The sequence below is a fragment of the Columba livia genome, chromosome 1 (genome assembly GCF_036013475.1).
Source record: "Columba livia isolate bColLiv1 breed racing homer chromosome 1, bColLiv1.pat.W.v2, whole genome shotgun sequence".
In the NCBI taxonomy this organism is placed as follows: Eukaryota; Metazoa; Chordata; class Aves; order Columbiformes; family Columbidae; genus Columba; species Columba livia.
The window spans coordinates 155,771,589-156,059,946 of NC_088602.1; the positions used below are offsets into that span (position 1 = coordinate 155,771,589).

Consider the following 288,358-nt stretch of genomic DNA (forward strand, 5'->3'; position numbering starts at 1 on the left):
GCAGAAAAATGAAATTATTATCTATTAAATGACTTATCAGACAAAACAGTCAGCTCACATCTACAAATCGCAGGTGAAAGTCTGGTCCAAAGTCAGAAACCTGATTCTGGAAATGTTTTAACAGGAACCAACCACTGTGTTCTTGCCAAACTAGAAGAGACGCTCTGTGTCTCAGTTTCCTTGCTGTACCTTGTAAAAACATTTGTATTTCTTCTTGTCTGCAATGCTGGCCATGTTTCTCCTGTGTGGAGATACTAACTGTACATTATTTTATCTTTATTACTACTCTCTTGTGTATGGCTTCAGGACAGAGTACAGCTCAGAGGTAAGCTTTTATATCACAAAGAGGAAAATCTAACAACTCTCTCAGCCTTCAATACACAGCTCCTCAGCAAATAGCTTACAGTACAAAACAGAAGCTAATAAACCATTCTTCCTTTTACATAAACAGAATTAACTTGTCCTAAGCACTTCTGATGACAAATAAGGAATAACTGAGGCACAGAGCGCTGGCAACAAGCATGCTGCTGCCAAGCACCCTGAACCCACAGGAATGCTAATGCTTTTTAAGCATCGTGGAGAGCGGGAAGAGAAGAAATATCTTCACTAAAAAGCACATTTCAGATCCTTGGGCGGCAGGCAGTGATGGAGCCCCAGTGCGCTGTTAATTTGTAAGACTGCCTGGCCAAATGTCTCTAAAATAACAGGCATCCAAGTTCAAGAGGCACTGTTGTTTCAAATACCCATTGTGTAACCCAGACAGTATTTGGGTAATTAACAGAGAAGGGTAGAGAATGGGGGAGGTGGAGGGAACAACTGTATCTTTCCACCCGGGCACTAATTCAGCCAGCGGGCAACAGCAGAGCCCCTTTCCCCAACAGGCTGAGGCTTCTGATGAATGTAATGATCTCTGAAGATGGTCTCACTTGAAATCAAACTCACTTATGACCTTTTCTCTGAGCAGCAGGACAAGCAAATACAAAATGCAAGGGCAGTCAAACAGAAGACAAGGATGTGATTTCTTTTAATGTTTTATTCATGAACTATTTAGAAAAATGTGTAAAATATGCTCAAATATATTTGATTTGTTGACTGTAGCTAAAAATATAAAAATATACTTAAATGCATAAATTAAATTGACAATAGTGGCACAATTCTGTGTTCACCCAGTGTTTGTTAGGAACACAAATATAAGTAATTATATAGCATATGTGAAAGGAATATGTGCTGAAGATGTTTTTCAGACACTTTACTCCAGGCACTGGCAAAGAGTTTATGGCTAGCGACATTTCAAAATTGTGGGTTTTCACTGTAAGATACTGCCCTGCTGTAGAGCAATACATATTTAGCTACTTGACATTACTTACAGTATTTTGGTAGCTTTCAAATAAACCAAAAAATAACCAAATCATCATGCACATCTAACAGCATCACTGACACTGAACGTGCCCAAATTCCACAGTATTTCCTAAACTTAGCTAGTCATACAATCATAGAATCATTTTGGTTGGGAGAGACCCTCAAGACCACTGAGTCCAACTGCTAACCCTAGTTAACCATGGTGTCCAGTATTTCCCTCCAGTCTTAAAAACCAAATCCCAGCCTGAACCAGCTGCTGATCTGCGAGGTCACTGCTAACAGACCAGTTTGCTTTGGCCATAGTGGTCGGGAGTTTTGACTTTGTCAGCCTGTGAGAAAGAGCCGAGGGCACGGTGAGCTGCCCAAGTATGGGGTTGCGCACCCACCTTCTATTCAAAGCCGCAGCCTCTTGGGACTAGAGGTCCCAGCGCCCACAGCTCCACAGCCTGAATGTCTGCGACCGGGCCACCAGGGAAGGGGTTTTGTTTTATAGTGCGCTTTGTTCACGCAGACTGTACATCTGAAGTATGGAAAGTATTCAGAATAAAATGCAATGCACCTGCCATGCCACTCCTTGGCAGTGAAGCTGCAGCGGGTTCTATCTCTGAACATCAGGCGTGTTTCTCCCACCTGTGGCCCTGGGGGGATATGCTGATATAGCGATTAGATGGTTATTGTTCTTCATATATATTGTATAAAGGAACTCCCAGGCTGAGGAGCACGGCTAAGTGCTCACGTACTCCTATCCATCTAGTATTTAACTTTTTGCTTTCAAAGTCAAAGCGTAAATAAACATATACAATACAAAATATAAACTGAATGCTCACACATTTTCTTTTCTCTGTTCTACAACTGAAGGGAAATTCATAGTATATCATGGCATAAAATAATATTTCTGGCAATTTTAGGCACGTATATAAGCTGTATAAATAATTATAGCAGCAGAGAAAAATGTATAAAGTTGCACTTTTATGACATCTTCACAGTATGCCTATTTCTCTCACCCACTTTTGTGTTCCACTAGTAACAAAAAATATCATTTATCAACTCCAGCTATGCAAAATCTTTTTTTTTTCTTTTTTTTTTTTTTTTTTCTACAATCGGTAGTGGATCTTGTAATTGTATTGCACAGATTAAAAAAAACATTTCTCACAATTTTTTCATTATTAAATAACTTTCAATACAAAAATTTGAACTAACCTAAAAGCCCAACCCTGCAAGTGCTTCAGAAGTGGAATGACATTCTTCAGGCAAGTATTCCAGTTGACTTTCACAAAAGTACTCAGGTAGCTTTGTGGACAATGCAGAGGTTCACAGGACTGGGCTCCAAGTGTGCAAATCTTAGCTTATGGATCAGCAATGACACTAGCCTTGCTTTATAACATTATTATTGGGAAACATTAAGAAGGCAATTCTGAACATCATTCGTGGACATTCAAAAGAGAAACATCCTCTTCAGCGGAGGGTGTCTTTTTCCTTAAGAGCTCGCTTTGTTCAGTACATGGGCTCCTTCAAGTTCATTTTGGTTACATTAAACATTTCCCATCAGTCCTGTTATTCAGCTTAGAGGCACAGTAAATATAATCAATTATACTGATAAGTAGGTGTCTTATATTAACAAAATGCTACATAGATACTTTTTATCTATTCTCAGTGGATTTACACTGGTTTCATATGACCGGAATTGTCTGGAAAGCAGAACCAGAACAATAATGTGTGTGTACAGTCTCATGCGTGACCTGGCCAGGCGGAAATGTAAAGGTGCTCAAGAGAGTTGTGCCAGCGTGTTTAAGGTCATCTGTCATGTTATTAAGTGATGAGGAGGAACAGGCTTATGAACTGTGTCCATTATCAACTGAGAGAAAAGAAAATAGCCATCTGCTACAACATCATCATTTTGGGTGCAGATTTGTGAATTCTGTAGGTGCGGAGGACAGAGCTGAGAAACAATGTCAAAAGAAAGAGCAGAATGATGTGTGTCTTTCTGAAAATAATGAACATTGTGCATACATAGTATACAATCAGACTTTTGCCCTCAGATCATATATTACTGAGTTCCATTTTCCTCAGCGTAAAAAACGACACAGTAATACATAGAGTGAGATAATTTATAGGGTACATTTGGTACGTCTTCACAGTGTAATTGTACTGCCAGTAACTAACATGGTGATCTTTATTCCTCAGCTCCTGCTGCAAAAAGAAAGGACTGAATGCAGCGCACGTAACACAATCACAATTTTCATGATGCCCTAATTTCAGTGGCTATTAGCAAGGTCAATGATTGATCTAAAGCTGCTGTGCTTGGTTGTCCTTGCTTGCTAACCTACAATCTTATCTAGCAAAGGAAACAGAGAAAAAAGGGGCCTGCAGAAAATTTGCACATTTCTTTGTGGTTTGGCTTAGCTTTCCCTCTGTGCAAATGCCTTCCACTATAATGCTAGTTCTCTTCACATCCCACTGAGGGCAGAGAATTTTGGGGTTCATCTGGGGCCAAAGAGGATGCACAAGTGGAATGAGCAGTATTTTCATACAGAGATACCTAAAATGTTAGCCACGCTTACATGTTCTGAGCAGCCGTGAAAGCTGATATGAAGGGTGGCTTCTGAGGCACGTGAGGATAATGGGTCAGGGAAGGATGAGACTCCAGATGGAGTAGGAAGGAAGAAGGATTATCAAGCTGTTTCATTCTCCCTAGGAAAAACAGAGTGACATGGATGTCCCACTGGTCCTGCTTTTGGAATGATTAAGAAAACTACGTCAGAGCTGCCTTGCAGATTTTTTCGCCCATCTTCAGGCAGGTGTTCCTGCCACAAGGAGAGCGTGGCTCCAGTAAGCCATGGTGAAATCACAGTAGTCTTGGCTCAGGGCCATAGCAGGTCCGCACTTAGGGGTATTGGCTAGTTCTCTGAAGGCCTTCAGAAATACTTATTTATCTCCAAAATAAAAGTGGAATTTAGGCACTTGTCTTCAGCAGCAGGCTGTTTCTCTAGGTAAAGTATGGTTAGACATATAAAAGGAGAACTATGCACCGCCTATTCTCTATTTGTGTGAAGAGCACTTTATAAAGACAAAGAAAAGCTGAACCGAGTGTTCAGATCAGTTCCTTGAATAAGGAACCTCTTTGCAGAGGAGAGAGGATGTGCCTAATCCGCTTGGCTGGAGAATGTATCAGGTGAGTGTTTTTCAATTCTGTCTTGCAAATCACAAAATGCTTTGAGTAATCTGATTATTAGCACAGCCCTGCCAGCCAACATCCCCAGTCTTCTTCTATTCCAGCTGCCCTTGTGGTGGTGACATCAGGCAATATTGAAGTGCAGGAGTCTTTCCATGTGGACATGCTGGGGCTTCGCTTTCCCTTTGTGAAAGCAAGTGGCATTCGATGGAGACCAATGCTTGGGCCAAGGCAGCTCTGTTGCATGCAGCTTAAGGCTGAAGCCAGTTGTGTGAACTGTGGGATATATAACTTCATATGTCCTTATTTCTCTATTATTTTAGCTATCATGATGCAGTGTTGTTTTTAATGAGCTATGGAAGTTGCCAGGCTTCACATCCTTACATATCCGTTAACAGGAATGTCCGAGGCGTTTCCTTGAACACCTTTCTTATTGTAATTGCATGTAAGTGAAACTGCACAGACACAGCCTGTGGTCTGATCCTGCTCTCTCAAACCAGTGCAAAGAAATCAGAATGTGACCTGTCTCCCCTCAAAGCCACGCGTGTGGGGCAAAGGTCTGCTAGACTTCACGGCAGCGTGTGTTGTTTGATATTTTTCTGCTACGTCCCATGAGACTGAAACAGTTGCTTCTAGTGAGGTGGACCCTGTTTTGGCTGGCTGTTAATGAGTTCTGTAAAAGGTATGTCATTGTCTTATGGGCTACAACCATTTTCAAGCAGTATGTTTAGAGTAGCATTGTAATTCCTATATAGGACTACTGTTCTTTTTGCTTAATAGTAGCTTATTTCATCTCACAAACACTGAACTAGTCAAAAAAAATGAGGTTTTCTTATAGGAATTTTCCTGTGTGTTACATGCCAATACATAACCTGCCCCAAATGCAGCAGTCCTGTTAGCCATACAAATTAAAATAGTTTATGTAGAACAGTTCACAAAAACTGTGATTAGAAAAAAATAGTATTATCTGAAGCTTAATATTAATATAAACAATATAGAAAAAAATACATATTTACATAATGCCAAAATACAATTATATACATTAATATCTGTTACACTTAAATTATGTATCTTTTAAAAAAATCACCAGACCAATAAATTATACACAGTCTCAACAGAAAGGTCTGGCACCTTTCTAGTGCATGAAATACATACATTAAAAAAACCCAAACAAAACCCCTAGTTAACAAATGTGGTCACAAAAGCAGTTGTCTGTAACATTCTTAGTGCCTTGAATAAACAGCATCTGAAAGCAAGGAAAACCGAGATTAGAAAAAATAAAACAAGCCTGGTGGCTTCACGTTCAGCTCTTCACTACAGAGCTCTGAAAGGCGGTTGTGTGACAGCGGCGCTGGCTGGTGACTGATGTGACAGCTGCAGAGCAGATCCCACCCCTGCTTTTGCCAGCACCCCCAGCTTGTGGGACCCAGTCATAACATTTCAGTCCTTGGCCTCCTCCAATCCTGCTCTACCTGTTGATGACAACTCTGATTTCTAAGGGCTTGATCAAGAAAATTATTTTGATCTCTCATCCTATAATCACAATTCCCAGTGCCCAAATTTGAGGAGCTACCGAGGTCCTGCTGTCTGACTCTGAAAGCTTCCACAGCCTTTAGGAATGAGCTCTACCAGGACACACAGGCCACCTCTGCTTACAGCTTCTCCAGAGTGGTCCTCCAGCTATGAGAACAGGAGGTGAAAGCCAGTGCTTGTACCAAATTTGTTACTCCTGCAGTTCTTATTCCCAGGGGACTGGGTACAGGCTGGGGACAAAGGCCTGTAGGGAAGGAGAGTTGGAGGAGGAGAAAAGAGCGCAGCCTTGGACACATACATCAGCCAGTCAAGGCAGATGGGAAGTCTCCAAAGGCTGTCTACACAGTCAACAGAAAATGAAGGAGATTCAGGACAGAAATTGAACAGCGTCGATGACAGAGACCAGAGAACCCAGTCAGTGGCCCCAGCGTGCTTAAAAGTGGATGACGTAAACACTGGTGAGGTACAGAAGGAAGACAATATCATGACAGGGAAGAGGTTCAGATCCCTCAACAGCACAGGAATCGTGACGTGTGAGACAGGGAGCGCATGAAGGTAAGGTACAAGCAGCAAGAGAGCATCATGACTACTGATGGAGGAAATAAAGATGCAATTTTGAGTGACAAGAGCAAAGCAGTGAAGAAGTGGAGATCCAGGAAGAGAAAAAATACCGATGGCACGGGATAGCACAATTTGTCCCCTCAGTTGCATTGTCAATGAGCTATTACATTTGAAACACTTGACAATTTGATAAACCTGCACTTACCTCTGTGATACTCTGGATTCACATTTTCATATATTGGAAACAAGGGATTTTCTTGTTCACTGCGAAGTTTTCTGGCTCTTAACACATCTCTCACACATTGATGTAGATACACATATTGACACTGCAAAATATTTTTTTCCAAGTCACTCTGGGATATTTTGTAACTTCATTTTCTGTATTGTGAAAAATCACTACAGGCTAACTCCTTCACACACAACAAAGGGTGGTGTTAAAAATAAAAATATACTTCTAAAATTATTCTCATTTTCGCACTAGTAAAATAGTAAACTTTTGTGATCACTCGGTTTTAGAAATGTTACCAGTAAAACATAAATGAACACAGTATGTTTTGACAGATCATGTCAGGAGTGAAAGGTCTATCAGCTGCAAGGCATAATTTGACATGATGCTGTCTTGGATTGCTACTACTTCTGAATGCTTTATTATGAAGTATGTGTACCAGAATTAATATGTACAGGGAAGCAGGCAGAAGAGACAAACAATTTCCTGCTTTTTTTGGCCTGAAAATAAATATTTTCCACAGAATTTTATCACAATACATTAATATTTCATTGAATTTTGATGAACCCAAATTTTCTGGCAAAGCAGAATTTTTTTGATCCAATATAAGATTACTTCTGACCGTGCAGCAAAGGACAGACTGTCTTTTCTGAAGAGTGCCTTTCATAGAAGGGAGCTAAGATAATATTAACAACCAAAGTCAGAAGGGTCAGCATGTTAATGACTATTTATCGAACTACCTTGGTGGAACAGATTGTAAGTCCCTAAGGTTTGCTGCTCTTTGTGGTTTGTGACATGGATGATTCTTGGTTTTTGGATTAGTGTAGCATAGTACCCCAAAATTAGGCTGAGCCTCTTTATATATCAAGGTGTACCTTTTTAATATTACTTTAGCTCAAAGACATAATTTCTCCCATAGCATGTGTATTGTGTTCCCCCACATCTTCTACTTCTTTTTCACAAGAGCTACTGCTCTGTGCATTTTCCTTAGTGCTCCGGGAGAGCGAGGATACCTGCTGTTACACACTTACGGCTGCTGTCTCTGTGGAGCAGAATCCTGCATCACACCCACCCACTAGGTGGGAAGTTGGCCAGGGCACAGAGACTTCCTTTGGCAGAGACCATTTGGGACTGAAATGGTGGACTTCTTCTCTGCCTGCTACAGCTGCTGTGCTGAGCTCACTGCTTTTCGAGTTGATGGACAGAGTTTGCTGTTACTCCCCTGCATGTCTCCAGCTGCGGGAGAGTTGTCTTAAGCAGCTTTCAGCCAAGTCTAAAGCAGGGGCACTGGTTTGTTGCTGCTGTTTTACTCTGACTGCATAATGTCAAGCACGGTGATGCTGTGACCTTTGGCTGGAGCATCTCACTGCGAACAGTCTTATCTGCTGGCTTGTGCTCCTCACTGGGATTTGGCTTCTGCCACATCAGCACACGGGGACCTAGCTTTTATCTCAACTTCCAAACAGATAGTGGAAGCCAAGACCAGGAACTAGGGTCTTCACACACTTCGGATGAAGTATGTGGAGCAGATCTGTTCTTCTCCCTCTTCCCACCCACTTTACTTTTTCTTAAGAAATGTGTAAGAATTACTTCATAATTTACTGCTCATTGCAAACTTCGAATGATCATAAAACTCCAGGATAAATTTACTTTATTTTCTTGCAGAAGGATGAGAGGTTGTATTGCTTGGGCTTCAAGCTACCCCGATGAAAGACAATTCCAAATCAGAAACCATATACAGATGCAACTGTCAGTTCAGATTAATGACTTGCCTAAAATACAGCAGCTTAGTGGCTGTGCACTGGCACAGCTGCATGGTCAGTCTACAAGCACGTTGCAGGTCAAGTGGGGTGAGTACCTGTGAGCTGCAAAAGCTTTCTGTGACCCCATTGCTGGGATGCTGCTTGTGAAGGTAAGACTCGAGCTGGGTAAGCTGGGTAAGACTCGAGCCACTGCTAGTTTGCGGCAGAGGTGCATGTAGTGCTAGTAGTGGCATGGAGGGATACAACTCACTACTGCTGTAGATATTTCATTTGGGTCTGGCTACTTTTTGACTTAGATGCCATGTCAAGCTCATGCCAAAGACAGGCTCTGTATCACACAATTTTAGTTGCCTATAAGCCTGGTGTCAGATTTAGGCTCTTGAGGCAGTTGCTTCTTTTTCGAGGCAGGGAAAAAAAGCCACCCTCCTGAGGTGCCTGTCTGCTTTTGATGACTACGGCTGATGGGTGAGTAGAAGGTGAAATGGATCTGTCAAGGAGGATGCCCAGACCAAGCTGAGAATCTGTCTCCCCTCCAACAGGAGGTCTCCTCTGATTAAGATAATTCCAGGAAGTCTCTCTTTTGTATTCCCATTTGAGTCTCTCTTTATACCCATGTGTGACTTTTACATCTGTCAGGAAGCACTGTCACTGATGTTTTAGTTTCCAAATTACAACAAAGAGCTCCATCAGTATCAAGCTACAGGCAGACCCATCAAACTTGTTCTGATTCCTCTATTAACAGTTCACGGGGAAAATGTAAAGGCTGACTCCACAACTCGCTTTTATTAAATCAGCTCCTGAGTGTTTAGCTGTTATTAGTGTAAAGTGATTTTCTTTCAGTTTTAAAAGCACAGAAAGAAATCCCAAACACGTACTTTTTCTGCACTTTGAGAATAAATGTACTTGCTTTTGCATAGTATGTTAGGGGAATGCTGATCGACTTTCCAATACCATTAATGAAAATGACAGAGCAGCTCAATAAAAAATGAACTGCAATGCCACAAGGCCACAGTGCTTAGAGCTTTAAAATTATGCACACTTAATTTTCTCTGCCCTCCATTCTTTTTCCCTATTACGTTGAGCTCCCTGTCTGGTTTAGGCTTGTCTTCCAAACACATCCCTGAAGGACCTAGCCATGCTCAAAGCTCATTTACTGGACACTGCAATAACGTAACAATGTGCTGAAGCATCAGCTGGAAAACACTGCTGGCGTGATTGTGGGCCAGTGCAAACAGGAGAAATCTATAGGAAGCTGAGATACGACTTGTTATGGTTTGGACTTGCTGTATGAGAGCAAATGCAAACAATCCTGAACTAGAAATACTCAGAGAGCTAAAATACATCTAACTAGTGTTTCACAGTGGAGTAACTGTGAAGTGCTTTGAGAGCCTTTAAGATGAGAGACTGATTATTACATGTTGCAGTGTTGCAGAGCTATCCAAAACCTACCTCTGTCTGAACCATGTGAACCCGGTGAAGCCTTAGATCATGTACTGCTGCATAAATGTCGACAGTGTCCTTTGAATCCAGCTGCTGCAGAATTCGGTCCAGTGCAATGAATGTGCCAGTCCTGCCAACACCAGCACTGGAAAAGAACAGAGCCCAAATGATTTAAAAGATCAATCAAAGCACACACTATCTTCATGTGATATTTTTGTGAAGTTCTGATCTCCAGGGCAAGAATCTTATTGTTCAAATGGCACCTCTGGGACTTCAAGCCCTTTGTAGTGGAATTTGTTTAGAAAGGAGAAAAAGATGATGGTGATAGTAGAGTCATCTTTGCTACTGCCTATACTGCTTTCTGCTTTGTATTAACTCAATCATTGAGATACACTAAGAGACTGTAACTTTTAAACCTCTTCCCTCCCAGGGATGAACCAGTAGGCTTTACTCTAGAAGATAAATTGGCTTGTGCTTTATGGAAGGGCAGAGTAAGGCAAAGTATCCCAGAGTCCACAGTAGCTGACATGTTGGGAGGTGGCATTTAGAAACAGGAGGCAGGGAAGAGGAAAACTGACCTGCTAGTGATACCATAGCCATCCGACATGTTGCAGCATGTGATGCACAGGCAGACACAGGTGTGGTCATGTAAGAGATACATGCCTCAGCCCATGAAATGGGTGGAGGGGTCAGATACTACATTCAGGTAGTATCAGTGAGCATTTGGCTTTATCAGAAGATATACACAGCACCACACTGCGCTCCCGCACTCCATAACCCTATATTCTGCTGCAGCTGGCCAGTGGATTACGGATCAAGCAGTCCAGTTTTGCCTTTTTGTCTACGTGTGTAGGAGTGGATCACAGAGCAGAGCAAAATCTGCAGCCCTATGGCTGCCAGAGATGGCACAACAACAGAAGAGCAGGAGAAGGCAGTAAAGAGAGGGAGCCTCAAGCAGAATGGGGGAAAAGATGGATCTTCCAGCTGTCTCAACATCCATACCTAGGCAGATTCAGCACGGGTATATCTTACCTTTTCAGAACACTCCTTTGTGATTCAGATCTTCGGCTGCAACAGCAGTGCATGGGCAATGTAAGAATGCAAAAGCTTATGAGCAGTGGCAGCTGTTGACACCTTTAGTGCTCTCCAGTGGTCCCACAGAGACACAGTGATTCCCTGAGAATAATTTTTGGGGCATTTCCCGGGTGAGGTTGTGAGCGGTTGCATGTGCCTTGGGAATGTTGCTCTGGAGTATTTGGAGACTTAGAATCATGGAATAGCCTGGGTTGGACACCTCCCACTAAACCACATTGCTCAAAGCCCTGTCCAACCTGGCATCCTCAGAGGGAAGAATTTCTTCCTTCTAGCTAATCTAAATTGACACACTTTCAGTTTAAAGACATTACCCTTTGTCCCTTCACTACATGCCCTTGTAAAAAGCCCCATCAGCTATCTCTCAGGTTCTGTGGCTGCCCATGGCCTAACAGGGATGAATATTTGGGAACTTCCCAGGGGTACACACAAAGGCTCTGTGCCATGGACCTTTTGCTCTTGCATACCTGCAGTGCACGATGGTGGGTCCTGTGTCTGGGGTCCTGTTGATATAATCCCTTACGGTTCTGACAAACTGGATCAGGGACTGGGTTGTCTCTGGCACACCATGATCTGGCCAGACAGTGTAATGGAAGTGACGAATGAGCCTCGTTGAGTCAAGCTGTTCTTCCTGTTGGGATACAAAAAGTGTGGGTCACCAGAACAGATGAGAGAGGAGGGGACACAAACAACATGCACCTTCAGAGCAAGTGCTACAGCTGCCAACGGAGGTGAGCTGGGTATGATGCTACTGAGGAAAAAACCTTCCTAATTTAGCCTTGCAGACCTTTTTAAGCCAATTAATTTAAAAAAATATGAACACAGACATACACTGCAGATTTTAAACTCTCGTATTGTCCATTCTGGGAGCACTGATTCAGACAGCATCTCAACGATCAGGTCTCCATAGTACAAGGAATCCTGGTCAAGGGGCCAGTAGTGATCACACTTCACCTGCAGGGACACAGGAAAAGACTTAGTGTCAGTAACAGCTGTAAACAATGCCTCCATCCAGCACTAGAAGAAGTAGATTTCAGACCTCCCATGCCTGAGGATGAAGGAGGAAAGGCAGCAGCTGAATTCAGAGGGACATAATCCCCTGCCATGTCCGCTCAACAAACAGGGCCTAGGATGGGAATGGGCTAGGATGGGACTGGGAAGTAGAAGTTCTCATTGAGGATGTTTGTGATAGGGGGAATGGGAAGCACTTCACTGATGCCCTCTTCTGGATACCACAACATTTTCTGCACCAGCTCTTATCAGAGCTCTGCCTGGATGAGAGCTAGGCCTCCAGTGCCTGCTGAGATTTGATGGTATGGTCCCACTCAGAGCCAGTGAGGGGTAGGAGACGTCTGCATCTGCTTTTGCCCTCTCAACAAAAAAATTGTAAACTGTAAGGAAATATCCTGCTATGTACCACTTCAAGTTTGTTTATTTTTTTTATAGATCTTGTCCCTGTCTTGCAAAGGGTGCAAGATGTGGTCATATCTGGGGAGGTGGACTGCTGAGAGAGCTAAATAAGTTACCTACACTTGCACTCAGTAAGACTGTTAAGTGTGTGAGTGGTCTCTTGGCTCATTACACCAAGGATTATGCATCAGAGAGAATTCCATGTATTTCATGATCAACACTTGCTTTCTAGAGCTTATATTTAAAGTATGAGTTGACTGGAGTCGATGTGATAAGCAGGTATTTTTTTTGCTGGTGTTTGTCCTGCTGCATGCTTAAGGAGATTACATTAGTACTAGTGAGCAAAGTGCTTGATTAGAGACCAGAAACACTGAGCTCCATACCTAACTCTAGTCTTCACTTGCTGCATGATTTGAGGATAGTTGATACCAAGTCACTTCATGGCCTTAATCTGTCTCTAGTCTGTAGATCATATATCTTATCTCCTAGTCTGTATCTCATTGGCTGGCACCTTTGGCATTAGTGTGATGTAAATAATAAGCATAAACTTCTAATAGATGTTCAAACAGTCATTAATAATAAAGAAGAGTCGTTGCTCACCCGGCCCTTCTCAACACACTGGGTTACCATGACAATATTGTGAACATTTTGTTCCCATGCCATCTTCCAGAACTCATCTTTGGTGCCAGGCAAAGGGCCCTGAGTTGCTATGTATTCCCTGCGGAAATTATTGCCCTGCAAAGAAAGAGAACTCCATTAGTTTCCATAAAGGCAGAAAAATAAGATTTAGCAACTAAACAGGCCACAAAAGTTCCAGCCAGGGCTCTGCACCAACAATCCCCTGCCTGGGACAATAGTCTGGAGAGCTAAGTTGTTGACCTGAACCTGGAAATAGAAGGCTGGTTGGAGCAGAGAGAAGGAAGAGACTGCTGCAGTGTATCTAAATACTGTTCCTTTTGTGGCAGTGAAAGCTTTTCATAGTTCAATTATGTTCAGCACAGTCTCAAGCCATTTTGGAACTACTAGGGGTTTTGTTTTATTTACTGCTTTTAATAAATTAGCTGAGTTCTGGCTTGAAACCCAGATTGCTAAAGCCACTGCTATTATCAATCATGACTCTTTGGCAAAGGGCATTATTTTAATAATCTCAGCCAGTTTTAACATCCTACAAGGTGCCAACACTGTCAGGATGAGCTACAGTTCCACAATGAGGGTGCCACCTGCAGTGATAGCTACAGTTGTTGTGGACACTATAAAATCAATGACCTTTAAAACGTGTCCTTGGCCAATTAGACCTGCTATCTTCCATAACTACAGCAATCTAAGAAAGTGTCCTTAAGTGTTGGGTAAATCACTCACAGTTAACTTAATGGCAGTCAGACACAGCCTTTCAGCACACCCACAAAATGAGTTCGCAGACTTTCAGCTCAAGTGAATAAATGAAGGGGGAGGGGAGCCTTAAGCATCCAGCTTTACATTCAGTTTTAGATGAAGGACAAAATACCACTGGCGGGAGGACTATAAAATACTATCCTTGAGTCACTTACTGGTATGTAGCTTGCATTAATGTAGTCCGAGCAAGGGTCATCATCCACATTGGAAAGCTTCACTCTTGATGTATCATCTAGGAAGAAATTGATTACAAGAGGCTTATGGCTAGGTCTTGATTTTCAGTCCCTCTCCCATTTACAGGAATGCATTTGCAAAAGGACTGGCAGAATTATGACAAGGATTTTATCTGGAAGGATAATTTAGAGGGATAACTCTTTATATCTGTACTGCCTCTTTCACCCGTGAGTGTTGTGGAGTGTTCCAAAGACTAGGAGAGATGGATGGGTGAGAAGGAAGCACAGAATATCCAAATAGCCCTCTGTTGAGTTGAACAGGATTTGTTATGGCATTGAAAGAGTCACAACAGCATCCTCCTTTGTTCCTGACAGCAGTGTGCTGCACTAGAGAGCAGTGCCCAGCACTGCAGTGCTTCAGTGATCTGCACAGCACCCTGACATGTGCAAGCAGACCACCAGTTTTCCCTAGGAGAAGTGGCATCTCCAGTATGACAGATGCCTAAGACACCAGGTCATTGATTTGTGAGACAATGCCATGTTGGATCTCAGTCCGGTGTTGTTTCTTGTACATCGTGGGCATGCTCCCCAGCCTGGCACAGCAGGCAGAACACAGGAGATGCTGTGAGGCTGTGCTCCAAGCACATACCAGACTCAGTGGCAAGGCAGCATATGGAGCAGCAGGTCACGTGGTGTTTTTCCTCGATGCACAGCATGGGTTACCTCCAAAATTGTCAGACAGCAGATTAAAGGAGCAAACTCTCAATGAAAAGTCTTGCCCCAGGAGAACAGGGCTAACCTCACACAAAGAGAGTGTCCAGAAGAGGGCCACAAAGTTGGTGAAGGGTTTAGAGGAGAAGCTGTATGAGGAGTAGCTAAAGTCACTGAGTTTGTTCTGCCTGGAGGAAACTGAGGGGAGACCTCATCATGGTCTACAGCTTCTTCACAAGAGGAGGAGGAGGAGGGGCAGGTGCTTCTCATTAGCGATCAATGACAGAACCTGAGGGAATGGCAGGAAGATGTGCCAGGGAAGGTTTAGGTTGGTCATTACAGAAAGGTTCTTCATCCAGAGGGTGGTGGAGCACTGGAACAGGCTCCCCAGGGAGGTGTCATGGCCCCAAGCCTGACACTGTTCAAGAAGCGATAGGACAATGCCCTCAGATACATGGTGTGAATTTGGGGTTGTTCTGTGCAGGGACAGGAGCTGGACTTCATGATCCTTGTCGGTCCCTTCCAACTCAGGACATTCTATGATTTTGTGTGTCTTACTATGCAGAACCACAGTAGCTCTGTACTTTATAGTAGGTTTACTGTGTACTCTGAAGAAGATTTGGCAAGGCTGTCAAAAAGCACTGAATGGATGATACCCTGTATGTAAACAACCCTACTGTTATTTCTACTATCCTTGTTATCATCAGTGACTGAATGCCCAGCATAGCTGGAGCTTTTTCTCTCTAGACTGGATGCTAGTCATTACACCTCTACTGGGAAATGAAATTACCGGTCTGCATGAAGCCATTCAATGCCATACATCATCTGCCTCCAAGCAGCAGAACCTGAGCTGGCAGAGGTATATCATGTCTGACAGGAAGGAGGGGACTGACTGCGCTCTCTATTCCATTAGGCTTGCTAAAAAATGTGAAAAATAGTTGGTGTGATATAATATTACACAACCAAAATTAAAACTCACAGGGCAATATGTTATTGTATCGATTTTTCCCTCTGTTCTCTGGAAGAAGTGCTATGTCACATGTCTGGTTTCGACCCACGTCTTTCAAATCCTGCAAAAAAAATAGGGATAAAATGTGAGGAAAAAATAATTAAAGGATGTGACAGAACAGGGGGACACAGGCCACGGACTTTTTTTTTCCCCCCAGGTTGTTTGTTGTTGTTTTCAAACAAACAAGCAAACTGAAATTTAGTATCTAATCATACTGTTTTAAAGCAAGCGCACAGCTGGCAGGTGCTTTCCATGCTTTGTCACACAGATGTGCCACAGGAATGCTCCTGAACTCAGCCAGAGAAGTATCAGGCAGAGGCTGTCAACCAGAAGATGCTATGCCAAATGCAGAACTGGCTTCTGCACTAGGACAAGCGGAGTTCAGGTGAGACTCTCAAACTTATTTGGATTAGTGTGAATACAACAAACAAATGCAGGCCTTTCTAATGCATCACCCCATTCTTTCAGCCAGTCCATCCCTTCATAAAGTAAGTCTTTTGCCTCCGTTAGGATCCCACCTCATACTCCTTGGACAGGAGGTAGTTGGAGTCTGCTTGAAGTTTGATGAAGTGTGCTTCAAAGTGACTGACTTTGATCGGACTAAAATATTCAACAGGAGGAAGAAAATCACAGGATGAATCACAGTCATAATTTATCCAGTTGGTTATCAAGAAGCTTTTTTAGGTATTAATTTTTTCTTTTTACCTGGAAGTTTTCCGGTTCCTAGAGACAATTTCAAAAGAAAAAGAAACACTTCGTCAGTGAGTGACCAAATGGGACTGCTCATCCATGATGCCATGTTAAAAATGCTCTTAGAAACGAAATTTTTTATGTTACCCTTTTTGTCCCAAGTTCAGATGGACTGACAGTGGCCTGTCCCTGCGAATGCTCAGCCTTGCTGTAGGTCTCTCATGGCCATTGCTGGAATAAAAGAAAAAGGAATTCTGTTTTACTGTTATGTTCTGATACTGGTAAGAGCTGCCAATAACATCACTTACTTTGGAAAGAAGTTGTTAAGTTGGAAAAAAAGGAATTTAAAAAAGCCCGTTTTGATTTACAACTCTGATCATGTGACATGGGTCCTAGCTGTGGCACAGTTTTCTTGTATTTTAGTTTGATAACAGTGACGTGGACTGCACGCATGCACACAGGCATGAAACACTAAAACACTCACAGCCCAGCCTACCATTAAGGAGGGTGTCCCGTGCTAAGTTAGGCCCTAAATGGGCTGATTCTCCACATGCAGGTAGATTTTCAGAGCTGTAGAAGGTCTGCAGCTTCCAGCACATCCACTCTGCAGACCAGGCCTGTAGGAGATGCCCAGGTTCGTGGCAGGAGTAAGTGGCTGCACCACAGTGGGCTTTGGGAAAGCCACAGAAATGGTGCTAACTCCATACGGTTAGTGTTGCTTTTTGTCCTTTCATGTCCTCCTACAGCATATCTCCCTTAGAGAACACTTTCTCTTTGTGTATGATGACAGAAAACCACACTGGTATACTTGTAGTCCTGCTGGCTATATACCACAGAACATGGAACCCCACTCTAATCTGAAGTTTATCTACACTAAAAAAAATACAAAGAGAGGGGCAAGGTGGAAAACACATCAATCAAGCTCTATATGTCACTATGTACTGAGATGGTTAGGAGCACACAAGTCTATATATGCAAAAACAGACTTTATTTGTTGTTGCTAATGATTTATGCCTCTTTTTTTTTTTTTTTGGATGGCATGTAGAGGAATACACTGAATTGGTTCATAGAGCCTAATAATAGCATTGCTAAAGGGTAAATCCATTCTGTCTAAAAGCTGCAACTAGTCAGAAAACAGGTTTTTTTCGATGTGAAATTCTGGCATCTGAAAAGGAAATTCAAACCAAAATAGACCTAATCTTGTAGTAGTAAAAGAAATGAATTTCAGATTTTCAGGGTTTCCCATGTAATGGAAATGTTGAAGTTTTCCTTTCACAAACCACACGGAATTTCACATCAATAATGTCATATCTCTTTCAGTCATGCCAAATGGTTTAAATGGATAAAGCTTTTTTCAAAGTTGAGATAGAGTATTTCAATTTTAAAAAACATAGCTAAAATTCACTATTTAATATTCATCTATAACATGAACTATACAACTATAATTGACAAAAAATGAGAAGTAAAGTTTGAACTAATCCTTTGGACACTGAAGTAATGCCACATGTTAAGAATTTTGAACTGAAATTATAAAGTCTAAATTAAGAGTTTTAAGAGCTTCCCATCTACAATACAGATAAAATTAATTTGAAACATTTCATTTTTGACAAAAGGCATTCCGTTTGAATGCTAAACCATTTTTTCAGGAATATTCAGACTCCCACTGAAAACTAAAGTTACATGGATGCTCTAGGAGATAATTCTGACTAACATCAGTAGGTATTTGAATCAAGAATATACAGATCTCTTAATAACTAAGTCATTAGTTCTACATTTAGTGTGCACAGTTGCTGGGGGCATAAATTTCATCTGTTGAATAGTTCAGTTCATTCCTCCAATTTTACAGTTACACTTTAAATATTGTATTGCTTAAATGAATATAATTTGACCTGACTTCAATCACAGACACTGATAAAGAGGCTCAACTTACCTAACTTTTTGTCTGCAGACAAATAAGGCAGTAACAGCCACTAACATCAGAATCAGAAACAAGCCAGCACTCACACCTTCAATAACTCCAAACAGAGGCTCTAGAAACAAACCATGTATTAATATATCTTGAGGAAAATACATGAAGAATCAAAGAATCAAAAACTTTCAAGGGATATATTATTATCAGCTCATGAAAATAGTTAAATACAAGGAAATGTAAGGCATTTAAACACTTAGCTAAAACCTGGCCTTGATTTTGTGTCCTTATATTTTCCAAACATTGCACAAAATCTTTCATTCCCAACCACAATAGAAGAAAGCACAGCCCCATTATATGGGAGACTGGTTCTCTTGCACATTGAAGCTTTCTTGGTGACAGCTTCACTAAGCATTCACCCCTTCCTCTCCTGTCAGCAGCTCCATCAAGCAGTCCACTGAATTTTCAAGCTAAGGCTGGATAAGCCACAGCTCCAGCCTCATTTCAGAGCAGCCTTCAGGATGTGCACAACAATCTGTTTTTCTTCCATTCCTTGCAAATAGTTCCAGATACCAGAGTGTTCTGAGCCACAATATGTAATCATGCTACAGTCATTGACAAGCCTGAAACGAACCTGCCTCTGTAGTGATCGGTAAAGAGAAGAAGGTGTCTGCAAAGAGCGGTGTTGGGAGTTCCTTTGGGTCTTCACTGAAGAGCTGGGTAAAAGCCCGTATGCTGATCCTAGAAAAACAGTACCATTATAGTTACAGCTCATCAGATATTCAGAACCAACAGCAGAAAAATAAGACCTCATTTGCCCCTTAGAGAGAACTAAAACCTTTCAAATGACCACAGACAGCATCATGTCTAATAATGTGACGGAGCACAACTACCAACATAAATCTAACCTATAAGCAGTCCGAGGCTTTAGAGGTCCATCGCAGAACTTTTGCTGATCTGGATCACACCTGCCTCCCAAATTTTCCATTTCTCCTCCAAGCTTTATGTCAAAGCTTTTATAGTCACTGTCAGGGTTTTCAGCACATCTGCTGGCAAAATAATTTGTCTGGTAGATGCGTATAGAGTCGTTGTGTTTGTACTCCAGATAGGAAGGTAATGGGTGCTGCTCATCAGGCTTTGGTCCTTCACTACCTATATCATGTCCAGAGAAAGACAGAAGGTTTACATACCACAGCCATTACTGCGACACAGTTTATAGACTCGAACTGTTAACATACATATTCCTGTACAACTTTCTAGCATTCCTTGGAAGCCGCACAGGCTACCTTGTGAATACAAAGATACCGTGGCTAGGGTACTTTGTTTCTAGCATCAAACTTGCTATTATTTTTCTGAGGAAATTCAGAGAGATTTCCTCACAAGACCTCATTGTAACTTTTCCAGATACAACGCAGGTCAAATTCAATGCTATGACAGTTCCTCCTGTGCTGTTGGTGGGAATCCCTGTGATCCAGAATCCTGGATCCTACCACCATAAAGCAAGTAAAAAAAAATCCACACACTGACAACAAAATCCACATAATAATCTGTAAAAGACTCAGGTATCAAAGCCATGCCAATGAGTAGTCCCTTTCTCAATAAGCTGCACAAATGTGACAGAGTAGACAGTGGAAATATTATCTCTGCTTTTTTTCCTGAGGGCTGATGGATGAAGAGACTAAAAAACTTTCTCATGGGTCACAAAATTTGTCCTGGCATGCCAGTAAATGAAGCCACTTCTGAAAACAAGGTATTAATTGTTGAGACATCTATCTGTTCTGTCACATATAGGTCAACTGCAGAAAAGGAGGTTTACATGCATGCTATGAGGGCAATTTCTGTTCTGTTTTACAGTGCTGCATGCAAAGTCATTTCCTTCAGTGAGCAAACACCACCTGGGAGATGCTACCTTTGCCTTCTCAGCATGGCTTACTCTGCAAAACAGTTGTCTTAGTGTTCCCACCTCACATTTAAACTACCTTTGGAGACCTGTGCACAGCAAGGCAGTTTCTTCTATATTCACTGCCAATGACATCCATCACGTCTCCTCCTGTGGAAATTTCCTGAACATACATGAGGGTGTAACCCAGTGCACAGAAGCTAACTACTGCTTCTGGCTGAGCTCTGTGGTCACTACTGACCACCATAGGAGAAGGAGGTCCTAAGTCCCTAGGGCAGGGAGCAGGTATAGATCCAAAACCTCTACGAAAGGAGAAGCCCCTTTGCTGTGTAGTAATGTGTGTGTACCTCCCCATGTAACTCCTACAGGCTACAGACAGAATTGTATTAAATCGTGACACTTACCATCAGCCTCTCTGACAACCACAGTAAAGTACTTCACAGCTCCATTAGTATCACTAAACCAGCTGCAATTGAAAGTAAAGTTGATGGAGGATTTGGTGATCAGCACCTCTTTTTTGTTCACTCGTATGTCTGGAGGTGGCTGAGGGGGACCTGAGTAATTTAAAAGAAAAAAAAGAAAGAAAGAAAAAAAGAAAAAAAGAGAGAGAAAGCATTATATACGTATTTGCTATGAGCTAGGCCTAATAAAGGAAATGCAACTTGTAATAAAGCTCAGCTGACTGGACCCCAGTATCTGATCCTACTCTCTTTGCGATCAGGAAAGTGTCTTCACCTCCCACAGGGAAACTGCCAAAGGATGAAATACGCCAGCAGTCAGTTAACTATAATAACAGTGGCAGCTCCTCAGTAGGAATTCCTTCAGAAGCCCACATGGAAATGCATTAAAGTCTTGCTAAATCTATGAAATCAGAAATTGTAGCTGGTAAAAATGACACAGGTTTAAGCCAGGTATTTGGAGGTCATTTGACACACTCACTGCAGGGAGTCACCTAGTTTAAGCATCTAAACTTCTGTTTCGTTTTCCACAGGAACAGCCCTGAGTCAGCCAGACACAGCATTCAACTACAGAGTACCATTTTCCAGAGTGGCTGTAGAATTTCCATAGGAAATCTTCTTCGTAAAATAGAAAGCTATACCTTGAAGAGCGACACAGCAGAAGTAAACTGGATGGTATGCAGGGAAATACCTTCAGAAGACCAGTGCAGCAAAAATGGGGATTTTAAGGATCTACATTGCTGCACATTTTAAAAATCTGTATTATTGAAACTATATTACATGTATGGGAAACATCAAATATGTAAGTGTAAGCAGGTGGCTAAACTTTAAAAGGTTTCAAATTTCAAAAAGAACCAATAATTCACACATTTGTATGTTGTTCAGCTAAACCTCTCAGATCTACAAAGCCTAGCTGCAATTTTTTGTGTTCCCTTGAGGTAGGGCCTTCACTATTAAGCAGAGCCCGGGAGAGCAGCACTGTTCGAAACAAGTAAGAACAAACGTGAAACAGCTAACTCTCAAATAGGATTTGGTCTAATTCTTCTGACATGAGTAGCTAGTTCTCCCAACATCTGAATGTGTAGCATCCTTTGTGGTAGAGGAAGGAGGTGGCTTGGTTGCAATTAAAAGACAATAGATGGGGGAAGGGAGAAGGTGAGTCGGTGACTGAACTCAGTGGCTTAGCTCACTAGCTCCCAAACCAAACATAATTTTTCTGATCTAGCATTTCACACAAGTGTGGTTTTAATAAACCGCTACAGAGGCATCCTTGAATATAAGCCTCCTGACCATCCCGTCATTTTTGAGAAATTGAGCCCTGGAGTGGCTCAGGCCTCCGCGTTTTGCTTTGCCACTGAACCTGGAGGTCCTGCAAGAACTGGAGCAACTCTAGGGCCAGCAATGGCAGGCTGACCATGGCCATGCCTGGCAGTGAGAGGCATCAGCAGACGCTACTGCTACCTTCCACACAGAGCTTACGGGTGGAGAAATTGAAGAAGTTGTTTCCAAGTACACGCTATGGATATCTGTGATCCTCCATCAAGTATAACTCCTACAGGTGACTGGGTCAAGTAGCACCTCAGAAGAGTTTACAGAGAGCCCAAAGAAGACCCAGTGCCAGAACCCAATGTCCTTACTGATGGATATTTGTGCAGAAGAATTTGTGCAGAATATTTGGCTACCATCTGTGAGGGGAAACAGCCAGGCACAGGAAGCCAAGCAGCAACCATGAAGACAACTAAAGGTGTGTGATGATGATGACATCTTTGGTGCTAAACATCACAGTGACAGGATAATTTTTCATGTTTCTCATTATATTTTGTGAATGAGCTAAATAGGTGGGTCTGGCACTGTAATAAGAGGCAATATAGCTAAAATCCTTCATTGTCTGTCACAATGGGGACCAAAGGACAGGTTCACTCTATTTTGGCCAGCAGATTACAAGTGCCACACATTGGCAATTGTGGAGTTCAGGACTCCTTTTGCTGTCTAACCAACACAAGCAATTGCTTATTGCTGCTCACAGCCTCCTTTCACGGCAACTCCGCATTCCACTTACGGTCGATCATTGTGATGGTGCTGTCTTCAACTACTTCACTCGTCATGTCTGCAGAATGCACCTTGATGGACACCAGGTATCGCTTATGGGGAACAAGGGTCATGATATTAAGCAGAGCTTTGTCTTTTTCTATCCTTTTAGAAAATTCCACTTCACGAGTGTCCATTTTTTTGCATTCGACACTATATCCATCGAAGTCTGAATCAGGAGGAGTCCAGGAACACGCAATGGCAGTAGAGGTCTGGGGCCGGCAATGAAGACTTTGTATCTTGTCTGGTTCTAGAGGAATGATGAGAAGTTGAAGCTCAGTGGGAAAAGGGACAGGCATCATACAGTCTCTGTTCCCTCTCTGGCCCCTAGACTCTGCATCAACCATTTTATCAGGGTTGGAGGCTGGGAGCCAGAATTCCTTCCTTTCCCACCAAAGTGCACTGACTGATTATTAGGCAAGGCTGTCTAACTCATTTTAGCAAACTGAAGTTGGATCTAGTGACACCAGCCTCATCAGATTTGAGAAGCTTCAGTAATTAGTTGTAAAAAGAACTCAAACAAACAAAACTACTTGCTGAAGTCTTAACAAGAACAGCAACACTGGAAAGCAATGGATTTCTAGAACTCCGTTACAACTTATTTGCAGGTTACATGTGGTCAACAGTATCAGTCAGTATCAGTCAGCACTGATACTGTCATCTCATGACTGGTGTGGTTTCCTGGGTAGTATGTGGTGTGTCCATATTACTAAAGCACACCACAGAAGTATGCTTTATTGTGTAATATTGGAGCACCATTTATAACACACAGCATGTAACAAGGATGGGATTTCACTTTCAGATTGCAGACATCTACATTTAAGTGATTAAATACTGGTGAAAGAGGCAGCTATGCTCTTGTTTTAATTAATATGCTGAATGAAGTCTAGAGAAGTATTCAGCTTACTAAACATAGATGTCAATTTGGAGCTGAATCCCACCCCGAGTGATATGAGGGTTTGCCCAGGCTCGGTTATTTTTACAATTCAGGTCACTTTTTCAAATCGCTCTGCTACTGAGGTTGCTCAAGACAGCTAGAGATGATGTGGAAACACAGACACCAGGCAGAAACCCAGAGCAGTGAAACACTTTGATTACAGTTTCAAATCTAGTACAGCAGGGTTTCATTCATCTTTCCTGTCTGATTGTTCAGAAACATTTTGATTATTTCAACATTCAGTCTTATTTTATGCCTGAAATTGATTGTTTCAGACTCTGCAACCACACAGCCCCATCCTGGAGGTAAAGATTGCAAATGTATGTCCATTTTCTACCTTTAAACAGTTGACCTTGCACGCAGTAAGGGCTTAGAGTCTAGCTGAATTGCCAGTCATTCATGAATTTATTAATGGGAATTACAGAGCGAAAAATGGATTTGTAAGATTTCAGAGTTTTTGCATCTTTTCCAGCTGAGTGTTAGAGTGCAATGGAAATTGTTACTTACTCGTTCTAACACTTGCAGACTGTGGCTGACTGTACGTTTTCCAGCTGTCACCACTGACCGTTCTGATGCTGAACTCGTAGAGTCTGCCTGGCCGCAGGCCATGGATGATGCGTACTTTGGATTTGCTGCTGCTGTAGGGATTGAATACTGTGAGGGGATCCTTTGGCAGCCACCGCAACTCAAAATCGTCATAGTCTGTCCAGTCTGGGGGACCCAGCCAAGTGATTGATAAAGAGGTGTTTGCCACATCAGTAAATGACACAGTGTTAGGAGGGCTGGGTGCTACAGAGAAAGGGGAGGAAAAAAGGGAAAAAAATAAATTCTTAATTTTTTATAGAAGACAAATAAGCTGAAATATGCATTATTTTCTTCATGCAACACAAAGTGGTTTGTATTATCCCATGTACAGAGCCAGTTACTGCATCTGTGCTGATGGTGGTGACTTTCACAGATATTACATATTCCTGAGCCTTTGAAAGAAAACCACTGCTGAACAAAATCACACTCCATTGGTTTAATACATTTAAGGATATCTTTTATCCTTAAACCTTCAGTGACTCTCTTAACAGATCCTCCCTTAGAATAAGTCTGTTGCATAGTTGTGAACTAACATGAATTCTGACAGATGGGACTAAACAAAAATCTCAGAGCTTTTGTCTTTCACCTGTTCTTCCTTCAGCATTCGCTGTGTTGGTCAGGTCACCACTGTGAGTCACCACAACCAGATTGTACTTTCTGCCAGGAATGAGCCCCTGGAAATGCCATTCTTTCAGGTCTTTCTTGTGCCATGTTTCTTTCTGGGTCCCATTTGGGTTGTAAAGATTCAGCTCATAGAAGTCAACATCTCCTGCTGCTGGACCCCAGGTGAACCACAGACTGTCTGTCATGTTTCGGTTGGATGCCTTGAGACCAACAACAGGGGCTGGTACTGAAAAAAAAGAGGATAAATATTACTTCATGTATAACATCCTTAGTGTGAGGACAAGAAACAAGGTCAAGAAGACCTTACACTTATCCTATAACATCAGGCATGTAAATAAACCAGACAGCCACCACACCCAGCCAGGAAGCATCAGGAAGTATATCTCCATAGTTTATTTTCTTATTTTGAATGGCCAATGTCCCCAGAAGAGGCTGAAATGTTTCTAATAGATAGTTTTGCAAATGTTAAGCAGCTTTTTCCCAGTCAGTGTCTGGAAATACCTAATTCCAAGGCAGCTGAGGAAAGCACAGAGGCAGCAGTACACAGCGGTTAGTAGATGGTGCCTCAGGCGATAAAGAAAGGTTTCACAGTGTGTCAGGACTCCTAGAGCTGCTTAGGAAACTCTGCTTCCCACATGTGGCTAAACAAACATGGAGCTGCAGTCAGAGCTTCCCATGGGAAACAAGTTTTATTTCACTGGTAGACTGTCTACCCCACTAACTCTACTTGCTTTGCCTTTTGTCTTTTCCACTCACAGACCAATATCACTTTTAGGATGGGAGACAGCTGTTTTCCTTTAAGTCTTAGGCAGCATACGTTGGGATGTCCTTCTCTTGACCTGAGTACCTGGGAACTATTGCTTCATTTTTCCTTTTGTAACCACATCATTCAGAATTTACCTTCTTCTTTATCTAATGTTTTTCATGTATAAGAGCCAATTTTGATATTTCCAATAGCTGACTTAATCTAGCATGAATATCAGACTCAGACCAGCTCACTGGTATCCCTCATTAGCACCACACCGGAGACGATTATTTTCTTAGATGCTCTTGCCTGTTCTTCCGAAGACAGAAGACTCGTTAATGAGGTCTCCACTGCGGGTCACAATCACCATTCGATACATCCTGCCTTGCCGCAAGTTCGGGAATGAACAGTTCTGGAGGTGCTGCTCTCCTGAAGTCCTGTCATGAAGGGACTTGTCTGGGTTGTATAGGAAGATGTCATACGAATCAAACTCCCCTTGTGAGGTGTTCCAGCTGAAGGACAGTCGGTCAGTGGTGTTCTCTGTGACCTTCAGATTTGTGACAGCTGCTGGAACTGAAAAGAAGAACAAATGCAAGAGTAAATATCACAGTGTCTAACCACTAAGCTGAACCTTTAATAAAGTAACAACTCATGGCTGGAATACATTTCAGTTAAGTCACAAAGCAGCTAAGTAATGTCAACATCAACTTTCTGAAGCAAGGGGAAGGCATTTATGAGGTGCCGCTGAGTCTCCCCAATGCAAGGTTTGTATTTTTCAGTAGGCTTGGTTCTCCAGCCTGTGCTCACACAGAACTGTCCATTAATTTCTAAAAAAAGGTTTAATTAAGACTGCAAGACTTGGCTCTAAGTTTAGAGGTGTGTATTAACATCAAACCCTGCACTAAGAGCCTTGAGATTATCAATTAAAAGCTTGATGACAATAAAGCATTCAGGTAGTTTCATAACAGATAGACTGGAGGAGTATTCAGCACTTTGGTTCAATATCCTTATTATGAACTATGGCCACATTATTATGCTAACAAATTTCAGATTCAGATACCAAGCACATATCAGGAAAAATTATGCATAAATATCTGGAGTCTGTTCCTACTGGAATCCTTCCAGAATCAGGATATACAGATGATTCATGTATTTAATCATATTTGACTGAGGGAGCTATAAATAAACTGAGATGTTCTAATTACCTGTTCGACCAACAGTTTCTGCTCGTTTACTCAAGAGCCCGCCACTGACTGTCAAAACTTGTATTTTATACTTCTTGCCGGCTAATAAATCTTCAAATTTGTGCTGTTTGGCAGTAGGTGGCTCTGATTTGTTGCTCAGGAGGATTCCTTGCTCATTCAAGAGCAGAATGTCATATCTTTCAGCTACACCAGGAGCTTTCTGCCAGGTTACTAACAAGGAATGACTGCTGTAGGCATGATGGGCTAATAATTCCTGGACAGAGGCTGGAACTGAAAGCAACAATTAAAGGCAGGACATTACCAGGTGAAACATGGACCATTCAGTACAGAACTGTGAACAGGGTAATTAATAGAGAATATATTTACACATTTGCATGTTTGCTTGTTGGAAAGGGCTATCTGTGCATGTGTTTGCACAAGCAAATAATTCCTAGAACAAATACAGTCAGATGATGTTACAGAGCATCATGGACATATGAACTGAGCATGGAGACATTCCAGGCCAGGTTAGCTAGGTTTCTGAGCAACCTGATCTAGTTGAAGATGTGCCTGCTCACTGCAGGGGGGTTGGATTAGGTGACCTTTGTAGGTCCCTTCCAACCCAAACTATTCTATAATTCTATAGAGAAGCAAGAGATGTACATAAATTATCAAGAAAAGAAGGAGAAGGAGAGCGAGATGAACTGACTGAAGCAGTTAAGAAAAACACATGAAAAAGAACTGAAAAATAAAGAAGTGGTTAATAGGTGCAAAACAGTGGCACAGAATAGAATGTGTTAGCTAGCCGCTGTTGCACAAAAGTCAAGGCCGCAGCAAAAACATGCAGGTGCCAAAGAGAGAGAATGGATTAAAAACAAGGTGTTCCACTGTTTGTGTGTGCTGACCCGCAGTATACTGAGGCAATCCATTGTCTAACAAGCCTTGACCATACAACGGGCTCCACTAGAACACAGTATTTGACTACATGGAGCACCACAGATGTGTGTGTTGGATGGATACAAGCACAGGGCTAGGGAGGGCTGGAAATGCGTTCATCCTGCGAAGGAATGCTTTGGGCTGCAGACCTGAATTCCACACACATTTACCCAAAGCTACTCATGTGGCAGATCTCACTGGTATTAACAGAGTGATTGCCTAAGTGTTTGCAAGAGTGAAAACTCTTTGAGATAAAAACTTCTTGTGAGTCTGGGTCTCACCACACCCAATGGTACCTTCACAAACATTATTAAATAAGGGTCAGCTCCTGGGAAGACATAATGCAACTTGCTCCTTGTCTCAAAAGAAACGTACTTGTTCTCCCAAAAGCTGCTAAGCTGTTGTGCAAGGTGCCACTGTTAGATTGCACCACCACCCGGTACTGTTCCCCAGCTTCCAACTTGTGAAACGTGTGCTCAGAGACGTGCTTGAAGACACTCTGGGAATCAAGCTGACGGTTTTGCTGAAATATAGTGACGGTGTAGGAATCAACATCTCCACCTCCAGGAGTCCAGCTCACTTTCAGGCTGTTTGTCATGCCGTCAGGTGACACATGAATGTTTCTGACCACACTTGGAACTGGGAAAAAAACAAAGGAACATAAAGACATCTCCTCACAAATTTCCTGTTTGATTCAGACTTTTAAATGCCTACTTCTTCATGGCCATAGCAAATGATTAAAAAGACAAAGAGTATTTACAGAGATATGTAACTTCACTCATGGGTAAACACATGTAAAGCTGCAGACATTTGTGCACGATTGTGCCATTTTAGAAAAGCCATTCTATGTGTTTACATGAAGAAAAGTAAATAAAATGTAAGTTAAACAGAAAAAAAGTTTGTATGTTCTTTTAGCTGAATAACCTCCCTCTTCTCCAAGTGATGCTTTAGAAACATCTTAGAAAATCAAAGCTCTTTATGTACACTTGGTAGGTATTTTGCAGTTATAATCTCACTCATTCATTTTTGGTGGGTAAGCAGAGGTGGAATATAGCTTAAGTGATTTAGCTGGAGATACTAAGCAAAGGACTGACATGCATGCGAATAACAGAATCCCAAACACTGACATCTCAATGCCACTCCTATGCAACAAATCAAATTATCTGTCAATAATCAAATATTGGTGCCTGTGACATTTGTTTAGTAAGCACAGATCAGGATGGCTGAAAGTGCTACTGTGTTTTTCAATGAGATCGGCTGTCTTTGTGCTAGTGCTACAGGAGCTCAAATAAGATCATGGTTCTCCCTTGATTTTCTATGCCTCTTTCTTTCCTCTAAAGAAGCCTCAACACATTTTAAATACCACATTATTTCTTACTTGTCAGGCCTTCGATGAAAGTAGCACGTTGTACATCTCCACTGATTGTCAAGACAAGAATTTTGTATAGACGTCCTGGAGTCAGAGCTCTGAACCAGTACTCCTCAATGGTGTTCCCAAGGAAAATGGGTGGGAAGATCTTCATATCATTGAAGAGGAGCTGAATCTCATATTTATCAACATCCCCCTCAGCCTTCAACCAAGTTACCTGCAGATCTTCTGTGCTCCTGTTACTGAGAGTCAGCTCCTTCACTGACTCTGGCACTGAAGAGGTGAGAAGAAAGACAGGAAAATTCTCGTTGCTTATTACTAGACCACAGCAAAAAGGTACCAGCTCTGAAGCAATGCTCCTGAGCTAAAGCTTTTCATTCAGTTCCCTAGGAAAAGCAGTAGATTGCGTTAATTTACAAGGGTTGTTCTTTGCGGTTTGCATCATATCTAACACTGGAAGGTCCCATTTCAGAGCAGGGACACCACAATATATCAGCACTAAAACTCCTGCAAGGAGTTTGCGCAGCCAACAAAAATTGAGCAGGATCTGCATGTACAACTAGTGTGGTGCAGAGGCCTGAGCTAGTGGAGACCTGAGGCAAGCTGCCCGTGTGATGCAGCACCACGCCGTGCAGTTCCCAGTTCCCGCCAGAGGCAGGTCACTTATTTTTTCCCAGCTCTACATCTGTGTCAATAAGCTTCGTTTCTTAGCGTGGCTCATTAGCTTACACGTAGCGCTAGGTGAAGACAGGCAGATTGCATCCAGACCCCTGCTGGCTCACAACAAGCCACCTTAACACTCTTGCCCCATGCTCTCCAACTCCAACTCCTGGGGTAATACGAGTAGAGTGAGGTCTAGCCTATTTTCTTCCTTATGCATTTCCATGACCAGAAAAAAAACTGTCTTGTATATTCTGGCATAGTTTAAGCATAAATAATAGGTTTATGTAGAAATCTGTACAACTGTTTTTTTGTTTTCCTTGTTTCAAGATTTGCTTTCCAAGCTCACAGTACAGGTCTCTTCTTTCACTTTCTGTATGTTTGTAGCTTAAACACTGGTCATAAACTAAGTTCTGTTTTCCATATTTGGAGTTACATTCAGAGAGTTACAGTCAACATCCTGCTAAAATCATACGAGATTTTTGAGCTCAGCTATGGTAAACAGAAAAAAATCATTCTATATTAAAATCATATGAGATTTTTAAGAACAGCTATGGTAAATAGAAGAAAATCCTGGAGTGTCTCAGGATGTTTTTGGAGTATTTACTTACTTGTTCTGCCATAGACCCTTTCACTAGTTTCGTATTTCCCACTCCTGGTGCTGACTGTTACACTGTACTGCCTCCCTGGGACCAGATTAGTGAACACACATTCATTTTTATCCTTTGGGACACTTTCTGTTTGGATGAAGTCATTGTTGTTCTTGATGGTCACTTCATAATTATCAAAATATCCAGAGGCATGTAACCAGGACACCTTCAAGTAGTCACTTCTGGCTGAATTGCTGACAGTAAGTCCCTGAACACTTGAAGGGACTGAAAGAAAAAACACAAAGATTCAGAAAGCAATAACTTCTTGAAATAACAAGAGGCTATATTTGTGGTAATTACCAGACTTTTCTGAGGAAGTTGCAGAAAGACCACAACGTCGATTTAAGAAATACCCTGCCCTCTAAAATAGTACCTCTGCAGTTTCCAGACTGCTTTATGTCATATGACATTAGTTTGCCTTTCCAGTTTTGGGGTATTTTTTGAACTTGGTCAGTTTTGCTTATAGCAGTGAGTTCCACAGGTTCACACTAATCCTGAATTTGATTCTCCTAATTTAAGTGGCTGTGCTTTGGATTTTCACTTACATCACAAGAAGACTAAAACTGCACTAGCTTGATACTCTCTGTCATTTTAACACCTCTTACCATCTTTCTTCTATTTTACTGATTGACAAAGTCTCAGTCTTTTCAATTTCTGAGGAAGTTTTAAAAAGTTTTCCATCATTGTTGCCAGCCTTCTCTGAAATGTCTCTATTCTTGTTATAATCTCCTTAAACACTGCACAACCAGAAACAACAGACGTGGCTTTTATTCATTTATGTGAGTCACTTAGTAGTGTTTTAGTAGTTAGCTCCTACCCATTCTTGCTGTCTTTGAGTAACTTCTTCAGGAGATGCTCTGCAGGGTATACTTGAAGAGCCAAGCAGAAGGGTTAAGAGCAGGAAAATGCCTTTGAGTCAAAACTGATATATGATTTCTGCTCAGGGACTGACACATAGCTTTTATTCATGCTAAAGTAATTTTTTATGACATAAAGCAGCAGTAGAGGCATAAGAATAAGACTAAGTCTGTAAAGCTGTAATGTTATGATTTGACCCTCCAACCCCTACTCGCTCATCCACATTTGGTCAGATATTGATAGATTATTGATAATGGCTATACAAAGTAGTTACTGTGACTAGATTAGCTCAGAAGCTCTCTTTACCTGTTCGTTCCTGGCTGAAGGAATAATTTTCATACTTTCCACTCTTCGTTGTTACCATCACATTGTAAAGTGTCCCAGGAGTAAGGCTGCTGAAGGAGCATTCACTGAGGAATTTGGAAATGGTGAGAGTCTGAACAATCTGGTCATCATGAGAGAGTGTTACCAAATAACTGTCTACATCTCCAGAAGCTGGCAGCCAAGAAACACTGAGGTAGTCGCTGCGACCTGAGTTATTCACTGTTACTCCAGTCACACTTGAAGGAACTGTGCAACAAAGGAAAAAAACAGATGAGCTTTAACTAGCCAATTTCTATTGTTTTGAGAATGCCTGGAATTCCACCCTGCAAAATGAGCAGTCTGGGACTGCTGAGAAGCTCTGCTCTGACTCCCACTCAGCAGCATTCATCTGCTTTTTTGAAGACAGTGAAGGAAGTCAGTGAAGACAGTCTTTGGTGGCACAATCCCAGCACTTCTTAAAGATGAGTTATCCTCTCGATTGCCATTCAACAGTAATAGCAATAACTACTGAGGCTTGTATGAAGCTGAGGCCCATGGCAGAACGTGTTTTTACAACGAACATTTACAATGAGTTTATACAATGAACATTTACAATGAGTTCTCTGACACCTAGTGGCCAAATCATGAATGCAAGTTGTTTTTCTAGCCAGCAAGGTGAACTCAAAGGCTCCACATTGCCAGAACTACCATTGCTCAGGTACCAAATTATCAGACTAATTGCAGGCGCAGACCTTAATCTTCTCCAATTGTTTGTTTGTTTTTTTTTGTTTTTTTTTTCTTAATTCTGAAAATCATTGTTTACAAATTGAACATCGGAGTACACTGCAGAATGCCTGGCCTTTTCCAAATTCCCACAAAGGGTGAAATTGCACTGTGCTGTCATTTTTTTCCCTCTGCCTAAATATCCAAAGGGCTGCTGTTACATTCCATAAGTCACTAAACTTACAGTATTTGATGCAAGAGTAAATCCTGTCCTACGTAGTACAGAAGGGCCTCATAATGAATAATTATCCCTGGTGGACATCCTTTAATGTTGGGTTGGAGAAAAATAATGGGTCACGAAAGACTGAGACACAAATTCATCCCCCTACCTTTAGGCAGCTAATTTGCACACCTAAGTAAGGAGTAATAACCCCACACTGCCATCTAGTCAAAGGAACAACAAAGTCTCTTCCAAGGAGTGATTCACCCACCACAGCTGTACATCACTGTTAGGGCCTATTTTTGTCTTTGCTACAGAGTGATTCTGCTGTATAGTGTTCCTGTTGTAGGCAGAGCAGTTAGCTCCCTAAAGCTGCCTTAGCATGAATCTGGACCCACAGTGTGCCTGAGATCACACACAGGAATTGTATGGCTGAAACTGCTGTATTTCTGAATTCTCAATGCAGTGGCTTAATCACAAGACCATTCTCTTTAATAAATACAGGCACTGACTTAAGACTTGCTGGTGTATTTTCCTTCTTACCTGTCCGACCCTCTGCGATCGTTTGCCTTGAAGACATTCCCCCACTGACAGTGGTGACAACAACTGAATAGAGTCCTCCAGGTTTCAGGGGAGAGAAGTGGTATCTGTTGGTTTCGCTCGGAACGGTCTCATTTTTAATGACAACATTCTCATGAATCAGTAGCACTTGGTATGAGTCTACATCTCCCAGTGCTCTTGTCCAGTTTGTGAACAAGCTGTTGGTTGACCCCTGATTTGCCACAGTCAGACCAGTCACTTGGGCTGGCACTGCAAAGAATATTGTCACAATGTTACTGAGAAGAAACAAAATAAACCAAAACAAAATCCCCCAATAACCCAAATTTTGTCACATTGAGGAAATGCATCAAAAGAACATTCCAACTTGCAGCCAGACTCAACAGGACTAAAAATAATCTGTGGACTGCTTCCTGTCTGATGGGATGCTGTCTGTGGGAAACTATCTAAGGCACTGAAAGGTCTTGCAGGCTTTAGCACAGATTTTCTCAGTTAGACCCAAATGATTCAAGATCAGGGAATGGGAAGAGATGACATTTTATAGATACCATTAAACAAAAGCCACCAATGTAGGAAATCACTTGGTCTTGTGATGACTGTTTCAAATACAGTCTGTGTCTTTCATTCTCCCTTTCCTCTCCTGTTCCCCATCTTTTGTTTTTCTAAAATGGCAAACTAGTTTGATGACTACCTGAGGCACCCCAGAGAAGTGTCAGACCCTTTAATTTTGGGGTTAACTGAGATGCATGGTTTTGTTTTTGTTTTTTACGTCAGAAGATCTGCAGGATATTAACTTTTCTGGCATCAAAAGATGAATTAATTGTTAAACTTACATGACATCTATTTAAGTATAAGCTGTTGAATTGAGCCAGACCAAAAAGGAAAAAGAAATAACAGAAAGGAATGGAATACTTAGCATAAATTTTACCCAAAACATTTTTTTTTAATTTGACAATATTTGGTCAAAGTAAGGATATACGGTTACTTCTTTCTGAGTATTTCTGCTTACGTGATCATGCACAACCAAAATAAAGAACACTCTAAGTTTACAAGATGTGATTGCAAGCTTCATCTCTTGTTTTATATCAGCCTTTTTGCACACATAGTACTGGATTAGCAATTAATAACAAATGTTAGAAAATCAGGCACACAGCTGAAAAAAAAAAAGTAATGCTGATAAAAAATGAATCAAAAATCTCACCATTTTATAATGTCATAACATAGTAAGCTCCAAAAAGACACTAAAGTGACACATTTCTGTGCTAAAGGCACTTTTAGTGATACCTCAGGCTTCACCACAAGCTGACCAATCTGGGATGCATGTAAGACCTATTTCTGTCACATTTACAGGAATACTTTGCAAGCCTAGTAAGCTGTCCTACTGCAAAGAAGGTTCAGAAGTTTGGAATGCTTATTAAGACCTGCATTCAAATTCACTGTTGTTTGTTCTTTATCACTTTGAATGTAATGCTGATACATTGTCCCTGCCTGATGTGTTTTCAAGCATTGATTCACACCAGTGAAGTGGGACACTGTAGCCTTTATGCCTGAACAGGCCTCTTAAAGGGGCATAGGGCAGAAGGAAGTGAAATCCCATCTATCTAATCACATAACAGAGAAAAAAAAATGTAAGTTAAACTTTTCAGGCCTTGGAAGGAGTTACAACATTTAAGTAAAGACCACTATCAAGCTATAGGCATGATTTGATTCATGCACTAGAAGCTTGTTTTCCCCTGTGCTGTGCCAAACCAGAGCTACATTTTAAGTCTTTGCTTGCACTGGAGAATGCGTAAGTGAAGCAGAGTAAAGCAACACATACAGTTTAGAACTTGCACACGTGCACAAAATTAGCACCCTGCAGGGGGTAGGAATGGGATCTTCCTTGTGTCACAGTCATCATTCTAAGTAACATACAGATTCTGGAATCAGAAGAGAAGAGGGATTCAAAATACACTTTCAAGGTCACATATGTTTTGTGTTTGTCAGCCTTGGAATGTTCCCCCTAAAGCAACATTTTCCTGTACGGTGGTGGTGGGTTTTTTTCCAGACGATGAATGCTTTGAATTAAGGAAGTGACCTTCCTGAAGATACTCAGTGAAAATTATTCTTCTTATATGGAATCTTGTGCTAATGTAGATCGATCAGAGATGACATAATATTTCAGAAAACTGTTTTGCCAGGAATTACCTACCATTTCCTCAAAACCTTAAGTAAATACTGGAAGATAACTGAGTCAGAAATGAGAGAGTCAGGAGCATAACTTTTCTATTGAGGAAAGAAACATAAATACAACACTTTTGAGATTTAGACACTGAGTTCATTCAGTTCACAACAAAGCAAAGAAAGTTGTTAATGGTTAATAGAAATAAAGATCAAAATAGTTTGACAGGATGATACCTGTTCTTCCTTCCACTGAAGTCCAGTTGCTTAAAATCCCACTAATGGTAGTGATGGTAGCTGTATATTTTCTTCCAGGTACCAAGTCAGTGAAAGTGAATTCTTTAGCTTCTTTTGCAAGCCCTTTTTTTATGACAGTAAGATCCCTGTCTCCCAGTGAAACCACATAGCTGTCCCACTCTGCAACAGGGGTCATCCACATGACACTAAGAGAAGATTCATTAGCGTGCTTCACACGGAGCTGGAGAACAGGCTCTGGAGCTGTGAAAGTACACAAAGACCACAATGAGAACAGGAGTTTGTAGTGAACATACGTGCCACATCTCAAGCTGCTGTAAGGAATCTGTTCTGTAAGACAGAGATGGTGAAAGCAACAGAGTATTTGTAATGAAGAGGAGATTCTTTCCCTTTTTCTAGGAAGCCAATCTTACAATTTGTGCTGCCCTTCCGGTAAAGGGCTATAGCAGCAGACTTCAGCAATGCATTATGGCTGTAATGCTTCGGTTTAAACTTAGGTCAGGATATATATTTTAGTGTGAATGGAAATGCAGTGAAGTCAGTGAGCTTCCTCTTGAACTGTGGGTGCTAGACACAGATATAAAACATTTGTACCATAAAACAGATCTACACCAATTTATTTGTAACAAACACGGATGCAAATTATAGGGTCAGAGTGACATTGATTTCACACTGGTTCGTATCTCAGTCAGCTTGGGAGACACTACAATCTTACAGTGGTATAAAAGAAAGAATTTCTGTGTCTGTTCATGTGTGAGTGTGTGTGCATACACAGAGGGCACCCGTCACGTAACACAGTCCCCTGATCTGATTTTGTCCCTGTAATGTTAAAATACAATTAACTTTCCAAGACTGCGTGTTTATGTAGGAGAAAATTAAATCAGAATAGGGCCTAATACCTATGCTTCATAACAGGTACATTACGTACCTGCCTGTGGGTCAAACACCATTGTGATACACTCACTACTGGATATTATTTATTGGACCATTTTCTAATCACTTAGCTGTGTCAATTAAAAGTAACACCAGAAACTTAAGTTATTTGTAATGCCTATCAGAGTAAGCAAGATGAAAATATGCTTTGATCAACTTAGAGAAAGCTTCAGTTCTATTGCTTCTACTGCTCTTGCCATTGTGCAAAACTAACAAAATGAAGCCTTCAGCGAATGACAGGTAAGGGTGTAGCAGGAAAGGCAGACACAAGGAAAGGTGAGGATAAACAGGGGTGGTCCTATCTTATCTCACATTCTCCAATGAGATAGAGCATTGCCTGATATTCCTCCAAGTCTTCTTTTCCTCTGAATTGCACTTATTTTGCATCCACAGAGCAGAACCATTAACAATTTTATCGCAATTATTTTTTAAGTTTGAAGCAATCAGATGTAGCTTTGACTAACATGCTGCAAAAGAATTCCACTCATGTCTCTGCAGTGTATATGGATTTCCTTTGGAAAGGCTGACTTGAACAGACTAACCCCATTTTCTTTCTGGAGCACAGAACAAGAAATGGGATGTAATGGAACAGCCACACTAACATACACCTCAGACCATTGGTATTCTTTCTACAGGGTGGCAAGGAAATGAGTTTGTCACTGAAAATACTGATGAACAATACAGGAAGATCTATACTGCTCTTTTTAAGAACTATATAGGGTGCCTACAATCAGCTACAAAATACAACAGAGAAATGTTATGCATGTAGAGTAATGCCTCAGTCATGACAGAATTGTGATAGAATTCCCCAAACTTTCACTAACAAAACATTTACCACAGAAATAACTCTGAAAGTTTTCACAGAACTGCTAAAAATATTTCTGTTGTTTACACGGGAGCTCCTTTTTACTGTATTCATAGTGAAATGTATCTGTAGATTCCCAAGAACTGTCTCTGATCGCCCACAGAGCCCAGCTGAACGTTTTGCACACTTATGCTTCCAGAGGAGCACACTGACCTGTTCTCCCCGTGCAGCTGGACTTGCTCTGCAAGTCACCGCTCTCCACAATGACATCCACGCCGTACTGCCTCCCCGGGATGAGCCCCACGTTGTGGACCAGGTACTCCGTGGTGTCCTTCTCCAGGGTGGCGTTGAGCACCAGGGCCGAGCGGTTCCAGAGGAGCAGGCGGTACCTCTGCCAGTCTCCCGCAGGGGGCAGCCAGCTCACTCGCAGAGACCTCAGCCAGCCACCACCACCCGCCTTCAGCTCCGACACCTTCTGGGGAACTGAAATGCAGAGATTGAGAGAGCAATTCTGAAGCGGGGTATTTCTGGTAAGCCATAAGTGCACACTGGCAAAACCTGTTTCACGGCAGAGCTATTGTAGAAGTACTTGGATGAGTTAGAGCAATGTGAGATATCTTGTTAAAAAGGTTGGCAACCTTTTTAAAAATGAAGGCTATGTTTCCCTTTTCCAGTCAGTGGGAACTTCACTGGACTGCCATGACTTCACAAATACGATGGAGAGTGGCTTAGCAACTTCATCTGCCAGTTTCCTCAGGACCCGCTGATGCATCTCATCAGGTCCCATGGACTTGTGCACCTCCAGGTTCTTTAGATGGTCTGAAACCTGATTATCTTCTACAGTGGATGATTCTTCATTCTCCCAGTCCCTGCCTGACCAACTGCAAGGTCCTGCACATGTGCCAGGGCAATCCCAAGCACAAACACAGGCTGGGCAGGGAATGGCTTGAGAGTAGCCCTGAGGAGAAAGACTTGGGGGTGTTGGTTGATGAGAAACTCAATGTGAGCAAAATTACTAAAAAATCTGCTAACAATTTGACTACATGCAGACTCCGCCTTAATGTAACTCATTTTATATACTGTGCTGAGTTGAATTCAAGATAACTAAGTTGGCCAGCAGTGAAGTAGCATGGAACAGTTTTGTAACAGACTCACCCAACTATAAGGTCCAAAACACATTATTGTTTCCTGCTCCCAAACTACGCTGTAGCTGCTTTTGGTTGCCAGATTGACTGTTGCCAGAGAGTTGGGAAGGGGTATTCCAGGAACAATATTGTGCTCTTTATCTTATTTTGCCTGAAATCCAAATCATTTCGTCTCCTACAATGATTTTCTACAAGGCCAGTATAGGAAAAAAAAACATTGGTTACAAAGTTCTTACTGAAGGAGAAGACTTACATGTCCTGCCAGTTGCCATCCGATCAGTGAACAGTTCACCACTGATTGTGCGGGCAGTAACCTGATAAAGACGTCCTGGAGTCAGCTTGTCAAAGTGAGTCTCTGTGACTGGTGGCTGTAGAGTTTTGACTTCTTTAACTGATCCAAGATGAGACAGAGTGATATTATAGAAATTGAGGTTTCCTGAAGGTCTTCTCCACTTAACTTTCAAAGCATCTACGCTGTCATCATTAGTCACCGTCAAATCTAAGACTTCAGCTGGGGCTAAAAAATAAAAATAAGAGAATAAAATACTTCAACCACAGAACATATAAGACCTGCTGCCTCCAAACTGCAATAGTTAAATTTTGCTTTTAAATGGTTATATGAGATGAGGTATGAGTGAATGTGCCTGAACAGTGAAAGGGCAAAGCCTGGTCACAGTGAAACTGAACCCAGCCCTGTTTAAGACATTCTGCTGCTCAGAGTGACACCTCTTACGATAACCTCTCTTGTTTCACTAATCTGTTAGCCATGTCTGCACTCACACTAGTCATTTTGACCGTAAAATAGACCAGGCACACGCTGCTAAGAACAGAGGTGCCTGTGTAAATTTCAGTAGGATAAATACTACAGCATCACTGGAGCTATGCCTGATTTACCCCAGTGTAGATGGGATTGGAATCAAACTCCTTTATTCAAATGCTCCACCAAAAGAAAAACATAGCCAACTCCAATATCTTAATTTCTCAGGCTTGGGACACATGAGGTACTGAAATGGAGGACCATACTGCAAACTAGATGGAGTGCTTTTTTGTCCTGAGAAAACCTATGAGATTTAAAATTTTTGCACCCCACAACAGGAAGAAATAAAAAATTCTGAAGAAATATAATTAAACAAGAGTATAATCCCCAGAAAAGCCAGTGCTAGGCAACAACAGCACTCATCTGTGTGCCCTAGGCATCATAATCTTGTTCACTTCATATTAAATTACGTCTACGTGGTCAGATTTCTGTAGGAGAAACTGCACCTTATGTTTGTCAGGAATTAAGGAAGACAAAGGTATGACCTTGTTCTTCCTTATGTGAGTGTTTTAACCACTGGCCTCCAGTAGGACGTCGTCTTTCTCTCTGTGACCACAGAACTCTATTCTGAAAAACCTTCCTGAAGAAAACACTTCATTTCTAAAACTCTGTTTCTGTGAATCAATATTTCTTCATGGGAAAACAAAAACAAACAAACAAAAAAACATCATATTATTAAAGTTCTTAACCTGCTCTACATTTTTTTCACCTCCTTTTCAGAAGGTCAGAGATTCTGCAATCCAGAGGAAAAAAGACACCAAAAGTATTTTTTTTTCCAAAACTCAGAAGCTCCACACCTCCCACGCAGCTAAGTAAGAATCATGGAGTTAAACTGTTTTCACTACTGTGAAACAACCAGACTACACACTGCCCCAGTTCACTGAAGAAGTCAGATGAACCTTTTTCACAGATATGAGGTGAAACCTGTGCACTTGGGCTCAGACTGTTAACATCTAACTTTGCATGTTTAATGGAGCTTCCTACATTAAGCAGTGCAGCTAATTTAGCTGCAGACACCCTAAAAGCTAATTTAGCTGCTAGATTTGCTGTAACGGCAACTTAGGCAACTAAATAACCTAATGGTGTTGCTAACTCCCTCTATAGCCTTTGGAGAGAAACACCTGCCAAGGGTAATTCAGCCACTCAAGTCTGGGAATATACACTTGGAACACAAACCATTTATTATTCTGAAATATGTTCTGCTATATTATTAGATTATGGCCTTACCATTCTGTTGCAATGAATTCTGAAATCATACCTGTCCTGACAGTTTGAAAACTGTTGCTCTCCAATCCTGCAGCTTGGGTTATGATAGAGAGGTTGTACAGGTGGCCCGCTGTAAGGCCTGAAAAAGTGTAGGAGATCAGAGGACCTTCTTGGTGAATCTCATGAACTGGGACATGATTATCCAGTAACACCAGCCTGTAGCGATCCACGTGCCCAGAACCAGGAGACCATGAGGCATGGATAGTGTCTGTCTTGACAGTGACCTGAATATTTTTCACAGGGGATGGCACTGTTGGAATAAAAAACACATGCTTAAGGTCTACTGGTTATCTCCACAATTTCAGTACTTTTGAACAGATTTACTTTTGCAATATGTTAAGTTTCTTTAGAGTTAGTGAAAACACAGCCCCAAATTAATGTTTAAACAGATCATAACAACATGTCTCCATTCTTAGCAAACAACTCTTGCTGTTAGCCAGAGATTCATAGTTTGTTTATTTCTATGTATAATCAATAGATACTTATATATATCTTATCAGGTAGAAGAATGGTACATATTTGTTAATTTCAAAATACAGAACTGCAAAATACTGTAAGTGGTTTCATTTAGATGAACTACAGTAAAAGAAGTCTTACCAGTAGATCCACTTATGTGAAGTTCCGGGGTACTTTTATTTCCAGCAACTGCACTGAGAACAATGTTGTATTTATTCCCAGGGATGAGATTGGAAAAAGTGTTCTCCATTTTTGAAATTCTTCCTGGTATGGAGACTTCTTGTATCCTTCTATTATCATGGTCAAATAATACTAGGTTATACAAGTCTGCCTTTCCTGAGGAAGGATCCCACTGAACCTGTAAGCTTGTGAGGGTAGTTTTTTCCTTATTAATTTCAAAACGAGCTGGTGGCAAGGGATCTGTAGTTAAAAACAAACAAACAAACAAACAAACCCCATAAACTCGTATTTCTTGCATTGGGATGTCTGAAGTTTTACACAGGAGAACGAAAAACCTTTCAAAACTCTCCCTTTATCACCATCACGCTGACAGTGCTTTTTGAAGAGTCTTTTTCTTTAAATTTATAAACACATCACTGAAACCTGTCTACAAGAGTCCTGCGAAATTCAGAAATGTTACTTGTGTATATGTGTACACACTCACACACACACACACATGTAGAAAAACACTTCCAGCTGTGGATGTATATAACAAGCTTGGAAATCTGCTGATAGTAAAACTGTAACAACTTTAATAAAAAACAGCAAACACAAAAATCCAGCAAATTAGACACAATACCGCAGTGTAGTAGAGCTTTATAGATACAATGGTACCAAGTGGCTTTCACTTCCTAGCACTCATGCTAAACACTTTATCACTAATGGGCATAAGCATTTGTAAAATTTTAAGAGCAACAATCCTTGGGCTTTGGTACAACTTCAAACACTTCAAACAGATTCTCATAGAATATGCTTCTGCTCTGCTGTAGTATTGTTCCTATAAATTAAAAAAAACCCACAAATAGTACATTGAATAAACTTTTAGGAACTATTTTTAACTGGCACTAGTTATCTGAGAAACTTTCAGTGTTCATTATGTTGTTTATTAAAGATTTCTCAAGTAAAATCACCCGTAAAATATGGTAACTCTAAAGGGATGGACAAAACAAAAGACTCTGGTTGCTTATAGTCACCAGGTGTATTTCATCACTAACAAGACTTCATGCAAATCAGAAGAAACGTATTACACGTTGATGTACTAAGGTATTGACACGTCTCCCAATAAGGTTAAACAACTGCATATTAAAAAGCTTTCGTAAAACAACCCAAAGCAGCAAGATCAAGCATTTACAAGTTGAAGAGTTAAAGAATAAAGGTGTCCAAACAATTAAACAACTAAATCTGGCTTCCGCATGAATACACTCCGTGCTACTCTTGCCTAGCATAAGATGGGGAGCCAGTTGAGCCTCAGGCTATGAAATGAGGTTTCCATATCAATTGTGCCTTAAGCACAGAAGGATAAGACAATTTTTCCAGTGCAGTCATTGCTTCTGTTCTCCAAACAAGGCAGATAAAAGTGTGTGAGATTGCATAACTAAAAACCGCACCCCAAAGGCTGAAAGGACCAAGTCAAACCAACCCCCGCCCTACAAACACAGCGGTAGGAGTTCCATAGGGCTAATGGTCTTTAAGCTGCATCTTCTTCAAAGCCTGGATGGTGCAGAGGGTTTAACTGATTCTTAAAAAGCTCTGCTGAGAACAGACTGGTGCCAGGTTTTGGTGGTATGCTTCGTCAATCAAATATATTAGGAATTTCAAGGGAGTATCTCCCTCCTTGGAGACATTCAAAAGCTGTCTGGACATGGTCGTGGGTAACCAGCTGTAGATGGACCTGCTTGGGCAGAGGGGTGGGACCAGATGATCTCCAGAGGACCGGACCATTCCAACCTCGACCAGACTATGACTCTGTAACTATGTGAAAAACACTGTGTCCCTTTGAACCCAGGTCTCTGCTTCAATTCAGGTTACTGCTTTGAACCATCAAGAAGCTAGTGCTCCTCAGAAAAAAAATATGAAAATTAAATTAACAAAATCAATCAATAAAAGTAACTATCCTATTTTCTTGACCTCTTTCTTTAAGGCTAAACTAACTCTGCCTAAAACTGAAAACCAAACCAAACCAAACCAAATAAAAAAAAAAAACAACAAAAAAACCAACCAAAAGCTCAAATCAAAGACCAAGCACATAAAACTTCAGGCCAAATAGTTAAAACTTCACCTAGTTACAGCAATTGAGACAGGAGGTTTTAATGAAAAGTGTCAGGAAATCTTAACAATAGGCTTGACTACCAGCTCCACCTATAATACACACTAAGCCACTAAAGACTATTATGCTGGCAAAAGTGAATAGTCAGGGTATAAACTTGTTCCTTGAAGGCAATTGTTTTAATCAGAAAGGTCAGACTTTGGGAGTCAAAGAAATTCCAGCACTATATATGGTCAGATGCACAGACAGCTGTAAAAGTTTAAATTTTACTGATATCAAGAGAACAGTCACGACAGCTGTCAAGAAGTTTAACTCTCTCTGACAGTTAGGACAAGCTTGACTGCTTGCTAGTCCTGCAAACATTGTAATCCCCATTATTTGACAAACTCTACAAAAGAAGACACCTCCTACATTTTTAGAAGGGTTTACGGTGTCCTGGGCAATCTGTCTTCTAAGGTACTTTAGCAAAGAAAAGAGTTGCGTGCCTAGAAGGTGAAGTTCAGAAATTCAGACTTTATCTAATCTATCTGGTCCAGAAAACAAAACACTCAGTGCTTTGTACATCCGCTAGAACAAAGGAACAATGAGATTGGGAAGTGCCTGGGCTGAAAGGGCCCTGGATGGAAACAAACACTTAAAAAGCCATTTTCATTGTTATACAAGTCTCTGCTGGCAACGATACAACTCTGATATGTCACAGAAGTAACGGATTTTCACAAGGATATTTTTATACCATTTGATACTATATGAATTAAGGCCTCCTAGTCTACAAAGGAGTCTTCCAGGAAACTTTATGTTTGAATTATATTGCACTGCCATTTTCACTTTCATGTGTGTAGGTGCTACAGATACATTTAACATAAATGATAGATATGGTTATGTCCAATCCCAATGACATGATTCCCAAATACAGCCTGTAAGCACAGAAACACCCCTGCTTTAGGCAGGAGAAAAATAAAATAACTGAGAGATATCAGCCCAGGACTGAGTAACTGGGAATTCCTGACTTCCAGTCTCAGCCATCTTCCTACCAAATCATCCATTTTTTTCATAGTTTTATCTTTTCATAAAACAGCAACCTATTTTACAAGGACTTTTCTGAGATTAAATAAAGATGGTTGAGTTAATTGTTCTCATTAAGTACAAACATTCATTTCTTTGGGATGATATACAACCTAGAAAATCTTTAGAATGGGCTACATGGTTATTTATATTCTTCTTGTACTCTGACTTTTGAAACAATGATCATAGCAATTACATGATTATGGATTATAGGATTATACAGCCTATAGTCAGAGCCATGTCACAGTAGTTTTTCCTACAGATGGCTAATAAATCAGATTTGTCCCAAATAATTTGAAATTTACAGGACTGAACACATGGCCAAGCCACGCTTCTGTCATTTACAGAGCTACATATTACATTGGAAAAATACCAGACTGTGTCTTAGAAAGTACAAGTTTTAACTTAACCTCTTTTCATTCACATATTTAGCATTTTTCTGACAAAAAATTATTTACCTGTTAGTTCTCTCACTACAGGTGGCTTCGATTAGGCAGTAACAAAATATATCACTGCAATATTTTTGTAGAAAACAATGCTGAAAATTGCACTTACAGGCCTATTTTAGAAGACATATTTGAATATCTGAAATCAAGAAAGCTCTCAGTCACAGAAACAGTTTTACTGACAACAATAAAGATAACATGAAAAGATCGACAGGTGCATCTGTTGCCCCAACTTTACAATGTCAAGCACACTGACTAGCTGCATATTTTTATGTGCTGGTTTGTGCATAAATATTCAAAACCATAACAAATGGTAAATATTAATCAGGAATAAATAAGCAGACTTGTGCCTACTGACATCTGTAATCTCAGGTTTGCAGTGGAAAATTTATCTGCAGCTCAGAGCTGATAAATGGTGTTATCAGCTGTTTCTTCATTTCCTATCCTACGAAAATAGCACAACCACCAACACCATGTGTGTTTGCACGCCTGTGCATACCTGGATTACATAGTGCATATATGATTGTATTTTCAGTCGTTTTGCAGGACCTATTTCATTTCTGCTCTAGAGTATTAAAAACTTGGCATTTGAAGTTGATAACACAGATCAAAATTTCTTGAGTAAAGAGACATAAGAGAGTCCACCTTATTGGTGGACTAGCCTGGACTACTGTACTAGTATTTCATACATTATTAGATTTCAGATCTATGTATTCACAAGTGAAACAGAAGCTGCTTCTCTACTCAAAGATTCACAAAGGGTCTGGTGTTACTTGAGAGTTTATGCAGAGTTGCATATTTACTCTATTGAAATATCAAACTTGCAAACAACATAGACAACTCATTGTCATAACTGTGATTTTATTGTGAAATTCAATACTCAAAAGGCTAAACTGAGGATCGGGTCCTCTCTGAGCCTTCACATTACAGCTGCAACCACAGTACACATTATTCATCACTTTCACCTTAAGTCCTTAATCAGAACAGATCACACTCAAAATATGACAAAATATTTTGGATTTTATGGGCTTAGCTACTCCAGCACTTTATATAAGAAACATGATGAAAAGTGAATTCATAACAGGAACAAGTACATGAAAATTTTAACAGGACCGAATATAAGCCAAAAGCTAAAAGTTCTGAACTAGGTATACAAACGAATCAGCTACTTTCTCCATGTACATTTATTGCATCAAGACGATAAACATGTTCAAAACCTCATTTTGCAAAAGTAAACACTTGGGATGGGATTCCTCTCACCCAACTTCAACCACCTAAACTCCAGGTGCCTGATTTAACCTCTGCTCTTTTTATAGTCCATGGAGAAAGCTGGGCACCTCCAAAGGACAGCTTACCCCATATTTCTTAGGCAAAGAGCTCAGGAAGGGAACCTTAATGAGTACCAAGGTCAGACATCATATTTTTAGACGGTTCATGATAGCTCAGTTCCGCTAACATTCAAATCAGTGGGAATTTTGTTTACAATATGGCTGAAAAAATTGCTCATACTTCCATATTCACAGGATAGTTTCCAGGAACAAGTTCCTATGGACATTCAGGTTCAGTAGATCGTAAAACAAAACTACTGACATCAAGTTACAAAGGAACAGGTGAAAAGACCTTCCAGAAAACTGGTTTAAAATGCTGCCCCTAGAGGAAACACACAGAAGAATAATCTTCATCCATTCTCCCTTGAAATTCATAGTACCGTCAGTACAACACGGGTTGTTGACAGACATAAAGAACTGTATAGATATATTCTTTAGAAAAAAATAAATTGACAAACTTTGGAGCTAATTGTGTATTTTACACGTGATCAAGCAATGCAGCAGATGTAATTGCATCAGGGAAAGCTGGGAATCACAGAGCAATCCCACTAGCTGTCTTTGCAGGAAATCTCCATGGTTCCTCTATTCTTATTTCATGCTTTCAACTGATCTCTAATATTCAAAATCCAAACATCAACCTCACAACAACTCTAGTCCACTAATCTCTAGTATTTCAACTTCAATCAGTCTTTTCACTCTGACACCAGCTACATGACTATGATCAGCAGTTGCTTCCAATAACTTTTATCATCTTACAGTCTTGTAAAAAGTTTACTGATTAAAAAAGCAATAAATGGGATGTACAAGTTACTGTCTAAATTATTATGCATTCATCAAAATGCGGTCTAAAGTGGTACCTTTTTCTCTACTTCTACGCAAGTGTTCAGTGATAGATCTCTACTAGCCAGCAGCAATGGTGATTTATAGCTATCATTCTGATAACGGTTGATTTATTCTTTCAATTTTCAAATTACAAGTCATCAATATTAAAAACAGTTTTCATGATGCATGACACTGATATAAATCACTGTCTGCATATAACCCATTACTCATTTTTACCAAGTGACAAGACTTGTTCTTGTCGTATAGCTATCGCATCAGCAGACTTGTCACTAGACTTTTATACTTTGAGTTACCAAAGCAAATTAATGGAGGGTATTTAATGCATCTGTACAGTTAGTGCAGGGAAAAGAGTCTGACAGTAAATGATGCCTCTGAACTGGTAATTTTCAAGTATTTGGCTGTTGTAATCTTTAACACTAATACTGCAAAATAACTCTCTGAAGCAAAGACTTCAGAAGCAAATCAGGGACACATTTAATGATGGACCTCATTTAAGACATCTTTGGAAGCTTGTGTTACCAACAGTCAGAGGCTGGAAAACATTTCATCATCTTCAACAAAACAGTAATACAGGTAGAAAGAGCCCAATTCTGTCATTGCAGCCTGTGGCTCTACGTCGTCCATTGCTCCACAGCTGAGTTGTTCACATGCACACACAAACACACATGCAGAAAGGCGACTTTCCTTGGCAGCACTCTGGCAGGCTGCTGAAACATTTTTAAAGCCAATCATGGATGTGACACTCTAAAAGTGTTCTGCACACGACTGTACATCATAACACCTCACTGGCTGTATTCAAGCAAGAAGTTTCAGCTTTACTTTCTGACTTTCAGGCTCCAGTTAGGCAGAATAAAAGCAAAGAAATGGGATGAAACAGTATGCTATCCTTGAACAGGGTCTACCTGCCATGAAAAAAATTGTATTTTAAGCACAGTAAATAAGCTGTCACCTGAAAAACTACAAAGCCAAACAGGTCTGCATGAGCACAAATGATGGTACAGGCTACTACTTCTTAAGGCATTGTGCTGGATGACAACTTAAGGGCTTGAGGAGTGGAAGAAACCTTCTCTAGTACTAGAGCTAGTCTCTGCACAGCATCTTCTCCTGTCAGGCCTGCTGGATTAACTTTAAGCAGTAGTTACGCCTGGCAGCACGGTAAGAGACTTCAAGCGCAGAACAGCGACGTGCCGCAAACACCGCAGATTTACAGTAGCTGTAAACGCATCACCCTCCTCCTCTTACACCCGGCTGAAGCAAGGGGACGGGAAGGAAAAGCCTGGCGTCCCTCCCTGCCCCCGAGCACCTGCCGTGCCCGGCTCCGCCCGTACCTGTCTGCACGGAGATGTTGACAGCCTCCCCGTCGGCGAGAGGCTCGATGCGGAGGTGGTACCAGGTCCCGGCCTCCAGGCCCTGCAGGCTGCAGCCGTAGGAGCCGTTGCCCGTGGGGGCGGGCTGGCAGCCGACCGCCTCCCCGTCCTCGGAGCGCCCGCTCAGGCTGAAGTTGCAGGCGCTGCCGGCGGCGCCCCAGCGCAGCCGCACGCTCTGCCCGGCGACGCGCCGCTCCGTCAGGTTGGCGCTGCATCCCGCAGCCTCCCCCGGCGCGGCCTGCGGGGAGAAGGGGAAAAAAACTCTGAGAGACCCGCCGGGCTCCGCCAGCCTCCGGACCCCCCCTGGGCTCACTTCCCAGCCCCTTCCTCGCTGTGTGCTGCGCCCTCCGGGCTCCGCTGGGACCTCAGAGGAGCGACTCCCGCACAGCTCCCCGCTCACCTTGGTCAGGGCCAGCGCCGTCCACAGGGCAAATCCCGCTCCATAGCTCAGCATCGCCGACAGCTTTTAACCCCGATAACCCTCGCGGGGAGGGGGAGAGTGGGTGGGTGGGGGGGTATGAAGCAGTGAAGTGGCCGCGGCGGGGCCCCGGGGGCCCCCCGCACCCCGCCGGGCTCCGCGCGGCGGCCGCCAAGCCCTCTGCCGGGCCGCCCGCTTGCTGCATGCGCTCGGGGCTGCCCCGGCCGCCTCGCCGCCTCCCTGCCACCGGGGTGGGGTGGGGGGGCTGCCCGCAGCCCGCCCGCCCGCGGCTGAGGAGGAGCGGAGGAGGCGGGGGAGGCGGCCGCAGCTTCCCACGCTGCCATTCTGACCCGGGCTGACTCTGCCGGAGCCCTTCCCGCCGACTTCCGCAATCAAGAGGCGATTTCCTCGCGTCTCGCTGCGGGGGGCGAAGCGCCGCGACCCGGGACTCGCCGCCCCTGCGCCCCCCCCAGACCCGGGACCCGCCGCCGTCCCCCGCGCCCCCCGACCTGCGCGTCCCGGGGTGCCGCCCCTCGCTCCTTGTGGGTCCCGGCTTCCTCCCGGCTCCTGTTCCACCCCACCTCCCTTCCTTCCTCCCGATGTCAGCTCTCCTGGATCTTGGGGGGCCCCTCGCCCCCTCAGGCGGTGCCATTGTTGGAGGGGGCAGCAGCACTCCGCCTCACAAGGGCTGCTCCTTGCTTGACACCCATCAGGGCTCGAAGCGGTCGGGCCTCATGCTTGCCTTGTCTCGTGGCTGCCTAATCTCATGGCCACCTTCCCTTGACTCACTCACCTCATGGTCGCTTCAACTTGTGTGCCTGCTTTTCAAGCCTGCCACCCCTCATGGCCACCTCACCACACATGCCCCCTTCTCCTCATGCCTGCTGCCCCTCACACCTGGCCCCTCTCCTGGCCCACCCTCCTCTCGACCGCAGCTATCACTAAACCACCATTTCAGCTCCTGTGTCCCAAACATGGATGTTATTAGGGGTTAGCCACTGCCCACCAAGCCCTTCATCCTCTCCCTGGCCCCCCAGCACCACGTCCAGAGGCGGAGGAGCAGTCCTTCTGTCAGCGGCCAAGTCATCTCAGTTTTTTGGTTTGTTCCTCATCAGCTTGTGTCCTTGAAACAATTCCTTCCCCATCCCCTGAATAAATTCCAAGCTAAAATTACACACACCACGGAAAGCAAGAAACTCTCCCTGTTTTCCGACTGCACCAAATGATCTGTGCACAACTCTGAATTTGGTCGCAGCGGCGGCACAGCTCTCTATTTCTGCCATGCGCGACCATTTCCTTCTTGCTTAGGTTTCAGCCTCTTAAAACTCACATATATGTGTATGCAGGGTGTGGTAAGGGGGAAGAAACACCATTAGAAAGCTTTTGGACCTTCAGATGCTGAGACAATAATCTAGCAGCCATGGGGTAAATCTGAGATTTCATAAAGGGGGAGAAATTTGACATTCCTTCAATGGGAATGGCGCTTTTCTTCATCTTTCTGTACTGTATGATGCATGTAAAATTTTTATAAGCATAAACTTTTAAAAGCAGCACCTCAAGCAAATTCACCATCAAATTAATTTTTGCCCATTTTAGGGAGAAAAGGTGCCAGCATTTAGAAACGTCAGTCTGCCTTTTAAGGGAGATACTACTGCAGGATTTTTCTGAGCATCAGCCTGTCAGCACTATATAAATGTTTGAAAAACCTTATCTCTCGTTCTTCCATTCAGAAACCGAAGGTCTGAGCACTCATGGGTGGTACCTGCACCTGTGGAAAACTTCACCTGTCCCAGTTCACCTGTCCCTGGTCCTAGGGACATGACACAAACTGTTGGGCAAGCTTGAGATGATTAATAGCTTTATGAACACCACCTTAAGTAATGATAAAATATATGTTGGTTATTACACCATTCTCAAGCCCATCGCAGAACAAGATCTCCCTTGGAAGGGATGTGTTATGTACTTCAGACAAAATGAGGCACCCTGCCCCAAAGAGCTGCTACAGCCCTAAACAAACCACTGATGAAAGACACAAGGTGTGTGTATTAGGCCTAAACTGGCACTAAAATGACATAGCTATCTTGTAATCAGATTTCTTACAGCATACATTTGTCTTTAGATGATTGTTCTTTTGGGATCTAATGGCATAAAGCACACCAGTAATTTTTCCAGCTTATTGGAATGTTTGGATTACTTCAAACCCCTCTCTGAAAAATGAGAATATTTGTAGTAACCTGCCTTTTCTTGGAAAGTGTAGCTCACATTGTAGGGACTTTTGAAACATCCATAATCTGAATTTGCAAGGAAGATGTAATTTAGATATGTAGGTGTAAATTAGTTATGTAGATGTAATACATGAAGCTTAAAAAAACAAATAAATCAGTGCAAACTTGTAAATGTCAGGAAAGAAACTGACACTACCACAAGTGAAATTTAAAGACCTTGGAAAGGTCTGTCTCTCCAAGCTACCGTAAGATAACGTGGAGAAAAGGAATCTTGCTGCTTCTCTGCTTTGCCCATAATTTAGAAGTTCCTACTTATTCTTGCTGTTGTAAAATCTTTAAAAATACTCTGCTATAGTAGTAGGAAATACTGTTTTATTAAGGGTTTTGAGACTTCTTTTACTACATTATCAAGCACAAAGCTGCTGTAGGGGTAAGGTCTACCACAGATGTCTGTGTCAGCACTGGAATAAAACAGGAGGGATCCACAGTTTACTGATGACAACATATTTATATAGAATAGCCAAGATAATATGAGTAATTATTTCCAGGCTGAATAAATTGAATATATGGGTTTTTAGCAAATCAGCAGTCACACAGCCTTTAACACTTACTGACCTGTGCGGCAAGCCAAGAAACTAATTAAAAAATTAAAAAATAATAATAAAAAAGGACTGGAAGTGAGTTTTGGGAGTGGCCGGACATGTCTCTAACAGCAGGCTCCAAAGTCCCTTCCAGACACTTTCCCAAGGCTTCCTGACTTTTTTTTTTTTGACACCAACCCCTCTGTCTCTCTAATCAAGAGGAAATGGGCTTTTCATAGCTTTTGCCATGGTTTGAAAGTGCAAGCTGCAGTTTTACTTGAAATCCAAGGCTGCTCTAAACCAAACAGTTTGTTCAATTGAAGTGTCACCACTTCCCGCCTCACCCTCTCATGCCCCCCTCAAGTGGGTACACTCATAGCCAAATCAAGGCTTTGCTTCTACAAATAAAAGGACCTAGCCCGGGCAACTGCAGTTCATAGAAGGTATTGTCTTCCTAACAACAATACTCAGGGCTTACTTAGTCTGTGTGTTTTAAAAGTATCCTGTTAAACCTGGTTAATCCTTTAAACATCCCTGCTAGTTTGACATAATGTTTTTAATTCCACTCTAAAGACAAGGAAACTGAGAGATATAGGCCAAAGATTTTAAGGCTGTGTGTCTAAATCGGTGTGTCTAGATTGAGATGTCCAGACCTGGCTGTAGGCTGGACAGATATCTATTTTTTTTTTCATGGTATGCTTAGAGTGCTTATCATCAGGATTCTTGTTTGAAAGCTTTGACCTAAGCAACTTGCTCAGTGCAAATCAAGTGACTCAGGAGTCCAACTGGGGTAGGAACACAGGAGGTGGCAGCTTCAGTTCTAAGGGTGCCATTTATCTAGCACTAGTGTGGTTATTTACCAGCAGTGCTGGAGGCAGTTTTGATAATACTGTATTATATAGGACATTTCCATTTGGACTGGAATTCAGTGAGAGTGGTGTGCCTATAGACAGAGGGCATGGGGAAATGAGCTCAGCCTGCCTGCAGCGAGGCAGAATAATCTTATTTTAAAAGAACCGTCTCCATCATCTGTGGAATGGGGTGCAGTGCATCCATCATCATCTCAGTCCCTTCCCCTCATCAGCACTACAACAGCAGTGACAGGATCCATAAACCTTTGAGTTAGTTATTTGGACCTACATAGTCCTGGGTGACACTGCTCCTTTCTCCCTGTGTCTAGTGGTGTTGTTCATATTTGATTGTACAGATTGGTCTGTCCACAGCCCTCCCAAACACAAAACACATTTCTTAGTCTCTTCCACAGTAACAATGACACCCAAAGTAATAACTGAAACAATATGTTTGCCTGCCCCAATATACTGAGTGCAGTCTGGTCTCCCAGATGAGAAGCCACAGGGAATTTAGGGGTTTTCAGTTCTAAATCACTGTTATTGATGCAGTCACCAATAACATCCTGCATGCTTTAGCTTGTGCACATTTTGCCAATGATGATTCCAGGTTTGTTCTGAAATTACTTAACTATGCCTTGCCCACACACACAAAAAGAGAAGACTGGAAACTGATGCAGGGGTACTAAATGCCAACTGTTAGCTGCAGCTATGGATGGGGCTGGCACCTCGTTCCCCTCCTTTGACAGGGCTGTTTGTGGTCTGACAGAGCAGGGATCAAGAAGCAGCCATGTGTCTCCACGCTGCCCAGCCACCAGTAGACAAGCTGACCAGGGTCAAGGACAGGGTTCCTTTTAAGGCAAGTTAAAGCATTTGGATTTCACTTGCTTTGATCTGTAAAACACTTATGCAATTTTAGGACCCAATTATCCTAACATACGTGATAAAACATAACGTGATTTTTTGAGTGTAATTAGAGCTAGACCCTCGTGTTGTACAGCAAGCCAGTGGCAAAGCCTGAGTCACTGAGAGCAGATACCCAGGCTCCCGTGTCTCCTGCCACATCCATGAGCTTTCCATTGCTCCTCACATATCCTGAGCATTTCCCTGGAGCTTAGAGATTTTCCCAACGCATTGTGCACACCAGGATTGTGCTGTACAGAAAAGGCAGAATTTTTTCTGCAGCTGTGCTTCTAGCAAAGGGCATGATCAGCACGAACAAAGCATCTCATCAAAACAAAGAACAAAGCTTAGTCCTCTAGCTGGTTTTTTTTTGGTCCACCAAATATCCACCTGTAATAGCTATCAGGCTCCACAGAGTGGAGCAGGCTTAATAAAAATCGATAACTCCCCTGCCTTACCTCTTTTGTAGTGCTGGAGTATTGAAGAGTAGTTGTTGGAATCCAGGGTTTTTCTGTTCCTAAAGATTTCAAATCAAAGTAGGGGCTTTCAATGAGATTTTTACTGAAGTGTTCTGTCACATTTCTGATGAACATCTCTGTGCTACTCTTCAGCATATTTTCAGGCCTTGAGGTAACAGCGTTTGAAGGGGGGAATGTAGTTCTAGTACTCCATATGGAAGTGTCTGTGTCTTGGAGACCTAAGACAAATAGAGGAAAATAATTAAAAGCAGCTCAGTGTTTTTATAAACAATTCTTTTGATGCCAATAAGTGTGGCTGGTCTGACTTCTAAGTAGTTTAAGTGCACCTATTGGTTCAATACTTTATTGTTCTCAGAGCAAATGTATTTTGCATCAATACCAAATCTTGTACAAAACAAAAGCAGAAAAAAAATTAATTTCCCTCAGCATTCATATCACTAGTCTTAAATACAGGCCATCAATGATTCTGAAGAGAAAGGTTGCACTTTGTCATTAAGAGCACAATGTTTTCACTTGTAGCTTTTTCACTTGCTTGAGTCTATCAAACAACACACAGTTTCGGCTTTATATGGTCACCCCTTCACCCCCTTTGCAAGTACATGGGGCAGATTCTCATCTGCCTTTTGTTGGTGTATGTTCGAAATATGGCTTTCTTCCACATAATTTTTCAAGACAACTTGTTCAAGTTTTTTTTTTTTTTTTTTGGTTCAAAATAATATTTGTTCAAGATAAGTTCCTTGTGTCCACATGGGACATTCCTCTTGCATTTTTAAATCAGTCCCATGCAGAGACCATGCTAACCCCTGACTGCTCTCTTCCCAAGGTTCAGCTAATAATCATATCAGTTAACTGAAGTGCCTGCAAATATAATGGTAGATTTGCTTTTTTAGTCACGTATCCTTCAGAGAATGCCAAAGTTGCAATTAGAGTGCAGGAAAGATTTTACTACACATTTTTCCTCCACATTTTCATGGCTCTTCCTCCCCATTGGTATGTATTTAATATCCTTTCTTTGTGGCTGTGAGGCCAGGGTTCAGGCTGTGGTGGCCTCTACATCTGGTAGCATCACATTTCAGCTCAGCGATCGGAATTACTCACTGGCCCCTTCTCCTCACAAAAAGCTGCTCGGCCATTACTGGAGCGCAGCTCGTGTGCTTTGGCTCACCGCCCAAGACACTTTGTCTGTCCTTGAACTGGGGTCTCCAGCATGACAGAACCTTGTTTTGCTGCTGAGCCACTGGGCTGGTTGCCATTTATAACAATTTTAGCTCACAAACCCTCTAAAAAAAAAATCTAATTACTGTTAAATTGCAGCAGAAGCTTCCAAATGTAATTACTTGATGTGCAATTATGGTGTCTTAGCAGGCCAACGTGTGATTACCTCCTACCCGAAGGATCAGTGGGTGAGCTTCCACGAAGTCAACATGATGGGGGTTTTTTGTATATGTGTGAATATACATGTTGACATGTTTATGTAAAAAAAAAAGTTGCAGTATTCTCATTTGCATCTAGAAATAAAAGTTGGATTGTAAGCCCTTGTAAGTGACACCTCTGTGTAAGTGTTTCCTTTGCTCAGCAGCACAGTGCGTTCAGCTGGTACACAGTTTTGGATCCTCTTGAAAAGGATTGGTTTGCTGGAATGGGTTGATACCTACATTAAACGTTTTCCCCCTTGTTACCTAACTTTGCTTCTCTGGGAATACAGATATCCAAGTCTCCATTTAATTATACAAAATGTTGATCAAATATTTTTCCAAATCAAGGCAGTGAAAACAATACAACAGATCTAATTCCGCTCTCTCTTACTCACATGGAAAGAATTTCATCGAACCCTCAGGTCTCATCTGACACTGCACGATCATCCTTGTGCTGCTGCAGCATTTGCAGAATCCCCCTGCAGAGTGCTTGTGGTGCAGCATCTGCTGTGGTCCTACATCATGTACCTGCCTGGCCTCCACCAAAAGGATGGGGAAGAGTCTGGCAGGGGCAGCCCTGTGCTCAGGCTGTCACCAGCTGCTGAAGCAAACCTATTTGCTCACACAAGTCCAGACTTAGTCTAAATCCCATGTCAGTCATTGTTCCCGCAGATGTCCTATTATACAGGGGTCTATGAAATTCTGCAGTAGGCAACTAGAAATGCCAGCCCCATGCACCTGGAAAGAGCCTTCTGGCTCTGGGCCCCTTAGATAGCCCAAGTTCAGCAGGGAGTAGAACTTACTGATAGAAAGACAGCTGAAAAAAATGCACATCTAAGTGGTCAGTAGCCACTTACAAAAAAAGGCCACTCGGGTTCTAAATATAGATTTACACACCCAACTTAAAAACACATTAAAAAAAAATCTTGGCTTTATTTACGGACAAATAGCAGCAATTCCAACAGGAAGACATTTGCGTTCCAGCACAATTGTGCTTTAGGAAAGCTGCTGCTTCATAAAAGGGAAGCTGGTGCTGCCAGCGACATTTACAGGACTCCGCACCCAGGGAACAGCTAGCATTCCTGATGCAGGAGCTGAGGGGAGAGCTCAGCCCTCCTGGAAGCTAAATTCTTGATCCTCAGAAATGTCCCACCAGCCTGAGGAGGTACCAGGAACAAGCACTTGGTCACTACACAATGCAATTGTTCTTGTTAAGCTCATGGCTATGACGAGTTTCCAGCTAAAGGATCTTCCTGGCAAAGACTGACAGCTGTCTCTCACCTGCAATCTGTGGATGAAAACAGCTTGTGCATAGACAGTGCCATACTGTAACTTCAGATATATGTACCAGCACTTTTCATGTATGCTACATTGGACTGACTAATAGGGTTTATATCTTCCCTCCCTTCAAGAAAATCAGACCCAGGTTTATATTCTCTTTCTAAGGAAAGCCACTATGGTCCTAGCATAAGGACCCTCATAGCACTTCTTCAACAGCAGGGATTTATAAAGAAAACCCTGCATAAGACCCAAACAGATTTCTATACAACTTGAGTTCCAAATCCTTAAACCAGAAAAAACTCACTTCCCATCTGGACATCAGTAAAGGACACAGAAATCTCAACAGTGGGATTTTTCAGAAGCGTTTAGCATTGTTCTAACCGTCTCTTTGGAAATCAGTCATAAAACTGTTCATGGGAACAAAACTGCAGCCCTGACACTGACACTGATCACTAGTGGCTGAATGATATACAGTGTGTGAACATACCATTGTAATCATCAGTAGCACACCCAGAAGAAATTATGACATTCTGACTAAGCGCATATTTCATCCACGGGGTGTCCTGCAGACTGCATCCATCTGCGCAGCAGCAGGCCTCTTACAAAAAAAGGAAATCCATACATTTTGCATGTATGATGAGTGCTGGTTAGTTGTCAAGTACTGAGAACCCTACAGCGAAGCCTTCAGACTCAGACAAGCCGGCATGGTGCAGCTTGCTGGAATAGCTTGTATCCTATCAATCTGCCTACCCTATTAAAGCACAGTTTCAGAAAACTAAGGCTGAATTGCTAGTGAAGCATAAATGAATCAGACATCTATTATATAAGAAAAAATACTCTGTAAGACTTGCATTTAGCTTTCTGACAGCAAGACTTGAAACTAGAAGGTGTTGTAAGATCTCTGTATGTGCAGGACAAAATGAATTATCTTTTTAGCTGTCTAACTGCAAAAATAAAGACAGAAAACATAATTCAGATTTCTGTTTTATGTAGGAGTGTGACAGAAGAACAAAATCCACTAAATGTCTTTTCTTTCCCACTCAAAGCACTCCTAAAAACTGCAAAATCTATGCCACTTGAAAAATTTTTACCTTCTTTATCTGAAAAGTTAAAGTTAGTGATGTTTGTATCTCATGTCAGAGAGGTCAAATGCCTCCAAACTCTAGTCTAATCCTGAGCTGCTCTTTTACTTGCTTGTTTTTGAAATGCTGAAGTAGCCACTTAGAGGTTCTTTCTGCACCACTGGTAGCAGAACATCCCAGTTAGCTATTGTGATAATACTGTAACTCCGTCAGCCCTATTTCTGGCACTCTAGATAGCCGCAGCTCACCTTGAAATGTATTTTTGGCCACTGAAAGGTATCAAAACTCCCTTAACTCCATGGCACTACTGAAGAAAGCTCGTAACAGTAGCTACTATATAGACTCCTAGGACTTGGTTCAGTTGCCTAAATGGAGTTACCTAGTACAGCCTCAACTGTCCTAAAGCATCTGAGACATCTGCTCAGGGCTCTCCTAGGACCTGCAGGAGAGCTGTGTCCATCTGGTAGGCAGTCAGAGGTCAGGTGGGGAACCCTGTAGCATCTCAAATGGCAAAAAGCACCTATGCTGAGACAACTGAAATAGGGTCTTCCTTCAGACACCTGCATTTAGACACCTAGAAGCTGAAACCCGCTCCAGCTTCTACGCAGACATCCATACAAAATGAAGGGAGATAATACAATAATGAAAACTAACAGTATAGTTGTCTGGAATGGAAATCTTTGTTAGCGCTCTCAGTAGAAGATGAATTAGTAAAGCATGGCTTGCCATCCTCTGGGAAGCTGTTAATATTTTCCATTTTTTCCTTGTGAAAGTAGCCGAGCTGATTTTGTTCTATAGTCGCTGCACTGTGGCTCACTAAGACTTTGAAAATTTATGAAAATCGAAGACTTGGGCTACACTGCAGATTTTTCCATTTCTTTCCACAAAATGCAAAACCCACATTTATCTTTGAGCTTCTGGCAGTATGCTATTGGATTGTGTACAAGGTCTTGTAATTTTGTCCAAGGATCTGACATTGATGCCTTTTTCCAGGTGGAGCTGAGCAAAAGTTGTCAGCCATGTACTGCTTTGACCACAGACAGAAGATTTGAATCAATTTTGGTATTTTATGGGTTCACAAAGATGTTATCAAACTCTTTTACTTACAAAAATATCCTAAAATCATAATTCAGGGAGATAAAAATGGGTTTGAGTGAATGATTTTAGGAAAAAAGTTTTGGGTCAACTTGAATGTGAAATGAAAATATTGCTTCTCACTGTTCTAATTTATCCTGCAGAAATTTGTAAAGGTTACACACACAAAAAAATCCAACCTGTTGTGAACCTCTGGATGGATTGTTACAGTCATTTTAAACACTAAAGGTGTTGAAAAATCGGAGCTCATAGATATTAACGTGATTGCAGAAAGAGCTGTGGCTCTTTCTGTGCTCCTGCCACCTTTCTTTGGTGCTCTTCCAGTTTCCCAAGAGTGCCAAGAAGATGCATGTGTCTTGCCTTACCATGTTCTGCAGTTGCTCCTGCTGCTCCGGTGGCTCGGAGCGTGCTCTAACTGTACACTGCTCTGGTCTCTCCCACCCTCCATCTCACCCACTGAAGTGTCCACAGTAGGATGTGAACTCAATAACCTCAGGTTCTGGTATCAAACAGGTGAACTGAAAATGGGATAAAGGGAAGAGAGAAGCCCATGTGAAAGAGAAGATACAGGGCCAGAGACTGGGGTAGAAAAGGAGGAACAACTGTGGAGGTAACAGTTTGAAGGCCAGATGGCACATCAGGCTATGGCTCGTATGTAGTATCTGATGTATTGTCTATTTTAGACTGCAAACAAAACAAGACATAAAAAGATGGTGTATTTGTTATTTGAATTCCTTGTCCAACTTCTTTTACATCTTTATGGTTCCTACTATGGTTCTTAAATACTTGGACCAAAACAGCAAGGAACAAAATCATTCTCCTCCACAAAATCAGATACTCTTTTGAATGGGGCTTTGTCTTGATATCCGCAGTTCTAGGGGTTTGCAGCTGCAGTTCCTTTGGATGTCCCTACTATGTATGATATGGTAGCAGAGGAATGCCATGCAGAGCATCATAGTACAAAACAATTCCTATCACCTTCTGCATCCAGACTACTTCACAGGCTGGGTGGTCTCTAGATCATTCCAGTGAATGACTGCAGCATACAGCTTGAACTTGTGGCTCCCTGCTGAAGTAATTTCTCCACTTAGTGAATAATTTTTGGTCTGCAGTGGTTTTGAGGTTTGTTGGTAATATTTGAGGTGCCACATAGAATTGCCTCTGTTCTCTAATTCAATATTTTTTTTGAAACTAACCTACCTAGAGCAAAAGAAGCTTGTAAGAATTGCTTACACAGCTCAGAAAGAAGTGATATCAGCATTAGTGTGTCAGCACTAGTGGTGCTCTGGGTGCTTTCCAGACATACAAGAGGAGACGGGGTTTCTTCCACAATTGTTATTTTAACGCAACAATTTTTGCTCAGTTTGGTGAGAACTGAAGTCTTGTCATCTCAAGGGAGACTGATACCTCATGGCCTTTCTTCACACTAGCTGTGTCAGCCAGAGACTGGATTCAACCATGGGTTTGTGTGAGGACTGTCTGCAGTTAGATCTAAAATTGTAACTGACTGAACAGAGATGTGATGCATGTTCAAACTGATCCTGATTTACACAAGGAGTCATTTAAGTCAGGGTTGTAGCAAAAAATGTGTATCCAAACACAACTCAGATGGCTGGTTAGAAAACCAAATCCAAGCTTTCCCTGGTTCAGAAAAATCATGCTTGGCATTTGAGTTAGGTCCAGAATAAAAGGTAGTTGCAGTTGTTGGGTTTGGAGCTTGTACTGTATCTGAGCTGATAAGATGTTTGGGATGCAATTCAGTGAGTTACTCCTTTGCCAAAATATAACTGTTTTTATGAGTACTATGAAAACAAAGGATAAATTATATCAAAATATGGAGTAGAAAAACTTACTGCCATTTCAGCTGCAAAAACTTTGCTCAGTTATTACTATCTTAGCTAAATATAGACTGAATATGTTATTTTTAGGCTGATCCACTGCTGCTTTGACTGAAAGTAGACAGATGTTCTTGGAAGACTAATTTTATGCATTCAACATTGACACTTTTGACATGCATATGGATGTCAAGACCAGCACTGTGGGGATTAGATTTTGTTCTTGTACTACAACTTACTACTACTACTGCCTCTATTATTATTATTATTATTATTATCATTATTATTATTATTATTACAATTAATCTCTTTCCTTTACTTCAGCTCCTTGTGAGTTTCTTATATACCTGGAATTCTTAGGTAGGTATTGAGAGTCATAATGTGCTGTTGATTTATCACCAGAGCTTCCCAGAGCTGTCAAAAAGGAGATAGCTGTCACAGTGAGACTCATAAAATGGATTGATAGGCCTGTCTACAGAGAGAATTTCAGAAAAATTAAGGTAAATTCCTTAAAGGACTGAGCACAGTAAATAAATGAGAAGGTGCTTTAATACCTCATGAAAATTGTCTTATTTAGTACTTGGTGGCATTAAATTGCTCCTCCTCTGAGGATGATGATGAAAAGGATGCAAGGTTACTTTAACTCTCTTAGGCCACACTTCATCTAACTATCTAAAGAAAGTAATGTTGCCTGGGTACCTAATCTTAACTTTTCATGGTATCTTTGAATAAGCAGGCCATACTCACGCTATACACAGGACTTCAAATGATTTTGCCTTTTTAATTCCTAAAATACGTGGGAAGGCTGGGGTAGCATCTCAGCCAATTTTTCACTCCCTGATTCTGAAAGTCTTTCAGACCTCCACTCAGGTGAGTAATCCTGCTGCTGCAAGTAGAGTTCTCAAGTGCAAATTTGCTGAAAAAGTGGTACTCTGCTTTATAATGAATTGGAGGTTAGAAAGGCTACAAAGAACAAGGAATTTGTTTTAAACATTCTGAAAACCTGGCCATAAGCAAAAGTATCGGGTCATAAAACATTTTTAAAATCCTGTAAATACAAGAATAAATTGTGTATTCCCCAATAAAAAGCTTTACTGTGCAGGTTGTTCTTATTAACCATGAAGAACTGCAAGAAGAATGTCAATGGGATTGTCAGGAAGGATTGACAACAGGACATCAAGGAAAATGTTATTATGCAGCATTCGAACTGTTCTACCTTTCCTTTTGCCATGGATGTCACATAGAATCACATAGGTATATCAACACATCTCTAAGTATGTGCAAACCCATGCATCTCAAAGTGCTATTGCGAGAATTTTGGAGATTTTTGATTCAGTTCATTATTTTCAGGATTTTGAGTGTTGTAATATATTTCGCATCTTAGGGCAAAGCAACACCTGAACGTATAAGACATATGGCTGTTCTAATCATGCATTTGGGTTAATCAGAGAAATAATCGTGCATGTATTTGATCTTCAGATGCCTTCTTTCTCTTGACAGATTGAATCTGGATTTGTGTGATTAAATGAATAGGGAGGAAAAGCACTTTTATGCATCCACATTTTTCAAAAAGTGCTAGGAAGTAGTACCCACAATTCTGTTTAAAAGTGGAAAAGGAAATGACACAGGAATAGTGAGCTGAGCTTACACGTAAGCACTTTGATCCAAAGACAGAGTGTAGAGAAAAGGAGAGACATTCTGAAAATATGAAATGCCTTAAAAACCCCACAGCACTCATATCAGCTGTTCTTTTTATGGTTGTCTCAACTCTTTTCAATAATGAAAAAGGTTTTTCTGTATGAATAAAATCCCATCATTTTTAACATTGGCGTTATCATAAAAGAATCATTTTTGTTACCAAAACTTCCAGGATACTTCCTTGAAGTAGTAGCTCACCTTGCTTTGAACACAGATTTACATAAACAGGTTTTCCCGTCTCGCTGGCTTCTAGCTGCATCCATGTGTGAAGGTATTTCTTACTCTGCTTGGCCATTACCTTCTGACCTTGCTTTGTGAGAAAGAGAGAGCTATTGGCCACCTTCAGGAGCCCATCCTCCTCCTGGCAAGTCCACCTGACTGCCTGGGGACAATCAACGACGATGCTGCGAGATGACAGGGCAGAGCGCGTAGAGATGCTCAGGCACTGGGTGGATTTCACGTGGAGGAGCTTGTCGTCTGCCGTCCACTGCCACTGCTGGTTGAGGTTGGTCATATTGCACTTCTCCATAATGACTCCTCTCTTTTCTGAAAGACACTGCTGTTTCTGGACATGGATAATCAGAAACCCTTCTGGAAGAGGAAAATTCCAGAATTACACATGGTTATTTAACAAAAAGCGAGTTCTAGGTGATTTAAAATACATCGGCAAATAAATCTCTCTTTTCACTTTTTATGTGTGCTGAACTTTTCATGAACTTCCCAGGTACTGAACCTATTAAAAAAAATACACCCAGAAGTACAACTTAGACGGTGGAAGTGCAAGTAGTGTAAAGAGTGAGAATGCAAAAAGCAAACTATTGGGGCAAAGGTCACCTTGACCTTCATTGTATATAAAAATGGAGAAAAAATTGAATTGGATATAAAAGGAATCAAAGAATTATTAACTTTAAATACCAGTTCTAAATTCCCCACTTCCCCTGCCTGAAAGCATACAGAGATCTACACAAGCTCTCAGTCTTTTTTCTATTTTATGACACAGTCTTTTTACAATATAATTTACTGCCTGGAAATTGTTTAGTAAAACTCATAGTGTTTCTGAAGAAGCCATAGAAGAGGACATTCTCAAATCTGTGTGCCTCTAAATGCCTGTGCTGTTACAGGAATGGAGGCTCTTTACTGATAGGAAGTACATCTATTTTACTGGATTTACTCCAGCATCTCTAGCTGTTAGTTTTGTGACTGTCCTAATTCATGTTAGATAAGCTCTTTGTGACAACACATTTAAAGATCAAAACCAAACACTCAGATGAAGAGAACTACAATGCATTCATCAAAAAACCCCAAAGTTACCAAAGCAAAATCCACACTTGTTACAAAACACAGAACTTGATATTTCAAATGCAGGCTCCCTGCCACATCTTGTTTAGATTTTTCCCTTTTTAGAATCTCAGTTACTCAAACGTTTCCAGCCTCATTAGTTACAAAGTGCTAAACCCAACATGTGTATTTATTTCCCTTGGGTTGAGATTTGTCATCCCCCTGTTTTTACAGACCTGGGTATTTTCTGAAATAGGCATCACGGAAAGCTCTTGGCTCTGGAAGTTTCACAAAGTATGAATTAAAAAATAGGAATCTCCTCTTTGAAGAGCTTGTCCCAAAGCTCAGGTCCTGGATTATCTACCAGGAGATCTTCTCCAAAAGAGAGAAGAGGTATCTCAAGCATAGAAGGAGACAGTTTATTTTCCTTTGGAAAGCAATCTAAACAGAACGAGTTACATTGGCCCTGCCCCCCATTCCTCTTGTATGAAGCCAAGCACAGAAGTGACTCTGTTTTGTTAGTCCTCATCTGCTCTGGAGGGCTCTGCTCGGCAGCAGAAAGAGCAACACGGCGGAGGGGAAGTGGGGAGAGAGACTTACCTGAGAATGTCAAGGCAAGACAGGTAGAAACCAGGACGTGAAATAAAGAATCCATTTTCCCTCTAGCAACTCGCCATGCTTCTCTTAAAAAAACCCACCTCAGATAAGTGAAGCGAAGGCTAGGAAGGAAATGTGCCTTCACAGGGGGAACAAGTCAGTGACGAGCACTTCCTTCTATTCAATTGTTTTGGGGAGTTTTATACCACTTTGTCCTTTCATACGATTCTTCAGAGTTTACTAGTTGCTTTATTTTGGAAAAATACAAGCAAAAAAGAAAGAGGTTTTCAAACACCCAGGGAACTAAAAGAGATGACGTTCAATAAAGAAAAGGGATTATACTTTTACATAATTCATTACCTGTGAAATATTACAAGTCTGCAGGTGATCTGGATGGTGCTGAGTAGGTATATACCATATTAGCCAGGGGACGAACTCACATTTTTTTGTAACTATATGTAATCAAGCAAAATCTTGATACTGATACATCTAACTCCACAAGTTCTAACAGCCAAGTGGAGAGGGGGAGAAGAAGGGGAAGAGGAGGAGGCAAAGCTCTGAAGTCTGCACTGGGTCTTATACAAACTCTCCCCGATGGATCAAGTGATGATGATTTTACCTTCCCATCAGGTGATCCACCTTGCTTCATGTCAGCAGGAGGTTGCCTGTGTCCTCTAGATTGGCTCTCCAGGGGTCTGAAGCCATGGTGGAAGCTAACAAAATTGTACTGGGCTGTCCTTGTTTATGGGGGTACAAGAGTGTGTGGTGCATTAATTACTCTAGGCAAGAATAGAGACTTCAGTACATATTTTATATCAAGTGTAATTTATTATCAGTATGAAGCAAAGTCAACATCACTGCATTAAAAACTCATTATACCCTGTAAACAGACCTCCCAGTGCTGTAAGTCATAATGCCAACTTTGCATTTCTCTTAAAAACCAACTCCTATGGAATGGTAAAAGAAACAGTCATAGCAGCATTTTCTTTCTTGTATAACCTGTCGTGGAACAGTCCATATCACTAAAGACATCTATCTCTTACTGAAAGAGACAGAGCAGATAAACAACATAAGCAAAAAATCCAGTATTAATAAAAGACAGACCAATATTTAAAATCCTTAATATTTAATATATGCTACAAAGTTTCTTTTAAAAGTAAAATGACTTACACATTTACAGATACACTGGTTTCAGGTCTGTAGCAGGAGCGTGTTCTAAGACAATCAACAGTATAGGGTAAATACATACATACTGAATAACAGACATTGTGCTCTGCAACTGCTCTGTAAGACCTACAGTAAATACACATTTAATAGTTAATAGTATGAAGAACATATATTTCCATATAAAATATTAACTGCTTTCAAATATTTTCAAAACCAGGACTTTCAGTTTTTTTATTGTCACCTTCTTTTTAATCCATAATTGAACACTTGCAGTTTTAGCAGCAAGAATGTTATGTGGCCAAGAAACAAGCTCACCACATAATCAGTAATAGCACTTTACAGTACAGTTGACAGTCCATTCACAAGACAGTTTGCAAACGTTAAAGCATTTATACACTTGATAAACATTTCTTCTGTGGAAGTTCCAATGTCCATCCGACTGCAGCAGCAGCACATACATACATTCCATATGGCAGATACCAGTGTTACAGAATTAAACCCACCTTTAGATATATACGTGAAATCCATGTGTAGTTTCAGTACGATGCCTTCTTTATAAATCATTTTTTGGGAAGCTCACAATACATTCATATACAGTAAGGGTCCAGCAATCTCTGTACTTTTGCCAAACTGTTCACACTCCTTTCAGAAGCTGGCCTCAAAGCTGCTCTTCCCACTGCAGTAAACTCCTTGAAGAAGTTGCTGGTAGGTAATGAAACAGGTTACCTCAAGAGACTGACATTTGGTTTTACCCTCCTTGGTTTCACTGGACAGCTTCTGCTGAAAGTCTGCTTTCGTACAGACTCAGTGCGTGGTGCACAAATTCATACTGTTCGCTGGTCTGGACCATTCCACCTCTGAAAAGGAAACATATTGTAATGAAATCTTATTTCTTAAGAATGCAACAGCCTCCGGCCCCTGCCAGACCCATGATCACCTGATAATACAAGCCCTTTTCTCAATTTTTGACTTAGAGTTTTTCTGAGTAAGTGGAAGACTTGTCTGAGCAGGAGTACTTTCTTCGTAACTTACACCATGCAGCACAACCCCAGTATGAAGCACCATTCCTGAATCCATCCAGGTAAGAACTAGAAAGGAAAACACCTGATATCTACACTGTTAAAACCTACATTTCAAACTCAACATGTTCACAGAGAATTTTGCACGGTCACTTGGTCAAGGAAGGCCAGATACATGGACACAGCATTAGCATTGATGGAGCAAGGGAGTATTCAGAATCTGGCCTTTCATTTTTGTTCTTTACTAAAAATGTAACCTTTGGTGACCCTCAGATCGCCTGTGCAGAGAACAGCTCTTCCTGTCCTCTTTCTAACGACTGCAACACATCCTGTCTGAACAGCAGCCACCTAAGAAATTTTACAGCAGTGACTCATTTCAGCACCGACAATAGAAAAGAATTTAACTTGACCATAAAAAGGATTAGTTACAGCCATCTTGGATTAGATGCCTACATTTAATACATTCACCCGATAGCAGTCCTTTTTTCAGTCCTAAGTATGAGGACCAAGTTCCACATCTGCAGTGCCAATTGCAGTGTGGTAGGAAGGGATTGATGTCCTACAGGAGGTAGGTGTGATATTTAGCAAGGCTGCTACCATTCAGCTCTGAAGTTAAACTGAACCTCTTTCTGGCAGTCTTCCAGGTCTCACTTCTCATGGCATAAAGACTCAAGCTTACTTAATTCCACTTTTATTTTTTCACCTGCCAGAGTATTCAAAGCTACCTACTCTGCTTCTAGAACCAAGCTCCAAGTTCATCCTCAGCCTACCCTGGAGCGGCAAGTTGAATTTGGGAGGATGAAGGAGTAAATGGCTTTAGTGGGAAGGGAGACATCAAGAGGTGTATTGTATTTGGATTCATCTAGATCTTTACTGAAACAACCAAATTCATGAGGTATTTGGATCCAGAGCAACGTTGAAGCCAAATATATTACGGGTCTGACAAACCCCCATGGGATCCCTTTAGACACCCTGGCAACAAAAGTGTACTGATATACAAAGCTATATGAAAAATGGCAAAATTGCCTCAACAAGTATTGTCCTTTAGTATTAGAAGACTTTATCTGCAATCATAAGTCCCTTTTATTTTCCTCAGTGCTACTGGATGGTTGAATGGCTGTGGCAGGAAAAACATAATTACAATTATGCAAGCAACTAGCTGTCTCTGCTCCTCCAGTAAGCTCAGGCAACAATAAAACACCTTTTAGTGAGCTGCATGTCTATTATGATCTGTTATTCCTAGGAATTAAATCACAGGCCCTTAAATGGTCCCATTCGGTACAAAATGCAGCAGCCTCTTAGCTTTGCCAACAAAGACATCCACAAATTCATAACTCTTGATTGCCTGCTGCCTTCAGCTGCTCTCCTCTGTGCCTGTCCCCTGTCTGGAGATCCAGGGAGAATCTAAAAGTGGTGGGAGGGCTTTGCTCTGGTCCTCTGTATTGCCTGGGCTCCTTCCTTCCTCCTTAGTGCTGCATCCTGCCCTGCCCACGCAACCCCTTCCCAGCCAGCTTCCTTCCCTGCCTCCCCCATCAGCGTTCCCCCAAGGGGTGCTCCAAAGGAGTGTGTTTCCCAGGTTGGATCCACTCTGTGGAAGGAGTGGAGGAAGGGAATGTATCCAGGGAGAAGGACTTGGCAGGAAGGGCAAGTTAAAACAAGTTTGGCTGCACTAGGCTGTTTGTAGGGGTGATCATTGCTCCTACCTCTTCCGTGCTGAAGTAACATACAAAATGCCCAAGGCTGAGTGTATAAGCCCAAGAAGGAAAGCATAAGCCTGGCTGGGGCTGAGCCCAGCAGTACTGCATTTGCCATGTGCTAACAAGCATAACTGAGATGCTATGGTGTTTCTCACCCCTGCATGAGCAAACAAGTGCATATCCCTGTCAGCTTAGGGACACCTAAGTCTTATACAGAGGTTCAGACAACTTGGCTTTGTCAGTGCTGTTATAAAGGGGATTCATAGAACCATAGCATCAGCGAATGGTTTGGGTTGGAAGGGACCTTTAAAGATCACCTAGTCCAACCCCCTTGCCATGGGCGTTTATACATCTTTCACTAGATCAGGTTGCTCAAAGCCTGGCCGTGAACACTTCCAGGGGTAGGGCATACACAACTTCTATGGGCCTCACCTTTCTCCAGTGCCTCACCTCATAGGGAAGAATTTATTGCTTATATCTAATCTAAATCTGCCCTCTTTTAGTTTAAAACCATTACCCCTTTTCCTGTCACTAAAGGCCCTGGTGAAAATGCTTTCTCTGTCTTTCTTACAGGCCCCTACTAAGCACTGAAAGGCCACAATAAGGCCTCCCCAGAGCCTTCTCTTCTCCAGGCTGAACAACCCCAACTCTCTCAGCCTGTCCTCACAGCAGAGCTGTTCCAGCCCTCTGATCATTTCTGTGGCTCCTCTGGCCCCTCTCCAACAGGTCCATGTCTCTCCTGTGCTGAGGGCTCCAGAGCTGGACACAGGGGTCTCTCCAGATCAGAGCAGAGCGGCAGAATCACCTCTCTTGACCTGCTGGCCACGCTTCTTGTGATGCAACCCAGGTTACAACTGGCTGTCTGGGGTGCAAGCACACATTGCCGGCTCATGTCCAACTTTTAGTCTACTGATAATCACCAAGTCTTTCTCCTCTTTGTTCTTGTGCAAGGCTCACATTTAATAGCAATGAATTAATTATCTGTGACACTAAGACATCAGTTTGCGCAAAAGCCTGTGAGGAAGAGCATTTCAGGAGGAAATCTGCTCAAGGCAGGAGGTTTCCTCTCCCGAATCGCCAGTACCCAGAAGGGATGCACCCACAGCTACAGCATCTCCAGGATATGCAGCCTTCATCCTCTGCTAGCCCACAGTGCCAGCTCCTCTGTGAGCTGCTGGGCTCTCTGCTTCTCTGGGAGAATCTGGGGTGGTGCTCAGAAGAAACAGCCCCTGGTACCCTGAGGGCTCAGGGACTGTGACCAGCTCTGCTTGGGCAGCCATGGGGCAGGGAAGGGTCCTGTACCCTGCCCTCTGGCTTGCTGCTAGTGCAGCTGGATACAGTCTGCTCCAGAATGAATGTGATGCAGTGTTTGAGATTTTTTTTTTAAACCTGAAGTGATTAGTCAAAACACTTAAACAATGAATTGACGCACACTGGAAACTCTTTTCATCCTGTCTGAGGAGCCAAGAGCAAAGTTATTGGATGTCATTCCAAGAATGTGCCTTTAAGGTTAAGAATGTGTAAAGTTTCTCAGTATCACAGTAAGTCTTGAAGATGCCTCACATCAAACATTTCCTGTTTCTGTTGTAAAACATAAAAAATGAGCTGGGAAAAAAAAAAGTAAGCTGAGCAGAGCTGTGGGTCTGTCTTTCTATGAATCCACAAAGAGTGTGGCTGTATCTCCATCCTGGGTCAAGATTTTGAGTGGACGGTCCATTTCCTCAAGTTAGCTCAGCACAGAAAATTACTGCCAGTTTTGTTCACCCCTTAATTTACACGAAACAGCTAAGAAGAAAGTTGCGTCTGGACATACATTACCTAGGAACAGCTCTTTCCTGTCTCATTCCCTGTTGGAGCTCAGTTTCAAACTCTGTTTCCAGAGGGTCCACATAGGCAGTTAATTAAACTACTTCACAGCATAACATTTTGCCACTATCTGCAATTTGTCTGGATGCTTGTTTGGTTCTCACAGAGTGGGCTGGGCAATGGGAATGTTTTGGTAAATCACAACAGCATCACTGTGACTTCCTCAAGCACAGGTCTTCTCTTTTCTCCTGTTGCTCAGCTCACTTTTGTAGAATAGTGGCCATGGGTCTGTGTGACAAAAGTTCACACACAAGTGGAAACCATCGAGTGTGTTTGTTCCATCAGCAGGTCTGTGTTTGGCTGGTGCAGCTCTGAGCATGAGCGAGCCTGGCTGGCACTCTAGCGGAGATGAGGTATCAGGGATGAAATATTCAGTGTACCCCTTAGGCAGGTTTCTGTCTCCCAGGTGGTCAGATAAAACTCATCCTTTTCTGCTGAACTCTCTTTTTTATTTTTTTCTGTTTTTTTGAGGACAATCTGATGTACAAACAATAAATTTGAGCTCAGCTGCTGGCCAGCATCATGAGGAAAACAACTTTGGTCCCTTCCAATCCCTAACATTCCTTGATTCTGTGTGATTCTGTGATCTCTGTTCCTGCTCTGCTCCTGGTTGTGCCCCATTGCTGGTGTTGGCCATGTTGGTCACTGAATTGTAACACAGCTATGGCCAGAGCCAGCTCTTGCAGCTTTATCTAGAGGGACGTTAAGTTCATTTTGCCAGCTTCATGCCACATGTAATGACCCTGTCTCACGTGTGACCTGCCAATAACCACCACATCAGGACTGGATCATCACGGGAAGATGGTCTCATGGAGCTTTGTCCATGTAACAGTGATACTCATCCATTTTATGAACCTGTGATCTGTTTGGGCTGGCACTGGTCACTGTAGTCTTAATGGCTGCTAAACTCTGCCTTAGCAATCTTTGCTATAAACTGACTGCCAGGTTAGTGAGATCCATTCTGTAATATGACCAATTGGAAAAAGGAAAGAAAAAGTGTTTTTGGTTACTGAGCTTCCCAGAAAAATGTCTTTAAACATTAAAACACAGATATACTTTTTGCCTCAGGCAATGCCTGAGAGTATGAGGAACTGAGGTGCATCAAGGAAGATCTCTGGAGTCTATTTATATAATCTGAACCTCAAAAAAATACAGAAATGAACAAAGCAGGAGACTCAACAATTTTTATAACAAGCTTTGTGTCACTGCTGTTATGGATGTTTATATTTAGGTCAGATTTTCATTCTCTTTCCAAATTTATCTAGGATACTAATACATATAAGAAAGTTAATTAGTCAGATACACTTGATGAAATTGTGTTGTCAGTTATAATGCTGAAAATTTGGATTATTTTTTCTATGGCTGAAATAATGACATAAAAACTTATGTAGCTGAGACCAGAGTTTGCTTCCATATCTCTACAGTGGAGCGTAAAAGCAATAAGGGTTAGCTTATAACAGAAATACTAAAATGGGGGAGAGCACTACAAACGTTTTTCAATAAGATGAACAGATAATCAGAACGGAGTGTTGGAAATTTGGAGCTGATAATTTAAAACAGAGCAAGCATTTCTTTCCCTCAGGTCTCCCATCTTTTTTGCTGCTGAGATTTTTAGGTCAGGAACTCTCCTTGGAGAATTTTAAACTTCAAGTGGCTCATGTTGCCCTGTAAGGATCATATTACAATCTCTAGTATGATAAAGGTGCCTGGGAGGGGAAAGCAGAGGAGGTGATCCATAAACACGGTCAACTATATGGATTCTGGTCCTTCTGCAATTTGTGGTTCCAGTACCTTTCAGAGCTCTTCAGAACACAAAAGTCCTGTGTTTTCCCTTTGACCTGAGCTCTTTTTTCAGCATTTGCACCCATATCAGTTGTTTCAATTTAAAGAAGAAATGTGTGTCAGAAGCAGCTGATATACTTGCAAGGGAATTATATGGTTTGGTACCTAGAATAGGAGAGAAACGAGACTTCTCTATTCTCGGTACAACCCTGTTTAATTACTTTAAACAAAATCCTATTTCCCCAAGCAAAATAAGAAAGAAAAATACAACCAAACCAGCAGCTTCCATTGTGTACAATACCCACATCCTCCTTCCAACACAAATCTATCTTCATTTGTGGTTTCACAAAACAAAGTACTATGCAACAATGCTGGCTTATAGCATGCTCCCAAGCTGTGAATTCAATCAGAAAATTGGTCTGACTCAAGAAAATTCTGCAACAAATGCCTTGTTATTTTCTTAAGCTGGGTAAATTTGCCAACCCAATTCAAAAAGACGCCCAGAACGGAGGAAGTAATAGCAAGACCACCAGATTTGGCTCACTCCGTTGCACAAAGAAGCTACACACTGAATGAGCCTGGATGTCCCTGTTGATCCAGGCTCAAAGACAATCTCTTGACTCCAGATTTCCCTGTGTCTCTTGTGTCCTAGTGGGATGCCGCAGACAGAGGAAAGCTCCAGGAGAGGAAAAGAGGAGTGCCAAGTGCCCAGCAACTGTAGGATTGCTGTCTCAGGAGAATTTCACTTAGTGGAGACTCACCCAGCTTCACCCAGAAAACAATATTCTTTCCTCAGGACCTAAATACTAATGTTACTTTGAATATTCAGCTAATGCTGTCTTAAGACTCAGCAAAAGTTATGGCAGCCGCTTCAGGTAACTCAACATTCAACTGTGAAAATGTTTTCAGAATCATTACTGATCATTACTGAATCATTTCAGTAATGATTTCAGAATCATTTCAGAATCATTGACTGATTTTCAGAGTCGTTAACTGATATATAGTTCTTCTGGAACTCACCGATCCATTCGTAGCTGGCAGACAATGCTCAGTGCATCTACAACTCCCTCTTCCTTCAACTGCTGACAACCAATGGCCGTGGCAATAAAACATCCAGTTCTTCCTATACCAGCACTGAAAAGAAAGCAAAATTTAATTAGGGAATGAAGTTCACAAATCAAAGGAGTTAAGTGGAAAACACTAAATAGATAGGAAAATGCTAAAAGTATGAAATATGGAATTGCTCGAACCCACAGTTCCTGTGTGCGTGACCAGCAAGGGTAGCCTCTCAGCTCAGTTTCTTAAGGAGGGATTAAAGCCTACACTGTCCTAGAAGTCCAGTTGTTGTGGGTAATTTGTGAGGCTAATGTGTTTCCAGTTTGCACACAAGCCGTATGGTAAGAAAAACAATCTCCGTTAGCACCACAAAGTCCAACTACTCTCTGTCACAGTCCAAACCAATTATGAAGACACACAGAGAGCTGGGGGAGAAGCCCGCTTAAAGGCAAAAGTCAGTAAGGCTTTATGCTTGAACCCTGAAGGTATACAGGGGTTCTGCTAACTACACCTCTAACCATGAAAGTAAAAAGGATTTGGAATCATGCTGATGAAGTTAATTCCCTCTCCCATGACTCTGCAGAGGGAGAAGGATTTAGTGCTGTAACTCTCCAGGTTTTCTAGATGCCTGCTTGGAAACAGCCATTTGGGCACTCTTTTTCCTCCCTGGGCCTCCAACACTCTGTTTCTTGCTTAAGTAACGTGGAACTCGGTGCAGGAATTCCTGTCATACTGCATGGCAGGAAAATGTGAGGAAAATAGTTAAAACATGGAGTCAGGGGTACAGATTTCCATCCTTGGCCTTGTAGTAAATACTTAACCATTTGGTGTCCTGCTTTCTTCATCTGTGTGATAGGTGTGATTACTATGCACCTCATAAGAGCACTGCAAGAGTTATTAATGCCAGGAAGAATATGTTGAGTACCTAAGATGGAAGCCTGATATATCTGAGTGCCAAGTGTTAGCAGGAGTGTGTCCATTTGCTACAGCTGAAAAAAATCACAATCTACTCAACACAAGATGAAAGATAGAGGTGCTTTAGAGACTCAAGAGCCCTCCCATCTGGAAATGAAAATTTCCAAGAGGACTCAGCAATATTAAATATAGAAATAAGTCTAGGCCAATCATGAGGGAATAATCACAGAATCACACAGAATCGACTGGGTTGGAAGAGACCTCAGAGATCATCGAGTCCAACCCTTGGTCCAACTCTAGTCCGTTTACTAGATCATGGCACTAAGTGCAATGTCCAATCTCAGTTTAAAAACCTCTAGGGACGGCGAGTCCACTACCTCCCCGGGCAGGCCATTCCAATGCCTGATCACTCTCTCTGTAAAGAATTTCTTTCTAATATCCAGCCTAAATTTCCCCTGGTAGAGTTTAAGCCCATGCCCCCTTGTCCTATTGCTAACTGCAATGAGATGTAAAACTGGCAGCCTAAGAAAGGATCGAGCGTGATGAAGATCCCAAGTTGACAGCATGTCTCCTTGGACATCAATATATATGGGATAAATGTATCCAAAAGGATAAGGACATAGTTTATAAAGAGGGATTTGGAGAACGCACTATAATGCATAACCTCATTCTCTTCCTCAAATATTTTGAAACTCTCGAAAGCAGGGCTAATAAGTTTAAACAATTCAGATATAAGTGAAGCTTGCTATAATGAAGAGTTCTTTTTTCCCCTTATTTGGAGTGGATTAAGTGTTCTTGGACAAGTCCTTAATATGTATTAAACAAAGGCTAGGGTTTTCTAATGTATTTTCTTCCTCGGCTCAGGCGTGCCAGTCCTATCTTATTACATAGCTTTATTTCAGGCAATGCAGGATAGAAATGACATTGTTCTTCACTTGCTTGACCTTTCTTTCTTGGTATATCCAGAAAATATGGAGAGCTACTTACTTTGAAGTATTTTCAAGCACCGTAACATGGTGTATATATATCTATATATTTTGATTACATATATTTCTATTTTCTCCCCTTTTTTAGGAGTTTAATGTGTAGCAGCTAATTCATTACAACTGTGGTCTGTTAATTTGGAGTGTGGAATATTGGACTGTTATGATTTTGGGATTAGGAGATGCAGGCAGTTTGCTTTTTATAGAACATGTTCATGCACTTGCTGATGAAGAAAGAAAGCACAAATTTCCAGCAATAACTATAACAGTGTCAAGTTTCTGAGCATGAAAATTTTATCCCTTATTCTCATTTAAGAAACTTCTACAAGTCCTCCAATATGTCAAATTGCCGGTTCTTCTGGGAAGCAGAAAATGGCATTGTGGTCCAGATTCTCAGTCAACTCATTTTCACTGATTAAATGCAGCTAAATTAGTTTTATATTTGTAGAATGTAATTATGTGTTCTAATTCTTCCTTATTGATTCAATTTAAATAAAAACCAATTCCCTTTATATTTGACAACTTTCAGTTAAAACTTGTATTTGATCCCAAACTGCTTAGTTGCCATTAAAAACAAACTTATTTTGATGTACTAACTACACATCCAAAAGACAGATTAAGGAGATACTTTCCGTATTTACCACATGCTTTGATGAGTGACATGAGGGAGGAAACATATACCTTCCCACTGAATGCCACTATAAAGATTGGTAAGAACTTAAAACTTTCTTCCTTTGGAAAACTGTGTCCTTGGCTGTGTGTAATCAGACCTGCTAATTTGAAGGACCAAAGCAAAAGTTTATTCATTTATTTATTTATTTTTCCTATTATTTTGCAAAATAGGAACTGCCTTGCTAAAAGAAGTCCTTTTTATATCTGGAGTCTGGAGTGGGTTCATCACTGAAATGTCTAAGACAGCACTCTATGCTGATACACTGCAAGAAGACATGCACAAAAAACTGAATTACTTTTTTTTTCACTTGTGCCACATAAACAAATTATTAAAGCATTTCTGCTTCAGATTAAGGATCATTGTTTAAGTGTGCATTGCAATGCTCCTCTGGAAATAACTGAGAATTGTGCAGTTGTATCTGAGGTCCAAGTTTAAAAGTGTGTACAGGCTCTATAAGACTTGGATAATCTCATCTGCAACTCAGATTAAAAGGCAATAAACTATCTGACTAGAAAATAGAGTGTGAATGAGTTTACCCGTTCTGTAGACCAATAGTTGAATTGTCACTGAAGTACTATTAATTTACTCACAATTGAGATAATATCTGGGTCATTAATCATAATTACAGAGCTTGCTGTCCTATCAGTCATCTCAGAAAGACATCCCATCCTTCAGAAGACTCTCATTACTGAAGATCCTTACTGGAAAAATGGGACTCTCAATAGCCATCCAGAGATTTGTGGATTGTTTAGGGAAACAGCAATTCCTGATAAAAATAGCTGCATAAAATTTTGGAAAGTTCCTTATTCCTCACATTCTGGTTTTGAAAAATGATGGGTGGTTCAAATCTGGCTTCCATTTCTCTAAATCTCCTAAATATGGAGTTAAAAAGAATGAGTTCAAGATGACAAGTTCTGGTTTTGATGTAATTCTAGGAAAAAAAAAAGAACTGTAAGATATGTATCATCACAGTTATGAGACAAAGCAAATAAGAATTACACTGATTTTTTTTTTTTTTTTTTTTTCTGTTTTGCTTCACCTACTTGTTTCCACCAATGTAACAAATCCAATACTACTTCCTACTACTTAAATTGCAACATGGGGCACTGAATCAACATAAAGCAATAAAATGGGATTTAATTAGAATTATTAGAAGGACATTCTCTGGTTCATTACAATTTGTGTAACACTCTGCTCTTGAGTACTGAATAACACTTTGCTCTTGAGTATCAAACCAACTGCCTTTGTGAAAATGTTCACAAATTTTAGTACTGATGTGTTTTGGTCTCCAAATTTGTACCTGATATGTGCTGTGCAAAACTGACTGTCTCTACAACATTTTAGCCAACCAGTTACAGGGGATTGCGTCTGACTTAGGTCTGTAATTGTAAAACAAGACTAAAAAGAAAGCAAATAATGAATAAGGAACAGAAGCAAAATAATTTTTCCAGCTGGTCTTTCAAAAAGAGAGTTCATTAGTAGAAATGGACAACGGTTCAGTAACGATTTGCTAGCAACAAGCAAATTCTCTCCAAAACCCAGATCCTCAAATATGAACAGAAAAAGTCAACTAGCACAAAGAGGATCTGGGGAATTTTACTCTTCCCCAAATACCTTCTTTGTTTAGGCAGAGAACTGTTTGATGTGATTGGCTCTGGCCTTGCTTTGGGCAGTCATTTAAGAGAAGGATTGCAAAAATTACCTGCAGTGCACAACCACAGGCCCTCTGCCAGGTGATTCCACCCTGTCCTCTTCTACATCCAGCATGAGCTGCAGCAGAGGCTGAGCGCTGTCGGGCGTTTTGTGGTCTGGCCAGGACGTGTACCAGTAGTGTTTCACACTCCGAGACTGACTCCCTTGCTGAAAATAACATGAAGATTTCATATGCACACTTGCGGTGAACAATTCTTTTGACTTCTCTTAATGTTATGGTAAAAAGACAGTAAAAGGGAGAGATTTAACTTTATTTTTATTAGACTCAGAGGATGCAATTGCAGGGAACAGGTGTGCTTCCAGGGACACAGTTGTAAGAAGGGTTTGTACACCTGAAAACTTAGCTGTTTTTCCAGCTATGTGAGTTCTGCTCTATCCATCCAACTACTGTCTTGTTGACTCTGTTGTCCATTGGGAACTGTTAGATCAGCACCAAAATCTAGAGATTAGCTTGATCTGGGTTTCTGAATCTATCAATTATTATATATTTCCTCTACCACTAAAGGATATTACCATGAGAGTTTGATACTAAAATTACAAGAGTATTTAAGTTAAAGATGCAGAAGAACTGCCCTTCTAGATTAATCAGACATCCCAGTTTGTCTAATTATTCTCTCCAACAGAGGATGTTACTGCTTACATCAACAAGCAAAAGGGCTAAATATGGGCTAGAGTAGTTTGTGTTGGATGATATGACTTCTGCCCACTTCCCACTGCATGGGCCGAAACACCAAATAAATTTTCCCAAGCAATCTGGTAGCACAGAAGTGTAATATAGGGAGTAAGTTAGAAGAGGAGCATCTGCCTTCTTCGGCACAGTTAGTGTTTAGTTAGAACCATGAAAACATAACGCTTTTCTTATACACTCCTTGTATTTTTATCTTCTCAAATGGGCTATGGATGCATTCAGCATACAACATGAGCAGCGTATCTTTTTCAGAATAATGCTATGCTAGTTCTTTCTTTAACTAAAATCCCTTCACATTGCCTTGGCAATGCTAAAAAGGCCTCATAGCAAATGTAATTCAAGAGAGTGAAACTTGTACTCTTTTTGAAGCCTTTTATATTGCCAGAGTGATACAAAACAGCAATAGGATAAGTGTTCCAGTGCTTTGGTCTCAATCACACCTTGAAGCTGTGAGCTTCATAGCTCAGTTACTCCTCCTGTAAAAATGTATGCCCTTTAAAAAAAATGCCTTAACTTCACTTAGCATTAAGAAAAACAAAGCATTAAGAACAGTGCTTCTCAGATGCAGATTGTTACCTTTATTGCAAGCTGACGGATAGTATAGTTCTCACATTCTTGCACACTGTTAACAAGGACTTCAACCTTCCCATAGATTCCTCTTTTTTCTGGCCAATAGAGCACGCATTTCTGGAAAGCAACCATCAGTGTCATCAACAAACTGGATCCTGGAGCCATATTCATAGCTAATTATTACAAAGAATGTATTTGTCTGAAAAGTTCAGATGAATTCAGTCGAGGTGTTATTCATATCAGAAGCATTCCTAAATAAGATATTGCTGAGTTCTTAATGAATGGCTTACTTAGGCCTAATTTTCAGGACCTGAGTTTTTCAAATATGGATCTCTGTCACTGAACATTTTCTACAGCTGTTTTTATTCTCAAAAGCTCAATGAAGTTCCGTTAATGGAATTATTTTCCACATTTAAAATTAAAGTTTTTTTCCCTAAATTATTCTTTAATCCATAGAATTAAATTTATAAAGTTTATTCTTTACAAATGAGATTTCCTTCTGAGGAAGAGATTCAGAATTTGTCCTCTCCTCCAAAGACTTTTTGTCCTCTTTATTCTCCTTAACCCTGACACAACAAAACATGTACATGTGGCCTTAGATCTTACAGAATTCAATGGGACTTAATGTGCATATTAAAGCATTTTGCAGAATCTGAGTTGTCTACTACATAACTTACTAGAAATGAATGTTAAAAAATCCATCAATCTTGCTAGAGCTAGACAACATTATTTCTAGAATTCTTAATGAATCAGTACTGTTATATTATTTCAGCAGTGTACCTGACAAGCATCTGCTAAAAAGATGAACAAATAGCATTTTATAGTGTGAACCAATTTGATTTTCCCCTGCAATAGTTTGCTTATCTTCCAGTCAACTGCAACTTCATATTTATTTCCATTAAAGTATCTCTATAGTCTACCTGAAAGCAAACATAACTGTTGTATAAGTACTTCTCTAAAAATAGATGCTTATTATCTTAACAGTGTAAGGTGTTTGAAAGCCACATTTTCAAAAATAATGCTGGCCAGTCTAACTTGTTCATTAAATAAAACCAAACCCAAACCAAAACAGCAATTAAATAAAACCTTCTTTTTAATATCCAATGCACAGGTAAAAAAATCACTGAGAGAAAAGACAGTTCTACAACAACAGGAACACACAAAGAACTTGTTATATTTCCTCACAAAGTCTTGCTGAAGAAACTGGCTTATATTTAGGCAGTATCCTAAATGATGCAGCAAAATTAAACAATCCCTTTAATGCAATTAATTGCCATAAAACATAGCTCCCAGTAAATCCTGCTAAAAATGAACCAGAAAAATATATCAGTGAAATGCAAGGCTTTACCACCAGGTGTGATCTTTAAGCTGCTACTCGATAACCCAATAGCTGATTGAACTGAATCATCTCTGTTGTATAAATACTTTTCTAAAAATAGATGTTCATTACCTTAATAGTGTGAGGTGTGTGAAAGCCAAGTTTTCTGAAATAATGCTGGCCGGTCTGATTGGTTTCATTCAAATCCTGTCTTTTGCAGAATTACTTGAACATCCTAAATTTGCTGTCTCCCCGAAGACATCAAGAATGGCAATAAAATACTCAGAAATTTGTGTGAAAAAAGCCTTCACAAGTTCCATGTGACACATATAGCTACTATCATCTGCCAGATCTGCAATTCATGCCCCTCCCTGGGAGTGTAGTTTTCAGTGCTAATATGGGAAAAAGAAAAGTCTAAATACACAATTGTACCCTGACAATCAACAATAGTCGAGTCAACCCCTGAGACTTCTTGATAAATGCGAGCAAGCGACGTTCACTACAAAGCCTTCAGGCACTCGAAAAGAGTGTTTTTCTTGACTCTTTCCCAGAACTGGAATTGGCAACTTGCTCTGGGTGGACAATGAAATGGGGCCGTTCATTAAAATAACTTTCATTTAACAGTCTGTCTACATTTAGTGAGATACAATGGATTATTTTTAACACAGTCTCCATGCACCTTTTCAAAATACCGCTTGTTACTGCCTTAAAAAATAGCCTTGCAAATTGAGCTGGGATCAGCTGGTTCAGGCACCCCTAAGAAGACAGATATTTGGGGGAATTAGCATATTTTTGGAAGTTAATTATAATAAAGGGATAAAGATGAAGATGAAGATGGGAGGGATAAACATATCAAACATACAAAAAATAATACAGAAAATCCCAGGAGCATCGTCAAAAAAAGAGTAAGTTGCCTCAAGCTATTGTATGATCCTTAGAGAAAATTGCACTGGTCTCAAGTAGGTATATTTTAAACCTGTTCAAAAGCCAAACACAATGGTTATGAGGGTTGCTGTCTAGCTCCATGTCTGTAATCAGTAAAAGCTTATTGCCTACAGCATATATCAGAAAAAAGGAAGAATTCACTTGTCTTATCCCCATGTAGTCCACAACTTCCACTCCTTGTGCTGGTCCTGATTCTGTTCCTTGCTGTTCTTTCAGGCCACATAGTTTCCCTTTAAGCATATTCATTCATACAGCACTTTTTAAATAGGTCACATATTTTGTGAGTTTGGGATTGAACGTTCAACCATCTGCGTAGTCAGCAAACACGTAACAGCTACAAGCAGGATTTTTTAAAAGACACTTAAGCTCAAGAAAAAGAAATCCTAACCAAATTTGCATGGCAGCCAAAAGCGTGGGAATCTTCTAATTTTCACATGGAAAATATCTTCCTGCCATCTTTCAAATCCCGTTGATTAGCCTTTTCATAGAATCATAGACTCATTTTGGTTGGAAAAGAAGCTCAAGATCATTGAGTCCAACCATAACCTAACACTAGCACTAAGCCATGTCCCTAAGAACCACATCTATGTATCTTTTAAACACCTCCAGGGATGGTGACTCCACCACTTCCCTGGGCAGCCTGTTCCAATGCCTGACAACACTTTCCACGAAGAATTTTTTCCTAATGTCCAATCTAAACCTCCCCTGGTGCAACCTGAGGTCATTTCCTCTCATCCTGTCACTTGTTACTTGGGAGAAGAGACCAACCCGCTCCATGCTACAATCTCCTCTCAGGTAGTTGTAGGCAGCGATCAGGTCTCTCCTCAGCCTCCTTTTCTCCAGGCTAAACAGCCCCAGTTCCCTCAGCTGCTCCTCATAAAACTTTTGCAAATAAATGACTTTTTTAAAAGGCAAAACACCAAGCAAATAGCAAACACAAAATAAAAAACCAACCAACCAAACCTCAAAAACCACCAAAACAAAACACCAAAGCAAAAAAACCCACACAAGATTCTCTGACATGAACAGGAAGTTTATACAACGAACAGTATCTCTCGCATGACCTGTAATTAATTTCAGCCTTTGTCCTCCCCACAGTGACAGGGCTGCAGGCCCAGGCTCCCCTTGTCCCCTGCCCTGTCTCCTTGTGTGCCCTGTCCCAGGCCTGCTGGGTGCTGGGCTCCATGGGAAGCTCCTCAGCAGGATGTGGCCCTGCTTCAGGCTGGGGTTGGCACCAGCTCTTTGCCATGGTCGGTCCATTCTCACGAGCATAGGCTTTTTAGACTTTCCTTGAGTGCTCCTGCCGCGGCCTTGTCCCCCAGTTCCGCTGAAGGGACAAGGCTCGCTCAGCTGACATGTTACTTACCTGCTTTACTTTCCATGGATTTGGACCCAGAACAAAATAAGTTTAATAATTCTCAAATATTAGTGAAGTTGCTCTACTTCAGCTCCACTTGTTTATTTTTCAATATAGTTATGCCATCAAATTTACACATTAAATGTCCCAATAACCAGGCCATCGCACAACAGTAATGAACAATTACAACAAAGCTTCATTTCCAGAATTCCTTTTTACTCCTGTCATCTATTTATTGCCACTACTAACTCAAGCATGAGAGCTATACTTTCAGAGGGCTTGCAGGATTTGCCTTCATATACTAAAATCCTCAAAATTAGGATGAAATCTGCTTAAGTTTTACTGAAACCTAAGACATATCTATGGTGCCAACACTCAACTAAAAAGTAATCTTCAAAGAAGCTTCTGTAAATTCTGTAAAAGGTTGGATTTGATTTCTGAATTCCAAAATCTACTTTGCTATGTGTAGATAAGCATGCCTATAGGCAAATTTAGGGAAAAAATGTTACATGAAAAATAATATGAGCTTTAAACAGTGAGTTAAAAAGATTGTCCAAAATAATTAGTGACAACAAGATTTACATGAGATGAATAAATGTGCATTGTTTAATGCATCTGTCAGTACTAGCCCTTTCTTCTTGCAGAACACTGCACAGTATTCTTTATTTACACTTCCCAAAATATGCTTCCTGGTTAACAGGTAATGTTGCTAGTAAGTTTTGAAGGCAAACTAAATGCGTATGCTCTATGGAGTACATAGCATAACCATGAAAAACAGCTGATACAACAGAAGTCTGTAAATTTCTCTATAAAATTACATAAAAGTCTATAAAATTCTTATACTCCACATACTTGTCTAATTTCCATTGCTCAGTTGTCTTGAGTAAACTCAGTAAGACATGAAGTTTATATGTGTCTCACGGATAAAGCTTTGTAAGATCATGTCCTAAAATATTCCTACAGAATTAGAGATGATCACTTTAAATGGGTGATTGATCTCATTCTCTTAGAGCAGGATGGATCACCCTCTGGAGGTTACTGCTCTTCAGTGACCAGGAAGGGTACCTAGATCACTAGATGAGATGTGTTTTTCCTCATATTAACCCTAAAATTATAGCTTAGAATTCCAAGCTTCTCATTTATGCAGGCAGAAGCTCCTTTACCATGGACTTTCCTGGTACAGGTAGATTTCCAATTCATTCGGATATTGTGTATTTTTGAGGACAGGTTTTATAGATTCTGCTTAAAATACTCCAGCATCCATAGTTCCTTCAGCATTATTCTTGCTTACAAATCAATCTCATTTATTTGGTCAGACTTCAAAATGAAAAGGAAGGAAAATCCAATAATCTAGTGCTCAACTTTTTTTCACACAGCTGAAATGAGTATTTTGCTCAGCACTCTACTTTCACGTTATATCTTCTTCGATCTTACAAACACTGTTACCACAGTGAATCTTAACAATTTTTTCATCTCATGGAAGGAAATAACTCTATAGAAACCTTTGTTTATCATAATTTCACACAATTCCCATTGTTATTGCAAATTCGTCACATCAGTGTACTGAACCAGCACACTAATGTCCCACATAATTTTACTTATGCTAAACAATTGAGTTTATTGTTGAGATTAAAGTTTTTCATGTGACGCTCATTATACATGACTTTATATATTATAGTATATTATAACTTAAATGGAGTCTGACTGATGTTACACCAAGGAATGAGGCCTATGCCTGAGAATCAGGTATGGGTGTTTATTTGTGCAGGTGTGGATGTGAATAAGTGGATAAATATGCTTTCAAATATGAAGGTATTTGTATGTCTGTATATTGCAGATACACCTCCCCAAGAATGATGGAAATAAAGCAGACCACAGAGAAGAAAAAAAATGAAGTGCTATTACGCTAACATCTGTTCTTTCCTTCCCTATAGAGAGCAAATACTTCAACAGTGAAGTTAATACGCTGAGCACTGCCACTAGTCAAGCTGTTTTCTTTTCAATAGCAAGCAAGGTTTCAGGAGGAACCCACTAACAGTGGGAGAGTTCCTAAGGTTTCTCGACAGGACAGGACAGCTTGTGCAAACACAGCCTCTCTATATAGCCTGGGAACAATTTGAGATTCCCCACCCTTTCTATTAGGAGGAAATTACCACTGCCAGGCCACAACAATGCGGATAAACACCAGTGCCTAGAGGCTGCGTAACTCAGGTAAACACAGGGCTTCCTGATGTGATGGAAACCACCGGGCACTTCTTTCAAGTCATTCTTCTTACACAGTGTCAGATGTGAGTGTTTGAACAGTCAGCATTTCCTCAGTGAAATACTTATTCTTTGGATCAGTTAGGTTGGGCTAAGTTTTCTACGTTTTTAGGAGTAATCTTTTTAATGTGGGCTTCTGGACACTTGTTTGAACAGTCCAGTGAAAAATGGCACCTTATTTGGAAATATGTCTTGGGATATTTTACAGCACTAACCCACTTTTTACATATAGCTTTCTTAAAATCCACTGCATTTTAAGTTTATGTTAGAAGCCCAAACTCATAAAGACAAAGAGCCAAGCAGTGGTCACGGGCAGAAGACAGAAGAGTGTGTCTACCGAGTCCATGTTTAAATGGAGCAGTGAGTCTGAGCCCTGTGAATGCATTCAGGATCTTGGTCCCTTGATCACTCAGACTGGGAATTTTGCCTGAATAAACTCTGTTTCTCTATCATCACATACATCTTAGTTGGAAGAGCAGGGGTGTGAGTGGAACAGGAGCAATATGGCCCTGGTGCTTACCTGGTAAGGTGCTGAGGCACCTACCTGGAACTGGGAATTGCTACTGAGTCTAGCAGTTTGGACTCGAGAAAAAAGCCAAACTCCTTTATATCTGTCTCTGTCTTGTCCACAAGCCCTGTAAATCACTTCTTTAATATTCAGTCTTCCAGAACAGAGTTTTGTGTTGGCTCTCTGCACAGGAGAGTGATTTTCATTCCTAATGTCTGGCAGTCACAAATATGGACTCTGGCACTATCAAGGAAAGCCTGGCAACAATTTACATGAATACTAAATAAAGCTATTAAAGATGCAATTGGGAATGGATCCAAAAATCACAGAATGTATAACAGGCAGGTAGATGGCTATTAGCAATTAAAATGCAATTGTCATCTCTACTTGGTACTAAGGTCAAGAACCATGTATTTCCATTTTGGCTAAGACCCCCCATGGTATTGGCACTTGGGAGCCCAAACTGGGATGGTCCAAATCTTCTGGGATGGTCCAGAAAATTTGTAGTATCAGGAATGGATTCAACACCTGCCGTTATAACAAAGTGCAAACTTCAACCATGTCAGGAAACCTCTAATCATAACACTAATCATCTATTCTTTATATACCAGAAAGTAACAATAAGTACAGAGGTGACCAACAGACAAATGAGTTGTTTCTTTAAAAGTTATGAACCCAAGAGCACAGATCTAGAAAATGGAGTTCCTTTTTGTCTTTTTTTTAATACATCTCTCATGATTGCTATGCAATTGCAGTTGGTGTATTTTGCTACCTCAATATTACTTTTCATATTACCCATTACCAGAGTATTTAAGAGCTGGTTATCTGCTAGCTCCCTCCCATACCTGCTAAGGTTCTTTCTACAGTATGCAGCCATAGGAATAATTTATCAGTTTGGCTAGTTGTCATACCTCATTTTTTTCTTTCAGCTTTGTGATCATAACAATGACAGGGCTATCTTCTTGCCAAACCATCTGCCAGAAATCATTCACGGTATTAATCATGGGTCCCTGAGTTGCAATGAAAGCCTTCTCTTTACCTCCGTATCCCTGGTTTAGAAACAGATACAAAAGCATTTACTTATAATTCACGTGGTCGACCAAAATTGCAGGTGAATGTTCTAGAAGAGTAGAAAAATGAATCTGGAATTAAAAAAAGAAAGTTATTTGAACTGATAGCAGTTATGACTAACAGTAGAGCAGATCAGAAATTTTTCAGTAGAACAGTTTTTCCTCTGGAAACTACTGATTTGATGGACCAGAATAGTCCTGAGAATACATCAATCCCTCTCAAATTTCCCTGCTTACTTGGCTTCTTCTGTCTTAATCTGTTTTCCAAGTTGTTGGGGCTTTCCATTATCCAGCGGTACTTTAATCCATGATTTATATTGCTGGAGTGTTTACAAGATAGCTTACAGTCAACAAGCCACAGGAAAAAAAAAGTAGAACTATAAAACTGGTTTCTATGAAGATTTGTGTCAGGAAAAAAGATTTAAAATACTGGAATGCTTATGGAGTCAAAGACTGCAGTGGATCTTAGCTAAGCAGAAAGAGCTTTTATGAGACCTTATAGGAGGGACAACATATCAGCACAGGGAGTCCCGAGATACACAAGTATATAGGAAATCAAAGAAAGGTTAGGCAGACAGTAGGGAAGCAGAGGAAAGGGAAAAGCAAGAAGAAATGGGAAAAACAAGAGATTGCCTTCTTATTTTTCGAGTGAGAAGGAGAACTTGTGAGTTTGCGCAGTGATAGGGTGCACAACAGTAATGCAGATGAGGAGAGCCTGGCAGTGGCTGATGGGGAGGAGTGAATGGAGAATGGCTGGAGGTGGTGGGGGAGCCTCTAGCCATCGGTCATGCTTTTGGGTTTCTTTCTCTCTGACAGCTACTACTCCTTGCATGAATCAATGGGATAGATCTTCAGCTGGTCCAAACAGTCCTCCTTCTATTCACCAATCTACCTGAACATACTTTGTCCAAGACACGTCTGCCAGGATCCCAGCAAGCCTAATGATATTGCACAAATGGATATGAAATTTCACTTCATCACTGGGTTGTGGTTTTTTTCTTCTGCTGCTGACAGTCCAACTGGCGTTAGCAGCAGGAGAAATCACCGTATGTTGGCCTGAAGGGTGGTGGCATGGGAAAAAGGGAGACCTCAAAGGACTCAAAACACAGCGTGGCTGCTGGAAGAGTTGCTCTCCAAAGAGAACTGCTCTGCTTAGTTACATGATGATGTCTTTCATACCAAACACTGAAAGTACAGGATATAAAGTGAAGCAGGGTATAGGGGCATGGGGGATGTGTATGTATATATTCACGTACTGTTATTTCAGTAAGCAACATCATTGTAGAGCTCTGGGGCCAAATTTTACATTTTTTCCAGCTGAGGATCTGGTACATAACTCTAATTAAACATTCAATTTTGTAGGTAGAGAACTGCCCTCCTAAAACATGACTGAAGTAGTGTCTTAGTAGTCTATTCAGCATACACTGTGCCATGGGATCAAGACGGCTCAGGGTTTGTGTGTCATCAAGAATTATAACACAGATGACACTTAGAAATAATGTTTTCCAACAGGGTTCACGCAGGTAAAGTCATGTAAGCATTCACTATAGGGAGTAAAATGTGAATGAGTGTGTGTGCTGGTGCACATGTGTATATTTAACACATCTAGTTTTGCTCCTTTTCACAAACTTGTTACAGTATTTTTTAAACTATATATCTGCTGATTTCAAGACTATCAATTGATATAGTTCCGCATGACAAAAACTCATCACCACTGAGTTTAGTTTTGGATAACATGATTGCAATGAGCAACCATACAGCTTATATTGCTGTTGACTCTGATCTTCTCTTTACCAAAATACTGGTATATCTGTCACTGTTAAAAGGTAACCCTCTTTTCCTTACTATAAGGCAGTAGGACAATATTAAACAGTAAATACAGAAGTAAACAAATAGTAATGCACGTGTTTCTTAATGTTTTTTTCCCACGTATTTGATAAATTGTTTTCTTACTGCAACCATTTTAGTACATTCATGACTATGTGGTCTTTTTCACAAACAGCTCATGAAACTATTTCTATCACACCAACGCAGACAAAAATATTAGGAATTATCAATGAAGATGGGTAGGAATAAAATGAGTGGCACCTTGGCAATATCAGCTGTTCACGTGGAAAATCAAATATTGTCTCAAAAGCACATGAAGAGTGTACATTTACTTACCCTAATGTAGTTAGCATTTATGTAGGTACTCAAGGAGTCAGATGGATTTTTTGGTTTCAAATACACTCTGCTTAGAGGATCTAAGAGCACAAGGAAGATGGAAATTGAAAAGAAAACCCATAATTAGAAGATTTCTATAGAGAGTCAAAGACTTGTTGAAGAAAATAATCTACTGTTATTTGGCGCTGTCAAGCACTAAAGCTTTATGCATCAAATTCTTCCTTCTGCAAAGGATCAATACATGTAACGAAGGTATCTCAGCAAGCTGTGGGAATTGAAGCAACACTATCAGGTCTGGGCAATGTTCAACAAGGTCTGGTCTACCTGTGCTGAGTATCAAGCTGACCTGCCTAGACTGTCTCTGAAACCCGAATCATATCACTGTATGATGCCAGAAAATTACACCAAGTCCTTTGGATTCAACTTTGATATCTTTGCCTGAAACTGTACTGTTCCAATGACTACAGTTGAATTTAAATTAAGAAAAGCTCCCTCTGCCTGGGATGAAATCAGCTATGTGTTTTTCTACCAATTTAAGTTCACTGTAAGGGGCTGGACTAGATAATCCATATCCTTCCCTTCAGTCCTGTGTTCTCATCTGACACAATTTGTGACCATCCATATGTACAAGACTGGAGACACAATGCCAAAATACAGGAACATTTTCCTTCACGCTCTTCTTTTTTCCATCGTCTTGGATGATCTAGAATGGAGTGGGGGCCAGTTCTGTTGAGTATACAACTGGGGGTTACTAAATCCCTCCTGCAATTTTTTGCTTGCTCCTTTGTGGTGCCGTGATCCTCCACATATTACCTTTTTGGAATTAAAGCCAGTAAATTCTCGATTAGATAGTATAACAGAAAGGGATAAGGAGAAGGCGGGTGAGGTGCCTATGTTGGGGGTGTCTAGGGGCACACTTTGACTTTCTTTACATTTTCTCTGAAAAAAAATATTCTACTGTTAACAAAATCATATGTAAGTATTTCTGTGCTGAAAAAAATCATCTTTTTTTCTGGCACTTTTCTTAATTAATTAGAATCAGCAGCTTTTTGACAGTATACTTACACCTATTGGTTTGGAAATAGTCTCTGGATAGCTGCTTTGCTGAATGCAATCTAGGCAATGTATTCAAAAATAGATATGTGGATGTGAACTGGAGAGTGGTACAAAACCACTATTTATTATTGTGGCCCTGCTGTTTATGCAAGAAATTTATAATTGATGTACATACACTGTAGCAAAAACTGGTATTTTCAGAGTTGCTTTTGGAGTTCTTTCATAACTTTTCATCCTGTTCCTAAGAACAAGATAAAGCCTTTGCAAATCAAAGGAAGAGGATGGATGATCCTAAACATACTTTAGGTCCTTTTCCCACTGGAGGTCACAGGAGTGGAGCCTTTGCAAGACTCAGGCTGGTGTTTTGAAAGTATGTTTCTTAATCTGTGCAAATGAATGCATGACTTGTAGTTCAAAGTCAGTGCATGGAAGTCTTGCCCTCTGCATTAACAGCACAACATGAACTTTAGGTAGCTTGTATTAAAATCTCTTTGTACTAGCTTTCCAAACTCTTTCACTTAGAGCTTTTTTTATTTTATTTTATTTTTTTTTTTCCCCTTAACAATATGAGGACAGGAAACCTCTCATTCCTTTTCAGCACAGAGTGATTATTAGCCCTTTCCACAAATGCCTCAGGCTACATGGCCTTGAAAAAACACCCGCTTCCTCCAGCTCACACAATGCCTCTCATTCTGGTGTAGCTTGACCCCTACCTTAAAAAACCTCTTCCAAGCAGACTCAACATCCAGTTTAATTACGATGTCTTGAGATAAATCCCTCCCTTACTAAGGAGCACCTAAATCAATTTCACAATTTCTGAGACCTCCTTCCAACTCCAATCAACAAAACAAACGCTTCTTCCGAATGGGAATCTTTTATAAATTAACAGTCCTGATGAGTTATGAAATAGGTAAGTGCTGTAAACTCAGCTCTGAAATGAGGAAAACCTAAAGATCCAGAGCCACTAAGCAATCAACAGACACAAATGGAAGTAATTAGTTTCCTCCTGAATGACAAATACCTTGGAGGTAATAATTTTTTCCTTGAGGATGGCAAAGTCAGAGAGTTTGAAGCTACAGCAGAAAGACACAGATGGTGGTTGCAAGGCTGAATTCATCAGTGTTTGTACAGCATCTCGAAATGCAGCAGAGCTGTTAAGCACTTATAATTACTAATAAAAAATGTATCCTACAATTTTGACTGAGGCAAAACTACTGCTGTTTTCTTCCATGTATTTAGGAGGTCTGGAATAGCTCCCCTGTTAGAGTAGAAGAAACATCCTCTAATTCCACCTTTAAGAAATTAATATTGGCCTGAATTTACCTGGCTTGAAGAACAGGAGGGTGTTAAAGGGGCTGTAGCTTGTCCCCATGAGATAGTCCAGTGCAGGGAACAACCTGGGCTATATGGTGGCACTGCTGGGCAGCCTCGCCCACTGCCATCGATAGTGAAGCTTCATCCACTCCAGGAACACCACTTTGTCATGAAGACCCAGGGCTTTGTCCCACTGCAAAGGCTGTACTCATTATATGGTGGGTACGATGTGCTGTAGTTGCTTTTTCATCTTCCATTTCGACTGCAACTATGTTCTGAATTCTTTGGAGTATGGATGTGTTAGCATTTGTAGCATTTCCAGGATAAGTCATTCGTCACTCCTGGTCCTGTCCTAGATGGCTTACCAACAGTAGGACTGAAATACTATGAGAAGGACTGTCCTTAAGGTATTTCTATTTTGTGAGCAGGAAAAGAAGAAAATTTGGTAAGGCAGACTGCTCTAACACTTGCAGCCCAAAAGCTCATAAATCTTTCAAATATTGAAACATTTTGAAACTCATTCACCTCTATTTTACCTGGTTTTGCTTGCAGCCTTTAAATGAATTATGGATACTGCTATTATAATATTTGGTAAACACTGTAATGCAGGACGTGGAAGAATCATACCGGACTGAACTCCCAGTCTCTGCCAGGTGGGGAATAGGTTATTAGACTTGCAAATAATACAGCTGCCTCAAAACACCTCATGTATAGAACACCTGTAAACTATGCATCATTTTTCAATCTCATCGGAATAATTTCCTGGCACTTACAATATGATCTGTGATTTCTCAATGGAAAACTTAACAGATTTCTCATGGTGAGCACCTCTGCATTTTAAAACATGCTTCAGTATTACAAAATAAAGTTTCATTCATGCAAAGGGAATCTTTCTTATCTACTAAAAATAAGGTCTGCCTACTATCCATTTACATTTCTAACTATGCAGTCTAACAGATAAATTATGATAACACTGGCTATTTACAAACTTTATAGCTGTTATGATACTGGTGACCACAACTAGGACACACTTTGTCAGGTCACATAGATATGCAAAAATGCTTTGATGAAACCATGTTGAATTCCACTAAGATTAAAGAGCTTTTCTTGTTCTGCTTTGAAAATATTTTTTTTCTTTAGTCTTTGAAACCCTGCTGGTGATTCTATTGCCTTCATTATGGAGTAGGACTGGAGCAAACACAACCATTCGTAGTCAAGAATGTAGTGCAAGAGAGCATGAAAATTCTCAGCATCGAGAGAACAGTTTTCCAGCATCTGTCTATAAGCTTGCATAATAAAGTGCTTTGTTCCTACAACTTAGATTTAACTTTCCCCTTGTCTTTAGCTGGAGTGCCAGAGACAGTTTTAGTACAGGCACTTCAAGCCACAGCTTGTGGATTTGTGGGTCTGACCCACCAAGTGCTTTCTACCTTCATGTTATTGTGGATCTGCTGTGATGGTGTGAGTGCTTACACACACAGGATTTTGCCCTGAGGGTTCTCTTTAGAAAAGGGTAAGGAACGACACCTAGGTACCTTGGATGTGTTGCACATGTGAAGATATCCACAGAATACCGTTAAGCCACTTGGTCCTTTGTAAGCAAGAGCCCACGCATGCTCTGAAGGACCACAGGAATTCTGCTTCTGGTTTGAGGTGGAAAAGTGTGATAGGAAGGGGAAAGGATAGAGGGCTTTGAAGCTGAGGTCCTGCTGTGGGGACATGTAGCGGGGGCTGCAGGAGACAAGCAGGCAAAGCTGAAGATGTGGAGTAAGTGGATGAGGAGGGAGCAGTGGGGCTGGTGTTTTGCCACAAGGATGTGACTCTGGTGAGAGACTGGGAAATCTGTGTGCAGCACTGGGAACCTGCTCAGAGGGGGTGAGAAATGCTGTAGGTGGGTGGCAGAGGGAAGGTGTCTGAAGATACAGAATGGGGTTTAACGGGACCAGTGTTGGGGTTGCCATCAGGAGGAAGGATGGAGAAACAGTGATTTTAAGGAACGGTTTAACCACCTTGCCTCTGATCCCACATGGTCTCCTCATTAGTTGCGTTAGCATATTATTATGAAAATAATAACACTTAGAAAACTTCATGAGCATCCTAGTGTTTGCAGAAGAGCGTTGACTACATCACACTGCAACTGAAACATCTTTCCTAGAAATACAAAATTTCCTGCACTTCATAGTTTTCCATATAGAATACTTTTCATTAGGCATTGATTTTATTTCACGTGAATGTGTTTGGCTGAGTAGTATCTATTAATGTGAACCTGCCCTCATGCACCCTGTCACAGAATTATCTCTTAAAAAATGAGAACATCCTCCACAGTGCAGAGGGTGGAGCTGGCAGGACTGGGAATTTTTAGGAGATAATTCACCAGCTCAAATGTCATTTGTCACCACAGGTGCCCTGATTCAGGAGACACACCCAGCACTGGGAATGGAAAAGCTGGGTGTGCGAAGCAGCGGGTTGATATCATCTGAGCAGGAAACCAGGAAGGCTGCTCTATTTAATCACTCAAATCATTTCCAAACCCTCTCAGGCTGGGTGTGGGGTGTGCGAGTATTTATTATGAGCGTGTGCCTCAATCCTCAAAATATCTTCTTTGAAAAAGCCTGGTGCTAACACACAACAGACCTTTTGATTTCTATCGGGGCGGTTACAAAGCGCCTGTCAGTGAGTAGCTGTGGTGCACACCGGCAGCCTGCTTGGACTCAAAATGTGCTGCGGAGTTAGTGGAATGTCCCAGCTAAGTGGAGGTGAAAACACAAAGGCATTCTGGTTCTCAAAGCTCATCAGCATCAACCACGGCACAGCTGTCATGTCCCGATTCAAAACACGTGCTGCATTGAAATGGGACTCATCGCATTGACAAGGCGTTGCTGAAGGTGAACCTGATGGTGGCTGGGGCAGCTCGGACATGAGATGCTATGGAAGAGAACTTCCAAAAATCCGCCCCTCGGGCGGAGGGAGGCTTGGTGATATCCTGGCTCCGCTGCAGCTGATGGCAAAAGTCCTGCTGTCGTCAAACAGGTCAGGATTTCACCCACCGTGTACATCCTGTTGACACTGGGCCAGATTCTAAGGGACACTAAGTTTCTGATTATTTGACATATAATTTGAATTCGGTTACTTACTTTCTTTAATTCCCTTCGACATTCCTCGATTGCACACAGATGCATGCAGATATTGGTGGCAACAGATGAGCTAACCTTGAAGACAATGGAAATTTTGCTGGGTGCTGAAGGGAAATGAGGACTCCACACAAGTTTCTTGCCCAGCTAAGTATCACATTTCTGAGACTTATCTAGAGGCTGAAGGCCATCAGTTTTCACTAATTTGACTGCAAGGCCTTTGTATGATGTGAACAAATTACAATGCTTTCAGACTTGCTGAGAGAAATCTTGTCCTTTAAAGTGTGTGAATTTGCATTACTAACATCTAACATAGGCCTACAAGGACTTCATAGAGATGATTAGAAAACAAATTTCTAGTTGACAGGATATGCTGTCATTTAAAAAGTATTCTTCATGCCAAACATCAGCAAAGGGATGTGTTTAAATTTTTCTATGGGAGTGTTGTCCAATGTTTTGAATCACTGAACTTTTTCACTTTGGTGATGTCAAAATTTGTAAAAACTGAACTCTTCATGTCTATATTTAGTGCAGTGTTAAAACTGCCACCTACTTTGACACTGAACACAAAACAAAATTATTAATAAAAGAGGAATGGAATATCTCGTTATCCCCCAACAAATGGTAAGAAAATAGTGGAATTTCAGAGAAATGTGTATTTTGAAGGAAAACTATTCCACTGAAAAGTTTTCAATCACCTCTATTTATAACAAAGCAATTGTTAGGTGGTCAGAAATAAAGAATTTGGGCCAGCGAAAATACAGACGCAGTATAGCAAAGCAATAACAACTTAGAGCAATGATGAGGCAGCACTGTGTGAGAATGTTTTTCTTACTAGCATAAACAGATTTCCACAAAGCCAGCTGGTGCATGGAGAAGAAAAAAAAAAAGCCAGCACACCAGAGGACTTACAAAGGTGGAAGTTAACCACAAGAAAGGATGGGATGTACTTGAATTTTTTGTAGTTTGGGGCACTTAATGTTGGAAAGGATCCCAAGAAGCTTGACCCAACCAGAGAGAATTCAGTGACTGCAAGACAGTGTGGGCTGTGATGGAGGCAAGAGCCTTGGTCCCTCATCCTCCAGACTGGGGGAGCTACTGCGAGGCACGGCAGAGCTGTCTCTGCCCATCTGCCTGAGCTGTGCTCCAGAGAAAACCAACATGCACCCAGGCTGCATTTCAGTATGTGGTTGGGATGCTGCCAAAGTGTGCACCTACAAAGGCAACCACTGAGAGCTCTGCATTTGCCAGTCCTACAGCACTGGGTTTTTGTTGTCTTTCTACACAGACTATAAATACACTTATGAATAGGTACACAACAATCAAAGACAGTTAGATTTCTACAGCAATACATTCTCAAAGCAGGACTAAATGTCATAGCAGGAGACCATGGACTAACTCACTTACTTGGCAAAATTGTTTTATAGCGGTTTTTAGTTCCGTGACTCGGGATGTCAATTTCTTTGGGATCCACAAAATTCATTGGTATTTCCTATAAAAAATAAATTAAATCAGATTGGTGTTTCCAAAGGGAGTCATGCAGGAAATTATCACCAGAAGGCCATCTGCTGTTACACAACTGTCTTTTGACATCAAAGTTATTAAGAAAAAAGTGGTTCCCACCTCAAGCCTGTCAACACCCTTCCTTTAATAAACACAGGGAGCTGCTTATTGAAGGAGTGACTTCCAAGGAGCACTTCTGATGAATTATTAAAAGCAAAGTTTCTACAGGATTGGGAGAGAGGTTAAAATGCACAATAGTTCTAGAAAAGTGGAGTTGAAAAGTGCAGTACTGTAGCAGAAAAGTGCATCATATTACGTAATTGGGGGAGGAACTTTCAAAATAATTAAATATTAATATATAGCAAACATTTGACGATGTCAGTGAAAGACTTCCCTTGCTTTTTACAGTGAATACTAGAACCAAGTGCCTTAGTCTTTTGCATTTGGTGACTCAAAAGTATAATAAAATTCTGAAGCTATTTCTCTTGATTCCCATTGTGAGCTTCTAGTGACTGTTCTGAGTTCTCTTCTTTAAACAGGCAGATGTGCAAGTAACTAATATGACAGTTTGCTTGAAGTTCCAGAAATACACAAATTATCAACTCCTGATCAGCTTAGAAGTACTATTTTTCAAATTGTTTGCCAGCATGAAAAGTAAACATCCCCCAGTTTTTCAGTGAGCAAAATTTTTCACTTGCTCTAAGGGTGACAAGAATAAGTTTGATTTTGAGGTCTTGAAACATTGTTAGTGTTCTTACAATTGAATATAAACAACCCTTTGAAAATGGTAAAATGAAACATAGTGTCTTCTTTTGGTTTTTGTTTTTCCTGATTGTGGGGGACATTTTGCCAACCAAAACAATCTGGAAAAGTCACGTTAAAAATGCTTCAGTTGACTCAAATCTTAATTTTTTACTGATATTTTTTGGCCATCATTATTTCAATTATCTTAGGGTAAGGTGGAATTTAATCTTCAGTAAATTAATACATCTATTTAAAAGCCCAGTCATTACTAGGGACTTGAAAACTTCATTGTTAGCCTGGCATATTTATCCAAAGAGACAGTGGCATTTTAAATAATTACCTCTTACAGACACACAGGAACATGAGGAGGCACAAAAGGTATGCTCCTACCCTGCTCAGGGCAAATCTCCTTTGACTTGTGCTACTGGAAACTTTACTTAGGGATTTTCCTGTAAAATCAGATGGTTTCTAACTCCGGAGGTGCAGGCTTGCCCAGGACTTTGGCACAGATCACATGCATGGCCACTGTTCTTCAGGCCCAAGCTCTGGTCCTGTCCGGCATGACTGGCTGCTGTGGGTTTTATCTCAAAGAACAGGGACAAGGCCCCAAAAGCTTGCCAAGGCTGCACCGAACAGCAGATCTTTACATGGGTTCACCAAGACACACTCTTACTTTTCTGGTTGAACAGAAGGCAAAGTTAAGTAAAATTTAGATGGGTCATAATGAATTGCTTTGATTCTTTTCTGCTTTCCAACTTTGCTCCTGAACATCTTTCTACATGAGGCACAACTTCTGTGTTGGTTTATATTTTTATACCTTCTCTGCCTTATGCCCATGTGTTGAGTGGACCTTTATTCTTCTCTCTCTCACTCAGTTTCTTCCTTGATCTCTTCATTCAAAAGAAAGACTTGTTTCAGGCCAGTCAAAGTGTTGCTGCTAAGATGCACCATCCTTGCAGGTACTTCGCCCAATCCTTTTTCAGCATCTTGTACTACCATCCACATGATGCCCATGGTAAGTGAATGATCTTCTCACTTGTAAGCCTCCATTCCTGCATAAACCTCATCCCCATTCTCTCAGGCTGAACCATCTCACCTCTGTCCTGCTTCTGATGCGCCTTCCTCCTCCATGGAACTACCAAACAAGCTCCTGCTCCCCTACCCCATACCCACCTCTGCCTTTCACCCTTTCCCAGTGGTGACCTGTGTGAAACTCCCCTTGGCTCTTGGGCTCCGAATTGTTCTAACTGGCTCTGGTATGGGCCAGTGGCTGACCTAGAGCTTCACTGGTTCAGTTCTGGCTTAGAATAAATGCCACCGGTGTGTGGTTTCTGAAAGGTTTCCCTGAAGAACTGTATAGAATCTGAGAGAGAGCAATATGTTAAGCCTGTGTTTGATGTGATCGACATCTGTCATCTACAGAGATTGGAAGAAGATGTGTGAGGAAGAGTCCTCTGCCTGCACAACAAGAGACGGTGGTCAGTGGGGCATTCCAGCTGCCTGGCTGTCTCCCCCTCGATACCTGCTGAAATTTTTAAGTAGTTAACCAGTTGGCGAGTTACTGACAGATGCAGAAATGCCAGCAAGTCGAAAACAGAAGTGCATTTCTCTGGGCCAACAAGGTCAATTAATAATATCAATCACTTACATCCTGTAAACACTTTCTAGTCAGTGGGCTCCTCCCAGCAGTGAGTGATTGTGGGGCCAAGGGCACAGAGAGCAATCTGACAATGCACCATGGATCACAGCCACAGACAAATCGCTCATTCTGAAAATGGCTGTGAAAAGCAAGAGATTACTCCAGAAAAAAAAAAAAATCAGGATATTATGAGGATTATGTTCGTGCTAACATGGGGGCAAATAAGCCCAGCAGATTTCAAATAACATGTACATGTGTAAATTAATATAAAAAGTCTGTAGCTATATAGACAATATATATGGATTGGTTTTATTAAGCATATTTACATCTTAATTAATTAATTACAAATTATTTACAAATAATTACAAATAATGTATAAGCCGCACACATTCATGTGCTCAGCTGCATGCATGCAATTATAGATGTGTATGAATTTATGCCTTTGTTTATGGGCTGCTTCACCTCTGGGGGTGATACTCTTGTAACAGAAGCTATTCTGGCTCAAATGAGCCTTTAAATGCTACAACTGTTCACACACTCGAAGAGATATAATTTGGGTCTCCGAAAGCATTCACAAAAATGTGGCAAAAATTTAGGAAAATTCAGGCAGATATTCATTATACCCATCCCTCAGGTTTTATGAGAACGAAATTTTATAGATTTAACAATCTGGCACTTTATCATGCAGGACTGTATTTTCTGAAATTCAAGTATTCTGCAAATAGTGAATCTTTCTGTTCTGCCCTGTCACCAACTTCAGTCATTCTGTCTTTTGAAGAGTAGGAGCTCAGACTACTGAAGAAGTATATGCTGGACAATTTATGTTCCTTGAAAATCCTGCTCATATTTCAGTTTGCCATTGAAAACTTTGAAAATTTCTCTACTTTTTGAGCACTTGGAAGGTTTTTGTGGGAACTAATAATTTTAGTTTCAAGAAGTCTGTCTTACTGTATTTCTTTAGCTAGTTAAAACAAGCTGAGTGAGCAGAACAAGCGAGGGTTATATACTGAGTGTTTTGCATGCCTCAAGTTCCTACTGAAGTTATTATCTGTAGCTAGGAAGATATTAAACAGATACTGTTCAACAGCTTCATCTTAAAACACACTTTAAAAAATGGTTTTAAAATGGAATAGGAAAGTCATGATCTTTTCAAAGAAGTGGAAACATGGAATGGCCCAATTCATGTTGTGCCCCCCTGAGGGACAAATAAAACATGTATCTCTGTTTCCCCAAAGCCGTGCACATATGTTGTGTGAGTGGATACAGGTAAACAGCATTCTATGAAGATGTGAAGTTGTCTGTCTCTTAACACAGGGGGTTTAAACATGATGAAGTTATTTCTTCTATCTTTCCTGCCTAAGCAGCCGGATGGCATGGAACTGATGGCATAACTGGTTATAAAAGTATGTTGGATGCCTGTTGTTTTTTTCATGCACACTGACTAATTTTTGGTAAAACAACTGAGGGATTTATTTTTCTTAACCGCATGGTATTACTATAATATAAACCCTGGCTTTTTAATGGTGAACAAAATTATTTGTTTGTAGGATGCAATTATTCACAATGAAAAACTATTTTTAGAGTAAGATGGCACTCATCATCTATTCTATTGACTTACAGGAACAAACTGAAAACAAAATGAAACTTGAGGGATTGCATACTCTGGCATGTTTAATAAGAACTGAATTGCTTGTATGTCTTTGTTAGACCTGTAGTATGCTCAAGACATGTCTTGTTAGGACACGCATTTCTATGTGGCTCTGTTTATTTATTTTGAGCTGTTAAACCAGTCTTAAAAAGCTTTGCTTGTTTAGTTTAGTTTGCCAATGTGTTGTAAAAGCTAAACAGGTCAGGCTAAGTTTGGGTTGGGTAGTTGGTTATGTTAGGTTTCTCCTCTCTGGTACCCTCTGATAGCAGTTGGTAGCAAGGAACCTGAGGGAATTAGAATGGGACAAGCTTTTCTTTGTATTGCATTGGTCACCTGATACTGTTCTTTTAGCATGAAAAACCATGAATAATCACTCCATATTTACCTTCTCCTTGCTATCATGAATTTATAGGCTTCTGTTAGAGCCTCTCACACTCCCTTCCCTAGGCAGAAAAGTCATTGTCTATTTAGTGTCTCCTGATACAGCAGCTGCTCTAGTCTGTGATCATGTTCGCCATGCTTTAGTGTGTGCTTTGAGATGAAAATCATGCAGTTGTGAATATTATATAAGATTTTTCCAATGTCACAAAGATGTTTTCTATATTATCCTCTGGTTCTTTTCCCAATACTCTTAGTTTTGTTATTTCAGGATGCATCAAAGTATACAGAACTATTTTCTCCCAAATTTATAACACTATTTATCAACCATGAATTTCCTCTGCCTCATCACCATCATAAAATCCTTCTGTAATTTCTTTGAAGTCTATTTTTAATATTACTACCCTCAGTAATTCGGTGTCATCATCATACTTTGCCACCTTACTATTTTTTCCCTTTTCCAGATGACATGAGAGCATTTGGCCAGTATCAGATCCAGAACCAATGCCTCTGGGATTCCACTGGTGACCTCCTTTTGCTCCGAGAAGCAACCAGTCCTTCCTGTGCTACACTGGATCCATTATTCCCCACTGTATTTAATTTGTTCATATATCTATTGGCTTCTTTATTATAAGTCCCTCCAGTTTCTTGGATTTAGACATCAGATTTCTAGGCTTGCAGTTCTCTAGATCTCTTCTGAAGTCCTTCTGAAAAACTCCTGGTACCTCTGGCCCTCTGATTCCTCAGCTGCTGGGGCCCAAGTGCCAGGTTGTACCTGCCCAGTTAATACATCAATAATTGCATATAGGAACTCCTCTAGGGTGCATGGGTGAATACTAGCTTGTTCCAGTCAGTAGCTTTTATTAATTTTATTGATTTGTTCTAGAATCTCTACCATTAAAGCTCCAATATCAGACAGATCATCCAGTGACCTCTTTGAGTTTCCTCCTGCCACAGAGGTAGGAAATTCCATGAGTTCTTCTATGGTCAACACAGAAGCAAATAGTGCAGTCACTTCTCTCTTTTTGCTTCAAATTTTCCAAATCCTTTTTCTACACTTTTGATCCTCCATTGATCCTTGTACTCTTTGGTAAGCGTTGTGCTTTGATCTATTTAAAAGTGAAGTTATGATATCTTTTTTTTTAATGCAAAACATTTTTTGGTCTGCCTTATTCAACTTTCTTATTCAACTGGCTCCATCTTATGCTCTGTTCGATTTCCCTTGTAAAGAGTGTCTCTTTATTTCTGATAGCCTCATTCATCTGGCTGTTTTGCAATACCAGTCTTTTTTGGGTGTTCTTAAAGTAATATGTAATAATGTGTTTTCCCTGACCGAGTTTTTCTGCTCTGACTTGTTTTTACCTGGCCATTGTCTTCATTTTAGATTCTTACCCTTTTTAATATGAAATAAATTTGTAGAACACTTCGGGTTTTTTGGTCTTGAGTATATTAGGCTCGCTGTGCAGAGTTCTTGCTAAAGATATTTTGGACTGACTGAATGTGGGTATCCCTGTCTGCTCCAGAAAGTCATTTATAGTAACTAAAAATCTAGTCTTCAAATTGGAAACATATGTTATGTTTGCATGGGAATAAACAAAATCTCCAGTTATTACTGTGTTTTCTGTCATCATAGTCTTTATGATCTCTTTGAAACGGTCACTGTATTACAGTCCTGGCTGTTTGTACAGTTGCTCTAATATGACATTTATCCCATCTATGAATGGGACTTCAAACCAAGAGGAATCTGTATTAGCCATGGATATCACTCACTGGCCTTACCTGTCTTTCGTGCATAAACATAAAACACTACCTTGAAACTATTTAATCTGCCCTTTGGAAATGATTTTTGCCTTGACATTAAAGTGTTGCCCAATTATTTTTTCCCCACAGTTTCTCTTGTGCCAATGATGTAAAAAATCCTCATGTAACGCTTGTTGTTAAACTCACCATGAATTCTGTTTGAAGTAAATGAGAACATGCAACTGCATCTCGAAGCTGCTGCCGTGTCAGGACACGTCCGGCTGACTGCAGGTATTCCATCGCTACTTTTTCTCGTGGGGTTGGCACAGCGACGAAAGGTTCAACACTTCCCAAACTGCTCATATCCAAAGTCAGTGAGACGTTGGATCCTCGCCTGAGTTAGAAAATAGTCAAAACAGTTATATCAGACCTGTGTTACTGTAAGTCCCATACTCATGCAGCTGATCCTGAGATATTTATGCACCCTGACTTTCTGTATAGTCACTGGGAGATTTGGGTATGCAAAGACTGCAAGACTGGCCTCACTGGAAGCACTGGGTGGCCAAAAAACCAAGGTTTTACTTACCATCCTACCTCTTCAATCTAATAACAGATGCTGCAAGAAGTGTTCTAGGGAGCAACTGTTTGGATTATTCTTAGAAGCAGAAACTGCTTTCTATATGCTCCTTAGTTGTTGTGGATGTCAAATGTGAAATTGACAACCTAGTAAGGAAGAAATGTTTCACAGGAAAAAAAAAGAGGATATATTTCTAACTGATACATATGACAACTTGGAAATAAATTCACAGTTATATCACCCATAGTTTTAAGAATCTAGTCAAATTAAATACACAGAATGGAGGGGAAAAAAGTGATAAAATCAGCAAAAATAAGTGGAAAAGTAGTGCACACATTGTGACTACCAAGGCAGTGGACAATGTCTCATGCTAGGTAGAAGAGAAGGGAGAGGCAATAAACCAAAATAAATGAGCTGCATCCCAGGAGGAAGGATGGTCACAGAATCAGAGGGGTTATTAGAAATGACAAACATCTCTTGCAGGTCAATAAAATTAGTCAACATTTCACATTTCTATAGGAAAATAAAAGTGGATTCAACAATACCTCTGAGCCATGGAAATACAAATAAAGCACACTTCTGTGTGCTTGGTCTTAGTGTCATTCTTTTTGTCACTTTCTCCAAACAACACTTAGGAAAATGGTCTTTTTTTCATAGTTTCAACCCATTGATCAAATGTTATCTACTCAATCCTTGACTTTAGGCATATTGATTGCAATAAATCCATGCTCTGTGTATTGTGATGGCTAAACACGCACTTGTAGGCACTAATCAAAGTTTTTGTGTTTACTAATCAGAAATCAGTACTACAAGACTGTAAGGTTCAGCTGTCAGAACCGGGCTACGAATACCCAGCTCAGTGTAAACGTCTCTAACATTGACCAAGCAGCTATGCACAGAGATATGACAATGCAAGTTTCATTCCTACCTCTGCACATTATGGTCTCTCGATTAATGTACACTTACAGGGGAGTTCTTAAAGCTGTTAACTTCTCTGCCATGCTCAGATATACACAACCACAACATAAGATCCCTATCTCCAGTCTCTCATAATAGTCATCCTGCCAGATCAGAACGCAACTCTGCACTGCTCTGGACACTGGGATGTTGTTAAGATTCAACTGTCCCTTTAATAGTAATACCACATATTATTATTAATATCGTACAGTTATCACCAGATAGTATCTGTGAGGCACGTACTATTAATATTGGGGGAATGCTTTCCTCTGGTCTGAAACAAAAGTCGCTTGTGTTAATACTTGCTTTTTACTGTCCTTTATTTATTGGTTGCCCACAGGTGTTTGTATGCACACATATTTGAGCGAATTACTTGTTATTTTAGACACTGTGACTCCTTACTTAGTGCTGGTGGCACTGTTCTGTTTTCTGATCTCCTTCTGACACCAGAATAAGTACTCCTAGGGTTTATCGCTTTTTTCTTTGTTTGTAACCATGTCAACATAACACTTTTTATTTGTTCTGACAGAACTTTGATGCACTTCCCTTCCTCTTATGCATGTCAGCAGATCCCCCAGTAATTCTGTTTTTAATTAGACCATTTCTATCATGTCAGTCTGTGTGAATAGAAATGACTTCAGTCACTCACCTGTCACTTAGCAAAACACAAAACAACAATGGCCAGGAGACAAGATCACGCTGTGGAATCAGTGAATCTCACATTGTGCCATACTGTCATAAGCCTATTTCAGCTTAGGTGATGGGTGGGTGACAGCAGGAGCTCTTCTGCCCAGGCTCCCAGGTGGTAACAGTGAGTCAGTGGCAGAAGAAGGGGTGGAAGAGGCAAGAGGGAGCCAAGGCAGCTGCCTGTCTCCAGGGTGGATGAGGACAATTTCTGCTGGCAGAGAGAAGCAGGTGGGGTATGATCCTGCGAATTTTGCTAGGAGGTAGGCAGAAGTGAAGTAGAATCCTGAGCAGAAATGACTACACTCATAGATGTGTGAGCTACCAGTAGTGTTCCATGGCTCACTTCACACCCTGCATCGTACCAAAGCCCCTGTTGGGGGTACCAGTGCTTGTTCCCAAATCTGCAGTGGTGGGAAGTGGGCACACCGTGAGCCTGCTGTAGTGGCCACTCTCAGATGGACCCTGCAGAGGGTCCCGCACCACATCCCCATCCCAGCTCCCCGGGGACTGCCCCCGTCTGCAGGGGAAGCCAGTACCCCCGCTCATCGCCGCTTCTCAAGGAAAACATCCTGTTAGACCACTTTCTCACAAAAGCCCTCCTGCGAAAGCGCCTCTTCTGATCAGGACTAGCAATTTATTCCATGGAAAAAGGCAGTCTCTCAAACAGGTGGCTCCGAGGGCGTATATCGCAAATCCAGTCTTTTGAAAACAGTCCAGAAATCCGCAGAAGAGGTGTGCAATGAACCTCTCCAAAACTGTTTAGGCTACCTTTGGCGGAGAAAGGGGTAGTGATTTAGACCCAGACATACTTCTGGGAGAGCTGACTGAGATTTCCTAATATAGAGGAAAAGTATTCACATTGTTCAGTAACAAAGTACAGTGAAAATGTTAATATTTTCTTTGGCTTTTACATTGTTACAACTGACAGTCTTGGCAAAAAGGCTATTTCCTTTTTAACAACAACAAAAAATATACCTGATCTAATTATAACTTTGAGTTTACAGCCTTTACCATTTATGGGGATTATTGACGAATACCGGTGTTGAGAATCAAATAACTTACTCTGGAAAGAATAAATAGTTTTTAGCTGCATATTTAACACATTAAAAACTACACATTGGATAAAAACTGAATATAGGGCAGAAAATAATTACCTAAAGGGTAGCAGTCTTTTTAGAAAGTCCATAAGAGGGTATACAATAGATAATAGCTCTCAAGATAATTCTTCCATAAAAACAGGCATCACTTTTGAAGAAGTATGCTTCAGTTAATAACAATATTTTAATAATGTTTACATTAGCAATTCTAACTATTGCCAATATTAACATTAATTACACAGACTTCTTTATAGCATTCAACACCATACTGAGGAACAGGGCTGGAAACAGGACCTATTGCCTTGTCTTGACAGATGAGAGAGGGCCTGAACCCATCATGGGCTTGTATGTCCTAATAGAAGATGCTTATAGTTTCAGGTCCTGCTCTGAACTCCTTAGATTCTCTGTGTTCCTCTGACAGCTAAATTCTTCACTTTCTATAGAAAAGAGCAGAAAACAAGAATTCTCTTCTCTTCTCTTCTCTTCTCTTCTCTTCTCTTCTCTTCTCTTCTCTTCTCTTCTCTTCTCTTCTCTTCTCTTCTCTTCTCTTCTCTTCTCTTCTCTTCTCTTCTCTTCTCTTCTCTTCTCTTCTCTTCTCTTCTCTTCTCTTCTCTTCTCTTCTCTTCTCTTCTCTTCTCTTCTCTTCTCTTCTCTTCTCTTCTCTTCTCTTCTCTTCTCTTCTCTTCTCTTCTCTTCTCTTCTCTTCTCTTCTCTTCTCTTCTCTTCTCTTCTCTTCTCTTCTCTTCTCTTCTCTTCTCTTCTCTTCTCTTCTCTTCTCTTCTCTTCTCTTCTCTTCTCTTCTCTTCTCTTCTCTTCTCTTCTCTTCTCTTCTCTTCTCTTCTCTTCTCTTCTCTTCTCTTCTCTTTTACTGCCTGGGTGGAAAGAGTTTAGGTAGGGAGCCCACCTTTTGCCACTTTATTGGATAGACTGGACAAGGCTGCCACCGAGCAACAAGGAGGTGCCATATAAAACAAAGCCCATTTTTTGCAACTATCCCTTGTATCCAATAGGTTTCGAATAAAGGAATCACAATCAGACCAGTGACACTTCAAATTAGACAACTCATTTTTCTTGGACATATATATTTATATCTCATGAATACATACTGGTACTTCTCCATTTCAAATTAGAGTGAAAGAGCTATACACATGGGCTTTCCCTGATTTCTGAATGTTTACAATCCTTTTTTATCTTTAAATAACTTTATATTCCTTATGTTCCCTGTCTTAATAGTCTGTGCCAAATTAGACAAGATTTTGTTATGATATATCTCCCCCAGCATCCCCTCGAGGTTGTGTCTTGATGGGGAAGAGCATCATGTGAGGAATCTGAGGAATTGTAAACATTCGTGACAACATTACATTAAAATCAGCATGAGAGTAACTCTTCCGAAGTTTCACCAGCTGGGGCAGCCACTTGGGTACGTGAATAAGTGCAATCAGGAAACCACTTGTGTCTGTGTATTGTCTAGTAGCCCAGAGTGGGGTCTTACTACATACTCACTGCCCTCTTTACAACCGAGTAATAGGAACGAGTCCACTGATGAGAAACCACTGGAGTATTTTTAATAATATATTTACAGAAGCAGATTTTCTTACAGACTATGATTAAAAAAAAAAAAAAAAATGCAATGTTTGTTTGAAAGCTCTAAAAAGGAAGCTCCACCTGTCCACCTCGGAGGGCCACCAGGTTACTGAAGCCTATTAATCATTAGTGAGGTCATTTCCAGGTCTTCCCCGACCTTACAATTAAGCCATAGCTGGTGATTATGAAAATCCAATTACCCAACACGTTATCCCAGTTGTTTATTTAAGCTGGGTAACTTCTTTAAATACACATTCCCATGTTTATTCAGTACTCCTGAAAAATGAAACGCCCAGACTCCCGGTCCTGAGCTTTTCATTCTCTCCCCTGGTTCTGGAAGCGGCGGTGTTGGCTGCTGCCCTCCAAGAGCCAGGGTCCTCCGACCCTGGCACTGCAGATGTAGGAGGCACTTCCTTCGGCGCCCAAGCTCCTCGTCCCGCTGCTGAGCTCCTGTGAGGCCCAGGAGGGAGCAGGGGCGGCCGTGCGGGTGGAAGGAAGACATTAATTAGCGGGAAGAGTGGCGCTAGGCTGAGGCTGCTTTGGGTCCTCAGATCCCGCTTGTAGCGGGGGATGCTCTGCAGGGCTGTTCTCCCTGGGTTTTACTGCAGGGGTGATGTGAAAAACATCGCCATTCCCCCGTGCTTTTCATTTCTCTAGTGCTAGATGTGGGTCCTGATTCTCTTCCCTTGCTGGTCCACCTCATCAGCACACGCACTGAATTCAGGGGGGGGCTGCAGCACTGCAATTGCACTGGGAGAGGACGATTAGGCACGTGGGTTCCATCACTTGCCACCTTACCGGTGCCAGACCTCACCTGCTCACCTAGTTTTATGTTTCAGTAGGGTAATTCAAAGGAAGAAATTATAAATTTGTAAAAAAAGGACAATGGAAAAAAACACAGTTCTCAGCTTTCATACTGCTTATAGCAAAATAGCTTAGAGAAAACATGGTCATGTAGATGAAAAAATGTGCTACGCAAAGCTGCGGAGGGGTGTCAAAAGCACAGAAAATCAGAAAAGGATATAATGTTGTTGTTATTAATCCTGTATTTTGATACAAAATCAATAAAAACAGAATACTGCATAACTCCCATTGACTTCATCAAGAAAAATCAGTGTTGAAAATGTAGAAAACTAGAAATACAGAGGGGTTAAAATAACCTTTGCAAGGACTGAACCTACTGCTATTTTCTTTCAGCCTTGGGCAAACAGTAACACAGATCTTCTAATATATGGCTAGGACACTTCTTCACAGATCCAGATTTATAATATCCTTTTATAGTCAGTCCTCAGAAGGTTAAGAGATGACTTTCATTTGAAGAGAAATGTAATTTGATAAATTTTAAAGTAACATTCACAGCATTGTTAAACATTTGTTTTTAATAAGCATAAGAATGGTTTATGTGCTTTTCACAAATGCTTATATATAATTCTTGCTCTCTACATGCTAGCCCGAAATATACCTTGTACTGCTTATACTACTAGATGTCTTGGGAAAGCAGGGCTGAATGAGAGTATGGTTAAATTAATGGGTGTGGTAATCTCTTGGTTTTTTTTCTGACCATCAGCATACTCTCTCAAACAAGCCTTCTAAGCATGTGGTACAACTCCAGTTTTGACCACTCAAACTCGAAAAAAGAAGATTAATTTTTTTTTCCTAGGACTACATTATTTTCTTGGAAATGTCAAACTCATAAATTTCAGTTTTCTGTTGTGCTGCAGCACATATCAGAGAATATACTGATAGAAAACCCCGCAAGTTCTGATAATATACAATACCTGTTAAAGTAATTATCTTCTTATTTACTCCTGCTTTCAATAAAGTTCAATCAATATCATCAGTATTAGTTTGAGGAAATAATGAATAAAAACTTCATTACACGATTATGTGAATGTCATACTAAGAAATACATATTTGCACATAGAACTTATTGCACATAATGTACTTTTTATTTTTACACTGCTAGGTGCCCTACGAAGCACTGCTCTGCAGATGCTATGATTAGCCAATCTGCGATGATAAAACTCAGTTTCCCAAATGATCCCTGCTTTACTTGCTCACAGTTCTGGGTTGCCCTTGGTTTTCACTTGAACAAGTGCTGCAGCTTTTAGGAACCCACTCAGACCTGGAGTTATCGACACTTCTAAATAAACCAAACCTACACCACACCCAAACTGCAGTACTCAGAAATCAGAAGCTGTGATCAAACAACTAACAATTCCAAAGAAGAATTAGTGTTAGAAGCAGGACTAAAACTCAAGGTTCCCTAAATCTGTGTCATTTCTCAAGTTACCTTAAGTCATTTCGCAATCAACTGTTATAGGCACTCTTCTCTAAAGGAAATTACTCTTCAAGTGACTTCAAGATTCCATATTATTTATGTCAATCATTTACTTAAAAACAACAGCAGAACAATACAAACTGATTTTGATAGAAAATCTGTAACAATGAATAAAAAATAACTGATTTACTTTGCATTAAATGATAATATGTATTATGGCCAATCTAAATTGACAAAGGGACCTATTCAACTCAGCTCATTTTTGGTCATTTTGCAGAAACTTTACTATGCATGAAAACAAAAAATGCAGGACCAGAGTTGCACCTTCAGCGCTTTGGTGCGCAGGTGGTCAAAATTTGATCTTCCCACCATTCTGCTATTCCCTGACATACCCATGCTACTTGAAACACATAAGTTACCTACTGTCCTCGTATTATGCCTAGGAACATTGGACCTCTCTTCTTCTATAGATTCCTGGCCTCCTTTTCAAAACTTTACTCCTCTCATGGATTAACCTTCCTCTGGCTCTGATTTTTCTTCTCCAGAGAGGAGATCCTGGACAGATAGGCAGATATTAGCCCAGTGTTTCCACAAGCATTCTTAGCAATTCAATCATTAATATTGCCAATATTTATATTTCTACTCTACTTCACAGTAATTTGCACCTGAGATGAATCCTGTAGCCATTTGTGTGGGCAGCCTGACCTCACCAACAAGAGGACCTCAGACACACGGTGCGAACTGTGGGGTTGTCGTATGCAGGGAAACGAGCTGGACTTGATGACCCTTGTGGGTCCCTTCCAACTCAAGACATTCTGTGATTCTAGGATTTTATGACCTCTAGATATAACACTGAAGCTAATACCTATCACCAGAAAGCCACAGATGGAAGATATTCAAGCTCAGGACTACAAGAGAGGGCACAGGATGAAGTATGCTGATCCTATGCGCCTTCTTGGAAAGAACATCTGCTATTTCTGCTCATGTTTGCTCTATCACACGTCTCTTTTCACAGTATTCCAGTATTGCATTATTATTTTTTCCCACTTATTTGTCACTTGAAAAACTGATGCTTCCTGCCTCTCCCTCTGAGGAAGGGGTCTGGAAGTGATGACAGCAAGCTGTGAACCTACTGAAAGGAGAAGAGGAGGGACATATAGCTACTGTGAGGCAATGCTTCCAGTCCTCTGCAGCTTCCTAGCTACAAGGAACCTCCTGGCAGCACCTGGCAGCATCGTCCATCCCTCTCTGAGTCCATAGGAACAGGTCAGCAGCCCCAGGTATACATTTTAAATGGTTTTATTGGAAAGTGGAGGCACTTCATGTTCTCTCCAGAGGGCCTGATCTTGTTCCCACAGCCACGAGTGAGAGCAGGCCAATACCTCTAGCACTAAATTGCAAACAAATCTCCGGATCTGCTCACAGCTCAGCATGTCAAAATGAACTGAGGAAACGGTTTTGACAAGTACTTCTGGACTAAGTTTTAAGCAATCAGTATCTGGTTAGGACAGGAATGGCTCAATATCCTGTAGAGGAAAACAGCTGACATGAGAGTAGTTTCAACTTTCCCTCTTTTAATCATGCTTTCTAATGTACTGCCAATTCACTCCTGTTCTGCCCTCGATAAGGCTACACCGCTCAGCTACGGGAACTGACTGTTCAAAAATGCAAAGCTTATACAACCTCCCATCTTTTCCTGTAGATTATTTCTACAATCAAATTGCGTTTTGTCACGCAAACTTCTCTCTGCAATAAAACTTGGATGGTAACATAAAGCTCGATTTCTGATTCATATTCACATATATGTGTTTTCAGTATGAGTAAAAACTGAGTTAAATGTTCAGAAGTAAAAACATATGAAGATGCTAACTTGTTGTGATTATTTGAGCTGCTTTTTCAAAGAGCTGAATAAATGTTTACTAATTTATGGTTAATTTGCTTTAGATGGTAGAGCTTTAATTGAATGCAGTCCTGTTCATTGCTATTATTATCTGCTTGCGTTACAGCATTGGTCTATTACATACTGGAGGCCCCATTGCACAAACATACTGGATGACCTGTTCTCTCTCTGATTAACACACATGCTAATTTAAACCAAGCTACAATGAATATAAACAAAAGGGATTAGAAGAATAGGGAAAGGGAAGAGAGAATGGAGAGGAATAACAATTAGCTGCTAGGGCTGCACAGATTAAACAAATGCATCACTTAATGAGCTCATATAAGGCAGTTATTTAAGGTAAGTCAACAACAACTGTTAAAAAACCCCACATATTCTGTCTGCTGTATATTTTGCTTGAAAATTAGAGAAAAAATCAATTTGAAAAATATTTTTTGCCATACTCGTATGAGTGGCCCCTCTACGATTTCAGTTCCTAAGTATCTCCTTGGAGGAGCTGCAGCCAGGCACCCCCGTTTCCCAGTTCGATATCTTGTCCAGGGTCAAAGCCCGATCACTTTTCCTAGCACACGCAGGGCTCGCTTCTTTGCTGAACACTACAGCACGCCCAGAGGGTGCCTGCCTGTGATTTTCAGAGGACCACAGCCTGATGGAATGATCTAATAAATGAGAATGGAGAGATGTAACACTACAGCAATAGATTCTGGGAAATGTTTTTTTTAAGATAGCTTAACTGAGATTTTTTACTGTTTAGTTCGTCAGCCCTATGGTTCTGATCTTAGATTTTTCAGCTTTTAGATGATAATGTTTGTGAGATTTTTTTTTTTTAACAGGAGCCTCATAAATAAGTCCATTAAGCTGCATATATTCCATACTAATTCATCCCTTAAGCACAAACTCTACCTTCATCCTGCACCTGCTGCTCATTTAAGGAATATAATCTACAACCCTTAAATCCAAATAAACAAATATATAATCTATTCACACATTAATGTCCTTCAATATTCTTTTGAGTTTTTAACCAGCTGACCTGGAAAAAGGCATGGGTAGGAGTATTCTTAATGCAAACGGTTAGTATCTTCAAACAGTATCAGTAAAATTAATTTTTATTGTGACTTGAAGACTAATCAGTACAATGAGTTCTTTCCTGGTGAGTTTGCCATTTGGGGAAAGACAGGAAGGAACATCTGGCAAAAGAGGCGTTTACTACACCCTGTCAACCTTAAGATAATAAAAAAGCACATTCCTTGTTTATTTTACTTGGTCTTCTTTATCTTTAAACTACTGCAAGTGTCACACACAAGATTTCTAAGCAGACAAATGAATTGCTAGTGCACTTTGAAGAAATTACTGAACAGCAGCAGTTCCTGAAGAATGTAAAACCTCCAGATCCACGCCATTGCTCAACAGAGCTGCGCCATCTATGGACATTTCCAAAGGGAGACGGTGAAACTGCTCCACTCAGTCTCACAGTGGACTAAGCATCTAAGGCTGCCTGTACAGACCAAAGATGCTTTTAGCTCATACACTTTAGGAGGCACAGTCCCATTTCCAGAATGACTTCTGTGCTTAAGTTATACTACAAGTTGGTGGGATTTAGGCTTTTAGAGACAGGAACAATATATATGCACTTAGGTCCCCATCTTAGCTGCTTCTGAAGTTTCCAGAGCTGACACCTCAGCTAGGTATATAAACCATTTTCTCTTTACAGCTTTTTCTTCTTCATTCACTTCAGTAGACTGGCTTTACAGCACTGCCTTCTATGGGAAGGCTTGCTTGACCAAGTATATTAATGTGCAAAGTGCCTGAATTCCCTTTGAAAATGAAGTTTAGGAAATCCACTTACACTTGCAATTTGAAATGGAGCAATGCTTGAACGCTTTTAAAAGACAGCTGTAAATGTCTGCATACCAAGGTGCACTTTATCTTGTACTTCAGTGATCAGACAGACCTTTAAAAGAGGTATTGCCAAGCTTTACAGTCTCATTTATGGCTGAGCAGCTGATGAGGGATAGACAGGTAAGTGACCTGGAGCTTCTTTTTAGAGAGCTCAGCAGACCCCTTGAAGGCCATGGTCCTGGGCACTACCTGTCTTCATGAGAGATGTTCCTATAGGGGAGTGCATAGGTTTGGCTCTAGAGAACGGAAATGCACCTGTACCTGTGCCCAGAGATGAAGGCATGGGCCAAAGCAAAGGCTTTCTGGATCGGCTCTTCCTCATACACACCATCAATGAGCCAGTACAGACTGGAAATTTCAGAGAGAAATAAATATCATTGCTTCAGATTCATAGTTCTCTATTAGCAAAGGATTTATGGTGTTAACAAACTTGAATGATTTGATTTAAATTCACTTCTATGAATTTGAATAGAGAAGAAATATGTCAGGACTCTGATAAAAGCTGTGTTCCTCTAAGTGCATATTGCATTGCATTATGAAATAGAGAGAAAGGAGGAAAAGTCATATCTGAAAGATAAACAAAACTCCTTCCCAACCCAACCTCCACCCCATCTATCTCAGAACAAACGCTCTCAAGACACAGGGCTCCATACAGCTAATGATATAACACAGGATAGATCAACATACATTGAAGGGAGTGATATAGAAATATGAACATAAATTCGGTGTCCTATGTGAGACCAAAGGTTGACCAGTATCCTGTTTTCAACAATGGCCAGCAAGAGGAGGTTTAGGGAAAGAGCACAAGAACAAAGTAAGCAGGAATTTCTGATAACTTAATTAACACTGTTGCTTATTTTTAGTGTGCCCTCCAGCTTCTGGCAATCTGTAGTTTAGGAACATCCTGAATCAAAGGTTGCTTCCACATCTTTGTGTCTGGTGTCTTCTGTGATTTTCCTTTGGACAGCTTTCTTAGCGTACCTTATGACCTCTGCACTGTCTCAGGACAGAGTTCCGTAGCTGGGAGCCAGGCAATAGTGAACACTAGACATGGGGACTAGAGAGGTATTTAAGCCATCTACATTTGGGAAAATCCTTGCGATGAAGCACAAAACATTTATTTTATTCTAATCTTATCAGTAAATTGCGAACGCATTCTCTGTAGCCAGAGGATTACCTTTGGGATTAATTACAATACTGGCTTTCTGCTTTTCACAATGCCGCCTTCTTCTGCAAACCTATTCAGTATTGTGCTCTGTGGGCCAAATTCTCTTCCCAGATACCTCTATAAATCCACTGAGGCAAAACAAGCTAAGTAGAGTCTAAAGCGAAACAAGACCATGCAAACTGAATTTATTAGCTGTTGTGTACTTTCCTGCCGTTCTGATTGTTTTCCTTCATTTGTTCTAAGTCTGCACTGTTACGTCCACCATCAAAACTTGGGAAAGGAACTGAAAGTCTCTGGACTATGCAGCAGCACTCCGGTGGAATTTGTTACGACTCAGGAAGGATTTGAGACATCTCGAAGACGGGAGATGCGGCTGCCAGGGGGACGGTGGGGAGCGGAAGGGCAGGCTCAGCTGCCTCCTGGCAGCACCGGCCCCATCCCTCGCTGGCAGCTCATCTTTCCAGGGAGCTGTGACTGGTCACCCTGAAGCACCAGGACCAAGTTCCCTAGAGAAACATTGTACTTAACGACATTTTTCTGTGTGGGAATTATATACAGTACTTCCCCTTCTGATGCCTATCGCATATTCGAGCAGTTATTTGAAGTCGCTGTGTTCTGTTTTGCTCCTGTTATCAAATCACAGTACTAACATAACAGGGATAATTATAGCTTCCATAACAACAATGCACACAGCTTGTTAAGCATCAAAAGTATATTCTCTGATAGGGAGCATAAGGAAAGACCCTGTCCCAGAAAGAGATATCACTGTTGTACCTTCTTATAGACTACACCAGTTAAAGAACTGAATGAAAATTTCAAGAGTCTGGGTGTCTTGTGAAGATAGGGCACTGATTTGCAATATCATCTTGGATCAGTCACTTAGCCAATTAATGTCTCATTTGCTTTACTATGAAAACAATAAAAAGAGCTCCTGAAACATGTTGACCATACTCAAGTGAAGGTTCAAAGTCAAACCAAACTGATGCATCAGCCTGGCTGAAACGCCGGTGTTGTATGAAATCAGCTAATGCTTCTGGGCAAATATTTTTGGTCTGAGCCATTCTCAGAGCACACTCTGGGCATCCTCCACTCTGCTTCTCCATTTCCGAGGCTTGCCTGATTGTCTGTACACATCTACTACCTTGTCTGACGTTTAGATTGTAAGTTTTTGGATAGAAGATCATTTAATTTTTGTGTGTATGAAGAGCCTTGCACAGAGAGCCTGACCACTGACCGAGGCTCTCAGGTACTATATTAATAAAAATGTTTAAGAGAATTTCCCACCAGAGCTGAGAAATAGTCTCACCCACAGATTTACATGCAGTCTTCTTTGAGGAAAGATGTATTTGCAAACAAGGGACATTACTGATAGCTAGCAATGTTAAGCTTTCTGTACATACTAGCTCTGACTGCATAAGAGATCTCTGCTGAATTTCCAGAACTGTTTTTTTCTGAAAAGAAGTAGTATAATTAATCAACTGTCATAATTTGTAAGCGTTCTCTTGACAAGGCACAGAAATAAAATGAATTATGATTGCATTCAAAGAAGAGATTCACGGCCTGGAATGTCAACTGATGGCTATGACATAAGCTGGATGCTTAGTAAGTACTGTCCAGTCCATGGCTTCCTGCAATTCAAAGGTATACTTGGATATTTTACATTGCAGTTTTGGACATGTTTGGATGTTTTTCTTTCTTTAACTGTGTTGTGTTTCTGTTACTAACATTTGAAATTAAGGGGAACTGAGCTAAATTCAGCTTAAGGTTGCTCTGCAGAAAAGTTGGCCAGAAGGAATGCCATGATCAGTGAGAAATGCATTCCAGAACAAGAGGAAAGGTGAATATTTTAATTTGAAGCATTAGTCTTTTTCAGACATTAATGGGGGGTTTCAAGGACACTTTTCTATAAATCCACCAAATCTGAAAAATCAGCCTTCCTTGTAAATATCAAACCCCTGTATATCCGATAGGGATGCTCCCTTCTACATCAGTTGTTTATATTGCTGAAACTGGTACCTATGGGTTCTAGGCAAGGGCTCATGAGATGCAACATACTGCTTACAACCCAATCTCATAATGAAACTGGTGCTCTTCTCCCACTGTTTGTCCCTTAACATGGCATTTCCAAGCTGCCCATGTGAAAAGGTGATATATATTGTTGTAAATGTCACAGATGGACACGTCTTGCTATGGTCTGAGCCGAGATACTCAGAGCATCCAAGTTCAGCTAACATGCACGTCCTCACTTTCCCAGATGTCCCACTCCACCTGCACATGAGGACAGGTGGTGAAGCGGTCACAGCAACCCTGCCTGGATAGGTCCACCACAGAAATGAAGCAGAGGCAGAGGGGAGCTGAGGAAACCACACACTGGAAAGCTACATCTGAGTTTAACTTTCTGACCAAACAGTGCTTAAAAACCCAAACCTACTGCTTAGCGAAGCACGTGGATTACTCACAGAACTCAAATTACTCGTGTGCCCAGGGCAACAATGGCCTGTCTGATCCTAGGCCTCAAGAAGCATTTAAATATTAACATGGATATTTCCCCTCGGTTTCTTGTGCTGTGCATTACTTTTCAAAAGATCAGCTGGACGAATCACTGCAAAACCACCGAAACTGTCTACCAGATGGCGGCCACTGATTAATCTGTCTTAACTTAAGCCAAAAAGGAAGAAAATCCAATGGGTGGAGCAGTAAAGACAAGCACAATCAACATCTGACCAAACAGGGTTTCCTGTCACCTTGGGAACGACACTGATTGGCACCGCGGTTTCCTGTGTACAAGCTAAAACCAGTAGCAACTGGAGTAACAAGAATAAACGCCAGATAAGAGACCTGGGAATACAATAAAATTATTACAAAATCCTTGACTAAACCTTCACAAGACGGTAAAGGCAAAACCAAGGGTAGGCATGGTCTGCGTGCTAAACTGAGCGCTCCCTGGCATCTGAAAGGACTATGAAGCTGACCCAGAAGAATTTCTCCAAATAAGGGCGGGGTAATTTGCCTGAATTATCCACTCCCAGAAATGAATGTCACATGCTTTGAAGAGCTTTTAGTTCTTTGCAAGAGGAAAGAAAAGGGATGTGGTACAACTTAAAGCAGAAATGGAGCTAGGAATGAAAACATACATCTACCCACGCTAATCTGAAGTAATTTGCAAGAGGTGCTAGAGACAGAGGGAAACGGACTGTGGGTGTAAGTTTGGGTGATGGTACAGAGTTATTTGCATCTGTTTATTTAGATCATAACTCCCACAGAGTATTGCTTCAAAGAGCTGTAACCACAACCAAAACACCTTCTCAATCAGCCAGGAATCAAATAGTTAAAATACGTTTTTTTAAAGGGTCTTTGTTAGGCTGGTGCCTGAGTTCACTTCCCCTCCAGAGAAGGGGGACAATTCACATTCCTGCCCTCTTCCTACGCTGCAGATAAGCAAAGACGTCTGTAATGGGTTGAACAGAACAGACATTTGTGCAACTCAAAGGTCCGGTGCTTGCAAAAGGTTTTCAGAGTGACTGTGCACTAACACAAATGTTACACAAAGGCAAGTTGGAGGTAAAGCATTAGTGTCCCTCTAGTCATGAATCCACGTGCTAAACCAGATCTCTCAGGCACTGAGCAGGAGACCTTCAGAGCTGGATCCTACTTCATGTTCCCCGTTACTTAGACCAGTTTCTCCCACCTTGACAGCCCGGGCTTTTAGCCCTTGCCCTCACCCTGCCACCAGACTGCAGGTGCCAGCAGTCATGGTGGGGCCTTCTGGCTGGGATGGGCTGAGGAAGAAGAGGAGGGAAAGCGCAACGTCAGGCTGCGAGGAGTCCCTGCACTGAGAGGAGTTTTACTAAAAAGCACAGTCTGTAGCAGCTGCTACACCAGCTGTGCACTTCGTGTGCAAGCTATGTCCAGAAAAAGAAATTAAACAGCGCCAGGAAACAATCCCAGGCACTGAAGCTCCGTAATCGATATCGTTATGTTTCAAGCCTTGCGGCCTGGGCTTGTTTTTAGCCTTTGCCAACAAGAGTGCTCCAAAGCAATTCACTGGCACAGGCTGGGAACCAGCACATGCACAGACCATTCCCAGGAGGCAGTCTGCATCCAGCCCCTGCTCTTTTGGAAGTAAAGGCAACTTGGCAGTCTGGACACAAACTAATCCCTGTTAGCTGGCCTCAGTGCGGTGTATTGAATTTATTAGTGCATCTTACAGACCAGGACAGAACACAGCTGAAGGGTCTGCCAAATGAGAGAAATGCGTTTTTAATTACTTCAGAAAGTGTTTTGTTGTTTGTTGTTTTGATTTTGTTTGTTTGTTTGTTTTTAATTGTATGCTCTTCTTCTTAAATGATGTGCACAAATAGTAGCATGTAGGACTTTCACTGTATCTCAAGTTAATTTTCTCACAGAATCTTTGCTACATCTCCTCAGACGGACACGCCAGCCCGCCAATCTCGATCCAGTGGTTGGGAGCATGGCTGGAGGAGATTCATGCGGCGTGTCCAAAGTGCTCTAATGAGTTGGTGGCAGAGACAGACCGGAGCACAAAAATTCTTACCTCCCACCTCAAACTCAGTTTACTGGTCCCTGGTGCTTTGCAAATTCCTTCTGATAGGATATCACTGTAAAATTGTTCTCCAGCTAGTACTTTTGTGTTGGCACATAGCTGCACTTCGAACAATTAAACTGACATTTTCCTGAAAACAATCCCTAGGATTTAAATTAAGAATGCAGAAAGCATATTCAGCTCCACACAATAGGGTAAATTTATCCTCCAAATCTATGCAAAGCTAGTATATTTTAGCCAGGAAATTCAAGGCCCCTTCCTGTAAATATATTAAGTTCCCATGCTTGTGTCATAAACTACAAAACCTGGCCTGTTTACAGTATTCCAACTGCAAGGTGCAACCCTCTGAGCATTACTTGAAATAATTACTCACAATGGACGGGTTTGTATAAAGATAACAGATCAGCAACACCATAATGATATTTGCAGCAACTGTGTTCTGTGATCTAAAAATCAGAACAGAACCAGAGAGAATTGTTGGAAATGTTTCTCATCTATTAGAGCAAAGATCTGGTTGAACAGTGATATCCAAGATGCAGCTGCTGTTATATTAATGAAGCAAAGAACACATCAGTTTTTTACCCTGGTTCCCACATTTCTTATGAGGTTTTATTTGGTATACAGTCTTGTTAATATAATGATTCATTTAAGTGGATACTATTTTTCTGATGCCAGGAAAATAGGTATTACAGTTAGTGTTTGTCATCCACAGCATTTGTCATCCAGATGGCAACTGACAGGGTACAGAAATAGTACAGATGGCTGAAATAATAGTTTAATTTGTGTGTCTGTGCAGAATAACTAATAAAATAGAATAGTTATCAGTATTAACACATGAATTTTATTCCACCTCCAAGCCTGAAGTCCAAACTGTCCACAGTCTTTTCTGTAAAGGTGTAAAATGCAAGATGTTGCTGAGGAAGGAAGCCAAAAGCAGACAGAGAACAATACTTGTTCTCATTACTTGTGTGGCTATGTGTGAGTACCTCTTGCCAATGCATTCCCGATGCAGACTTTATCTTTTGATAGTGAGTACCACAGACTACTATGGGTTATCTGATCATGTTCTAAAAAATTATTTAAAAATGTATTGCCTTTCTTTTTCATCAGAATATCTCTTTTTCTCATGTTATAAGGAAGTGGACAGAGATGACCATTTAGCAGCTTTATAATGCACATTATTTTAACTTTTATTTCATTATATTTACAGTGAGCTGAGCTATACTTTCTGCGTGTCTACTGAATACTCATTAGAACTGGAGAAAATAATTCTACTGTCAACTTACAGGCATCTTCAGGATGGTAAGAGAAATCTCACTAGCTGCAGTCTATTACCTGTGGCAAAGAGTTTTTACGGTCTTGATCTGCTTAGTGGGCAAAAGTAACTTCACACATAGTTCCCACAATCAGAGTTCAAGGCAAGATTCAGAGCTCTCTGGTATGTTTGTAGGGAGTTAGTTACACTTGACATTGATTTAGGTGATTTCTCCCCTGCTACTCTCTGTTCTGATACCTACTGATTTTCTCTAGAGGTTGTAGACTTGGTTGCACAGTGTATGCTAAATGGTGACAGTGAGTAGCCCTCCCCCCTTCCAGTTTTGTTCACCCTGGAGTTATTGCCTTCCCTTTGACAGAGTATTTTCTGTTTTCCTGTGTCTCAGCAGTGCTTCCGTACCATTGCAGAATTCTTTTATTTCACATTTAAAAGATATTTTATTATTTCACTGATCTGCCAGGTTTTGGCTCTATTTGCCAAACTATTTTTTTTATTTTATTCTCCACTCTGTTGTATCTATTTGCAGAGAAAAAAAAATAGCAGGAAGCACATGTAAAATGTTACGTTGTCTGAATGGGAGTCCTGCATGACCATGCTGATCTGTGAACAAGAGGAGCTCTCCCTTTTAGACAGACCGATTTTCCACTGGATATGTAACAGACTGAGAAAACATAGTGTTGCGATTTTTCCCACTGATTATTTAGATATAATAGCCATAGTTTTAGGTCTTTGTGGCTAGAATGGAATACAAATGCTTGAGAAGACTTTCCAAAGAACTGTTTGTATTTTAACATACACAGTAGAAGAGCTATTTTGCACATTTCCTTTTCTTCCTTGTACTTTTTGCATGCTAGATAGTAACTAATTTGAAGAAAACCGTGTATTTTATGCTAGTTAGTTGAAATACAGTTGTCCTCATCACAAAGAATACTGGAAGCAAAGCTCACAGCACCAGTGGCTGGATGAAAAGTAAATCCAGCTATAAAAAAAGTGAATACTGTGCTGGTGTTGTAACTTATTTATATCCCCACCATGCTTATGCTTTAACAACTCACTGCTTGTACTAAGGATTTTCAATGCTTGACACATCAGAATGAAAAGTAAAATATCACATCCCACTTCAGCAGATTCTGATTTTGGCTGGGACCATTCATATCAAGATGAATTTTGGACCAACCAGCAGAATAAAAGGAAGACTTACACTCGTGAAGGAAAAAGCGTATGTTACTCATATAAATCTATAAAAGCCTAAGTAGAAAAAATAAACACTGATGCAATATTCATAGATATGTTCAAGGAAGAGAAAAGAATCATTTTACTTGCTAAATTCAGGCATTGGTGCTATGATACTGTGACTGTTCATCACCGAAGACACCAGGGGAGAACATTAGCTCTCCTGCTCCTTTGATCAGCACTGTGTGTGTCACTGATGGAGAAAGTCTTTGCTGTTAAGGAGAAGCAGTTGTGAAAACACCCAACAAGAACAACTTTGTAGCATTCTGTACAGAATTATTTGGAAGATGCCCGGGGGCTCTGAAGACATCCCTTCACTTTCCTGCCCCAGCATCTGTCATTAATTGTAATAGAAAGAGGTCAGTGTCTCTTTGTTCTTACACTCCTCTCACCTCCACACCTGTCAGTCCATCCTCCACTCTTGGTCACCACCGCTCCATCCCTTCCCCAGCCGCACGCTGCACTGGGGCACACGACCATGATTGGCATCCAGGAAAATAACTCACCTCCCAAGGCCGCTGGACCAGTTCCTATACCATCCTGACTACACGACCATCTTCCCTCCTCCACGAGGAGGGAATATTCTTTATTCCAAATAATTAAAAATGCAGGCCACCTTGCTGGCAGAAGCGAGGACACAGAGCAGCTGCTGCGGTGGTGGCAGTGCTGCTTGATGGCTCTAGGTGTCACCCTCCCCACAGCTGCATTCGGTGAAGCACCAAGCACTAGCGTATGTACCTGTCATGTAAAAATCATCTGCAGCGTTCTACAAATTTGATAGTGCAAATGTTGCATAATCTGCTGGGAAAGCTGTGTCTTACAGAAACAGCTGAGTAAGAGCCTTTCCAGATGAGCAGAAAAAATGTATGTGGGCTTGGCTCTAGCACTCAGAAGCAAAGTGCGTTTTAAGAAGCTGGAAAAACTCCCAGAAACGTTTTGATCTATAGGCAGTTGTCGATTAACAATTTGTCTGCCTCTGTACCAGTCAATGCTTTCCCTATTAGAAATGGAAAGGTTCAGAGGGCCAGATGCTGATGCAGTGCTTTGTAAAAACTCAGTTCCACCATATTTTTGCATTTAGATATGCTCCTCAAAGCAGCACCCACCGTGCAGAGCAGGGAGAGCTTGAAAGGCAGGCATCATCTGGCTTTTCTGCCCCATCCTTCAGAGATACCGTCACAAACTTCCTCTCCAGATGGCTGGGCACAGTAGTTGGCTCACTCCCTGGCCTGGCCCATGGTCCAGTAATTTATCTTTGAAGAAATACAGTTTGGTGTGGATCATACTAGACATTTCATGACTAGGGATCACATGGAATCAAACCAGGGAGTATGGATAGTTAGAAAATACCGCTCAGGAATTGCTGTCTATCCATCTGATCAAAGGAATCTTAATGATAATTCTGTCAAGGAGCCTCCATACCCACACTAGCCTGCCAAGGGCTTCTTCTCCTGGCAGAAACCAATATCAGGGTAGCAAACATGGAATGGGTGCCCCCAAGCTGTGGCTATGACCAGGAGGTGACCTCCAGGCTTGATCCCACTCTATATTGACAGCAACAGGGCTGCGAGCAGACTGTTTTGTGTGTAGCGTGCTGCTTGTAGCATGCAGACCCATTCTGTAAGGTCCGCCTCTCCCATACATAATGAAGATGGCCTAAGGTTGCCTAGTGCAAGGTGGGGCAGAAAGGTGAAGAGAGTTTTTAAGCTGTTCACATACCTGGTCATTAGATGATGTCTGAGGCAAAATGTGTTACTGCATTACTACTTTCTGCCTCCAATGCTGCTGTGAGTCAGAATGTGTGTAAATTTGTTCTTAATACATGATATAGAAAATAAATAGGAAGTATATATAATAATAACTGTTTATTTCAAAGGAAGAGAAGACAATGTGTTCTCTGAAGTTCTCTCCCTCACATCCCCAGATCTTTGCATCACTGAGCTTGAAATAAACTTAGATAACCATTTCTTAGAAGTGGACTTGGGCCAACCAGCTATAACTGTGTTAAACGTGACAAAAAGAACTGCAGAATAGGACATTAACACAATTGCTTTCACTTTTTCACAATGGCCTATTAGTGCTCTTTTACAGTAGAAACTGAAGTTGTCAGTTTCTTCAACTTGTTTTTCCTTAGTAACAAGCTGAAACGCCTGGTGTACTTGATCAAAGATCAGGCTTAGTTTCCTCTTTGTATCTCAGCTCTCCATTTTGACACATCTGACTCAGAACTTTGTCCTTCTGAAGGATGAAATTTGGTTAAGCGTGTTAACTGCTGAGTTTTTTCTGTGGTGGTGGAAACTGAGGTCCTAGATCAACAGTTTTTATTTTCTTTGTTTGAGCATTGGAAAAATTTCTCATCTGGTCCTTAAGTACGAACTCCATCTACAAATTCCTTCACCCCAATCCCTCTCAACTATTACATATGTTATGTTAAGCACTAGGTATTATAAACTAGTTATGTGATCCTCATGCTTGTGTGCTTTATTTTTAGGGCCTTGTGGAATGAGAGCAACTATCAAAATGTATTTACTTGCTTCCTCCATTCCTTATTTTTTTTAGCTGCAGTGAAAATGCTACATGTTTTGTGACAGCTCTGCCTTTCAGCATCTTTTACTCATAGAAGATTCAGTTCTCCTCCTTTAGCTCATAAAGCCGTTGATAAAATCTCTGTCATTGAAATCCTAGGGTTCAAGCTGAATCAGGGTTATTGCGCAACTCTGAGAGTCCTCACAGACAAGGCTCCACTTGGTCTCCTTTTCATTCTGATTCCCCCGTCAGATCTACGTGGCGTCTGTTCTTTCATTTATCGTCTGTGCCGGGGTAGAAGAGTTCAGTTGCACGGCTGCATGCTACGTTAGTTATTCAGAGCACTGATGCTTTATGAAAGCAGCCTGCAGCCATTAGGAAAGAAATTATATAGGTTTCGAACAGAGGAGAGACAGATGTCAGCATGCGCTCTCTTGTGGGAAGAATAACTAGTTTTATAAAAAGAGCACTGGCCCAGTTTTTGAAAGGTAGAACAAGTGGCAAGGTTTAGTGCCCAAGTTTTTCTGAAGAGCTGCACACAAAGCTCGGTTTCATTACTAATCACTTCTTTTTCTTTTTTTGTAAACCCTGTAGACCTTGGACTGTATCCCAACCATCATGGAAAGCTGGATTTAAGAAGAAAACTATCTAAACTATCTAAAGGTGATAATGGAAACACTGTATGAGATTGGTAAATGCACTCTGTCTAAATATTTATTCTTTCTGAGTTTCTCATGTGCTAGGGACAGCCTGACAATGGGAACGTCCTTTGCTGAGAAAACATAACCAGGCCTTGTGTCCTCTGCCAGGATCCCCAGGATCAACACAGGCAAAAATCAATGGAAAATTAAAAATTATTTCTTTGGAGTAATTGTTGGAAAGGGGAAGAAATAAATTAACAAAAAGAATTGCAGTAATGCAGTTAATGTCAGCCCAAGCCTCTTGACTTTTGCTCATATGAAAATAAAAGGAAAGGAAGGAACACCCATGAGGTAGGCATGAACACACCAAAATCCCACTTCTCAGATGTCCATATGGCAAAGTCTCCCATTCATTGGCAGAAGAGACACATACAAAATCATGCAGCAAGAGTATAACAAAGCAGAATAAATCCTGAGTGTGCTGGACACCATCCTACCTTTCCTGGAGCCCCACAGGTTTCATTCTGAAAGGAGATGGACTAGCACACAGGGGAGGTTTTAGCTCAGGAACACATTGGCCTTGTGGGTCCACTACAACATTGACAACCTTTGGAGCCTGTTCAGGCTGGACCATGCTGTTGGTGGTCTTAGACTGAGTTGTCTGCAGGGGAAGGGGCGAGAGGTGGATCTCCTGCTTCTTTTCCTTCTCTTGTCTCAGTGACAACTGGATCTTCTCTTTTAATCTGTACAGAACCTACAGAAATAAAGAGGAAAGCTCAATCTCAGTTCCCCGGTAAGCAAGGCAAGGAAAGTATCACAAACACTGGATAGGATTGCTATATGTGGCTATCATTCCTAGAAGGTAAGCCACAAGTTGTGCTACATGGTGTTTCCCATAAGAAGATAAATATTTCCATTACCTAAACCACAGTGTGTACACGTGAGCAGTAAGCATTTTAGCAGTTCTCATTGTGAGCCAGTAATTATTTGTGATACCAGCAGCTGTGTTATTAAAGCAGCAAATAACATAGGATGGAAAATAGTTACAAAAGACACTGTGAAGAAAGAAGTACTGATAAATAGAGTAATTGTACAAAAATTTGTAAGAATTGTAACACAAGAGAGAAGTGGCACAAAATAAAATAGGTGCTCATGGTGTATCCAGGTACATCTCTCTAATTGTAGCAACAGATGTTTTTAAAAGCTCATTTTGCATTAAGTTAGTGGTTGAACAGAGTAGCTTCACTAGGCCACTTTTGTAGTATTAGGCTGCTACTACTCTGAAATACTCCTCAAGAGTAGGATATCCCTCAGTGTCCTCAGAGAAACATACTCTGCTCTGGCATAAAGCTGAAGTGATGCATGGTCTATGAAGTTATTTAAGCATCGGTTCAGAAAAGTGTGGTTTACAATTACAAAGGCATTGATGTGTGAACACACTGTAATACCTTGATTCTCTGTCCACCTATTGCTTCTGAACTTGGATGTCAGATATCTGCAGCAAAAGCTTCACAGAAGTTGTAATGATCCTCTTCCACCAAACTCCACACTGATGTTGCTGTACACCAGCTTGGTGAGAGCTGGGGGATAAAGTGTGCTCGGTAAAGACACTCCAGAGGAACCTGTCTTAGACTTACCTAACACATCTTATCTCTCTTGAGGGGAACGCAAAAAAAAACATAAAAAAAGATTCCTGAGCCATAGTTGTGCCATTTTCAAAATGTGTCTTATGACCAATGAAACTTATGAGGATTACTATTGTAATTATTGTGTGTGGAGGTGGGTGAAAGGCGCACAGCTTTTTGAAGGTGTCTGCAGATACCCTTTTACCTTCTAATCTGCTTTATCTGTTGCCATAAAACATTTAAATTAAATCCTGATTCACGAAGCCATAAAGACAAAGCCTAGACTAAAGCATTTTTCTGCTATGAGTCAGAAGCTCTTTGACAGCTGTTGCCCTGCTAGCACCACATGAAGACCTATCACTCCATAGCTGTCCAGTGAAGATTGGATATATCTGATGGGTTTGTTTTTTCCAGGATTAGTACTAGAGGTTTAGCTGGGAACTGACATAATGTCATTAGCAACACACCCATTAAACAAGACTTAGCTACGTAAACCATCTGTTCATTGAGAAGACTTCAGAATTAAATTGCATGAATAAGATAAGCTGCTCTTCACCATTATTTTCCAGAAAAACCAGCCCTAATGTGAAGCAAAGACACAGGTATCAGTAAAGATAAAACTGGGGTTTGAAATATTTTAACCCTCTTTTCTTCCACCGATTGCTTTGGTCTCATTTGTTTCTGCTAACCCACAGATATACAGCTCAGACATTCATGGTTGTGACAATGTACACCATACTTTCTTGTCACTGATATATTTTGACATAGTTTCATCCCTCGGAGACCCAGGGAGTTATGTTTTTTTGCTTCTAAAAACCCACACAAGAATGATTTCATATCTTTTAAATACTCTATCATTAGACCTCTGGAAAAAAGATAGCCTGCCACCAGCAGAAGATGAAAAAAAGCTAAAGAACCACATTCTATCTAAGAGCAAACACACTTTCCTCAGAAAGTGTGGTCAGGGCCATAATGTTTTTAATGAATTCCAAATGAAAGTCAAACAAACAGAAATGGCCAAAAAGACAGGGATCAACCCAATCACCAGGCTCTGCAAAGGGAATAATTTAGTCGTACTCACATTACAAATCAGTTTAAAGACATCTGTCAGTATGGATGGCAACAGATATAAAGCTCTTAAATTAGGAAAACTGATGTTCTACTGATACTCCAGAAGATTCATTGTGAGGATAATCAAGAGGCATGGAGTAACTGAACAACACAAAGTACTGTTTTCCAGGACACAGAAGGTGGGTCACCTGTAATGTTTTCATATATTATTCATATATCTGTTTCATATATTAAGCCTATGATTTAAAGCCACAATCCAAAAGGAAAATAACTCTTCTTTCTGCCTCCTCTTTGGCTCAGTTTATATGGAAGAAGGACAGAGTGCTGACAGCATGGCATCCACTCTTTATATGTCTGCTCAGATTTCTGCAAAGGAAAGCTGACATGTTATGCCCCCACTTGGCCAGTACCTCCTACCTGCCCATTCTAAATACCAGTGTAAACTGCCTTAATTCATCTTCAGATATTGACAGGAAATCCCAACGAGATAACTGTGTCTCCAGAATGAAGATCTTGTCAATGGTTATGTGGAGCAGTGATATGAAAACTCATCTGCCTAGTGATATTTAGAGCACCCATGACTGTGTAGTAAAATTTCTCAGAAACCATAGGAATTAAGACAGTTCACTAATTAAAAACATTCTCTCTAACAAGTACTTATCGATATGTGTGTGAGGCTTTGTGTTTACCTCTGCATGAGCAGAGCTCTTCTGCAAGTGTATACAAGAAAACAGGCAAACAAAATTTCCCTCAAACCCTTGAGAAGGGATGAAAGAACAAAAAATGTGACAGGTGTTATTTGTGCTGTTTGATGCATTACTGGGAGGCATTTGGATACTGTGATTTGAACACACTGTAAAAAGCTGTACAGAAGCAGAATAAAGGAATTCAGACAATCTAGGGCTAATTTATAGACAACCCCCCCAATTTCAACTTAGCTTAAACACTCTTTCAGTATGATAAAGATACATAACACTAATTTTGATTTAAATCTTTAAACTGGCAAAAGTTGAAGTTGATAGTCTGATATTAGTTAGTTGTATATATTGGGGAAAAAAAAAAACATTTAGAAAACCCTCTTATTACAACTAGCTACAAAAAATTCATAATCTAAAGGTGATACTTTCAGACTACTCAAGAGATACTTGTATGTATATATATATATATAAAATATTAAAGTAGGCAAAATTAGTTGGAAAAATGATAGCAGATAATTTAATCCACTGCCAAATATTGTGTTATTTAGTAAATTCAGTGCTGGCTCAGTTATTTCTCTATGTAAAATAAAAAATACAGGGACCTGTTTTACACATGAGAGTGCTAAAAATATTTATTCTTGCTTAGGACTTTGCTTGGCAAACTTTATAAATGATGTACAGTGTTCCCAGTTCAAGCGAGCCCATGGTCAGCCCATGATGAGGATAGCAATGAGATGTGTGTTGGCTTCCACATATGATGAATCACTCCTGAGTTGCAAGAGGTTTCCACTCCATGACAATGAGGACTAGCCAAGTAAATACATAAAACAAGCTCAAAGGTACCATTTACAAGTCTGAATTTAGCTCATGTGCTGATGTATTACACTATTTAGCAATACTATGCACTGTAGATTTTTATGTAGAGAGGCCAGGTATTTGTTAAACTCCAGGCAAGCAGTAGGAAGCCTAAAAGCTGTTAATACACAGTGTGCTCTTAGCGCAGGGAGGCATTATGATTTCTAAAAGCCAGCTAAAAGACAAGGCTGCACATTTTACAGTTTCTGTAGAAATTACCCAGAACAAAGCAATAACGCTGACAAAGCAGCTGCCTTACACTGGGCACAGTTGATCATGATAATCATTACTTAAAGTACTTCCTACTCCACATTTTAAAGGAGACGTCCAAGATGCAGGCTAAGCTTTCTGCTTTTGGATCCTCCAAAACTACAAATAGCCCCCTATGGACAAACAGGTGCCTACCCTGTTAACGTGAAAAAAGAAGCCACCGTTTGGTGGTCTCATATGGTTGCTACAGACAAAGATAGGTAGGGTGAGCCCTAGTGCTTTGTGCTAAAGCTGAATAGTCTGATAGACTGAAATGACTGAATTTGATATACTGAATTCCTACTTTTCATAAATCTGCTACTCTGACACACATAAAGTGGGATGAAAAATGATATAAGCTGCTTGTTAGACTTACAGATTGTATACACTCCATGTATCCAGGGAAATGCCTGCAGTAATGACCAGAATACCTACTTCTCCAAAGTAAAAAGTCTGAAAAATTAGTACTGGCATGAAGAAATGGAGGTCACTAGGAAGTAGAAATTGCATAAAGCAAAAATTTTTGTGAGAAAATAAGTGTTTTTCAACTCTTAGGGAGAGCTTAAAAGCTTAAACAAGATTTTGTTATAAATACGATCATTTATTATTAATATTTTCGGTTCAAACATTCTTTCCATCTTAAGGTTCTATGTGGACAATCCATCTAGGTTAAAGAAAACTGAATATGTTTAAAAGCAAAATATCTCAAAAAACTTCAAGATACTAAGTGTTCATAAATGCCGAGAATTGTCATAGAATTCAGTATACTCCTATGTTTATGCACCACAGAATAAATATACAATTCAGAGGAGGAAAACATGTGAGATACAATATTGGAAAAAATGCAAAATTTACCCTACAAAAGTCAGTAGTGGTGTAGTGCCGTTCATCTTTTGTGTGACCCTTGTATATCTCATATTCAGCATATTAGAAGCATGTTTAATGCCCAGGAACGTGGTTACTGAACTCATACAATGTGAATGGCAAAGTTGTTCAAAAATATGATCACTTCTTCAAGTACTTACTAGTCATTTCAGTTTAATAACAATTTAATAACAATTCATGTTCGGTACGTGAATATCAACACACACTCTAAGAACTGTGCATTGACAATATTGTTTCAATGTGGTGGTGTTTTTACTATCCAATAAAACTGAAATACAGGCAGCTAACGTGACTCCAGGGATCCCAGGACCATAGTAAGCAGGTTGAGAAGTCATCACTCATGTCATTACACAGTTACTCTGCAGATTTAAGAGCCCGTTATTTATTTCTTTAGCTTCCTTCTAGTTAAATTCTTCAACTGGACTGAAATGTGGTTCTTCAAACTTTGGCTTCACAGCATTATGACAGTGACCAGGTCTTACTTTGTAGCTGAGTTTTTAATAGCTTTGAGGAGACACCTCTCATGTACAGAATGTGTGACTGTTCTCCAGACTGAGAAAAGCATGAAGTAAAGAACAGCAAAAAACAGTAAAAAGGAAACTTACCATTAAACAAGTTACTAGAATGACAAAGATGCTGAGAAATATGACAACCGCATAAAATCCTTCTTTGCTCCAGATTTTGTCTGCTTCACGCTGGCCTTGCAAAACATTTTTCTTTTTAAAGCAATAAAACAAAGAGGAAGAGAAGGAAAAAAAAAGTTACACAGTAGCGTGCGCAGATTAAATAGCTCTTGTCAGGCATTAATCACCCTCCTCAACTTTGTCACAGTTCACATTCCGCAGTATACAGCACTCACTTTAAGTGCTGCTTTTGCACACCCACCTCGGCTACGCGCCCCACGTGTCCGTGCAACACGGGGGCGTCCGAACGCTACCAGAGATGATCTAAGACCTTCCCTGTGGCTGCCGGGACAGTCCTCCCGGAGTATTGGGCTGGTCGAAGGTGAGCAAACACGACTCGAGGTCTTTCTTGGAAACTACCTGGCTCCCAGGTAAAAGGGCTGTGCCGCTGCGTGGGCTGCGGTTACCTCCTCTTCCCCAGCACTGATCTCCAGCCCCGGCGCCCACGCACCAGCCTCCCCACTGCTTACACTTGACACAGGAGCCAAAAGCAGGTGACTTGCCGGTTTGTCTTCACGAGCTGAGGAACCCTGACACTGTCACCTTTAGACTACACACACACACACACGCGTACGTCAAAAATTCTGATCGTGCTGCAAGTAATCTCATTATCTGTCTGTCTATAGTTCTGGTTATGCTTAAAGTCATCTCGTTATCTTTGGGTTTCTGCTAATGGTACATTTCTAAAACAGCTGTGCACACTAAAATTTCCAGAACTCCTGGGGAACTCCTGGGGATTATGGAATAATAATAATTGAGAAAGCATCTATTTTTTGCTTTATTGCCACGCAGGGACTTGGTTGGGCTCCTAAATTACCAAAATTTCACTATGTTTCCGAATAGAGATTTGGTAATAGAAACAGAGTACATCTACCCTCAGTCTAATTTCAACATATGATTTAGAACAAACTATATTGTCTTGTGTTTCAATGACAGCAGTTCAGTAGATATTGCTCTCTCAGTTTTCAGCTACTTGCTTTTGTTTTCTTAGTTGTGCATTTTCAGTACAGTTCTCAGACTAAGCAAAAATAAATTCTGGTTTCCACTGTAAATGTTCAAGGTCTCGATGTTTCCTTTTCACTGAAATTCCCTAATGGCTTTAATCAAACTTGTTTTAACCAGTGAGTCGTCTTCCCATCTCAAGATGGTCTTTTTTCCTCTCTGGGGAACATTGTGTAACTGGGAGTTTTCCACAGAGGAAAGAGTGCTTCTGTTTAACGATGAGAGGCTGCTCAGTGGACCTGTGCAAGTGCAGGGCCTGTTCTAGGACTCCACACGAGTCCTTCATGCTCCAGATTCTGCTTAGCCACCAGTCAGCCTGCTCTTTTGAACATGTAACATATCAAGCAAACTCCTTGTGTCCATCAGACTCCCAAACTTAGAAAGTCCTGATGAAGTCGAATTCATGTGAATAGGGTTGCTGAGGAAGAGGAGGAGATCGTGGTCTGGGGAAGAGAGGGCAAGCTGACAAAAAACTGTTGCTTGCTGGATCCCACTGTAGTTTTCATGGTCCTGCTTTCAGCACAGGTTTGTTCTCAGCTTGCTTTGAAAAGGGCCAGGGCAGTGCAGATGTAAGACAATTCACAGATTATACTGTCACAAAATGCAAACATTTAGAGAAGTATTTGGTAGCATGGTTCATTTACAGAGATTTGCTTGCTAAAAGAAACCCATGCATGTGTATAACTGGGAGTTGATTGCTTTAGAACTGAAAGCATAATAATGAAGAGTTTTCTTGGGAAGTCATAGCCCTAGAGACCAGAACACAAATCCTTTACCTCCTTCTGCTAAACTACAGAAACAGGCCTTGTAAAATTAGTGTATTAACGTTTGTGTAATTACACAGCGTTTCATGATCTGGGCTTAAAAGTATCACAGGTATCGACAGTTTAACAAGGTTTATAAGCGCCAGTCTTGGGTTTAGTGAACAACTTAAAAAATGAGGCTTTCAAAGATAAGCTGTAAATCTTGCCAAATATTACTGCAAAAATTGTTCCTAGACATATTCAGTGTTGCCGCTCTAAGGGGGTGCAGGTCTCTGTGCAATTAGCTACCTCAGCACAGCTAGGTTATTCTACTGAACTCACGGCACAGGACCCGGGTTCCAATATTGACTCAGAGCCCAAAACTGCAGCTGCTCCGCACTCAGGACAGCTCCTGTTGAGCTCCATGGGAATTCCATAATGACAGCAGCAGCTATAAACTATAAAATAAATGTTTGACCCAGGGTAGGTTACCTGATGGCTTTCCGGTGTTTCAGATCACTCAGGAGGAAATCTAGATAGAAAGCAGCAGTTGAAGGAGAATTGGTCATGGTGACCTTTTGTAAGTGAGGTTTTGTGCCTCTTCACTGAAAGCACAAATATACTAAAAAGTAAATGAAAAGCTAACAGGACTTTTTGACTCAATGAGTGAGAGACTTTAACTATAATTCAATAGTGTCACAAAACTTGTAAAATATTTTATAATACATTTTATATACATAACTGAGTCTAACAGAATTAATCTCTATGGTGTCTGTCTAATGGTACATGTGTTCAGGATATAACTTTCCCTTATTTGTCTTTTAAAAAATAAAGTTCAAAGAATATTAACAAATGCTGTGAAAAGCGTAAAAAATGTATGCCACAACTTAAAACGTATCTGACACACCATTTTGCAGCAGTTTAGCAGTACCTTCACCTAGCCTAGGAAATCTCTCCCCTGGATCTAAGTGCAGGACAGCAAAATCATTGCTTAAGCTGCTTCCTAATGACAGAAGAGGCTGTGACCTACAGTCACTGAGTCATCTCACGCCCATGATAAGGAATTGCTTTCTGAAACATCAGCGCTGCTCATTCGGGACTTTGTTCCTCTGTCTGGGAGAACTGATAAGAGGGATGACAACCGCCAAGCTCACTACAAACTGCCCAAGCTCAGGAAAAAATCTCGCAGGGTGGCCAAATGCCAGGGAATGAGCAAGAAAGAGAGTTCTGTCCACAACCACAGGCAAGGAGCCTTCTGCAGGGAGATGTGCTGTGTCTCAGCTGAATGATGTTACTCCGCATTTCTCTCTCTCAGTTGGGAACCTTTTCCTGCCTGAGAATCCACTAAGACTTTCGGACAGTTTTTGAGGAGTGGGAAGGTACCACTGCCATCAGAGGGCAGGAAGATAAACTCAGTCTAAGCTGCTACAGCTGATCAAGCCGGGGGAACAACAGAGCCAGTGGGCTGGCAGGGGAGTTCCAGTAGCTCAGCCACCATCAGGTCCTAGAGCAAACTTGGCTGCAGGGAGGAAGGCTCATCATCATGTACATCACCAGGAGCGTCATTCCTCAGTGTTGACTACATTCCCTAAGGAGTGTCCGTGATCAGGTGTTTCATTCAGGCAGAATTAGCCAGGTTAATTTAAACAGTCTAAATTCAAGGTGGGGAAGAATCACTGTATTCTTAACGATCTCATGCTATCACCCACCTTACTGAACAGTGCCTGCACAGCAGGTATCTGGTTTGCTCTGAACTGGAACAAATATGTTTATAAAAATGACTTTTTATAAACTTTTTTTTTTTTTTTTAAGACATTAAAATCCACTCTGGCATTTCTGCTCTTATAGAAAACTGGTGGATTATTTCCACAAAAAAGTAAAATGAGAAGGCAGCTTTTGATAATCAGAAGACAGACAATGACCTAAAGTAGTCACTGTAAAATCTGTGAATGAAAGATCCTGCCAAGGTACCAGGAGCTGCCAGGAAAGGTAAATCTACACTGGAAAATAGATTAATTTTCAAATTGGGTTAACCCTAACCAGTTCCTTGCCTGAAACACTAAAAAAAGCATGGTAAGCTATAGTTCTGAGCTCAGAGGAAAGCTTACAGAGAGATGGGAATCAAACTTACAATCAAAAAGTGTTCACTGAAGTTCACACAGAGTTGCTTTGCTTTTTCTGCTATTTTAACTACATTAGCTAAGGCAGGTTAGGAAAGTCTGCCAAGAAATCACTTGCAGCCCCAGTGAAAATATGCAGGAACATGGGTGACCTCTCAGGCTCCCAGGGCACTGGATAACAGCCACTTAGCATCTCCCATGGCAAAGCCTCCCCCCCAAACTCAACCTTACACGCATGTGCAATGCAGCGTTGTGATTTGACGTCAAAGCTGGCAGGTCTGCAGGGCTCCTGCTCTTGTGGCTGTGCCCTGCTTGCACCCGTGCGGGTATAGTGCTGCGTCTGCCCTGTGTGACCACAGGAGCACATCCTTGTGCTCTGCTTTGTGCCGGGGCACCTTGGTCAGTCCAGGATTTTGTAATTCCTAAGCCATTGGTTTTGATCACTTGTCCTTACAGTGACTTGCAGTTTCTGTATGCTTTAAGTGCATGACTGGTTCCTTTGATTTCTTCTCTATGAAGTTAATATCACATGCTTCAAAGGCAACCAAGAGAAGCCTTCTGCAAAGAGGCTGTAATGGTATATTTTGGCATTGCATAATTTTGGTGTGAACTCTGGAAAACTCTTCATTGGTGTCACATCTCCTAGATGGCAGTCTGCACAACTTTCATTCTAACAGTCGTTTTCTAAATGATTCTGTCTGATTGTCTACGTTTTTTTTTCCAGAGAGAAAATTTAAATATCTGTGCATTCAAGATTATTGAAACGTATCTAACATAGATGAGACCCTGAGTTCAGCACTGTGATTTTTCCAGCATCTCTTCATATTTTGATGCCATTTCTCCCTTCATCTATTATTCATACATGTTCTTGTCTCACATCTACCTGAAGTGTTATTTGTAACTGAAGTACTAGGAACAGATAATTGCATCTATCACAACCATAAGTCTGATATGCTTCAGTAACAAAAGAAATGCTGACCTGAAGGAAGCTTAGCCCAGGTCGCTGATGGGCAATATAAAGACCTGATCTGACATTTGGACAGTGTTGCTTGGTGTTGTTTTGTATTACAACAGCTAAAACTCAAGAATCCGCTCATATTCATAGCAGCAAGGTGCTGTAGTAGAGCATGTAAAGTTGCATTTAACTGGCCTTGATTTTATATTTCCTTCTTTATACCAAAGACATCTTCCAGATTCTTAAACAGAATTGGAATATTTCAAATGAGAAAAAGCTTTTCTAATCAGTACAAATACACATGAACTTAACAGCCAGTTCTAACTCAGCAATGGCTCAAACATAGGTTTGGACATAAAAAATACAGGAACTCTTTACACATACGGTGACAAAGCTCATCAGAACCTCTCTTTTTTTTTTTTTTTTCCACTTGTTTGGACATAGCCTTCTCTATCAAAATGGGAGCTTTCATGGAAAATGCTGGTTCTTGATAACATGGTTTAAGTTATTCAGACCTCACACTGAATTCTGAGGGTCTTTACATGTAGGTAAGGGCACTGAATAAAATGCAATGTGATATGACCATGTCTATGAGATCAGTGATTTCCTCTCCCAAATGCCTTTTCTTTTTTTTCATTTGCTGTGCGTAGCTGAAGCAGTCAGCCCAGAATTAGATGTCCATCTCTCTGGTAATATCTGGGACACTGTGGAGATGGTAGTGAAGTTTCTGCTTTTAAATAGATTTTTTTTTTTTTCCAAATAAGAGCTACGAGTTATATTTTTGCCCTCTTTTCAGAGCAGGTAAACAGAATAAATCTCTCACTTCTCCTGAGAACAAAAAGAAACATGGGTACAACGTACAAATTAAATTTTGCAAAATCATGTCAGATGCAAGATATACAGGTAGTAATGCTCACACCTGACATCTGCATTTCATTTCTCTCTCTACTGAAACTGTTGTACCTGCTGACCTACATTAATAGACCAGAAGTCCTTGGGCCCATTTCCTTTAAGGCAACTGATGCATGCTTAGGATCTAAACTTTGAATTCAATGGTAGCCCAGCTGCGTGAGGAGGACCTCGATATTAATGCTTAAGTAGCCTAACCAAGCACTATTAAAGTAATTTAACAGGGCTAGCTGTAAAGTGCTATATAGCAGTAATGCCATCTTAGCTTACACAGTTCCTGCCTCATGCCTGAGAACCTCAGCCCGAATATTACCAGGGATGTAATAACTGCCCAATCTGTAACAAACTACAGGTTAGAAAATTGATAACCAACCTCAGGGGAGACCTCTGTTATTCCAAACTGGGATAAACTCTGATGCAAAATGTTGATATTAAGGGAGCGCAGCACTTCTTCAGATGGCAGTGCCTCAGCAATTCCTGGCTTTCTGTTCAGTGGTGAAACAAACAGTTCTACACAGTTCTTCTTCCCCTAGGAAAATAAAAAAAATGCAGAATCAGAGGAAGGGTGTGAGAATAGTTGATCTCTGCTGTCAATAGACTTTAACTATAATGCCAGAAAAAAACAAGCATGGAATGCAAAGGCTTCAATCTGTTCTGTGAGGAGAGTATATCTATTCCCTGACTTTTTAAATCCTAGATGACTGTGCAAGAAAATGCAAATATCATACGTGGGCACATGTGTTTTGTCTCGTTCACTATTGACAAAGTATCCTCTTCCTGACCCTAGTGCTATTAAACGAAACAGGTCAATGTAACACGGTGAGGTGAGGAACCGTCAGATCGGGTCAAGGGCGAAGTGCCAGCAGGGATTTTAGCAGATAGTTCATCTGATCTGAGCTGAAATAGAGCTTTGGTTTAGAAGGTGGTCCTTAAACAGGAATTCTTAGAATGGTGCTGAGGTATTTTGGCACTGCTTTCTAATCCCATGTCAACGCATTGCAGACATATACTACTATGAAGTGTAATGAAGTCTAAAAGTCAACTGTGGTGCAACTCCTTAAAATGGCACAAAAAAAATGAAAGGACCAGAAAAGTTTTGTTTACATTTAATGGGTAAAATGAGCATGTCTACTGTCCCCTCTATTAATTCCTGCTCAAGTGCCTTTGATGCAGCCCTGGTAACCCAAAGTGTGCTGTACTAGAGATGTCAATGATGCACACTCTGTCTCAAGGGAGCAAAAGTGGAGGGTTCTTCTGGTTGTGATTGACTAGAACAGCACCTGAGCCCAGAGCTCCAGACAGTGCTCTTGTCCACACAGGGTGTGTGAACCCAAGTTCCCCAGGGCTATGGCCAACTTAGATGAGGCTGTGACATAGAGACTTGGGGGGTTCCACATATGCAAGGTAAACATGGAGCTATCACCTGCATTGCTGCCTGCACAGGCAAGAATCTCTTCGGTATCGTTATTTGCTATTCATTGTTTTGGGATGGAAGAGATCAGTTCATACCAGGATAATCCTGATCTTCCTCACCTCCTTCCCGTCATCTTGAATATGTATCTTTATCTTTACTGCAGTAGAGAAAAATACATCTTTTGCTATTCTTAAAATATCTAGTTTTGTATTCAGAGTAGAGCTGCACAGAAAGAGATGCTTTCAAATGTGTTCACCTTAAATCTGCCTGCTGTGCTCTCACATGTACTGCTGGTCCATCTGCTCAAGGAGATTGATAAGGACATTGACTACGTGTGGGACCAGGCATTTTTCAGTGGGACTATTCAAATCAGCAGTCTCGTAAGGAGTGAAAACAGACCTGCAGGTCTGAACTGTCAGGTAAAAGCAGAGACTTTTGTCAAGCTGACAATTTGAGGCTGTGGTCCTACTCAGTTGTTGATGTGGGTAGAATCATAGAATCATATAACTGTTTGGGTTGGAAGGGACCTTCAAAGGTCATCTAGTCCAGCCCCCTGCAATGAGCAGGGACATTTTCAACCAGATCAGGTTGCTCAGAGCCCTGTCCAGCCCGACCTTGAATGTCTCCAGGGATGGGGCATCTATTACTTCTCTTGGCAACTTGTGCCAGTGTTCTGCCATCCTCATTGTAAAAAATTTCCTCCTCATGTCTGGCCTGAATCTCCCCTTTTAGTTTAAAACCATTACCCCTTGTCCTATTGCAACATGCCCCACTAAAAACTCTGTCCCCACCTTTCTTATAGGCTCCTTCTAAGCACTGAAAGGCCTCAATAAGGTCTCCCTGGAGCCATCTTTTCTCAAGGATAGGTGGCTGGTCCTGGGTGTAGGTGGCAGGCATACGGCAAGGCTTCATGGGGACACAGCATTTGTAGTGTTTTGTGCCTCCTCTGTTTAGGAGATCATCTGCCCATTAAAAGGAAGAAATGGAAGAAAGGTGTACTCAAAAGGTTAAGGAGACACTGGAAATGCCCAGTTAATATTTCCCAGCAGACTACATGTTGTTATATGTAAGAGGCTAGCAAGCCCTCTGCTCCCCTTGTGCCCAACCACATCCTGGCTGCTAGGCTCCTGATCACTTCTGAGAGCCGCTCTGTTGGGAAGGAGTCAGCTTACCTCACTTCAGTCATGTAAACTACCTCCAAAGTCAGTGGAGAGAGACTGGCATCTCCAGAGAATGATTTAATTCATCCTAAAATAATCAGGATCTCAATGCCTCTCTCCTCCTCCAGTTACCCTTCTCTATATTGCTTTTACAGGGAGCCTGGATGAGCAGCTTAGACTAGGCTGAAGTGAAGTGAGATGAATTCTGATGTGCCCTGCTTGCTTGCCAGAACTCTGCATGAGAGGAACTGTCTCATGTTAGAAGGATGGGAAGTGGGAACAATGTCTCCTAAATTGTATGTTTCTTCCTTGTTGCTTTCAATTTTCTGTGTGTGATTTTTAGAGCAAATAGGGTAAAATTTTGAGTTCTCCTTTACATCATTAAAAGATGTACTCATAGCAGACTTTTACAGATGTGGAGAAGACTAATTAATTAATAGTACTTAATGTATTCCGAGCTATACGCAAAATGTCATTACCTCTTTACTTGGATTACAAATGAGAGGAAAAAGGGAAAAGCTATGTAACCAGTAGAAAAATTAAAAGCGTATTTCTTCTCCTTAGTTAATTCTGCTTAGACAATTTTCACAGAGCATAGTGAGAAAGCTACTAAGTGACTTAGTATGTTGAAATACACATCCCACACTCTGGAACATTTCTCATTTAATTGTGCTTCTTTCTGAATATGTCTTTCAGCCTTTCATTGTAGTTAATGCAGGGTATGAAGGAGATTTAGCATCACTTGTCATGAATGAGTGACATCCCTGGCAAACATGAAAAGGGCTGCATTGCATTCCTATTGATCTTTTCGGCTGTACTTCTTGTGTGATCCTTTCTCAGAGACATTATTTGCAGGAGTTTTAGAATCCTTTTTGATGTATACAATCCTGTCTAGCTATCAAGGCAGGAAATACTTTCATGCTGAACCCATCAGTTTTCTTCCCTTATATCCAACCTGCATGTAGAATAAAATAAAATAACTCTTCTTTCTGAAATATGAATTGAACGCTAGAAATACATACAGGATGTTGGTTTTCCTTTGTTTCATGGCAAAACTGTTATAAAAAGACAAGAGTGGTAAGAATGCATGCTCTTAACCAAACATAGAAAACCATACAGTGACAATTGTTTTTTAAAAGTCTTTGCTGCTAGGAGCACATTTATCATCATCTTTTGCAAATATGATACTGTAGAATACAAGATCATTTCTGAGCATAGATTTTGATAGCTGAATAGCAAAACATGAATATTAATATTGTGAGAAGACATTTAATTTACTAATGGAAAGTCTGGGGATAAATTGTGGAGATGCCTTGGAAGGCAGAATCGCATCTATTTTTTGAGCAATATTCAACCTTTGAGAAAAAAAAAAAAAGAATAAGTGTTTCTTAATGACTGTGAGGTAGAACTGCATTCAAATGAAAACTAGGGGACAAGCAATCCGCTTATGAATAGGACAAAAAAGAGATTTATCTGACTTAATTTTTCTCTAGACTGTAACTGAGAATGGTTTCCTTTCAAAAGAAAATGTAAATCGTTTTGTAATGGAGATATATTTTTTCTGCAGTGTAGTTAAAAAAAGATTGGAAAAAAGTATTTTTCTATCCTATTTTATTGCACTTTTCTGTAGTGACAGGAGAATAAATTTAAGAGAATTCTGAATAACCAGGCATATTTTATTATACAGAGCCCTTTGGTACTTACAATGACTCTGTTGATATGAACTTGCTGAGGTAACAGTCCCAGTGCTGCTGCTACTCCTTGGCGAAATATCCGAAGCAATGTGATATTCAGCTTATTTACATCCATTTGCAGTGTCTGAAAAACAAAACCAGTTCAAATGAACTCCTTGCTCAACACATTCAGTTCTCAAGATGACAGGTCTCTAGGACTTGTCGCTAATTTTTTTTTACCCAGAATGATAATCTGTGCAATCTACTTGCATTGCAATAAAGACTAAGTCCAAAGGAAAATCTAAGCATCTTAAATCCTGCTCGTTAGCAAAGTACCATCTTTCCTCAACTATACTCAAAATACATTCCAGAGGTTTTTGGTTAAATTCCTTGAACAAATCACAGAGTTCAAGGTAACACAATTACTACATTAAAAATGAAGTCAAGCCTTAAACATCAGTTCACCTTTAAAGAACGAGATGTTGGATTTACACAATGAAGATTTGCTTTGATTTTTATCTTAGCATTTCTCCCCGCAGGTGAAGAATGAGTCAGACATAGAGAAATTATACAATTTTAATTCTGATTAGTGGTTTCTGAGATAAAAAAAGAAACATTCTGGATACATTCAACATGCTTGAATTTCCTAAAACTTCCTCATGTGAGTCAGGAAATGCTATGATTCTCAGCACACCAACTACATCAATCACTGAAGCATTTTCTTTCTCTGCGTTAGAATCACAGTGAAATTGAAACATTTCCTCAACTTCAAGTTCTTCCTGTGAAGTCAGTGGAATTTTACCCAGAAAATAAGACCCAGATATGGGGTCTTCACATGACACCTGGTGGCCAGTGCTTCCATGTGGTACTTTGGGGTCTCTTTCTTCACTTCCATATCCCCTTTGCAGACAATACGTAGTGAAGGAGGGATGCGAGAGGAGTATGTTACACAGTCCCAGAAAACTTCCAATGTTTCTGGCAATTTCTGACGTATAAAGTTAGTAGGTTCTGACTGAGCCAGTTGAGCTGAAAAAGATTTTTTATTTTAAACTTCCTATTTAGAGCCACAGGCCACCTTGCTGCTCTGAGGATCCAAGCAAGTGTTCTTCCTAACCAGAGCTGCATAAAGAGAATTAAATATCCATGGGTCAGACATCACACTGGGAATATGGTCCAGAAAGAAAGGCAATTTTTTTCTCAAAGAAAAACAGAAGCACACATTTTGACTGTTCTTTATTTATCAGTGTTTATTAGTTATGACATAAAAACATACAATATTTGCTTTCCTTTTCCACTGTCAATTTGATTTTTCCATCAGTACTGCAAGTTTTTCCTTTTTTTCCCCCTTTTTCTCATTTTTTTACACTAGTGGGATTGTCAGGTCTTGATACATCAACTGAGATCCACTCTTACCACACAGTCGAGCCTTAATTCAGATGGAAGTATTACAGGATTCTTCAATTTGACCTACTGTTTAATCTTCGCATTTTCAAAATGCAAAACCTTCTCCTCTTTGCTACTTCTTCAATTAGACAGACATCCTGAGTGGCTACAAAACTGTTCCAGCTTTGTCATTGAAACAGAGAAATGTCTTGGGAGGGGAGACAGGGAGATCTAACAGATCCGAGCACCATTTGTTCTGTTCTTCAGACGGGTTCACTCCAGACACAGTGCACCTGAGTGATCCAGCAGACGAGAATTGGTTTGGAGCTGTGAAGCCATCACTACACTGAAAGACGGCAGCCTGGTCTGAGGATGCTGGGGAAATGAGAAAGGGAGTTGTTGCTGAAATAGGAAGGCTGTCGTGGTGGTCCCTAGAGATCCATCAGGATGGGATAAAGAGCGTGAAACTGCTTGTCCAAGTCGGTGACCTCGAGTTATGGGGATAATGCTAGCTGCTGTTATTGAGCAAAATTAGCAGGCATAAAATCCAAATTCATTCACTTAAACATACTTGAGCCGGGGACCAGAATACATTAAATGTTTGATAGTGTGTTAAGAGCTCGCTGAAAAAGGCACAGAAATGAAACAGCCAGAAAAATATCCAGCTTCAGATGAAATAGAAGCTCTTAAAGATCCTATAAAGAGGCAATAAATTCTAATAGATTTAGTATACTGGGATTATGGTTCATCATATCCAGGGACAATAAAACGTGGTGAAGCTCCATTAGCTTCAGGAGAGTCACATTTCCTTCCATGAGGTCTGAATTTGGTCCACCATGTCTTATAACAAATAGTCATAAAAGGCTGCACAGTGTGTGTCTCTCTCTCTAACAACTACATCTATATTGTCCTTGGTGGTTCTGAGAGAAGCCTGAAGATGACAGCACTCACTCTGTCAGTCTGGCAACAGCCTGCTTAGAAGGCTCTCCTGGCCTTGTAGCTGGAGATTTCAGGGTCCTTTTAGGAAACCTCGTAAGTAGGTGGTAGGTGGGAAGAAATTGATCCTTAAACCTCATTTCAGGGTGCTTCTTGTGCAGTAATAAAGTTTGTGTGTGTGTGTGTGACTATTCATCCAAAAAACCCAAGTAGTTTCTGAGGAAGAAGAAGCTCGTGTTTTTCTTAAGAACCTTGCCTTGCTGTCCATCAAAGCAATCTCCTTCTCAATTGCTGGTGTTCCTTTGAAGCTTAGTTCCTTGGCAATTATAGTAAAAATTCAGTAAGAGTGACACTACTTGTTCTACATCAGGCAGCACAAGACAGCGTGTTTGCCTCTTCGTATCAAGAGGAAAGTGAGTAGTCCAGAATCTGCCACTTTAAGAATGGGATTTCTAACTCGATCAGTGAAAGAAAACAGATAAATGCTTGATGGGGCTCCAAGGGCACCTGCTTTACAGTGAGCAGCACATCACAAATGTGCTCTGTGCTCTCTGTTACCCCTTGTAAAAGATTTGTAAAAGCATAAAGTGGACCAGACCGGAGACACATCAAGCTCAGTATCCTATGATCAACTCTGGATGCTTCTGGAAAATGACAGATACAGGGCAACGTTATACTCTTTTCCCAAGTTCCTTCTGTCAAGATCCAGGCTAATTTATGCCTACTCAGAAGTAAAAGGCAATGGATCTCCTCAATTACGTGAATGTTATCACACAATAATGCATACTGCCACCATCAAGGTCTGGGATGAAGGCAAAAATTGGGGACATTATATTCTCAAGTCTGGCATGTGCCCTCTAGAAGGTGACTGAAATTTAAGTCTGACCTGAGGGTCTAGTACAAAATTGCCTTTCTGCCAATTCCAAACTATGATAATTTTTGTTGAGAAAAGTTAGTCAGAGAAAAAAAAAAATCCCAAAAAACCCACCACCACCACCACACATACGCAAAAAAAGAGAAGACAAAAAAGAAGGAAAAACCCACAAAGTCCTAACTATTCATATCACTAAAAAATTCCTAAAACATTATTAAAGTTTCAATATTTTAATGTTATTGTGCCATTCTGATGGCAAGCCTAGATACTGTGTTGACTGTAGTCCATAAAGGTAAGAGATTAAGATAGAAAACTGATAATGGGCGAACTACAAATGCAATAATACCTGCACATTACGCCAATAGTATAAACTGGCATTAAGAGAATCACTCCTACAATGGAAACCTGTTCAGCCATTTACAGGTTATAGTTACACAGATAAAATCATTATGTACTCTAACATCATTTGCAATAAAATGTGAAATTAACCCCTGTAAAGTAAATCTATAGAAATAAATAAAACAAAGCATTAACATAGATGCACAAGCTATTTCTTACTGTGTTCCTCTAGTTGCTCCTTTTGCTTTGGAAAAGAAAGGGCTGAAGCATCCCAGTTAGACAGCACTAATCACTTACCCTTTGCTCATCTGCAGTGTTTATCATGGATTGCAACCTGCTCCCCAAGGAGTTTATGATTTTGAATCTGCTACCACTGTTGGCAATAGTGACTTGTTGAGCCTAGAGGCGAACACCCTGGAGGACTCATTTCCCTGAGCAATTATCAACCTGGATATTGCAACTACAGCCACAGTTTTTTGGTTTATCTGATCCAAACAAAATGGATAGTTTGAAGTGAAGGACTTTTCTGCTTGTAGTGGAAATCTTGGGAAGACAGAGTTCCAGAGAGGGAAACACGGCACAGGAAGACACCAAAGACCATTCACAACCAAGATCCTACAGAGGCTTTTTAATAAAGACTTTTATGTTAAAGAAAAAAAAGAAAAACCAACCAACCAAACAAAACAAAACACAAACATGAAAGGGATGAATGCGTAACACAGCTCCTGAAATAATATTTTTAGAATCTTATAATAAATTATAATCTGCCAAGTCAAGTTCTGCTTCTCAATAAAAATTCTGATACGCCTCTCTTTCTTATCTTTCCTTATCATCAGTAAAATCCTTTCTGCAATGAGCCTCAAATATTCAATTCTTTTTCCATACATTGTTTAATCCCCTCTAAACTGTCCCTGGTCCCACCACCATAGCTGTTTTCTCAAGCCTCCAGCTAGCCTGAATACACAGGAAGAAAAATAACCAGGGATGAAGTCTGCCTTGGCTGTACAACCAAAGCAGGATATATTTATCAGGAGTGCAGGTGAAATTGCTGGACTTATATTTGTACAGGTTGGGTACAAGACTACAAAAATTCTGGCAACCAATTGTGAAAATACCTGCATTTTCTCTTCTCCTAAAGCACAGTAGAATTGCCTTCCTGTTGCTGTTCAATGAATTGAGATTGTAGCTGCACTAGATGTCAGGTTAATCCCTTTAGCTGGCTCAGGTGGCCAAATACACATCTGCAGAAAATTTTGGCTTTTATAATATTCTGTGTGTCATGGCTCACAGCGGGTTTAGCATCTCATGTAGTCCATGAATCTCAGCTTCTGATGCAGGTCAGCATTATGCAAGTAGAACAAAGCATTTTGCCAAGACGATCTTCCAAAGGCACTTTGCCCTAAACCAAACTGGTGTCTGTGGTGTCATTCCTCCCTCTCCTATCTACTTCTCTATCCACAATGTTGTTTTCTCCAAGAGAATACTGCCCTTTCAGGAAGTCCATATTAATCTTTGAAATACATCTGTAAACTAATATAAAATTCTTATGAGTAGAAAATCAATTATTCTTGGTGACTAATTAAAGATGCTTCATGTTTCTGTGTATTAGCAATTGCCTGCAGTGATTGACTCAAACTTTCATACATAATATATTTCTCCTAAAACACAATGTGACTAGAAATATAAATCTTGGGACATTTAAATCCTTCGAAGGTCAGAGAGTTGTTATATTCTGAAAAACTGTGAGGGGGAGTCTTGGATATTCCGCAAAAGTATAGTGAAAATCACCTGAAATAGTAAAAAAAAACTACAGGCATACGCTTGAGTTTATAAGAACTAGTGAAAAGCATTGAGAAATGGTCTGGACCCGGAACATGCTTATACTTAAGTCACCCATTTTCTAATTTCTGAGGCTGCAGAATATGTAAATCTGCCAAACTTCCAAATTTCACATGCAGCCTGTGAAAATTTAAGTGCTCTTGCCCAAAGAGTATTTGGGTGATGAGAAAAATAACTCTAAATTGGATCCGTATAAACATTAAGAAAAAGTGCTAGGAGTGGGATACTTTGGTTGCTTCAGTCCTGATTAGTCCAGGGAAGTTTTGTATATTTGGATGTTGCTTTTCAAGATGTGACATTGTACAACTTCACTCACATTTTGGCTGGAGAAAAAAACCCCACATCTTTTATGGAAAATCTTTGTCTAAAGTAAGCCTGATATTTCCTGGATTTATTCATTTCTCATACAGCATTAAAGAACATTTTTGGCTCTTTATTAATTTTTCATGAAAGCATATACATTTAAATATTTATGCAAGTTATGAGCTCTCTGAGAGAAATCAAAGGCAGAAGTAACACTAATGGGAAATGTAGGGTTAATCTAATTAGTTAAGACAGATGTATGGCTTCCCTCCATACCGATTTTCAAGTGAATGTTCATTAAAATATGAGAAAATAAAAATTTATAAAAGGAAGCAGTCTTTCACACACTGCAATTAATCCACAGACCCTTTTACCACAGGAAGTTGCTGAGGCCAAAAACTGAACATGAGGCAGAAAAAGGGCTGGATGCTTAAATGGATGCTGAAAGTCACAAATGTCCCTGAAAACTGCACAGCAGAGATACTACAGATGTTAGACAGTTGAAGCCAAACCTTCAGCAATCAGAAACCAAGATGAACCCTAGTGCAATAAAAGGATAATTTTCTCAGTGTCTGCTATCAAAAGGTGTGAGTGCTGGCCACCATCCTCAACTAGACACTGGGTTTCACACAAGTCCTGTTTGCACGTGTAGGTACCAGCTGGGGATGTTCCTCGAGGGTGCTGCATCGCAGATGGCAGAGATGCTGTACCCAGTGCTGAGGTGAGGCCAGGGCACTCTGCTGGCATCCAGTTTGAACTGGCAAAGCTACTCTGGAGGTGGGTGGCTGATATGACTAAACCGGTTTGTCTCAACTATGTGACAGATTTACACTTCTTTTTGCAGCAAGAACTAATTTCTCAAGTGAGATCAGCTGATTTGGGGCTGATTTGACCACTTCTGTAGGAAGCACCAACACGAGAGTGGGAAATACTCCATCTGTGAGGTCTGGCTTTTGTCCAAGGTTCCCTCACTGAGCTTTTACATGCTCTTGGGTGGTGAGTCAGTCAGCTATAGAAAGACTCCATGACCTTCATGGATGATTAAAGTGTACAAGAATACATTCAGCCTATTAAGGATAAGGTTTGTTAAAGCCTGTCTTCACGAGGCACGCTTTGATTTCTATCAGTCCTGTGTTTTGCGCTAATCTCTGGGCTTGCAGTCTCTTGGCAAAGATAAGGGTCAGCTCTTTCAGTGTCACTTGACACCATCATGTCACAAGGTAAAGTGGATTTACTGATCACATCTAATAAGGAGACAAAGAATAGTCTTCTATCTTTCTTCTGAAGGAAATCTCAGAAGGCAGGTTATTTAATTCTCCTGGCTTCTGAGTTGTGTGGGTCATTTCTGTACCACAATATGATGGAGTTAGTGGGGTGACAATCTGAGAGTGTGGGTTAGACTGTCCTCTCAATGCTCATTGTACTAATTTCTCCTTTCCCTTTACCTTTCTCCTCTGGTATCATTAATGTATTAATCGTGCATTATATATTTGAAAGTCAGAAAGTATGTACAGCTTCCAAACACCTAATGTACTACAGATTGTATGAAACTACCACCCACAGCCCCACCTCAGTTAGGGAGTAGCCTTATCCAGAGCCCAGTAAAGTTAATAGGACTTTTTCTGAGTCAGACGGTTGCAGAATCCTATATCCCAAATGCCCATGGGTTGCACGCTTTTCATTGCCAAGGTGGTATAAGAGAAGGGAAGGAAAGGTTATCTATTGTCCATGGGACACAAATTCAGTGCAGCCTTGTCATTAAATAATACCAGTTCCGGTAGGTCTCTGTACTGTGGGAGCCCTTCAGAAAGGGGAAGGAGAGAGGCAGAAGGCTGCAGTAGTTCTGATGGACTTTGTGGTTGATCTTACAGAGCTTCTTTGTGACAGAGGGAACTTTCTGCTTGACCATCTTGTGGAATTTCAGTGCCTAGTGACAGAAGGAAAAAATTTTCTCCTGCATGCGGAAGTTCACTATTTCTTCAGCCATGATGATACTACGTCTATTTAAAAGAGTATCAAACTGAGAGCAACTTCCACTACTGCAAATTGATTACTAGTAGGAATGAGAGGCCAAAATTTTGTTGTGCCTTAGCAAGTCCGCCTCCAAAAGTTAATTCCTGTCTCTTTTTTTTTTTTTTTTTTTAAATTTGTTGCTCTGTTTCTTCAAGGACTGGAATCTACTTCACCACAATGTATTTCAGTTTTCTTAAAATAACAGCTGAAGTTAATTTCAAAGCTCTGATAGTTTTCTAGGCTTTTTCTTCCTCCAATCACCACTGTCTGCCCTTCTCCCTTATGGTGCATGGTTGTAAAGGACAAGATGATGGAAAAGCACAAGACAACACTAAGAGGTGGAAACACAAGGAGAGATCAGCTGAACACTACTTCAACCTCTTTGTTCTTTGAGAGGCATGTATAATGAGCTCCATAAAATTGTCCTATCTGCCCTTATTCGATATTAGCAAAAAAATAACTCATTCCATTACAAAAGAAACACATGATGCTATTATGTCCAGTACAACTTTTATGCACAGCATGATTGTACCAGTCATATCCTATTTCATCATCCCAAAGCCAGCTGTAATCCTCAGAGCAAACAGACCCTTTTGAGCCTGTTCAGCACAGCACTTTATAATACATTTGTTTTTACCCTCCAATTATTAAATCTCTAGGTAGAGCCAGTGTAAAGCTCGAAATGCCACAAAACCAGTATTATTTCTCCTTGCTCCTTTTGTAAAACCCTCATTTCAATTAGTTTTATGATTCAAATAATTCTTAGTCACTGAAGTTTAAATTCCTGTTACAACTTTGCAAAATGGTCCTCAATACATTAAAATGCCTTCCATTAAAAAACACCCCAAAATCACCATTTTCTTTTTACCTTCAGAATTTTAAGTTTAGTTTGTAGCAGACATTTATATGTATGTATGTAACATTACAAACTAATGAAGAACAAACCCAGAAATCTAAATACTGCAACTTCCACATCTTTTAGGAGCTGGTGTGGCCAAAAGACTCCCACTGACTTACTCTTCTTAGCAAGCTTTTTCTTTGCTTTGAAAATCAAAGTAAGATTTCAGTACTGCTGACGTCCAAGCTTTCACATCCATGTGTTTTCAGAGACAATTTTTATCAGTAGTTTCAGATGAGCAAAATCTGCCTGAATACACACAATGGGAATGCTATAGGAAGAGGTAAATGTGTTCCTTTTTTTCACATAATTATAGTTCTCTGTGGTTCCTGGGCACATGAAGAAGAAAATTTGAAACATATCTGAGAAAAAGTCTTAAAATACATTTGGCTTAAACAGAATCGAGATATTTAGATGAAAGTCTGTTCTTGTACAATTCCTGATTGCAGGTTGTGTCCTAGGACAGTCTGGGTTATTTGCCTATGACAGCCAAGACTTTTAAAGTAAGAAGTGATTCTTGCACCTCAGCTCTTGAGACATCAGGATCCTGTTTTCAGGAAACAAACGTCCAACAACAAGGGCTCTTTAGTGTGACACAATTTACCAGAATGTTTTGGGTCTTTACTTGCTTTCAACCTTTTATCTTACTGAAGTTTGTTTATAGCTATCATAATCATCATAATCACATATTATTGTAATAAAACTTCTATCACTGACTTTGTCCTAACTAATTTAGCACTCAAACCCATATAAACCAAGTGTAGGCAATATAAGGCACCCTCTTAATTTCTGCCTTACGGTCCTTTAACTATTAGGAACTTCAAACAAAGTTAAGCAAAACCACACAGAAACCTTGGACACCTGCTTTTTTTCTTAGATAAAACTTTCATTACTTCGGGGTTTATCCTCTCTTGGATTCATGCAACTAGATACGTGCTTCGGTCTCAAAGTTTCATCAAGTCCATTAAAGATTGTGTGTGAACCCTGTAAGCTCAGGAACTGGAAAGCAGGTGAAAACACCTGCCCATGATTTTGGCAACTGTCTCAGGATCTTTGACCTCCTGAAGCTGATAATACCTAATGTATCTTGGAGTCTATGAGGTACAAATTCCCCTTCTCCTGAGCAGCTGGGCAGACAAAGGATTTTCCTTTTCTGTCTAGTATTAAAGATAAAACACTAAGGTAAAACACTAACACCAAATCTCAAGAAAGGCTTGAGGAGTATTTTACCTCAACAATTCCAGTTAATGTTAATAACCATATGATATTGACCAGCGCCTCAATATTTGGGTTTCTGTCTTTGGAAATGTGACACATATAATGTGTCCCAAATGGCCTAACATAGGACAAGTTTTCTACTATTCGACTATAAGAGAAGAAGTTTCAGCAAATGACTTGCAGCCTAATTTCGGTGACTTCTCTTTAGAGATGACTCCACTTGTGAGGTCAAAGATGAAAAAGCTGTGGTGCTTTGTAATATCAGATATTACTGCCCTAAAATGACTGGGAGGCACAGCCCAATTCATGAATCTTCATTTTCTCTCTTTTATGTTTAGGATCAGAAGAACATTCTGTGTTCATTTATTTTAAACAGGCAACACAGCTTTCAATGTGTTTCAGACGTTTAGAATGAGAAAAATGCATTTCTTTCCATTTTATACTCATAACTTGTCACCTTTAAAAGACAATATTAAAAACCGTTTGCATGCGGTTCTTTCATTCTCACACATACACAAAATAATTCATATTTCTTTCAGTGAGAAGTAGTAATTGTAAATCTGTGGGTTGAGGTTTCCTTTTCCCTTTTTCTTTTCTTTCTTATTTTTAAACAGTGCTCTTTAAACATGCAAGAAATAGACTTCCAGGTTTCCCCAAGTGACCACGATCTGTGCCATTTGCATTTGGGAGGTACTGCTCCTCTGTACGAATGCAGCGAGTGCACCTTTGTGCACCTCTCCTGCCTCTTCCCTGCACTCTGGAAACCCATGAGATTCCCGGTGATTCTGTGGCTGCTGCTCCATATGGGCAGGAGGAGATGCCTGGGAAGAAATACTTCACTTCTCAGAGTGTGTGGCTCCAATCAAGAGAAATATCTGTGTTATATCTGCCATATCAAAACACAAGTCCTGTGAATGACAGCAAGAGGTCTTGTAGACTTCTTACAGAACTGGGACATCTACCTTATTCCCCAGAAAAGGGACACACTGATAGCACCTATGCCTGTTAATAAAAAGCCACATGGCTTCTATTATTTTAATATATAGCTAAAACTCAGGGCCTAAATGTATCAGTGGAGGTGCATCTACTTAAACAATTCCAGAAGTTAAGCATAAAAGCAAACCAAAAGCTATAAAGCCACAGAAAAAGTAGAGGAACAAAATTTAAATTTGCATATTTATATGTTACAGTTTTTTGACAGTACCATGCGGAGAAATATGGGAATTTCATTTACAAGTTCCTGTTCCATTGAGCCGTGTTAAGATAGAAATCAGTTTTGCGAAGGATCCCAACCAGCAAATGCTTCTGGGAAGAAAATCCACTGACATTACTCCAGTGAAATTCCCGTGACCACCTGGGAGATGCAGGCTGCCCTTGGGGCAGCTCTGCACCCAGCTACACACAGACATGCCAGGCCTGCAAAGCTACTGGTCAGCATTCAGGACCAAGCCCAATGCATCCCATCAGTGCCAGACTAAACACGCACTACACTCTCTAAGATGCAGATGTAAATTTACCAGAAAGCTTGAGCGAGCTTTATTTCCTGCACTACCCCCACTTTCCACTTCTCTGCTGTGTTTCCCCTTTTCTTCAAGAAGTGCTGGCAAATCACGTATTTTGGACTGCTCTCATGTCCTGTCTCTCACCCCTCTAAAGACAGAGAAGCCACAGTGTTGTGCAGCAGTCTGAACATATATACATACTACATCCATGTGCCACCTCTCTTGTCAGCCCTGCACAGCAGAGCCCGTATCACATAACTTAACCTGGGGGTGTAGGCCCACTACATGACCCAACACCAGAGGTGTGCAGCAAAGGGCCCAGCGCATTTCTGCCTTAACATTGCGATCATGGCTTTGCATACACCGTCAAGTTCAACTTCACCAGAACAAGCTGGATCAGTTGTGCAAGAGAAATGCAGTTGCTGTATAGATGTGCTTTCTGGACATCCAGAAGCCATCATTACTAGTTGACCAAAGCAACAGGGCAGCGTATTACCTCAGTGAAAAATGTGGTAGGTTACTGCTAATGTGAGAGATGATTACCAAGGTCATTAGGGTTGGCAGGGCTCATTCTCAGTCTGTCAACTAATCCCTCCTCTGCCTTTGTTCTGAGTTAGAACTTAAACCAATGAACTTGTCTTACGAGCGTCGTCATTAGATTTTGTCTATAGTAGTGGAGAAATGTTCATTTCACTAGCTGAAACAAAGCTGAACAAAAATAATGGGTAATAAAATGGAGCAAGCCCATGCTGGGATGAACAAAGAAACATGAAATTAACTAAACAGCTTTTACAGCTTCTCATTTCTATGATCTTTTTCTCATTAAACATAACACTACCAGTAAACCTTCCAGAAATTGGATAATTAAATGACTGGAGGGAAAAGATGAAAATAAAATTTAAGAAAAAAATCAAAATCACCATTTTCTAAAGACATTTGGATGTTTTAATCAAAGGAAACAGCAAAATGAAGGTAAACATTCTTACATATTCTCTGTCATTGTAGCCAAAAGGTTTTCAAAATGTGATTTTATTTTCATTTGTGATTTTTCTACAAATTAGTACTGCAAGAAATGGGAGAAATAAAATCAGTGAAGCTGCATGTCATACCTGAGGACCGCCTTGCCCTTGATTCTTCATCTATCTTTTGTCATGATACAGGAACTTATGAGGGAGAATTCTTTGTTTAACTGCATAAACATATGCTTCATATTTGCCATGTTAGCCAAAACCTACTCAGTAAAGTTTGTCTCCGTCCATCTACACACAAGCCATTTTATCTTCTCATGAACACAGCCTGCCACATTAAACAGACTGATGTCTGTCTCTCAATAACTTTCTGGTATCTTTTTTAAGAGCTGATCAGCTTCTGCTGCCAGGGTCACATTCATGTGCACAACTACAGGCATCTCATTTTCATCTGCCTTAATCAGGGATGTTTATCGGCCAGCTGAAAGGAATGTAAATGCCATTTATTCACTGCCAGCTATCCCGGCAGGTACATAACCAGTCCCAGACCTCCAGAGGTGCATTCCTCTGAGAGAATATGGCAAGTGGGAAGTGCTCTTGCTGTGTCCTGATAGAACAGGACTGGACAAACAGGATGCTTTTCATCATCATTACAGTTCTAAGCAAACAGATACATAAAGTTATGTTATATTATTTTATGATGTTATGTTATATGTTATGGTTATGTTATGTGTTATGTTATGATATGTTATGTTATGTTATGTTATGTTATGTTATGTTATATGTTATGTTATGTTATATGTGAGGCAAAGACCAGGACCTGTGTTGAACAAGAGCTCACTGGCCCCCAGAAGACGGCAGCAGCTCCTGCCAAATTCCTTGGTATGCGTTTCCTGGGAGGCATTTCAGCTGCAACACCGACTCAACCGAACCCGAGGGAATGGCAGAAGATGTGCCAGAAGAGGTTTAGGTTGGACATTAGGAAAAGGTTCTTCCCCCAGAGGGTGGTGGAGCACTGGAACAGGCTCCCCAGGGAGGTGTCATGGCCCCAAGCCTGACAGTGTTCAAGAACAGACTGGACAAGCCCTCAGACACATGGTGTGAACTGTGGGGTTGTCATATGCAGGGACAGGAGTTGGACTTGATGATCCTTGTGGGTCCCTTCCAACTCAGGACATTCTATGATTCTATGAGTTTGTAATAGACATTGTTGTTATTTGTCATAACAACTTTTGGTCTTCTGTATAGTAATTTTATTTCTTCCCTTACTCTCACATACATCATCTTTCCTGGGTCAGGTATTTTTGTCAGGCAGGTATAACATGGTCCAGTGTGATGCCTCTCCTGCTAAATGCAGAATTGCTTGTATTCCTCCTAAACAATTTCAAACACACAGTGAGGGTTCATGTCATGCTGGTTGACAGGGAGAACAAGGATGTAAGAAGAAAGAATGCTTTAGTAACAAATAATAATTCTCAGCTTACATTTGTAGTTCTTTTAATGTGGGCACACCAATGGATCTAGCAATGGGGATTAAGAATATTCATTCTGAAGAAACAGAAGTGCACCATGGCAAAGTGTTTATCTTGCAAAGATGAAGAAGGTATGTAATGTCAATTCTATAAAAAAAATATGAAGATTTGGACACACAGCCCAGAATTTCGGCCAACATCACTCACTATCTCATTTTCCAGGTTTTGGAGTTATTGTTTATACTTTATCTCAGAAAATGTTGGTGTTCAAGCCCTAAAAAAAAGTCCAAAATTGGGTGTATGAGATATTTCAAGGCCATATCCTTAAGATACTTATGCATACCTGTTTATTCAAACTTCAAGTTCAATGGAACACATAGAGCTTTAATTATTAGTAGAGCATGTGGTTGTTTAGGCTGAAGAAGTATCACATCTGGGTGTAAACAGAAGCAGCAGTGCCATTCTTGGTTCAAAGCTGAAATAATGGGAAGGAAGATGATGAGAGCTGATAGTATGAAGCAATAACAGAGTAGATTAGGAACTTGGAAAAGCAGAAAGAGAACTGGGAATTCAGATTTAACGTTATCAATCCTGTTTGCTTTCCCAGTGGGAATTCTGTATTCATCTTTTCTTCCAACATTCTTCCATTATATATACTTGATTAAGGGGATAATTTCGCACTGCTAGTGATGTTTGCACTTCCGTAGCACGACTAACTTTGTCTTTCTCGATATGAGTTCCCTCTGTATAAAAGGGTTGTAAATCAGGGTTTCCTAAAGAGCTGTGTAATGAATATGATCCCAGGCTGGGGCTGTCCATCTATCCACAGTGCAAACCCAGTTGTGGGCTGCTCTGAATTGCGAACACAGTGACCACGGCAGTGCCACCTCAGCCTTAGGCTCTTATTTCACATATCCCACAGATCTAGAAAAGACAGTTGGCCCATGACAGCTCCAAATTATAAATGGTTCTGCTGAGTATGGCCACAATTAAAAAGCCCATTTAGGAGAGACAGAAAAACACTTTGTGAGCTACAAATATGCTCTGGCCCTCTATAGGAAAGCCTGTTGCACTGCTTTCATATCCAGAGAGTGCTGACATCTAGATATTACCCATATACGAAAACTCAAAGTGCTTCCTCATGAAGAGAACTGCAAAGCTTGTGAAAAGACTAGAAATAGAAAAATAGAAATCATGTTTCTGTGAAGAAGGCTAATTTTTATCCTTTTACATAACCATGTAAATACTGTAATAGAAAAAAGAATGTCTATATGAACTGCTGGAAATGGCTAAAGGAAGAAAAGCTATCAATGGATAGCCAGGGCGAGTAGACTTAAAACTACTTGAGCTTTTTTGTTTAAATATCTACAGGGAAACACACATTGAGAAGGCAAAATCTTCATAAGGATAGAGAGAAGAAAGAAGGAACAGCTTCTAGAGGGTTTTTTTTGAGGGATAAGAAATCAAGGGGTGATAGTAATGTGATGTATATTATATATGTGCCATTCCAAAAGTAATCACAGTGGGTGCTGAAAGAGTAAGTAGAGTTAAACCTGTAAATATGCTGGAACAGATGACCTCTTTCAGAAAGTTGCTTCTACCTTTGTTCTGGTCAACATCCTTATTAGAGATCTGTTGAGCTACACAAAATCAGAATCACGGAACATGGGATAAACAATAAGGTAGGTCAGACACACTGGGTGATTCAGGTGAAGTTCATGTGAATGTCATGTACTTAATATAGCTAAACTCAAGACAATATAAATATTGGAAAAGCATATGTGGTTCACTTACAAATAAATATATTCTAAAGGAGTGACTCAGAAGGTAAGTCAAGGTTCATACCTGATAACCAAGTGAACAGACAACACACGGACTAAGGTTATGGGAATACAATCCCTACCCAACCTCTGAACTGACTGGAAGCTGTATAGCCACGTCACAGAGGTGGTAAAATTCAATTATTATGTCTTGTATCCTGGTAATCAGCAGGGAGAACTACATGCAGGCTGTCATTTTCTACTACTTTTCAATTCATTAATGTCTTGCTTATGGTGGTGATCAGGAGTATAACCATGACCATGACCGCACACGTCCACTTGCACACAGCTTCTAGGGGACATGGTGATTTTGTAACTCTCCAGCTGCTTCCAGTTCTGTAAACACTTATTGACTTTGTTTCTGCTAATGAGCTGAGGCTTACCAGGTGACACAAAACACCTGAGGGGCAACTTGCACAGACTGCAATTAACTCTTGGTTCCTGTTTCTGTTATTTAATTAGCAACATCAATTTTGAACACTACGCATGCTGATCACAGAAAATACAGGTAATTATCAACAGTCATCAAACCCTATTTTCTAAATTACATCCCAAGGATAAATGATTTTGAAGTACAAAAATAATGAAAGCAAAACATCTTTTATGCTGTGTCTCTACTGTATAAGCTTAACAGTTCCTTACATTAAATTCCTACTTCTGTCTAGGGTCAGTGGACAGGCACAACAATCTAATAAAAACTGTTCTCCTCTGCGGACACCTCAGAATGTGTTTTCCTACAGAACAATGTAAAGATGCAGAGTTTGCCTGAAGAAATGAACTACAAGCGAGTTAGGCCTCAGGAGCACCATTTACTGCTTTTGTTTCTCCATGTAGATTTGCACTGAAGAGGGGAAGGTGTTCAATGGCTACTCAGGGCTTTAATATCCCTGTTTTACTTTGCATCCTCTTTTTACCTGCCTGCAACTAGTGAATGCTTCACAGTCCATGGTCCAGGGCTTTCAGACATAGTCCACAAATGCATAACCCTGAATACCGAAGTGAATCGCTATGCCAGAAAAAGATCTCCTTTCAATCCTATGGTCATGTAACAAAGAAAGCCCAGGAGCCAGGCCTATGCCTAGAGGACTATAATGCCTTCCATGTCATCAAAATGAGAAAAACTGAGTTTCTGAGGTTAGATGCTGGCCTTACACCTTACAGAGGCTAGACACTGCAAAGCAGCAAGTGCCCCAGGTTTCTGTTGAGCCTTTGTGTAGGTGTAGGTGCCTTTGGCAGCAGCAGAGGTTTCAGGCTCTAGGATTCTGCCAAACTCCAAATACATGGAGAGCTGTGGTCTGGGACCAACTGCTGTTCACCCAAGCACCAAAGTCAACAGTACTTCACCTCCGTGAAGACAGTGGCTCCAAATCAGTTGCTGGAGGTTGGTGGGAGCCCCTGAAAAGTGATTGCTTAGCCCTGAGAAGAGAAGGCACAGCAGGGAGCTTGGCAACCTGTATAAATATTTGAGGGTAGGTAGTGGTGCTCAGTGACAGCACAGGAGGCAACAGGCACGATCTGAAACACAGGAGGTTTCATTTACACATAAGGAAACTCTTTTATAGTGTGAAAGTGGTCAAACACTGACACAGTTTTCCCAGAGAGCCTGTGGATTCTCCATCCTAGGAGATATTCAAAACCCAAACGGAGAAGGTCCTGAGAAACCTGCAGGTCTGAGGTACTTTGCTTTGGGCAGGGGGTTGGAATACATAATGATCAGAGGTCTATTCCAGACTCAAACATTCTGTGATAAGAAATCAAACATGATATTAAAAATTAGCCAGAATTTCTTCCTTTCCTTTCCTTTCCTTTCCTTTCCTTTCCTTTCCTTTCCTTTCCTTTCCTTTCCTTTCCTTTCCTTTCCTTTCCTTTCCTTTCCTTTCCTTTCCTTTCCTTTCCTTTCCTTTCCTTTCCTTTCCTTTCCTTTCCTTTCCTTTCCTTTCCTTTCCTTTCCTTTCCTTTCCTCCCTTCCTTCTTTCCTTGTTTCATTCCTTCCTTCTTTCCTTCTTTCTTTCTTTCCTTCTTTCTTTCTTTCCTTCTTTCCTTCTTTCTTTCCTTCTTTCCATCTCTCTTTCTTTCCTTCTTTCTTTCTCTCTCTCTTTCTCTCTTTCTTTCTCTCTTTCTTTCTCTCTATCTCTTTCTTTCTCTCTCCCTTTCTCTCTCTCTTTCTCTCTCTCTTTCTCTCTCTTTATCTCTTTCTCTCTCTCTTTCTTTCTCTCTCTCTTTCTCTCTCCCTTTCTCTCTCTCTCTTTCCTTCTCTCTTTCTCTCTTTTCTTTCTTTTCTTTCTCCCTTTCTCTCTGTATCTCTCTTTCTTTCTCTCTCTCTCTCTCTCTTTCTTTTCTGTGCATTGCACCTGTATTGCAGACTTACAGCAAGTTCTCTCCTAGGACAAAAATTTGGAAGTAATTCTATAAGGGGAAATGACACGGACATTTTCCAAAGGGAAAAAGCAGAATCAGTAAAGTAAGAAAGTTAAAAAAATTTTTCTTTCAGTAAGAAACTGTCTGGCTTGATCTTCAAATGTTTGATCCAGATCACTTTCTCAAAGCTACAGGGTTGACAACAATAAAACAATGAGAAACTTACTTTTGTATCTAATATTAAACAGCTGTGTTTATGAATAAACACAGGGCACAGACATGCCAAGAACAAAAGTGCCATTTTGCAATCATTTTCCAGAGCAGTTGTTATTACCATTCAAGGAATATGAGTGCTCCTATTAAAAAAAATTATCCACGTATTCAGCATTCTGCTCCAGCGTTTTGCTGCCTTGCTGCTTATTAGCCTTTTCATTTTATAGAACGTTTACAATAGCATAATGGATAGTGCATGGTATACAACGATGGCCACCATCGCTAATCACAAATCTGTTATGCATGTAACACTTGAAGGAGGAAGACACCTCCTTCATATCACTTCACAGCATGAAATTTTCTGAAATATGTGTTCTATTTCATGCTTAGTTGTGCATAAATTGGCATAAAATCTTAAAATAGCCCCCAAGAAATAAAATTAAAACATTACTTATACCATGCCAGCGCTCACATGTTACAACAACAGAAGCACACAGCCCTGCTGGTTCTGTCCTGCTCTCCCAGAACTGTGCCTCATGCACAGCTGTGACTAGACATGAAGGGAAGAGTAGGGACAGGGCAAGCATATGAAATCTCTCCCCTGCTACTAATCCTGTGTCAAATCACTTTTGCCTTGGGGGATTTTCTGAGCCTGCTGTGCTTTGCCATAACAATAACCTTCAACAGATCTCTTCTTGATTAAACTTCTTGAGTAAACCACAGCAATACCAGGTGAGGTCTTCTGCTCAGTATCTGGAGAACCATCTTCCCCATCTGATCTGAACCACGCTCCTTCTGAGATGGATGAAGCTGTCATGCGAAGAGAAGGCAACATCACAGTGTAGCCATTCCCATGATGTGAGCTGGAGCACTGAGTGCACAGGTTAGGCTATAGAGCTGCTCTGGGCTATGTTAGCACTACAAAATTCGGATTTCCCCAAAAATACCTCAGAACATGCTTTGACACGATATGCTTCACATGCTCTGTTGTGCTCCAATTAAGTTTTCTTCATCTGGTTTCAATAAAACACTTTTACAATTAACTAGTATTGCAATATTTCTTTTTTTTTCTATGTCCCTTCTGCTAGGATTATTTCTCAACAATAAAAGCATTTTGTCAATTAGTTAATTATTGTCATAAACAGTTGCAAAATTCTGACATTAATTTCAAAAGATAAATTTTGTTATGTGTAAGAGGTTCTAAATAGCTCGAAGGAAGCCACTTAAAACTTTCTCTTTAGAAAGTGATGATAATTAAATATATTATGCAAGTGTGAGTTTGCAGTTACTGAACTCAATAGCAGTGCCCCCAATAGCTTCTCTAAGACAGGTTTCAGTCCTAGATTTTGCTTCATCCATTAAGAGCATAGCAGGGGACCATATGGAAGCTGCAGGAAGACTATTGCCTTAGGTATTGATATTAAAAAAAATGTTTTTGCCCTTAGAACTTGCTAGAGATCAAAGCACTCTGCAGAATCTGTCATATTGGGATAAGCTTCTGAGCCTAAATATGGTTTGAAGTTTATCCAGTTTCCTGCCTTCTCACCTGCCCAGTGTTTCAGATGCAGGGCCATAAAGATGCTGTGCAGGTAGATGTTTTCAAAGGGATTTTCTGCTCAATCGTTTCCACCACAGTCTTTTCCCTCTATAACTCACAGAATATGAGACTGAACCTAGACCCACATTGCCAAAGACAATTGTTTAAGCTGGTGCTTGTTTTAGGTTTTTGTTTGTCTTTCAAAAAAGGGACACATTTAGGCGTGCATGTCTTTTAGACAAAGGATGAAGAGTCGTGTAAGATATGGTTTGAGGACAAGAACTCTCTACATAATGGCATATGATAAAAGCAATCCCCTTTTTTTGGTAGCTACAGCTTACTCTTCCTCGCCCCCTCACCAGCTGTTATTCTTCTGTGTGCAAAACACATCCAAATCTCTTCAGTTATTAAAAAAAAAACACCAACAACACCAACAATGTAAAGAATAGAGCAATTCAAATATACGACAACCTGATATTTAGAAAAACAGTCACTTTAATTATCCAACTGATCAAGTCAATCACCACATCATTAGAATTTGATTAGCAGCCATTGTGGAGATTGAGAAATGGCACAATGGAGGGGGAAATCTCAGCTAGAAGTCAATGACAGAGCTGTAGTTTGTGATGTTTCCTATCCTTCCCCTCCACATCTGTCACAGACTCTAATGGCATAAGAAAATGACATCTTTCAAAGGCACATTTCTGTATATTTAGAATAATTTGAAAATAACTCATGTACTGACCTTAAATGCACAAAGTCCTTAGAAAAGGATACAAAGTTTTCATGTACAATTTAGCAATCCACATTTTCACACAACTGTAAACTCTTTCAGTGACCTTAAGATGACAACACCCTCATGTCCAACGGCCCGGTGTCTGCAGTATCAGGGCCTGACAAAAGTTTTGTCAGTCATTCAATACTGAATAAATAAACTTTAAATTACATAAAATAAAATATAAGACTGTGAAATTACTTCCATTCTCTAGGGCAGAGGCCTACAGAGTACTTAACCTAGCATGAAACACGGGGAGTTTGCAACAGGAATTCATCAGTGTAACATTGCTTTGATAACTGTGGGAAATCACTCTTGTGCTTTAAGCTCAGAGAAAATTATTCATAACTATATCAACATTTTTGCAAAAAATAGCACAAAGACCGCTGGCTAAATGTATATGATCTTGTTCCACATAAATAAAAGTAATGATAAAAATATTGGTTTTGATTGTGTATAATAGTTCTCCGCTGTTAGCACGTATTGTTCTTACGGACTTATTATCACTCAACTCCTGCTGCTCAGCTGTCTCTATGCATAAGGTAGACAGAACGCATACTAACAAATTAATGTCCATAACAAATGTGTTTTTTTCCATCTGTCAATATCTTGGTGGGAGAAAATCAAGGTTTCAGAGAGACAAGCTTCAGAAACTGACGCCCAAGAATATTTAATCAATAACTTGCCTCTAATCCAAGGCAATAACTAAGCAATATTCATTATTCAAAAGCCTTCATCCAGGAAACCAACACTAAAAAGCAATTTAAATTCTAAAAATGTAACCACCTTCCTAATCTGGATGAGCACCAGCTCAACAGTATGCTTGTTTCCACTGAAAGAGTCTGGCAATAACAGATGCATTGGCGGCTCTGGAAAACATGGTCCAAAAGATGGCATATGGCACTGAAAGGCCCTGGCAAAGGGGCTCCAGAGAACTTGTGGGCTGTGGTGGGGTGGTACAGTTGTGATGTTACTACTCCACACAGTCTACTCTGCCCTTCTTCTGTGGAGGGGCCACTGACCTCCTCCCTGGGCTGGTGGAATGGGACTTACAGCCAAGTCACGCATGGTGCAAAGATGGACTTCTGGTTCATGAAGAAAAACCACAGAGGAAGGCAGGTTTGCAGTGGGATGCTGGACAATTAATTCAGAATCCGAAACACAGTATCTTATCCTATTCACTGCTGTCCATCAGGAGGGTTAAATACAGGCAGCCATGGCAACATGTTAATTTCAGTATTTAAATCTGGTGAAGCCTGGAAAAACCAATGATCAATATCTCCTTGACGAAATTCACCCTTTAAACATACTATTAGCAAATAAATCAAACATAGGCATATAAGCAAAGCGTATTCAAATAGCACATCAGGAGATCATAATCAAGACCTGACTACACCTGATGGATTTGGATGCCCCCCGAGTACATCCACAGTGAGGTCTGCAGCTTGTTGCAAAATCCCTATATAACAGGGAGGCAGATGGCAGATCTAGACGCATGCTATGCTTCCTGATCATTCCTCAGAATGACACACAAATGCAAGGCAAACCTACTGTATGGAAAAACATTGTAAATCGCACATAGTGGTTAACCACATTACTCCAAATGTGATCAATGTGTTACAATATTTCTCCCACCCAAAGTAGGCTTTAAAATATTAATGTCATTTACTAGTGTATCATCACTTTTTTGAGTAGCTTTCTATACAAAATGAATATCTGAACAACCTTTTAAAAAGATCCAAGTATTTTGTTCATGAGTGCCATTATTTTTAATAGTTAATATCTTGAGCAGTTGATTGAATCATAAAATAAGAATTGCGGAGGGAGAGGAGTTGAGACATTCTTTTTTTAGCAGTTGCACAGACCTTCCATTATTTAAATTAACATGACTGATGCAGAGTAAGGAAAAGAAAGACAAGGGAAATTAAAAGAATGAGAGCTAAGGATTTGGTTTAATGATATAAAAATGAAACTTGGAACTCCTGAGATGCCTTGTTTTTGTAAAACTGCAAGGTGTGGGAGGAAAGTGATTCGTGGCTAAAAGTTTATGCCTCACTGTAACTCTTTACAGGAAAGAAGCCTGTGATTCACAGAGAAAATGCATCTAAAAGGACGTCTAAATACATTACAAACCGATTTACAGCTTATACACAGTATTAATTATACACAACACTGCCATTTTTCACAGAAATTCAACTATCACTGGGAGAAACAGAACAAGTAATGAGGGCAGGAAATACAGTATACGGTCACCATCACCCCTGTCCTCACAGACCCACGCTGTATGTTTTCCACTGAACCTTCCTCTTTTTCTAGTGGTCATGGTGAATAATGACCTGCAATAAAGTCAGGCAGTTTAAGTTCTGCAAGGCAGAGCTCAGCAGGCCTGAGAGCTGCCCTCTTTTCCAACCCGTTAAGTGTAATAAATGACAAAATGTTTGCCACATCGCCTCAATTTGCTTGTCTGCCACGAAATAATGGATGGCTGCTGCTATGGATACCATGACAGCAGTGAACCTTCTTGCTCAGGTGCAAGAGATGTGCATTTTGGAGCTCAATATTTCTGTTCCAGCCCTTGCTGACTGTAGGGCTGCAAAAATACTCAATGCTTTTATCCAAAAATCTGCATAAATGGATGCAAATTTTTACTTCCCACTGAAATGATGAACCGAAAAAATAAGTTCCTACGAACTGATATTTTCTATTTGGCATTTCATTTTGGGGCACTTATGGAAAAAATAAAGAAAATGGAAAGTTAGATTCGGCTTGATGCTTCCCCCTATGCTGAAAGAGCAAAGCAGTCAGACGTCTCCTGTGAGAAATGCAAGATCCACCACTCTGCCACACTTGTTGCAGGGGTTGCTTAATTGCCATCGCCCAGGCCCCAGCAGAAAGTGACACCCACAGGGTCAGTTAGAACCCTTGGCAAAAGAAATCCTGATTTCTCTCTCAGAAGATGCTCTGTTTTTACAAAAAGGACTTTCGGTCATTAAACGGTAAAGAAAGATAGTCTAGCCTGGTGGTTAGGTCACCAACAGTGCTCGAATGCTACAGCTACTGTTTGAGTAATAATCTCCGATTAGATCACATTAGGTAAAAAATTGTCAAAGGAAGAAAATGAAAGCATCTAATGCGGAAAAGCAGATAATCCAGAAACTAATTTCAAAATCCCCTGAAGAGGAGGAAGGGATGTGTTCTAGAGACTCAGCTGCTGCACAGAGGAGATTTTCTGTATCCTCTTCTCTGCCTTTCCCACCAGTTCATTTTTTAAGTCAAATCTACTTACTGAATTAGACCTGAATGTGAACTCTCTTTGGGATAACTTTTTTTGTGACAAATTTATTGCTTACCAAAAATATTTGAGTCTGCTTTACCGATTATGGCTCATTTTGAAGTGAGTTAAAAACAAATATGTCCAAAAGAAAATTTATTTCCAGACATCCATATTAGCCTTAGCAATGCTCATAGTAATGCCCAGGCAGTGCTCTAAAGGAAAAGGTGAAAGATTTGACAAACATGGTAAGTTCAAACATGGTCCCTGAATAACTGATTTTCATGCTAATCTTTCTGACAACCAGACAAAAGCTAGATATTTCTTTTTTTTCCTAACTAGACTCTTTTAAGGTCAAGTATTCAGCTTAAGAGAGAAGGACAAAGGAGCTGTGGTGTTCCTCCAGCAGCAATGAAGAGAATTAGGCAAAAAAAGCAGAAAGAAGAGATCTGTTAAGAATGTGCAACTAAAGCTGCCTGAATTCACAGAATCACAGAATGTCAGGGATTGGAAGGGACCTCAAAAGATCATCTAGTCCAATCGCCCTGCCGGAGCAGGAACACAATTCAGTCAGAATCTTTCCTTTTATGCTTGTGGATTTGAAGTAAGCTTGTACTAATTAAGCAAATGTGACAGTAGGAAAACTGCTATTTCTCTGTTAAAGAAAAAGCTAAAAACTATTAACGGGGTGTCATTTACTTCTGTCAAAGCTCTTCACTCTGCATCTCCTCTCTGATCCGTTCCAAATAACTTCAGACATCCCTCCTTTTTCAGATGCAAGCCCCTGTCACAACCTGCTGCTTTTGTGGGGTACTTTTTGGGGGGGACAGGATCATTTATTAACAGCTGTAATGTGAGGATTTAAATAACTTTTGCATAAGCCTCCTAAAGTCTATTAGTTTATGAACTAGGACATAAGTAACAGCCTGCTGGTTGATAATATTATGTTACATATTCTCATATAGCCTAATGCGTGGAATGTGTGTAGTGGTTTCATATATAACATATAGGTCAGATATGTAACTTTTTAGAGGGATGGTGAGAGACTATTTCTAGAGTGTTTTCTGTAATACCCTTAACAGTAATCTAATAAAAACAGTGTCACTGAGAGCAAAATGATGCTTTTACTTATAAGAGAGCAAGCAGAAACTCAGAACATCTTGCTAGAATGTAGATTCGATTAAAACCCCACAGAGGATGCTGTTATGAAAGGGACATATACCAGATGGGCTCAATTTCTCAATAAACTGAGACGAAAAAACAGAGGGCTTATTTTTCAATTAGTTTCAGAATCCGTTTGGAAGCTCTCTAGAAGTCAAAAAGAACCTCTCCATTACACTGATGTGACACTGAACCACACTGAAATGATAAACAGCTACAAGTAGCTGCCTGAAAATAGATGTACCTGTTAGGTCATTGGGCTAGATTTGTTGCTAGTGTAATTTCTCTGAAGGCAGTAGTGCTATACAAGCCATATATTTCATTCATCATGTTTTACCATCTACTCTTCAATTTTTGGAATAATCCGACATATTGTGCGTGGTGGGCATATGGTGTAGTCGCAAACCAGAAGATCTGCCCTGAAACTATTTTTGGTTATTTCCCTCTCTCCTGTCACAAAACCAGAAATCTGTAACAACAAATACTGTAACTGAATGGCTGTGTCTTCTGTTATAGCAACTATGCTGAAGTACTCGGAGATATTAATTCAGTACACACAATAAAAATCCTGTTTAGCATTTGTCGTGACACTAGATGGTAGCGGCAGTGCATGAAAAAATAGTTCTCTCTACAGTCCTGAATAGGAAGACTGGAAAATGAGCATAGGCACTCATCTAGCATCTCCTTTCCACTGGAAAAAAAAAGGTAGAAGGGAGGATTTTTTTTAAACCCTTTCTAACATTAAACAGTAAATTATCCCTACTCATTAATTATTTACAAGCATCAGAAGTGAAAGCTTTCCATGAATCCTCCATATATCTTTCAAAATGTTTGTATTTGAGAAGTAGGATAATACATCAATTCTTCTAAATGTGACATTTAAATAAATATATTATTGCCAGCTGCTCACTGGCAATAACAGTTTCCAAAATACCTGAATGTATCATAGCACTGTTCTTCTGCTTGAGGCAAGGTATTTTTAATTTTTGAGATTGTCTTATGAAACATAAAGCCCTGTCCCTGACATGGAGAAATTTAACAACTCCCTCTCCTTATCTCTACCTATGATGATCCCCACTTTTCCAGATTTACCTAATATTTTAATGACAGTAGGAAACATAATTGTCCTGTGTATTTCCTCTCCCCTGTCTGCTGGATAATTGCATCTTTCCCTGCAACTGGGAGACAAAAGTACCTCTGTGACAATTAGCTTTTCAGAGCTTTTTAGGTAAGGGAATCAAGCCTAATTGAAACACACTGTGACCGTTGGGTTGCTGCAGGTCATGTCATCACTACGTTGGACGTGAGGTAACTGATCAGTCACCCAGCGGGAATCACCTGTTCTTGAACATGCAGACAGGCCCTCTGACAGTAAATGTATCTCTATGCAGCACCTCATCACAGATCTTCAGAGCTTGGTGACGTAACTATTTTTTGCTGGCAATGGAAATGTGTGTTAGAGCAGTTTTCAGTATTATTTGTTTCACTTAAGAGCCCTAGGAAATAAACTATTCACATACAAATAATCCTGTCACTGCTAGGAAGGAATTGTTGTTAGAAGTTCCTTGCCTTAAAAATGTTTCCCCACAGCTCTTGTCTCATGCAAATTTAGGGAGTCCTTGGAAAGACTTGAAACCTTCCTTTATATTATCAGTAGGAATCAGGTTTAGAAAACAATTACATTTAAATCAAATCACTTGTTGAAGGAGAGGCCATTTAAGGCCACTCTCTCAGAGCTGGAAGATGTTATGAAGGGTAATCACGACCTCTGTTTCTCATCAGCATATTTTTTGCTCGCCGTCATCTCAAACATGATATAATTACGGCTGGGTGCCTTATGTTTCCTTCTGCATGGGATCACCTTCCTCATTACTGACAGCATCCTAACTGGCAACTTACAGACACTAGTTCATCTCCATTCTCTTCTGCTGTCTGTTTGGGGAGAGCCAAAAGGCCACAAGCAAGTTGGGATCCTCACATAAAGCATCCTCACATCCTTTCTGTCTAATGCTCTCAGGCATAGCACAGATTACGTGCCAAATAGAAAAGCCGATGACTTTTTGCTTCTCCACTTTCCACTTTATCCTGTATCATGAGAGATCTTCCTATTACTGATTTAAACATCAGGCCTGCAAGACTAGAATAACTGATACTTTTGCCGACAAGCAGAGCTCATTTCATTTATTTTAATCTCTGTTAATACCTGCACCCTTCTCATCACCACCCACATTCTTTCCAGGCTGGTGGGAGGATCCCCCTAGTCAGATGGGAGATGTTGACCTATATATCTCATCATGAATTCAGTTTCTCACCAGAGGCTTGCTCTGCCGTAAGAGACAACTGAATTCATTCACTAATGCAGGAAGCATTAGCATGTGCATTTATATCATTTACAGAGAATGAATTTCATTAACATAACCAATACAGAACCACAAAATCTTTAAAGAGCATCTAAGCTTCTTTTTCTTATTTTATGAAACATTGCCATTGATTTACTTTCCCAGATGTACTTCTTGTTAGAGTCTGATGGCCAGCTTAAGTGTTTTATAAAAGGAAGAAAAATCTCAGAAGGTTTTATTTCTCTGAGGACCACATTTATTTGCAGATTTTTTTCCATTATTTTTTCCTGACTCTAATAATATCACAAAACTTGTAATAAAGAAGAATGTCTGTCCAATATTATCTTATAAGTAAGACATTATGCAGTTAACAATTAACTGTTAGCAGCAGTGAAGATTCAAGGTTTATTTGCTTTTTTCCTTTCTGTTTCTATGCAGTCATGCTAAATTTAGTAACAAGTGAGAACAGCTCAGCTCACACAGGGAAGGCAGGACAACTTTTTAAATGTATGCAATACATGTTTTCCTGTTAAAGCAGGCAGGTTCAAATAATAATGTTACATGCCCGCTTGGACTTTCTCTTCTCAGCAGGTAATATAACTCTTGTACCTTTCAACAGCTTCATAAAAAACTAGACCATTTTGCAGAAATTTTCTCCAGTTCAATTGAAGAACTGAGTGGAAAGAAAAATGGATAAAAACACAGACATTGTTTCAAGGTGATTCTTCAAGTGGACATCCTTGAATGTCTGCTTTCACACAGCTTCAGGATACACACATACTTACATGGGAGCATTGAAGTAACTCATCTGACAGATGCTCACCAAATTGATACCAAACATGTATACAGATAACATAGTGAAAGGTGCAGGACAACACTTTCGAATATGGTGAGACACAAGATTTGATGGCAAGGACACACAGTCCAATCGTGATTATGTGTCATTACAATTTGGGAGAATACTGGCAGATTTGTTAGTGATTTTCTATGGAATATATGGCAAAAATGGAAAGGCAGTACACAGTAGTTTAATACCGTAGGTGTAAGGTCTGAAGAAGATCCAAAAGCAAGAATGTCTTTGAATAGAAATATAGATTAAACTTTTTACAGTTAAGCAGCTTTTTCACAGGGGTAAATGGGGAAGACTGAAGCCTGGATTTCTCTAACATGGCCTCCTGTGGTGTCAGAGAAGGAAGCACCAGGTTTCCTCAGAAAAGGTCCTCTGGAGAGAAGATAGGAGGGACCCAATGAATGATCTTTGGAAAAGGAGGATGTGGATGGCCTGGCAACCTGCACTCATCTACTGTTCTCTGCCAGGTGTCAATCTGTGTGGTGAAGTGGAAGGTCACGAAATTTAGTATTAATCATTAGGGAAGCAGTACAGTTGAGTCACATGAATAAATCTAATGTCAAGAAAAAATACTACTACAGATAACCACTGTTCCCCTCCCCCCCCCCCCTCATTTCCTGTCTAGGGATGAAATGAGTAGAAAAGAGAAAGAAAATGGGGCAGTATAAAAAACATCAGATGAAATGTAACGTGGGAAGGAAATTATAAAAAAGGACTACAAAAGAGTGACCTTTAGTCATGAATGTGAAATGCAAAAACAACTAAATTCATAAAACCTGATCTTCAGTAAGGAAGCGAAACAAGAAATCTCATGTTCCTGAAGTGATAATTTGAGTATTTTTTTTCCCTCCGTGTTTTCCTACCCTGCACTTCCACACAGCCTCTTCCCTGCGGTAGCTGCCCCAATACCAGTTCTCACTTTACACGTAACCTCTCTTGCCGGGTTTGTATCCCAGTATTAAGACAACGCAATGAGAGTTTGGCCTCTTCAAATGTCAGTGGAGGGATTAATTGCTGAATAAAATCCTGAAGGTGCAAGAGATGAGCGCAGCTTGCAGGAAAGAAGCTGTGCGCCATTAATACCATCAGGATATTTGCTATTGAATTCAGAGAGTAATGAAACAAGTCCTATAAAAATGAGATTTGCAAATGCATTTCTTTTACAGAACAGTTTGTCCCACAGCAGGGGGAAGCTACATCTTTGGCAGATTTACAGTAATGAAATTTTTCTGTGACCTTTTACTCTGTCTCTTTACATTACAAAAAATGTTAACATCCTACTAATTTGGATCAGTCTGGCCTTCCTAGCCAATATTCTCCTAATATATTTAAAAGTTTCTAAGATGACACAAGGTGGGTGGCTTTCTTTGCTCTGAAACAGTCTATTTTCCAAATAATTATTCACTCTGATTCACCATTTTGCAGCCTACCAATGAGATAAGCATAAGTTACCTGTAGATGTTTACTTAGTTTTATTACAGCAGTAAGTGAACAAATATTTGCAAGCTATGGTTACCGCACAAGAGTTCATGATGACAACCAGGAAGATGCATGAACTTTAAACAGATAAAGGCTTGGTATTGGAGATTACACATTAATAGAACTAAATTACTAACCAGGCTGTTAATTTCTTTGGGAAAATTTTGTTGGGAAAATTTTAAGGATATCTTCCATAAAGGTGTATGCAATATACCACAAATACTTTTTAAAAATCCACAGAAGTGAACTGGTTTCCAAGAAACATTTTCATTAGAATTTTTCGTTTTCTTTAAACTTTCTGCAAATAACAACTGGTATTTCTCAGTAAAAGAATAGTTTGACACATCTTGGAGGATGGAAACTGCACACGAATGTTATCAGCTTCAGATCTAGTTTAGCTACTGCCCAAAAGCTTTCTCTATGTTATTGTCCTAGTCTTGCTCAAAAAGCAACCTAAAAACTTGGTCAAAACTCCCTGACAAAATAAATTATTATTATAAAAGGCTGTTTTAGTAGAACACTCTGCTTTAGTATATTTTCCCCCAAAATCATCTGAACTATTCAATATTATAAAGACATAATGCTTTATTCAGAATGAAATGTTTGTGTTTCCACCAGCTTTAAGGCTAAAGAACACTAATAATTTTATCTTTAATGACCTAGTGAAAGAACATAGTCACCAATACCTGTATACTACCTATACACAGATAAAAGGCAGTACTGAAATAGAAAATACTAAAAAAAAATAAGTTCTACAAAATTTCTTCCTTACATCAAATAATTTCCAGTTTTTCTGCAACTTACCAATCATATCTACCAGAGCAGAGTAGCCTTTTGTCCCTCACTGCCTTCCAGGAGGCTAGAAAAATATCTGCATGCTTTTTTTATTGAGGGGGGAGGCTCTGTCTATATCAGCTCTGCTGCTGCTGCCAGTTCTGTGGACTTGGTGAAGCACAGATAATATGGTTCAATAGCCCTAGTTCAAAAGCCTTCATATTTTCAGATTATTCTGTTCCGCTCCACATGATTTAATGCATGGAGAATAACATAAAGGCCTTTGGGAACTATTCTATCTCCTCAGTGCTTGTGTGATACTTACTGTAATGCTAATGGGACTTACGTGTGTGCATCCAGGGAAGAATACACCATGGTTTCTAACATGATAAACAAAGAGCAACCTAAAAACAACTTAGCTTTTTACTTCAGTGCAATTCTGCCATCTACATATGGAGCATGGAGAGAGTAACAGATTTTTAAAGAATCACTACTCTCTGAGCATTGTGGCCCTAAAATTCTGTACCCCAAAACAACTGGGGTTGTTGAAATCTGATTTGACAAACTTGTTTAATGAAAATTAGGTTTATTAATCATTTTAGAGACTCATACCATAACAGTCATGCCTAAATCCAATATATATATCAATGACTGCATAAAAATATCTACATATACGTATTTAAATGTGTATAGCTATACACACATACATGTATATAGCGGGAGCTACATAGGACAGGGCAATGAGATGCTGTTTTGCGCAAGGAGACTTTGTGCTACTTTGAGGAAAATGTGCTGGCAAACCACATACATGGGAAACTGCTTTCAAGAGCAGTTTCAAAATTGATGATACCACTGAATGATAGCATGCACACACACGTGCACACACACATGCAAACAAGAGACAGAACATATTTAATATTGGTTGTATTTCTTTGAATGATCACCTCTTTTCTCTAGAAGGCTGGAAATGGTAGTTTCATAATTCCATCATGCGGGTAGATATTTGGGTTTTGTGCATACTGACCTTTTCTAATTATTCTATTCCATCCTGAAGTGACTATGCTGCAAATCAGATCCACACACACATGCGCAGTTAAAATCAGAAAGAAATTGTATGCTTTGAAAGCCTTAAATACACGTTGTATAATTTGTAAGCTAGAGAAACTCTAAAGTAGAGAACATATTGTGTGAAGACTAGCTTTGATTCAAATTCTTTTATCCAGTTACCAAGGCAAGGCTGTGATTTACACAAGACAATGTGACTTCCTCTGTTTCTTAGGCAGTTATCTTCTCTGAAAGATACAACTATTTTTAATTGAATCCATTTTTAAGTTCTCAACATGCTGTCAGAAAATTTGAAGCAAGATCACAAGGCCATTAACAAAAATTTCAAAAACAATAATGAGAAGATCTGATGATCTGAAAAACATAAGTTTTTCTGTTAAATCACAAATGTCTTCCACTACAAACTTTTTTCTCGAGATATTGACCTGAATCATTCATGTGAAGCTGCCCTGCAGAGCAATTCCCCAAGTACACAATCTGCCAGTGCACATTCCTCAGAGGCCACACACTAGTCTTTGATTGCAACTGCAGAACACAGCCCTGTCGTCTGTAAAACTTCAGCTTACACTGACCTTCTCCACCTCGGTATTGCCACTGCGAGGATGTAGAGCTGACAGCATGGCAGATACAATTAACAGTTCTTGGGAAAGGTAGAAACCTTCAGGAGCAGCTGGGACACATAGAGCTTCAATGGTTTCTCCATGAGAGCCTCTGCAAGATGAGCTATAATTTAAAGTGGTTTTTCTTGTGGCTTTCTTTCTTTCTTTTTCTTTTCCTTTCTTTCTTTCTTTCTTTCTTACTTTCTTTCTTTCTCTCTTTCTCTCTTTCACTCTTTCTCTCTTTCTTTCTCTTTCTTTCTCTTTCTTTCTCTTTCTTTCTTTGCCTGCCTGCCTGCCTGCCTTCCCGCCTTCCTGCCTTCCTTTGAGAAAGCATTCAAAGTCTAACAGTTGAAAGTTTGATAGGCGTCATTATTTCTTCCTAATGGAGATTTCATTTTTATTCCTTAACTATGCATCATTCACATACAATATCCTTGGAGTGGCTGAGGGAACTGGGGCTGTTCAGCCTGGAGAAGAGGAGGCTGAGGGGAGACCTTATCGCTGCCTACAACTACCTGAAAGGAGGTTGTAGCGAGGAGGGGGTTGGTCTCTTCTCGCAAGTAGCAAGTGACAGGACAAGAGAAAATGGACTCAAGTTGTGCCAGGGGAGGTTTAGATTGGATATTAGGAAAAATTTCTTCACAGAAAGGGTTGTCAGGCATTGGAACAGGCTGCCCAGGGAAGTGGTGGAGTCACCGTCCCTGGGGATGTATAGATGAGGGACACAGTCTAGTGGTGGACTTGACAGTGCTAGATTAATAGTTGGACTTGATGATCTTAAAGGTCCTTTCCAAACTAAATGGTTCTATGATTACATCAATAAGGGACAACACGCAACAGTGCAAACAAAATCCAGAAATTCCTTCTGCCTGGCTGATTTACTTGATGGGGCTGGTGATGGTTGGCATGGGCACTCGTAACCTCTGAGAACTGCAACTTGGTACCTGGCAGCTCAGGGATGCTTCTCAGATCACTGCAAACAGACCAGCTCCTAAACTTTTCCAAATAATGATTGTAATCCACAAGAGCAAAAAAGCCATCACCCCCAGAAGTGCTGGATGACTTATTCTGTCTGAAAATTTTCCCATTGAAAAATAACCTCATCTTATTTTTTACCAAAGAAAACAATATCTGAATGTTTTTACATGAAATTTATATGTAAAAAAACCCATAATAAACAAAGTGGCATACCTGACCTTATTCCATTTGGAATTTTACATTGATTTAGTCTCAGAAAACAAATACTATGATACATATTTTTCCCCTCTAATTCTTCAGCCCCAGTCCAACCTTTTTGTCATCTACTGGAATAGAAGAAATTATTTCCAGCTTTGCTATTTATTTTCATTTCCTTTCCAGTTTTCCTATTTTTCTCTTTGTGCTTTGTATTTCTTGTTACCGCTTATTTAACTTATCCAAATCGTTTCAAGTTTTCAAGAATTACAGAATGCAAAATTCAAAAAAGATTAATAAAAACCAACCTTGAAAAAAGCACATGTACAATTCATTCTACTGAATTACATAACAGCACAAAAGAAAATAAGAAGAAATTGTTAAATGGGGGGGGGGGTGTTGAAAAGTAATAGAAAGTTAATTTTGATCTAACAAGTGTATATTATTTTCTATAGAACAGCTATAATTTTGGACAAAACTAGAAGAAAAAAAATTCAAAGCTTTTCTATTAAAAAGGAAAAAAGTAAAGGTAAACAGGAGTTTAAAGGCATGCCCCATTACCTTTATAATTAATAACCTTAATGAGAGAATTGATACAATTTATAATTACTAGTGCTACAAAGTTTCTCTGGTTTAGGATGATTATCTACAACAGAGGTGTCAAACTCATTTTCACTGGAGGCCACATCAGCCTCACGGTTGTGTTAACCACCAGTCTCTGCAAAATACTGGAAGACATGTAATAACACAAATAGAGTCTTATCAATCATCTCTTTCTCATAGCCTTCTCTCTTCCAAGAAAACATACTGGAGATGATGCAAGCTTTCTGAAATCAAGATACTAAGGACAAGAAGTATTTTGTTGTCCATGTAAGACTACAAGAAACAAGCTTTGAGCTCCCTGATCTGCCTTGTTGCCTGTAGCAGAACTCAGTGCTGAACTGTCTGTTATTCCAACAACTTCACACTGACCACCATGCATTAATCACGAATTTAAAATTTTGCCTGGCAGAACTGGAAAATTAATTTGTTAAAAGCAGATAGCAACTTGTAATTTCATGCCCTGCTCTTCCCTTACCTGCAACATCTGCATGCAGCACCTCTTCTGCAACACCATATTTATGGTTTGATTCACAGTTTTACCAACACTTTCACTCAAATGCTTTCCTTAAATTGTCATAGGAGCAAACGTAGATTTGCTTCTATTAGAGGCATATCTCATCATGTCAGATTTTTTCTGTTACATTAATGCTATGTTTTCTGTAAGAGACGGATTCATAATAAATAATCCATCTTCACCAGGTAAAGCCAGATCCAACCTACTGAATGCATTACTTGTGACATAACACCAACAAGCCTGTATTGTGATGTCAAGTGTCACAGCTTTAAGGACATATCTTGGATATCTTTAAGGAGAGATCTTTGGATCTTCTACAGTACCTAGTCCTACAAGAAATGAGTTTCCTAGAACTTCGATTTTAATGCAAACTGTGTGTGTTTTTGCTCAAGTCTAAACGCACTGAATTAATTTCTAAAAGTGTACAGTGAAAACCAGCATATGCTTTTAGCTGTAGACAGAGAATTATCTGATTTCAGACAATACAAAAATAGGAAGGACCTACTGTATTTTTGAATCAAGTTTCTTGCTATTGAACTCAACTATGTCATATAAACCCATTGTAAACTGAAACTATAAGAACCCAGAAAGCTATGCAATTCAACCAATGTGTTTTCTCCATGAAATGTGGAGAGTACAAAGTTTCCTTGATGCTACTCTGAGAAAATTCACTTTAGAAGCACCCTTTCAGACATATATGTATACTGATTTTAATGACTTTTAAAGGCTTTTTCCTTTCTGAAGTCATTACTGTTGTATCTGAGAAACTCACAAACTGTTGATGAATGTATATTTGCAGCTACTTCTGTATGAGGCAAAATCAAATAATACCCTGATTGAACAGAGAAGAAACCGAGGCATAAACAGACAGGTCATGCATAAAATCTGTGCTGGAGCTGGTGACCAAAGGTTACCATGGAAGTGGCATGGTTAAAACCCTGTTCCACATCAGAAGTCCTCTGGGGGAGGACTCTGCTTGATTGCTTGTGCTTAGCCCATTTCTGCAACCAGTACTATATTGGAATTGTTGTATCCTTATTAATTCCTTCTAGTAATTTAAAGATTAGAGATGACATTGAAAGAAAAAGTGTGCAGGTCCAATATCTCCCTTTTATAAGGAGACTTCAAGCCACATTTCCCAAAGACGAGTGTTGTCTAACAAGCCTGAGGTTGTTCTAGGACTTAAACCGTTCTCCATCCATCCATTTGAACACACTTCAGTGTATAGATAAGAAGTCCAGATTTTTGAGGGAAGAGATATAGACCAAATGTGACTGTAACTCTGCAATTTAGTGACTGCATTAGGTACAGCAACATTGGATATTGCTCCCTGTTTATCCAGTAAATATCTAGTCATACCAGTATTTGGTATTTTTTTTATGTAGTTACTAACATTTAGCAATTCTTTCTTACAAAATAATAACCAAACACTACAAAAAAAGTACTCATTTTTCATTTATGAGCAATAAAGCAACATCTCCCACTGGGTACTGCACCTCTTATGATTAATAATAAACATATGCTATTTAACACACATATATAACGCAATAACTTTGATATCCTGTTTATGACAGAGGCCCTATTTTACTAACTATTTATGATCTTGCATGTCAGAGCACATTTGGTGGCACCATTCACATTCCTGCTGAAGAACCAGAAGAAAAGGGGTATTATGGCCACATGGTCCCTTCCTGTGCCTCAAATGTCCACAGATGCCACCTGCTGAGTTACGGCACTTTGAGGAGCGGGGTAAAGAAACCCAAATATCTTCCTGAAACATAGAAGTTAATCCCAGCTATGGCTACAGTGCTGTGATGGCCACACTGCTTCCAGTACCTGGATCTGGCTCATTTCCAGGCAGCTCTTTGCAATATGTGCCATAAATGGGTCCTTACTTGCTACTCTGGCTTCTAAGGGGGCTATGTGATCAAAACAGCAAGGAAATGCTCAGGAGAACGGGCTTTATAGAGGCTAAAAATATGGAGGTGCTTGGCTAAAATGTCAAAGAGCAGCCTTTTAAACATGAATGCACCTTGACATGTTTATGGTTGTGGTCAGAAGAAATGTGTGTTAGGAAGCTGCTCTCCTCCAAAGGCAGAAGGCTCCAGGGCAGAGCTCTGACCCTCTCAGAAGAACCTTCTCCTAAACTCCTCCCCAAAACTGAATCAAACAAGCTGTTTGACAAGGCCATGGTTAGTCAAGTACACTACTGTTTTCCCATGTGCCACCCTTTCTGGTACGACTTCTGTCATTCTGTCACAGGTATTTCACCTCCACTATTGCAGCATGAAGAGCACGACCTAAAGGCAGAGGCAGAAATTGGAGTATGTGGAAGGTCTGCTTGAATGAGTGCTACGAGATTAGACAGATGCACTTTTGTTTTATTTCATGTTATTATGTGTTATGGCAAGTCATAGAAAGAAAAGCAATGAAAGAACCAGGAACATTTTGTTCATCTCAGCTACTCTGCTGAAGGAATGGTTTTTCCTGGCTCTTTGCCTTTGTGAATATATAACATCTATCCTGGACCGTGATCCAAATGTTATGAGCAATAACTAATACGCTAAGTTAGGAGAATTGCCTTTTTCCCTATGTAAACAACCTTCACACAATGTTTCACAAAACTTATGCACAAATGTTATTTTATAGATCTAATATTGTTTGTCATTGATGGAGCAAAGCCAAATATAAACAGATCAGTTCACTGAAAATCAGCTGTCAGGTTTGTCCTCGAGAAAGCATATCATGAATGCTATTAGCCCTTATGGGAAGAAAGAAAGGGCAAGACAAGAAATGAAGGATAGCTGCATTCTGGGCAGCTCCAGTGGTCTGAAGACTCTGGCAGGGAGTTCTCAGGCAGAGCTCAGTGTCACACTGACCAACTGCAAGTGCTGCAGCTGTCAGAAAGGTCTTTTGACACTACAGATATAATCCTGACCAGCTATTCAAAACAGAAAAGTGAATCTGCCATTCTCACTGAAATCTGAGAGTTTCAAGATGGACATACTCCTGGTCATATTCATAAGACTCAAAATGATGATGTATAAGCAGGCAGGGTCATCCAGTCCATTCTACATTCCTTGTCCATCTGCTGTGCTGCAATATTGCACTCACTGCTGGCCTGTAGCTTTCATTTTCATACGCACTGAGATCTCAGCCCTGTCTAGGCAGAAACTACCAGTGAACTTGAACCTTTTATTTTATCACCACACTAGAAATGCATGCAGCACCGTTTCCCGTGCAGGTATTTATCTAAGGTGCTTTCAGTTTCATTAAGTGCCCACAGGATGGGACCTTTAGCTCCCTTCCCCAGCAAGACCCAGGCAAATAGATGCCCCAGCACTGGATGGGATCCCCAGAGACACAAACTCGATGCAGCTGGAACTTGGGACAGAAACACCAACGAGCCCAAATCACACACAGGTATTTTTCGTACACCTACATATTGTAATTCACACCAAGGTAACCAAGGTAACAGAACAACTTACAGGACTAGAGGTACACTAAGAATAAAAGAAAATAATTAAACAAATACTAGTATATATATTATCCAAGACCTTCTTTCCCATTGTACAGGCATCATATAGATAATACTCAGGATTGCTGAATTTTTCCACATTTTTTCTAGTCATGTTTTGACTTTACAATAACACATTAACTACTGTTAATCAAATGTGTTTGGTTAATAGTTATTCAAAACAACTCCTCTACTGCCTATGTTTTTCCCTCACTTCAAAAATCCATTGTCAATTTTCCTCATAAAGCTCTACCAGTTTAAAGACAGGTGTTATATTCATTGCCAGTAAAAACAATTCTAAGAAGTCACAGTAAGAGGATTTTAACTCCTCTGTAAAAAGTGTTATGGAGGCAATTTTATTAAAAAAAAGGCCACTGCAGACCAAAACTTATCCATGTTTGTATGATATACACTTTACAGAAGATTAGCATAAGTATTGGAATATTTCATAACTACCATCATTGTAGAATTATTCCATGCTAGATCGGTCTTTAAACTGAAATTTAGCTCATGAAAGACATGAGTTGTAATGAGCATTTTCAAGTACCTACAGACAAGAGTCCTTTCATTGCGGCATTAGCAACATACTGCTAAAATAGAGCTAATTCACAATGGCGTTATTATACCTTTGCCTGTTTTATACAATTCCTTCTAGGTGTAAGCACAAAATCTATTTTAAAATTACAAGTACTTACATGAGCAGAATTCATTACTCCCTTTACAGGAGGTGTTGTACATTCCTACATCGAAATTTAAAAAGTTGTGGAAGAAATTTTGTTGTCTCTATTTCTTTTTCAGCCAATGTCGTTCCGCAACACATGCAAGCAGTTTAATAAACATGGTACTTTATGAGATTAAAGAGCTAGAGATAATCCAGGAAACTGCAAATAAAATAACAGGATTAAGTTATATAGTTAGCTCAGTGGACTGAAACAAATTTAGTTCAGTCTGTTGGGCTAAAATGCACATAAAACCTTTTACTTCCACTAAACCTTCTTCCTGAAAGCTTCTTGATATTAATATCATGGTATATCACAAACTGAAAATACTTTAATAAAAATAAATATGTTTAGGAGAAAAAAAATTACTTTTCTATTGGTCTATAGATTTGAAAATCTGAGTAGCATTTTCTAATACTCAGACTTGGAATAACCTTTCATGCTTTGTTTACTGGGCTATGGCAGTAAACTTTTTTTCTTATTATTTTGGTTGATAGCTGTTCTTGACAGACAATAATGCCTTGTGGAAACAGAAAACTTTGCAACAAAAAAGTCAACACTTAACTTTCCATGCAATATGCCATTTTGAAATGCATACAGACAAGTATACATAAATACGATATATATTTTTATGTAATAAATACAAAGAGTTACTTGATAGCTTAATTTAGGAGAGGTAAACTCCTAGCACATCCACTAAGATAAGGATGTCTGTTGCTTTCAGAAGTGGTTTATTTTCTCCAGGTTATTTACAAAATTTGTTCTTTCTGACTCCCTTCCCACCTCCTTTGGCTCCCACTGATTTCCCCTTACTTAATCAATCTTACAGTGCTTAGACACCAGAAGGCAGTCATTAAGACAGAATTCCTACTGATTAATCAACCTATTTATCTAGTATGAAAACTTACATAACCGCTCACCTATCGGAAAAGTCACATGCATATACTAAAAGACAGAATCACAAACACATGGAAAACCAACAGAAACTGGATCATTTGCTCTATCATTATTATCAGAAGGACCTATTAATGGGCAATAAACATTTACCTCATTTTAATAAGAATTGTATAGGTACCCTTTCACTTAAACAAAGGGCAGAAGACAAAAGAAATGACCATAAATAAATTCATACAAATTAAACATAAATGTTCAAGGCTATGCATCTTACAAAACTTTGTAACTATGATTAAAAAGCAGCAGATTGGTTATAAAACCATTCTTTAAAAAAAAAATATATATATATATATAATCATTGCCAAATATAGAAACATCTGGAGAATCACAACTACAATCATAAAATTATAATTCTGTCCACAGTTTTCAGTTAACTTATCAGGTCTAAATAAAGGATGCATTCTTGTAAACTTGCATTCAGGGCCAGGATAATTCCATAAAACAGGACTATTCTTGAGAATATATGGCTCCTGTTAGAGGTGGGGTTTCCAGATGTGCGTTGTTTGGCAGGTACACACGGTTTGGCTCTGTAAACCTGTAGTTCGCCCATGCTCCTTCATTTGGATTCTTGCAAGACTACCTCAGGCCCAAAGCTAGGTCTAAACAACAGCTCCCAAGACACCTTAGATCATTTTAGATATGCCAACACTGCAGGGAGTGCTTGGGCCTGCTGAGGGTCTGCCCCAGGTCCTGCTAACACAAATGTCTTGTGCCTTTCCCACACAGTCCTTTCCAAGAAGCCCTCTTTGATTCCTGCCATCATCCACCAGCTCTTTGTAGCAAAAATAAGAGGAAAAAATGACCTGGGGCGGCCATTGGAGCACTAGGCATGTCGCCCTTCTCAAGAGACATACCTCATTTGTGTCCTGAAGGAGGCCACTCCAAGCCAAAGTGCTGCTCCCTGCCCATGGGTGCCTGTACCTCAGCATGGCAGCTGTTGACAGTGACAGCCCCTCTGCAGAGATAGGACAGGAGGCCAGGCAGCCCCCATGCTTAGCTGGGCCTTGGCCACGTGTGGGAGCTGCCAATATCTGCCATAGCATACAGGTAGGGAAAGTCTGCAGAGCTTGCCAGGACTGCATATCACCAACCTGGGCTATGCCATGGCGGCACTGACACAGAAAATGAAAGGAAGGCTTGGACATTGGTCCTGTGACCAAATGACCTGCCACCCACTGTTTACAGTTGCCTTATCCAAGGATAGCCACCAATGCAGACCTGTCAGAGTGAACCCCTGGGGTGGGATCTCAGTCATACCATGGCCTTGCTCCCAGCAGGGATTCAGATGCTCTTCTGGAAGCTTAGTCATCCCAGGCAGAAGGAGAAGTAGGTGTCCTGCCTCTGTTGTGGCATCAATAAAAAGTCAGGTTGTGTCTTCAAATCAGCCACATATCTTAAGGACACGCATGTTGGCAGACCTGCCCATTTCCCACCAAGGGCATGGTCAGATATATGGTTATCTACAGATTTGAGGGCAGCAGCCTAAGTTACCACTTGAGAAGAGATACTTCACAGTCCTGCAGTAGCCCCCAAATGTGCATGGAGGGATGACAGCTGAGCATTAGGCTGGAGCATTGCTGGAGTTAAGGGAGCAGCTGGCAGAGATGAAACACCCTGCAGGAATGCAGGTACCAGGGCTAGAGTCTGCTCCAATATCTACCCAAGTTAAAAGAAATCTTGGCAAAAGCCACATTCCTTGAGCTCCCTAGTTCTGCCAGTCCTAGTAACTTGTCTTTCATAGACAGAAAGGTAGAGTGTTCCCCAAGAGAATGAAAAGTACACAAAACTGAGATGGCAAGTAGAAACTGAGTAGTGAATTCCTGTAATTTATTTTCATAACTAAAATGCTCCAATACTGTTAATGTAATTGCAATTTATCCATGATCTTATAACACCGTGGTTAACAGAGACTTTGGAAATGCATCCACTGTGTGTAAATTGCCTTTCATAAAAGTAATTAGACAGTTGTTCATTAGCACCTATGAGCATAGGGACATCTGGTGGACAATATTTTTACCTGATATCTATGTATTTTCACTAGACGTTTTCTTCCAAAACTCCACAGAATACAAACACAATTTATTCAATGGCCTATACTTAAGAAATACTGCATATTTTAATAGTGCTAAGTGACATTTCACATATACACCTTACAATATTAATCTTAAATGAATATTTACTTCAGCTGAGATAACTTTTTATTGTCTTTGAACAGACATTAATTCAGCTTCTTTTATTCACCACTCGTGGTAAACATGAACCTTTTCAAAGTGAAAATGTATTTTTTTCCATAACACTTTATCAAAAATAGCAAGATTTAATCTTGGACTTCGAAGTATATTTTGGTTCCAAATTTAAATGGGATTTTCAGAAATCATTTATATCTTAATTTCATTACAGGTCTGCAAATACATGTGTGTACATGCTTCACAATAATCCTCACAGTCGCTGGAATCCAGAAATCTGTGGAGCACTGCAAAATCAAGCCCACCCTATACTAACAGCAGAAAAATTCTCTAGTTGATTTTTTCTAGTTTAACAGAAACAAATAAGAAAATAAATTTAAAAATACTCACAGTGAACCACAACATTTTTTGCCATGCATAAAATAAATGACAGTAATTATTTAATTAAAAAAAAAAAAACAAAACAAACAAACCCCAAAGCAAACATGCCAAAAACAACAACAACAACAAAAACCACAACAACAACAACAAAAGAGACCAAAACATATGACCAAAAACAGAGTTGAGAAAACCTGCCATACTGTCACAATGTATTACAGAATCATAGAATCACAGAACAGTTCGGCTTGCAAGAGACCTCCAAAGGTCACCTAATCCAACTCCCTGCAATGAGCAGGGACATCTTCAACCAGATCAGGTTGCTCAGAGCCTCGTCCAGCCTGGCCTGGAATGTCTCCAGGGATGGGGCTTCTACCACCTTTCTGGGCAACCTGGGCCAGTGTTTCACTACCCATATTGTAAAAAATTTCTTCCTCATGTCTGGCCTGAATCTCTCCTTTTAGTCTAAAACCATTACCCCTTGTCCTATTGCAGTGGCCCTGCTAAAAAGTTCGGCCCCATCTTTCTTACAGGTCCCTTTTAAGTACTGAAAGGCCACTGTAAGGTCTCCCTGGACCCTTTTCTTCTCCAGGCTGAATAACCTCAACTTTCTCAGCTTGTCCTCATAGGAGAGGACTTCCAGCCCTCTGATCATTTTGTGGTCTCTTCTGGCCCCTCTCCAACAGGTCCATGTCTCTTCTGTGCTGAGGGCTCCAGAGCTGGACACAGGACCCCAGGTGGGGTCTGACCAGATTGGAGCAGAGGACAGAATCACCTCCCTTGACCTGCTGGCCACGCTGCTTTGATGCAGCCCAAGATACAACTGGCCTTCTGGCCTGCAAGTGCACATTGCTGGCTCGTGTCCAGTCTTTCATCCACCAGTACCCCTAAGTCCTTCTCCACAGGGCTGCTCTCAATCCCTTCATCCCCCTGCCTGTATTGATACCAGGGGTTGCCCTGACCCAGGTGCAGGACCTTGCACTTGGCCTTGCTGAATCTCATGATGTTTGCATGGGCCCACTTCTCGAGTTTGTCCAGGTCCCTTTGGATGGCATCCTGTCCCTCAGGCATGTCGAGAAGATGTACATTACAGTTCAAGAACATGTCTGCATATCCACAACATTGTAAGAGATCTGGTAACAAAAGGGCCCTAAGCAAAATAAGGAGCATGCACAGCAGAGGGGTAGTCTATAAAGGAGAAGTGTGGGCTAATAAATATGTAAAAATGGAGAGGAAAAAGAGATCAGTAAAATGGTTTGAGGCTACAAGACTAAAGGAAGGAGCAGAAGACAAAGGGGGAAAGAAAGACAAAGGTGAAGGTTACTAAAACACAAAGGCAAGCCAAGACCCCTGGTAATAGCCTAGGGTAAGGGACAGCACAGAAGAGATGCAAAAAGGAGGGTAAGACAGTAGAGCTTGAGAATGAAAATGTATGAGAAGAAGGGATGAGCGCACAGGCAGAAGTGTGCTGAAGACCACTGTGGCACTCCAAGGAGAAAAGGAGAGCTTCACTTTAGCAGCTACGTGGGGCCATGATCAAGGAAGATGAATGTGGTATTCAAAGTATTTTTCCAAGTTCAAATTTATTATGAAAGATTTTAGGTAAGATTAGTTATTTGCCCTATCATTTGCCTGAAACCCAAACAAACAAACCAAATCAAAACCAAACAAAACATGGTTGGATGAGGAAAGGATTAAAGGCTTTATATGACTTGCACACAGCAGAGTCAGAGAGGAAGATGAAAGAACAGAATCATCAGAGACTGTTTGAATGGATGGTGAGACAAATGTCTTAAATAGGCAAGAACTCCAGCGATCTTATTACAGGAATGAAAAAGAAGGATAAAAAGGGGTAGTGCATGGTAAGCAACGAATGGCTAGCTAAAACAGAAAAGGAAAAAAAAAAAAGAAGGATGTATGAAAACTGCAGCAATGTTATTCTGAATCAATGCTTTTGAATATGTTACATGCCTGATTAAATGGAGAGAAATACAAGTTTTACACTAGGCAACATAGAACGTATCAAGCAGTCAGGGCTCCTACACTCATAAGTTTTATATCAATTCACATCAGTAGTATTAGGCTGCAAGTCCCAGTAGAAAATAGAATTCAGGAAAGAATGAAGAATGCAGAAGTAATGTAGTGCAAGTTTGGCTGAAATTATTGTCTTGTTGACATCATGATTTTAACTAAATGACTCTTGATTATACATGAAGGATTTTCAAAAGGCTTCCAGGGATAACAAGTGATCTTTCTAAGCAGAGAATAATGGAGTGTACTAGATGCACCACATTACAGTTTTATTAATTCCTTTCTGTTTATGTAACCTGTCTGGTATTGCTTCTGAAAACCAACTTCTGCCTTTCCACTTTACCAGATAAACCACATGGACTGCATGTGGTCTTAACTCCTCTACAGAAATACTTTATGGTTTCTTCTTCAACTTTTTTTCTCTAGGAAGGATGCAGAAACTCCCTCCCATCTAGTTTGGATAAGGAATTCAGCATAACCTTATCAGGGTAATCTGTGTTGAGATTTGTGCCAATACACTGTCTCCTGATTTTGAACAGGACAGCTACGAATAACATCTTTTTCCAGTGTTCACCCCCAGAATTTCTTCTCAAAACTGTGAGTCTTGTACCGCTGGGAAATAATATATTGTTGATAAGCTCACTAAGGGCTAACCTGCTAAAGACCTGAAGACCAATTTACTTCAGAATAAGCAATAGATCCGTGGTTAGAGCATTATACTGGCTATGGGAGACCTCAGCTCAAGTCCCTGATCTGTATACGCTTCAGAATAAAGAATAATCACTTTATCTTCTGTATGTCACATAATTAATTGAATGACTGGACTTCCAGACAAATCTTCTACTGCCAACACCACAGATTCTATTCAGTCCAAATAATTAAATAAAAATTGATCCGGAAAGAGGAGCAAAGCATTTCAGTGTCTAAAAGAGACATGGCCTTTTGGAACTCCCACATATCAAAGGCAGGACCAATCTCCAGTGCACTGAAAACACCCCCTGTATGAGCCTGTCTCAGGTCTACCCCAAAATGTAAACAAAGACACCAAATAACCTGACTTGGATAATTTAACTGATTTCCTCCTTGTGACTCTTGACTCCTACCAGAGTGTGGCAAAAGAAGTGCTGGAACCTGAGCATCCATTGTAGCTCTATGCCTTGAGCTCTGGAATCTTGGCCATTTTGTGATGCGTGACTCTCATTTCCTCCTTGTCTCCCAATTAAAGTGTCTAAATAGCTCAGTTTTATCCAGGTTAAACTTTTTTTTTTTTTTTTTTTTTTTTAATCTCAAAAAATTTACCCTGACTTCAAAAATTCTTTAAAAAGGAACTTTGTTTTCAGGATACCTCTGCCTTGAGATTTTGGCTCAGAAGATTTCATTTCAGTGTGGTTCTTGATTGGCCTCCTGTACAGCTCAATTGCTCCAAGGAATGGGTGATCCACTCCTTAACTAATAAACTGTTAAAGACCTAGTTGGCAGCTGATGTGATATCAAAGTGAAGGTATTTTTGTATTGCATCAGCCTCCAAGTAATTTTGAAAGAAGTTCACAATTAGAGACAAGGGAAAGAAAGCCAAAGACAGAGTCAGTCAGCCTTCAGGCAGAATACGACTTAAGAAAGCAAAGATGCAGCTTATATGTTAAAGTAGACAAGCCAAGAAAATAAATTACTATGTATTGGAGCCAAAAATTATAGTGGATACTTTGCCATTACAACTGAAGAAACTACAATAGTAGTAACATAGCCAAGAGATCAAAGATCAATAGCGGTAGAGGAGCGGATTGAGAGGGTTATAACAACATCAAGACAACAAAGAAAAGCTAGCAGCCTTTGCCAGACTTACACAGCTGTGCTTGGCAAAGGCTGGGATCACTGAGACTGGCAACACACAATGACATTAATGAGGCCACAGTGACTGAATAGTCCTTTCAAACATACAGATACAATACAGATATGTATTTCCAAACTATTTAATTTCTTCAGTGATTGATCAAAAGAGGCAAATATGCAGAATGCCAAAAGCACTGGATCCTTCGTTTACAGTTTCTTACCTTTAATGAAGAGAACTTATAGGGCCATGCTCCTAACAGATGAGGACTGGTCAAATGGCAGCCCATAAAACGAACATGGCATGCAAGGAAATTTTGGCTAGCCCCTAGGAAAGCCTGCAGCTGTAAGCCAAGGCGGTTTTACAGTTCACTGAAAGATAACAGTAGAAACCAAATGTCAATTTGATGTGGGACAAGAGAAAGCGTTGCCAAGCATTGAACTCAGGTGGCTGGCCAGCCAAGCAAACTGGTAGCATTACAGGAGAAGAAAGATCAGTTACATGAGGGTGAGAGAAAGGGTTTGACTGTGGGTAGGACAGCTGGGAACATCTGAGTCTGGCCTAGAAGTACAGTCAGTGCTCAGTTGCCCTTGGATTTCAGTTTAACGGCATATGAATGTGGAGACACCAAAGCTGCCCTTAAGCAAGAGGATACCTTTAACTCAGCGCTGACATTGGTGCTCCTCATGTTCTGCAACACATTCCCCAGCACTGGGACTCCAAGAGACTTTTTGGTTAGAGCTGGCCAGCTTTGTGCATTGATGCTAGGCCTTGGCTAGCAAGCCCTGATAGATGTGAGCTAACTCTGTGCCCACTATGTCTACATCATGGTCTTACTGTATTATATCGTTATATTGTTACATTACATTATCAGGGTTTTTTTTTAATTACCTACAACATCCCTTAGTCCCTCACATTGAATAAGGTAGAATTAATTATAAAAACATCCGACTCTTAAAAACTGGATAGAAATTAATATGATCCTTGAAAATAAGCTGCCTGTCTCTACTTCTTCTTAGCATATTTATCACCACCACAAAGATGCATTATTCATGCTGAATAATATTATTGCCAGACTCAATCTTTCATATTTTTTAGAACCAATATTGTAAATACAGTTATTTGTTAAAAAAATTCCAAAAGTATTTTATTAAAACAACTCTGATCATTTTGGCATAGACATGTAACTCTTTGCCAGAGTAAGCAGGTAGCTTAAGTCTCACATTAATTTCAGCGTGTATGTTGTCCTCTCATTTTAAAAGAGTGATGCAAAATGTTTATTTTGGTCATCTTCTTAATGGGATTAAGATCCAGGAAGGAAACTATTAAGGTGATAAAAAGAGAGTTTAAATTAGTGTGTTTAAATAGCAGAAAAATTAAAAGAAAAGAAGGAAAAAAGGTATTTTCTGCATTGTACCCTTGTCTCTACTGGCATGAAGGATTATGCATAGAATGAACTGACTAAAACAGGTCTTCTAAATCTCTGCTTTTGAAAGAGGAAACATGCTCACTGTTACTGTAAGAACAGCCATTTTACTTTTGTTACTGTACCATGCGGCCATTTGGAGCATTTCAATTTGTTTGGGCAAGACAATACTTAATTCTATAAACACAGTAGTATCCCATAATGCTTGCTGAGCAAGTTAAAGTAGAACACAAATAACTTCCATTGACTGGAGGAAGACAGTAATTAAACAGAAAAAAAACCCATTACTAAAGTAGCACTGCTCTGCAAGTATTTTTAATGTATCAGGACCTCAGCCTTCTAAAACTAATTAAAGCTCTAATGAAAGTTGTCTGTTATCTGACTAACAAATCTAGTTTTTCTAATATCCAGCTACCCTGGCTTTCAATCAAGAATCAAAATCCAAGAACTGATGAGAAGGGACATCATAAATGATTTATGGATGTCCTACTTTCATGTATGGTACATTTATTATTGGACTTAATGCATCCATATGGTCTTCTAATTCATTCATTACTGAAAACCTCACATTACAGTTATTTCATTAAAGGTTATATCCATTTTCAGGCAGATTCTTAGGAAGCACATTTAAAAATTAAACCTACAATCAAATTTTTGTTTTAGTACATGGATTTCAAGTTATCTATCAATTTAATTATTGTGCTATTATCTATTTCGAGAGGGGTCAGTTGTTTTTTTAAATAATTTTTTTGGTCAACATTCGACAGCTTTCTTGCTATTTCATTATTTGAGTGGTCTTTTAAATTTGCATTTCATGTTTCCTTGTTCTCCCAACTCCAATCAATAGTCTCTTGTTCCAACCACAAAAACATGTATAGGGCATGTCAGAGAGGTGTTCCTACAGCTAATCATCACCTTCCCACCCCAGCCATCATTTAACAGATTATTTCTACCAGGGTCAGTCTAGAAACCCTTAAAAGCTAAGTTTCTGTCATAGTAGGCAGAGTGAAAAGAGAGGAAGAAAGGGAATGAGTATTTCTATTTTCAAGTTAATTTCTATTGCCTATATACACTTTTTTCTGTGGCTAATTAGGCCACAGAGAAAGCCTATGAAGTTTCGGGGACTAGTGCTTCATGCTTATTTTACATCATCACCTTAAGACAAATAATACAATTTCTATACTGTTTTAGCTTTGCCTAAAGAATGCAAAGGCTCTACGATGGCAGTATTTAAGGTAATTCTTCCACTAATCCAAAACTTTTGTGTTTTAATGACCTGTCAGCTTAGAAGACTGCACTACTATAGAACTACACAGTACAGTAAACTCTTTTTATTACATTAAATTTGTAAAGGTTAGCTTCCAGAGCTGTGTTCTTAATTAGACAATACATTATCCGTTGTATGAAGAAAGTGTATCAGCAACAATTTGGCTAAACAGTGCAGAAAGATATGTGTTGCCAGAACTTCACAGGACCATAACAGAAGTGATCCTTATTTTTTTTCAGTGTGTTTTCAAAAAGGAAACAAGATTAATAGTACAATTAGTACCAGCAAAGAGATGACCTCTTATTCTAAAAGCACCAAGTAAATAGGCAAAATAAAGAAATTAAATTCAATCAATGACGTTATGTAAATCAAGCAAAATTTACTTCAGTATATTGTAAATGTAAAAAACTTGATTTGTATTGTCATTGATTTCTATGTTACAGTTTATTACACAATCACCATTCCCAGTGAGAATGCATATCCCTAGCCAGACCTGTACAAAGCAGATATTCCACTATTATTCTCCAATAGCTAATAAAGGCTGAAATGTAAATTTGTTCCAATTCATGTTTGAATAAACATAGATACAACATATACTGCCAACCGCTTTCCTACACTACTCAATGCTATTATATTAGAAGCCCTGATGTATAGTCACAACACTTTGATGGTGCTTTTACCATGTACTTGATGCAAAGCACTATAACCAGTAAAAGAATTTTCCACCTGTTATTGTGGTACAGAGCCAAATAAGAATTAGCTCCATTTCAAATTGTCAGCCATGACTGACCTTCAAAGGAAGGACAGAAAACCATTCCTTAAATTATTTTAACAACAACAAAGACTTTCTACCTCTCTGCTTGCCTCCCTGGGTTATTCCCCTTTCCATGAATCATTTTGATACTGGGGTGACTGAAAAAATATCATTCAGTTGACAGCTATATGATCACTTTCAAACTCCAATATCCTCCCAGCCTGTGCCTTTCATTTCAGAACTCAATATTTATTTTCTGCAAAAGAGATGCCCAAGTGCAGTAATACTTGATCTATGAAGTATTTTAAAAAGTGTGTTCCAAATATCATCTTCAGCTCCCTAATAATATTTCTTTGATTCAAAATATCACTCTGTTCAAAAATATCACATATTGACTTAGCAATGATATAAAAAAAAAGATCATTTTTCTTTTTCAAAGCAAGGCTTAGTATTTAGAAGGTTACATACAAGAACACATTATGAGCCATCTATTGAGGAACTGTATAGAAGCTGTGACTTTTCCTAACAATGGTATCAGAAGTGAAGAACCAAAAGGACGATTCCAAAGGCTGAATTGCCAGATCCAACAAAATATTGACTGATAAGGAAACACATGCTGTCTTGCTGTCTTTTTATCTGAGTGTCCTTTATGTGCCTTTTAAATGTTACTGTAGGGGACTTGGGTTTTCACAAAGATCACTCTCTCAGGGCACTAAAATAATTGTTTTTTAAAAAAAGGAAAAAGAAAAAGTGATGCTTCAGTCTTTATTCCTGAACTTTATCAATACAATACATTTATAATGGGAAGCAGTCACTGGTTTGCTTATTGGTGGGTCACATGACCCTGTTTTGTACATTTATGATTTTGGACATCAAGCACATGTGATTCCAGTGAATCTCTGTGTGACAGGAAGCTTTTCCCTTTCCTTAGTCAAATTTAGGCAGTAATAGGTTTCAGATCACTTGTAAAAGGAAAACATAACATTGATAGCAGTATAGCAATCTCCTGAACTCCTGCTGAAATTTGGGTTGGACTAGATGACCTGGGTTGGAGTAGATGATCTCCAGAGGTCACTTCCAACCCTAACTATTCTGTGATTCTGTGAAATGCAAAACTGTCCGTACCGTTCAGGATAATGGAGTCAGTGTAGTTCCAACTGGGAAGCAGTGCAAGGCTACCTCCAAAGCAAAACGCTGAAACACCCACAGTGGCTTCGGCATTGGCATAAAGAAGCCAAACAGAGAGCATGGATAGAAAATCCACCATTGTCTAAATCTCTGGGTCTTTTCTCCTGGATCTCAGTAGAGCATAGCACAGAAATGGCACAGAAGCCTCCTTCAATCAGAGGAATAAATGGGGCCACGTAAGTGATAAGGAGGCAGCAGGGGGGCTTGGTTGTTTGTGGGTTTTTTTGCTATTTTGGAGGCCAAATCAAAACAAATAGAAGAAATTTGTACTGGAACACTTCTCTGAGTATTCTGTTGACTGAAATGGCATGTTTTGGGTTAAATAAATAATTTCACCTGTGAGCATAAGTGGTACACTGTACCTCTTAGCTCAGTGACTAGATCATGTAAAATGAGAAAGACTCAGGTTCAGTTTTCTCCTCTGCCTCCTTTAGAGCAAGGCTTCAAGCCAGGTCTCACACATTTGTGTATACAGCCTTTCTCATATCTGAATTCCCCTGCACTTCCGAGATATTTTAAAAATGCATAAGCAAAAGTGAAGATCTTTGATTTGGCTGCGACTGTGGCTGAATTCAATCTAATTTAATGGAAAAATAATTTAAAAAAATAAATAAATTCCTTGAGGACAAAACCCAGCAACTTCAAGAATGGAAAAACATAGTCAGATTATGTTCTGCTACACACAAGTACCTACTTTATGGCTGGGACTGGCCAGGTATAGGAATATACAGCTGAAAGAAGTATGGAACAGCTGACATTTATCTTGTTATAGGTGAACTGCACAATGTTGTCAATGAAACTTTAACCTTTAGCTTAAAAACATATAACATGCATGCTCCCGAAATTCAGTTTTCATTTCAATTGTGCGGCTTATGAAGAAAACTAAATGACTTCAATAAACATCTTCCCTCCACTAAAAAACGCAGGAAAAGGAAAACTTTTTAACCAAAGAGGACCTGGTCAATTTGTGAAATACAGGACTAGCCTTTATGCAAGTTTAGCATCCCACTGAATGGTACAGAAGATAATCCCAAGGTTGCCAGCAGTAACCTAATCAATTAAAGCACTAGGTTGCTGAATACCCCACTAACATTCTTTTAATATTTTGCAAGTCAGATGACAAAAAAAGTGCTTTAGGGAGGTTTTAGTCCATGTTATGACCTAATGCAATCTTTCCTGTCTTCCACAAAGACCGAGAGCAAACACAATACCATGATAACAGTTCGGCATGTAATTATCGCTGCTGAAGTGCACAGGAGGAAGCAGAAAGCAAATGAGGCCAACTAATGCAGATTCTCTGGATTTCTCTGTGCAAACAAAATCCAGAATGACAGAGCTGCAGGCTACTAGGTCTATTTGCAAGGCTTGCTGCACATAGCCTAGTATAATTACTTAAGAAAGGACTAAGATAACGGTGAGCATCAATCTCCTATTTGAAGGTGGGCTTCAGTCTAGAAGCCAAATGTTGTGCAGACCTGGTGTTCGGGGTCATGACGTAAAGTGCAAAGGGACGTGAGAGTGATTATAACAATCACACCAAGGGTACTGACTGATACTGCCCACTGTTGTAACGTGTGACTAACATTTAGAGCTTGTTAGCAATTCAGCACTGTAATTATAATAAAATCTTACACTTCACTGTCTATCAGCACGGCACTTGTCCTCTGTTGTTCCAAGCATTGGACAAACACATGACCTGGAAAGGGAGAGGGACATGCCTGATGCCTTTCTGAATTTCAAGATCTTACTCCTTAGGAGGCTCTGCTGAGGAGACTGCAGAGACATTATTTTGTATTTATGCCTCCTCTCTTTGGCCCAGTGCAATTCCCTCTCTTTGGCTGGCAGTAACAGATGGTAAACGGCAAAAAGTGACATCTGACTCTTTGTTACATTTCATATACACTTAGCTTGACTGTTTGCCCCAGCACTGGGCAACCTGCCACTTTCTGGACTACTTGTTCACCTCACTCGTAACTATCTTCTTCCCTTACTCTTGTCTCATTTTGAAGCTTAATATAGTTTCAAAAGTACTTTGACCACCTCTTCTCAAGGCCTACAGAGGGAGTGAGCTTAGGGTACTTCCACTGAATGAGAGGAGTAGGATATAAAAAGCCCTCTGAGTCAAGCACCAAGCTGCGCATGGTCTGTCTGCGTATCAGAAGGTAAACGGCCTTTGGAGTTGGAGTCTGATAGACTCAAAGCTGAGACCCAAGGTTTCTGCAGTATTCAAAAAGCAGCTCCTTAGTCACTTGTATTGTTACAATATAGTATAACTACATCTAGCTATAGGTAGACCTACATTTATATGTACATCTATCTCAGTGAAAATTAGGACATTGCTGTACAGCAGGGGTGTCAAACTCGTTTTCCTACTCATGTAGGAGTAGATACACTTATACCGTCCTAAAATTATATTTGGGCCTTTTAAGGCAACTACGAGGCTGATGTGGCCCCCGATTAGAATGAATTTAACACCGTTGTTGTACAGGGAAGGAAGCTAAAATTACCGTTCTGAATAACTTCCAAACTAACTGTAGTACAACATTTCACATAACATGCGATGGAAGGCAGACAGTGCATGAGCAATGACAAACCACTTTCTTTAGAAACTCCGCCTGTTCTGTTATAAGAACATCCCCAGCCTTATCCATTCCTCTGTTCTCCCTCACAAATTAAGAGAGACTTTTGGTCTGTTGTCTCCTAAAAGCAGTCCTAAATCTATGGTCTAATGGATCACTCTCAGCTATCAAAGTTTCTCACAAACTTCTGTGCATTTTTATCAGACTGAGACAGAAACATTTAAATATAATTTTACAGATTGTTCACCATGGCCTTACTGGGCCAGTTAACTGGGTGGATGCTGTGCCAGCAGAGACTGCCACAGTATCTGAAAGACAGAAGAGTTCTTAACAAAGAAAACTGATAAAAGGAAGAGACATTACTGTATATCAAGGCAAGGTATTCAACATCAAGGAAAAGAGTAGTAAGAAATTATGGAAAAGCAGTTGGACAGCTGGGTAAAGCTGGAACAGGTTATTAGCGAAAAAACATTACTGGAGCATCTTCTCAGGGTTGTCAGAAGGCCATTTACATTCTGGTACACGGAAATATCACACACAGCTTTGTGCTGTGACTCAGAGGGGTTTCTGTATCCTACTCCTCTCATTTAGTAAAACTCAAGGACTTAGCCTTCAGAAAGAGGGCATCTTATACGGTGTGAACACAGATATATGGTGTGAACTGTGGAGCTGTCATATGCAAGTACAGGAGTTGGACTCGATGATCCTTGTGGGTCCCTTCCAACTCAGGACATTCTATGATTCTATGACATTACCAAAACACCTGTGAAAAGAAACATGTATTTTCCATTTAAATAAAACTAAAAATCAAATTCCATAGACATTGTTCCATTTTTATGAAGAGAAAGCTATATCACATGTCTCCACAAAAATGTACCCATTGGTAAATATTTCTTGTACTGAAAATTACTGGAAAGATTGAATGTCCCCACCTTTTTACCAAGCTCTCCTCACGCAGTTCTTCTTATGAAACTCCAACAAAGCCCATCAGTAGAGGCAATTTAAATGTTCAGAAGAAAGGATACTTTGTGGTCTAGTTCCCTTTGTTTCGCTGATCTTTAAAAGGAAGAAGCAAGTCTTGCATCAAAAGTAAGTCTTGGATGGATATATGAAGGAGGATAGAGTAGGACATCCTGTATGTTAGTGGAGGAAGCTAGAGAGGACATTTCACGTGGAAGGCATGGCTTCACAGCAAACGCAATGAATTAGAAAAATAGACATTTCCAGCAGGGAAAAAAACAAAACAAAACAAAAAAACAACAAACAAGAATACAAGTAGTGGGAATTACGAAATAAAATGAAGGAATTAATAAGGCAGATAAGCTCTAGGCCTTAACACTTATAATTAAACCCAATGCGTCAATCAATGGGGAACTGATGAAGAAATAAACTTATACATGTAAGGCCATGTTAGTAGGCAAGCAAGAGATGCATCTTCTCTGAGTAGATGGTATGAGCAAAGTTAGACAAGAGGATCAATCAGTACTTGTGGGATGAATTTGACAGAAGTGTAAAAGCAGTTCTGCTGTGGTTTCACGGCCTCAGGTCTTCAGCTACCCAAAGCCACCCAGAAGCAGCCCACCTACTTGAACTGTGCCTAGATTTGGAAAGGATTTCCACTTTATGTCAATATAAAAAGTGCTGTTTAAGCTAGGATCAGCTCCAGATAAAAGAAGGCACTCAATGCACGTCTGTGTGCATGTATGAATATAATGAATATGTATACATAGGCAAGTAGTCAGTGTGCAGTTGGTGCTTAAGTACCCACTATCATCAACAGAAATCTTGTCACTACAGCCATTTGGGCTTAGGGAGATACTCAGCTCACCCTGAAGGAGGCATCAAGACTATGTTATACTAGTAGATTAAATGTGTCTGGTACTGTTCTCAGGCAATGAGAAAAACTGATGTGAAAATGGCCCATGTCAGTACTAGTCTCCCAAACAGGTTGCCCACATCCAGTCTGAATATTGGATGTGGTCCCTGACCTATAATAACTCTCTAATCCTCCATAATTGTTTAGAAAAGTGCTAGATAGCTTAACAACCAATAGACTAGATTTCCACTGCCTGTACTGAAGCTTGCATACCTAGTTCACATGTGGATATCTACTTATAGATACATACGTTCATGTGCTTTACTCTTCCCCTGAATCCTCTTTGGAAGGACTAGCACCTGAAGCTTTTCCTCGTACACTTCATTGTGCTTGAAGGCAGATGGTTCAAACATTGATGACAAAATAGATGTAATGGTGTGGCACAGCTATAGCTCTGAGGCATTCAGCCTTACACGAAAGGTCACGGAAAAGGCAAAGAGAAGCTCTGTGTGGCTGTCTGTGAATCTTATGTCCTATTGACATTAGTTGAGAGAAGCTCTAATTAAATCAGCTTCGTTCATTAACACTCTCGCTAAACCAAACAAAACTGAAGAGATGTGCTGAATTTTAGGCTACTGTACAGTGCTGTGACCTTTCTAAGCAACAGAAACAGAGACAGATTTTCACATATATATAGTAAGGTGTACAGGAGTAGCAAGATGTGGAAGGGAAAACTTTATTATCTTTACATTTCACAGAATCACAGGATACAAGTGAAGAAAGCATCTGAGAAGCTTAGTCCAATCTTAGTACAACAGACTTACATGTCTGAGAGAGACTTTGGACATATCAAACTATATCAGGTTACAAAGGATGATGCTTTGGCATCCATGAAGTGATACTTTAGACCTAGTCTGAGTTGTAAACTTTACTACAAGTCCCTCTGCTTTTCTCTCAAGTTTAGCCCCAACTATGTATATGTATGTATGTTTGACTGGGTTTTTTTTAAACAAGTGTGTTAGACAGCAACATTTTTAATTTAAAGTGGTTATCCACAGACTATTTCTGCTTTCCATGTACTGCCTTGACCTTGCTGGTGCTCACATTCAGTATTGGAAATAACTGAAATAAACATGAATAAGAGAACTTCTTCATTTCACTACAAACTCTCTTATATGTTCAATGAGTGTATAGTTTCTGAGACCCAAAATAAACCCATGCAAATAGAAAACTCTCAATCATTACAAAAAATTATGTAATTCAGTATGTTAACCAAGCAATTTTCAGATGAGTTGGTCTCATGTCATTTAAAGACACAGCTAAACAGAACATATGGGTAAGCACTGAGACATTTATAGAACAGTCAAAATGCTTCTAAAAGCTCTGCATCGTCCTTACTTCCCTCAACAAACAATGTACATGAAACACACACACACACAAAGACAGGAACTTAATACTGGATACCCTGATGGAAAGCCTTCAGTTATATAGAACTCACTCCCAGAAAATAAAACCCTCCTCTTCCTCCTTTATGCAAACAAGCACTACAATTTCCCCGGGTTCAGTAAAATTACTTTTTAACATGTGTTCTTTATTGATAGTCACAAAACACCACTTTTTGACATAATACCTGCAGAATTATGGGCTTCACAGCACTCTGCTGTGCATTGGCAACATTTTGCTTGTCAGATGGTCTAGTCCTTAGCACAAAATGTAACCTTGTAATAGTTCTACATTAGGCATCCATTCACCTAGCTTTCCACCTCAATCATGAAGAAAATGGACCTCGAGTCACTGAAATTAGATTGAATTCGGTTTCCTCCACTCTGCAGAGCCACAACAATGCTGATTTATTTTAAAAAATAACCCCCGTTGCTGGCTTTCATACTAAATCACAATGTGCACTAGTCATGTAACTGGATTACAGGAAGCATTAACACTAGCAATTGCCCTTTCAAGTTGAGCAACCAGCAACATTGCTAAAGGCTGGAACAAAAAGGGTCAGCCAGGGCAAAAGAACAAATGTTGTCACTTTCACTGTATGATAAACCCCCAAAAGCAACAACAAGCAGTAAGTGCTAGTCTGAAACCAAGAGGAAGCACTAATATACATGCATTCAAAACAACACAGACTCCCTTGGCAATGACATTAACATTACTATCTACTTAATGTGAAATTCAAGAGGGAGAAACAAAACATTGAAGCGCAGAGACCTTGGAGGAGCGGGGCTGTGCCTGGATTAGAGCCACCACCCTGCTGTGGGACAGCTGCCCTTTGGAGGATGACACCTTCAGAATTTCTTATTGTGGGATTAGTCCAGTGACTTGTCCAAAACTCAGCACTTCGGCTTTGAAACGTGCTTTCCCGAAGGCTCTTCCTGAAAGGATGACATTAAAAACCAAAAATGCTGTCCTTAAACACACCCAGAGACAGATGAAGATCCCAAGCAACAAACAGCTTTCATGTCATGATTTGATCATGCTGTTATGCCCCCGTTTAAAGCACATATGGTTCTCAGCGAGAACAGAAGGCTTCAGAGCAGCAGCTCCATCCTAGAAATGCAGTAGCAAACCTTCAGACCGAGGTCACTTAATGAGAACTTAATGTAGATTTAATAGATCTTTTTTTATGTCTCTGTCAACCGAAAATCTGCCTCATTTAGCTTTTAATGCAGGCACAGAGCCAGTCAGCTAAAATCAGGGTAGCCCCAGAATATATTGCAAGATTCTTCCATTGAAAGTTGAGGACTGCAGGTCTCCAAAAGTGTGTAAAGTTCTACTAAAATAACAGACCATAGGCAATTGTCATTTAATGAAAGAACAAGGTGCCATGCATATTCTGAGTTCCTTGCACTAACAGAAAGGTTTCATATCCACAGGAGGTGAAATAATGCTTGCTATGGAAAAAAGAGAGCAGGTATCTTTGCTATGGAGTTGGTCCTGCAGGCTTAGGGCTAGCTTGGGGACTGGATGAATCCAGCTTGCTTGGCATCTCCTCCTCCTGGTCAGCACCATTCAGTATTGGCACTCTGTGTACAGTTGGTATGTGCCCAGAGAAGCACAGATGTTAGTGCGTTATTTTTCTTATTTTGTTCTGACATGGGCACTTACATACAAATTAATCTAGTCCACTGACTGTACCAGTCTTCTAATCTCAAATTAGGAGGTCTTCTTCATGTGGGATGCAACAAGTCCAGAGGCTCTTTAAGCGTTGTTCTCTAATAGCATTTTTTAATTGTTAAAAATTTAATGCTAGACTAATAAAATTACTATATTTTCCTGATTATTATTTTCAGTGTCGCTAGCCTTTGTTGCATTTGTTGCATTTGTGATGGCAGATCTCTAGAGGTACCAACAACACAAGGAACTCATAAGCAATTCTGAAACACTTTGTGTACCAACATGCCCTAATGCTGTACACTCTGTCTTCTTTCCTTCTTTGTAAAGGCCATTCTCTTTTAATTCAGCATCTTCTGTACTGAGCAATTTACAGAATTAGGCAAATAGCTGCTGATTGTAATTAGTTACATTGTTTCAGTTTAATCTTTATTAGTTCACTCTAATGAGTGGGTGAGCCATTATAAATGGTTGTTCTTCCCTCCAAGAAGGAGAAGGATGAGTCCAGTGCTCTTCTCAGTAATCAGGCAGGGCTGACTGTGTGCCAGGGTGAGGCAGAGCAGTGCCGAACAAAGGCAGCCACTGCTGCCCACTCCACAGAGGACAGCTCTGGTGACAGTGAAGGGTGAGGATGGAGCAGGGTGGCGTCAGTACATGGCTCCACTGACATGCCCTCCACTGCAGGAGGGAGCACTGCTGTCACTCTTCTGATAAAAGGAAAGATCCTACACACAGTTACCTGAATGAGTAGGGTCCCAGACCATATCTCCCAGAAAGAGCATGCATGGCTTATGCCAACAAAAAGATAGTTCTTATTCTTTGCAAGAAATAGGCTTGTTTTCAAACAGCTGTGTAAGCATAATGGTGGATTCACTGGAGAAATAGAAGTGAATGAATCCTTTGTATCAGCCTTTTAAAATCTCCCTGCCTCTCCTGAATTGTTCCCTAAAGTATATTTTCTTGTGCCCTACGGAGAACAAGTTTAAAATCCACCCATCAAAAGCAGTGCAAATATCAGTCAAGACAAGAGGATTAAAGGCATTTGAGGCAAAGGTAGGTTCTTTAGCTACAGAGAGGCTATATTTTGCACTGGTTCATCAGATTGCTTTGTTGATGATGGTGAGACTATGTGAACGCAAGTTCTACTAAAGTGAAGAGCTTCAAGATGTGTGGTCATTATTTAGATTTATATGAACAGCCAGGCAGTGGAATGTGAACTTCGGATACCTCACAATCTATGTCTGTATTTATCTACAAGCACAATTATTCATAAAACAACTCCAGAAATCAGGGTTAAAAAAAAAAAGCACTTACCACAACAATCACATTCGTTGCAGGAATGGGAAGATTTTCCACTTCCAGATCTTGACCAGTCATAGCTAACAGATTGAGGGATGGGTCGTAGGCAGGTCTGGGGAAGGCTGATTTAACAATTATTGCAGGATGCAGCTTGCTTATTTTGGTGTGGGAAGAAGAATGGAAATTTTGTTTGGAATTCTTGTAACTGTCTGTATCCAGACTTTTCTCCACACTTTGCACATGGTGATAAATAAACACAGGTTTCCCACTTCTTCTCTGATGAATTGCCAAGAAGTGGTCATTGTCTCCAGAAAAGCAGCCTGCAGAAAGAGAAGAATAAGTTCAGAATGTCTCTCTTGGATATTTGGTAGATGGCCCTGGAAAACTGATGAGATCTTCGTGTTCTGCAAGATTTGGAAAGAGTATTTGTGGAATACAAAAGTTCCCTTAACATCTCACAATAAAATTTCTATAGCAATAGCTTAAAAACACTAGAGAGACTCTACTAAGTATGTGAAGCATATCACATTCTTAAACCCATTTTTACAGGGCTTTTTAAAATGTTCCAGTATAAGTTGGGGAACAACCTGTTGGAGAGCAGTGTAGGAGAAAGGGACCTGGGGTCCTGGTGGACAGCAGGATGACCATGAGCCAGCACTGTGCCCTTGTGGCCAAGAATGTCAATGGCATCCTGGGGTGTATTAGAAGGGGGGTGGTTAGTAAGGCGAGAGAGGTTCTCCTGCCCCTCTACTCTGCCCTGGTGAGATCCCATCTGGAATATTGTGTCCAGTTCTGGGCCCCTCAGTTCAAGGACAGAGAACTGCTGGAGAGAGTCCAGTGCAGGGCAACAAAGATGATTAAGGGAGTGGAGCATCTCCCTTATGAAGAAAGGCTGAGGGAGCTGGGTCTCTTTAGCCTGGAGAAGAGGAGACTGAGGGGTAACCTCATTAATGTTTATAAATATATAAAGGGTGAGTGTCATGAGGATGGAGACAGGCTCTCCTCGGTGACAACCAATGGTAAGACAAGGGGCAGTGGGTGCAAACTGGAACACAAGAGGTTCAATTAAATTTGAGAAGAAACTTCTTCTCAGTGAGGGTGACAGAGCACTGGAACAGGCTGCCCAGGGGTGTTGTGGAGTCTCCTTCTCTGGAGACATTCAAAACCCGCCTGGACACATTCCCATTTAACCTCATCTAGGTGTTTCTGCTCTGGCAGGGGGATTGGACTAGATGATTTTTTGAGGTCCCTTCCAATCCCAAACATTCTGTGATTCTGCAATTTTGTGGATTTAGCGTTGGTGTCAGGCATAAGAACTCTTTTAGATTACATGCTTTTAATAAACTGTATATTTGTAAAAAAAAAAAAAAAAGTTTCCTTTTGATAGTCAAAATACTTCCTAATGATGCCTTTATGAAAGGAACCAGAATTAAGTTTTGACTTTTTTTTTTTTTTTTTTAATGGCTGAAACATAGTGAGTCCTCAGTTCCTTTGTGAAGAACAGAGCAGCTACAACAGCCCAGTTCAGCTCCCAGTATGGAAGTCAGGTTGACCCTATGAGCAGAAAAACAGGCAAGGACGAGTTCCTTTATAGATAAAACGTAACTGAAGCTGCATTAGTCACCTCCTGAAAGACTGCTCTAAGAAACCCACTCTGGTACAAAAGGGGCATTGTGTTCTAAGAGGAGTGAGTCCAGAGAGCTCACTCTGATCAGCCTGGAATTTCTTATTCAGAAGCAGTTGGAGTGTTGTGGTTTAAACCCAGTGGGTAACTAGGACCACGCAGCCGCTCGCTAACTCCTCACCCCCAAATGGGATAGAGAAGAAAATCAGAAAGGAAAAAAACCTTATGGATTGAGATAAGAACAGTTTAATAAGACAGTAAAGGAAGAGGGAGCATTTGTCTCCCTGTCCAACTCCAGTTTATATACTGAGCATGATGTCATATGGCAAGGAAAACCCATTGGTCAGTTGGGGTCAGCTGTCCTGGCTGTGCCCCCTCCCAGCTTCTTGTTCACCTGCAGCCTTCTGGCTGAAAAGTCCCTGATTTGATGTAACCATCATGTGGCAACAAACAAAACATCAGTGTATTACCAACTTTCTTCTCATACCAAGTGCAAAACATGACATTATACCAGCTACCAGGAAGAAAATTAACTCTATTCCAGACAAAACCATGGAGTTAATGGCAATGTTGCATTTGTGCACTGATTGGGTCAGCTGTTTTTTTTAGTTAAAAGCAGTAATTTTAAACAATCAATGTTATTTTAATTCTCGTCATGAGCTATGAAGAACAGCTCAGAACCAACAACATGTTTCAATTCAGGTTGAACAAGAAATCATTTTGTTCTATTCAGACTGATTTTTGCCTCTGATTTTTTTGCTTCTGTAAGTAAACCAAAATAATCAGTCATTTGCACAGCTCTACTCAGTGCCCTTAGGAGATTTCAGTGTAGGTAATTACATTCTGTTGACCTAATTTCCTCATGAAATTTTGGTTAGGAAAATCAAGGACAATACTTCATCTGTGCTCTACTATTGCTATGCATCATTGGGAAATGCATTCTCTGTCAAAAGCAGGTCCGTGTCAGTAGGCGGTGAAGCAATTCATAACATACATGAGCAGAAAATCAATACAAAGAAGACAGAACAGAGAATCTTGCATTTTGCAGTACACTTAGAGATCCTCCTAGTATAAAGTATGATGCTAAGGCTACTAGGTATGATGCTAAGGCTACTAATCCTAAAACTACTCTTTTAAATAGTAAAAACAAACAGAGACAATTTCCTAGATGACCATGGTGGTCACATGTACAGCTGATATCAAGTTTTGATTGGGAAGACAACTGAGAGTAGGAGAAAAAAAAGAGAGAGAAACTGCAGAGTATAGTCTTAGAGATGGATGAATTTCAAAGCCTGTTAAGCTTGCTGGGATCTCATTAAGCTTTGTTGGGGGTGGCTTTACTGATAACATCCCAAGGGCTGGTCTTATCTTGTGATTTAGAGAGTTGTGTGAATGGCAAAACAAAAATGACATCAGGGTTTCTCACAGTCACTTCTCTGCTGAATTTATTTTCATGTCTTCTTCACAGACAACCAGTATCCAAAACTGATCACAGATAATATGCAGGAGTGAAACTACAGACACATTTGGTGTCTGTGGTTGCTCTTTACTTAATTCTTGCTGTCATTGTTTCTGAGGGAATCAAAACCACTGTGGTTGTCCTGCAATTCTTTATATTGCATTTCCTACCTACTTTAACATTCCAAATTCCCCTTTTATTTTATTTATTTTCCTGAAAGATGCAGAAAACATAACATAATTAAGTACTAGCCCAAATTCTTCACTACATAATATTAAGGTAAATCCCAAATATGACTTCAGAATCCTGACAGAACCCAGAGTAACACAGCAAAACCAGAAAGGTTGTCTTATTTTTGATAAAACAATAGTTAAAGTAACTCCCTGAAAAGCTTGTCTGCTCATGTAACTCAGTACTTTTTAACAGCAGTCTCGCCATCTCCCATTAAATCCCAGCAGGCTCACTTCCATTAGAATGCTAAAAATCATGTCAGTAACACAGGTCCCTGCAGTGGATTCAATGTATGGTCCATTGCAGCAGATTTTCAAGATGGACAACAAAGCATACTTGGGTAACAGCCCATCCTGCGGAAATGAAAAATTAACAAGTCTAACGGCACAAGATACTCTTTGCACTGACACAAATCTATTTTTAAGAGCTGCCTATACAGACATCCAAATATGTTCCAAGAAAATTATTAGGCTGAATTTGGTTTTCTGAGAAGTCCATATAGCCCCAGTAGCTTAAGTAGGTCACATGTATTTACAGTGTCTCATGTAAAAAACTCCATTGATCTTAGCAGACTGTGGATAAGCCCTAACCAAGATCGGACTTTGGCTCCCAGACTGCTATGGATGCCTCAGGTGACCCTAACAAGTAGGACACGCTTGACACTACAGAGAAACCCAAAACTTCCTCTTAATCTCATGAAGGGCGAAAATATCCCTTCTTTACCCCTCAAGCTTCAGCTCTGAACACAAGCAGTATGCACCCATGAGACACTTGGAGAAATCACTGGCAACACCAGCACTTCTGCTATACACCACCTTTAAATATTGCCAGTCACCAACCCTTAAGAGAGAGAAGACTGGGATTCTCATATCAAGTTGCGTACCTACACAGAAAAAGCAAATACTCCTTTGTGGCCCACAGGGAAACCAACAGAAGCTATGAAAAACTGAAGGACCTCAGTATTATAGCAAAAAGTTATTTGAGTGCCTTTTAAGCTTCAGATATCTCAACATACACAGAAATTCAGAAAATGGGGACTCAAAAAAAAAAGACTTCCTAGAGATGTCTCTTCCTTAAGCTTAGAAAACTTGATCCTAAAGTGAATTTTGATATTCTGCTCACACTACCCTGTTTGAACTCTACTTCAGAATGCAGTTGTTCATGACTGACTTGTAATATTCACCCAGTTCTGATATCATCCTTTAACTAAAATAATTTTATTCCTTCTCCTAAAAATCCTTCCCATCAAGTGTATTTACAAAGAATTATAGTTTATTCTGCCTTGGCATTGAGGAGAATAGACTAGATTTCTTCTAATCAAAAAGATGCTGAATCTTCACCTATTTCTCAGCTAAGTATAACTATTTTTAAGTCACTGGAAAATTGTTCAAAATGAACAGTAATCAGTGGCTACACTCAAACTCACATCAGACCTTCTCAACAGCAGGTTTGTATCTGCCTTTGCTCCTAGAAGACAGCTTACCCTTCCTTCATCTAGATCAACTCATGTAATAACCATTACCTTTAGGAACATATGCTGCAATGTGACTAGTATGATCTGTTGATTCTTTCTTCCAGTTCTTCTGTCTGTACAATGTTTTGATGGGTCACTACTCTTTTTCTTAGGCTCTGGCTCCTGATGAATATTGCCACTTCTTCCTCTGTTCTTTCCTACTGGTTGACTTTTCCTTCTTCCTTGCAACTCCTCACTTGCTGCTACTGCTTTTTCCTAGATTTTTTTTTAACAAGATCTTGCTTCCATGTTCCTCCACTGCAACCTCCCTATTTAATTTCTCTTATCCTGTACAACAGCATTTTTCTTCCTCAAAACATCAGATTATCCTTAGTTGCATTTCCAGTGCCTGGAACTTTGCTTCTAGAACCTCTACCAACTTCATCTATTAATAAAGTGCAACCAGAAGTTACAAAGTGATGTAGAATGCATACTTTCTACATCTCGAATATATTCACTGCTTCTACCATTGCTATCAGTTGATCTTCACCTTCATCACCCTTCCTGGAAAGGAAAATGGGAAATAAACATACAAAACTCCCTGTTCTGCTGGTTCCAGCTGTTCTGCTTGCTGGGTCCAACTATGCGTTCACTTGATTTTCTTAGTTGTCTGCAGAAAAATACAAGATTCTGTCCTGAATTATAAAGAAAAAAAACTATCCAATCTACAGAAGTATGATGGATAGTGGGCCAGTAGAAGTCCATGTAAAATACCCACATGGTCCCAGTATACGGGAAGCACAAAATTTTCTCATTATAATAGATGCGTAAATCACATTAATGCTAGACAGCACACACTGCTCAGACTGTATTACACTACAAACGTGTATTGCACATGCAGAAATGAAAGCCTACAATAAATAGTAAATCAGATCAGAAAAATGTTGTGGGCACTTTTCTTTAGACTGTCTTGTCTCCCTGAATAGTCTCAGGCAGTGGACATTTTATTTTACAGGAACATGCCAGAAAATTCTTAGATTCTCAATTCCCAAATGCCTTCACTTTATCTAACATAGACACAGTAAAAACTTGATGGTAATCAAAATCTATTAATAAGCCAGTAACACTGTAGCAGGGTTTTATCTTTTTAAAACATAAAAATATTGAAGCTTTACAGATTTTTTTTTTATCTCACATCCTCTAGAGCCAGAAACGAGAACTTTATTCAACTGCAAAAGGAGATTCCCAGTGGGAGACGACATTCTTTTGTAAACCTGATAGGGCCAAGATAATGGTGTCTTGATGAGTGTCTGAAAAACAATTTGAGGTCATCACCCTAAGTCTTATTATTTGTTTTAATCTGAACAAATTAGATTCATAATAATGTATGTTCCTGAACATAGCCATTTTCTTTAATGAGAAGTATACTGTATATTTACTACTTGTAAGTAGCACAGTCACCTCAAATCCATTGATAGAACTGCTGTGCTACACCTGATCACTGAGCAAAACGCACAAGTGAATACAGACATATAGTGCATAGGTTTTAAAACTCACACTCAATACTATAACTAGTCTGTAATAACACTGAAGTCTCTTTATAGTTACAGATATCGTAGTGTATTACACAGCTTGATATTTTCATGCTAACAAGCTGGAAATTGGACAAAAAAAGGTAGAAAACGTAGAGTCATTTCATAAGGGAAAAACATGTTGAAACTTGACTAATTGCTTTCAAAGATAAATTTAACTCAAAGGCAAGTTGAGTTACAGTACTTAATGCTGTTGCCAAATTATTTCTCATTTTCAGTAAAAAGCCTTACTAAACTTTGATAATTAAATTTTGTACCCTGAGCTCCACATTCTTTCTTTCTTTCTGTTTAGCTCACCATTCTGAAAGATGCTGTGTGTCCCATACAACCTTTCTCTACACCCTATAAACCAGCCTCAGACTTTGGACAGGTTTGGCCTCTGAATGCCTCTTGCACAATGGTTCATCTCTTCTTGAACAGCCACCCAGAGCCACCGTGAGAGGCATGTCAATGTATTTATGCAGACCATTGATCAATGCTTTTCAATAATGCCAGTGTTCCTACAGGTAGGAGATTTATTGCCCTTTTTTAGTCCATTGAGATGGATACGGTCTTACATCCTGCAGAGCAGAGTTTGCAGTTCTCTCTTGCCTGTATAAGGAGTAAGCAGATATTGGCTCAGAGGAAGGGGAAGAACAATCTCTTAGCATCTGTGCCAAAATACTTAGTATCATGCCAGCCATTTTTGAGAGCTTGGGCCTAATTCTCAGGAGTACCAATGACAAAGATACTAAGGGAAATGCTAACTACTGGTCATTTCTAGACATAGGATGAACACTACTATATGTTCAAAAGACCTTTGTCCTCTCTGGGCTGCGAAGGTTGCAGGCAGGGGGACCTTCTTTTGACTGTGACTTTAAAAGATACAGAAGTCTGCTGCTTTATCCCTTGTTCGTTTATCTTATCAGTAATAAACCTAAAACATATCAAGGGAAGTCAACATATCTGATGGGAAATAAAAATGTTTTAAATGATGCTGAAAGCACAAATGAAAACAAAAGCTGTCTGGAGGCAATATGCCTGCATCCGTACTGTCTAGTTAACAGAATATCTTACTGTCAGTAAAGCAGTACCTTAATCAAATCTAAATCTCATTAGGATGGACTGTGCAGTTATAGGTAAACACAAACTACTGTTCAACTTTAACAAGGTGGACCAAGAATTATTATCAATAAAACGCAGTTAGACTGTGGCAAAAAATATTACTTCTCTATTAGCTAGACAACAGAACATACTCTTATGAGGTGAGGCAAACCAGGCAAACCTGAAAAGGAAAAAAATATGAATCCATTTGCTGGTTTGGTAGCACATGCATGAAGGAAGACATTGGAAGTTTTGGAACTAACAAAAGAATTCAGCTGCGAAAATACTTTCCCACACATAACATTTCTTGTAGCAGAGGGACTCGCAGGCTGTGACTGTTTCCATCATTCAGAGAATAATGCCAAAATACAAAGCCTAATCAGATCCTTCCTTCACACCACAGCTTCCTCTTAAGACAAAACCTGTTGGAGCATCACAAATGAAGATGTTCCCTACCCAAAGCAGGCTGCTAGACCTAATGATCTTTCACTGGGAATGATCCTGCATAGCTTCTCATTACCTCTTTCAGCTAGCAGAAGTTTATCAGTCCTGCTATATTCAAAGTCTTGTTCATGAGCAAAGAGGAAGTACACCTTATACATGTAAATAAAGCTGAGAGTTCATTGTTAGCATAATGAAAATCTTAACAATCTAATTCAAGAAGATCTGTTTGACATAGAAAATCAAAGAACAATAAAGCAGAAAAGGTCAGAATTATGGCAATAATACAATTAAAATTGTCTATCCCTTTCCCTGCTGTTATGCTCGCCCTTTGCTCCTTCTCTGGGTCCTAAGGCCAGTGTTTTCACACTGGTGTTGGCAATGGGGGAATACTATGAGGAGTTGTCAGCATCTGGAGTCCTTTGCTGGGATGAATATGATGGATTCTTCTTCCTCCTCTCTTCTTCCATCCATAGGAACTCATAGGTATTTGCAAACAAGCATTTACACCTTTATCTTTCTTCAATCAGTCTGCAGCTCCAGGTTACATCTGAATTTACTATAAATGGTGCTACATATGTATGTTAGATACTACTTCTTTGTTCTCTTCGTTAAACCCTAAAACCAGTTTTTTCAAGCTCCAGGTCTGCTTTTTTACCTACTAGTGAGCTATTTACAGCATGGGTCCTCCATGCCAAACTCATACCCCAGTTCTTATTGTCCCAGTTCTTATTGTCCCACGCCTGCACTATTGTCCCATCCCATGCCTCCACACTCAGTGCCCCTGCTGTTGTACCAGGCCTGTGTTACTGATATCCATACAAAACCAAAGTTGTACCACACAAAGATAAACAGGCGTAAAACAGATACAGATGCTCGGTCAATTAGAGAAAGTGCTGTCAGAGGTAAACCAAGTCAAACAGGCAGCTCAAGGAAAGCACCAGCAGAGCCGGCCTGACAAACCCCAGTCATGAGGCCTTGCAAACTCAGAACAAAGCTCATGGCTTTGTTACTAGCAAAGGCAACACCATATCACAGGGCTACAGGGTCACAGTCCTTCATAGGCTTCTGTGCTTTCCTAGTTAGGTCCAGTAATCAAAAGGCCAGGCCTTTTGCAGCAGCAGAGCAGTACCCATGACACGTCAAAATTCAGAGCAAATAACCTATGCCAGAGTCAAGAACAGATCAATTGTAAAAATTTGGAAAAATATTTTGATTTGCCCTTACACAAAATGTTCAGAACATCTGACCAAAACAAAAAATTCAGACAAAATCAATCGGTACAAAACGTGTGTGTGTATATGTGTGTGTGTGTGTGTATATGTGTGTGTGTGTGTGAGTGCAGGGGTAGATAGAATTCATTTTCGGTGTGTGTTTGTGTGTGTGAGAGTGAGCAACTGCATGCACACACGTGTGAGAGAGGGTGAGGGCACCCCTGAGAAAGGGAGGGAGTACACACAAGAGAGGGAGGGGGAGAAAGAGATGATTGCAAGGAAATTTTTTTCCTTTGCTAATACGCAATCTGCTGAAAATAGAAACAACTGCAAATTCACTTTTGCTGAATTCGTCCTTTTCAGTAGGAAAAAAAAATTGCTCTGTCCAAAAATATCCACAACTACAGTGAATTTGAATTAAGCACGAGTGGTATCTTTTTCAAAAAGACACTTTGCGTTTTATGGGCCAGTTGCCTGATATGTCAATAATGAAACTGGATACCAGAGAGCATTGATTTCACTAGGTCTACTCATGTGAATTAAGAGATGAGCCAGTGGTCCCAAAGGCACTTAAGTGTTCTGCCATATTTATGCCCTGGCACTAATGTACTGTATAGTCTCACATCAGAATTTTTTTTTTCTTTTCCAGAAGGTGTGAGAAAGTGCTGCATCTATTTGCTAATTTTGTGATTACTGTCATTTTCCAAATGAAGGTTGTGGCTAAATTTCTGCTCTGCATAATGTGGATGTAAATATATAATATCTCCATGAAACATATAGTATCTCCACGAAAGTCAGTAACTGGTATGAAGGGAAGTCAAGCTCACTCTTAAGGTTTTGGCTGCGGGTTTTTGTAGTAGTACTGTAGGAAATCACACTGAGAATTTCTGAGCAGATCTTATGGAGTTTCTCCAAGTACTTATTCCAAAGCCATGCTGAAAATCCTACAGAACAATGACTGTACTTTATAAGTCTAGTCCCCAGTATCAAGCTTCATGACATCCTTGTGGGGGGGAACCCCACCAAACAGGGCCAGCCACTGCTGTCTTGTTAGATGCTTTCTAGAGAGACAAGACTCCTCCAAGAGACCATTTCGCGTTTTTTTCAGCAAGTCTCCTGCTTCACTCTCTAGAGAAGCTGGAACCAGCCTTTGCTGTCTAAGATATTTCAGTCTTCTCATAATACAACAAATGAAATTTGGCAGGGATTAAAAGATCACAAACCTCAATAATTTCCTAATGGATATACCGAACATAAAACTCTTGTAGAAGATGAGTAGCAAGAATTTCCACATGTAGAAACATGACAAGACTCTATTTTCTAACTAAATACTTCCTGAAAAATATTAATAATAAAAGTATTTCTCCCCAACAGAACCTTTAAAGAGACAGATGACTACCCTCTGATTATCCATGAGTCTACTAATAAAAGGCACAAATGTCTATTCTAGTAAAAACACCCACTCATGACCAGCAATGGGTTTTCTAAAGAAGGCACTTGTAAGTACCAGCTTCATTTAGATTATGTTAGTGTAATGAAGCAGAATTCCAAGACATTTTTAAAATCAATAGCTCCTTCACATTCATTCTAAATGTATTTAGAAGCTAGCAGTACTCACTTATTAGTGTGAGGTTACTGAAATGGATCTGATAGCAAATGCATTTTGTGCAGATCTCACCTCAGCTCTAGAAGTACAGTCCCCAGATTTTCTTGCTTTTGTAACAGAGCTTGTGCATTTTTTAGAAAATAGGCCCCCAAAGCTTAAGTAGAAACCATGGTCCACTCAAGTAATTTCCAACTATAAGAACACCACACAGGTGTTTGACCAGGAAAGCTGAAATACTACTTTCTGCCCAGCTGAATTTATTAGATCACCCTGTGGACTTTGGTAACAACTAAGAACTGGTCTAGAATATTTATAAAATATGTTTCTACACCTACTGAATTATAACTAAAGGAGTGTTAATTTGTGGTCAAAGAAATTTCAGGTTTGATACAACCAATCCTCAGTTTCTTACAGCATTGCCACTATTTCCTACCCGGAATTTTACCTGATTCAGGTGACAAGCTTGGGGAACAGATCCATCAAGAGGTTGAGACAAGGATCTACAAGCTTCCTCTCTGAAAAGGCTAGTAGGGAAGTATTGGTCCACACGGAGTTAAGGTTGTCAATGCATGTCTTCACTGATGAAGAGAATAATAAAATGAGGTAATAGAAGCCCATAGCAAGCCAGTGTAAGCCCTTTGCTCAAGAAACCATGACTTAGACGACCTGAACAAGTCTTCAGTTTTTAGCTCCTTGCTTTTCCAGGACCCAGGTTTGTTAATCTTAAAAGCAAATTCTGCAAAAATTCTATCCCAAAGAGAGAATTTTAACATAAGGTGGTGGGTTCATACCGTGATATAATTAACTAAGTTTTTTTTCTAGTCTAGTTGATTTTCCTAGCCTGTTTCCCATGACTGGATATTTAATTCATAATATATTTTAATTCTTTTCACAAAATTTGTTAAAAGACAAAATGAGGTGAAATAGTTAATTATTTGAGTAATCTGGATGACGCAAATGGCTCTAATTACAAGTTAGTCTAATGCATCGCTTTGTGTTTTTGCTACCACCTGCCATTCTTTTACAAGGAAACAAAGCTTCCTAGTCATCTTGGGAGACATTAGGTTTTTATTGCAAGAACATGTATTAGATCATACCTACTAAAAAGAGTATAACCTGCGCTGTCATGCACTCTCTCATGCAATGCATAATGTAAGTTGAAGGTTCATGCTGACCTGTAATCAGTTGCTACAGATTTAGGTCTTTATCCAACAGCAAGCTCTATATAGGCTGATTACTTCACATGCTGCACTCAGTAGAAGGGCCTAATTCTGGTTTCAGAGTGGCAAACACAATTGTCTGATTTCAGCAAGCAATATATGGGCATACCAACAGCACAACTGGATTTAATCTTCTGTTTACGTAACTGTGATGCTTCATTGGAATCAGTATACAAATCACCTTAGTAAAACAGCACCTTTTTAAGTGCATGAATTTTTGACAAGAATATTTTTGACAAAAATATTTTCAATTATTGTGTGCATACATATGTGGCTATTGTAACACAACCATAGTAGAATTGTCTTTCCATAGAAACCAGACTTGCTATATGACTTCCATTACCTTTCCATTACAAAGCACAACTGAAACACATTAGAGAATTAATTCTTTTTGCTGTAGCATTTGTTCAAGTAAATGTAGATTTATGTTTTCTCTAAAATCTGTTATCACCAACAAATACCAAGGAAGATTTTCTTAATGCCTACTGACAGTGTCTTTAGCATTCCCTAGAAACACTCCTCATATAAATTCAGCCTCAGAACAAAAAAAGGTAAGCAGTTTCCATCACATTACAAAAAACCTGACATTTGGGATATAATTTGTGACCTAGCACTAGTGCAAGTGGAATGCATTTTGTGATTTCACATCAACCAAAGCTGCAAAATCACCATCAATAATTCATACATGGAGGCTATACATAAAAGATGTCCATAGCAGTAGTCCATGAAAGACCAAATTTTCTACTTGCATCAGATGAAACAGAGAAATCTCAGCAGTTTTAGCTTGCTATGTTATTTCCTTTTTGTGACATCTTCAATGACTTCCACCAGGAGCATGGTGTATGCAGACCTGCCTTAGAGGAAACACAGCTCTTGTGCTCAATGGGACCTGTGCCCAAAATGCAACGGTTGAATTCAGCTCCTGTCAATCCTCCCGGCTGCCTTCTCTGATACAATAGTTTTCCAGGATTGCCCAGGGAACAAAGTAACATCATATAAATATCTATTTTCCTCTCTTTTTCTCATGATTAGGGACATTTTCATAATAAAGTGGAAGTTTTGTTTGTAAGCTTTCCCAGCAACTTAATGAAACAAGCAAAACTTAGCAAGGAAAGTAAATGGCTTACTTGCAGGACAGAAACCCAGTTTCCATTAGTAGGATAGAAAAATGAAGCACATCAAAGCTAATGCAAAGTCCAGTATTAATAGGGGATACATTGAGATTAGAAGGCAGGTTATGTCAAATTGAGGCTGTACACTAATTTTGTACAGATGATCATTTTAATACATGTTGTCAAAGAACAATCTAAAAGCTGCTTAAGGCTTTTATTAAAATGGATCACGAATGCTCCCTATCTTTCAGACAATAATCTCTTCCACATATGAATATCAGGCATAACAGCATGAGCTTCCTAACTACAGACATACAGGAAAGAGGCTCCCGAGATTTTATGGAGTGTAGCCTAATATTCCCGGGCAATAAAATACCAATAACTGAGACAAACCACTTCTCCTGACAACAGCAAACAAAAGAATGCAGCGCCTGCTTCCTGCTGTAGCCTATAAACAACTATTTTCATAACACAGCTTATTTGGGGGGTGCATACATGTTCATGCCTTGCTTCCACATTAAAAGAGACATGAAGTTCAATTATTATTTCTAATGATTCTTCAATAAAACAATGCAAATTAGTTGCATCTTAAAAATCGCTCCAAAATGCAACATTCCTGGGAGAAAAAAAGTCAGTACCTAGGGAGTGCATTTAATTGTTTTCCTTAATTAAACTTCAGTGAAGTTAAAAGCAGGGTGCAACAGCCATTTTCTACTTCAGAAGTAGCTATGCTTGCCATAAAGGATAAAAAAAAGGAACTCTTTAACTTTACTAATTGAGAACTTAATTCAATTATACAGTTACCTCAGATTTTATTTCCTTCCTAAGAGTATATAGACTTAAATCTGCACAGGAGAGATAGACCCTCTGAAAAACAAGCAGTTTTTCATTATTTAAGAAGAAGCCTGAGGTTTACGCCAGAAATATGAGCTATGACTGTTAGAATGAAACTGGCAGTGGAACTTCATCCACGTACTAGGGCGCTCTTCGCTCACCACATTTCTGAATGAGGCACACGTTTTGCTAGCAAAGCAGAGAGAGGATTTATGATCCCCTCTACAGCCCAAACGACTGCTGTCGCAGCTGAAATTTCCCTTTCTAAAAACCCCGCTGCCCCGAGCAAACACAAGTGGCAACGTCAGGGATCAAGACGGACGGTTTCCTTTCGCTGCCCCAGTCCCAGCCCCAGCCCCAGCCCCACGCCACCCGGGACCGTGGCGCGGCCGCTCCGCGGGGCGCTGGGCGCGCAGCGCGGGGCTCGCCCACCAAGCCGCGGCCAGCCGCTGTCCGCGGTGCTGAAAGGCGCCCGCGCCCGCCCTCCCGCTGCCCACCCGGGGCAGGCGGCGGTCGGACGCCGGCAGCTGTTCCCGAGCTTGCCCCCTGCGCGGCCGCCCCCGCCACAACAGGTGCACCGCCGGGCGCAAGCGGGTGCCCGCCGCCTTGCCTTCCCCGCCCCACTGGTCGGCCCCGGCCGCCCCCGCTCACCTGCGGCGCGGAGGTGGAGCAGGAGGCACAGCGCCCGGAGGCAGGCGACCGCCCGCCGCATGGTGCGAGCCGCGCTGAGGCGAGGGGAGCCGGGCAGCTCCGCGCCACCGCGTCCCGCTGCCCCCCGCCCCGGCAGTGAGCATGCCTGGGAGCCGGCTGCGCATGCGCAGCGCCGCGCGGGCGGGCGGTTGCCCTCACCTGCCTGCTTGGCGCGGGGTGAGGCGAGGGGCCAGCCCGGGCGCCGGGGAGCGGGGGTGACCGGGTGAGACCCCCCCACGCCACGGGGAGATGGGGTTGTGGAAGGGCCGTGGGGAGCCGAAGTGTCCGGAGATAAGAGGCGAAAGGGGAGATCTCCGGTTCCAGCCGCCTGTATGGGCAGCAGGCGGTAGCGAGGGGGGCGGTTTCTCCCTCAGCTCCCGGCTACTGCAGCGAAGCGGTGGGTTTCGCACGTCCCCAATATTGCAGCGCTGTTGAGGCTCGTTTCAGATCTGGCGTGTATGGGAGAGAGGCTTTGACGATGTGTGGCTTTTGTGCTTGCAGCGAAGGCAATCCTCCCCTCCAATATGTTGTGAAACGTGTTGTGTTGTAAAATGCGCAGTTAGCAAAAACTGTGTGGCGGAAATCACGGCTGATACAGAAATAAAGTGACATTTGCTTGGGATTCTGCTGAACTCCAGACAGTGATTCAGATCAGACTGATGCAACACCTGCTCAGGAGACACTTGGGAAATTCAATCACACGGGTATCAGAGACCCACCTAAAGAGGCCAAGCATGAAACAGCCCTGTAACAAGATGATTTTCTAAAGTTGAGTTTAATTGGCCAAAAGAGCCACCAAAGGCTAACCTAGAGAGGAAGTGGCAGACGTGTCACTCGGCAAGTGATCCGTCTGCAGGCTACTGCTGGATGTGGCAAGCCCTGTACCCACACGGGCAGGTTGGCGGCTGAAGTGATTTGTCCTAAGTAGAAAATAACAGAGCTTTCTCGCTTCTAACTGGCTTTAAATGAACCTTTGTACAGTAATTCTTTTGGTATAATGATGGGAATGTCTGCACAGGGGCTGATATGTAGGTGCGATTGCATGTGTGACTGTACGTATGCAAATGAGCTTCCTTTGCCAGCCCCCACACGGCTGTTCACATACATATAGACAGTTATGTCGTTCACTTGACAGTAACATTAGTGAGAAAAGACCTGAGCTGGAAGACAGCACTTGATGTTGAGCTCTGCCTGAAACAGGGAATTAAAGTGATGGAGGGGATGTTTGAACAAGCAGTGGTGTTTGAGCCTTGTCATCCCAGCAATATCTTTCGTAGGTATTGTGTCTCAGATGCCCTCCTAGGTCATGAAATTTCTGAAGCCTCCTCTACTGAGATGATAATTTGCTGTGGGTATATACAAATTGCAGCACATCCTGTTCCGGTTTAATCCTACTAGTTCTGACTAGCAGAAATGAAAGCTGAAAGAAGAGAAAGAAAGAAATCTGTGTGTGCAGTGCACCCCACTTGTGCACCCACAACTGCAGTTCCAATGTGCCGAGGCCTCAGAGGTAAACATGTGGAAAAAGTGAGTAGGAGACTATACTTATTTCCCTTGATAAGCTGTGCAGTGCAGATTACAATTTAGCCAGCTCCTAGGGAAAGACAAAAGAAAAATTTACTTACAGTCCTCTAATGTTTTGTTATTGTCCACAAGTCATCACCCTTGTGTGTTCTAGGTAAGGATTTAGGGTCAAATATGTCAACAGGGTAACTCTACTGAAGCTAATGGTATTGATTTGTCCCCGTGTGGTTACAGATGAGACAGCTGTGGTTTCATATGATTGAGCACTGTAGCAATATCTACTCACCTCACTTGTAGAGTCCTAAGGCACAAAGACCAGATGACTCACCACTACTCTGTTAAGAAAATTGTTTTCCACCGAGGAAATGTCTTGAGATATGGTTTTGAGCCCACATCCAAGAAAACATTTAGGCTTCCAGCTCATACTTAAGCTGAATTCAGTGGGCAGCTAAGGCTAAATAATTTGCTGAGTTTTATATCAATGCATCCTTTTTAAAATGCAGTCTTGTCAATGCAAAATTGAAGCATTACTGTGGAGTGGGAAGCTGTTACACAGCAAGATAATACATGTTGGATCATCTTGAATCCTCTAAATTCACTGATTTTTAATGTATTTTTAATTTCCAAATGTAGAACATGATGTTAACAGAGTGAAGATCACTAGTGTGTGACTTACTCTAAGAGAGTGTAAGAAGTCTAGAGCTGAATTAAGTGTTCAGCTGAATATTACCAATATTTATCAGTGGGGTAAATGGTATAGGATATTGCTAATTCTTTTCAATGTTTTTATTTCTGTAGTACCTTTTTTCTCTTCTGATGTGCCAGATTGAGTATGCTGCTGAGAATTCACACTTGATATTGGTTACAATTAAGAGAGACTGGTCCAAGGGTTGAAGTTCTTACTGTTTTTCTCACCTGTCATGCTGAGTAGTCCATCTTCCTTGTCTGGAAATCATTTTGCACTATACTGCTATTGACGAATTGCTTTAAGAGGAAACTAAAACAATGAAAGTTGAATTCAAAACCAATCTTCATTTTAAGAGGGCGGCATTACACAGATTAGCAAGCAAAGAATATATCCAAAGAAAAGAATCACACTTTTGTCTAAGATTAATAATACGGATGCTCATCTCTATTGTCCCTTAACAAACTTCAGCAGAAAACTGAAGCACTGTGTTGTAATAAATGAAAACAGGTTGGGAAAGGAGGAGGGGTGAAGAGGAGGTTATATACATAGGTCAAAGGATTCTTTGGAGACGTGAATACAAATCAGAAAAATAACTGCTCTTGCTGTGTGCCTGTGTGTGCATACAGCGATCTCAGCAGAAGAAAGCTCACGACATGTACGATTAGGTCTGACGCTAAATGGTATTGCAAGGTTGGTTCCTTTAACACAGTGTGAAAGGTAACTGCCACAGGAAAAGTGCCAGGGAGTAGCTTGTGTCCTGAGAGATCGCCTGTGGGCAAAATCATTATTGTACCAATGCAAACCCATCATATTCCTTAATGAGTATTGTCATAATAGGATTACAGCCTTCTAAAGTGGTCTGAGAATCTGCAGTGTATTTTTGGCAGAATCTCTAATATAGACATGAAAAACTGACACTGACTCAGCTGAGAGACAACAAAACCTTGGACAGCATAAGAGAGAAAGAGAAGATGCAAGGGTATTTGCAGCTATGTGTGTAGATCTGAAACTTTAAGACCATTATCCAGACTTCGGTAAGACCATTATAATTTTTATATAATTTTATTTAATTTTTTTCTTTATTTCTAATGAATTTACCTACAGTTTAAGTAGAAATATTTTGCTCCTGTTCCATGAGGCTGTTTGGAAAGAATCAAATGGATTAAGTGTACCTGACCAAAAGCTGCCTGATAAAGACACAAGACAAACCACTGTTAATCCCCAGTGTGAGCATCTAGAGTGTGGAACAAGACTTGTAAGGGGCTGGGACAGCCCTAACCAGTACTGGGCGCAAGACATGAGTACTTAAAAGTGCATTTAGCCATGCAGATTATTTCCCTTCTGGCAGCCAGTTTCATTCATACATTTAGACTGCCAGCAAAATTCCATAATTTTCTTTTGATGTGAAGATATATAGCTCCAGGTCACCTCCTTTCCAATGTATTGCCCAAAAGCTGTGGTATGCTACAGTATCATGAAGAGTTTATAACACTGTAGATAGGTAAGGGAAATTTAGCTGGCGATTCAGACACTGGTTATGGCTTTCTCTGCATTTTCTGTCTGAAGGAGGAGAGGAATGAATGTGCTTTGGAGATGCTTATTCCTACCAGGTTGATGATAGCTTGTCTCAGCATTTTGTATTTAATGGTAAAACACTTTAAAACAGATTTGAAATAATAAGGATAGTGATTTATCTTCTTGCCCATGGCAAGGTCTTTTAGCATTGTTTCCATCTGAACCCTAATTGTGCAAATGTGCCAGAAACATCAGCTTTGCTTTCCACTGTGCTGCATTAGCTGTTCCGTTGTTTTGCCTGAAAGTGGGACATGAAGACACAGGTCAAAATATTCCAAATATAGGTGTGGGATTCACTTCATCTAACCTGAGACATCTACAAGGTATGTATCTTCCTCTGAACTAGTCATGCTGAGTTCCTTTTGTCATCAAGAGAGAGAAATTTGAAGTCCTAGAACTTATTTCATCTGACCTGTTTTAGGTGTCAGCCTCGGGATGAATCATGCCTCAAAATGCCAATTTTTCTCCACTGGCAGTAATGGGAATTTAAGGTAATTAGCTCACATATAGATACGAATATACGCTCAAGTGACTCTTACACTTTCTTACAAAGTTGTTCACCTGGGCATTTTTCTGAATTTCTAGTTGGAGATAGCTGTGGTTTTGAATTGGTGATAAGCCACTCTCTACAAACTCATCATCAAACAATCTATGTTAGCAGACATTTTTGGCTCTCTGCCCAGGTCCGCTCATAGCAAATATCAGGAACAGCAAGTGGCAGCTCTGATTTCCTACAGGCCAGGTACCACATCACCATTTTCTCTGATTTCAATTTCTCTCTTTTATGCTGTTCATCCCAGAGGGCAGTAGAGATATCGTCCTCCAGTGTTCTACCAGGGGCATCAAGATTCATGGCCAGGTACTTTAAATTACAACACAGGCAGAAAAAGACATAAAAATAAGTTTCAGATTAACCTTAAAAGACCTTTAGTCAAGGCTAGGAATGTATGTCTTGAACTATACTTATTTGTATAATCAGTTATTTTATGTCAAAGTAATTTAATATGAAATGCCTTTCTGACAAAATACTGGTAAAAAAAACCAAACAAACACAAATTTGTGTGTGTCTACTAATATGCATTTAAATATGGAATGCAAGTTACCCATGGTTACTAATAACTACATAGCACATCTCTAAATGATGCAGCTATGCTTGAGATTTAAAGTTGCACAGTGCAAGTTGCACTCTAGATTCAAATCTCTCAACACAGGGATAACTAAATTTGCGTAGAGATTGTAACAACAATAATGAGCTTCTACCTAAAGTGAATCATACTTCAGGCAACTCTTATCCAATCATACATGCCAGTGTCAGGGTAAATTCACATTCGGATAAGACAAGGGAATTTGGACATATGTCTGTTTGCAGTATTAGCCTCAGATTATTTGCTTTGCTGTTATATTTGAGGAAGCATACCATTCCTTGACATAGGAAATAGAAGATAAATCAGTCAAAATCTTATTAGTTGAATATGCAATTTTGTGCAAGTTGACTTTCTTCTTCTAGCCCAAGTAAACAAGAACAAACTGCCAGTCACCTCTCTCAGATTGGTGTAAGATTCACTATTTTCTTGTATAAGCACAAAACTTTATTTTAACGAAAATTTGCATGGTTTGGCTGCCCGCTGGCTTTTCAAACAATGTTTCTAAAATGTACTTGCAATTGGGAGTTGAGGTTTCCATGCACCAAAACCTGCAGCGCCTTAGGCTGCATGAGAAGAACTTGAACAGGGAACTGTCACCTGTTAATATTGAATTGACATTCGTGGAACAGGAGGGGATGGGAATCATAGTAGTTGTCCTCAGCAGATAACAAGTAAACATATTTTATAATCAATATTCAGCCTGACACTGTTGAGACATTCAGTGGGTAGAATATTTTTTTTCATTACTTATTTTCCTTTAGGGTGTGATCTGATTAATTTTTTTATTAGACACATGACATACTGTAAATGTAAACCTCTTAACATAATTGCCCTAGCCTGAAAGTTTAGATAATATTTAGGACTGTGTTATCTCTTCATGTCAGTCTGAAGTTATACGTATGTTTGCTAAGGGACAAAGTAGCTGATCACCCCGAGACATCTCAGGTTGAGCCTAATAAAATACATGGATGAATGCCACGTTTATCTACCTCTAGGGGTTTTGTTTGGTTGGTTTTGGTTTGGGTGAGTTTTTTGAAGTTTGGTGGCTGTTTTAAAGTATCACACCTTCACCTTTCTACTCACAGTGCTGATTACACACACAGACAATCCTAATTAAGTTTATGAGTGTCCTAAACGAGTCTCTTTCAGCCACCTGAATGAAATTCCATGGGTATTAGGAGCCATAGCAAAAGCTCCCTCACTTTGATTCCAAGTCTAAGGTATGTTTCTTCAACCTTCCTTTACGCAGCATGAGCCCACGGCACATAATATTTGTTCTAAAATCTCTCTCAAGCAACTTTCCTCTGGGGCAGAAGATGGAGAAAAGAATAAATGACATCAGGCACATGCCAGCCATGTTACTTAATACAATTCTTCACAGAAGACCAACCTCACAGCATCAAACTGGTCTAAGTTGAACAATATGGATCTACACACTGTGAATTTGAGGAGCTTGCCGCATACTCTTAAATCTTTAAAGAACTCACGCATTTTGTTATTAGAAATATTACTTCTTGGATGTTTTGCTTGCTTACTTGTTTTATTAATATAAACTGGAAAATAATAACTTGTCAGAAACTCATATCTCATTTAAATAACATATATATAAACATATAGAGATGATATATTTTTTAAAGCTAAATGTACTTTTAAAGAGAATAATAAAGGCATAATAAGATAAATAGTCTGTTGTGCATATTTTTAAAATAAATTCTTTACAGCAAAAGATTTTCCAAGTTCTATAACACTCTACAGGATTTGAAGTATTGTTATAAATTATGAGGACTGTATGATAATTTCATAGCAAGCCCAGACATGCAAATATACATAGGTTTGTTGAGAGTTGAAAGTGTTGTTGGGATTCACAAATACGATACAATTTATTCTTTAGGGAAGAGTCAGAGAACACCTAAATAAAAATTTCAAAACATCAGCAGTTTTTAAGTTTCTAATTAAGGCTTCCTGGTATCCTCTAGTAGAAGTTGCTTCTAAAACCTTTTCGTTTTTAAAGATTTTATCTCAATTTCTCCATGTCTCTTTTGGAGAGTTTGCTTAATTTTTTTGCCACAGATTTGACTTCACCTGTTGATGCCAAGAGTTACCCCTTAAAAAGGTATTATCTCTAGTATAGCCAAGCTTTTGTTCAAAGCTAAGAGCCATTCCAGCATCAGGATATACCTATTGTCATTATCGAAAAAAAAATTGCCTAAGTTATAAGAACTTTTTCAGTCTGAAAACTTGAGAGTTTCTGGAAGCAGTGACTGCTGTTCGTTTTCAGCTGGAAGCAAAATTCTCTCATGGTTTCATCTGCCCTGAATATACTCCAGTTCTAGTTGCTGGCGAAATGAGTGCGGGGTTTTCCATCAGGACAAAAGTGTGTGTTTCATTGCAAAGGTGGGAGGACTTCCTTGTAACTGCTGTTCTGCCCAGGGAAGTGGTGGAGTCACCATCCTTGGAGGCGTTTAAAGACATGCAGATGTGGTGCTTAGGGACATAGTTCAGTGGTGGAGTTGGCAGTGCCAGGTTGACGGTTGGACTTGATGATCTTAAAGGTCTTTTCCACCCTAAATGATTCTATGGTTCTGTGTTTCTGTTCTTAGCGGCAGGGAGTCATGAGGCAGCACAACGGAATATGGGGAACTTCTTTCTCTACCTGCTCCTGGCAGTGTAAAGGAGAAGCTCAATGGGAAATATTGGAAGAGGTATGAATAGAAAGGAAAATACTAGCAACATGAGACAGCACAGGTGTTAATACCCTGATGCAGTCTGATTGCAAAAGGAAAAAGTGAAGCATAGTAGTGGAAGGGTGAAAACACAATAAAAGTGGTCAGGAGATGGCAACAGAAACATGAGGGTCTACGGACAGTAAAGTAAACATTATAGTTTGGAAAATAATGCCAGATTCTTTGTGGGTTGAAATAAAACATGTTCCAGTTTACTGAGCGGCAAGTAATTTTATCCAAACAAAGAAATAAACAAAGCTCCCCTCTGCAATTAATAGTCTGGAGAAATAAAAAAATGAGAGGCCAACATTAAGTAATTCTTTCTCTTAATGCCAGTTTAGGGGCTCCAGTCCTGCATTCCTAGTCACATGGGCGCCCCTTGCCAACACCTAGGGGACACAATGATTGAAGACAAAGAAAATAATTGTGCTTATTTACCATGACTTTTTAATTGATAGAAAAGGAAAGGAAAAATTAAAAGCAGAGCACAATAAAAAGGAATGGCTATTTCATTTCAATTGCTTTTAATTTTTCCTTTTTGTGGAAAGACAACATCACTGAGTGTGGTCTAACCATGTGGAGTCCAGAATATCTGCTTCTTCCAAGTAGCAGCAAGTCTTATCTTAATGTAACATTAGTAACAATGGTAATCTATAGGTGGATCAGCAATTCCAGCTCAGGCCTATTTAATGTATCACAGATAACATGTAGGGTTATAGATGATCAATAGATAGAAATTTCAAGTCTTATAAAATCTGAAAAGTGATTTCATAAAAATAAATCATTTGGGGAGTTGTCAAAAATAATAATCATATAAATATACCTCAATAGTCTCACAGAAAAATTAAGTCTTTCTAATGTTATCTGTTCCACTTAAAATTTTAATTTAAATAGTAAATCAATATTCTGGTAGGAACTTCAAAATAGATATATCAATCTAACTTCTTGGCAATGCTTTAGCACTTTGTCTTTCATAGGACAAAGCATTTCTGTCATCATATAACAGAAACATTCAGGAAAAGAAAATCACTATTCCCAAGTGATGTATTGCAGTGTTTTCACCATTCTTTTTCATTTATCTGGCTGCTTTTTCCATTTGTATAAGCTAACAGACACACTATGAAAATTGTGGTAAGCTTGAGAATAAGAACAAATTGTTTATTTGGCTACTTGTTTTATAATCTCACTTCAGAAAAGAAGGAGCCCATACATTTATCAAGTCAGAAGTGTGGGCTTCTTACTGTCTACACACTCATTATCTTCATTTACTCCTAATCCACTCTTGATACGTTTCCTTCATGTGGTATCAAACCCAGTCTTTGTCCACCATTGCTACTAATATGTCACTACTTTTTCGTTAGTTTCTGAAGAGAATAATGTTTTTTTTTCTTCTAAAGACTAGAATCTTTTTGATACTCAACTCTTCCATAAGGCTTTTTTTCTTGAGACTAAAATTCTTTCAGCCTTCTGAGACAGGCTTTGCTTTTTCCAGTGACATGCAATGGTGGCCTAATTCTTGCTTTTCCACTTTACGGATATGTAACCCACTTCCAAAATACAATTAATGATTCCTACGAAGAACAAAGCTTTTTATATACTTTCCAAATTGCAACATAAAAGGAAATTTTAAAAATTGAAGAACTGTAAATTTTTGTCTTGAGTCTTTAAAAAATAAGTTTAGTGGATTACAGAAAATGTATTTTATCTTTTAACACTTGAAACTGATAGTTAACTAACAAAGGATAAGGAATTCCTTTATTTGTCCAAAATATTTACTAGGAGAAAGTAGTTCCGGCAAAATCTAACCCATAAAGACATATTTTACGTCCTCCAATAATCACTGTTATAAAAATAATCAAAAACACTTTTCAATTTGAGAAAAAGACTCTGAAAATATTGGAATGGTTTAACATTACAATTTTACTAATAACCGTCTTTGAACCAATATTGTTGTTTTTCCCTACACTTTGAAAACAGAAAGTATCTACTAAGCCACAGGCAAAATGTACCACTCATCCTCCAGCAGCTGGTACCCTGAGATGAAAAATAGTCTGTAGTGCTCGAAGAGTCTCAGGTCATAGAGGACATTGTCTGTGTAATGATTTCAACCTGTTATTGACTCTTGGAAATCTGTAAAATTCCAGGTTATTTATAAAATGCAAATTGAAGAGAAAAATCATCCAATATGGAAGGTTTCAATTGAAACATTATGTTTACACTTACTCAGCCAAGCCAAATACCTCATTGTTTAGACTGTTGCTAAATCTTACATAGTTTTAAACCAGCTGAGAATGGCTAAATACTGTTCTAGCTCTGTCTTTTTTGGATACAGCCCTAGGTCAGACCTCTCATTGGACTTTTTGATCAGACAGGAAGCTGCACTGGATTAGTGTCAAAGAGTTCTCTCTTTGATGTATAGTATTAACATAAAAAAATACCCATCCATTGGTTCCTCTAAAATATGGTATCTGAGGAGACAATAAACTGGATGTCCTAGCATCAAGGAAGGAAATGGCGAAGCATGTGCCTATTGACAAAATTTCTTAACTGCAGAAGACTTATTGTTAAATAAAGGTTTTCAAAGACCTCACCATAAGACAAATTTTCTCCCTACCTGATTTCAGTCCTCCTGCAGTGCTTTTGTCAGATGGTGGTTTAAAGGGGAAAATCAGTCTGCTCCTGTGTCATGTTTCCACTGACATGCCACAGTTCTTTCCCTCTTTACAGCAACCTTTTCAGTAGATCTCTGCAGAAAAGCCCTTGTTTCTAGAGACAACAAGCAAGACTTGAGAGACAGTGTCTGTGTTGGTGGAAGCACGGTTCTGACAGTCAGACAATACTCTTCTAAGAAGAAAACATTCTAGATGCATGTTTGATTCTATCACAAAGTCTATCAGAAAATCACAATTACAGAAATGTTGTGGTAGCAAAGTCAAATTCACAGAAGATGGAAAACATCAAGTTTGCCCAGAAAACTGCTTTGCTTATGTTGTGTCTACCTATTAAAATGCAGCTTCCATGAGATGGCCACATACTACACTTTTCCTTAAGATAAAACAAGAAGAGGCATAATACAGTGGGATAGCCTTCAGATTCTATTCCTGGCATTTGAGATATTTACACAAGCTTTCCTCAGATGTGTGCACACCTCCAGCATTTGCAGTGAGGAAAATAAAATGGAGAGAAAAGAAAACACAACAGTATAAATGCCACGACATGGGAAACTATAAACACCCCACATTACAGTGGTGTTTTCAACCATTCAAGTATCTTATGAAAAGACATTTACGGAAAACTAACTTATGATCCTCCACTTTTAGGAACTACATAGCACATAATGTATAGATTTAATTATCTTTATTTTTCCGTCTGCCCAAGCCTTCCTGTAATTACTACTGAGTTTCTTCAAATGCTGGCAGGTGAAAGTGATATCATTATAATCTAAATGTAAAAGGATTCTGCCTTTTTAAACTGGCATAGATGTAGAAAAACTGTTTCCTTAGACTTAAATTGCATTAAAAACCACTGCTGAATCTGACCCAGTATCTCTCAGAATACCAATAAAATATATGTAATTTATAGAATAAAATACATGTTTACACCCTGGACAGATAGGATTGTATATAATGGTCATTCATGACACAGCTGAAAGATCACCTCTCCAGTTTTTTAAAGACCAAGTGCTAAAGAAGTGTCGAGCTGTGGTTGCTGATGGAGTGCTGAAAACTTTCAGCTTGGTGTGTGTGTATCTCAAAACCATTTGTAATCCCCAAGGTCATTGTGTGATTCACTGCAATCTTTGAGAATTGTTTCTTCACAGCAACATTTCCAGTTCTTTTTGACAATCTTCCCTCACCCAGGGGTTCTTGGATGATCATCCCTGTTGTTGCTTATTCACAGAGAAGCAATGCAAAATAAACAGTATTTTTAGTTCCAAAAGCATTTTATTTTAAAGCTCTAACATCTTTGGTCTTACACAAATGTGTCCATATGCTCTCACAGTCCTGGGGTGCACCCCAGTAGGGAAGGAAAGTGCAGACTGTACCTGATGGACAAATTCAGACTAGTGTCTAGGGAAGTCCTCCTGGCTGCGAGTAGGAGTGAGTATGGATACATGCCCTGGAATCTCAGCAGGAGAAGGCAGCTGTGAATTCTGCCGGGAGCTTCCCAGGAGCCCAGGAGTCTACCAGAAAAGTGCTGAACTAATGAACCACTTAGACTTTGTGGCTTCCTGGCTGATGCAGCTCCTGACCATTTGACAGCTTGATGCTTGTCTCCAGGGCAACTCTGCTACCACCATAATTCCTCTGCTACAGCAGAGGAATTCTGAGAGATACTGGGTCAGTTTCAGCAGTGTTTTTTAATGCAATTTAAGTCTAAGGAAACAGTTTTTCTACATCTATGCCAGTTTAAAAAGGCAGAATCCTTTTACATTTAGATTATAATGGTATCACTTTCACCTGCCAGCATTTGAAGAAACTCAGTAGTAATTACAGGAAGGCTTGGGCAGACGGAAAAATAAAGATAATTAAATCTATACATTATGTGCTATGTAGTTCCTAATCTGTCCCAGGGCACATACCTACATTTTATTTATCATGCTTAAGTCTCCTCTGCAAAGTCACCCCATCCTCTCACTATTCTGGCTCACAGCTACTTTGCCGTTTATATTTATTAGAACCTGTCAGAGATGAGCAGCACATGCAGTTGAGATTCAAGGAACCATAAAGTTCAAATAGTAGAAAAACACAGCCCAAGTAGCAGGCTCAGTCTGAAAGTAGACCCCATGGAATGCTCAGTATCGGTCAGGATGCTCACTAGATGTCACTGTTCTCCAGCAGCGAATGTGTGAGCGCTTTTCTCTGTCTGGTCTTTAACCAAGTAGTGTACAACTCATATTTTCAGAAACCGAGCTCATCTAAACTTCCATAGTTCAGCAAAAGGCTTCTCCAATTGTCTTACTTCACTTGTGCTATCTGATTTTCTTCCTACCTCAGTGTAAACCAAGAATAACTTCACTCACAATTGATAAGTGGTCTTGGTTCATGGCCATAGAGGAATCTTGCTGTTTTTCAAGCTTTTACCTATCTATACTTCATAATGTATATGCTTTAGAGAAGGTGTGATCTCAAAATGAACAATGCAGCACTTTATATTGTATGGCTGTATGCACACTTAAAATTTTCACTCTGCAGATGAAGCAAATTGAAAATATTTTGATGTCACTTTTGTCCAAATGCTTAATTTTTGACACTTGGCTTCATATGTCTAAATTAGAAGTCAATTTCCTTAGGCTCCCTATGTGATCACTACAGGGCAGCTGAGTCTCCCACAGTGATTAATCAAGGAAGCACAATTCACATCCTTCTGGAAAAACTGCTTTTTTTCCAGTGAGTGCATCAGGAATAGCTGCTTCTTTTTTGGCAGTGTGAGTGTTCCCAGACATACTGGACTCCCGTTGTATCCATCTATTTTAAATTAGAAATGGTGCTACTAGTAAGAAAACAGACCGGAAGAAAAGGAAGAGAAGTTAGTAGTGAAGTAGAAATCTGTGAAGAGGATAACTGAGTTAAATCAGGTTGTGTTAAGCTAGGCTGTTTCAAAAACATTTCAGAACATTAAGTGTTCACAAGCAGGCTACAGCATGGAGTTACTAATAACAACCAGATTTGGCACTTCTTTCTTCATATTTCCTAAATCAATAAACGTTGGGGAAAAAACCCAACCCACCAGTCACCCAAGTGTGTCCAGGGCATCATTAGTGCATAACAGCATGTTTCAACATGGGGGGTCACACTGTTGACTTGAGGCAGTTAGCTGAGGTGCTCTGACTCGCTTCATGCAGAGTCTACTGCTCTCTAGTGACTCCTTTACTTTTATATAGAGAAACTAGGCTGTGGATCGCTCTCAGGAGTGCAGTTCAACAGCATTTTAAGCTGATCTAAATCAGTGGTGTGGCAAATCCCACCTTCACCTCCAGCTGTACATTCCTGTACATTCCCCCTCATGTCTTGTAGGTGGTAAGATGGTTCAGCCAAAAATTAACGCAGAGGTAAAAAATCAGATTAGTTTTCCATTTTCAATAAGCCCCCTGATGAGACATGACATTTGGCCACAGAGTTAGTGCATGGGCGAATGTGGGAATGTGCCACCAGGATGACAGATGGCAAGACCCCTGTCACCCTGACTTAGGTGTGCTCACCACTGCTTTAAGTGGTGCCTAACACAGCCTGGGCCAAGCAAGGTGAGCATCACCCTCACTCATCTCCCTGCAGCCTCTGGCCCTGTCCCCCAAACACACCTCCTGAAGTGCAAAACTTTCAGGCAAATTCTGGCTCCTAGCCCTCAGGAGGTAACAAGATTTTCACCAGCACAGCAAGGAAAGGGTCTCTGTCAATGAAGTGAGAAGCTTGCACAGGGTGGTGAGGACAGTCACATTCCCTCATGGGTAAAACATGAAAGCACAGCTCAGCTATATGACAGGGCAGAATAAAAGAGCAGTGATGCATATTTTTGGGTTGCTACAACTTTCTCAGGGGCATCTTGGCTCTCAGTCTGTTTACAGATTAGGAGGATGGCAAATGGCTTGGAGAAATCTTTTGTCTTCAGCCCCAGTGCTAACTCAAGTACAGCTTGCAAAGATCAAGGGATCTCTCTCTACATATTTTAAATTATGCAAAGCAATTAGTCTTCATTAACAGCTTGTCTGATTTAATTTCAAAAGATCAAGCTGTTTCCCTCTTAGAGGACTGAAGTATTAAAGAAAAAAAAAAAGGCACACAAAAACTTCAAACGCATATGTATATACCACCTAAACTTCAAACCCAGATGTATATACCACCTAAACTCTGGTGTCGTTGCTACTTACCTCAGCTTGTCATCTGCTCTTATTTTGTCCAGAAACTTCACATTGTTCTCGACACCATATCAGAACATTTTGTGGGTGGTCTTTTGCACTACAAAGTGCCAAGTACTATGGGAGATTGATTGATTCTTTATTTTGCTAGGAGCAACTAGGAGAAAGAAAAATCAAAGCTTTTTAACTAGCTCATAGCATTAAATCTTAAGTGAATTGAAATTCCTGCCATGTGGAATTTCTCAAAGTAATTCAAAGATTTCATTTAACTTCCTTAGGATGAAGCTAATAATCCTGTCTTTGAATATATGATAAGATAGTGGTCAGATTTGGACTGCTGGGTGCCTTCGCCAGCCATCTCTAGGTTTCATCTGCAGGTTGGTTGTTTCTAAGAACACATATTCACAGTAACATTAATTCATAGCTTAAAAGCAAACAATTCTCTAGTCTTCTTATCCAAGTCTGGGAGCCCATGCTACTTAAAGATGTTCTCTCTGGGAATGTGTGTCTCCTTGGTTACATTTCGTTGCTGAGAAATAAATGCTAAATTCAAAGATTTTGAAGGCCAGCAAGCCTTTGCCAGAGACTTAAAAGAACTCTGTGATGCAGGTATTGATCCTCACCTGCATTTTAGAAAGCTAAAAATCAAATAAATGCTGGAGGTTTTTTTTTTTTTTTTTCTAAGTGAGCAATTTCTGGTTTCCCTGCTCAGATATCACTGTATCTATATAAAACCATATATAATAAAATGGAAAGCACTAAATAATAGGAGGAGTCGGAGAAAATACATTTTCTGACTGAGGGCCACATTGCAAGGAAATGGACAATTCTACTTTGTTATCCTACTTTCATTTGTTCTTAGTGAGCTTGATGATTTCTCATAATCAGGGGGCTTCCAGGGGTGTAGAGGGTACAGGAAATTGATAGAAATGCAAATTTGGGTCAAGATTCACCAAGGTTCGTGGTGCTGTACTAGAAAAACAGAAGACAAGGAAAGCAAGACAGAAAACAGGATGGCCTTGGAATGCCAGCCAGGATGTGAGGATCATGGTCTATATCCTTCTGGTTTACAGCTCCATCAGGGCTTTAATCCAAATTCTCCTACTTCTCCAGACAGTGCCCTGACCAAGTATAGGAGGTGTCTTCCATCTCTTTTGCTGAAATAGGTTCGTTTTGTAAAAACACTATACATTTCATGGGTGTACATCCCCAGGCCCTCATTTGCAAAATTTTTCCATTGTCTTTAGCCCAACCTGATAAAATACATAAATAGTGTGAGTATTGTAATTATGTTCTGTGCCATAGCTTCCTATCTGTTCTTGGATGGCCATTATGCTTTGGTCACAATATTTCGGCCCCCTGTCAGCCTTGTTGTTTCAAAAACTGTGGGATTCTTTGGTTTTTTGTGGGTTTTTTTTTGGTAGAAAAGATGAGGACTTAGATACTCTGTGAATAAGTAGCTGTTTGGCAGCCAAAGGTTCGAGGTTCCTGCTTGTTTTCAACTCCTCATCTAAGGTGCAGTTCAGGTAGTCAAGAGGTTGTTACTGGAAGAACTTTGACCAAAATATTGCTTCAGACATCTCATAAAATAGGCTTCAGAGAAAAACCCTTAAACCACTGAATTTGTGACAACTGCAGATGCGGGGCCATTAAGGCCTCATTGTCTTCTGGTATTTACACAAGGTCATGCATGAGAGGTGTTTCTTCCTGCATTTGTTCTTGGGAAACTGAGTCTAGATACAGAGCTTGATACATGAAACACAAAGAAGTTGTCCACTCTTCTGGAGGAGATCATATCAGCATGAGGATAAAAGCAAAAATATTTTTTTGGCCACCCAGCTAAGCCAAATGCCAAATGAGGAGTGTGGTCACCTTAAGTTTCTTCCACTGAGCATTCATAAACAGAGATGCTGTCAAAAAGGCCTTCTGACCATAGATGGACTACATTCATAGCCAAAGGAGCTTCTTATCCCCCTGTTCTAGCCACAAGAGGGAGCCTGAAACTGCTGTGTTCCTCACAAATTGGATTCTCTAAGTCAGATGAATTCAAGCCACAAAACCTGTCCCCTCATACTTGCCTTGTAAAGTAACAAGTTCAAAGAGAGAATTTTCTTCTCTATACCTATTGCGACAAAGAGAGATTAAAGAACTCATCCAGGGTCACCCAAGGAGTCTGTGATTGAGGTAGAAACGTAGCCAATTCCTATTCCAGCACATCAAATATAAGGCAATATTACCATTCTCTATAAAGCTTTCATGACTTGTTCTGTTTTAGTTTCAGATCACTTAAATAGAAGATTTTGAAAGTAGACTGGTTTAATAGAAATTATTTGAGAAGAATAAGTTTGACAGACTAAATTAGTCTCTGAATATCAATTTTGGTGTTTCTTATGCATTTGCCATCTTAAAATTGTTGTACCACTTCACAATAGAACAAAGATTTCCTTTTTTACAGTAAATCGATGCAGATGATTGCTGAATGTTTTCCATTGGCAGGGACAACAATTTAATGATTTCTTTTTATTACGAAAATATTCATGCTTCGGTCTTGTGGGAGGAGAAGGTTGTGACTGAAAGATGATTTGCTTGGCTAACCAGCAAACTCTCCATACTGCAAGTTTTCTTTCCTCAAACGCAAATGCCTTTGGGACTTTACAGTGCTGCCATTTACATGTATGGAAAGACACATCCTCTCCCTCCAGGCTCCTGTGCTCCTTTTCCATTGATCCAAGTACCCCTGTTCTTGACTCCAAATTCAAGGCTCCCTTTGACAGTGATTGATGGCCACCCTCTCACAGGAAGAATGACTAAGTCCAACCTGTGAGTATTGGAGGCACTACAGAATATATCTGTTGTACTATTTATTTTGGGAGGCGGACAAGTGCCCACATTCTTATTCCTGGAATAAACATTCTGACATTTTCTGGCAGGTGTGAATGCTGCAACATACCAGGAGGCAGAAAAAAAAATAAAATGACAGCTTCTAACGTCTCTGATGGAAACAAACTGACTATTGCTGATGTGAGAACTGTAAACCCTCACCAGATTCCATATGAATTCTATCACTTGGAAAGCCAGATTTTGATCTTAAGGATCTCCTGGCAGACCTAAATGAAAGATATGCATTTTTTTCAATGGTGCCTACTTGCTCTTCACAACCAAATCCAAACCATAATCCAACTGTGTAATGAATTATGTAAATTTTAAACCTCAGCCTGATTGCAGCCAACTCATTTTGCCAATAGTCTGGAAAGATTAGCCCTAATGTCTAAGTGACAGCATGCAGAACCCTTCTCAAATCTCTTTCAGCCGTCTTCTCATCAAAAGTGCATTAACGTAGCAGGTCTGATGTGAAGACTTAATTTCAGTTCTTATTCAGTTTAAGGTCAGCAAAATTTAGTCTTAATTTTACATTGCTTTATTCCAGCACCTACCTAGAAATTTATATAAGAACTTTTAAAACAAATATTTATGAAAATGTATTATAATAATAGTTCCTTTCACACTATTTGATAAGACATGTCTTAACTGTGATGTCTTAGAAGTTAACAGTACATATGGAGCAGATGTTAAAAGTCACAGATGGGACATATCCTTTTTAGCCTTAGCAAACATATGTATAACTGTAGAATACAAATAGTAGCAATTCTAATTGTGATTGATCTATAGGGAGATAATCTCAAATTCTACCTTAAATGAAATTTTGGTATAACTTGAATCTTACCAGGACAGTACAGGAGAAATAGGAGTCAGAAAATACAGGAGTCAAAAAAGAGAAACAATAATAAATTTTAGTATATAGGGAAGAATAAGAAGAGCTCTGTTTATATTACAAGAAAGTCATAGGTAAACTATTTTTTTCACCTTAGCATATGCACTGTATTATTAGATATTTCTAATGCTTTACCACTGAAAGAACATTTTGGTTGTGAAAAGTCTTGGCTTAGAAATTACTATATGCCATATGAGTCTAGCAGTATAAGTCAGTAGTTACCCATTTTGGACAAGCACACACAGAACAATTTGTCCAAAAATGGCCATTAAAGCATCTCAGTACTCTCACATTACCACAAGAGCAGAGCATCCTTGAAAGCCAAGACATGCCGATATAGGATTCTGTCACTGACCGATTGCAGTATCTCAGAAGAATCACTTCAGTGCTTTGTGCCTCCGTTCTCCAGTTCTGTAACCATGATGCCTTTCCATTCTGATGCTCTTCAAGACCTGTGGTTAAAAAGCAATAGAAAAGTTGAAGTTTTCATCACAAGAAGTATCTGAGATTTGTTTTGGGGGCTGGTTAAGTCTTGTTTATATAGCATTTCGGAAACAATGCAATTTCCACAATGTGCTGCTATTCACATGTGACTAAATAATAAATAAGTACAAATGATTAACTATGGCTAAAAACAAATAGGCTGATCTATGCTAAGATGCCTTGATCATATGCACAGATGTCTGAGAGGACAACTAGCTGAAAAGTATTCAGTATTTGAATGAATGCAGGACTGCCAAACCACAGTGTCAGGCCACCAACATTCACAGCATTGGCATCAAATCCAAATATTAAGAAACACTAGATTTTTCTTTCTTTTTATTGGTCTTCTGGTTTTTGAGCTTGCCATGATCATTTTTTCCAGCTTTCCTCAACAACTAGAGCTATTCATAAATGGAATTTCTGTCTTCAACAGAAAAACTATTAAATTGTTTAAAAATGTTGTGGAACACAATTTCTAAAATAATAATTAAAAGAAAAAGATATAAAAACATAGGAATATTTCATTCTGATAATGTTGAAATACCATTAATTTGAAGTCCAAATGAACTTTTTCAGCTTTAAAGAGATGGGAAGATTGAAACTATTTTCTCTGATTAAAAGTCAGTAAACCTGATGATGCTTTATTTTTCAGGTGCAAACTGTACTGGTAAATGGTAATTATTTTTCTGGCTACGTGCATGACATTTAGAAGTTGGTTTTTTAAAGTAAAACTGTCATTTTTGCTCTCAGGACAGCAGTCTGTGTCTGGACTCTGAAAAAAATAAAACAAGACCTAAACCAGAAGAACTCTAGATACTGAAAGAATCTTTAGCATTGTTGAGCGTTCACGTGCTCCATTACTGCACTTCAACATTATGCCGAGAGAAGTGTTACCATGGGGTCAGATGCAGATAAACAGTGGAGAAGAGAGATACATCATCTTCTCTGCTTTCCTGGCTCCATCATTTACACTAGCAATATGGGACAGTCTCCCACATCACAGGATATGTCCATAGGCCATGCAGCACCTGTCATTTATATTTGTGCTGGTTCTTGTTGTGACAATTACACAGACATATTTAGGAGGTCACAGGACAATTTTCTATCAGGTCACTGGCTTGACTGCATAATATTGGGCAATTTGCTGCACTGCCTCTACAACAATCAGTCACCTTAATGGTCACAGGTCATCATTTAGTTGTCACTACATCTTCTTTCAGAACAGCAGCAAGTGTATGAAACTATTGTCTCATCAAGGCTGTCAGTCAGAGTTCCCCATGTAGCCAAGGGAGAGAAATTCCAGCTTCTAAACTAGATGGACTGAATTACTGGAATCACGGGGGGGTTAGGTTATTTTTCTTTGCTGTGTTACCTCTCCCTCACGCCTCTCTCCCCACCTGCACAGGGATCCAAATGCGATGCCCTGGAGGGTAGAAAGTTTGACTTAGTCATTGCCCTCTTTAATGTAAACAGCATTGTAGTCCCTAAGTCAGGCATGTGGGCCATCTCCATATAGGCTGCTGAGCCTCCGTCCTCTCAAAAAAAGTAAAAATTATACTCACATCCTTTCTTAAGAGTGAACATGCATCGGTACACTTGCTCTGTCTCTATTCTGTGTGTGTTGGAGTGGTACCCTGCTCTTAGTCAGAGCCTCCAGATGGTAATGTCAGACAGTCTGAAATTCAGAAGGCTATGTGGCTAACACTGAAGACAGAGCTGAAACAGTTTTCCCCAGGAATAAGTTATGTCTCTAGCGGTTCTTATTGAATACTGTAAAGCAAACATTTATACTGGCTCTTCTTCTGCATCTACATGGGCTGTGTATTCTCCATGTGCACTGCAGCCAGCTAATCTGAATGGAACAAAAACATTTGTTTTTCTTCACATTTTTCTATATACCAAGGCCTTCCAAATAAATATTCAGCTGAAATCTCTTCTGTTATTAGGGAAAACAAATAAATCAAATTAATAAATTCATCTGAATGCCAGAAAGATCTATCATTTCTGTGTTCTAAGAATATCCCACAAACAATTAAATGGTCATATAATAGAGGCAAGCTTAATAAAATGATGAGTCTCTCTGGCGCCAGCAATAGGCCTGGCTAAAAGCCAGCAATAGGCTAGCATTTAAAACCCTACAGAAAACATAAGTGACGCCAGAATGGGTAAACTGAGGAAAAGCTTCCCTTTGAATGCCCTTAGCAATTCACCATGCTGAACGTTCCTTTGGTCTTTGGCTTCATTTTCTGGCTCAAACTTGCTGTTGAATTTCAAGATGAATTTTTGGGGTCTTTCCAGCCCAGCAGAAATTAACCAGATATTTCAAGCTTGATTTTGGCTCTGGATTCAGTGTTCCTTGCATTGATAAAAAGTGATAAGCTGATGGAGAGCTGTGAATTTCCCAGCATATGAGTGGGCATGATACTGGATACCATAAAACCTATTTGTTTATATTTATACCATCAGTACAATCAGTTTCTTTGGGTCCCAGAAATGGGCCATTCCACATTGAAGCAGGAAGCACAAAGGAGCTTCTACCTTCACAGCCTGCTCTAAGTTGTGCCATGATTTGGCCTTTAGTCTAGCGATCAAGAAACACAAAAAGTTTCCAGGGCAGCCTGATTAAAAAAGGATCTAACTTTCAGCATGTGCAACCCCCCCAAACCAACTTCATATACTCTACAGTAGTTTTACTGGCTTAAACTGTCTGGTAATATAAATTATAGTAAGCAATGGGATTGCAGGAGTTCTCTTTCTTTTAAGGAGTTCTTAATCATCCTCTTCTAGCAATGGTACTACTATAAATGATAGCTGAAGCAAACCAAAACTATTATTCTGTTGCAAAGAATAAAATGAACCAAAGAGGATGAGGGAATTTCTTTGCAGCCACTGATCGACACTTTGCATCCATTAAAAATCACCTGTATTAAACAGACAGAGCTCTTAAATATCCCCCCCAAAAATCTTGATTATAAGGTGTAAGTAAAACTGAATATTTTTAATACAGGAAATGTGCAATTAGTCTTCATTACACACTTGCCAGTTTTAATTTGAGAAGAAAAAGCTGTGCTCCAGTTATTGAACTGAAACTCTAATCTCATTTGAAATGCTTTAGGCTTAGAGATGAAACTTGTTCTTCTGCCTCTGGACTTCCTTCCCACTTCACTGTATCTAGATAAAGCCCTCTCCCTCTTACTTGAGAGCGAGGAGGGATGCCCTCCACCCCTGGAGGAAGGAACAGGGCCAAGCAGAGCTCTTCCCCACTGAACGTTCACTGACGCATCTGTGTGGGTTGGAATTACAGACGAAGCCCTAGTGGAGGGTGACACCACAGTTTCTGCCTGGAAGCCGGTGAGGAAAAGGGAAGAGTAAAACTTCTAATTTTGTTGAAAGGATTGTATATTTACTTCAGCAGAAAATTACTCAAAAATGTCATTCTTTAATTGCAGAACATAGGTATCTGGGGCAAGTGTCACAAAAGTCATTAGAGTTACAGACTGCCGCTGTTCAGCTAAAGCAGGAGGAGGTGCGAGCATCCTACCACACTATTGATCGTACGTACCCACCCTCCCTGTAAGCACGGCAGGTCCTTCAGATCACATCTGAATGGTTAACACTTGTATAGAGCCTTGTTTTCACAATGAAATCCTGCCTTGAGAATCCACCCTGTATCTGCCTCTCTCCTTTCAGGCATAACCATGTGGATAACTCTCTGCTGCTTCACTGATAAACCACACTTATGAACAAATGCACAAATACATTGGTTTTCTCCCACGTTGCAGAAGTTTGCTGTGTGTGATGGGACTGCTTCTTAATAAAATGCCTTGAAACAGTATCTGAGAAACAGAAACAATATTTTTAATGTCCAGGTTTCTTATAAATCACATCAAATGCTTTACAGGCATTTAATCTTCAGTCTGTGAACCCTAATATTCAGAGGTGAATCAGGCCTCTCACAGCAGAAATCACAGAGATACCCTTTCCTTGAGGGACACAGCCCTTCAGAGTGAGTGAGGAAGTGCACATGTTCTGGCCATTCCAAATCAAATAAATCACAATGTGTGTCTATGAAAATTCTAGTTGATAACAAAGGCTGAATCACAATCAAAATCTTCCTGGTTGGGACACCTGGTTGTCTGATGTCATATAACCAAGGTGTTCTGGACCTTTGGAGTTGAGACCCAGTGGTCTCATCTCTGTGAAACTGGAAGAAATGTTACAATCCCATCATCATATCCTTTTTCAGACCATTACTCAGATTTTCTGGGAATGATTAACAAAAAACTGTTTGCTGGACATTATTTGTTTATAGATGTGTTCTTGTTGACTGATTCATGTGTGATTTCTTAGCACACACATGAAGTTCAGCAAATATGAATTGCTGCAAAAAGAAACCCAAAAAAACCCCAACACCTCTATCCTACGGCTCAGAGGATTGCAAATGCTAGTGATAACTCCTAGAGTGATATACTGTTAGTGTAAATGATGAGACATTGTGGAAACTAAGTAAGCTCTGCTGTTTTGTGACATCTGTCTGAAATCTGTTTGCTTCCATTTACATTACAGCAAAATCAAAAGGATCAACTTAAACTTCTGATTCCAGGTAGCATCTTGGTTAGTGTGACACACTGCAATAGATGAAAGAAAACAGCATTTTGAAGATGATATCATGTCCTCAGAAGTATTAAAAGAAGGGATAAAGCTTCCAGAATTGCACAGTGAGGCAATTCTGTAAATAATGCATTGTATTTTTTTATGAGATTATAGTGTAACACACATAGCACTTACATTCATCAGCAGTTTGCTGCTGCATATGCTGTACTTCTTTTTATTTACTGCCCACAAAGCATAGATATTTTTCATGCAATATTTAACAAGTGGCAGCGTTTTCATGAGAGAGTAGTATTTTCCATATTTTCCGTAAAAACAAGATGTTGTAACGCTGGGTACCCCGAAATTTTAAAAAGCCTAAAACATAATAATGCCTAACAGAATTGGTCCCACTTTTTTTTTTTTTTTTTTTTTTTTCATTTTAATCAAGAGGAAAATATTGTTTGCAGTTACAACATTTCTTCAAGGTTATTTAAGTATTTGAGTGTTCTGTTTATTGTACTGATTATGACTTACTTTGCCAAACCTAACAAATTTTAAGTCACTGCTTTGATAGTCTACCATTCCTTCTGTTTGACATGTGGTTTCTCTAGCATATGGATGTAATATTTCATATTTGACTTAATACTTCTTGTTAAAACTACAGTTCTCCTGCAAATCTTGGTTCTTTCACCTTCTATCTGTTCTGCTATATCCAATCTGACTCACTTATGACGTGCCCAAGGCTATCATAATCGTTTCTTCTAAATCCTCCCGTCAAACTCTTATTCAGATCTGCTGAGATTTTCTACATTTTTAAGAACTTAACTATGTGTGTATCGACTTCTTTCGAACAGGGATAGCAATTAAAAGAAACCAAAAAAGATACACTCTATGGAGCTTTTCTACTGAAATCTAGTAGGTGCCATCAGTATGAAATGTGATGCTTTCCAGATGTTTTGGAATTTCTTGCGATTGTTGAGCCAATTCTATGACATTCTGAATGACAAAATCCAGAAAGTCACATTCTGAATACTTTCTTGTGGCAATACTTAAGGGCCTGATCATGCAACATATTGAACATGTCATGAAAGGTCATAAATGCCCCTAAATCCCACTGAACTCACAAGAATGAAATTTTAAAACTGCATGAGATCTTTGAGCTTTCACAGCATAAACTGGGGAACATCGGTAATTGGGGATACTCTGCTTTTGGAGACATATGTTACACATAGTCACAACACTTGAGGAAACCAGTATATTTAGAACAGGAAATCTCTTTAATACACATGCCAGTTAGATCAGAATTCTCTTTGAGGAAAAACAGATAGTTTAAGAAACATACTGGTTTCCAATAGTCTTGATTCTTGAGCAAAAACATCTGCAAACAATGTTAATCATAACTGAAAGAATATCCCAATTAAAGATTCATTTGACATCCAAAAGTTAAGAGAGAAAGTAAGGATCTCAGGGTTTTTTTAGTCACTTGGAAGAACTAAGTATTCTAGTCCTTACATCATGCCCTGATTTGGAACCAAAAGCGCCAATGATTCTTTACTTTGAGATGGACACGCATGGTTTTCGTCCCAATAAAAAACAGATACAAACCCTGTGTATTTAACTAATAAATTACATGAAAATCACAGACAAGGTGTAATTTTCTTCCCAACTGTCCAAACTGCTGCTACTATGTGTATTATTTAAAGGCATGCTTTTCTGTGGCACTTATATGAGCAGAAATAGGTTCTCCTGCTGTTCTTGGAGGCTGAATTTCTCGAGTGACCCACCAGAAACACGCTTTCCAGTCTTTGGTCCCCAAGATTTCCTATGGCAATTTTAGCCTTTAACTGACAATTCACCCTGAAATATTCAGCAAATGTTTCTACAGAGCATAAAATGGCAGGTTTTTACCCATTAAACTCTTGCGTGTTTGACCCATCTCATAGTTTGCAATTTCTCAGTTTAATGTAAAATTATCAGGTGTAGCCCTGACTTTTCACCACTGTATATTCTTTTGTTTAGATATACACTCTAAATATTACAGTATTTCTTTAACTGATGGCTGATGCTCAGCATTCTGAGCTTGCTCATTGTTTCTCTGTGTTTCTCTGCTGGTACTTGCTTGGTCCTCACCCATGTAACATAGAAACAATCAAAGTTACAGTTTTAGTGATCTCCCAGTATCCCTGCACTTATTTTATGCAATGTCTTTCTTTTCTGAATTAATTTCTAGAAGTTATTAGACTTCGCTATTGACTACTTTATCATACAAGCCTGTCAAGGTGTTTTCTAACCACTACCCTACATATTACGATTAAATATTATTCTGTGCCCTAAACCTTTGATTGAAGTAGAAGCAAATAGTGAGATTTTATTAGAATATGAGATTCACAAGATCATAACTCATATGGGCTTATTCTGGCAATTTCCGTCTCCAAAATTTGGAAGACTCAATATATTAATGCTTCCAAGGCTTTCACTACAAAGGGATAGATATTCGGATTTGATGAAGACTTATACATTTCAGAAGTGTTTCAAGCTGCAGTTCCTACAGTTTCTTATCATTTGTGGAAGCTAGAGGTGTACTGTGGTCCTTCGGTATCATCTCTGAGTTTCTTTCTGTATGTCATTCAGACATGAAGGTCTGTCAGCAAGTTGACAAATGGATAAAAAGCTTAGGTGGTTTCCATCATTCAACTTATTTATAGCTTATAAGATTAAAAGCCTTTCCCAGAACTAAAACAGTGTACTTTCTGATCTTTACAATATCTGGGTTTTTTCGAGCCTAATATGTCACTATAACATGTGGTTACTTTTGGCATTAACATTGGACTGACTGTCCACAAAAAAGCAGGAAGTAAAGATGCATTGCTAAATTTTACCAGAACAAAATTAATTCATTCAAATGCCTGAAGCATGCAAGCTGGTGATGTATTATGTTACTTTGATAGGGTGACCTTGTACTATTGATAGAAAAGGAGGAGCTCCATCGTAACATCAAACTGCTGTAAAATTAACAAAAGACATAACAAGATGAGAAATGTATCTCCTGAAAAGGCAAAACCTCAAATCATTGATATCTTGACTGTCCCTCGGATGGGAACAGTGCAGATCAGCCATGTTGGTAACAGATGTGAGAAATACGATCTACTTCCTACCAGGGAATGGGCTATGCAGGACTTCTTCATCTGTTTTCATTTCTTCTGAGGATATGCAAGGCCTTCTCTGCCAGCTCAGTGGGAAACAGAGAGGTCTACATTTTTTTCTGAGCTAAATTATTGCTGCCTTCCTTCGGGTTCCAATTTTTATACATAAAGTGCCACATTTATTCAAGTACTTGCTAGCATGTCAGAAGTAGTATGAACTTGGAAACAAATATGGTTTTCTCTTGGATTAAAGGCAAGCAATTTTTGCCTTTACCAAGGGTTAGTTATAGCACCTTTTGGATCCACATGATCCCTTTTAGCCTCTTATCTCTTCGTTTTCAGAGACTCTGTGTCCCACTCCAGAAACAGTGACCCACGGGATTCTGATAAAAAGTGGCTCTGTTTATGAAGCAGTATGAGAGGGAGACCTCCGTGAAGCTGGAGGACTACACAATAGAATTGACTAACATGTTTTCTAGAAAAAGTCAGGAAGAAAAAAAGGAGAAAAAAAGTCAGGGAATTTTGTTTTGACATTACCTGTTTTTATAAACAATGTGTTTCTTCCCTGCACTCAGTTTAAGAGGCAGCATCAGCTGAGTTCACATCCTCCCATTCACCCATGTTGTTCACTAACCATGGTCTGACAGATCAGCTTCTTAAACACTTGGGCCTTTCCAAACTCAGTTAACATGACGTGGCTGCCAGTTTTGTGCAGGAATCACTGGACTCCCAGCTGCATTGCCTTCTTTGACCACTGCTTGCAGGAACTCTAGCCCAGTAAGTCAAATCCAGATTCAGTGAGTAGTCTCGGGGCTCAATCTGGTTGACTCAGAAAAGGCACAGTGTCATCTGGGTCGCTGTAGCACAGTCACCTGGGGCTTTCAGTACCTGTAGAATTTCCATACTCACCTCTGGGATCTAAACAGGCATGAGACACCTGTATTTAGGCAACTGATTCTTTAAATATCTGTTCTCTCCTCTTTTGCAAAGCTTTCAGTGGGAAATCTGAAAAGTATTTTCTCAAAGGTGTTAAATATCTAGCTTCAGTTTATGAAAGCAGAGATGACATCGACTCAAATACCAGATTAGAAGGTGAACGTAATTTTAGCCAAAGCATTTGGACTGGATCTCTAGCTCTTACAAGCCAACAAATGAATCTCTATTACAGATTATTAGATTGTATAGTTAGTCTAGATGGGTAGACAGGCTTTGGGTTATACTGTGTCCTTATGAAAAGACACTTTTGAGCTTGTTCCACAGAAGCAATCTGGTGCCTGGCAGGGTTTTTGCAGCCAAGGAACATAGCTGAATGTTGAGCCTGGGTCACTGATCTGACCCTCGAAGAGGCTCCTCAGTTCAGGAAAGCAAGCGGACTCTGTTCACACCTCCAGTTTATGTCCAGTATTGGCCTTGCTGGATTCCACTGGGTTGCTCCCCCAGTGCCCCCATGATCTTTACCAAATCTATGTCTGGAAAGCTATGATAACTTGGGCACAGTGGTGACAATACTGCTTCAACTCTTACAAGTTTTGTTTTTTCACAAGGCTCAGCCCAGTGCAGGGATGCTTAAGCTAGTTCTGTGTGAGCCAGTTCAGGGCTGGAAACTATCATGCTGCCCAGCTTTCTGTGTACCAGAGCGTTGAAACACACAGATTATCCTGGAGAAGAGGCGGCCAATGACAGTGATGCTACATTGACTTAAACCAGCTGGAGATCTAGTCCTTCATGTGCAATTGAAGAAAGAAGATATGGAATGAAGTTACAGAGGTGATTAAATGAATCCAGAGTCTAACCTCACTTCAGAAATTTAGACAACCCCATTTATTCGATAGAGTACATTTTATCATAACCAAAACATCAGTCATTCTTCCTCAAAGAATACCTCATGACAAACAGAGTTTTTTAAAACAGAAAAACGAGAAGAGTCAGGACCTCCATAAGGTCTATCAGATCACTGCTGCCCTCTAAGTTACACAAAAAGATTCCAGATAATATGGTGTCTGGCAGCACACATACCTAAAATAAGATTTAAAGATTTAAAGTAAGATCTCTCAGTACAGCAAAGGAGTTTGAGAGATAATAGAACTGCTAAACACACAAATAATAATAAAAATCAACAACACAACCACCCTCCTCCACAAACAGTTATGTGTACTTGAGCTGTTAAATTGATCAGATCTTTGAAGAACAGGTGCTGATATCTGTGTTAGGCAGCTAATGTGTAGTGCTCCAAAAATGGTAACAACATTACTGCAGTGATCCGCAGCAGTCTCTTCACTGCCACCAGTGCTGTCCTCGACTGCAGCCAAAGGTTCTACCGCCATTCTGTTGCTTACATGTTTGTCACTCTCCATCTCTTTTTCTGGCCATTTCATCATCCAAGAGCACATCCCAAACCCTTATTCCTGTTCAGTAAGATCACATTCGCTGTTTTGCTTACTAGGAAAAGTGTTGGAGGGAAAGAAAGGCTTAGTTTGTCTGAAATGTTCCTGTTTCCAATGAGAACTTACAATAATTTACTTTATTGCAAAACAAATAACATTTAAGAAACCACTACGTGGTGAAAGGTCTAAAATAATAATTAAAAACAAAAAAAAAAGGAAATTCTAAACTGATTTGTTTTAATAAAAAGAGCAGATAAAATTGTTCTTATGATTATTTTTTTTTCTTTCAAGCAGTTGTATCTGTGATAAAAACTCTGCTTCCCTTGTAAATAAAGAAGGCAAGAAACGGAGGCAGAAAATTATTTAGAAGAAGTTAATTTCCCAGCTATGATCCCTCCATCACTAATATTTAGCTATTTACATGTTAGATTTCAAGTTTAAGTTACTTGTCTAAGCTTCTGCCACAGTAACCAAAACAGGTGGATATTTACTCTGAAGAATTCATACCATCCAACTTAAACGTCTTTCTCAGATTGCCCTAAATTAGTCTACCTAGAGATAGTCCTTAACCTTTCTACATCTAGGTATAAATAACCATGAATTGGTATTTATTTCTAATGAAGAATCCTGGAATCATAGAATGTCCTGAGTTGGAAGAGACCCACAAGGATCATCAAGTCCAACTCCTGTCCATGCATAGGACAACCCCACAGTTCACACCATGTGTCTGAGGGCTTGTCCAGTCTCTTCTTGAACACTGTCAGGCTTGGGACTGTGACACCTCCCTGGGGAGCCTGTGCCAGTGCTCCACCACCCTCTGAGTGAAGAACCTTTTCCTAATGTCCAACCTAAACCTCCTCTGGCACATCTTCCTGCCATTTGCTCAGGTTCTGTCATTGATTGCCAGAGAGAAGAGATGGGCGACTTTGTTTCTGGTTAGCATAGACCAACACAAATACCTATTTGTAATCAAAATAGAGCAAACTGTGTACAGAAGCAGCCTAAGACCAGAGCTGGCATTCATCTCACCTGATTGTCAACGTCTGATTGTGCATCCGTTAGCTCACTATCTGGACTCTGTGCATCCGTGTCAAAGCTCATTATCTGGACTTGTCACCAGTAGGGAAAAAAAAAATAAAAATACAGAAATGTAAGAAATGGAGGCTGGAAGGGATCTACAGGGGGTCTTCTAGTTCAAGACTGTCATCAGCCCTGGATGAGCTCAACACTGGCTTTGTCTTGAAAATGCTCAAGAATGGAGATTTCACAGTCTTTCTGGGAAAGAAAAAGTCACCGGTGTGACAACTCCTCCAATCTGTTTTACACAGCCACTGCAGAACGAAAAAATGCTCCTCAGCCTGAGCAGCCTTCAGGGATTTTGTCAGTGTGGCTGACATCCGAGGTTTGGCAGGACAGAGCCTGTTCTGGTTAGCCAAGTATCATATTGTCGGTGAGTGAGAAGTAGCTTTCTGAATTTTAGATATTGAAATGTTCAAATGTGGAGTCTGAGACCACCACACAGGCTCCTTCCTTGAAGAGAAGCATTTTGAAACAATAATTCATCCCATCGTAAGACAGTTGTCTGTGAGGTGGAATGAGTCACCCTCAGGAGATATGCTGCTTTTATCAGCTACTGTGGGAGAGTAGGTGAACAATTTAGACCACAGGTCTACATTCCAGATTTCAGATACTTAGGTATTTTTGAATCAGATAGTCAGAAAGTTAGGAATAATAACTTCTGTTCCACACACACACACATATACGTATAAAAATATATATATATAAAACAAACTTTACAAAGTTTAGTTATCATATAATTAAAACTTAGAGCATTTTAAAAAATGATTTACATCTCCAGAAAGAAATCTTGTGCTAAAATACTGCTTAGACCGTAATTTTCAAAAAATCTCTAAATAGACCACAGAAGACTCAATAATAGAAATTAAATGCCTCAAGGTTTAATTTGTATTTTGTATTTTTTTCCATTTGCAGAAAAAAAACACCAAAGGCATAAGCAGCATTTCTCTGTAACTGTTTAGCGAGTTGTACAAATTTCTTAAGGAATTAAATTTCAGTATGCATAGACTGTGGAGAAAAATAATTCAGTATGCAATGAAACATAAGCAATGCATGCTGAGATCCATAGTTAGGTCTAGAATAAAACATAATTTAGCTTTTTAACATTTAACAGGCCAGTAAGATGAAGCCAATGCTTTTCCAGCAGCTTTAGTCACTCAACTGGGAATAATCTAGTTAAAGAAAGCATATTTAATAGAGCTAGTGAATATTTTTAAAAAGGGTCACTAAGCAAAAAGGCAATTTATTCCTTTTTTTTTTTTTTGTATGAAAAGGTTTCCTTCCTACTTATCTAAACTGCCCTGTGACTGAGTGCTTCTACTGTTATTTGCAGTAGACAGATCTCATTTAGTACAGATTATGCAAAATATTGTCTTTGAGTTTAAACGAAACAGAACCAGTTCATGACTTTAAGGGGGGAGGGACGGATGGGGACAGAGGGAGAGAGAAAAACTTACAGTAGCTTCCAAAGAGATGCTGGTAAAACAAGCAAAAGCAACTTGGCTGTGACACCTCTATTGTAGACTAGAAACACTGCACAGTGTCTAACTGATAACTTGCTTTCAAGGAAAAAGCCCCTGACATGGTATCTTTTATGGTGGCAGTCCTGTTTACTGTTCCCTTTGCCTTTATGCCCAATGTTTGTTCATGCAAAATGAAGGCAACTAGGTCAAGCATCATTCACAGGTCTGCAATTCTTTTAAAATAATTTTCCTGTCCATAGTGCACTACTTTTTTTTTTTCCAGCTAACATAGACAAATAGATTGTCTGTGACCCAGGTCTTGGCTGGCAGTTTGTAGCTCGGATGTCCTAACGGATGCACTAATGATTGTTGATGGAAACAGGACATGAAGTAGAATGCCTATCACAAACCATAAAGATCTAATACTCAGGAGAATAAGCAACAGAGTAAAACATTATTCCATGTGCTCATTTTAAGTGGGTATAGAGTTTTGGATGCTTATTTGTGGTGAGCAGTTTCCTCTATATTGTGTGACAAGCTCAGTCACTGACCACAGGATGCAGAAATATCTCTGGTATATGCAAAACAGATGTCAACTGCCTAGAGCCTTTCCTGAAGCAGCTGAGTACACAGGGGTAGTATCCAAGTCACTGGGGTTTGGCAGGTTGACATTGAGCCCTTGGTTCAGTCAGGTCTTCAGTGAGCTCTTCACCTTTGTTTTAGGCCTCTTCAATTTATTTGGTATGCATAGTAGTAATAAAGATTTTCAGGCAGCACTGCTTACCACCCACCAACATTGAAAAACCTCAAAATATTATATTATAATATCCCTTTATTTTCATTACTAGATGAAAAGGTATTTCCTGTTTTCCTGGTATGGTTAAGTATATATTTTTTTCTAATTTCTATGGTCAGAATAAGCATCATAACTACAAGCTCAATCCTCTACCTCTGAACTGAACAAGATATTAGAATAAGGAGAGCATTGCTATCTCTGTGTCTACTTTTATCTCCTTCATTTTAGATCTTCCTGAGGATTTACCAGAAACCTATCAAACAGTATCACATTACTACCCTCGGGCACGGTAAAAACCAAAGGTCACATTAGGGCTGGCTGAAAAGCAGTAATTCCAGCTCATGAAACATACTAAGGTTTCAAAGCCTGTTCTAACATGAACAAAACCAATATCTCCTTTTAACCTATGATGAGGAAAAGAAACCTAGTTGAGGAGACCAGCTGGGATATTGCCTATAACTTACATATTCCAATAGAATAGAATAGAATAGAATAGAATAGAATAGAATAGAATAGAATAGAATAGAATAGAATAGAATAGAATAGAATAGAATAGAATAGAATAGAATAGAATAGAATAGAATAGAATAGAATAGAATAGAATAGAAGCAGAGAAGATGAAGATGAAGAGAAGAATAATTTCAGTTGGAAGACACCCTCAGGATCATCAAATCCAATCATAACCTAACCTAACTCTAGTACTAAACCATGTCCCTAAGAACCTCATCTAAATGCCTTTTAAACACCTCCAGGGGTGGTGACTCAGCCACTTCCCTGTGCAGCCTGTTCCAGCACTTTACAATTTTTCCTAATATCCAATCAAAACCTCCCCTGGTGCAACATGAAGCCATTTCCTCTCATCCTATCTCTTACTACCCAGGAGAAGAGACCAACACCCTCCATGCTACAACCTCCTTTCAGGTAGTTTTAGACAGCGATAAGGTCTCCCCTCAGCCTCCTTTTCTCCAGGCTAAACAGCCCCAGCTCCCCCAGCTGCTCCTCATCAGACTTGTGCTCCAGACCCCTCACCAGTTTTGTTGCCCTTCTCTGCACTCTCTCTAGTATTTCAATGTCTTTCTTATGATAAGGGGCCCAAAACTGAACACAGGATTCAAGGTGGGGCCTCACCAGTGCTGAGTACAGAGACAGAATCACTCTCCTAGTCCTGCTGGCCACACTACTCCGGATAGAAGCCAGGGTGCTGTTGGACTTTTTGGCCACTTGGGCACACTGCTGGCTCATGTTCAGCTGCTGCCAATCAAAACCCCCAGATTCCTCTCTGCCAGGCATTTTCCAGCCACTCTTCCCTGAGCCTGTAGTGCCTGGGGTTGTTGTGACCCAAGTGCAGGACCCAGCACTTGGCCTTGTTAAACCTCATACAACTTGGCATCAGCCCAACAATCCAGTCAGTCCAGATCCCTCTGTAGAGCTTTCCTATCCTCCAGCAGATCAACACTCGCACCCAATTTGGTGTCATCTGTAAACTTACTCAAGGTGCACTCAATTCCCTCATCCAGATCATTGATAAAGCAACCAAAGAGAACTGGCCCAAATACTGAGCCCTGGGGAACATCACTTGTGACTGGCCACCAACTGGATTTGGCTCCATTCACCACAACTCTTTGGGCCCAGCCCTCCAGACAGCCTCATACTGGACAGAAAAAGAGCCAAACTTGGCTCCCCACAAGGAACCAGGCAATAAATGAGTTCAATTTGAGCTTCCCTTCTTCGAGGTGAATTGTTTTCTCTCTCTGGTACACTCCTGAACATGAGAACCTCATTAATCACATTTTCAGAGAACACTGGTATGTTTTACAAAACTCTGGTTTTATAATAACAAAATAGCCATCAAGGAAGAAAATAGTTAATTCAGGCCGTCAAGCAACTATAGCTGCAGAGAGCAGAATGAACTGCCCCTCAGGTGTCTGGCCTCCTATTCTGTGTGCAGTTGCCCATATCAAAAAGCAGTCATGCAAGGTTATTGGATCCAGTCAGACAGGTGTCAACATTTCAGGGTGCACATAGCAGAATACGTGGGAGTTTTACAAGGTTAAGTATTTTGGAATGCCAATTCAGCCCAGTGCCTTTCTTTCTTCAGCCAGTAGTAACAAATGAAAGCTCTTTCAGCCAAGCAAATAATCACACCTGATGGCTCAGCACTAAACACCACCATACTTCCAAGGTTTAATTTGCTCTAGACCTCAGCTGCACAGGACTTCCCAGAACTGCAAATCATTGGCACTTTTGACAATGGGAGACTTGATATTTTAATATTACGTATCTCCTTATTTCCTTTCAAAAAGTTCCAGTAAAATGGGATGATAATGGAATATTTTTGCAAGGTGTAAAAAAATTATGAGGATATAAGAATTAAGTTACTCCACCAAAAAAAGCTCTATCGATCATGATAATCTAAATATCAAATTTACCTGTGCTTTTGATAAGGGTGTGAAGCCATTTTAACTGATTTCTGAAGGAGGCAGGCGCATATGCTCAGTCCCTTTCCTTTCCTTTCCTTTCCTTTCCTTTCCTTTCCTTTCCTTTCCTTTCCTTTCCTTTCCTTTCCTTTCCTTTCCTTTCCTTTCCTTTCCTTTCCTTTCCTTTCCTTCCCTTCCCTTCCCTTCCCTTTCTTTTCCTTTCTCCTTTCCTTCCCCTTCCCCTTCCCTTTTCCTTTCCCTTTTCTATAGTGTTCAGACCAGTTTTAGCCTAATCTGATATTATGGTAAAGGTTTAAAAACATACATGAGAATATGCTGTCAGGTATAGGAAAAAAGATCCATGTATTGTGAGTGCTGATAGCCAATGTGGATTTCCTGATGTATGATAAGGTATAAGCTTGTGCCTTCATCTAACTCATAAAAAATTTACTAAACTATAAGAATAAAGCAACTGGAAACTAGATTTTCATATCTATGGTTCTTGGAGAACTGTGCAGATTTTTTTGAGAAACAGACAAAGAAGCTGTACACGTAAGGTTCTGCTCTACTGAAATTTTATAGAGAATCTTCACAAGTATCTTTGGTTAAGGATACATTCTTTAGCAATAACACTAGATATTATCAAGGTTTGCATGAGGGTTATGTCTAAGAAAGCAGTGACAGCACTGAACTGCTAAGAGCTTTGTTTTTTATCTAATTGCACAATTTACAAGACAACTTTTCTAAAAGCAGTGAAAGCTATGAGTTGCAACATTTCACTGATAGAGGAGCGAGAAACGATAAAGGTACTTGCACATAGCTTGAACACTACTTGGCTGAAAGTCTGATATTTATGCCAGCTTGTTTGTCCTCTTTAGCTCATGGGAAGCTTTGACAGCCCACTTCCTCTGTTTTTTAGTTTTGTTTTCTCCCTATAATATTCCAAAAGCTGTGTGATTTTACCTCCTCCATGAGACTACATCTCCCAGGATGCAGGATGGTCCCACCATTGTCCAGCTGGGCTGTATCTTGCAGGTCCTCCTGGCTGCAGTGCAAGGCAGGAACACAGCTCAGCTGGGGGAGCTGAGGACAAGAAGTAGGAGAAATCCACACTATTTCTGTCCTAATCCACTGGTTTAGCTTATTGTAACTGAAGCGTTCTGGTTTTGATCAGCACTCCCCAAACCGTTCGATCTGGACATGTTTTAGCAAGAAAAAGTTCACATTTTGCCCTTGCATTGTTCATGAAGAGCATAATTCAACACAAAGTCCTGCTTTTCATCTAGAACAATTCCAGCAGCAAACCTAAAAGCCGTCCCGTAAATCAGGTACCTTAGTTTGCTCACTGAAATGAAAAAATATTTCAGGGTTTTGAGGAACAATTTTTGTAAAGCAGATAGCAATGATCAATGATCTTGAGGGTCTTTTCCAACCAAAATGATTCTAATAATAATACTACAGAAATTTAGTACAAGAAATAGAAAATAAAGTATATAATCTTTTAAAAATAGTCTGTTTTGTTTCTCTGTGATTTTGAACAACAATATTTGCCAGTAGAAATCTGTGACTAGATTTAGCTAACTCCAAACTGTACTTTTAATTGGTCTGCTGAATACCTTCTGCTTTTATAAGTGAAGAAGTAAGATTAGGAAATATATTTCCATCTCTTCTTAGGGGGATCATAAGGCTTTGTATGTCATGTATCCACAAAGGGTGACAAGAATTTTTTCTCATTTGAGTTTTCAGCCTTTACTTTTCCATCCTTTAATGTAATAACATTCTTTTAACAGTTTTTAAGGCATATCATATGTTAACATCAACACAAAGGAAATTCCAGACCATTATAGTTGCAAACACTATTATCACAATTTTCATTACATGATACATATTGTGATTTTGGTTTTAATAATATGTAAACAAAAACCCAGTTACTTCTTGACCACTTTAGTAAACTCAGATGAAGAAGTAGCTGCTATGCAGGACCAAGTGTGTCATGGCTCAAACTCAAGACAATTCAAATATCCTTTGTATTCATACTTTATGCATAAAGCATATTTTTCTGTCTCTAGTAGATCATAAATCTTTGAAAACTTTTATTGTTTTTGAAATGTCCTCCTGCTGCCTATGTTATACAATAAATTAGTTGCTGAAAAAAATGAGCTTGAGTCAGCCAAGATGGTAGTGAAGTAGTGGCTGTTGGGCTGCCAGTGAAGGCTTTGGTTCCCAGGCCTCCAGCCAACACAGACTAAGCAGATTAAAGAGGTAACTTGCTCAGTGTTGATGAAAGATGAGAAAGGGTCATACTAAGATACTATCTCTTTTTCTCTTTTTTATGTTAGCACCTCATGTGCAATAATAGTTCTTAAAATACAGGAAGTACAGAGACAGTACTTCACAGACCCTTAGCTCCCTCCTAAATAAGCCCCATTATCTAAAATTAGGTTATGTGCATTCGAAGCAGCTTCTTTGCCTAGCACAAGGTATCACTGCATCAGTTCTGTTTTGTCTGAGTGTGCGATGGTAAGGTGGAGATTCTAAACTCCAGTTGAGCTTTTTCAAGCAAAAGGAACCTGTGTTTTCCTCTGTTGGTAGGTTTAGCATGTCCTTTTGTATACTTGGGGAGCACCACCACTACAGCTGTGCTGGCTTCCAGCCATCAACCTCCTAGCTCACAAGAGAGGATTTATGAACTCTTTTGGATTCATCCCCTTTAAAACTTAAACATGAGCTTAATCCTAGTAAAGTCAGTATTATTTAAACATATACAGAAGGCTAAGCATGAGCTTGCAAAACAAAAATGGTTCCAGGAGAAGAACTATATGGTTTCTACCACCTTCTGCTTTGGCTTCTCAATCTCCAACCAGGTGGGTCCAACAATAGCTCCAAGACCTTCTGGCCAACCCTCAATTCCTTCTCTTAGAGAAAGTTCACATTTATTCTATTTTCTTTGCCAAATCAGAGTAAAGTCTAATTTGAAATGGCAAAGTACTACATGAAATGGAATTTCCTTCTTCTGCCCAGCTCTAATAACGACTTAGAGTTGTAGTTTAAATAGAAGATTATGATATTTTATTAAACGAATGTATACTTGTTAGTTTACTATATATAGTATACTAAGGGGTCAAACTAGAAACGGTGTTTCTTCATGCTGCCCAAACGAGTAATAAAATGCAATTATTTACCTCTCAAAGTGCTGTGGTGACATTTTCCACTCATTTATGGGGTATCCCAGTACATGTTCCCTGCATGTACAAAGCAGAGGCATTCTGCAGAAATATCTCTGCCATGAGATTCCGTGAAAACTCACACTAATCTGCTATAAAACTATTTCTTTCTTTTCTCAAAACTCTTTTTTTTTTTTTTTTTTAATCAGAGCTCAATAATTTTCATTCTCTCCCAGGATGAATTTACGAAACACATTTAAGCAGAACTATGAAACATTCAAGATTTGAGATTTTTATATCCCAGAAACTAGGGAAACTAGTGGCAAATATGAAGAATGGCAATGTATTTAGTGTTCTTCTCTGGTGAAAGCAAAGAGGCCTTATGGGATGAAGGGAAGGTACGATTACTCTTGGAAATATGGTGTCAGTTGAACTTTCTACCCCGATTAAGGCAAAATACTTAAGAATAAAGGCAGCTGGATAATACAACCACACTGCATTTCTCAGTTAACTGATTGTGTAAATGGTCTTCAAGACAGATTATAAGAAATGAATATAGATGCATTGCTTTTCTTGATCAGAATAATTTCTTATAAGGTTATAAATATCAGCTACTGCTCCTCATGTTTCACACCACTCAGAACAGGGCAGAGAAGCTTGTGGACTGCAGCGTAATTCAGCCCAACCTTTAGGTTTTGTATGAACAGTATTTAAATTAAGAAAAAGATTGTTAATACTGCAGCAGGTTTTTTGGTGTTAAATCCCCCTTTCGGAGGAGAAGAGGAGGGGGAAGATGATACAGCAGCACGTTTCTTTCACTCAGGCCTTTCCTGTCTCCTTCAGCCCCACTGCTGGGAGATAATTCCCACCCCCAGAGCTGAACTGTGGTTAAGCCTTTGGGACAGCACAAACCAGCTCCTACTGAATCTACTGAGAGTTTTGCCATCATATTTAGAGGAAAAACAAACAAACAAACAAACCAGACAAAAAACCACAAGACCTGTGTTTCTTGGATTTTATCTAGTCTCATTTTCCCTGATTTTCACATGTATGGGGCAAGTTTTTCAGTTCTCTGTTACTGATATTTCCTGGTGTGAATTTTATTTTCTCTAATTTGCAGCTCTTTCATCCTTATTATTCCCACTCACAACCTCGTGACGTAGTTACTCTACTCTGGTAGCATCATCCCCCTATTAGCAAGTTTAAATATTTTTCCTCCCTCTTCTTTCCATAAATGCCTTTCCTATGTTGTGTATATTAAAATCTATTAACCTGTTTCAGTTGGTCACATGCAATTGTCCTTTTAATGATTTTTGTTGCATTCACTTGTGTTCCCATTTTTTCTAAGACAGACATATAATTTACACATACATTTATTTTATTTTATTTTTTAAAAAAGGATAGCAACACAATAGAGGCTATGTGCTAAAGATTAATAAGACTCTGACCTCACCTGTGACACTCATTACTGTACAGAAATAATTTCTTTAACAGCAGCACACATCTCATATCAAGTTCACACCTGATTTGTTGTCTCATCCCTCTCATCACACTCTCTTGAGCTGAGATTTTAACCCAGCATCAGTGTCGTCAGAGGCCTTTTTTCACCATCACACCAATATGAAGCAGGGATCAGGCTGCTGGGAAAGCTGAGGAAAGCCAGAGTACTTGGTCAGATTCATCCAATGGAGAGAATGCAAAAGACCAGGTGTGTCACCTGCCAGACATCACCTATCACAGCTGGAACATCCTTCTCAGCTGTTGTTTTTTTATTTGTTTGTTTGGGTTTTATTTGTGGTTTTTGTTTGTTTGTTTTGTTTTCCCTTGCAGTGAATGTGTGCAACTAGCACAGGGTGAAAACTAGCAGGAAATTTTCAGACAAAATGGATTTTACTCGGTGAGTGCTGACTCACTGAAAATAAAGCTCTTCAAAATATGTGCCAGCTTCAATGGAACAGTGATTGGGAAAGCGGTCTCTGCTTGAGGATGGAATTTCTGCTCAAAACTACAGACGAAGGACCACCATCGAACAGCCAAAACCTTAGCTCTAGGAGTAGTCTCCTAAGAAGAGGGAGGTCTGGGGCTAAAACCATTGCTCTAGCCCAGATTCTGCTCACCCAGCACAGAGATTTGCAGGTCCAATAGCTGGAAAAAGATGAGGTGATGTCTGGAAGCCAAACCTTTCATTTTCTATAGCTTGTCATCACAGGCAACTGGAGAAATTTACATTTGATAGGGCCCAATAATTCTTTTCACTTGATAATTTTTGTGGAATTTAATTTGCCATTACAACACATACACTTGGTTCTGTTGCATTAGTTTATATATTAAAACTGTATAACCATGCCACCATGCTAGAACAGGCTTCCCTCTTTGGCTCTGGAATGTATTGTTAAATACAAGAGTATGTCTAAATAACTGGCGTAATAACTACATTAGGCTACTCAAGCACTGTTCAGTTTATTTACTTCAGAGTCTTCAAAGAGATGCAAAACACTCTTTGATAGAAAATAAAATCTGAAACCTCTACTGCACTTCAGTAATCCCCCTGACATGTCAAGCACAGCAATTTCTGCTAAATTACTTCATGGCTCCTGCGCCTTCCCAGCAGTTTGTCAGCTGGTCTCTACAGGACATTTGTGTGTGGGCATAGCCCAGAGTTACAGGCTCTGGGAAACCAAACCTCTCTCTTGGTCGGTCACCCCAGCAGCAGCCCCAGCTGCAGCCCTGTAGTCCTGCAGGAGGAACTGTACTGCAGGGGGACCAGGAGGAAGAGAGACTGGGAACTCAACCTGAAGTCCCAAAGAGCAGCCTGCCAAGGCCTTTTACTGCAAGGTGGGTTTTATTGTCTCTGTTGTTATATCCACTGAGTTCACAGTATTGAGTTGTGGATAAATTATCTTACGTGTCTAACAACCTTGTGCAGTAGAGATAGCTGCAGCATCATTTCTATTAACTAGTGTTTGCCAGTGGGCCTTTCCCAACCTGATATAGGTTGGACCATCGAACTTAGATGCATTTGCAGAATTCGAACCTTTGATCACAATTCAGCAGTCTAAGTGGCTAAGTCTTGTGTAGATATTTTGTCTCAGTCTTGGTGGTTTCCACTGTGGCAATACTACAAGAAAAGTTAAAATCTATCTTAGGCACAGAGCTAATGAGGCTTAGACAACATAATCCTTACTGTACAGCAATCATAGAATCATTTTGGTTGGAAGAGACATTTAACATCATTGAGTCCAACCATAACCTAAATATAGCACTAACCCATGTCCCTAAGAGCCTCATCTACATGTCTTTCAAACACCTTCAGGGATGGTGGCTCCACTACTTCCCTGGGCAGCCTGTTCCAATGCCTGACAAACATTTCTGTGAAGAAATGTTTACTAATATCCAATCTGAACCTTCCCTCATACAACTTGAGGCCATTTTCCCTTGCCCTATCACTTGCTACTTGGGAGAAGAAACCGACACCCTCCACGCTAACAACCTGCAAAGCTGCAAAAGAGCTGCAAAGAGCTGAGGCGAATTATGGGCTGTTTCTCAGTACTCACTACAAAGGGAATGTGAATAGATCAAGGGTGGACATGTTCATGCTCTCCTCACCTAAGCTATGTTCTCAAAGCAGTGTCTTTTCTAAGATGATAACCTGAACTGAGACTGAAGAGGTCCCAGGCCAAGTTTGGGTGCTCTTCTCCTTCTGTCTGACACAGCAGAAAGAATGTGTTGGGCAGCATGAACAAGGACCTCTCTCCAGTAGGAAAACAAGAGGTGGTTGCATGGCCTCTCCTGCAGTCCTGACAGCTCCTCTTCCCAAAGCTGGTCTAAGTGAGGTGTCCAGGCTGAGGCAGGAACACTGATGTTTGGGCAGGAGCACTCAGGCTTGGTTAGGAGTACCAGGGCTGCTGGATGTCCTAGAGCAGCTCTGTGCATCAAGGCAGCAACCCACGCAGGCAGCAAACTTGACAAACCTGACAGTCACCTATATAAGCACAGTCGGCGCACCCAAAGCCTCAGAGCTTGACTGTGCTCTGGTGCTGCTATCGCAGTAGTAGGACCTGTCCCAGCACTCTATCACTTCGCATGTTATTAAAAATACTTCTTGCAGTACTGTGGGGATCCGGTGACAAGCTCTTACCTGAAAGATGCTGGCTTCGCCTAACTTTGCTCCCAATCGCCTGGTTGCGAACAGCCGAGTTTGTGTACAAACAAGACAAAACACATATGAAGGTTAACGAGATGGATAATGAAGCGATCCTGCTATTGTAATGTAAGCTCAATCTTGTACCGTACAAGCAAAGCTACTGAACTCACCAGAGGAAGGAAGGAAGGAAGGGAGATCAGCCCCTGGAACTCACGTGAGAGTAACAGTGTTTTTGCTTGGGCTCATGTTGGCAAATGGGGACTTAGTTGCATACTTCTGATTAAAACTAAACAGAATTTGATGGTGCAACCTTTTCCTTATGCTGGATACATTCAGCTGTGTGCCAAATATGCAAGATAAAATAATATAACAGAACTGAAACAGTATAAAAATATGTTACTGTAAGCATACATTTTTATAGCTACATATTTTTTCCAGTTGATTCCACTCAGTCCATCTTTCTTCAAATAATTGTCATTAATCAAATACAAATATAGGCCCCATGAGTCTAACTCAGATTTAAAGCTAAGCACATATGTGTTTGTTGGTCTGGAGTCTTAGTTGCAGTTTTATTGAAAAACATTTTACAATAGATTTTTTTCCTCCACCACCCTTCCGCCCAACAAGTCAAATTACAGAGGGATTGCCCAAATCATTTTGAAAAATGCTTTCATATATCAAATATAGTCTTACCCCATTAAAAAAAAAATGGAAAGCCAGAACAAATCTGCTTTTTCCATTGTCCACAGCAGATACTATCAAGAGTCTTGCTTTAAATCTTGCAGACAGACAGTAGCTACAATGACATGCAGCACAGCAACAGTGACAGAGAAAACAAGTAACCTTATAAAGCAGCAGCTCATACAAGTCAGGAAAAGCAGGAGCAAACGTTCAGGTAGTTTACTGCTCCCTTAAGCAGCTCCTCCAGAGATACCAGGCACGCAGAAGCTTTCTGACAAAGAGCGGGTGCCTGGATGTACGCTCAGAACAAAAAATCCAACCTGTACTCTAAACTGTCAAAATGTACCCCATGCATTTGCTACTGCTGGAAGAAGTCTTATTGATTTCAGTAGGATTCTTTGCGATAAGTATGACAAGTGTGTAGCTATGCTTTTGCACAACTCGGTATATAAAAAGTTATATTCTTAATAAGTTTTTATATGTATGCACATGCATAGTTTTAGATCTATACTTAGGTTCTGTGTATATATACATAGCTTGCATTCACATGGATACATAGAGGAAAATTATTTCACAACCCACAGCTAAAAAGGAACAAAGAAAAAGCCCAAAGCCTGATAATCCTTGGCCCCTTAACAAACTCAAAGAACATGAGAAAGCACAAAGAATCAAGAGAGCAGAATGTGGCCTTCCCCATCCATCACGAGGAATCCAGACTATACCCTTTCCATGGTCCCAGGCTGTAATAGCATCCTCAGCCACGTCTCTTTCTGAAAGCGTCCTTTCTGCAACATGCTCCAGCATTTCACATTCCTCCTTTCCACAAAAGAGCCTTTGGATATGCAAACTCAAGCAGCCCTTATTATTTTTTTCCCATTCCTAACATCCCATGACACATACTTTTGTTTCCAGCTGCCCCACAACTTATTGTAGCAGGAAGATCTGCCATTTCCCCGTATTCTTGTGATCAGCCTTTCAGAGAACTCTGCATTTTGGAAATGCTGTATGTGCTGAAGTAGGATTTTAACATTTTGGAGAAAACAAGACACCTCCACGCTACTTTAACTCAGTCCTTCCATTGAAAAAGGATCTGTGTAGGAACATTCAGTGGAGAGTAAACCCTCCACCTTTCCTTTAGGACCATAATGTTGGATTGACAGTGGCAAAACAGATTTCCAGAGAAAGAGCAAATGAGTTTGCAGGTTCACCTGGTCTCTTTTCCACACACCTTCTGCAAACCTCAGATGTTATCGGAATAGAAGATTAATTATTCAGGTTCTGTGAGATCAAGGAACAATGCCCTCCATGAAGAAAAATTATTTAGAGAGTAAGGGTCAAGGTATGCCTCAAATGTTCTCAGTTACCTGTTTTACAATCAGCCAAACACAAGAAGAGAAAAGGTCTTCTTAATTCCACTCTTCTTCTTCTTCCCTCTTCTTGTAGTAGAGGGATTTGCTTAATTCTTTACAGCTGACCCAGCCCTTCCACCCTGACAATCTCTGTGCGAGGTTTACAGCATGCAGCTGTGGTCCTTCTGCTCAGGGCAAGAATGTTAACCCTTTCCTGACAATCCTTGAGCTGTTTGTTGTATACAGTCCATCGCACAAATCTAATTTGAGACACCACCAGATGGTTATTATTTAGGTGAAAGCAGACCCAAACAGAATAACAGGCCAAAACACCACAGGGTCAGTTACTAAACTACTAATTTGTGAGCAGAAGTTGGAAGGAAGAAATATGTTGGCATGGAGAAGGGGCATGGATGGGAACTGTGTGTGTTTGCTAGTCCCCTTGCATTTCTCCTCTTGAAGAACTTTCAAACCAAAGCTGAGGGGTTTTTCTTCCTTTCAAGTGTCTTGTCTGGGGGCTTGGGTCAGGGCTTTTTTGGGTTTTGTTTTGGTTTTAAATGAGCTGTTCTGAAACACAAACATTTCTATGGAAAGGTTGACCTTAATTCACAGTGAAGCCAGAAAAAGAGAGCCAATCTTCCACTGGCACTTCTGTGCCTCAAAATGGAAGAAAATTGACACCTGGAAATGCTGACATTTCGGAAAACAAATCTTACCCATTTCGAGTACAAGTAGGATGCTGGCAAACAACGTGATATTGAAGCAGAAGGAATGTAGGAAAACTTACAAAACAAAACCTGAGAGGACTATTTAGGAACAAATAAATAATGAGTGTGTTGAGCAGGACCATGGCTAATGAATTTGTATCACCATGTTTCAAGTCACGGACAGAATCTGGTAGATGCTGCTTATCTTTTCCCTCATAACAATCAACACAGATACTAGCACTAATTCTTGAAGCAGCCTATTGAAACTGTTGGAATTATACCATTCTACCCCAAATCAGCATGACTGTTTCCTTTAGAGCTCTGCAGATAGTCAATATTTCAGTTTGGAGGCCAAGTCATGCATCAATTCAGTTCAGATTGAACTGAGTTTAGATTTGCTTTGTGTTTAATTTCCTCATCATAGTGAGAAACCAGAAAAGTTCTGCTTTGCAGAAAATAAAACAGGCAAACAAAATGAGGGTCAAGGCCCCTGATGCTCCTGGAGGAACCTCCATCTTTTCAGTCTGGAGCCAGCCTGTCTGTCGCAGCAGGTTGGTGACACAGCCACCTGGCCAGCACTCCTGGACTGACCATGGCTTTATGGGGAGCAGGGGGAGGACATCCCCCTCCCACGGGACATGCAACACAGATTGCAGTGCTTTAATCCTTCTGCTTGACTTCTCCTGTCCTTACCTTGTCTCTCCCCCATAAACCCCCCTCTCACTGCCCTGACATGCTGGAACAGCTCTGCCGGGTCCAGGGCTGTGCTGGCTGGTGGTAGTGCCTTCACCTGGGATGTGGAAATGCCAGTTTTGGTGACGGTGATATCTGCCCACCTGGGGAGCACTGGGGTCACCAGGCAGAACAGTCTGGATTAGAGAACCAGTATATTTTTTAAACAGCTTTTCCTGCCAACTGGCCTACTTCCTTTTCAACCTGCTGTACTTGCGGCAGTCTTCTGTCCCCTGGACAAAATATATTCACCCCTTTAGAGTTAGGCACCTAACAAGTTAACACACCTGATGTCTGAATCATCCTCTCTCCAATATTTATAAGGGAAGACCACTATACCGACACTTCTTATATGGAAGCAGCGGGTAGGGCTGGGGCCACAAAGCCCAAACACTTCCTTTGCTGCATCTTAGTAGAGGAGTCCCTTTTATGCTGACCTGCTCTCCACTAGTGTTCATTTGCTCTCTTACCTGCTGTCACTCATGTACCTTCTTCATTTGGGCTAGACTATAAGATGCTCAGGAAAGCAACTGATTTTTGAGCGGTAACACGATATATAGATCTGTGGTGCAAATATAAAAAGATGTATTATGGCAATGTTTGGAATGTGAAGAAAAATAAAATAAAGCTCAGAGATTAACTTTTCTTTAGTCCAAGCAGAAAACAATTGAATCAATTTAGTTCTTACACTTTAAAATATCACGTATGTATATAAACAAAATGCTTCCAAATTAAAAAAAGGAATTAAAAAAAAAAGGAACAAATATTCAACACTCTGTACACTCATATGGTGGGTGTATTTTTATCCCATATCCTTGTTAGTTGTGGTTTTGGGTTTTTTTCCTTCCTCTTTTTTTCTGCAGGTAATTTGTTCTTCTCAATAGAATCTCTAGAAAGTTTCGGTCATGGGAGCTTTTTCTATGCTAGCAAACAGCAGAAACAGCATCACAACTGTTCAGGGCCCCTTCAGCCTAAAGAGTACACATGCTAGTTATTTTCAAAAGCATGATCTATAGCAAGTAAACGCATAGACTAAGGTTTTCAGATCGGGAGCTTTTGTGGGTCATACCATAGGAACAATCTTCCACCTGATAGGGAAAAACAGATTCAGGAGGAAGATTGTTTTTCCCTATCAGGTTATTGGCATTTCATCTAGCTATTTTTGGAAAAAGCAACCAGAATCCTCCAAGCCTGTCACTGGAGTCCATTTTCCCAACTCATTTGAAAGTTAGTCTTATCTGTGGGTCTAAAATTTCTGCAAGGGTAGAAGGCTTTAGTTTGTTTCTTGAAAGACAGGATTATAATGGAAAATAGTGTTAGGCTAAAGAAATAGAACTGGTGGTATAATTTGGCAGAAAATTAAAGGCCATCCAAACAAAAGGGTTTGCATTGCTGGAAAAATAATTTTAATTTTATGCCAGTACTGTCTGGACTGAACAAAAATATGATTTACACCTTTCTAAAACCTTGAACTCATTGCCAGAAGTATGTAAGAAAAGTCAAAATCCTAAGGAGTAAATTTCTTGGGCTGCCATTTCCAATGAGTAAGTTTGATAAATAAAACTTAATTTTTACATCTGCCATGGATTCCAGGGTATGATTAATAGCTTGAATGCTGTGGCCAGTAGCCAATGCATGTATGTGATTACAGCAATCTTAAATATAGTACATTTTGAATAAATATGCCAAAAAAGAGTATAAAAAACACTCCATGCATGCTTGGAAAAAATCTTGTCACAGTGTCAAATATTAAATCCTTATGAAAGTTAAACACCACAGGCATCGTTAGGCGGAATCACAGAAGCATGGGGTGCCACTGGCATCAGCTCAGCTTTGGGAGCTCAAATATTGAAACACCCTTTCTGTTCATTTTGTTTTCTACATTTTGTTTCAGCTGATTTGGTACATATGGTAACGAAAAGGAAAACACCAAAACTCTCTACTTTGCCAAAACTACCATGTTAAACTGGTTGTCTTTTGGAGTCACCTGCCAAAAAAAAAATATAAAATAAAATAAAATAATTACGTGTTGTTCATTAAAAATTATACTTTGCTAACTCAGGTTTTCTGATCAGCACAGTTTTTCTCTCCTCTTCAAGGAGCATCATGTTCCCACCTGTGCTAACAGCAGCAGGGGGATAATAAAGAATCACTAAACTTTACTGCACTTGCACCACGGAATTACTTATTTAATGGATTTTTTTTTTTACCAGGGAGATTTCACTGGGATTTCAGAAGAAATACAGGATATCCTCCAAATCCCTATATCTGCATGACGGGGAATTTTTCTTCCTCCTCCCTCCTTACCTTCATGCCATTGCCTCTTCTGCTTCTGCAGTCCTGCTGCTGTTAGCTCTTCCTTCAGCGCCTCCACCAAACCTCTACTCTGCAGAGGAAAACTCCTTGCTGGGGGACTGGTTTTAGGTGGGAGCAAAAGGGGGTGGAAGCTCCTGGAAGTTCATCACTTAACTAAGGCTTGTTCAAGCCAATCAGTAATTTTGGCTTTAAGACCAGCCATGTGGTTTTAACAACTTTTTTAAAAATGAAAACTTACTTCATCTGTCTTTCTGCGTGAGGTTTGAAGTGCCTGAATTCTGTAAGCCTCCACTCTCTGTAAAAAGTAGAAGGTAGCCTTGCTATGGTTTTAGGGTGATTTTATTCTAGAATACTTTACCTGTGGTAGAAATTTTAGACACCAGTCCCCAATTCTGCCTAACTGTTCAGGTCAGAAATTTTTGCCGTATAATGGAAACTCAATTGTAATCTTAACGTTTGGGCAAGGGAGGAAGAAGTACCTTTGCTATTAAAGGCCATCCTCTGCCTACCTCCAAATGGATGACGTTCACCTGCTACAGTTACAGTCCTTACCTAATTATGTTCTTAAACATTAATGACCTCTAAAAGCAGAGGTTGTTCTGCTCTGAGCAGTGAATTCCAAGCCAACATTTGTATTAAGCAGTATTGACATCCAGTGGAGAGTTAGAATAATTACAGGCATACAGATAACCAAGAGCAATCATCCAGTTTAAGTTCTGGGTTCGGCTTGAAAAAGCAGTCTAGTTACCTGAACTTGCCAACACTATCTTATAGAATGCCACTCTTAACTTTAGTGTATTTTCTTCGATGAGAAAAGCTGGAATAGTATCACACAACGTCTACTATTACTCTGTAAAGGGTTTTCTGTTGTGAAGAGTTTCCATTTCTTCCACACACTTTTCTGTTCTAGGTTTTCAAAAGTAATGTCTGGACTGTAGGCACTGTTGTTTTCTATTGGAAAGAAGACATCAAAGCATGTGTCTCATTATTTTCCAGGACACATCAAAGTGTACCTGCCTTTGGAAACAGTATTATAATGCATTTTAAATCTTGATTTGGACTCTCAGACTTGATCATGTTCCTTAAAGTTAGAGAAGATGGAGGTGCATGAGCTGTCTAAGTATCTTCTCATTGCAGTGGCAGCAATGTGCATTCTATAATAGCCCTTGCAATAAAGGAAGAATCAGTACAAGACTTGGAACAGCAGCAATAACCTCACCAGCACTAGTCCAGGGGGAATGTGATGACCCCACCTGATTCTAACAGAGTTACACTCTTATCTAAAAAAGCTAATTTTGAAATGTTCATTTTCTCCTGCAAAAGCTGTTGGCTGCTCCTCATACAGCTAACCACTTGTCAGCTCTCAGCAATCAAAACTGAACAACTCTTGACAAAAGTGGTAAAGGTCAGGTAAAAATCACAGTAAGACTGAAAGGAAAGAAAAAAAAAGGAAATGCAAACCATACCAATGCATTTTGTACAACTAAAACTTCTGGTTTTGTCACTGTCTTCTCTTTCTATACCTCAGTAAAATCCATCCTGGAACACTGGAGATCTCCAAACATCAGCAGCTGAAAATAGAAAATACATCTGCCAGTCACCAGTTAAAAATTTGCCTTCTTAGTGTACTTTGGTGGTCTGTGCCATGTGAGTTGGTTGTCTTTAGTTTTGCCAAAGGCATTCACACTACAGAAAAAAAGCTTGTAAGTGCTAATTCAAGGTTCAATGAATTTGCTGAACATCTGGTCCTGGTATAAACACTCAAAACTGCAGAAGGCAAAGTGTCCAGCAATGCAGACGCAGATTTGGGGGAGTGTTGTATATTCCCTCCCAATGCATTCTTCAGAGAAAAAAAAAAAAAAAAAAAAGAAAAAGAAAAAAAAAGAAGAGAGGAAAACAGAGAGAAAAAGAAGCCGTGCTGCTCTAAGACATTAAGACATTGGTAGCGTCAACATGCTCTTGTGACTCTAAGGCCTTTGAAGGCAAACATCTTAGTCTTGGACAATATTCTAGGGACCTCATAATAAGATGGGATTGCTGGGAGGGAAAACCTCTGGTTCAGGTACTCAACACCTCACTCTCTGGTGTGCTCCCTTATGCTGTCCAGGTTCCCCACCATTACCAGCTCTCCACAAGGATGACTTGTATGTGGCTATGTTCACCCCAGAGACCAAGACATTTAATGAGATTTTTGTTTCAAAGGCTCAGTAACTGTCAGAGACCAAAAGGGTAATGTCTCAAACATTGTAGCAAAACCATTTCATCTAGCTGCAGGAGATGGAACATTCAGGATAAGGTGAATTGCGATTTACATATCAACAATCAGCTAACCAAAGGCCGGCTGGCTGATATAGGAGGTGGTGGATGTGTTGAAGGGCATGTAGCCCCATCTTCTGATGGGCCCAGCATGGCACTAAGGGAAACATCCCAGACTGCCAAGACCCTTCAAGGTGGCCTGAGACCCGTCAGGACTTTTCCATCTTTCACAATCAGTCCCCAGTGATGCCTGCACAAAAGACCAGAGATTATGCAAGCAGGCAATCCAGAGGACTCTAACAAGCCCACCTGCACATGCACTGGCTGGCACACACCCACCATCCTGAGGACCACTCCGCTCACTGGTCTCACCGCATGAACTGAACAAGACACCAGAGGACGCAGCACATCGCTGGATCCGAGACTGCAAACTTCATCATACACAAAGTGAAGCCATAAGGATAGTGAAATCTCTCTCTTCTTTCTTTCCTGTACTTCTATTCTTTTGCTTTCCTTCTTATAAGCAATGTAGTAATGTAAGATTTACAGCCCCACATATGCCACAAACTTTTTGTGTTTACCAATTGAACTCAAATCACATAAATCCTTCTGCCACCACATCGTTTGCCAATTGGGCCAACCTGCCAACCAATGGGACCCACAAACCTGAGCCATCTCTTCCCCCATCCATACCTGAGGGTGGGATGTTACAGTAACACATGTAAAGTATGTAGCCACCTTGCATATGAGGCATTGCTATCAGGAACACCTGCCTCACAAGACAGTCCCATAGCAGGCTCTCACTGAGGAAAAACTACATGTAACAAAGAGTAGAGACCTACCTGTAGGGATACGACATGGGCTGATAGGTCTGGAGCCAGGTGGACCATGGGGGTGAGTGAGGAAGGCTGCTCACGAGAAAGGTTTAGCTCTTGGGCAATGATGGTAGCATATTTCAAATAGATGACAAAAGCACCAAAAAGGCCATTTCAGAAGACTGTGCGTGCCATGGGATACATGTCCTCCAAATTACTGTGTCCAGGCTGAACCCTCCTGAGAGGCCCTGGAGGTCTCACCAAGGTCTGAAGTGCAGATGCTCATGAGACATCCTCACTGGGGAAGCCTTCATGAGTGAATTAACAGAATGCTGATGTGGCCCAAAGCCACTATTCTTTGAAATAAGGCCAAGTCTGCACAATTCCTTGCACAACAGAAGGTGTAATATGTATCCATATATCTCTCTAAATATGTATGTGAGTATAAAATGTCACTCTTTTTGTGAAACTGAAGTAACACTAGATATTTTTGCTAGTAACTGTGTGCATGCTGCTGTTTAATTCTCATGCTGTAGTCATCTGGTGGGCTAGATCTGGGGTTTCAGTTAATCATTCACTTTTGCTACATCCCAGATTGATTCACCTGCTAAATTTAATTATTCTATCTGCCCTTTACCTTAATATTTCTCCTTATCACACAGAAGAAGACTAATTGGTCCTTATTCTTAATTGTACCTACTTTCTCTGCAATAGAAAATAATTCCATTTACTTTAATACATTAATTAATTGATTTGTTGCATAATTACTGTTGCTTTTCCCAGTTTGTCTAGTAACTGTTCTGACTGCTGTTGACGTCTCTCAATTAGTGGATTTCCCTGGGACATTTGGAAGTATGAATGACAGGAAATGCGTTACAAAGACCTGTATTAATAGCGTTTGGGGTCTTTGATTAATCTGTTATATTTTGAAGGAAAAATTTGTGGGAAGCCACAAATTACAGGTTTTATAAAACATGTAAATAAAAGTCTGTGCATGAGACTGTTTTTTAAAAAAACACAGAGATATTTGAGAAAGGATGACAAACTGCAAAGAATTTTTGATTTCTAAATACAACTTCAGCAGTGAAAAGCCAGCTAATTTTTATGAAATACACACCAGCTGACCAGAGGTTTGACCACCACAAGAGGTCCCTATCACTCATTACGGACCCGCGCTGCAGTCATGTCCACTGGGGTAGAGAGTGGCCTGTGTGCTCTGCTTTTTTATTGATATTTTTTTAATCCTTCCTTCTTCGCTGATGATATTCTCCAGCTTTTTCCTGAATTTAGGCTTTGGGGAGCTGCTGGAGCAGGCTCAGCACCAAGCACAGCAGAGCACACAGCTGGCAGGGGCCGAGGCGAAGGGGTGGCAGCAGGGGTCTGGCCCTGCACCCCTGACCCTGGAATGAGGGGCAGCAGCACAACACACAGGCTCTGCAAGGTGCCGGAGGGTCTGGCGCAGGGTTGCTTAGTGAAAGAGCCAATAACTGTTTATGTTGTGAAAAGCCTTTATCAGAACGGGCATCTGCACTGATATTGCAACAGCTCAGTGGAGGAACAAGAGACGCCGCTTCTTTACTCTTGGAAAGTTGCTAGACATTGGCAGCACTGTGGGACTAGAAGTCCCCATGTGTGTTTCAGAGATGCTTCAAATATAAGGAGCTATATACAGCTCCGTATCTCCTGACACCTAAGAAATACATTTGTGGCTTGGGTGAATGTTTTTGGTTTTGTGGGGTTTGTTTTTTGTTGTGGTTTTTTGTTTATTTGTTTTTTGGTTTGTTTTTGTTGGTTTTGTTTGTTTGTTTTTATGGCATATCTGAATCACATTGTCTTTGCAGTAAAATAATACACATCCAATACCAAAATTTCTTCTTGAGTCTATGTGCTGGCTTTCTTCAGAGTGTGCAGATGCCCACAGTGAGTAATATCTCTTTCTCTTAAAGTCTGTGCTTGATCAACCATCAGATCTGTATGCATTATTGACAATCATCCTATTATTAATAACTTATTGATTTGAGTAAAATATAAGAGTTGTACGGAGTCACAGGACCTTGTGTCCTGGAGGTTAAAGATGAAGACAAAATATCACAAAATAACTTCACAGTTCTGTGTACGTAAGCTTCAAAGTGGATCCATATGGCAAGTAGGAGATGTATTTACAAAAGCTAATTTCTAAACCACCTCACTGGCATTTGGAAATTCACTTTAGCTCTAGACACCACGGAAGTGATTTACAGTTTCTGATTTTATCCCTCTCTTGTGTCCGTCCATCTCCTTTTCAATTCTGTGAGACTGAGTAAACCCACTGGTACAACTTCCCTTGGATTTCTCAGAGGTAGAGATGTAGTTCCTTCACAATGTTGCAGAGAGGTTTTGTATGCTGTAGCTCCTTGTCCCCTCAGAACTAAAGGACCTCAGACATGTCTTAGACCTTAGAATTTTAAAGTGCTCCATCAAAAAGAAATAAATGAAAATAGTATTCTTGACCTCTCCCAGTCTTGTAAAAAATCCTGATGTCTGATAAATGCATGGCCTACTTTTTTTCTTTTATGTGCCATACATCTAAGAGACCACAAGTAAATGATTGTTCCATTCCATCACTCTTTTGCCAGACTGTTGTCAGCTTTCAGAGCATTTACAAAATGTATGAGAGCTGCCATCTCTACATCTAGAGAAGGACTCAAGACATTACTAGGTCATCTATCTGATATATAAATAGCTAGAAGTATCAAAAAACACTTGTTCAGGATTCACTCAGAGACCATGCAGGCAATGTAACTTTCTCTTTGGGATCTTTCTTTAAACAACATATGAAATTGTACCCAACTATCTGGCCCCTGCCCCCCCAAGCTGAAACCATCACCTTACCCTGCCAGAGAACATTGTGCCCCATTTGAGCCTCTGGTCTTTTGCTGCTAAAATAAAAATAAATAAATAACAAAGTGTTTTCAGTAGTAACTATATTTTTGCAGGATAAAACCTCTTCACCAAGTCTATTCTGATAAATAAGAAACAGAGAGGGCACAGCTCACACCCTGGTTCACAGATGCGGTGAAACAGTGAGCGCACTCTTGCTGGTTTCTGGCCAGTGCATGTTGGTGTTGCCACAGACCACTCTCCAGCCCAATTCCTGCCAGGGACCCTGGCCCCAAAGCAGCCTGGCATCTCTGTTTTGAGAGGGCAGCTGAGTTTGGGCCTGTGGACAGGTTCCATGCCATGCCAGCTGGCCTTTAATGCGGAGAATGATCCCTGGCCATCTTTAGCTGGTTGCATAGGCACTGCCTTTGAGACAACACCAAAATATTTATTAAAATTTACACCAGATTTATGGATTCAAACAATTCATTTATCCATTTTCTTTCCAAAACCTAATAGCCATAAAGATGAGAATACATTACATTCTTCAGATGGCTACGCAGCCTGAATTAGTGGGACCTTGCAATACCAGCTCCACCTCTTTTTTTTGTAACAGAAATCGTGGAAGATTGTTTTAAGTAGATTTGATTACATCAATTGAATTGGCTTATCCTAAACTCCGGTGTTTGGATAGGTGACCCACTCCCTAGCGGTACCAATTTCTCTCCATGCACAGGGGAAATAGCTAATCTTTTGGACATCTAGCTAGAGAAAGCTTGAAAAGGGTCTCTGGGGTTTGAAGCCCTGTTTCGATGAAGCAAGGAAGGAAATTGCAGCATTGATGTTGCGATGGTATAAATCTTCTGCAGCAATTTAGCAACGGTGCAACTGCGCCCTCAGAGGGCCAAGACTTGATGCTTGGTGGTATTGTGATCTTGTTCCGCTTACTTGCTCAAAGCAACCTACTAATTTATCAGAATGAGCAGAGTGAGCAAAAGTCTCCTACACCCTGTTAGAGGCTGTTCAGAACAAAGAGACTTCTGTGCTTTTCATATGTGAGGCACCTTGTTAAAATTCTCTTCAAAAACTGCAGCTATTACTAATTAAACTTCCTTACCATCAAAGTAGCCACATAAATCAGCCACACAATAATGGTTCTATGAAAAATACTTTATCAGGCCTTCTGAACACACTTGAATGCAGTGCAACTGAAAAATAACAGGTCAACAACTTTATTTTCTCTGGTCAAATACTAAGCCAACAAACTTAGGTGAAAACCAACTTTTATTTTATACCTACAACTTTGATTGAGCCAACAGTCTTTAACAGAGCATATGACGAGTTCAGCTTTTGCCAAAGACATAGGAATATGCGAATGGCCTTAACATCAGTCTTATTCATCTGTAAGATGTAATGTCTTACTCTTGAATGCCACTCTCAGATGTGCTACAGTACATGGTAGAACTGTGATGCTAGTGATATTTCTTGCTCATGTTAATTTTTAACTTCTTTCTTGGTTATTATAGTCCCCTTTCTGCCATTCTCTTGTTGTTGCTGTTGTTGTGCTGTTTTTTGGTTTTGGTTTGGTTTGGTTTGTGTTTTTTCCTCACAGTTCCCAAAGATCAAAACTATATGAGTTTTCTATAATACTTAGTTCTGCAGACTTTCAGATTCATATCTGCCTGGAGCTGATATATTATTTAATTTTAACACTAAACTTGGCCCTGAAACTTGTGATTGGCCACTGGGTCTCTTAGTCTTGAGCACTATATAATTGTTCTAGTGCAGATCCCACTGCATGCATCTTTTGCTCCCTGTTCTGAGCTATTGCATATTGCTGGTGTCTTCAAGTTCTCTCTCTCATGAAATACAGGTATAAATAAGGTCTGAGGAAAACAGAATAGTTTTAATATGCCCCAAAGCGTTTTATCCACCTCTGCTTAAGAGCTGAGTAGTAGAATAAACAAATGAAAATGGCTGATGTTTGTGGTTTTTTTGTTGTTTTTAAGTTTTTGGGTTGGTTTTGGTTTGGTTTTGGTTTGGTTTCAGTTTTGTTTTGTTTTCATTTTGATCAATGCCTTTTTGCATTTGACAGGGGTCAAGGCAGCTGGTCTGGTTTCTTGACTGCAAGACACATAATGTATCTTAACCTCCTCTGTTACCTATTTTGTGTGGCACCAGTGTCTGCATCTTCTTGGGCTTCACATATGCAGATTCAGCCAATGACAAGAGTAATACTGTCTTGATTTAGACAGTATCTGTCTAGACAAGCACAATTTTAAATTGATGGGGAAGCATCTATTCCCAGCTTGAATCTGTGTAAGAAAGCAGAGGTTGAGAAATTCTCTTGTGAAAAAATTCTTTGAAGATCTACACTATAGTATAATATTACTGAATGAAAGCTTAGACCCTGTGAAGTATATGTCAACATTGCTGCTGATTTCCGTCAGCTCAAAGCTTCTTCCAGTGTCTCCAATAGAACAAAGGATTTAGGTTTGGGGAGATTTTTTTTTTAATAATAACATTGAAATTTTGGCTGCCTTTTCTGCACAGAGAGAGTCATACCAGCAGGTGACAAAGAAGGCAGAGCTGTTCAGTAAATGGGAAATTTATGTACAGCAAAGAAGAGCCTGTTTCACAATGTTTGGAGATGTGCTAGAGCTTCCTTGATGTACATACAGGTTGTGGATAAGTAAACTTCTTCCTCCTGCATTTGGATAACAGTAGGTGTGTTTTGGCAAAAGAAACACCAAATAGCACAATATCCTAGCTGATAGAATTGCTGAAATCAACACCAATCATTTCTGGAAAGCGAAGAGACTTGTGGGATGACATATACAACAGGGATCACAATGATACTGATCTGATCTCCACCCATCCGGTCTGTGTAATTATAAAATAAACCAAAGGATAAAACTAAAACAAATTGGCCGTGAGAGCTATGGGATTTCTTCTTTAGACCAGTGCCAGCTAACATACCCCCGCAAGAAAACAACAGAAATTGTTTATAGTTTTAAAAATATTTTCCATTTTTGAAGTTGGTCGTAAATGAATTTCCTAAAAAAGAGAGAGAGGAACAGATGAGGCAAGCTAAACTAAAAGCAAAGAAAGAGCAAAACCTCCAGTTATAGCAAAAGAAAAAAATGTTCCCGGAAACATAACAGATTATTGCTTGAGAGTGCTCTGCTGCAATAATTTCTGTAACAAGCCCACAGCCAGATCCACAGGATTTTCACCATCCAGCTGTGTTCTGCAGCCATTGGGGCAAGTTTGAACACACCTTTGAGGGCTGGAGTAGTTCCTGTGTCCCACCTTTCCCTCCAAAGCATAGTCTGGCAGACCATCTCATTAACCAGTACTGGTCTGGGGAAGGTTGAAAGAGGCAATGCTTCAGCAACAGCCCAAACAATTTCAGCTTATCTGAGATACCAAATAGACAGCCTTGGTTTACAAATGCCTTAAAACCAACAACAATTTTGTAGCATACAAGTACAGAATCTCAATCTTCTCTATCTTCTTGCTGGCTGAACTTTCACCAGCCTGTGGAATTCCACACTCAAAGTACAAATACCCAGTTTTGCCTTGAGCAACGACCAGAAGTAACACCATGATTGAAAAAGGCCCTATCCATTATTACTATCAGAGGCCCTGCATGTCCCATGGAAATTCCTCCAGTTCTGTTATGTGGTTGACTGGAAAAGCAGCAGAAGCAGTATTTAAGTGATAAGAGTATCTGAACTACTGGAGCCTTCTTTTGCTTGTGTCCCAGGACCAGCTGACTCCTGTGTCTATGAAGACATGGGTTCTACTGCAGCTTTTCACACACTTGAGGCCATCAGAAATCTCTGTCTCTTCCTCTTTGGTGAATACTCCAAGATATGTAAGCCCTCAATATCACAGAAATCAACCAGAATGTTCAAAAGATAGGGAACAAACAATGTACACTGAGCATGGTTACCAACCTTATTCCTTCCAAAACTTGGCTAAAACTGTTTCCCTTTGGAAGAATTATGAAATATAATGTTCAAAGAAGAACTTGCATTCTTAATTCAACCCTTTGTTCATTTGTATTATCAGTAGGCTGCAGATTAGAGTGTGAACACTGCCTGGATAGTGTACACAACAGGCTATTGCAACAAATGATTTCAAAGTGGTATGCGATGAAGGGCCTGAATGCCTCCTTCTCCCTTTGCAGCATGTATGGAACCTGGCATGACAAGACACCAGCTGCCACCACTGCCTGCACACTGCTTCCAAAATGGTCCTGCACTTTCTCAGATTTCTCTTCAATTGCTCCAATTTTTCCACCCTAAGGAACAGAGAATGATCAAGGGGATTGCATCTCTTTGAAAAGAGATGCGATTAGTCACTCAGAGAGGAAAAAAGCTCTCATCAGGATTCATTTTGTGTGGAAGAAGAGACTGGGCTGCCTGCCAAAGTGCTATTAATTCTACCTGGAAACAGATTAAATTCTAGGTCACCATTCTGGACATGGAAACCTTTTGCTTCTTCCTCATTTTCAGCAGGACTCCAGAGTTTTTGGCAATGTTTTGAGCATTGTGCTCTATAAAGCAGTGTTAAATACTGCACAGTTATAGTCAGGAAACACCTCAAAGTCCCCTAATGTCAATTAGCTACTTCCTCTGCAAAGTTGTAAGCAGATGCCAGAGAGCAGCTCTCCAGGAATATATTTGCTAACAGGTGCATTATTAGGAAGGAAAGAAGGTTGTTTATATTAACGGGAAGTCCCCTTCAAAATTGCTCATCCAGGGTTTTCTGTCTGCTGCTGGCCCTGCTCTTGCCTCTCACTTTTCACCCACACGTGTTGGATAATTGGGGGTTCAAATGATGCATGAAGGGTCTCTGCTTCTAGAGACTCATAGTTTAGGGATTATCCAAGATTACCAGAAGGTTTATGATTCCCTTACGATTCCAGAAGGGAAGCTGTGCATAACACATTGGTATATTCATAGATGCTGTAAGATTAAAATTACAGGGACTGCTGATAGTAACGACAAATTAAGGTAAGCCAGTCTTCCACTGATATAAACTGGGGCAGCTTCAATGAAGGCAGCAGGGCTTTGCTAAATTACACTAGGTTGATGATCTAGCCCATTACAAACAACTGCTGCACAATGGCTTTTTTTTTTCCCTTTGGGTTTAGATCACCAAACTCAAGGATATACACAAACACAAGTCAGAAGTCAGTCACAAGTCAGAAAACCAGGCTGTATTGAGCTGGACTAATTTTTTAATGAACTCTGTTTTGGTATGGAACCAACAACCACACATTTGTATTCAACCCTCACATTTTAGTACACTAAGTCCATTCAGATCAGAGATGATGTTCTCACGCTAAGAAACCATTCTTATTTCTAGGTCTACTGTAAATGAGTAATAAAGCATTCAATGGAAGAGATCAGAGATACACATTACACTGGAAAACATAAACCCTGAGGAAAAATTAATGTTTGCAAGAAACCATTGCAGAACATAGAGAAAATTGGTGTGAAATAATGCAGGTTGCCTTGAGAAATGCACTTGCACAGTCCTGTGCTCTTCTGAGGGAGAGAGGGACATTTTGCCTTGGTCTCATTTCACAGAGGCAGTGAATTAAAACAAATTAAAATGTATGTATGGGCTTCGAGTTACAAGCTGGAGACCTCTGCATGTGCATGCAGGCAACCTGAAGGTGCGTGTAGAATTTGAGAATGAGTTCATCTGCCAGCTCAGCTGAACCAAAAGCCCTTCAGAGATGGCAATGAGTGCACAGAACAAGTGCACTGACATGTCATTTGATCCTGTTGCCAGTTCTGTGCTGCATCTAACACACTTCAGATCAACGTGGATGCTATTCTGTTGGATTACTTGGCTCTTTCCCTTTAGGGACAACCAATACATGGATATATCCTGTCTCATTTGAAGGATCCTAATACATTTCATGCTTAATGAGGAAAGGCACGGTGTGTCAGATCTATACCAGATGAGGGCTTTCCTTCAGAGGAAAGCATTTGGCCCTCATGTTTTCCTTGGACATTTTGCAAGTCTCCAGTTAACTTAGGAACATAAGTCTCATTTCAAAACTGACTCACAGCAGATCTACATCACACAAGCAAACACAGCACACAGAGAACAAGACTACGGTGCAGAAATCATGGAATCATAGAATTATTGAATGTCCTGAGTTTGAAAGGACCCACAAGGATCATCGAGTCCAATTGCTGTCCCTGCATATGACAACCCCACAGTTCATACCATGTGTCTGAGGGTGTTGTCCAGTCTCTTCTTGAACACTGTCAGGCTTGTGGTCGTGACACCTCCCTGGGGAGCCTGTTCCAGTGCTCCACCACCCTCTGGGTGAAGAACCTTTTCCTGATGTCCAACCTAAACCTCCCCTGGTACATCTTCCTGCCATTCCCTCAGGTTCTGTTGTTGGTCACCAGAGAGAAGAGATCAGCACCTGCTGCTCCTCCTCCCTTCGTGAGGGAACTGTAGCCATGATGAGGTCTCCCCTTGGTCTCCTCCATGCAGCCCCAGTTGCCAGCACATTGCAGCCAGGTCAACGAAGTGCAGCTGAGCCAAAATGCTCTGCCCCCAGCTGTGGTACAGCACAGATGAGATGCCCAGGCTCCTGCTACTGCTGGAACTGGTGTGGTGTCTGCTCTACCAGGAGTCTCCTCATCGTTTTCTGTGGCATGACACAAGTGTATCCTCAGGCTTTGAAATTTCAGGCAGAGGTCCTAGAATCACTCTGGTGCTCTTGCAAATGTTACTCTTCTGCCTTAATCAGGCATGGTCTATTACTGCTTCAGCAACAGATATAGGGACTGAGTAAAGGAAAGAATAAGGAATTTGGCCCAGAGCCCTTTTAAATGCACCTCTATGGGTAATTTAATAGCTGCATTATAAAATGTTAATGTTAGTATAAAAATCTGGGGAATTTCAGGCCCAAAGTGGGTTAACTTTTTTTCTTTTACCCTCTTTCCTCTCAAGAAGCTTGTTTTCTTTTTATTGCATTCCAATAACGAGAGACCATTTCACACAGGTACATCTGCAATATGTTACAGGCAGCAGAGAATATTAAAACAACCTGTGCTACTGCTAGTGAAACTATTATAATAAGGGAGGTAAAAGTTTTCTCGGGCTGAGAGGAAAAAGGTGCCTATAACAGGAACTCCATTACCGAACTACATTACTGAAGGTATTGCACTGAACACTGAAGTAATTTCCAAGTCTTGCTTCAAACAGCAACTCTGCTACTCAAATTGGGGAGCTGGGCTGGGGTGAAGTGGTGGTGGTGGTGGCCAGGCAGTTCACATGAGGTTATGTTTAGATATGGATCAGGGTTTTAAAACAAAACAGTAAGTTAAGATAATAAAAGCAAGGAGAATATAAAGCAGAGAGAGAGAGAGAGGAAGTTTATACATAAACCTTACTTACTGCATAGACAGGGGCAAAGCTGTCTACCCTAATCCTCTGTATCAACATGAGTGTGAAAGTTCACCTCCAGTGTTATTGAGTTCACACTCGTCAAGGGATCAGCTGTGAAAGAGATTGCAAAGCCAGGAGTGAGAAAACAATTCAGCTGAGAAATGAAGAGGTGAAAGGGGAAAAATGAGGAGAAGGAACAAAAAGGAGGAGGAGAAAGGGCAGTAGAGTGAGAGAAGCCAGTGAAAAAGAGAGGAAGAGCCAAATGGAAAAACAAACAAATAGTTTCTTTTTTTGGTTAAGGCTTAGGAATTCCTGCTTCACAGAAAGATTACCATTTCCAGATTTATTTATTTATTTATTTATTTCAAATGGGAATGAAAAGTCAGAAAGACAAAAGAAATTTATAAATGAGTTTTGTTAAAAATTTCCTTTTTGTGGTTCTGGCCACCCACCTGCTTGCCAGACTGGATTCCAGCAGAAATTCAGACAGAATCAACACATTCCCCCAAAATGTCACTGTCCAGTGGAAAGCAGCTCCACTGGAAATACTCTGTCCAGCTGTATATCCTGTCACTGCTTTTTTAAGCTGTATAGGTACCTGAGGGGAGCTCAGCTTCAAGAATAATAACACAATATGGTCTGCTAGTGCACGTAATTGTTAAGTTTAGATTTCAAAAGGGAAGTTACTAATGTGTAGCCCAGCTTTCCAAGAGAAAAAGAAAAAGCAAATCTGTTTTATTGTTGTACATCTACTGGTGGAGGAAGAGGGCGGAAATGTGGGAGGAAGAGGACAAGACAGACACGTGTTCATTTAAATAATGTGTCTGTGTATCTGAGAGGAAATTCACAGAAATTAACTTATTCTGCAGCTCCCCAAAGGACTTATAGCTCCATGTTTGGTTCTTTCAACTCCAAGTGTCTTAGGCTTTGTTATATTTATTGTAGGTTTGGTGAACAACTACTAGCTCTTTGCTGGTGGGTTGGTCAAGTCTCAACTACTGAACACTCTTGCAGCTGGCTCGTACCTCATGTTTCACAAAACAGGTATTTGCATAGCGGAGAAAATAGCGTCTTCCCAGTGTGTGATCCCAGGCAAAATCAGCTGTCTTTCCCACATTTTGCAGACTCATGATGCAGCTCTGGAAGGTTTTTCATGGTTGCAGCCTGTGACCAAGTGCTTAAAACATCACTCTTTCTTCAGGGACAATCAGGTCAGGGAGCTGACATGGCCAGGATGGGACAGTAGTGATGGATGTGGACAGTGGTGGGAATGGGACAAGCCCAGTGGGAGGGAACATCCTGAAAACAAGTTGGGCTTTAGCCAGTGGACAGTGGGAGACCAGGTACAAGGAAGTTTGGAAATATGGATCAGGAACATTTGCATATAAGGATGAATGGAAGGGATTGGAGCAAGAAGGAGTCTGAAGACCTGCAGATGGAAAAATGCTGGAGGAGTACAGCTGAAAAGGTGAGCAGAAGAGCATTGGCTGGGAAGAGGATGGGTGGGTAGCACTGAGAGATAACACAGGATAGTTTACCATCATGGACCATCTCACCATGTGAGATCCTTCGTTCCTTTTACTGTGCTTAATTTTCTTGTATTTAAATGCCAAATAGAGTTGGTCTGCTTGATCTTAAGCTGCCAAACTGGCTAATCATACCTGAGGTGTCCTAGAACAGGAGAGAAGCTGTGGCCCAATATTGTCACCTAGACCCCATATTCAGAAACTGTGCCCTAAGGGTGGCATCTTGTCCTGCACTGTGTGACTCATCAAGGCAGATGTGCCTCGTCATATAACTCCATGCAGCTGTGGCTAGTCTTGGGGAAATTTGCACTAGTGTATATGAAAGCAGAGGGAGAAAAAGTATCCAGCTACAAAGAGGGTTGCATTACTTTGACTTGAGAGCTTAGATGTCTACATCCCTGCCTCTGAAAGCAATCCAGAGTCTGTGAATTCACTTGCACATATAGATGTTTGGCAGATGCATCAGAGGAAAATACGTGACTGCACTATACACCATTAACAGGTTAGTTTATCTAAGGTAGGAGACATAATAATGCTGGCTAAGAAGGCCTTTTTCTGTTGTATCAGTTCTTTGAAACTGATTAGGAAGCAGTTCAGATTTTCAGTGTTCATTTCCAATAAATTTATTTTCAGTACCACTTATATTTATACTTATTTCAGCCTGTTTTCCTTCCATTTGGCAATCTGCATGTGCAATTCTAGCTGTTAGCTGTTGGGTCTGGTTGCTGCAATGGGAACTGGCTGAGGTCTTAAATTACGTTTGAGAGCTTGATCCCACTTGAATAAAATCAAAGAGAGCTTTCCATTAACTTTAACATGAACAGCAGAGAAATCAGAAATGAGGAATGTTTTACTGCTTAAAAATATCCAGGAAATTCCATGGCCCTGAATTTCAGTCGATGTATACAGCCAGGATGCAAAGATGGGATATAAGGCTGATCTATCAGAATTCAGGCTTTAAAATTAAATTAGTAGATAGATTTACCATCAGAGGGACAAATTCTACCGTTACATACATATTGCTCTTAGCAAGTCTATTGTCCTCAAATTCTGCACTATCTATATGAACAAACTACAGTTTGTTGTAGTTTGTCTTCTTATAATTTGCTTTCTCACAGTTCCACAACTTCTCAGATGCCAACTCCAGAAGTAGTGTTTTTGCACAGATAATGGAGGTATTATGGGAAAATAGCCTCTTTGTACTAACAGAACAAGTCAGAGTTATCCTAAAGGACAGGCTAGTGCAATGCTGTTTTGTAGTGTCCTGCTGATTTGCACAAAACCCCCTTTGTTGATTTCCCTTGGGTTTTTTTGACCTTCAGCTGTGAACTCCCTGGAGGCAGAGACCCTCTCCTTTTAATTGTATGGAAACTCCTTAGCCCAAGAGGACTGCTACTATGAGCAAAGGACAATTTTGAAACTTTGTGAAGCTGCAAATGTTAGGTGGCAAGACCTTTCCCTGTGGTGATGTGTGCTTTCTCACACAAATGGTCGTCCCAAAAGTTGGCTGGACTCCTGCTGAGAATAAATGCTTACCATTGCAAATAAAAACTGTGATTGAGACCTTAAAGCTTCACTGTTAGCCAGCCAGACAATAATTCATTTGTACTTGATTTTTCATTAACTCCTTTTTTGCTGTTTAAGGGAATCTTCCCAGGGCTTTTTTGAGTTGTATTAACCCTAAGATCTTTATCTTTCATGTGCTTTTCTTCTATATGAAGGGAAAAAGTGAAACCACATGAAACTGGGCAGTGCACCAGAAAACATTTATAAAATTTCTGGTGAAGTGTTTTGGCATAACTACATAACAATAACATACTATATTCATTAACTTGAACAAACAAACCCAATAGATTATTAAAAAATAAAACAAAACAAAGAAGAAAGTACAGATGCAGTATAACTTTACACTTGGACAATGGAGAGGGCAGATTTACCAGCTTGTTTACTGCTTCTCTTGATGAAGAAGAAGAACTAACCCAAAGGATATAGGCAGGATCTACAGCAAAGAACACGTGGGGAAATCCCTGTTGATCTAGGCCTCACTGGTGCCAGTAAATCAGCAAGATTCACAGCACTGTAAAGGATACAGCATCTGCAATTGTTTAGCTGACATCTAGTTAAACTTGATGATGGTAAAGGTGATGGATGCTCGGCAGAGCGCTGAGGTGTCTCCTGAAGTGACAGGAATGTATTCCTCATTTATTCTCCTGCACACATGGACTAATAATTGGTCTAGAAGTATTTTCCTCTCTTTTCTTTCAGAAAATACACAGTTGTTTAATAACACAACAATAATTTTGGTGTCATGCAGCACAGAAGAGCATATGCTCTGTGCAATAGTTGGAGGGAGAAACGCATTTGAGTGACATATCAGTCCAAACATTCTCCATTGCTGAGCTGAATTCAAGATACGCAGGTGATACCACACAAACCACTGCCATACAAAGAACCTGCCTCAATCACAAGCAAGCTAGCTTGGACAGTAGAATTAGTAAAGCCCAATTCATATGGCAGTCCAAGGAGACTATTTTGTTGTACTCCTGAGGATAAATTTATCTTCAGGTCGAACTGCAGGCTATTTTGCATAGCTATCTGTGATATGTTGCCTGTGCTTGTTAACATGCAGCTTGCTCAGGCCACCTGAGCAGGACTGCACTGTGGGAAATAGACATATCCTAAATGCACATGTAAGATCAGTTCCTTTCCTGCAGAACTGACACAGCAAACAGGAGGTTGGAGAAAGAAGCATCAGCTACACACAGCTCTGGCCTGAAGTCACAAAAGGAGAGAAACAAGCAAGAAAGAGAACCAGCAGCTCAAACCTGTCTAGATGCAGGTTGATGTGCTAAGTAAATGAAAATCAGACTGTTCAGAGATGGATGCCACATGATTGTAGGTATGAGGAAAGGACCACTCAGGGTCACAGCTCCTGTTATATAAGGGAGAATGTACCCACCTCAGTCCTTCCAGTAAATCCATCTCGGAGCTTTTAAAGGCATTTATTTATGCTTGTTCAGAGTGCTGGGTCTCATGAGACAATTAAAAAAGACTGACAGAGCATTTCTAAAAGTCCAAAAGCTATTTCAAGTATGAAAGAACAAAGAGCAGGCTGGGATTCAGGGATCTCAAAGAGTAAGAAAGCATTCACAGTGAAGGAAGCGCAAGTGGGCTGTGTTTCCTACATTAAAGCAGATTAGTTGTGAAAGAGTGATGGGTTTCGTGCATTTTTTCTTCCTTCTCATGTGAACTTGTACATCTGTTAGACGTTTGTGTACTGGTTTATAAGCAGTGGAGCTATTTAAGCTGGTAAGACATACAAATACCCCAAAGCGAACAAATATGTTAACATGTACAGCTGTTATGAAACTGGCATTTTCTGTGCTAGGCTTTCCACCACACTTCGTTCCAGCAGTTCCTCCTGAGCTAAGTCTTATATCTTGTGGAATACCCTGATTTGATCTAATGGCAGGGAATAATTGCCAATTCTTATACATGGAGGTATTTTGGAAGAGGCTTTTGGTTGTTGTTTTTTTTTTTTTTTCTACATGCAACCCTGCTGTCCCAGCTCATTTTCCTTTCCCTAAGAGAAAAGAAAAATGACTAGAAAATGGGTAAGAATTGCATTATTCCCATCACTACACTTTTTTTCTGCCCTCTAATTAATTACTGTGTTAAGGAGTTTGGTGACTCTTTACAAGGAGCTGAAGTGAGCTGACCATTGTGAAGGAAAAAAAGGCTGACAGAAAACAGTAGCAAAGCAGTAAGGCATGAGGGTGAGAGGCAAAAAAAGAGCTGTGAGCAAGTTTAATCAACAAAGTCCAGCACTGTGAGTCCTCTGCCCTCTCCCGTCTAACCCAAAGTGTACGTACTTTGCTCAGCGAACCTCAAGAAAGCCTTGAAACACTGTAAGAGAGTAAAATCTGTCCCTTATAACAGAGGGGTGACTTAGGCTCCTGAGGAGAGTTCTTGGGCTGTGAATCCCTTGCAGGAGCAAGGTGGATGCTGCACCCATCCCTGTCCTGGCAGGGTGCCCACCTGCCTGCCCATGGGGCAAGGGCTTTGGCCACCTGTGCCCTCATGGCCCTCACATTCCACTCACAGGGCAGCTGACCCAGACCCCTACCTTGGGTTTATGAATTTCTCTTCACCCCAGCCCCTAATATAGCAGTGCTGAACATCACGATGCTCAGCCCTTTGACACACTTGTCTTAAATCAAATGGAAATAGGAACCAAACACAAGAAGACCTGCCCAGTGCTTACAGGCTTTATTAGGACTTGTGCTGGCTGTGGTGTTGTCCCATCCCAAGGGAGAACCGTATCAGCTGGTTCTAGAGATGTGCAGAGAAGCTCATACCATCCTGTCACCTCTCAGCATTTGATTTGTTACCAACTCGAAAGGAAAGCCCTGAACTTCACAGCTGCCTGGCTCTGCTCAGTGCCTGTGTCTGTCCCGGCTGCCTTCCTCATTAATGGGAAAAGACGCACAGTTCTGCAGAGGGATTTGTTTCATGTGATGCTGACATGGATCCGGACCAAGTTGCTGCCAAGGCTTCCAGAACCCCAGTTTTCCTTCAGCCTCTGCTCTCAACAGCTGGGAGAGGATGGGGAGCAGGAACCCCAGGCCACAGGGTAATTGGCCTCTGCTGAGAAAGTTGAAAGCAAGCTAGACACTTTGTGATGGAAACTTTTCTGCTTCCCATCCATCCCCCAGCAAAGTCAGGCCATCCATGTGGAAAGTTTTGATTGTGATAGTCAACAAAGAAATATGTCATTGAGTAACTTCTGATCTTGGATTTATTTGCAGTTTTCGTCTTGAAATGTAGCTTTTTGAACATCAATGAGAACACAGACTTAGGAGTCAGAAGTGGCCAGTGGGAGAGGAGTACTTAAGTGTCTGAGATTACCTTTATTTCTTGTTCTTGTAACTCAAGACATCGTGAGCACCTTTTCTTAATATCTCTCTGCTTATACCGTCCCCCATTTCCAGCTGTGGACTAGCAGACTGCTGGAAATGGTTGGATGCTCATTTTAACCAAAAAAAGAGACATCAGAAAGAAACTGGATTAATGCTGAGTAGGGAAGGTTCATTTTTTAAAATATGCTTGTGCTTGTCACAGTGGAATTAAGAAATCTTATTCCTCACACTTGAAATATGGCACATTCCTACTCCCATACATCTGTCCGGATACATGCCTAAGCAGCACTTTTTCAAAGTGTCCTTGAGAGTGGTTCATCTTTTGTGCACAAGTTACAGGATGATAAAGTCTCTGTAATAATCATTTATTGTTTCCAATTTCCATCTGTATCCGGGTGTAATGTTCACAGATTCAAAAAGCTGGAACAGGCAGGTATTGGCTAAGTAGCCCACCTGGCTCCACTTATCCCCCTTTCAAATTAGAGGCAATGTAACCCAAAACCTCTATCTTCTGCTTTTTAACATTTCACACAAACTCATTTGGGAAATTTATTGTGGCTTTAAAAAGATCTGACTTTTTTATTTGGTGCGTCACACTGCAAAAACAGTACAGTACCTGTTAGCCAGATGGTACAGGAATAACAGGCCAAAAGGCACCAGCTTTCTTATTTAGAGTCTGCTGAGAAACATGCATATCAGATTCAGGTGATATTAATGAAAAAATAATGCTGGAAAAGTTACAAGCCATTATTCCATGCAGAAATGGCATTTTTCCCCTTTTACAAGCACTCTCAAGTTAAATAAGCTTTGAACTTTCAGATCTTTCTGTTTGCAGGGGTTTGCTTATAACAGTCATGTAGCCAATATGACGACAAGTTTGGAAGAGGCCCAGGTATTTTTAATCAGTGAGACCATGCTGCAATGTATGAAACAGATTTAAACTGTGTTTGCCTTTACATGAGCAAAATATTCTCTAACTTAATATAAAATCCATGTAACCAACTGACCAGATTCCAGGAAAACTTATGGCTCCTTAGCAGGCTAGGCTGCATTATAATCTTAATTGTCAGCCCTAATAGGATCTTGTGAGGCTTTTATGAAAATCAATTTAGTTTTAGAGATTGTAAATGGTGTGGTGGCTCTGTCAGCATGAGCACTATCAAACTGCTTTACTGTCTTATCAAAATTAATTTCCAGTTTTCTTTCTTGTTGGTATTAAACCGGACCAGATGTCTGTTTTGAGTTTGTAAACCCCTGGTAACAGTGACAAACAGGATGAAAGTCATCGGGGAAAACAAGCCCAGCGCCGGCACTCGGAGCCAGTCGGTCCCCACCCCGCTCTGCTCCCCGCTGCGCACGAATAAGCCATCCCTCCCACGGGGTTGTTTGCTCGCTCCTTTGGTTGTTTGTTTGTTTGGAGGGAATTGGGTTTGTGTAGCTCAACTTCAAATGAAAAACACACCCTAATCTAGCGGGACCTGCACTGGAAATAATGCATCAGAGCTTCCTGGCCATTTCTGAGGCCTGATCTGAAGTTTGGCTGCTGGAGCTGTGCTTCAATTAGGAGTTTCGAGACTTGCTGACACAGTCATGCCAGCAGAGCCCCGGCATAGATGGGATCTGCTGGGAAACAGCTTATTTCGGTCATCTTGTGTAGCTCCTTTGGGGAACACTGTCTGCTTTTCTTCTGACAAGGGCTTACTCCTTTAGCCATGCCGTCGGATCCTTCCCAGCCCAGCCAGCACCACAGTTCACTGTGTCCTCACCACCTGTCACTTCTCCCCTCTTCATATCCATGGTGGCAATCACAAGTGACATGGTGGGATCGGTGGGGTCACATTTCTAATTGCAGGGCCACACTGAACCCAAGTTGCAAGGACATTTCCTGCCATGACCCTGGGGTTGGCAAGAAGAGGTGACAAAGGTGCAAGGAGATTTAAAACAAAGAGAAAGCTTTAGGTAGACCTGCTCTGAGATGTTTGATCCTCCCTTAGGTTCTCCTCTCTCAAATAAGCCAGCACACCTACTTCATGTACCAGAATGTCAGTATCTCCAAATTACTGGCACCATTTCTTGCTTTCTTCCTCCTAGGAAGACCTTTGGTGTTCAGAGTTCCAGTTCAGTATCACCAATAACCACCTGACTCATTCCCCTCAAAGCCTCCTCATGGACAGGTCCTCCTCACCATGGGGGCTGACCAGCCCCTCTCAGCCCCTTTCTTTCTCCCATAAGCTCCCCACAGATCTTGCTTATTGGTTTTACAATTCACCACCAGTTGAAAGTAAGACCCACACACATGAAAGACTCTGAGGTTTTTAGGACTGCCATAACCAATATGAAATGAAATGAATGCACAAGCCTACCCAATACCTCAATCAAAAGGAGAACTCCAGGAGCAAAGGTGTGCAAACTAAATGCAAAAACTAATCACAGCAGGAGGAAGTGTACAAAATTCCCCATCTAAGCTACTGTTAACATCTGGGTAGGATGGTCTCACTATGTAACATGGAAAATGGTAAATCCCATCATTTTCCTGTTTTGTAGGAGCATCACAGCTTATGTGATTTGTGAGAGGAGATAATGAGCTGAGGTCTTGAAATAATATAGGAAACTGTTAGTTTCAACAGGGACAGGGTTGTATTTTCAACTGTGAATTTACGGGGTTTTCCAAATTTAAGACAGGCCATTTTAAACATGGCCAAGGAATAAACAAAGACGACAAAAGGGTGCCTTTCTAACTTAAAATAATATTGACATAATTTTCTTGGATTTTCACATTATTTTGAAAAGATCTTCAAAACAGGGCTGTCAAAATGTTATTAATAAGGTGTAAAATGGCTCATATATTAATTTTCTTCACATTTCATTACAAATTAAAAACAAAAAGGAAAAAAAAAAGAAAAAAGAAGGAGAAACCATTTCTATGAAGTAAATTTATCTTAAGTGCATTATTATTTTTTTCAGCAAAATGGGTCATTGGCGTAAACCTGTGAACATTTTTTGTTTTTCCATGGTTTGATGAAAATTAGACATATTCCATTAAACTCATATGATGAATGTGCAAAATTATTTGAAACAGAAAGGAAAAACATATTTGAAAAGACTTTTTTTCTTTTTTTCAAGCGAGATTTAAACTGCACACGGCTTCAGTCGGAGGACTTGGAAGGCAGCTTAATTTCTTTGAGCTATGAGACAGGGGGCCAAAGCCCTCAGCAGATGTAAATTGGTATTGCTCCACTGAACACATTGGAGCCGTGCTAATGGCGAAGGAATCATGCTGATTGACATCAGATGAGGATTTGGCCCCATTTTGTCTCCTGGGTGAATGAGATTTTCTGTGTTAAAGAGAATATTATTATTTCACAAATGGCACAGCATTGTTGCCCTAGACACTAATTCACTTTTTTAAACTGTTGATTTCCCAAAGATTCCTTACTCTAAATCAGGGTAAATAGGACAAAACAGTTTTCCATTCCTTGAGATCGTGATGTGGCACTTTTTGTTGCTACTCTGAGCTTGCACAAAATCACAGTATCTGCTTGAATGTGGACTCCTGCCTGTGAATGTTGTTTGGCCACCAGACTGATACTCCTCAATTTTTGTTAGAAAAAAAAAATAGATACATTCCTAAGAAACCGACATTGGCCATTTTAGCAGTTTGTTTACAATTAACAAGCACCATTCTCTCCAGAATTCTGCAGTTTAAGAAAAGAATAACAACATGTTTTAAAAATCTGTGAAATTATGCTGGTATGTTATTAGTTCACTCTTGTTCTGCAAATTCATCTCGTCTGCTACCACCTCACTTGTCCCCCACAGTCCTTAACTCTTAGTTCCACTCTCTAACATTTGCAAAAATATGCAGAAAAGTCAAAATAACTAATTGTAAGGTGACTGCGAAAGCTTATTTTCCATGCACAGTGCTAATCCATCCTCCAGTGGGGTGGATGTTTCTTGGCTGCAGGCAGGCACTGAGCTTTGAAGTGTGGCTCAAGTACTGAGCTGTATCTTGTGCTTGACAGCAGGCTGCTGGCATGGAGGCTCCTGTCACCTGTGCCTCTAGTGACAACTTGCACATTTGTCATCTGGGCCCTGATAATTGTACATCTTTGTTAGAATTTGTCACACTCCAAGCTACAAGTGACCTCCAGTTCTCTACAAAGTGTGCAGCAATGCCACTACATTGGTTAGAGTAGTAAGACACATACCACATACAAGATACATGCAAGACATACAGCCTAGAAAACCAGTTGAAAGTAAAAGCCTGGTGTCACAAATTTTCCATGTGTCCTGTGGCTCTATTGCTGCACAAAACTGTCTTGTGCATATGGATATACCTCAGGAAAACCCATGCACAGGCAGGCCTTGCTGCCTTGCTTTCTTCTGCCACCTGGGTTTCAAACTACTCAATGTTTTCCATGCCACAATACCTTTGCTCCCACGTGCATGAGAAAGTCCCAAAATAGAAAGTGTAGCCAAACTACACTTTGCAGCCTTAAAATATTCTTTTTTATTCTGTTCCTTGCAGCCTTCTCTCTCTGCCTGCTGTCTATGAAATTAATTTAGTCATTGTGCCTGTGGCTTTGCTGATTTGCTGTCACATCTTCATGCGTACAAGTCACTAAGTCCACAAGATCCACAAGAGCATTCGTGTCTATTTCTCAGTCTAACAGTTGCGTCAACTGCTACAGACCACAGACTATATATATTTATATATATACACTCTGTGGTCCTATCTCCAGCATGGTGTGGAGGTGGTGTAGCCCTATTAGCATTCCTAACCGTACATTACCTGGATATCTAACTGACAGCAGAGTTTTGACACAATCATTCTATTGTCAGCATAAGCCAAACTCTTCTAAACTTTTTTCTACCTAAGCAGCCTGTTGAAATAACTCAGGTAACTGGTAGTCAAGGGATAACAAATCCTTGAAATAAGTTGTCTCACTTTAGCCCTGCCAAGGTGAGGAAGAAATCTGTGCAGGGCTACCAGGTGTGACACAGGACACAAGGGATACACATGGTCTCATCATGCAACAGCTGGAGCCCAGTCGGAAAACCTTAGCAGCCTAAAATGCACTAACTACTTCATTAAGTGGCTGAATCCCACTTAATTTATCCAATCTTACTTTGACAAATAGGCCCACTGAAGTCCAGAATAGATCAGAGAACCTCTGTATTTTCTCTATTTGAAGATATTTCCATGTTTGTGATGTGATGGGCATGGTCTACAATATGCAGTAATACGTGAACTGTGTTCTCCTGTGAAGTGTTCTCTAAATATTCAGTCTGGTGGCTTACATTCTTGAATAAGTGTCAGTATTCATTTATCTTTACATCTCTTTGTACAAATTGTTTGTTTCTGACTCCACAGTTCCAGGCTCTCTAATACATGTCTATTCCAATAGGACTTAAAGTGTTAACCATCAGACAATAGGCATAAATTCAAACTATGGATTTACAAGCACAGGAAGTTTATACCAACCATATCACTTATCATTTCATTTTTCAGGAATGGCAGCCATATGACCAGAAAGACATCGTCTTCCTCTTGAAAGATAAAAAAAACACTCTACCTGGTTACAAAATTCTCCACACTGCCATGAAATCAATGGCAGTTTCTTTTACATAACATTGTTGTGGTTATTGCAGAGTCATGCATTATTAAAATTGACTTGCATTATTAATATCAAGTTATGGTTACTGCCATCAAAAAAAAATTAGTCTTTCATGAATTTTTGAAGCAGAGCCAATTTCAGCTCTGACAAACTGCTCTTGAAGTCTTTGGTCCACAACTTTTTTCATCTGTAGCACATCTCCTAATCTAAAGCCACAGACATATTTGTTTTTTTATCTCAGATTGTTCGTATATTTCTTTGTATATATATTTAGAAAATTATGTTTAAATAAGTTAGCCACACTGTACTCCAGAATGGCCTCTATGTTCTATTGATTTGAACCCCTTTTCCACTGGCTGAAAGACTGAGAATAATACAAAAATGGTAATGGGAAGTTCCCTGAGTCATCGTAAGAGTCCACATGTAGAATGAGAGCAGAATCTTAAATCACCAGGAGAAGGTAATTCATCATAATTGTTTGTGCTATGGTATTAAGCATGTCAGAGATAGCACATCTGGATCCTTTGTACCACAACCACAGTACCCAAAACTGTATCTGACAGACAATTTCCTGCACTTAATGTGACAAACTCTTTCGGAATCTGGAATGTCTCTTAGAGCAGAGGACATTTTTTAAATCCCACCACTATAAAACAAGCACTCATTTCCTTCCCATTTCAGCACACTCTGTTGCGTTCAGTAGCCTGTAATTTCTCAATTGTGCTGACAAACAGTCCCGTCCTTGATCAGTTTGCAAGAAGCTCCAGGGATCCATCATGCTTCCCATCAGGTTGGGTTGTAAACTTCTGTTTTGTCACTCTGATCACATTCTGGTTCATGTATTTCACATTCTGGCTCCCTGAATTCCTCTCCCAGTTGCAACTAGGTATGTTGTCCTCAGTCACTTCCTTTTCTGATGTTCTGAGCCTTGTTCCCACATGATCCTCACTCCCATCCCATCTGTCTATGAGAATAGATGGAACTGCAATAGCTTGGGTATGAAGGCAGTGTGCTCCCAACTCCTTTGCTGCAGTGATGGGAGTGATTGCAATTACCTTCCTACACTGTAACACAGTGTCAGTACATTTCTTTGGTGTGTTCATCCTATTCCTATTGGTGGCATTACTATATACTTTTTTATTAAAAAATTTCCTCAGTCGCTGCTTTTCTTAATCCTATGCCAGAGGATCACAACAGAATTTACAGCAGTATACACTTATCCAGGCTGGAAACAAAAAATAATGGAGGTCCTGATGAACAGCCAACATTAATTTCTATAGCTCCACTCACTAATATTTGTTACTCTTAATATATTGCTGATCAATGATACAAATACTAAGACTTAGTTGAAGATGGTTTTGAATAAAACCCAATACATTCTAAAAGACAAGTCTTTAACAGAGATAGTAGTAAGTACATTCAATTGCTTTCTCATCCTCAACAGAATCAAATCTACTGAAGATCTTTCCTGGTCTGAATTAAATGCCGTAATAAAGAATTTAATATCTAGTTGAGTAATGATAAATTTAATGGTTTGGAGTGTAGCTGCTGCTTTAATTCATTAACATAGTGAAACGGAGTTTAGGAAGCATTTGTATCACAGTGAAGTAATATGTTCAGCTGAAACTTTATTAAGAAAATGCATTACAGTAACAAAATAGCCAGTGCATACATATCAACCTGTGTTTTGCTATTTGGCAAGTCTTTTAGATAACAAACACCACAAACGCATGGTTTGAAACAGCTTCGAAACACATTACGTTTATTTAATAACAGATGTGAAACTACTGACACTTTGGGCCTTTCAATCCTATCCCTGGAACCCATGCCACTAATTAACCTCCTTACG

At 40.2% G+C, this 288,358-nt stretch overlaps 2 protein-coding genes across 5 annotated transcripts; both read right to left on the bottom strand.

Annotated features, from left to right (window-relative positions):
- Nucleotides 1-1,015: 1,015 nt before the first annotated feature.
- PTPRB (protein tyrosine phosphatase receptor type B) lies at nucleotides 1,016-64,281 on the bottom strand. 3 transcript variants are annotated; one of them, XM_065040355.1, is made up of 34 exons: nucleotides 64,126-64,281; nucleotides 62,446-62,838; nucleotides 53,821-54,059; nucleotides 48,349-48,625; nucleotides 41,217-41,495; nucleotides 40,612-40,869; nucleotides 38,790-39,053; nucleotides 37,605-37,874; nucleotides 35,636-35,896; nucleotides 33,224-33,490; nucleotides 31,741-32,004; nucleotides 30,538-30,801; nucleotides 29,276-29,539; nucleotides 28,273-28,536; nucleotides 26,983-27,252; nucleotides 26,087-26,350; nucleotides 24,995-25,258; nucleotides 24,331-24,612; nucleotides 22,858-23,136; nucleotides 20,745-20,894; nucleotides 19,349-19,592; nucleotides 19,075-19,181; nucleotides 18,462-18,561; nucleotides 16,679-16,762; nucleotides 16,547-16,564; nucleotides 16,360-16,441; nucleotides 15,812-15,902; nucleotides 14,104-14,180; nucleotides 13,157-13,291; nucleotides 11,978-12,100; nucleotides 11,614-11,777; nucleotides 10,064-10,199; nucleotides 6,831-6,951; nucleotides 1,016-5,777 (listed from the first exon to the last, which is right to left on the bottom strand). In XM_065040355.1, the coding sequence occupies exons 1-34, from the start codon at nucleotides 64,178-64,180 to the stop codon at nucleotides 5,755-5,757; spliced, it is 6,633 nt and encodes a 2,210-aa protein (XP_064896427.1). In that variant the 5' UTR covers nucleotides 64,181-64,281; the 3' UTR covers nucleotides 1,016-5,754. The 3 variants fall into 3 exon arrangements, with proteins under 3 accessions (XP_064896427.1, XP_064896422.1, XP_064896437.1); XM_065040350.1 differs by lacking the exon at nucleotides 1,016-5,777 and adding an exon at nucleotides 5,782-6,003; XM_065040365.1 differs by lacking the exons at nucleotides 1,016-5,777; nucleotides 53,821-54,059; nucleotides 62,446-62,838; nucleotides 64,126-64,281 and adding exons at nucleotides 5,784-6,003; nucleotides 48,788-49,170.
- A 647-nt stretch (nucleotides 64,282-64,928) lies between these two features.
- On the bottom strand, nucleotides 64,929-213,487 carry PTPRR (protein tyrosine phosphatase receptor type R). Of its 2 annotated transcripts, XM_065040371.1 has the most exons (14): nucleotides 213,315-213,487; nucleotides 198,810-199,114; nucleotides 139,491-139,604; nucleotides 135,586-135,741; nucleotides 129,406-129,516; nucleotides 123,915-124,171; nucleotides 101,235-101,421; nucleotides 94,783-94,867; nucleotides 87,875-87,954; nucleotides 85,553-85,690; nucleotides 78,258-78,368; nucleotides 76,983-77,140; nucleotides 72,674-72,787; nucleotides 64,929-66,146 (listed from the first exon to the last, which is right to left on the bottom strand). In XM_065040371.1, the coding sequence occupies exons 1-14, from the start codon at nucleotides 213,373-213,375 to the stop codon at nucleotides 66,053-66,055; spliced, it is 1,971 nt and encodes a 656-aa protein (XP_064896443.1). In that variant the 5' UTR covers nucleotides 213,376-213,487; the 3' UTR covers nucleotides 64,929-66,052. The 2 variants fall into 2 exon arrangements, with proteins under 2 accessions (XP_064896443.1, XP_064896447.1); XM_065040375.1 differs by lacking the exons at nucleotides 135,586-135,741; nucleotides 139,491-139,604; nucleotides 198,810-199,114; nucleotides 213,315-213,487 and adding an exon at nucleotides 129,686-129,708.
- Between the last annotated feature and the right edge of the window lie 74,871 nt (nucleotides 213,488-288,358).

Excerpts from the sequence above, each read along its gene's own strand:
- PTPRB (XM_065040350.1), bottom strand. The coding sequence starts at position 64,180 with ATGGATTCTTTATTTCACGTCCTGGTTTCTACCTGTCTTGCCTTGACA. Across the intron at positions 40,870-41,216 it reads TCACATAAGTGGATCTACTG|TGCCATCCCCTGTGAAAAAT; the intron begins GTAAGACTTCTT and ends TTATTCCAACAG. Across the intron at positions 12,101-13,156 it reads AGTGTGTTGAGAAGGGCCGG|GTGAAGTGTGATCACTACTG; the intron begins GTGAGCAACGAC and ends GTGTCCCTGCAG.
- PTPRR (XM_065040371.1), bottom strand. The coding sequence starts at position 213,375 with ATGCGGCGGGCGGTCGCCTGCCTCCGGGCGCTGTGCCTCCTGCTCCAC. Across the intron at positions 101,422-123,914 it reads CCTGTGGGGCTCCAGGAAAG|GCGAGGATCCAACGTCTCAC; the intron begins GTAGGATGGTGT and ends TTTCTAACTCAG. Across the intron at positions 78,369-85,552 it reads AGCTGAAAGAAAAAAATGAG|AAATGCGTGCTCTATTGGCC; the intron begins GTATGACAACTA and ends GTTGCTTTCCAG.